Source organism: Bufo gargarizans, chromosome 3 (genome assembly GCF_014858855.1).
Source record: "Bufo gargarizans isolate SCDJY-AF-19 chromosome 3, ASM1485885v1, whole genome shotgun sequence".
Taxonomy (NCBI): domain Eukaryota; kingdom Metazoa; phylum Chordata; class Amphibia; order Anura; family Bufonidae; genus Bufo; species Bufo gargarizans.
In genome coordinates this window covers 190,035,212-190,323,569 of record NC_058082.1, presented here as the reverse complement: position 1 = coordinate 190,323,569, position 288,358 = coordinate 190,035,212, and the positions used below count along the sequence as shown (strand labels likewise).

The window sequence follows — 288,358 nt, the reverse complement described above, 5'->3', positions numbered from 1 at the left end:
GCCCAGCTACAGCACTAAGGACAGATTTAGCGGGATATAAATTTGAGACCTAGTATTTAGGCGCTGGGTGACAGGTATGGGTTTAGTGCCAGAATTAGACTTGGAAATACACAGTAGCGGGTGTGTGTGAAGTTATTCTGAATGACCCAATGTGCACCTTGAATATTATATACCCTTTTAGGGATAGATTTCAAATAGCTCTGATATAGCAGAAACCACTAAATTATGAAATTGCTAAATTGGGAATTGTATTTCAACCCAGAACAAGAAATGTGCTTGAACGGACACTAAATAACTCGCCCAGCTACAGCACTAGGGACAGATTTAGCTGGATATAAATTTGAGGCCTAGTATTTAGGCGCTGGGTGACCGGTATGGATTTAGTGACAGAATTAGACTTGGAAATGCACAGAAGCGTGTGTGTGAAGTTATTCTGAATGACCCTATGTGCACCTTGAATATTATATACCCTTTTAGGGATAGATTTCAAATAGCTCTGATATAGCAGAAACCACTAAATTATGAAATTGCTAAATTGGGAATTGTATTTCAACCCAGAACAAGAAATGTGCTTGAACGGACACTAAATAACTCGCCCAGCTACAGCACTAAGGACAGATTTAGCGGGATATAAATTTGAGGCCTAGTATTTAGGCGCTGGGTGACAGGTATGGGTTTAGTGCCAGAATTAGACTTGGAAATACACAGTAGCGGGTGTGTGTGAAGTTATTCTGAATGACCCAATGTGCACCTTGAATATTATATACCCTTTTAGGGATAGATTTCAAATAGCTCTGATATAGCAGAAACCACTAAATTATGAAATTGCTAAATTGGGAATTGTATTTCAACCCAGAACAAAAAATGTGCTTTGACGGACACTAAATAACTTTCCCAGCCACAACAGGACAGCGGTAACGAGAGATTTAGCGGGATATAAATTTGAGGCCTAGTATTTAGGCGCTGGGTGACAGGTATGGGTTTAGTGACAGAATTAGATTTGGAAATGCACAGTAGCGGGTGTGTGAAGTTATTCTGAATGACCCTATGTGCACCTTGAATATTATATACCCTTTTAGGGATAGATTTCAAATAGCTCTGATATAGCAGAAACCACTAAATTATGAAATTGCTAAATTGGGAATTGTATTTCAACCCAGAACAAGAAATGTGCTTGAACGGACACTAAATAACTCGCCCAGCTACAGCACTAAGGACAGATTTAGCGGGATATAAATTTGAGACCTAGTATTTAGGCGCTGGGTGACAGGTATGGGTTTAGTGCCAGAATTAGACTTGGAAATACACAGTAGCGGGTGTGTGTGAAGTTATTCTGAATGACCCAATGTGCACCTTGAATATTATATACCCTTTTAGGGATAGATTTCAAATAGCTCTGATATAGCAGAAACCACTAAATTATGAAATTGCTAAATTGGGAATTGTATTTCAACCCAGAACAAGAAATGTGCTTGAACGGACACTAAATAACTCGCCCAGCTACAGCACTAAGGACAGATTTAGCGGGATATAAATTTGAGGCCTAGTATTTAGGCGCTGGGTGACAGGTATGGGTTTAGTGCCAGAATTAGACTTGGAAATACACAGTAGCGGGTGTGTGTGAAGTTATTCTGAATGACCCAATGTGCACCTTGAATATTATATACCCTTTTAGGGATAGATTTCAAATAGCTCTGATATAGCAGAAACCACTAAATTATGAAATTGCTAAATTGGGAATTGTATTTCAACCCAGAACAAGAAATGTGCTTGAACGGACACTAAATAACTCGCCCAGCTACAGCACTAAGGACAGATTTAGCGGGATATAAATTTGAGGCCTAGTATTTAGGCGCTGGGTGACAGGTATGGGTTTAGTGCCAGAATTAGACTTGGAAATACACAGTAGCGGGTGTGTGTGAAGTTATTCTGAATGACCCAATGTGCACCTTGAATATTATATACCCTTTTAGGGATAGATTTCAAATAGCTCTGATATAGCAGAAACCACTAAATTATGAAATTGCTAAATTGGGAATTGTATTTCAACCCAGAACAAGAAATGTGCTTGAACGGACACTAAATAACTCGCCCAGCTACAGCACTAAGGACAGATTTAGCGGGATATAAATTTGAGGCCTAGTATTTAGGCGCTGGGTGACAGGTATGGGTTTAGTGCCAGAATTAGACTTGGAAATACACAGTAGCGGGTGTGTGTGAAGTTATTCTGAATGACCCAATGTGCACCTTGAATATTATATACCCTTTTAGGGATAGATTTCAAATAGCTCTGATATAGCAGAAACCACTAAATTATGAAATTGCTAAATTGGGAATTGTATTTCAACCCAGAACAAGAAATGTGCTTGAACGGACACTAAATAACTCGCCCAGCTACAGCACTAAGGACAGATTTAGCGGGATATAAATTTGAGGCCTAGTATTTAGGCGCTGGGTGACAGGTATGGGTTTAGTGCCAGAATTAGACTTGGAAATACACAGTAGCGGGTGTGTGTGAAGTTATTCTGAATGACCCAATGTGCACCTTGAATATTATATACCCTTTTAGGGATAGATTTCAAATAGCTCTGATATAGCAGAAACCACTAAATTATGAAATTGCTAAATTGGGAATTGTATTTCAACCCAGAACAAGAAATGTGCTTGAACGGACACTAAATAACTCGCCCAGCTACAGCACTAAGGACAGATTTAGCGGGATATAAATTTGAGGCCTAGTATTTAGGCGCTGGGTGACAGGTATGGGTTTAGTGCCAGAATTAGACTTGGAAATACACAGTAGCGGGTGTGTGTGAAGTTATTCTGAATGACCCAATGTGCACCTTGAATATTATATACCCTTTTAGGGATAGATTTCAAATAGCTCTGATATAGCAGAAACCACTAAATTATGAAATTGCTAAATTGGGAATTGTATTTCAACCCAGAACAAGAAATGTGCTTGAACGGACACTAAATAACTCGCCCAGCTACAGCACTAAGGACAGATTTAGCGGGATATAAATTTGAGGCCTAGTATTTAGGCGCTGGGTGACAGGTATGGGTTTAGTGCCAGAATTAGACTTGGAAATACACAGTAGCGGGTGTGTGTGAAGTTATTCTGAATGACCCAATGTGCACCTTGAATATTATATACCCTTTTAGGGATAGATTTCAAATAGCTCTGATATAGCAGAAACCACTAAATTATGAAATTGCTAAATTGGGAATTGTATTTCAACCCAGAACAAGAAATGTGCTTGAACGGACACTAAATAACTCGCCCAGCTACAGCACTAGGGACAGATTTAGCTGGATATAAATTTGAGGCCTAGTATTTAGGCGCTGCGTGACAGGTATGGGTTTAGTGACAGAATTAGACTTGGAAATACACAGTAGCGGGTGTGTGTGAAGTTATTCTGAATGACCCAATGTGCACCTTGAATATTATATACCCTTTTAGGGATAGATTTCAAATAGCTCTGATATAGCAGAAACCACTAAATTATGAAATTGCTAAATTGGGAATTGTATTTCAACCCAGAACAAGAAATGTGCTTGAACGGACACTAAATAACTCGCCCAGCTACAGCACTAGGGACAGATTTAGCTGGATATAAATTTGAGGCCTAGTATTTAGGCGCTGGGTGACCGGTATGGATTTAGTGACAGAATTAGACTGGGATATGGCCAAAAAATAAACAGACTATTGCTGGTTAAATGCACTTGGTGTGACAGCTTCACCCTGATGTAGGCTTTAGCCAAAAAACAACCACACCATTGAGGGTTAAATGCACTTGGTGACAGGCGCAGCTTGCCCCTGATTTAGTATATGGCCAAAAAATGAACAGACTATTGCTGGTTAAATGCACTTGGTGTGACAGCTTCACCCTGATGTAGGCTTTAGCCAAAAAACAACCACACCATTGAGGGTTAAATGCACTTGGTGACAGGCGCAGCTTGCCCCTGATTTTGTATATGGCCAAAAAATGAACAGACTATTGCTGGTTAAATGCACTTGGTGTGACAGCTTCACCCTGATGTAGGCTTTAGCCAAAAAACAACCACACCATTGAGGGTTAAATGCACTTGGTCGCAGCTTGTGCTGGCGCACCACAAGACACAAAATGGCCGCCGATCACCCCAGAAAAATGTGACTGACAAACGGTCTGTGCAGCCTAAAAACAGTGAGCAATTGAGGATCAGCAGCTCAATGATCCACAGCTGCAGATCGATCAGTTAATCAAGTCCTTTGGAGGAGTTAATCTGCCTAATCTCGCCCTACTGTCGCAGCCGCAACCTCTCCCTACGCTAATCAGAGCAGAGTGACGGGCGGCGCTATGTGACTCCAGCTTAAATAGAGGCTGGGTCACATGGTGCTCTGGCCAATCACAGCCATGCCAATAGTAGGCATGGCTGTGATGGCCTCTTGGGGCAAGTAGTATGACGCTTGTTGATTGGCTGCTTTGCAGCCTTTCAAAAAGCGCCAAGAAAGCGTCACAAAAGCGCGAAGAAAGCGACGAACACCGAACCCGAACCCGGACTTTTACGAAAATGTCCGGGTTCGGGTCCGTGTCACGGACACCCCAAAATTCGGTACGAACCCGAACTATACAGTTCGAGTTCGCTCATCCCTAGTCTTGTGTATAGACAAGTACCTGCTGCAGCAGCTTATCTGTGCAGAGTTGTCTTCTTTCCATCGCATAGCTGTCATACAAAACCAGCATTTTTTCAATATATTCAAGTGATAATGAAGAGCTCACCTTAGAGTAGCAGGTAAGGATTATTGTAGTGGTGTATTTTCTTCTTTTAGGGCCCTTTAACACCACTTGAGGATCTGGGGAATTATAAGGAGCAAACACTCTGAAGAACACTTCTTCCCAAAAATTGCCCATGTAAAGCCACAAATCACTTGACAAATGAGTGAAATGGTTGTCCGGTGATCACATCTTCTTTGCATCACCTAAGATTGTTGGCAGCGTGATCCCTTGTGTAACGGGATATGCTGCCGACAATTTTCAAAGTGAATTGGGAAGAAACAATACATCATTTTTTCCCCTTACACTTTGCATTGTGCCAGAGGTGCATCTAGCCTTTCTGCAGCCTGAGGTGAAAACTGAAATGCGGTCTCCCCATCCTCAGTCTAGGTCATCAATAACTGATCGTCAGGGGTCCAACACCTGGCACCCCTGGTGACCACCTATTTGAAATGGAAGCAACGCTTCATGTAAGCACTGCATCCTCCTCATTACACTATGTGTTGTCTCAAAGTTGCAGTGTGATTACAACTTAACTTGAATGTAGAGCCCATAGTGCTCCTCTCCCCCCTTCCCCATAGTACCCACCATAATGTGTCCCAGTATAAAATGCCCCTATACAGAGCCCCCCATATAAAATACCCCTTCTTTTTAGCCTCAGTAGATGTCCCTATAGTGCCACCCAATAATGTGCCAGTAATAAGTGCCCCAATAGATGCCCCCCAATCATGTGCCAGTAATATGTGCCCCCATAGATGCCCCCTAATCATGTGCCAGTAAGATGTGCCCCCATAGATGCCCCCAATCATGTGCCAGTAATAAGAGCCCCTGTAGATGCCCCCCAATCATGTTCCAGTAATAAGAGCCCCCCCACCATCATGTGCCAGTAGCCAGAGTGCCCCCCTATCATGTGCCAGTAGCCCCTTATGTGCCAGTCACCCCCTATCATGTGCCAGTAGCCCCCTATCAAGTGCCAGTAGCCCCCTTTATGTGCCAGTAGCCTCCTATCATGTGCCAGTAGCCCCCCTATCAAATGCCAGTAGCCCCCCTTATGTGCCAGTAGCCTCCTATAATGTGCCAGTAGCCCCCCTTATGTGCCAGTGCGTCACAGCTAAGGGGACTATAACCTATGGTCAGTGTTAAGAGGTGTGTGCTGTAGAGGTCACTGTTAAGGGGGCAGGCTGCTGTGAAGGTCAAAGTTAAGGGGGGGGCTGCTGTGGACATCCCATTTTAAGGAGACACAGCACTTTGGGGGGCAGTGTTAAGGGGTGGGGGGCTGTGGAGGTCACTGTTAAGAGGGCGGGGTACTGTAGAAGTCACTGTTATATTGGATACTGTAGATATCTTTTAACGACACACACACAAATTAAATGAAATAGATGAAATATACCCGTGCAAATCCGGGTCCCATATATATATTTTACACTGGCGTAGCTATAGGGGTCATAGCGGTCACGACCAGGCCCCAAAGCCGGGGGGGCCCACAAGGACCTCCTTGCCAGTGGCACAGTATTTTCCCTTTATAAGATACAGTGCATCTTACAAAGGGAATGCTAGTGAGCGCTTCCATTATGGAAGCGCTCACTAGTCTGCAGCAGGCGAGGGAGTGAAGTGCTGTGAGCGCTGTACTCAGCTCTCCCTGCTTGCTCTTCTTTAGGCCCATGCAGTGCTGGCCCGAGAAGACAAGAGAGACTGGGAGACCTCCAGACCTGGAGAGTGGCAGCAGAGCAGCAGTGGAAAGTTTATTTATCTTTAAGTCTGATCTAACGTTTGATATTGGGGGGGGGGGGTCATACATGGAGGTCTAATGGGGGTCTGAGAGGTCTAATGGGGATCTGGTCTGAGGTCTGATATGGGGGTATTCTGACATGCAGGTCTAATGGGGTCTAATCTAAAGGTCTGATATGGGGGGGGTCTTACATGGAGGTCTATTGGGGATCTGATCTGAGATCTGATATTGGGGGATCTGACATGGAGGTCTAATGGGGGACTGAGGTCTGATACATGGGGGGTTTGAGAGGTCTAATGAGAGTCTGGTCTGAGAGGGTTTGATCTGAGGTTTGATATTGGGAGGGTCTTATATGGAGATCTAATGGGGGTCTGAGAGGTCTAATGGGGATCTGGTCTAATATCTGATATGGGGGTCCTATGCAGGTCTAAAGAGGGTCTGATCTGAGGTCTGATATAGGGGGTTTGATCTGAAAGGTAAGGTTTTTTTTCTTGTAGTGGTGCACAATATAAGGGAGTATTTTTTGTACTGGTGCACATTATAAGGGGGTATTTGCACTGACACACATTATAAGGGGGTGATTTTTGTACTGGTGCACATTATAGGGGTATTTATTTTTTCTACTGGCACAAATTATAAGGGGTTATTTGCAGTGATGCACATTTTAAGTGGGTAGTTTTTGTACTGGCACACATTAGGGTGTATTTTTGTACTGGCACACATTATAAGGAGAAGTATTAGTACTGAGGAGCTATGGGAAACATGATGGCTAGTATGGGCACAATGGGGGATTATTACTATGGGGGTATTGTTAACACTATTCACTCTGGCAGATAATAATTTCTATAGGTGGGACTTTGGGGAGCACTATTACTGGGGGGGGGGGGGGCACCTGGCACAGCTTAGCACAATGATTAGTGTTGGACACTATTTGACTAGTGCAGCTATTTTTTAGTGCACTGGGTGCCAATAATTATTGAAGGGGGCACTATATGTGTGGTACCAGTAATTTCAGATCGACTCTTTCTGCAGTATGGTATTGGGAAGGACAGTGAGCAGAGTATTGGGGGTGTCAGGATGGAGTGTTGAGAAGGTGGGATGATAATGGAAAAGTAGGAGACTAAGATGTCTGTTAAACTCTGGTCTGAAAGGAGAAGATGAGGAAAGAGAACATCTACATCAGAGGAGACACCATTGGATGTAAGAGGTATGTGGTGCTGTATTTTCCTGTTTTATAGCGCTATATGTAATGTTTTCCAAGTATATCTTTAAGTATGTCTTTAAAGGGATTGTCTTCTTTTTACTATTGATGACCTATGTTCTGTTTACCTGCTCGCTGCAGCAATTGCAGTGATGGTCAGGGTAATTACAAGTATGGCGTCTCCATTCACATCTACGGCACTGCAGTATTCACTTGAACTGACAGGAGCAATCCAAAGAAGTAAATGGGGACGCCTTACCTGTAATTACACCTACTCACCACTGCAATTGCTGCGGCCAGCAGTTAAACAGAGCAGAGAAGGCAGCGCTTGTTTGAGTGCTCCCTTCTCCTCAAACAGCTGACTGTCGTTGGTGCCGGGGGTTGGACCCCTGCCGATAAGATATTGATGACCTGAGGATAGGTCATTAGTAGTAAAAAAGAGGACAATCACTTTAAAATTTAGGACTGGAGCAAAGGGGTTAGGTTGAGAATTTGCCATGGGGGTGGTTTCAATTTCAATGCACCCCTGCCCCATGCCACAAAGCACTGAGTGAAGTGGGAGGGGGGCCCAAGCTGAACTCTTGCACCAGGGCCCAAGAGCCTTTAGCTGCGTATATATGTGTATATATTTATACAGGTCCGGGACAAGATATTTTGGCGCCCTAGAAGGAGCAGGCAAATTGTGACCCCCCAATCAAATAAACATTACATTGTTTCTTTATAAATATATTAAAATACATTTAAAAGTAGCAGTGAAGGGCAGACCCACTGACTTACAGGTGATGTCTCCAATAGTTTTTTAGTTCTTTCCTTTCCTTTTCTTTTCTATTTGGTCCAGACTAGGGATGAGCGAACCCGAACTGTATAGTTCGGGTTCGTACCGAATTTTGGGGTGTCCGTGACACGGACCCGAACCCGGACATTTTCGTAAAAGTCCGGGGTTCGGTGTTCGTCGCTTTCTTGGCGCTTTTTGAAAGGCTGCAAAGCAGCCAATCAACAAGCGTCATACTACTTGCCCCAAGAGGCCGTCACAGCCATGCCTACTATTGGCATGGCTGTGATTGGCCAGTGCAGCATGTGACCCAGCCTCTATTTAAGCTGGAGTTACGTAGCGCCGCACTTCACTCTGCTCTGATCAGTATAGGGAGAGGTTGCAGCTGCCACGTTAGGGCGAGATTAGGCAGTGATTAACTCCTCCAAAAGACTTTATTCAGAGATCGATCTGCAGCTGTGGATGATTGAACTGCTGCTATTGAATTGCTCACTGTTTTTAGGCTGCCCAGAGCGTTTTTCAGTCACTTTTTTCTGGGGTGATCGGCGGCCATTTTGTGTCTGAGGGTTAAATGCCAACAAGTGCATTTAACCCTCAGTAGTGTGGTTGTTTTTTGGCTAAATCCTACTTCAGGGTCAAGCTGTCACACCAAGTGCATTTAACCATCAATAGTCTGGTTATTTTTTGGCCATATACTACATCAGGGGCAAGCTGAGCCTGTCACCAAGTGCATTTAACCCTCAATAGTGCGGTTGTTTTTTGGCTAAATCCTACATCAGGGTCAAGCTGTCACACCAAGTGCATTTAACCATCAATAGTCTGGTTATTTTTTGGCCATATACTACATCAGGGGCAAGCTGAGCCTGTCACCAAGTGCATTTAACCCTCAATAGTGCGGTTGTTTTTTGGCTAAATCCTACATCAGGGTCAAGCTGTCACACCAAGTGCATTTAACCATCAATAGTCTGGTTATTTTTTGGCCATATACGACATCAGGGGCAAGCTGAGCCTGTCACCAAGTGCATTTAACTCTCAATAGTGTGGTTGGTCAAGCTGTCACACTAAGTGCATTTAACCATCAATAGTGTGGTTATTTTTTGGCCATATCCCAGTCTAATTCTGTCCGTAAACGTATACCTGTCACCCAGCGCCTAAATAATAGGCCTCAAATTTGTAGTCAGCTAAATCTGTGGTTATTGCTGTGGCTGGGCGAGTTATTTAGTGTCCGTCAAAGCACAGTTTTTGTTCTGGGTTGAAATACAATTCCCAATTTAGCAATTCTCTAAATTAGTGGTTTATGCTGTATCAGGCCTACTTTAAATTTATCCCTAAAAGGGAATATTAGATTCAAGGTGCTGATAGGGTCATTCTTAATAACTTCACACACACGCTACTGTGCATATCCCAGTCTAATTCTGTCTGTAAACGTATACCTGTCACCCAGCACCTAAATAATAGGCCTCAAATTTATAGTCATCCAACTCTGTCGTTATTGCTGTAGCTGGTCAAGTTATTTAGTGTCCGTCAAAGCACATTTTTTGTTCTGGGTTGAAATACAATTCCCAATTTAGCAATTCTCTAAATTAGTGGTTTCTGCTGTATCAGACCTCCTTTAAATCTATCCCTAAAAGGGTATATAAGATTCAAGGTGCACATAGGGTCATTCTCAATAACTTCACACACACGCTACTGTGCATATCCCAGTCTAATTCTGTCTGTAAACGTATACCTGTCACCCAGCGCCTAAATAATAGGCCTCAAATTTATAGTCATCCAAATCTGTCGTTATTGCTGTTGCTGGTCAAGTTATTTAGTGTCCGTCAAAGCACAGTTTTTGTTCTGGGTTGAAATACAATTCCCAATTTAGCAATTCTCTAAATTAGTGCTTTCTGCTGTATCAGGCCTACTTTAAATTTATTCCTTAAAGGGTATATTAGATTCAAGGTGCAGATAGGGTCATTCTCAATAACTTCACACACACGCTACTGTGCATATCCCAGTCTAATTCTGTCCGTAAACGTATACCTGTCACCCAGCGCCTAAATAATAGGCCTCAAATTTATATTCAGCTAAATCTGTGGTTACTGCTGTGCCTGTATTAGTGTAATACGGTACCTAAATAGATAGCCAGATAGTGTTAGGTGTCTTTAAAAAAATGGCCTGAATTTGAATTCAATACATTGGGCCAAATAATATTTTTGTTGTTGTGGTGAACGATAACAATGAGGAAAACATCTAGTAAAGGACGCGGACATGGTCGTGGTGGTGTTAGTGGACCCTCTGGTGCTGGGAGAGGACGTGGCCGTTCTGCCACAGCCACACGTCCTAGTGTACCAACTACCTTAGGTCCCAGTAGCCGCCATAATTTACAGCGATATTTGGTGGGGCCCAATGCCGTTCTAAGGATGGTAAGGCCTGAGCAGGTACAGGCATTAGTCAATTGGGTGGCCGACAGTGGATCCAGCACGTTCACATTATCTCCCACCCAGTCTTCTGCAGAAAGCGCACAGATGGCGCCTGAAAACCAAGCCCATCAGTCTGTCACATCACCCCCATGCATAACAAGGGAAACTGTCTGAGCCGCAAGTTATGCAGCAGTCTCTTATGCTGTTTGAAGACTCCGCTGGCAGGGTTTCCCAAGGGCATCCACCTAGCCCTTCCCCAGCGGTGGAAGACATAGAATGCACTGACGCACAACGACTTATGTTTCCTGATGATGAGGACATGGGAATACCACCTCAGCACGTTTTTTGATGATGACGAAACACAGGTGCCAACTGCTGCGTCTTTCTGCAGTGTGCAGACTGAACAGAAGGTCAGGGATCAAGACTGGTTGGAATACGATGCAGGGGACGATGAGGTCCTAGACCCCACATGGAATGAAGGTAGTGTCACTGACTTTCACAGTTCGGAGGAAGAGGCAGTGGTGAGACCGAGCCAACAGCGTAGCAAAAGAGGGAGCAGTGGGCAAAAGCAGAAGACCCGCCGCCAAGAGACTCCGCCTGCTACTGACCGCCGCCATCTGGGACCGAGCACCCCAAAGGCAGCTTCAAGGAGTTCCCTGGCATGGCACTTCTTCAAACAATGTGCTGACGACAAGACCCGAGTGGTTTGCACGCTGTGCCATCAGAGCCTGAAGCGAGGCATTAACGTTCTGAACCTTAGCACAACCTGCATGACCAGGCACCTGCATGCAAAGCATGAACTGCAGTGGAGTAAACACCTTAAAAACAAGGAAGTCACTCAGGCTCCCCCTGCTACCTCTTCTGCTGCTGCCGCCTCGGCCTCTTCTGCTGCTGCCGCCTCGGCCTCTTCTGCTGCTGCCGCCTCGGCCTCTTCCTCCGCCTCTGGAGGAACGTTGGCACCTGTCGTCCAGCAAACAGGGGATGTACCACCAACACCACCACCTCCGTCACCAAGCATCTCAACCATGTCACACGGCAGCGTTCAGCTCTCCATCTCACAAACATTTGAGAGAAAGCGTAAATTCCCACCTAGCCACCCTCGATCCCTGGGCCTGAATGCCAGCATTTCTAAACTACTGGCCTATGAAATGCTGTAATTTAGGCTGGTGGACACAGACAGCTTCAAACAGCTCATGTCGCTTGCTGTCCCACAGTATGTTGTTTCCAGCCGGCACTACTTCTCCAAGAGAGCCGTGCCTTCCCTGCACAACCAAGTATCCGATAAAATCAAGTGTGCACTGCGCAACGCCATCTGTGGCAAGGTCCACCTAACCACACATACGTGGACCAGTAAGCACAGCCAGGGACGCTATATCTCCCTAACTGCACACTGGGCAAATGTAGTGGCAGCTGGGCCCCAGGCGGAGAGCTGTTTGGCGCACGTCCTTCCGCCGCCAAGGATCGCAGGGCAACATTCTTTGCCTCCTGTTGCCACCTCCTCTTACTCAGCTTCCTCTTCCTCTTCTTCCACCTGCTCATCCAGTTAGCCACACACCTTCACCACCAACTTCAGCACAGCCCGGGGTAAACGTCAGCAGGCCATTCTGAAACTCATATGTTTGGGGGACAGGCCCCACACCGCACAGGAGTTGTGGCGGGGTATAGAACAACAGACCGACGAGTGGTTGCTGCCGGTGAGCCTCAAGCCCGGCTTGGTGGTGTGCGATAATGGGCGAAATCTCGTTGCAGGTCTGGGACTAGCCGGTTTGACGCACATCCCTTGCTTGGCGCATGTGCTGAATTTGGTGGTGCAGAAGTTCATTCACAACTACCCCGACATGTCAGAGCTGCTGCATAAAGTGCGGGCCGTCTGTTCGCGCTTCCGGCGTTCACATCCTGCCGCTGCTCGCCTGTCTGTGCTACAGCGTAACTTCGGCCTTCCCGCTCACCGCCTCATATGCGACGTGCCCACCAGGTGGAACTCCACCTTGCACATGCTGGACAGACTGTGCGAGCAGCAGCAGGCCATAGTGGAGTTTCAGCTGCAGCACGCACGGGTCAGTCGCACTGCGGAACAGCACCACTTCACCACCAATGACTGGGCCTCCATGCGAGACCTGTGTGCCCTGTTGCGCTGTTTCGAGTACTCCACCAACATGGCCAGTGGCGATGACGCCGTTATCAGCATTACAATACCACTTCTATGTCTCCTTGAGAAAACACTTTGGGCGATGATGGAAGAGGAGGTGGCCCAGGAGGAGGAGGAGGAGGAAGAGGGGTCATTTTTAGCACTTTCAGGCCAGTCTCTTCGAAGTGACTCAGAGGGAGGTTTTTTGCAACAGCAGAGGCCAGGTACAAATGTGGCCAGCCAGGGCCCACTACTGGAGAACGAGGAGGACGAGGATGAGGAGGAGGATGAGGATGAAGCATGGTCACAGCGGGGTGGCACCCAACGCAGCTCGGGCCCATGGTGCGTGGCTGGGGGGAAAGGCAGGACGATGACGATACGCCTCCCACAGAGGACAGCTTGTCCTTACCTCTGGGCAGCCTGGCACACATGAGCGACTACATGCTGCAGTGCCTGCGCAACGACAGCAGAGTTGCCCACATTTTAACGTGTACAGACTACTGGGTTGCCACCCTGCTGGATCCACGCTACAAAGACAATGTGCCCACCTTACTTCCTGCACTGGAGCGTGATAGGAAGATGCGCGAGTACAAGCGCACGTTGGTAGACGCGCTACTGAGAGCATTCCCAAATGTCACAGGGGAACAAGTGGAAGCCCAAGGGCAAGGCAGAGGAGGAGCAAGAGGTCGCCAAGGCAGCTGTGTCACGGCCAGTTCCTCTGAGGGCAGGGTTAGCATGGCAGAGATGTGGAAAAGTTTTGTCAACACGCCACAGCTAACTGCACCACCACCTGATACGCAACGTGTTAGCAGGAGGCAACATTTCACTAACATGGTGGAACAGTACGTGTGCACACCCCTCCACGTACTGACTGATGGTTCGGCCCCATTCAACTTCTGGGTCTCTAAATTGTCCACGTGGCCAGAGCTAGCCTTTTATGCCTTGGAGGTGCTGGCCTGCCCAGCGGCCAGCGTTTTTTGTCTGAACGTGTATTCAGCACGGCAGGAGGCGTCATTACAGACAAACGCAGCCGCCTGTCTACAGCAAATGTGGACAAGCTGACGTTCATAAAAATGAACCAGGCATGGATCCCACAGGACCTGTCCATCCCTTGTGCAGATTAGACATTAACTACCTCCCCTTAACCATATATTATTGTACTCCAGGGCACTTCCTCATTCAATCCTCTTTTTATTTTCATTTTACCATTATATTGCGGGGCAACCCAAAGTTGAATGAACATCTCCTCTGTCTGGGTGCCGGGGCCTATGACTGTTCCAATGTTGGGTGACGTGAAGCCTGAATCTCTGCTATGACATGCAGACTGATTCTCTGCTGACATGAAGCCAGATTCTCTGTTACGGGACCTCTCTCCTCTGCCTGAGTGCCTGGGCCTAAATATATGACAATGGACTGTTACAGTGGTGGCTGATGTGAAGCCTGATTCTCTGCTATGACATGTAGACTGATTCTCTGCTGACATGAAGCCAGATTCTCTGTTACGGGACCTCTTTCCTCTGCCTGGGTGCCAGGGCCTAAATATATGACAATGGACTGTTACAGTGGTGGCTGACGTGAAGCCTGATTCTCTGCTATGACATGCAGACTGATTCTCTGCTGACATGAAGCCAGATTCTTTGTTAAGGGACCTCTCTCCTCTGCCTGGGTGCCTGGGCCTAAATATATGACAATGGACTGTTACAGTGGTGGCTGACGTGAAGCCTGATTCTCTGCTATGACATGCAGACTGATTCTCTGCTGACATGAAGCCAGATTCTCTGTTACGGGACCTCTCTCCTCTACCTGGGTGCCTGGGCCTAAATATATGACAATGGACTGTTACAGTGGTGGCTGACGTGAAGCCTGATTCTCTGCTATGACATGCAGACTGATTCTCTGCTAACATGAAGCCAGATTCTCTGTTACGGGACCTCTCTCCTCTACCTGGGTGCCTGGGCCTAAATATATGACAATGGACTGTTACAGTGGTGGCTGATGTGAAGCCTGATTCTCTGCTATGGGACCTCTCTCCAATTGATATTGGTTAATTTTTATTTTTGTTATTTTTATTTTTATTCATTTCCCTATCCACATTTGTTTGCAGGGGATTTACCTACATGTTGCCCTCTAGCTCTTTCCTGGGCTGTTTTACAGCCTTTTTAGTGCCGAAAAGTTTGGGTCCCTATTGACTTCAATGGGGTTCGGGTTCCGGACTAAGTTATGTGGCCCCTCACAGTAGCGATGCCAAGATATGTGCAGCCTCACAGTAGTTTTGCCCAGATATGTGCCCCCCTACAGTAGTTATGTTCAGATATGTGCCTCCTTCACAGTAGTTTTGCCCAGATATGTGCCCCCCTACAGTAGTTATATCCAGATATGTGCCCCCTCACAGTAGTTATGTCTAGATATGTGCCTCCTTCACAGTAGTTATGCCTACATATGGGCCCCCTCACTGTAGTTATGCCCACATATAGGCCCCTCACAGTAGTTTTGCCCAGATATGTGCCCTTTACAGTAGTTTTGCCCAGATATGTGCCCTCACAGTAGTTATGCCCAGATATGTGGCCACTCAGAGTAGCGATGCCAAGATATGTGCCGCCTCACAGTAGTTATCACAGTTAGTAGTTTTGCCCTGATATGTGCCCCATCACAGTAGTTATGGCCAGATATGTGCCCTCACAGTAGTTATGCCTAGATATGTGCCCTCTCAGAGTAGTTATATCCAGATATGAAAATCCTTCACAGTAGTTAGCCAAGATATGTGCCCCCTCACAGTAGTTATGTCCACACATGGGCCCCTCACAGTGCTGAAATATGGGCCTTCACAGTATTTTTGCCCAGATATGTGCCCTCACAGTAGTTATGCCCAGATATGTTCCCTTTACAGTAGCGATGCCCAGATATGTGCTCCCCCACAGTAGTTTTGCCTTGATACAGTTGCAAGAAAAAGTATGTGAACCCTTTGGAATTTTATGGATTTCTGCACAAATTGGTCATAAAATGTGATCTGATCTTCATCTAAGTCACAACAATAGACAATCACAGTCTGCTTAAACTAATAACACACAAACAATTAAATGTTACCATGTTTTTATTGAACACACCATGTAAACATTCACAGTGCAGGTTGAAAAAGTATGTGAACCCCTAGACTAATGACATCTCCAAGAGCTAATTGGAGTGAGGTGTCAGCCAACTGGAGTCCAATCAATGAGATGAGATTGGAGGTGTTGGTTACAGCTGTCCTGCCTTTTAAAAAACACACACCAGTTCTGGGTTTGCTTTTCACAAGAAGCATTGCCTGATGTAAATGATGCCTCACACAAAAGAGCTCTAGGAAGACCTACGATTTAGAACTGTTGACTTGCATAAAGCTGGAAAGGGTTATAAAAGTATCTCCAAAAGCCTTGCTGTTCATCAGTCTGCGGTAAGACAAATTGTCTATAAATTGAGAAAGTTCAGCACTGCTGCTAATCTCCCTAGGAGTGGCCGTCCTGTAAAGGTGACTGCAAGAGCACAGCGCAGACTGCTCAATGATGTGAAGAAGAATCCTAGAGTGTCAGCTAAAGACTTACAAAAGTCTCTGGCATAGGCTAACATCCTCGTTAGCGAATCTACGATACGTAAAACACTAGAACAAGAATGGATTTCATGGGAGGATACCACAGAGGAAGCCACTGCTGTCCAAAAAAACAACATTGCTGCACGTTTACAGTTTGCACAAGAGCACATGGATGTTCCACAGCAGTACTGGCAAAATATTCTGTGGACAGATGAAACAAAAGTTGAGTTGTTTGGAAGAAGCACACAACACTATGTGTGGAGAAAAAGAGGCACAGCACACCAACATCAAAACCTCATCCCAACTGTGAAGTATGTTGGTGGGAGCATCATGGTTTGGGGCTGCTTTGCTGCGTCAGGGCCTGGACGGATTGCTATCATCAAAGGAAAAATGAATTCCCAAGTTTATCAAGACATTTTGCAGGAGAACTTAAGGTCATCTGTCCACCAGCTGAAGCTCAACAGAAGATGGGTGATGCAACAGGACAACTGTCATGGTCTTACCTTCTTGCTGTTCTCCTTCGTTTGACATGTGCTGGCGGCCATCTTGGTTTCTGGGTTTCTTGTAGCCTCCCACCCTGCGGCTTCTCCTTCCCACTGGGAGGAGCTGGATGCCTAGCTCATATATATAGGAGGTCTGTGGCTTCAGTTCCTTGCTTGGTCCCCCTGTGTTCACATGCTTCTAAGACTGCTGCTGCCTCTGGTTCCTGATCCTGGCTTCGTCTGACTACCCTGCTGGTTCCTGATCCAGGCTTCATCTGACTACCCTGCTGGTTCCTGATCCAGGCTTCGTCTGACTACCCTGCTGGTTCCTGATCCAGGCTTCGTCTGACTACCCTTCTGGTTCCTGACCTCTGGCCTCGCAAGACCCTGCTTCGGTTTAGCCATCCGTTTGGACTTCTGCCTTACAGCTTGATTTTCAATAAAGCCTTCTTATTTCCACTCATCTCTTGTTGTACGTCTGGTTCATGGTCCCATGACATTAGGACCAAGCCATGAATTCTGACGGTACAGGGCCATCCTCGCTACCTACGCTGGTTGCCAGACTTGATCAGCAGGATCACCTGTTGGGTCGGTTCGCTGTGGCGTTGCAAACCCTGCTTGAACGCACGGCTCATTTAGCTTCCGTTGCCGATGGGACGGTTGTCGCTCCTGGTCCCGCTCCTACTGCCGCTCCGGTTGTTGCGCCAGAGTCTACCCCGACACCTGTTGCTGCGCCTGCGGTGTTTCGGGGTATGACCGGCTCTGCCCCCCTTCCACAGCGCTTTGGGGCCGAGGTTTCCTTAACCAGGTGGGCATTTATTTCGAGTTGCTGCCACATGCCTTTCCTACTGAGAGATCAAAGGTGGGCTTCTTGATCTCGCTGCTCTCGGACAAGGCCTTGGCCTGGGCCAGCCCTTTATGGGAGAACAACAATCCGGTGGTTGCCGAGTTTTCCGGTTTTGTTGCTTCTCTTCGGAGGGTATTCGATGTGCCGGCTCGTGCTGCCTCTGCTGCGAAGCTCCTTATGTCCATCAGACAGGGTTCACGATCCGTAGCTGAATACGCCATTGAGTTTCGTACCCTGGCAGCAGAGGTGGGCTGGAATAATGAGGCTCTGGTCGCTGCTTTCTCTCATGGTCTCTCGGATGCCTTGAAGGATGAGGTTGCAGCTAAGGACCTACCAGTGGAGCTCGAGTCTCTTATTTCTTTCCTGATTTTGATTGACACCAGACTCAGGGAGAGACCTTCCTTTAAGGAGAGCCTGCGGAGGTCTTCTAACAGATTGGCGCCTACGTTTGCTGTCCCACCCATGCCTCCCTCTCCTCCCACGCCTCCTGGGGATGACTTGTCTGGGGGTGAACCCATGCAGCTGGGGTTTGCTCGCCTATCCGAGGGGGAGAGGGTACTCAGGAGACGCGAGGGCCGATGCATGTACTGTGGTCTCGGTGGGCATTTTCGGTTGGCATGCCCGAACCGTCCGGGAAACGCTCGCACCTGAGATCCTGTCGGGGGCAGATCTTGGGTGGAGTCTCCTCGTCCCCGGTTTCCCGTGTTGACAAACCACTGATTACTGTTGTCCTCTCCTGGGTCGGGGGCTCGGTGACGACCCAGGCGTTGGTGGACTCTGGTGCTGGTGGTTTGTTCATTGATAGTGTGTTCGCTGCCGCCAATTCCATTCCTCTGCAGCCTCGAGGTTCCCCACTGGCTCTTGAGGCGATAGACGGCAGACCCCTTCTGCCGCCACACGTGACTCAAGAGACCCTTCCAGTGGGGATGGCCATTGGTGCCGTTCACAGAGAGTCGGTCTGTCTCCAGGTTATTTCGTCTCCACACTACTCGGTGGTCTTGGGGTACCCCTGGCTCCAGAAGCATAATCCGACTTTCGATTGGAGATCGGCCGCGATCCTCTCGTGGTCACCGCAGTGTGGGGCTAGTTGCATCCATGGGCCTGTCAAGTTGCTGTGTACTTCCTCGGACTCTCTGTTGCCTCCTGAATACAAGGAGTACCGGGATGTATTCGATAAGGTGCGTGCGGTTGCCCTACCTCCGCACCGCCCATACGATTGTGCCATAGAGTTACAATCTGGTGCCGTTCCTCCTCGTGGCAAAGTCTATCCACTGTCTGTAGCGGAGAATGAGGCCATGGAGGAGTACGTGAGGGAGGCGCTTTCACGCGGAAACATTCGCAAATCCTCGTCCTCGGCAGGGGCTGGATTTTTCTTTGTGAAAAAGAAGGGCGGTGAGTTGAGGCCTTGCATCGATTACAGGGGTCTCAATCGCATCACAATCAAGAACGCTTACCCGATACCCTTGATTTCCGAGCTGTTCGATCGCCTCAAAGGGGCCACGGTCTTTACCAAACTCGACCTGAGGGCGGCATATAACCTGATAAGGATCAAGGCGGGCGATGAGTGGAAGACCGCGTTTAACACCAGGACCGGTCATTATGAATCCTTGGTTATGCCCTTTGGGTTGTGCAATGCGCCTGCAGTCTTCCAGGAATTCATCAACAATGTTTTCCGTGACCTGTTGCAGCAGTGTGTGGTGGTCTATTTGGATGACATCTTGGTATATTCTGAATCCATGGAGGCCCACATTCTGGATGTCAGACGAGTGTTGCAACGGTTACGAGAGAACAAGCTGTTCGGTAAGCTTGAGAAATGCGAATTTCACCGATCCCAGGTAACCTTCTTAGGTTACATCATTTCCGCTGAGGGGTTCTCCATGGATCCTGAGAAGGTTTCGGCTGTCTTACAGTGGCCCCAGCCCAGTGGTCTTCGTGCCCTGCAGCGCTTTTTGGGCTTCGCCAATTATTATCGGAAGTTCATCAGGGACTTTTCCATGCTAGCCAAGCCTCTCACGGATCTGACCAGGAAGGGCAGTAATCCCCAGGTCTGGCCGCTCGAGGCCATCCGAGCTTTTGAGGCTCTAAAGTCCGCCTTTGTGTCGGCTCCGATTCTGTCGCATCCCAACCCTGGGTTGCCTTTTGTCCTCGAGGTGGACGCGTCTGAGACGGGAGTAGGCGCCCTTCTGTCTCAGCGTAGAACACCAGAGGGTCCTCTGCTTCCTTGTGGGTTTTACTCCCGGAAACTGTCTTCCGCGGAGTGCAACTATCAGATTGGTGACAGGGAGTTATTGGCCATCGTGCAGGCCCTTAAAGAATGGAGGCACTTGCTCGAGGGCTCGGTGGTTCCGGTTCTCATCCTGACGGACCACAAGAATCTAACCTACCTCTCTGAGGCCAAGAGATTGACACCACGTCAGGCCAGATGGGCTCTGTTCTTGTCACGTTTTAATTACGTGGTCTCCTACCTACCCGGTTCCAAGAACATCAGAGCGGATGCCTTATCACGGCAGTACTCCGAGCTGTCCGGGGAGGAGTCGATTCCGACTTCGGTCATACCTCCGAATCAGATCCTGGCCGCTATTCGCACCAGCCTGACCTCTCCCCTGGGTGAGCAGATTTTGGTGGCTCAATCTGGTGCTCCCTCTGGGAGACCCAACGGCAGATGTTTTGTGCCTGAGGAGTTGCGCACTCGGTTGTTGCGAACCTACCATAACTCCAAGGCCGCGGGGCATCCTGGAAAGAATCAGCTGTCCTGGGCTGTTTCACGTCTGTTCTGGTGGCCTTCTCTACGTTCCGACATCGCCGCATATGTAGCGGCATGCTCCGTTTGTGCCCAGAGTAAGTCCCCTCGGCACCTTCCGTTGGGCCTTTTGCAACCCATAGCCACCGGGGAGAGTCCATGGTCACACCTGGGGATGGATTTCATTGTGGACCTCCCTGCATCCCGAGGCCATACGGTCATTCTCATGATTGTGGATCGGTTTTCCAAAATGTGCCACTGTGTTCCTCTCAAGAAGTTACCCTCTGCACAAGAGTTGGACTCAATTTTTGCCAGGGAGGTCTTCCGGTTGCACGGTTTGCCCAAGGAGATTGTGTCGGATCGGGGGAGTCAGTTTGTGTCCAGGTTCTGGCGCGCCTTTTGCTCCCAGTTGGGGATTCATCTCTCTTTCTCCTCGGCCTACCACCCTCAGTCCAATGGGGCCGCAGAACGATCCAATCAGGCCTTGGAGCAATTCCTTCGTTGCTATGTCTCCGATCACCAAGACAACTGGGTTGACCTCCTGCCTTGGGCTGAGTTTGCCAGGAACACGGCAGTGAACTCTTCCGCTGGGACGTCTCCCTTCATGGCCAATTATGGGTTCCAACCTGCCGTGTTACCGGATGTATTCTCTCCCCAGGATATTCCGGCTGTGGAGGATCACCTTTCCGTCCTACGTGCTTCTTGGGTACAGATCCAGAGGTCCCTTGAGGTCTCTGCGCAGCGCCAGAGACTCCAGGCTGATCGCAGACGAGCGCCCGCTCCTTCCTACCAGGTCGGAGACCGCGTATGGTTGTCCACCCGCAACCTCAACCTTCGAGTGCCCACTCCCAAGCTGGCGCCTCGCTTTGTTGGTCCCTTCCGAGTGCTTCGCAGGGTAAACCCGGTAGCCTATGCCCTTGCGCTTCCTCCTGGCATGCGGATCTCCAACGTGTTTCATGTCTCCCTGTTGAAGCCACTGGTGTGTAATCGTTTCACTTCCTCGGTTCCTCGGCCTCGTCCGGTCCAAGTGGGCAATCGTGAGGAGTATGAGGTGAGCAATATCCTGGACTCACGCCTGGTCCGCGGTCGGGTGCAGTTTTTGGTCCATTGGCGTGGTTATGGTCCAGAGGAGCGTTCCTGGGTTCCCTCCGCAGATGTCCATGCTCCTGCCTTGCTCCTAGCCTTCCACGCACGCTTCCCTCAGAAACCGTTCTTTACTCCGCGGAGGAGGGGCCCTTGAGGAGGAGGTACTGTCATGGTCTTACCTTCTTGCTGTTCTCCTTCGTTTGACATGTGCTGGCGGCCATCTTGGTTTCTGGGTTTCTTGTAGCCTCCCACCCTGCGGCTCCTCCTTCCCACTGGGAGGAGCTGGATGCCTAGCTCATATATATAGGAGGTCTGTGGCTTCAGTTCCTTGCTTGGTCCCCCTGTGTTCACATGCTTCTAAGACTGCTGCTGCCTCTGGTTCCTGATCCTGGCTTCGTCTGACTACCCTGCTGGTTCCTGATCCAGGCTTCATCTGACTACCCTGCTGGTTCCTGATCCAGGCTTCGTCTGACTACCCTGCTGGTTCCTGATCCAGGCTTCGTCTGACTACCCTTCTGGTTCCTGACCTCTGGCCTCGCAAGACCCTGCTTCGGTTTAGCCATCCGTTTGGACTTCTGCCTTACAGCTTGATTTTCAATAAAGCCTTCTTATTTCCACTCATCTCTTGTTGTACGTCTGGTTCATGGTCCCATGACAACAACGACCCAAAGCATAGAAGTAAATCAACAACACAATGGCTTAAACAGAAAAAAATACGCATTCTGGAGTGGCCCAGTCATAGTCATGACCTCAACCCGATTAAGATGCTGTGGCATGACCTCAAGAAAGTGATTCACACCAGACATCCCAAGAATATCGCTGAACTGAAAAGTGGAATGGTCAAGAATTACTCCTGACCGTTGTGCACGTCAAATCTGCAACTACAGGAAATGTTTGGTTGAAGTTATTGCTGCCAAAGGAGGTTCAACCAGTTAATAAATCCAAGGGTTCACATACTTTTTCCACCTGCACTGTGAATATTTACATGGTGTGTTCAATAAAAACATGGTAACATTTAATTATTTGTGTGTTATTAGTTTAAGCAGACTGTGATTGTCTATTGTTGTGACTTAGATGAAGATCAGATCACATTTTATGACCAATTTGTGCAGAAATCCATATCATTCCAAAGGGTTCACATACTTTTTCTTGCAACTGTATGTGCTCTCCCAGTAGTTATGCCCAGTTTTGCCCTGATATGTGCTCCCTCACAGTAGTTATGGTCAGATATGTGCCCCCTCACAGTAGCTATGCCCTGATATGTGCCCTCACAATAGTTATGCCCAGTTTTGCCCTGATATGTGCACCCTCACAGTATTTATTGCCAGATATGTGCCCCCTCAGTTATGCACTGATATGTGTCCCCTCACAGTAGTGTTGCCCTGATATGTGCCCCCTCACAGTAATATGCACAGATACATGCCCCCTCACAGTAATATGTCCAGTTATGTGACCCCTCACAGCATTATGCCCAGGTATATGCCCCCTTCACAGGAAGTAAAAAAAACAACAACAAAAAAACTCACATGGTTTTTCCGATCTACCCAGCAGCAGCAGGATACACATGGTGATGCTGGTCTGTGTAGGAAGAGTTGCACAGCTGACTCCCGGCTGGCTACACCACCTGCACATGCTTGCAGTGTTGAGCACCAACAGGGGGGAGGAATGATGAAGCAGGGAGCGAACGTCTCTCTGCTTCATCATTACAGGCAATTTTCTCTGCATCCTATGGAAGCAGAGACAGCTGCCTGAGAGCCGGACATACCTCCCCCGTTCTGGGACCGTGGGACAGCCACTGAAATCCAGATTTGGGACGATTGGGAGGTATGCCCCAGTGACAGTATATCCCAGTGACAGTATATAATGCTCCCCTCCAGTGCCAGTATATAATGCTCCACCAGTGCCAGTATATAATGCTCCTCCAGTGTCAGTATATGCTCCCAGCTGTCCTAGCACAGTGCCACCTGAGGCCACTGCCTCACATTGCCTAATTAGAGATGTGCCCCTACATTGGGCCATAAAACACCCTTTACATGTGGATTGCAGAAAGTGACTATGTATCACTGATCTGATTCTGATTGGTTGCTTGAAGTTATTATCCGTTATCTGCTATTTGAATAGAATTTCATTTGATAACCAGGAGTTAAAGAGGAGTTATAGAGAAAAGGGTATTTTTTAAACTCCATATTCACAACAATTTTTTAAAAGGTTGTGTTTCTGTAGCATTCAGAACAGATAAAAAATAAAAAATACTATATAGATAGGCAAACCATTTTACCAGTTGACTGCTGCTGTGAGGGGAGATATTGTTTATTAGTAATACTAGATTGTAGAATTGGGATAACAGGATAACAGCTCTGTTGTTCTCTAGATAAACCTAGATAAAGATGCCTACAGAAGAGCACTGCACTGATCAGTGTAATGTGTCATGCTGTAATTCAGTCACTTATCCCCCTTCCCTGTCTGGTTTGAGCAAATGATATGGGTGCTGCCACATAGTAGGTTCACATAAACCTAAATCTTCATACTGTCGCCACTCACAGACATGTGATATTGGATCATTCTCCTCTATAAATAAATGGCCAAATCTAATATTCTTGTTAGATTTGGTTATCCTTATATACTTTTAGAACTTGTGTAAAAATCGGATGTAGTTTTTAGAGATGAGCGAATCGAATTTCAGGAAAAATTCAATTCGCCCCGAAGCCAAATTTCCTTGCCCTTCTTGGTAAAATTCAAATTTTTTCTAAAATGGCTGCTGCACATGTTACAAACTGAAAGTAAGAAGCCCAGGAACGAGGGAGCACCCACAAAGTCATGCAGGCAGCCAATCAGCAGATAGCCAGTCTGTGATGTCACAGGCCTTTAAAAAGCCGCCTCATGCCCGGTATCCACCATTTTACAGTGAACTTAGTGCCGGGAGAGACGTTGCAGGCACTAAGGACAGTGTTTAGAAAATACTTTATACACAAAAAAAAGCTAGGGCAGTGCTCAAGAGCCCGCCCATTAGTGCCGGTGAAATCACAGGGTCCACTGCTAGGCGGAAGCCTCTGCCTAGCATTTCTATGGGGAGACACGGACGTGCTGAAAAAGGCTTTTTCCTGCGTGATTCAGCGCAGGGCAAGGGAGCGCATCAGAGCATAGAAAGCTCCGAAGCTCCACTCAGAGGGGCTGCCTGGGTGAAGAAGGGGATATGTTTGGGTTCAGCTCTGAACCTGGGCAAGCCCTCTAATTGTAAGTGTATTTTGTACTAACATTGTCTTTTATCATTGTTTTTAAAGCGCTCAGACATACACTGTTGAATCACATTATTATGACCACTTCCTACTTTCAACATTGACACCATGTAGCTCATGTAGGAAGTCATGCGTCGTGAGCTGGCTTGGTTGTATATAAGGTGTGTGATAGGCTGTCTGCACACATATCCTTCATTGCTGTGATGGGTAAAAGGGGCAATTTATCAGAGTTTCAAAATTATTGACTTTTGGGCTTAAGACCACTGTATTTGTGACCACTAAAGTATTTAAAAAACTGTGCAGTTTGTGAATATCATCTGCTGCTGTGGTGAAAGTGTATCATGAGTGGACAATGGCACCATTGTGAATAAGCAATGCGGAAACTACAGAGCACCATGTGCCATTCATGTGACAGTTTAATGTCAGCTACGGAGGTGCGCGAGGGTGGACCAAAACGCTACAGTGTAGTAGCTCACCGCCAAATGAACCAGAGGCTACCAGATGTGTGTGTCTAAAACAACAGTTCAGCAAACCCTACTGTATATGGAGTCCCAAAGCAGACAGATGACCACTGCACCACTGCTAATTAAGTTGCATTGGTAGGAAAGGTTAACATTTTCACGGTAGCATCGGAATTGGACCTCCGGTGATTGGAAAACATTTGCCTTCTTTGGTGAGTTATGCTTCTTCGAATGGATAGATGGATGTTGGTGTTTCAGGATAGAAACATCAGAAAACAAACACTCTGCAGCTATTGCTGGAAGAACACAAGCTGGTGGTGGCAGTGTTATGGTCTGTGGAATGTTTTCATGGCCTTGTCTGGGTCCTCTTATCCCCGTGGAAGGCACTCAAAATATTTGGGCAATAATACATCCTTGCAGATCACATACACCCATACATGCTGATTGTCTTCCCTGGGGCGGATGGGATCTTCTAGCAAGACAAAGGCACATGTCAACCAGCTAGAAATATGTGACATTGAAGAAAACCACAGGAATAAGATAATAATGCACTTATTAAAGTAGATGCAAGCACTATATATGGACAAAATCCTCACTCTGATATGATAATATCTGCGACACTTAGCCAATATATTTTGATCAAAACACATCTGAGCCCGCCTACCAAGCGCCAAGGTGGTCTCAGGTCAGGCGGGTCCTACGCTAAACCTAGCTAAGCCATTGGGCTTCTATGTTCAGGAGCGCAGACGCCGCACATATGGTGTGCTGCTCCTAGTCACCTCCATCTGCATCAAGCAACCAATGGGAGGAGGAGCAGAAACACCCATATGTACCACCTAATCAAGGCGCTCTATCGGATAGGAAGGGCAAAAGTGCAGAGAAATGCTACTCCCAAGATAAAATAGGTGCGCATTCACACTTGAAGGTGCCACTCCCTCAAGCAAATACTACATAGACAGGATGTTTTTATCTTAGTTTTTCTGTGATTTTTTTGTCTATGTAGTATTTGCTCGAGGGACTGGCACCTTCAAGTGTAAATGCGCACCTATTTTATCTTGGGAGTAGCATTCCTCTGCACTTTTGCCCTTCCTATCCAATAGAGCGCCTTGATTAGGTGGTACATATGGATGTGCTTGCTCCTCCTCCCATTGGTTGCTTGATGCACATGGAGGTTACTAGGAGCAGCACACCATATGTGCGGCATCTGCGCTCCTGAACATAGAAGCCCAATGGCTTATCTAGGTTTAACGTAGGACCCGCCTGACCTGAGACCACCTTGGCGCTTGGTAGGCGGGCTCAGATGTGTTATGATCAAAATATATTGGCTAAGTGTCTCAGATATTATCGTATCAGAGTGAGGACTTTGTCCATATATAATGCTTGCATCTACTTTACTAAGTGCATTGTTATCTTATTTCTGTGATTTTCTTCAATAATATGGGCAGGGACATCTGCACATTTGTATATCATATCGTGCAGGATGTTTTTATCTTAGTTTTTTCTGTGATTTTTTTTGTCTATGAAATATGTGACATTGGCTGGAAGAGCATGTTTCAAGTGCTACCCTGGCCCTTTAATTCGCCAGATTTTAACCCAATTGAGTATCTGTGTGATTTTAACCCAATTGAGTATCAATCGATTGTCATGCACGCACCCTCCAGCAGCTTTTTGGATGTACTGCAGTCAGCATGGCTCTGAATACCGGTGACAACCTACCAGGACCATATTAAAGGGTTTCTGTCATTAGAAATAACGTTATGTAGCTGAGTGACATGAGCGATGTGCTAATGTCAGCAGTACATAACAGTGTGTTTTATAACTCCCTGCCTGCTGCCATTCTCTTAAAAAACAGACTTTTATAATATGCTAATGAGCCTCTAGCTGCTATTAGGGCGTTGCTTCAGCCCCTAGAGGCTCAGTCTATGCACCCTTTGGCACACCCAGGTCCAGTTGATTGACTTTCGAGCTCTCCTTCCTTCGACGCAGGCACAGTGAGGAAGCCGGCAGCAGGAGCCGTCCTTCACTCACTGCGCCTGCGCCGAATACTAAAGGGGGCGGCGCAGGCGCGGGATTTACGGGACGATGAGGAGAACTCAAAAGTCAATCAACGGGGCCTGGGGAGTGCCAAAGGGTGAGTAGACCGAGCCTCTAGGTCAGTGATGGCGAACCTTTTACAGACCGAGTGCCCAAACTGCAACATAAACCCACTTATTTATCGCAAAGTGCCAACACAGCAATTTACCTTGAATACTACAGTCCAATATAGAATATCTTCCATGTACTTTATCATTTATCTACAATAGCCTGCCTACATTTCATGTGCTGCCTGTGCTGTTCATAGTGCGCCCTGCGCCGATGACTGACAGGAGAAGTCTAAAGCATATTGGTACACCATAGACTTTTTCCAGGGTGTGGGTGCCCACAGAGAGGGCTCTGAGTGCCACCTCTGGCACCCGTGCCATAGGTTCGCCATCACTGCTCTAGGTGCTGAAGCAACGACCTAATAGCACCTAGACGCTCATTAGCATATTTTAAAAGTCTTTATTTTAAGAGAACGGCGGCAGGCAGGGAGTTATAAAACACACTGGTATGTACTGCTGACATTAGCACATCGCTAATGTCAGTCAGCTACATAACGCTATTTCTGATGACAGAAACCCTTTAAGTTACTCCCAGCTCATCTCGCTGTTATCCATGCTGAACACAGTGGTTACTCTGGATATGAGCTGTTATGCTGTTATTTAATCTATCATCTACAAGGATACCCAAATCCTTCTCTATAAGTGACTCTCCCAGTGTTACATCACCTAGGACATATGAAGCAGAGAGATTATTACTACCAAGATGCATAACTTTACATTTGTCCACATTTAACCTCATTTGCCAAGTTGATGCCCAATCACTCAGAGTGTTCAAGTCAGCTTGTAGTATATGGACATCTTCCATAGACTGCACAGTACTACATAGCTTAGTATCATCTGCAAAAATAGAAATGGTGCTATTAATCTCGTCCTTGATATCATTATAAATAAATTAAATTATAGAGGACCCAGCACTAAACTTTGGGGTACACCACTTATAATCCGGGACCATTCAGAATATGCATCATTGACCACAACTCTCTGGACACGGTCCTTCAACCAGTTTTCAATCCAATTACAAACTATACTTTCCAAGCCTATAGACCTTACTTTACCTATTAAATGTCTATGAGGGACAGTATCAAATGCCTCACCATCACCTCCTCCTCAGGCAGAGAGTTCCATAGTCTTACTGCTTTGCTTCGCTTAACGCTAAAGACTGCCTTCAGCAGCATTGTATCTAAATTCAGTCACTTAATGTGCTGCCTGCCTATAGCGTGTTTTTGCCTGGCTTGCAGAGCAGAGGTGTACTTGGAGGTAGCAGCAGCACCAAAAGGAAAAAGAGGAGCTGCTATGCCTCCAGTGTGGTCCTAAAATATCCAGGAAAATAATAGGCAGTAATGCTCCATTAATCTGAACCAAATGCTCACACACTCTTTTTATGTCATATATTTCTAAAATACACTCACTACTAAGTCTTCTCTGAGCAATGAAAGTATTGTCCATTTGCCAGTTACCCCCTCTGAGATGAAAACTACAAAGGGTGCAAGGGTGCATGTCCTCTTTGATTTTTTATATTTTACCTGGTCAAGAAATGCATCCAACTATCCTCATTTTTGTATTCTATTATGGTTATATAGTAATACAGAAATACCATCTATGATTCAGTATAACTAGGTGGTTTCTTGCTATTAGCTCAATGTATAAAATAGTATATTTAGACATAGATACACCACATATAGCTGGCACTCTATTCAAGTAGAATATTATTGTGCAAAATGAATCATCAGGAGCAGAAAACATTTAGAAAGACACAGTTACATATATACATATATAAGCAAGAGGAGAAATTGATGTGGAAGTAAAAAATAAAAATGTGCCATTTGCATAAAACAGCCTATATTTGCTTAGGGCACAGTACTCAAGGCTAATTTATGGTTGGTATGGGATCCTTTGTAAAACATTAATTGTGTCCCCTGCAAATTTTTGGAATGAACATACACAGATATCATGGGTTTCTTTAGCAAAATTCTGTTTTGTACAGTGTTCACTATGCGCTCCATTCTCACAGGGCAGTTCGGCAGCCCTTGCAGACTGCTTGTGTGAGTAGTGCTGGCTAATCCAAGGGCAGCAGGAAATTTCTTGGGCTACTACAGTGTGCATTGGGTAGTCTGAGAAGTAGGTGTCCATCTTTTATAACAGAAGAGGAGCCTGGGAATTGACAGACAAGCAGCTGAATAGATGAAAAGGAGGGCCACCAGTAAGTGTCCTGTTCATTCCCAGTTAATGTGATTTTTTTTTTTCTTGAACCCGAGGGTTGTTTTAAGGGTTCACAAAAACTACCTTTACACCTTACTTTTTGGTGTGTTTAATTGTAAAAAAAGAAAAGGTTTCTATTCATTTTTATGACTCAACAGACTGTAGAGTAGAGTATAATGTATGTTCTGAGTAGTTGCTTGGTCACATGAAGGGGCCTTTGACACGTACCCATTTTTAGAACATAGTAGTAAAAAAAGCAAAGCAGTTACAAATACAGAAGTATCACCCAATGTGGCGAGGAATTTGTAACAGTTGTCACAAATCCTGTGACCTACAAATAGCCACCTGTTTTTCCTGCAGCAGCTGACTAGATCATGTATACATGCCTATGGAAACATGTCACATGCAGATTCAGAAAAGTAGTCTTGACTCAGGAAAGGTATTTCCCCAAAAAATAAGTAGAACCTTAAAGGGGTTGTCTTACTTCAGCAAATGGCATTTATAATATAGAGTAAGTTAAAATAAGGGACTTTCTAATGTATTCTGATTGTCCATATCACATGGTGCCATATGAGCAATTGCTTAACTGGAATAAATAATCTCTAAACCCTATCCTAACTAAAATAAAACACAAAACCAAATTGTGGTAGAAATTGGCTGTGGTCCTTTATTAAGGGTTACATAAATATAATACTGCCTGATAATAATAACCATAAATAATTAAATAACCAATTAATAACCACTCATTAAAAATTCATGAGCTGGGTGACTAACCCACCAGACATGAGGGAATTAACCCACATGTCCCCCCCTAAAAACCACACCCTTATCAATCATATCCTGCAAACCTGAGTTAAATATATCCAGACCTATATCTGACAAATGGACCAAATCATTCCGATAAAGACCCGCAATAAATCCCTCTAGCTCAGTGTGCCTTATTGACCATCCATTTCATTTAGGAAGATATTTCTCTAAGCGTCTATTAATTCTCTTCCTAAATTGATCACCCTTCCAAATTAATCTTGGCATAATTTCGGAGAAAATTAAAGTTACTTCTAGGAGTAATGATTTAATATATACAAGGTCTGATTTCATATGATCAAGTAAATCCAAAGTTTAAATTTTCCCCAAGTCATTACCCCCAGCATAAATTATTAAAACATCTGGCTGTGGTATTGACCTCAACTCACCTTTCAAGATCAAAATGATCTGATACCATTTCAAACCTCTAAAACCCAACCAAAAAGCAGAAACAAATAAAGAACCAATACAACTTTTTTTAAAATAATTACGCTCCGCAGCCCTTCTTTCTGCCCAAAACACGAAGGAATGGCCCAGAATCCATACGACCATTTGCTCTGGACCTGAAAAAGATCAAATAAAATTAGAGCACCAAATTAGGTCTAACATACAACTTAAATCTGTTAGATTCCCAGCGACCAATTTTTTTAATTATTGCCTCATTTAATCCCAGGCTAGCAGCAACTGTTGCTGCACCAATTTGAAAAGAATGAGACAAATAATTTTCCTTAGATAAGTTCAATAACACTAAACACTTTTTAAGAATTGCATTAAATTGATAGATTGTCAACACTGAACTATCTTCGTGAATTAAAATGAACCTACTCTCTGAGGCCTAACATCAAAAACTTCACTAACCGTCTTGACTGGGCACAATGGTGATTCAGTTAACATTGCTAACCTGATCCATGCCCCTTTTGCAAGCTGATCCGTTTTTGATTTTTTTTTAATTCCCACTGAATTACTATACAATTTAACATCACTGACTTCCAGTGGTGACAATGACCTTCTATTGGCCGCGGCTAACTCTCCTATCCGAAGTTCCCCCCAAAAATGCTACCACAAAAGCTACTTTAAAAAGAATTGCCTTAAATTTTGAGTATGTACACTTCTCCAACACAGACAACAGAGAACCAAGCAACTCAAACGTGATTGGTCGTCTAACGTCTACCCTCCTCAGCGACCTCCTAACCCCTTTCAAAAATTGTCTCACTACGAATTGGTTTGAAAATGACTGACAACCAGCTAACTTATAAAAGAATGACACACCTGCAACAGTCAAGTGTAGAACTGAATAACCAAAACCTTCATCTAATAACGAACAAAGAAATTGAAAAAAATACATCTAAGGCCTCATGCACACGACCGTATTTTTTAACGTCCCGCAAAACATGGTTCCGTTGTACCGTGATCCGTGCCCGTTTTTTCTTCCGTGGGTCTGCCGTGATTTTTGGAGGATCCACGGACATGAAAGATGAAAAAAAAATCTAAGTCAAGTTTGCCATTGAAATGATAGGAAAAAACGGACACGGATCACGGACACGGATCACGGACACGGATGACAATCTTGGGTGCATCCGTTATTTTCACGGACCCATTGACTTGAATGGGCCCGTGAACCGTTGGCCGTGAAAAAAATAGGACAGGTCATCTTTTTTTCACGGCCTAGAAACACGGGTCACGGGCACGGTGTAAAAACGGTGCACAAGCCGAGTTTTCAACGGCCCCATTGAAAGTCAATGGAGCCGCAGAAAAAAAACGGAAAACGGCACAACGGCCACGGGTGCACACAACGGTCGTGTGCATGAGGCCTAAATCAAACAAAAAACACAAAACATTCCTAACTATGCAAAATTGATACCATCTCCTCCAAGCCAATGAGTATCCTTCCCATGTACGAGGTGCTAATGACTTCTGAATGAACTTGCTGATTATATCCGGATAAGATTCCAAACCCGTTCCGGACACGGAATTCCAATTTTCTCTGCCTGCGGCACTAGATAAAAGAATCTTTCCCACTGTGTTGGTAGGCAAAGACAGGCTCTGCCCACATGTCTCCCCACCAATCTCCGGTCCTGGGTCCATGCTGGGTGCGCTGGAGGCCGGCTGTGGTGCTCGACTCAAAACCCCAGGCTGCGATAGCTCACATCTAGGGGAGGAGCGCACACTGCCACCTTTCCTGCTTCTTTCTTCCGATGGTGAATAAGCCCTCCTCAGCCTCTTGATCCGCTTGGACACCCGAGCTTCAGCGCTATGGGAAGCGCTTCCTGATGATCTCACCGACGCCGTCTCTTGTTCTGTGATGTCACTACGCTGAGCGCCGTCACGTGATCCCGCCTCTTCCTGTTCAGCCAACAAGCCGTCAGCCAGACATCGCTTAAGCCACGCCTCCCCTCCTCTTGACTCGGCGCGGTGAATCAACTTCTTCAGGAGCTCTTCCATCCGACCGGTAAGTTCTTCACCGCTGCCTTCTAACTTCAGCCCTTTCGCAGAAAATCTTCCGCTCTTCAGCCTTCGGCAGCCCGCACCTCCGGAACTCAGCGCCGCTTTAATCTTCATAGCCGCTGCTCCAATTCTGCCTAGTAATGCCAGCGTAGCACAATAGCTCTTTTGCAGCTACGCCGGCAATTCACCAGGGCTTCAGACAACATCCTCTTCTTCCAGGCTCCACGGCGGACAAGCTCCAAACCTGATGCGACCCTCCTTAAATATTCAATTTTCCCGCCCTATAATCTTATTCTCCAATCAGGAACTGGCAGAAAACAGGCACCTCAGCAACAGGTAGGCAACCAGGTACCAATCAAAATCATTAATCAGATTTTACCTCAGAACACTGAAAAGAACACACATTGACATACAGAAAAGGCGGGAAAGAGGAAGGGAAATGGAAATTAAATCAAACTACTACCCATTATGCTCAATGTCACCATGGCGGGCATTCAGTATACACTTCTGTGCCCATTATCATTATACACTTCTGGTTTCCATGGTTACAACCACCCTACAATCCAGCAACAGTGGACATGATTTAACACCATAGGCCGAGACCGAGGGAGTGTGCATAGTCCAGCACTTTTTGCTATGGTGTGCAAGCACAGCCATCGATGCTGGATTACAGGGTGGTCATAAGGCTACTATCACACTGGCGTTTCTGGGTCCGCTTGTGAGATCCGTTTCAGGGCTCTCACAAGCGGCCCAAAACAGATCAGTTCAGCCCCAATGCATTCTGAGTGGATAAGGATCCGTTCAGAATGCATCAGTTTGGCTCCGTTGCGCCTCCATTCCACCATGGAGGCGGACACCAAAACACAGCTTGCAGCATTTTGGTGTCCGCCTGACAATGTGGAGCCAAACGGATCCGTCTTGACTTCCAATGTAAGTCAATGGGGACGGATCCATTTTCACTGACACAATATGGTGCAATTAAAAACAGATCCACCCCCCATTGACTACAATATAAGTCAGGAAGAATCAGTTTTGACCTAGACTTTTTTTGAAAGAATAATGCAAACGGATCCGTTCTGAACGGATACAAGCGTTTGCATTATTGGTGCGGATCCGTCTGTGCAGATACAAGATGGATCAACACCGAACGCAGGTGTGAAAGTAGCCTAACCATGGAAACGAGCAGTGTATAAAGTGATAAAAAAATTAATCTAGCCAGCAAAGGAAGCAATATGGATGATAATAATACATTAGTAAGTGCCTTTTATTAACTTCTTCTACATGATAAATGCCATTTGCTGAAGAAAGACAACCCCTTTAAAGTGGTTGTGCAAGAATGCGGGAGGGGATTGGCAAACCCCCGCACTTGACGACTTCGGCTCCTTCTCCTCCAGGCCTGCGATGCTCCGTTGGGCTCCCATCAAGTCAACATCTGGTTTGACATTGCCACAGCTAACCACTGGCCGTAGTGGAGCCCAGACCACCCTGCATCATGTGACAACTTGTCATGACGTAAGGGGAGGCTGTGGATCATTGCAGGCCTGGAGGAGAAGGAGCAGAAGTCGTCAAGTGCGGGGGTTTGCCAATCCCCTCCCCCATTCTTGCACAACCACTTTAAATGGGTTGTCTTCCTTCAGCAAATGGCATTTATCATGTAGAAGAAGTTAATACAGGTCCTTTACAGGTCCTGCTAAGTGTGTGTGTGGGGGGGGTATTTGAAAAAGTCCACACTTATTCTTTCACAACCCCTTTAATATTAATTTATTTTCATACTATAGTTCACCCATTTGATGGACAAGATGCAAACCCTGAAATGCAAATAAATAAAAAGTAAAACAGTTGAAACGTCTTTCTGACGTTGAATAGTGTGTATCCAGAATTATTTTATTATAACAAGTTGAGCAGCTTTGCAAATTCTACCGTTTTTCTAGTGCTAGCTTCAGTGCAGAACTCTTCCAGCATCTCTTGCTCAGTATGTAGACAGAACTTGCTTCCGTCTACAAAGTGTCATCTTTATACAAGTCATTGTGCAGCAATTTGCTGTAGGAGAAACTGTCTTCACGCAGAGAAAGGCCTCCTTCACACGAGCGTGACGGATTGGATGCGTTCAGGGTGCGTTCAGTGAAACTCACACCATCTTGCAAGCAAGTTCAGTCAGTTTTGTCTGCGATTGCGTTCAGCTGTACAGTTTTTTCCGTGCGGGTGCAATGCGTTTTGATGCGTTTTTTACGCGCGTGATAAAAAAACGGAAGCTTTACAAACATCTCATAGCAACCATCAGTGAAAAACGCATCGCACCCGCACTTGCTTCTGGATGCAATGCGTTTTTCACTGAAGCCCCACTCACTTCTATGGGGCCAGTATGGGGCCATGGCAGACCTGATGTGTAAAAAAAAAAAAAAAACGCTCATGTACACAGACCTACTGAAATGAATGGGTCAGGATTCAGTGCGAGTGTGCGAGTGCTATGCGTTTACGTCACGCGTTGCACCCGTGAGGAAAACTCACTCATGTGAAAAGGGGCCTAAGGCCTCTTTCACATGTGCGTCGCGTGTGAGGGCCAGACAAGATGAGGGTGCATTGCAGGAAAATGCACGATTTTTCCACGCGAGTGCCAAGTATTTTAATGCGTTCTGCACGCGCATGAGAAAAATCGGCATGTTTGGTACCCAGACCCGAACCCGGACTTTTTCACAGAAGTTCGGATTTGGGTTAGGTGTTCTCGTCTCCTAGTAACCATGCGTGAAAATCGCACCGCATCCGCACTTGCTTGCGGATGCTCGCGATTTTCACGCAGCCCCATTCACTTCTATGGGGCCAGGGATGTGTGAAAAACGCACAATGTAGAACATGCGGCAATTTTTCATGAACACAAAGATGAAGCTTGACCAACGATGCTCATGTACACAGTCCCATTGAAATAAATTGGTCTGGATTCAGTCTGGATGTATGCGTTTGTTACATGCATCACATCCGAATGGAGCACTCACTCTTGTGAAAGAGGCCTGAGGCTCAGTTCACACCATGTTTTTCCATACAGCTGCTATAGTCTGGAAACAATCGAAGAGGGTAAATCTGGAGCTGTTGAACTTTCAAAATAAAAGGATACTCAGAAAAATCTATACTTTAGTTTACACAATATTTTAGAACTGAAGTTAAAGGGATTGTCCAGCCGTTTATACTGATGAACTATTGTCAAGATAGATCATCAATATCTGATCGGCGTAAATACGACACACGATACCCTGACGATCAGCTGTTTGACGAAGAAGTGGTGGACAGTCCATGGGAGCACGCCTTCCTGGTCATTACATCTTGGAAGTACAATGTAATGAGAAATACTCGCTCCATTCACAGGAGACGACACGCAATGTAACGAACAGTAATCGGTGCTAGCATAAAGCGGCGCCTCCTCGTCAAACAAGACAACCCCTTTAATGTAAGATTTATGCAAATGTATGAGTATACACTTTAATTTGTGTATATGGTATACATTGTATGGTATTCAGTCAAGTAAGAAAACCAACTGGAAGGATTCTGGTCTGGGAAGGGATTTGATTCCAAAACCCAAATAAATGCATGAAAAGCTAAATAGCCTCACTATTAGCTCAGCCTTTCACTGATAGGCCATAAAAAAAAACTTTATTTCACATTTTAAAATCACCAAATGGGTAAATGGGTGACTCTGGGTTCAGACCTGAGCGTTCTCGATGGAGCACTCTGTATGCGCGATTGTACGGGCGTTTGCAATAGCGCATACAGAGACAAGCGAACGCCCATTGTTGCGCGTTCCCGCTAAAGTCTATGTACGGGAACGCGTGACAAGACGCCCCAAAGAAGCTCATGTACTTCTTGGGGCGTCGGGCGTTTTACAGCGCAATCTTATGCGCAATAAAATGCTTAGGTGAGAGCCATTCCCATAGGGAATCATTGGTTCTTGCCTGTTGAGCGTTTTACAGCGCGTAGGAACGCGCTGTAAAACGCTCAGGTCTGAACCCAGCCTTAGTGAAATGAGTGCATCGAAATATTTGATATATAAGCAATGCCCTATGTATTCCCAATTCATTTCACTCGCTTTAAATAACAATGTCCACTATATGTAATACCCAGGACCCGGGGATTGGATTCACAGCCCCAATATACACTATGTATATTCACAGCAATGGCATGGTATGCTTTGAAACAAAAAATTGCACCACTAGTTTGTTTCACTGATAACATGCCATCATCGGGGCATAGGGCACAGGCAGATCTTGTTATTATGGACTATTAATAAAGAACTGGTTTATGTGAACCCCTACCTACCCCACACCGTAATAGTAAGTCACAGTGAGCTAGTTGGCTGCGTTTTCCGATACAGTAAAAAAAAAAAAAAGTATATGGACATCTTGAAGCTTGGCAGAGGCCAAAAGCATGTATAGGTGTCAAACATAGGACTCAAATGCAGTCTGCACAGAGACTTACTGCTGGCCATAATCATGGACAAGCTTGGCATTTCTGGTGCCTCAAGCAAAGTTATGTCTGAGCGCCATAATCAGAACAGCTAGCCAGGAATTGCTGTTTTTGGCAGCGGTTCCCTGTCTGTCCACAACCGTATCTGCTTCCTTAGGACATATTTACAGTTGAAAGGCATATGAAAATTGGACATTACATACAGCACCACATGCCTCTTACATACAGTGATGTCTCCCCTGATGTAGATATTCTATTTCCTTATCTTCTCCATTAGGACCAGACCAAATTATTTTGACCATGTCTCATCTCTGCACTTTTCCATCATCATCATCCTCATCTTTCTGGTGCCCCAACAGTGTTATCTTGTGACACCTACAATACTGTGCCCACTGTGTCCCCCAGCAGTGCCTCTGTATTATTATAAAATCATCCAGCAGTGCCCCCTGTAATTATAATGCCCCCCCCCCCCCCGTACTGCCCCCAATATGCAAATGCCTGCACTGGTATAAATCCTCATAGGCTTCAGGCCTAGCCTATCCCCCACCATCAAATAGAGCTGACGCCTGTCAAGGGGCCCTTCTGGGCCCCTTATCGGCAGGGGCCTTGCACAATTGCATGGTTTACATGATGATCAAGACCAGTACTAGCCACAATGCATTGCATTACTAAAGTATTACTATGAATTACTGAAGCAATCAGGGTATTGTATCGCATTTTCCAGTCCTAGAAATAAAATAAAAATTATCAATAAAGCATACAGAAAAATAAAAAAGTATAAAAAAAAAGACTGGAAAACATTTTGGCAAGTACAAAATCACTTATTATGGGATAAAGACTAATATAATGTACAAAATGATGCATCATTTATTTTGCACGACAGTAATATAAAATGAACACTTTTTCCTGCCCAGTGAATGTTGCAAAAAAGAAAATAGCAATGGCAAAATAGTTTTTTTTTCCTTTGTGTATCCCACCTCCCATGAAAAGGAATAAAAATAATCAAATACTCAACTGTACCTAAATAAATTATACTGTAAAAAATAATCTTACATTGACATAAAAAAGTAAAGCAAAAAAAAAAAACAACTACGGTATATCAATTTGTTAAAATCATAAATACATACCATAATGTCATTCACATCACAAAGTGTTTTTCCCATCCCTCCAAAAAAGATTAATGCTAATCAATACATTAGATGTAGAAGTATTGATTAAAAATCATTAATACCCTAACAGATGTAATTCAATACTTATGTGAAAAGGGGGTACAGCTTCCATGTACTTGAAGGTGGAGCAGCACAATAGCAACGTAAGCTTCAAAAGATGGATGCAAACCACTTCCCAACACAGACTATTTACTGGTTTTTATTGTTCTTTTTCACTCCCTGCTTTCTAAGAGTAAAATTATTTTAACTTTTTTACGGGACAAGCAGTAGTTTCTAATGTCAACATTTAATATTCCATATGATGTATTGGGAAAATAGAAAAAAATACTAATTGAGTGGAATTGGAAAAAGAAAATAATTGCAACATTGCTTTATACATAGTAACATAGTAACATAGTACATAAGGCCAAAAAAAGACATTTGTCCATCTAGTTCGGCCTGTTAACCTGCAAGTTGATCCAGAGGAAGGCAAAAAAAAAAAAACCCTGTGAGGTAGAAGCCAATTTTCCCCACTTTAGGGGAATAAAAAATTCCTTCCCGACTCCAATCAGGCAATCAGAATAACTCCCTGGATCAACGACCCCTCTCTAGTAGCTATAGCCTACAATATTATTACACTCCAGAAATACATCCAGGCCCCTCTTGAATTCCTTTATTGTACTCACCATCACCACCTCCTCAGGCAGAGAGTTCCATAGTCTCACTGCTCTTACCGTAAAGAATCCTTTTCTATGTTTGTGTGCAAACCTTCTTTCCTCCAGACGCAGAGGATGTCCCCTCGTCACAGTCACAGTCCTGGGGATAAATAGATGATGGGAGAGATCTCTGTACTGTTCTCTGATATATTTATACATAGTAATTAGCTCTCCCCTCAGTTGTCTTTTTTCTAAAGTGAATAACCTTAATGTTGATAATCTTTCAGGGTACTGTAGTTGCCCCATTCCAGTTATTACTTTAGATGCCCTCCTCTGGACCTTCTCCAGCTCTTCTATGTCTGCTTTGTTCACAGGAGCCCAGAACTGTACACAGTACTCCATGTGTGGTCTGACTAGCGATTTGTAAAGTGGTAGGACTATGTTCTCATCACGGGCATCTATGCCCCTTCTGATGCAACCCATTATCTTATTGGTCTTGGCAGCAGCTGCCTGACACTGGTTTTTACATGTTTATAGTGTTCACTGTGCAGAAAAATTGACGGTACATTTTTTTTCTTCAGGTCACTATGATTAAATTGGTACCATTTGTATAGTTTTTGTTGTTTAATACAGTAAAATAGTTTATCTTTACATTGCTATAGTATGACACCCATAACTTTTTGTTTTTTACATTTTTATCTATTTAGCTGTGTTTTATGCTGAGAAATCTGTACTTATTATTGATACCATTTTGAAATCCAGTGACTTTTGATTACTTTTTATTCAAATTATTCAAATTATTTCTGAGGTGAAACAACCAAAAAACAGCAACTCGGCAATTTTGAATTTTTTCCATTAACGTGAACTATACAATAGTTCAGGTATTTTTTGGTGTGAAAATACAGAGGCTGTTTATTTTTTTATTATTATTATTTTATTCCTTATTTTTATATGTAAAATGGGAAAAGTGAGTGATAAGCATTTTTATTTTATTGTTTTTGTTTTATATTTTAAAAAACTTTTTTTTTACTTTGTTTTTAGCCCCTCCTTCCTGAATTGAACATGCTATCATTCAGTTGCTTACATAGTATACTATTGAAATCTATAGGAAAATTGCTATGTAGGAAAGGCTCAATAAGAATTTTACTATGGCAGGCCTGGGAGCCTTCACACTTTCCACAATCTCCATTCAGGCATTGGAGGGGGCCACCGCTATTCAAATTACCTCTGAGATACCTTGGTTGAAACTGATCATGACATCTGAGGGGTTAAAGGTCTATGATTGGCATTGTCTCTGATTACAGACAAACAAACAAAACGGTCCTCTGACCAAAAAATCCCTTTAGGGGTCCTAACTATATATGTATCGAAAACTACATCTGTTATTATATTCACTTAAAACTGCTATTATAGAAAATATAAAATGTGTATGATTAAAACTATCAGGACTAAGCAGAGGGTCTCAGTTTAACACCAGTATATGGCAGTACTAAGATATGTGCTTTTTATTGTAACACTGTGTTTGATAATAAATACTGCTTGTTGAAAACGGAGTGGTGTGTCGTTTTTTTATTATTATAATATCAACACCTCCATATATAACCTTTTTGTAAATTCACTTTTACACCCTATATGGTATTGCGGTGTATAGTGTAATGTGTTGCTGGTAACAGAAACAATATGTTCTGGGGGTGGGTATTAGCCGTGTGATTCAACTGCGATATCGATCATTTGATGTACTATCGCCTACACATTTATAATCCACTACTATGTTAGTATAACAGTAGTCCGTTCAGTGCTTTATTTTATAGCACTATTTTGTTAATAAACACTGTTTTCAAGGGACGAACAGTGTGCTATTATTATGTGATATTAATACCCCCACATGTAGCCTTTTAATGTATTGACATTTACAGCCTGTTTAGACTTGCAATGTATAACACGTTGTGCTATGGGGGTGAGAGACTCACAGTATAATGCTACTGCGGTATTCACCGCTAAGTGCGCTATTACATGCGCACTGATTGTACACTCTGCTCGTTCACATGTGCTATGTGGATTGTGATTTCAAGCACTGAGCGGATTGGTCACATACACAGGTCACTACACACACAACTCACTATCCATCTAAATTTTCCTATTAATTCCAATTGGTGCCCTCTGCTATTCCCTGTCTAAAATACAACAGAAAACACTACCCCTCCCGACATGTTTCACACGACCAAGAATGCAATAACACTTGCATTGTCGCCTGTATGCTCTATGTCATTTGATGCTTTGTAACAGATGGCCATGCAATTATCAATGGTATGGGGACATGGGGGGGCGGCAGCATCAGAGCCACTAGCCTCATAATAATATTAATAGGGGTAAAGGACAGGAAAATGATGATTTTAGCTCTGGTTCTCAGACCATTTGATTATGGTGGCATAAACCTAATAAACGACGTGAATATAATGGCATGATCCTAATATACAAATATAAATGTAATTATAGATATTAACCAGTGAATTAAGATATACTATAAACATTATATCTAAGTACTACATATGTGATTTGTGACTAAAACTGGAATTTCATTTATATTACAAGCTACAATTTATGAAATTACGTGATTCTACAATATATATTCAATGGCGTATACGCATAGTGGATCATATGTCTACTGTCCCTACTTCATTGCTGTCTGTGTTTAAGTGACACAACTGTCATTCAACAGGACAGCACTCTTTATTTATTAGAAAATGTCATCATTTTGATCGTCCCAGTATTGTGTTTTGTTCTTGTGCACTTTTGGAAGTGCATAGAACGTCGCAATTGTTGGATTCCTATTATATAGGAATTCAAACTCTTCCTTCGATATAAGACTCTGATCCTTTGCCTTCTTCAATATGTCATGTATTTCGGTGAGGTACTTGTTTGTGGGATTTTCGGATAGGATCTCATATGTTTTATCATCCATTAGTAATCTCTCCACCATTTGATCATGTAATAGAATATTATTCTATCCTATTTTGGATCCTTTGTCACTAGCTTTTATGATGATGTCCTTATTCGTTTTTTAATTCATCGAGTGCACATACCTCCTCAGATGTCAAGTTTGATGGAATTGCATCTGTTTCTATTCTCAGGTTGTTAATCTCCTGAGTCACCATATCCACAAACGTTTCTATGTTTTAATATTGTGAGAAGGCTGGGGTCCATTTGGATCTAGGCTTTAGATCTATTAGTGGAGGTTCAATCTCAGATACAAGGCCCTCACTTTCTACATACAGACTCTCCAGAGTCCTTATCGCCTGTTGTTCCTTCTGGATCAGTTTATTAGTGTCATAAGTAGTGCTCAAAAACTGTTTGTGCAGTGCCAACTTTCGTTCAAATAAATTAATATCTTTTACCCAAGTAAATTTATCCAACTGTGGTACCGGTGTGAATGTGAGTCCTTTTTGTAATAATTTGATTTGTGTTTCCATTAGTGACATTGTAGAAAAGTTAATCACTTGAGCCCTATTGTATTCCTCAGTCAATAAGTTTACAGTAGGATAGACCCCCATATTCTCCTCTACTTGGCATTGAATCCCCATTTTTCTTGGTCCCTCATTTGGACTCCAGTTTGTCCTAAAAAAGGGGTGGGGGGGGGGGGTCTATGGGTGGTGTTGCAAATAGGCTTGTATTTGTCTGTCCTGCTGCTCCAGGACCCAGATTCTGCAGTGTAGAATTTACTGATGAGCCCACTGCTGTTGCTGCTCTAGACCTCCATATAGTGATATAACAGCCGAGTAATTTAAACATATATAGATAGTAAGTAGGGGAATTAGAATAATGCTCCATATACATATACTAGTGAGTATATAGTGTAAAATTATGGAATTTTCAAATAAATAAAGAGTGCTGTCCTGTTGCATGACAGTTGTGTCACTTAAAGAGGACCTATCACCACTTCTGAGATGCCTGCTTTAATAGCTTCATACATTCCCAATGTAATAACAATGCTGGAACGCCTATTCTTATGTCTCTATGTTATGCTATTTCTTTATTATTTCTACTAGAAGTTATGGATGAATTGCTATTAGCCTTCAGTAAGGGTACAGAGGGGTGGTAACCAGTTGGGGTTGTGTACCTGCACAGTCTGAAAATGGCAGCACTGATTGGATAGAGTGAGTCTGTGCAGAGACCCCACCAACTGCTTACCACCCCTCTGTACCCTTACTGAAGGCTAATAGCAATTCATCCATAACTTCTAGTAGAAATAATAAAGGAATGGCATAACATAGAGACATAAGAATAGATGCTCCAGAATTGTCATTACACAGGGAATGCATGAAGCTATTAAAACTGGCATGTCAGGAATGGTGACAGGTCCTCTTTAACCTCTTCAGGACACATGACGTACCAGTACGGCATGTTGTCCTGGTACTTAAGGACATATGATGTGCTGGTACGTCATGTGTATTTCCGAACACCGCCACCCGGCGGGCGGTGATCGGAACCCGATGTCTGCCCAAATCATTGAGCAGGCACCTTGGCTAAATGCCCGGGGGGTCCCGTGACCCCGCCCATGTCGGCGATCAATTCAGACCTGCGGTATTGGAATGCATTGTAAAGGATTAGACCCCCAAAAGTTCAAGTCCCAAAGTGGGACAAAAAATAAAGTGAAAAAAAAGGTTTAAAAAATTAAGTTTTCCCCCCAAACAATTAAAGGTTTCAAGTAAAAATAAACAATAAACATAAATTTTTTTTTTCCCCAAATAAAGTAAAAAAAAATTGGTAAAAAATAGGGGGGAAAAAAAGGTATACATATTAGGTATCGCTGCGTCCGTATCGACCGGCTCTATAAACATATCACATGACCTAACCCCTCAGATGAACGCCGTAAAAAATAAAAAATAAAAACTGTGCTAAATAAAAAAAATTGTCACCTTACATCACAAAAAGTAAAACAGCAACCGATCAAAATGGCGTTTGCCCACCAAAATAGTACCAATCACCTCATCCCTCAAAAAATGAGCCCCTACCTGAGACAATCGCCCAAAAAATAAATAAAAAATATGGCTCAGAATATGGAGACACTAAAACATCATTTTTTTTTTCATAAAAAAGCTGTTATTGTGTAAAACTTACATAAATAAAAAAAAGTATACATATTAGGTATTGCCGCATTTGTATCGACCGGCTCTATAAAAATATCACATGACCTAAACCCTCAGATGAACACCGTAAAAAAAAAAAAAAAAAAAAACTGTGCTAAATAAACCATTTTTGTCACCTTACATCACAAAAAGTGTAATAGCAAGCGATCAAAAAGTCACACGCACCCCAAAATAGTGGGAATAAAACCGTCAATCTCATCCCGCAAAAATCATACCCTATACAAGGTAATCGCCTAAAAACTGAAAACATTTATGGCTCTCAGGATATGGAAACACTAAAACATGATTTTTTTTGCTTCAAAAATGAAATCATTGTGTAAAACTTACATAAGTAAAAAAAGTATACATATTAGGTATCGCAGCGTCCGCAATAACTTGCTCTATAAAAATATCACATGATCTAACCCCTCAGGTGAATACCGTAAAAAATAAAAACGGTGTAAAAAAAGCTATTTTTTGTCATCTTACATCACAAAAAGTGTAAAAGCAAGCGATCAAAATATCACACGCACACTAAAATAGTGCCAATAAAACCGTCATCTCATCCCGCAAAACTCATACCCTACCCAAGGTAATCGCCCAAAAACTGAAAAAATTATAGCTATCAGACTATGGAAACACTAAAACACGATTTTTTTTTTGTTTAAAAAAAGAAATCATTGTGTAAAACTTACATAAATAAATAAACAAGTATACAAGTGTAGTTTCTTAGATGGGGTCACTTTTATGGAGTTTCTACTCTAGGGTTGCATCAGGGGGGCTTCAAATGGGACATGGTGTAAAAAAAAAAGTCCAGCAAAATCTGCCTTCCAAAAACCGTATGGCATTCCTTTCCTTCTGCGCCCTGCCGTGTGCCTGTACAGTAGTTTACGACCACATATGGGGTGTTTCTGTAAATTGAAATTGTATCTCTATTTTCCATTAAGGGTCCATTCACACGTCCTGTTTTTTTCCATCCTGAAAAATGGTCCGTTTTTTGCGGATCCGTTGTTCCTGAAAATGTTTCCGTATGTCATCCGTATGTCATCCGTTTTTTGCGGATCCGCAAAAAACGGGAGCATGTATACATTTCAATAATCAAATAAAGTTGTTTGGATTTCTTTGAAAAAAAATTGAAAAAAAAAAAAAAAAAAAAAAAAAAAAATTGTTATGTGTTTCCAGGAACGGAATCCGCAAAAAACGGATGACATACGGAATGACATCCGAATGTCATCCGTTTTTTGCGGATCCATTGACTTTGTATTGTACCAGGATCCGATTTTTCAGGACAAGAATAGGACATGTTTTATATTTAAACGGACATGCGGAACGGAACAACGGAAACGGACAGCACACATTGTGCTGTCCGATTTTTTCCAGGACCCATTGAAAATGAATGGGTCCAGATCTGGTCCTGATCTGTTCCTGAAAAAACGGAACAGATCAGGAAAGAAAAAACGGACGTGTGAATGGACCCTTATTCTTGTGGAACACCTAAAGGGTTAACGACATTTGTAAAATCAGTTTTGAATACCTTGCGGTGTGTAGTTTCTTAGATGGGGTCACTTTTATGGAGTTTCTACTCTAGGGGTGCATCAGGGGGGCTTCAAATGGGATATGGTGAAAAAAAACCAGTTGAGCAAAACCTGTCTTCCAAAAACCGTATGGCATTCCTTTCCTTCTGCACCCTGCCGTGTGCCCGTACAGCGGTTTACGACCACATATGGTTTTTTTCTGTAAACTACAGAATCAGGGCCATAAATATTGAGTTTTGTTTGGCTGTTAACCCTTGCTTTGTAAAAGTAAAAAAAAATATTAAAATGGAAAATCTGCCATAAAAAGTGAAATGTTGAAATTGTATCTCTATTTTCCATTAATTCTTGTAGAACACCTAAAGGGTTAACGATGTTTCTAAAATCAGTTTTGAATACCTTGAGGGGTGAAGTTTCTTAGATAGGGTCACTTTTATGGAGTTTCTACTCTAGGGGTGCATCAGGGGGGCTTCAAATGGGACATGGTGTCAAAAAAACCAGTCCAGCAAAACCTGCCTTCCAAAAACCGTATGGCATTCCTTTCCTTCTGCGCCCTGCCGTGTGCCCATACAGCGGTTTACTATCACATATGGGGTGTTTCTGTAAACTACAGAATCAGGGTCATAAATACTGAGTTTGGTTTGGCTTGCTTTCCCTTGCTTTGTAACTGGAAAAAAAAAATTAAATGGAAAATCTGCCAAAAATGTGAAATTTTGAAATTGTATCTCTATTTTCCATTAATTCTTGTGGAACACCTAAAGGGTTATCAAAGTTTGTAAAATCAGTTTTGAATACCTTGAGGGGTGTAGTTTATAGAATGGGGTCATTTTTGGGTGGTTTTTATTATGTAAGCCTCGCAAAGTGACTTCAGATCTGAACTGGTCCCTAAAAATTGGGTTTTTGAAAATGTCTGAAAAATTTCAAGATTTGCTTCTAAACTTCTAAGACTTGTAACATCCCCAAAAAATAAAATAGCATTCCCAAAATGATCCAATCATGAAGTAGACATATCGGGAATGTAAAGTAATAACAATTTTTTGAGGTATTACTATGTATCATAGAAGTAGAGAAATTGAAACTTGGAAATTTTCTATTTTTTACAAATTTTTGGTAAAATTTTTATTTTTTTATAAATATATATTTTTTTTTAATTCACTTCATTTTACCAGTGTCATGAAGTACAATATGTGATGAAAAAACAATCTCAGAATGGACTGGATAAGTCAAAGTGTTTTACAGTTATCACCACTTAAAGTGACACAGTTCAGATTTGCAAATATTGGCCTGGTCCTTAAGGTGAAATAATGCTGTGTCCCTAAGGGGTTAAAGGGTTTCTGTCATGGGAAAAATCTTCATGTAGCCGACTGACATTAGCGATGTGCTAATGTCAGCAGTACATAACAGTGTGTTTTATAACTCCCTGCCTGCCGCTATTCTCTTTAAAAACTGACTTTTATAATATGCTAATGAGCCTCTAGGTGCTATGAGGGCGTTGCTGCAGCACCTAGAGGCTCGGTCTACTCGCCTTTTGGAACGCCCATGTCCACTTTATTGACGTCCTTCTTCTCTGCATCGTCCCCATAATTCCGCGCCTGCGCTGTCCCGTTTAGACTGAGCCTCTAGGTGCTGCAGCAACGCCCTCATAGCACCTAGAGGCTTCATTAGCATATTATAAAAGTCAGTTTTTTAAGAGAATGGCGGCGGGCAGGGAGTTATAAAACACACTGTTATGTACTGCTGATATTAGCACATCGCTAATGTCAGTCAGCTACATAACGATTTTTCCCATGACAGAAACCCTTTAACCACTTCAGCCCCGCTAGGTGAAACCCCCTTCATGACCAGAGCACTTTTTACACTTCGGCACTACACTACTTTCACCGTTTATCGCTCGGTCATGCAACTTACCACCCAAATGAATTTTACCTCCTTTTCTTCTCACTAATAGAGCTTTCATTTGGTGGTATTTCATTGCTGCTGGCATTTTTACATTTTTTGTTATTAATCAAAATGTAACGATTTTTTTGCAAAAAAATGAAATTTTTCACTTTCAGCTGTAAAATTTTGCAAAAAAAACGACATCCATATATAAATTTTTCGCCAAATTTATTGTTCTACATGTCTTTGATAAAAAAAAATGTTTGGGCAAAAAAAAAATGGTTTGGGTAAAAGTTATAGCATTTACAAACTATGGTACAAAAATGTGAATTTCCGCTTTTTGAAACAGCTCTGACTTTCTGAGTACCTGTCATGTTTCCTGAGGTTCTACAATGCCCAAACAGTAGAAAACCCCCACAAATGACCCCATTTCGGAAAGTAGACACCCTAAGGTATTCGCTGATGGGCATAGTGAGTTCATAGAACTTTTTATTTTTTGTCACAAGTTAGCGGAAAATGATGATGATTTTATTTTTTTTATTTTTTCTTACAAAGTCTCATTTTCCACTAACTTGCGACAAAAAATAAAAAATTCTAGGAACTCACCATGCCCCTCACAGAATACCTTGGGGTGTCTTCTTTCCAAAATGGGGTCACTTGTGGGGTAGTTATACTGCCCTGGCAATTTAGGGGCCCAAATGTGTGAGAAGAACTTTGCAATCAAAATGTGTAAAAAATGACCGGTGAAATCCAAAAGGTGCACTTTGGAATATGTGCCCCTTTGCCCACCTTGGCAGCAAAAAAGTGTCACACATCTGGTATCGCCGTACTCAGGAGAAGTTGGGGAATGTGTTTTGGGGTGTCATTTTACATATACCCATGCTGGGTGATAAAAACATCTTGGTCAAATGCCAACTTTGTATAAAAAAATGGGAAAAGTTGTCTTTTGCCAAGATATTTCTCTCACCCAGCATGGTTATATGTAAAATGACACCCCAAAACACATTCCCCAACTTCTCCTGAGTACGGCGATACCAGATGTGTCACACTTTTTTGCTGCCAAGGTGGGCAAAGGGGCACATATTCCAAAGTGCACCTTTCAGATTTTGCAGGCCATTTTTTACACATTTTGATTGCAAGGTACTTCTCACACATTTGGGCCCCTAAATTGCCAGGGCAGTATAACTACGCCACAAGTGACCACATTTTGGAAAGAAGACACCCCAAGGTATTCCGTGAGGGGCATGGCGAGTATCTAGAATTTTTTATTTTTTGTCACAAGTTAGCGGAAAATGATGATTTTTTTTTTTCTCTTTTTTCCTTACAAAGTCTCATATTCCACTAACTTGCGACAAAAAATAAAAAATTCTAGGAACTCGCCATGCCCCTCACGGAATACCTTGGGGTGTCTTCTTTCCAAAATGGGGTCACTTGTGGCGTAGTTATACTGCCCTGGCAATTTAGGGGCCCAAATGTGTAAGAAGTACTTTGCAATCAAAATCTGTAAAAAATTACCGGTGAAATCCGAAAGGTGCACTTTGGAATATGCGCCCCTTTGCCCACCTTGGCATCAAAAAAGTGTCACACATGTGGTATCGCCGTACTCAGGAGAAGTTGGGGAATGTGTTTTGGGGTGTCATTTTACATATACCCATGCTGGGTGAGAGAAATATCTTGGCAAAAGACAACTTTTCCCATTTTTTTATACAAAGTTGGCATTTGACCAAGATATTTTTCTCACCCAGCATGGGTATATGTAAAATGACACCCCAAAACACATTCCCCAACTTCTCCTGAGTACGGCGATACCACATGTGTGACACTTTTTTGCAGCCTAGATGCGCAAAGGGGCCCAAATTATTTTTAGGAGGGCATTTTTAGACATTTGGATCCCAGACTTCTTCTCACACTTTCGGGCCCCTAAAAAGCCAGGGCAGTATAAATACCCCACATGTGACCCCACTTTGGAAAGAAGACACCCCAAGGTATTCAATGAGGGGCATGGCGAGTTCCTCGAATTTTTTTTTTTTGCATAAGTTAGCGGATATTGATTTTTTTTAGTTTTTTTCTCACAAAGTCTCACTTTCCGCTAACTTAGGACAAAAATTTCAATCTTTCATGGACTCAATATGCCCCTCACGGAATACCTTGGGGTGTCTTCTTTCCGAAATGGGGTCACATGTGGGGTATTTATACTGCCCTGGCTTTTTAGGGGCCCTAAAGCGTGAGAAGAAGTCTGGAATATAAATGTCTAAAAATGTTTACGCATTTGGATTCCGTGAGGGGTATGGTGCGTCCATGTGAGATTTTATTTTTTGACACAAGTTAGTGGAATATGAGACTTTGTAAGAAAAAACAAAAACAAACAAAAAATTTCCGCTAACTTGTGCCAAAAAAAATGTCTGAATGGAGCCTTACCAGGGGGGGGGGGGGGGTGATCAATGACAGGGGGGTGATCAATGACAGGGGGGTGATCAATGACAGGGGGGTGATCACCCATATAGACTCCCTGATCACCCCCCTGTCATTGATCACCCCCCTGTAAGGCTCCATTCAGACATCCGCATGATTTTTACGGATCCATGGATACATGGATCGGATCCACAAAACACATGCGGACGTCTGAATGGAGCCTTACAGGGGGGTTATCAATGACAGGGGGTGATCAGGGTGATCACCCCCCTGTCACTGATCACCCCTCCTGTAAGGCTCCATTCAGACATCCGTATGATTTTTTACGGATCCATGGATACATGGATCGGATCCACAAAACGCATGCGGACGTCTGAATGGAGCCTTACAGGGGGGTTATCAATGACAGGGGGTGATCAGGGTGATCACCCCCCTGTCACTGATCACCCCTCCTGTAAGGCTCCATTCAGACATCCGCATGATTTTTTACGGATCCATGGATATATGGATCGAATCCACAAAACGCATGCGGACGTCTGAATGGAGCCTTACAGGGGGGTTATCAATGACAGGGGATGATCAGGGTGATCACCCCCCTGTCACTGATCACCCCCCCTGTAAGGCTCCATTCAGACGTCCGCATGTGTTTTGTGGATCCGATCCATGTATCCATGGATCCGTAAAAATCATGCGGACGTCTGAATGGAGCCTTACAGGGGGGTGATCAATGACAGGGGGGTGATCAATGACAGGGGGTGATCAGGGAGTGTATATGGGTGATCACCCGCCTGTCATTGATCACCCCCCTGTAAGGCTCCATTCAGACGTCCGTATGCTTTTTGCGGATCCGATCCATGTATCCATGGATCCGTAAAAATCATGCGGACGTCTGAATGGAGCCTTACAGGGGGGTGATCAATGACAGGGGGGTGATCAATGACAGGGGGGTGATCAATGACAGGGGGGTGATCAATGACAGGGGGTGATCAATGACAGGGGGTGATCAGGGAGTGTATATGGGTGATCACCCGCCTGTCATTGATCACCCCCCTGTAAGGCTCCATTCAGACGTCCGTATGCTTTTTGCGGATCCGATCCATGTATCCGTGGATCCGTAAAAATCATACGGACGTCTGAACGGAGCCTGACAGGGGGGTGATCAATGACAGGGCGGTGATCAGGGAGTTTATATGGGGTGATCATGGGTGATCAGGGGTTTATAAGGGGTTAATAAGTGACGGGGGGGGGGGGTGTAGTGTAGTGTAGTGTGGTGCGACTGTACTGACCTACCTGAGTCCTCTGGTGGTCGATCCTAACAAAAGGGACCACTAGAGGACCAGGTAGGAGGTATATTAGACGCTGTTATGAAAACAGCGTCTAATATACCTGTTAGGGGTTAAAAAATTCGGATCTCCAGCCTGCCAGCGAGCGATCGCCGCTGGCAGGCTGGAGATCCACTCGCTTACCTTCCGTTCCTGTGAGCGCGCGCGCCTGTGCGCGCGCGTTCACAGGAAATCTCGCGTCTCGCGAGAAGACGCGTATATGCGTCCAGGAGGAATAAAGCAACCACCTCCCGGACGCATATATGCGTACAGCGGTCGGGAGGTGGTTAAACACAGGCAGCAATGAAGTAGGGACAGTAGACATATGATCCACTATGCGTATACGCCATTGAATATATATTGTAGAATCAGGTAATTTCATAAATTGTAGCTTGTAATATAAATGAAATCCCAATTTTAGTCAAAAATCACAAATGTAGTACTTAGATATAATGTTTATAGTATATCTTAATTCACTGGTTGATATTTATAATTATATTTATATTCGTATATTAGGATCATGCCATTATATTCACGTCGTAATTACATGGCCAACTGTTACAAAGCATCTAATGACATAGGGCATACAGGCGACAATGCAAGTGTTATTGCATTCTTGGTCGTGTGATTGCGATCTCTCCTCCCCTTTCAGCGGTGCTGGACGTGCCGTATTTTCGTGGGAGGGGAGGAGACAGTGCGGGAGAGGAGGCGAGTGACACAGGGGGGAGGAGACAGGGTGCGCGAGCATTGATGACGCACGGCCCGTATCTAACACCAATAGGGAGCGCACATTGGAGGAGAATGTCTAAGAGGAAGGGGAGGTAGGCTATTTAATAGGGTGCATCAAGGCGCGCAAACGCTATTACCCCACTCCCCTGATGAAGCCGCAAGCAGCGGTGAAACATGTCGGGAGGGGTAGTGTTTGCTGTTGTATTTTAGACAGGGAATAGCAGAGGGCACCAATTGGAATTGATAGGAAAATTTAGATGGATAGTGAGTTGTGTGTGTAGTGACCTGTGTATGTGACCAATCCGCTCAGTGCTTGAAATCACAACCACATAGCATATGTGAACGAGCAGAGTGTACAATCAGTGCGCATGTAATAGCACACTTAGCGGTGAATACCGCAGTAGCATTATACTGTGAGTCTCTCACCCCCCATAGCTAAATGTGGGGGTATTAATATCACATAATAATAACACACTGTTTGTCCCTTGAAAACAGTGTTTATTAACAAAATAGTGCTATAAAATAAAGCACTGAACAGACTACTGCTATACTAACATAGTAGTGGATTATAAATGTGTAGGCGATAGTACATCAAATGATCGATATCGCAGTTGAATCACACTGCTAATACCCACCCCCAGAACATATTGTTTCTGTTACCAGCAACACATTACACTATACACCGCAATACCATATAGGGTGTAAAAGTGAATTTACAAAAAGGTTATATATGGAGGTGTTGATATTATAATAATAAAAAAACGACACACCACTCCGTTTTCAACAAGCAGTATTTATTATCAAACACAGTGTTACAATAAAAAGCACATATCTTAGTACTGCCATATACTGGTGTTAAACTGAGACCCTCTGCTTAGTCCTGATAGTTTTAATCATACACATTTAATCTTTTCTATAATAGCAGTTTTAAGTGAATATAATAACAGATGTAGTTTTCGATACATATATTGTTAGGACCCCTAAAGGGATTTTTTGGTCAGAGGACCGTTTTGTTTGTTTGCCAGTAATTATCCCGAGGGTCCTAGCAAGGGCCCAGGTGTGTGTCCCTATTTATAGACACTGCCAGTGCTGAGATCCCGAGTAGGCAACATCATCTGCTCCTGAATGGGTTGAAAGCCAGACTCCTGACCATCACTTGTAATCATTAATTCCAGAAGGAGAGAGGAGCAGTCCAAGGACATTTTTTTCACCCAATGCTACAATTCAACTATCAAATTGGCTCTAATGTTGAAACACTACATTGTAGTGCCCTCTCGAAACAATGCCAGAAGATGCCTGTAGCACATAGGTTAAGAAATGACAAGCTCAGAGTCTTGTCTACAAATGCTCACAGTTTAGGGAATAAGATAAATTTACTTGAGTCTATAATGGCATCTGGGACTAGATTTTGTGGCTGTTACTGAGAAATGGAGTATATTCAGACCATGGTCTTGTTACCAGTGGGGTACCTCAGGGATCTGTTCTGGGACCCATATTGTTTAATATCTTTATCAGCGAAATTGCAGAAGGCCTCGATGGTAAGGTGTGTCTTTTGCTGATGACACAAAGATTTATAACAGGGTTGATGTTCCTGAAGGGATACACCAAATGGAAAAGGATTTAGGAAAACTAGAGGAATGGTCAAAAATCTGTCAACTAAAATTTTATGTTGATAAGTGCAAGATAATGCACCTGGGGCGTAAAAACCCAAGAGCAGATTATAAAATCAGTGATACAGTGCTAACCTCAGTATCTGAGGATAGGGATTTAGGGATCATGATTTCAGAAGACTTAAAGGTAGGCAGACAATGTCACAGAGCAGCAGGAAATGCCAGCAGAATGCTTGGGTGTATAGGGAGAGGCATTACCAGTAGAAAGATGGAGGTGCTCATGCCGCTCTACAGAGCACTAGTGAGACCTCATATGGAGTATTGTGCTCAGTACTGGAGACCATATCGCCAGAAGGATATTGATACTTTGGAGAGAGTTCAGAGAAGAGCTACTAAACTGGTACATGGATTGCAGGATAAAACTTACCAGGAAAGATTAAATGACCTTAACATGTATAGCTTGGAAGAAAGACGAGACAGAGGGGATATGATAGAAACTTTTAAATACATAAAGGGAATCAACACAGTAAAAGAGGAGAGAATATTTAAAAGAAGAAAAACTACCACAAGAGGACACAGTTTTAAATTAGAGGGGCAAAGGTTTAAAAGTAATATAAGGAAGTATTACTTTACTGAGAGAGTAGTGGATGCATGGAATAGCCTTCCTGCAGAAGTGGCAGCTGCAAATACAGTTTAAGCATGCATGGGATAGGCATAAGGCCATCCTTCATATAAGATAGGGCCAAGGGCTATCCATAGTACTTAGTATATTGGGCAGACTAGATGGGCCAAATGGTTCTTATCTGCCGACACATTCTATGTTTCTGTTTCTAACACTGGGTGAAAAAAAAATCATATTTTGATATATTCTTTGGACTGCAGTTTCTTCTTTATGAACATGGGTATAAATGTTATACCAACGTAGCCAAAGGGATCCGTCTAATGAACTATTTCCAATGACATTTAGCAGAATGAATACTGCTCGTATTTACACTGTCCTATTCATCTGAATAGGGATTGCAGAAATCCATGTGCTTGTAGCCAAACCAACCCCATTTAAATTAATGGAATTGATTTATAGTCACAGAATTGTTTTTAAAAAAATCTACCATATATGAATATACTGAATATATTGGGTTCCTTAAAGGAGTTTTGCCATCCCATACCATTGGGGGATATTGCCAGGATATACCTCAATTGTCTGATAGGTCTGGGTCCTACCTCTGGGACCCACACCTACAACGAGAACGGAGCGGGGAAATTAATGGAGGGAACACTGCACATGCTCATCTGCCCTCCGTTTATTTCAATGGGGACGCTGAAATAGCTGAGCGCTGGCTCGGCTATTTTTGTCTGCCCCATACAAATGAATGGGAGTAGGGGCCGCGCATGCGCAATGCGCTCCCATTCACTTGTATGGGAGCAACGGGGAGCAGCACCTGGTGGTGGACGGACCCTGGGACTATGCTCAAGACAGGCCATGGTTTCCACAGTGCTGTGTCTGAAGGGAACTGGTTACCTGTCTCATTTCAATGGCGATACTAAAGCCTGATGATGGGTCCATTCTGGACCCAAAACGCATTGCAAATTAACTAATAAAAGCACCTTTTGCATCTACGCTGTACCCTGATTGCATCTTTGAGGTAGTCCTGTGAACTGAAGTACTCGTTCTTCTCTTCTGAATTCCTACAACTGTAAACTAGAGTATATAGTTGTCATGTCTGGTTCCCTAGTACCCTTCATTTTAAAAAATGTTGCTTTAATGTGGAAAAAAAGGATTGCTTTAAGAAGCATACTGCAAAGTGTATTAGTAAAATGTCAAATTTGATTAACGAATGATCACATCATAAATAATAGAAAAACACACATCCCTCATTTCTCAATTAGGCAGTGCTTGAATAATAAACTTTCATCATGACATTTTCTGCTATTGATCAACATGCTAATCAAGGCTGTATGCTAAAGGAACTGCCACCAGGAAAGTCACTGGTAAGCCAGGCACAGGTAAGAACGTGATAGAGTCACCATGAAATTCACTCAAGCAAGTCTTGTAGGGCTAGCTGAGCTGAATGTAATTATATCTTTCACTTAGTAGTCAGTTGCTTCATTCTGGAAAAAAAAATACTCCATATGCAAATGTGCAGCTAAATGCACCAAAGGCTGGTCCAAGCTACTGGGTGCACCCTTGCTCTTCCCACTTCCTTTACTAGGCTGGAAGAGAAAGCAGGAGGAGCAAGGGTGCACACAGAGGTTTCAGCCTGCCCTTGGTTCACTTAACTGCTCATCTGCTTATGGATAAAAATAAGTTTTCTCCAGATGGAAGCAACTAATCACTAAATGAAAGGTATTATTACATTTAGCTGAGCTTGTCTACAAGACATTGTGTTTGGACCAATTTCTTAGTCACAGGTTTTATCATGCACTTTTCCTAAAAAAAATAAAACAAGGTTAAAAATGTGCTTGAAACACATAAAAGGGAACAAAAATCTAAATTATATTTCAAGCTGAAAAAGTAAACATTTAGACCTAGGGTCTTTTTACATGGGACAAAATAATAGCAAAGACAGGTGCACTCTGTGGTCTTACTAAACCCTCAAACTGATTTTAAAATTGAGAGATTAGTCAACATGTCCTACGGTGTAGAACATGTCTAAGCCATTAGCAACGGGCCACAAGTGCAGGATTTGCTCCCATATATATATATATATATATATATATATATATATATATGCGCACGACTGCATGTGGGTTTGAGCACCTCCTGCTAATACCACACCATTCTTTTCTCTTTTTACATGGGCCAATAAGATGCCTTAAAAATACAACATTGGCAGTATAACCATTTGATTACCGGTCGTTTTCAGGGACTTCACACTGACCAATGCAAACTGAAAGGGTGACAAGTGACTGTTAGCACAATTGTTTTTCCTCATTCAGTTTCCATACTATGAGCAGCACATCCCCCATTTACAGAGGGCAATGTGCTACCTACCAGCAAGCATTTTTATGCCTGCATTAAAGACCCGATCCTGGTTGGTGAAGTGTTTAGATGGGCCGATGATCATCCCAATTAACGTTCCTTCCTACAAATATTTGTCCCAGACCATCGGCCTGTGTAAAGGGCCATGAAGTCTAATGCACATAGGTACATTACCTCCTTGTACAACCTACTAGTTAAACCAAAATAAAACCAAAATACAACATCCATAGCTGTTTGTGGGGACCTTCTGTACATTTGAAAGCCTCTATTTCCATATGAAGGCCTACAATGTTTTTTTTTTTTTTTTTAAGAAGCAAAGATCATGATCATAATAAATAATAATAATAATAATAATAATGCTCCACTGGATTCAGGATTATGGCAGCGTTCTTCTCTATAAACAAAGATTCTAGTGGACATACCTCTGTAATATAGTTCTGTACAGAGGTACCATACAGTAGCACATAACGCACAACTCTTTGTACCACCATTCAGGCTCCAGGCACTCAGCTCTATGTATGGAGTCATGCACTCAAAGTGTCTGTGGCACATCAATTTCTGATGAAGCTAAGGTATTGTACTAGATAAGAACCTAGGCTGTTTACATGTGTTTATTCCTCAGGTCCCTGAGGTTATCTTTACCATCTCTGTATGTCATGATTCACAACTGCCTGAACAGCCTGTGCATGAAACACACAAAAAAGACAAAAATACCTCACAGCCACAATTATTTCTGTATAACTGGAACAATATATTTATTCATATATTTTTCAAAAAAATAGCAAATGTATTAAGAACACAAAACATACGTAGATTGAAATCCTCATTAATAAAATATTAGGCAAAGTTAGTATAATACACCAGGCTTTTGTTTTAGCAAATAACAATATGGTTTTGTTTTCACTGGAAATACTGCTGATAAGAAAAATGTTGAATTTAATAAATCAATATAATTTTAAATACTAAGATAAGCTTTTAAAAGGGAAATTGTTGCATTTGACTTGTACAGACAGAGTCATAGGAACATGTTTTCATATACGTTTTTCCATACAAATATTCCGTTGGCATATGAATATATATTTTCTAAAAGTGAGCACCACATTGGTTCTCAAACTCCCGATTTAATAAAGCTGCTTTATTTCAAGGCTTTAAGGGCTACCAAATGTATACCTTCAGGGCAATTTTTTATAGTATTTTACTCATTTGAAGCTAAATCATTTTTTCAATTGTTCTTTATTAAAAAAAATTCAGCCATTTGTGAGATACAGGGTTAATAATTAGTCTGTTTGCAAGTTGTTACTTTTTGTTTTATTAAAATCCCACCATCTGTGTAGCTCTTATGTCTGAATTCCTAACCTTATAAACACTTATTTAAGCCATATCCCTATAAGTTTGATAAGAACTGAACAATAATGAATGTATATGAGCTCAGGAGATCAGAACCACACATTAGCTGTCAGATGGTGGGATTTAAAGAAAACCAAAAGTGACCTCTTACAAATAGACTGATTTGTAACCCCTGTAGCTAAGAAACGGATAAACATTTTTAATAAAGACCATTTGAAAAAATAATTTTTAGCCCAAAATGAGTCATATGCAATCATGAAAACACTTGCCTTGAAGGTCTCCATAGCCTTTAAATTCAACAGTAACATTATGTGTTTTGTATTTAAAAGCAAACCCCATGGCTTCACATTTTTACATAAGTGGTCCTATGGTTTTCTATAAAATAACCAGCAAGCCTCATCTCCAGCAGCAACTCCATAATGTAAAATCAGTACATTTCATCAAACTGATTACAGGTTGAGGTGTAAGAGTAAAGCAATGGAAAATATATAGTTTTTTCTCTTTAAGTTGGATTCGCAGAAATAGTCATTTGTTTTCACTTTTTTTTTTCTATACTGCTACTGTGTTTTACAATCTTAATTATTCATGCACAGTGTACTCTTTTAATGTGTTTTACAGCATATTTACACAGCCATATTTGAGGTCAGTATTATTTTCCATTTGTTTTTTTTGTTTTTTTTTCTCCAAGAACTGGATTAAATTCCAACAAATAGAAAAAGATGATGAATATGGGTGTGTTAAAGACCACTGAATACCTGAGCATTTCATGTAGAACACTATCAAATAGTAAGCAATACAGTATAGGAGTGTCCTTCCTTACCTGTTCTCTGGGCTCTACAGATCCTGAGATATCTTGTGCACAACATGATTCTGTGATACTCTGTCATGAGATACCTATCCCACATGTGTCTATGCGTAGCCACCTAATGGTTATCATTTTAATTTCTTCCTGTTAAAAGGGTTGTCACCTGAGACATTGGGAGCATATCGCTAGACTATGCCCCCAATATCTGATAGGTGCAGGTCCCACCTATCTTTATAACAGAGCCCGCAAAGTGAAGGAGGGCGCACCGTTTATGCATGGCCACCCTCTATTTGTTCCTATTGGAGTGCTGAAAATAGCTAAATAGGCTATTTTCGGCAGTCCCATTGAAATAAATGGGAAGCGCACCACGTAAGCGTGGCTAACGCTACAAACCGGATTCTAAAAAAGTTGGGACACTATACAAATTGTGAATAAAAATTTAATGCAATGATGTGGAGGTGCCAACTTCTAATATTTTATTCAGAATAGAACATAAATCACGGAACAAAAGTTTAAACTGAGAAAATGTACCATTTTAAGGGAAAAATATGCTGAATCAGAATTTCATGGTGTCAACAAATCCCCAAAAAGTTGGGACATGGCCATTTTCACCACTGTGTGGCATCTCCCCTTCTTCTTACAACACTCAACAGAGGTCTGGGGACCGAGGAGACCAGTTTCTCAAGTCTTGTCTAATACAGGCCTCTAACTGTTCAATCGTCTTGGGCCTTCTTTGTTGCACCTTCCTCTTTATGATGCACCAAATGTTCTCTATAGGTGAAAGATCTGGACTGCAGACTGGCCATTTCAGTACCCGGATCCTTCTCCTACGCAGCCATGATGTTGTGATTGATGCAGAATGTGGTCTGGCATTATCTTGTTGAAAAATGCAGGGTCTTCCCTGAAAGAGATGACGTCTGGATGGGAGCATATGTTGTTCTAGAACCTGAATATATTTTTCTGCATTGATGGTGCCTTTCCAGACATGCAAGCTGCCCATGCCACACGCACTCATGCAACCCCATACCATCAGAGATGCAGGCTTCTGAACTGAGCGTTGATAACAACTTGGGTTGTCCTTGTCCTCTTTGGTCCGGATGACATGGCGTCCCAGATTTCCAAAAAGAACTTCGAATCGTGACTCGTCTGACCACAGAACAGTCTTCCATTTTAAATGATCCCTGGCCCAGTGAAAACGCCTGAGCTTGTGGATCTTGCTTAGAAATGGCTTCTTCTTTGCACTGTAGAGTTTCAGCTGGCAACGGCGGATGGCACGGTGGATTGTGTTCACTGACAATGGTTTCTGGAAGTATTCCTGAGTAGGGATGAGCGAACTCGAACTGTATAGTTCGGGTTCGTACCGAATTTTGGGGTGTCCGTGACACGGACCCGAACCCGGACATTTTCGTAAAAGTCCGGGTTCGGGTTCGGTGTTCGTCGCTTTCTTCGCGCTTTTGTGACGCTTTCTTGGCGCTTTTTGAAAGGCTGCAAAGCAGCCAATCAACAAGCGTCATACTACTTGCCCCAAGAGGCCATCACAGCCATGCCTACTATTGGCATGGCTGTGATTGGCCAGAGCACCATGTGACCCAGCCTCTATTTAAGCTGGAGTCACATAGCGCCGCCCGTCACTCTGCTCTGATTAGCGTAGGGAGAGGTTGCGGCTGCGACAGTAGGGCGAGATTAGGCAGATTAACTCCTCCAAAGGACTTGATTAACTGATCGATCTGCAGCTGTGGATCATTGAGCTGCTGATCCTCAATTGCTCACTGTTTTTAGGCTGCCCAGACCGTTTGTCAGTCACATTTTTCTGGGGTGATCGGCGGCCATTTTGTGTCTTGTGGTGCGCCAGCACAAGCTGCGACCAAGTGCATTTAACCCTCAATGGTGTGGTTGTTTTTTGGCTAAAGCCTACATCAGGGTGAAGCTGTCACACCAAGTGCATTTAACCAGCAATAGTCTGTTCATTTTTTGGCCATATACAAAATCAGGGGCAAGCTGCGCCTGTCACCAAGTGCATTTAACCCTCAATGGTGTGGTTGTTTTTTGGCTAAAGCCTACATCAGGGTGAAGCTGTCACACCAAGTGCATTTAACCAGCAATAGTCTGTTCATTTTTTGGCCATATACTAAATCAGGGGCAAGCTGCGCCTGTCACCAAGTGCATTTAACCCTCAATGGTGTGGTTGTTTTTTGGCTAAAGCCTACATCAGGGTGAAGCTGTCACACCAAGTGCATTTAACCAGCAATAGTCTGTTTATTTTTTGGCCATATCCCAGTCTAATTCTGTCACTAAATCCATACCGGTCACCCAGCGCCTAAATACTAGGCCTCAAATTTATATCCCGCTAAATCTGTCCTTAGTGCTGTAGCTGGGCGAGTTATTTAGTGTCCGTTCAAGCACATTTCTTGTTCTGGGTTGAAATACAATTCCCAATTTAGCAATTTCATAATTTAGTGGTTTCTGCTATATCAGAGCTATTTGAAATCTATCCCTAAAAGGGTATATAATATTCAAGGTGCACATTGGGTCATTCAGAATAACTTCACACACACCCGCTACTGTGTATTTCCAAGTCTAATTCTGGCACTAAACCCATACCTGTCACCCAGCGCCTAAATACTAGGCCTCAAATTTATATCCCGCTAAATCTGTCCCTAGTGCTGTAGCTGGGCGAGTTATTTAGTGTCCGTTCAAGCACATTTCTTGTTCTGGGTTGAAATACAATTCCCAATTTAGCAATTTCATAATTTAGTGGTTTCTGCTATATCAGAGCTATTTGAAATCTATCCCTAAAAGGGTATATAATATTCAAGGTGCACATTGGGTCATTCAGAATAACTTCACACACACCCGCTACTGTGTATTTCCAAGTCTAATTCTGGCACTAAACCCATACCTGTCACCCAGCGCCTAAATACTAGGCCTCAAATTTATATCCCGCTAAATCTGTCCCTAGTGCTGTAGCTGGGCGAGTTATTTAGTGTCCGTTCAAGCACATTTCTTGTTCTGGGTTGAAATACAATTCCCAATTTAGCAATTTCATAATTTAGTGGTTTCTGCTATATCAGAGCTATTTGAAATCTATCCCTAAAAGGGTATATAATATTCAAGGTGCACATAGGGTCATTCAGAATAACTTCACACACCCGCTACTGTGCATTTCCAAATCTAATTCTGTCACTAAACCCATACCTGTCACCCAGCGCCTAAATACTAGGCCTCAAATTTATATCCCGCTAAATCTGTCCTTAGTGCTGTAGCTGGGCGAGTTATTTAGTGTCCGTTCAAGCACATTTCTTGTTCTGGGTTGAAATACAATTCCCAATTTAGCAATTTCATAATTTAGTGGTTTCTGCTATATCAGAGCTATTTGAAATCTATCCCTAAAAGGGTATATAATATTCAAGGTGCACATTGGGTCATTCAGAATAACTTCACACACACCCGCTACTGTGTATTTCCAAGTCTAATTCTGGCACTAAACCCATACCTGTCACCCAGCGCCTAAATACTAGGCCTCAAATTTATATCCCGCTAAATCTGTCCCTAGTGCTGTAGCTGGGCGAGTTATTTAGTGTCCGTTCAAGCACATTTCTTGTTCTGGGTTGAAATACAATTCCCAATTTAGCAATTTCATAATTTAGTGGTTTCTGCTATATCAGAGCTATTTGAAATCTATCCCTAAAAGGGTATATAATATTCAAGGTGCACATTGGGTCATTCAGAATAACTTCACACACACCCGCTACTGTGTATTTCCAAGTCTAATTCTGGCACTAAACCCATACCTGTCACCCAGCGCCTAAATACTAGGCCTCAAATTTATATCCCGCTAAATCTCTCGTTACCGCTGTCCTGTTGTGGCTGGGAAAGTTATTTAGTGTCCGTCAAAGCACATTTTTTGTTCTGGGTTGAAATACAATTCCCAATATAGCAATTTCATAATTTAGTCGTTTCTGCTATATCAGAGCTATTTGAAATCTATCCCTAAAAGGGTAGATCATATTGAAGGTGCACATAGGGTCATTCAGAATAACTTCACACACACGCTTCTGTGCATTTCCAAGTCTAATTCTGTCACTAAATCCATACCGGTCACCCAGCGCCTAAATACTAGGCCTCAAATTTATATCCCGCTGAATTTGAATACAATACATTGGGCCAAATAATATATTTGTTGTTGTGGTGAACCATAACAATGAGAAAAACATCTAGTAAGGGACGCGGACGTGGACATGGTCGTGGTGGTGTTAGTGGACCCTCTGGTGCTGGGAGAGGACGTGGCCGTTCTGCCACATCCACACGTCCTAGTGTACCAACTACCTCAGGTCCCAGTAGCCGCCAGAATTTACAGCGATATATGGTGGGGCCCAATGCCGTTCTAAGGATGGTAAGGCCTGAGCAGGTACAGGCATTAGTCAATTGGGTGGCCGACAGTGGATCCAGCACGTTCACATTATCTCCCACCCAGTCTTCTGCAGAAAGCGCACAGATGGCGCCTGAAAACCAACCCCATCAGTCTGTCACATCACCCCCATGCATACCAGGGAAACTGTCTCAGCCTCAAGTTATGCAGCAGTCTCTTATGCTGTTTGAAGACTCCGCTGGCAGGGTTTCCCAAGGGCATCCACCTAGCCCTTCCCCAGCGGTGAAAGACATAGAATGCACTGACGCACAACCACTTATGTTTCCTGATGATGAGGACATGGGAATACCACCTCAGCATGTCTCTGATGATGACGAAACACAGGTGCCAACTGCTGCGTCTTTCTGCAGTGTGCAGACTGAACAGGAGGTCAGGGATCAAGACTGGGTGGAAGACGATGCAGGGGACGATGAGGTCCTAGACCCCACATGGAATGAAGGTCGTGCCACTGACTTTCACAGTTCGGAGGAAGAGGCAGTGGTGAGACCGAGCCAACAGCGTAGCAAAAGAGGGAGCAGTGGGCAAAAGCAGAACACCCGCCGCCAAGAGACTCCGCCTGCTACTGACCGCCGCCATCTGGGACCGAGCACCCCAAAGGCAGCTTCAAGGAGTTCCCTGGCATGGCACTTCTTCAAACAATGTGCTGACGACAAGACCCGAGTGGTTTGCACGCTGTGCCATCAGAGCCTGAAGCGAGGCATTAACGTTCTGAACCTGAGCACAACCTGCATGACCAGGCACCTGCATGCAAAGCATGAACTGCAGTGGAGTAAACACCTTAAAACCAAGGAAGTCACTCAGGCTCCCCCTGCTACCTCTTCTGCTGCTGCCGCCTCGGCCTATTCTGCTGCTGCCGCCTCGGCCTCTTCCTCCGCCTCTGGAGGAACGTTGGCACCTGCCGCCCAGCAAACAGGGGATGTACCACCAACACCACCACCACCACCTCCGTCACCAAGCGTCTCAACCATGTCACACGCCAGCGTTCAGCTCTCCATCTCACAAACATTTGATAGAAAGCGTAAATTCCCACCTAGCCACCCTCGATCCCTGGCCCTGAATGCCAGCATTTCTAAACTACTGGCCTATGAAATGCTGTCATTTAGGCTGGTGGACACAGACAGCTTCAAACAGCTCATGTCGCTTGCTGTCCCACAGTATGTTGTTCCCAGCCGGCACTACTTCTCCAAGAGAGCCGTGCCTTCCCTGCACAACCAAGTATCCGATAAAATCAAGTGTGCACTGCGCAACGCCATCTGTGGCAAGGTCCACCTAACCACAGATACGTGGACCAGTAAGAACGGCCAGGGACGCTATATCTCCCTAACTGCACACTGGGTAAATGTAGTGGCAGCTGGGCCCCAGGCGGAGAGCTGTTTGGCGCACGTCCTTCCGCCGCCAAGGATCGCAGGGCAACATTCTTTGCCTCCTGTTGCCACCTCCTCCTTCTCGGCTTCCTCCTCCTCTTCTTCCACCTGCTCATCCAGTCAGCCACACACCTTCACCACCAACTTCAGCACAGCCCGGGGTAAACGTCAGCAGGCCATTCTGAAACTCATATGTTTGGGGGACAGGCCCCACACCGCACAGGAGTTGTGGCGGGGTATAGAACAACAGACCGACGAGTGGTTGCTGCCGGTGAGCCTCAAGCCCGGCCTGGTGGTGTGTGATAATGGGCGAAATCTCGTTGCAGCTCTGGGACTAGCCAATTTGACGCACATCCCTTGCTTGGCGCATGTGCTGAATTTGGTGGTGCAGAAGTTCATTCACAACTACCCCGACATGTCAGAGCTGCTGCATAAAGTGCGGGCCGTCTGTTCGCGCTTCCGGCGTTCACATCCTGCTGCTGCTCGCCTGTCTGCGCTACAGCGTAACTTCGGCCTTCCCGCTCACCGCCTCATATGCGACGTGCCCACCAGGTGGAACTCCACCTTGCACATGCTGGACAGACTGTGCGAGCAGCAGCAGGCCATAGTGGAGTTTCAGCTGCAGCACGCACGGGTCAGTCGCACTACAGAACAGCACCACTTCACCACCAATGACTGGGCCTCCATGCGAGACCTGTGTGCCCTGTTGCGCTGTTTCGAGTACTCCACCAACATGGCCAGTGGCGATGACACCGTTATCAGCGTTACAATACCACTTCTATGTCTCCTTGAGAAAACACTTAGGGCGATGATGGAAGAGGAGGTGGCCCAGGAGGAGGAGGAGGAGGAGGAGGAAGAGGGGTCATTTTTAGCACTTTCAGGCCAGTCTCTTCGAAGTGACTCAGAGGGAGGTTTTTGGCAACAGCAGAGGCCAGGTACAAATGTGGCCAGCCAGGGCCCACTACTGGAGGACGAGGAGGACGAGGATGAGGAGGAGGTGGAGGAGGATGAGGATGAAGCATGGTCACAGCGGGGTGGCACCCAACGCAGCTCGGGTCCATCACTGGTGCGTGGCTGGGGGGAAAGGCAGGACGATGACGATACGCCTCCCACAGAGGACAGCTTGTCCTTACCCCTGGGCAGCCTGGCACACATGAGCGACTACATGCTGCAGTGCCTGCGCAACGACAGCAGAGTTGCCCACATTTTAACCTGTGCGGACTACTGGGTTGCCACCCTGCTGGATCCACGCTACAAAGACAATGTGCCCACCTTACTTCCTGCACTGGAGCGTGATAGGAAGATGCGCGAGTACAAGCGCACGTTGGTAGACGCGCTACTGAGAGCATTCCCAAATGTCACAGGGGAACAAGTGGAAGCCCAAGGCCAAGGCAGAGGAGGAGCAAGAGGTCGCCAAGGCAGCTGTGTCACGGCCAGCTCCTCTGAGGGCAGGGTTAGCATGGCAGAGATGTGGAAAACTTTTGTCAACACGCCACAGCTAACTGCACCACCACCTGATACGCAACGTGTTAGCAGGAGGCAACATTTCACTAACATGGTGGAACAGTACGTGTGCACACCCCTCCACGTACTGACTGATGGTTCGGCCCCATTCAACTTCTGGGTCTCTAAATTGTCCACGTGGCCAGAGCTAGCCTTTTATGCCTTGGAGGTGCTGGCCTGCCCGGCAGCCAGCGTTTTGTCTGAACGTGTATTCAGCACGGCAGGGGGCGTCATTACAGACAAACGCAGCCGCCTGTCTACAGCCAATGTGGACAAGCTGACGTTCATAAAAATGAACCAGGCATGGATCCCACAGGACCTGTCCGTCCCTTGTCCAGATTAGACATTAACTACCTCCCCATAACCATATATTATTGGACTCCAGGGCACTTCCTCATTCAATCCTATTTTTATTTTCATTTTACCATTATATTGCGAGGCTACCCAAAGTTGAATGAACCTCTCCTCTGCCTGTGTGCTAGGCCTAAATATATGCCAATGGACTGTTGCAGTGGTGGCTGACGTGAAGCCTCATTCTCTGCTATGACATGCAGACTGATTCTCTGCTGACATGAAGCCAGATTGTCTGTTACGGGACCTCTCTGCTCTGCCTGTGTGCTAGGCCTAAATATATGCCAATGGACTGTTGCAGTGGTGGCTGACGTGAAGCCTGATTCTCTGCTATGACATGCAGACTGATTCTCTGCTGACATGAAGCCAGATTGTCTGTTACGGGACCTCTCTGCTCTGCCTGTGTGCTAGGCCTAAATATATGCCAATGGACTGTTGCAGTGGTGGGTGACGTGAAGCCTCATTCTCTGCTATGACATGCAGACTGATTCTCTGCTGACATGAAGACAGATTCTCTGTTACGGGACCTCCCTCCTCTGCCTGGGTGCTGGGCCTAAATATATGCCAATGGACTGTTGCAGTGGTGGCTGACATGAAGCCTGATTCTCTGCTATGACATGCAGACTAATTCTCTGCTGACATGAAGCCAGATTGTCTGTTACGGGACCTCTCTCCTCTGCCTGGGTGCTGGGCCTAAATTTATGACAATGGACTGTTGCAGTGGTGGCTGACGTGAAGCCTGATTCTCTGCTATGACATGCAGACTGATTCTCTGCTGACATGAAGCCAGATTGTCTGTTACGGGACCTCTCTGCTCTGCCTGTGTGCTAGGCCTAAATATATGCCAATGGACTGTTGCAGTGGTGGCTGACGTGAAGCCTCATTCTCTGCTATGACATGCAGACTGATTCTCTGCTGACATGAAGCCAGATTGTCTGTTACGGGACCTCTCTCCTCTGCCTGTGTGTGTGCTGGGCCTAAATATATGCCAATGGACTGTTGCAGTGGTGGCTGACGTGAAGCCTCATTCTCTGCTATGACATGCAGACTAATTCTCTGCTGACATGAAGACAGATTCTCTGTTACGGGACCTCTCTCCTCTGCCTGGGTGCCGGGGCCTAAATATCTGAGAATGGACTGTTCCAGTGGTGGGTGACGGGAAGCCAGATTCTCTGCTATGGAACCTCTCTCCAATTGATTTTGGTTAATTTTTATTTATTTAATTTTTATTTTAATTCATTTCCCTATCCACATTTGTTTGCAGGGGATTTACCTACATGTTGCTGCCTTTTGCAGCCCTCTAGCTCTTTCCTGGGCTGTTTTACAGCCTTTTTAGTGCCGAAAAGTTCGGGTCCCCATTGACTTCAATGGGGTTCGGGTTCGGGACGAAGTTCGGATCGGGTTCGGATCCCGAACCCGAACATTTCCGGGATGTTCGGCCGAACTTCTCGAACCCGAACATCCAGGTGTTCGCTCAACTCTATTCCTGAGCCCATTCTGTGATTTCCTTTACAGTAGCATTCCTGTTTGTGATGCAGTGTCGTTTAAGGGCCCGGAGATCATGGGTATCCAGTATGGTTTTACGGCCTTGACCCTTACGCACAGAGATTGTTCCAGATTCTCTGAATCTTCGGATGATGTTATGCACAGTTGATGATGATAGATGCAAAGTCTTTGCAATTTTTCGCTGGGTAACACCTTTCTGATATTGCTCCACTATCTTTCCGCGCAACATTGTGGGAATTGGTGATCCTCTACCCATCTTGGCTTCTGAGAGACATTGCCACTCTGAGGAGCTCTTTTTATACCCAATCATGTTGCCAATTGACCTAATTAGTGTTAATTGGTCTTCCAGCTCTTTGTTATGCTCAAATTTACTTTTTCCAGCCTCTTATTGCTACTTGTTCCAACTTTTTGGGGATTTGTTGACACCTTGAAAATTTGAATCAACATATTTTTCTTTTAAAATGATACATTTATTCATGATACATTTGATCTGTCATCTACGTTCTATTACAAATAAAATATTGACATTTGCCATCTCCACATCATTGCATTCAGTTTTTATTCACAATTTGTTTAGTGTCCCAACTTTTTGGGAATCCGGTTTGTACATTCACCTCTATGGGGCTGATGGAAATAGCCAAGCAAGTGCTCGGCTATTTTCCGTTCTCCCATATGAATGAATGGAGGGCAGCCTCGAATGCGCGGTCCGCCATCCTTCAATTTGCGGGCTTCTTTCTAAAGATAGGTGCTGGTCCCAGTGGTTGGACCCACACCTATCAGACATTTGGGACATATCATATCAATATGCCCCCAATGTCTGAGGTGAGCTAGCAATATTTTGTTGAATTTGTTTCATAAGAAAAAGGAGTCCTTAACCAAATTAGAGCTAATGTGATGGAGGACATGTGATATTATCAGAAAAGGATTATACCAAGATGCACAAATTTCATATCTACTGCACAACTTTAAGCTTTGTTTAAACAAGGCATTGCATATTTGTGACCATTGGCTAACCTACAGTAGTTATAAATAAATGGTTTATAATAAAACAAGGTTCATATAAAAGTATAATTAAAGAAAATCATCCATTTGTACCTGCATTAAAGCCCATATTTGGCTTTCTTCTATGAGATATGACAAATTATTTGGGAAGGGTCACTGTGCAGCTGTCCTGCCCAGGTTACTGATGGTTTTCTTTCAGTAACTAAACAATTGCTGTGTTTGTAGTTGTTCAATGGCTTAAAGACTGTTAAAACAGATATGCAATATAAGGTCCTCAGTCATCAAACAGTTACAATAGTCATTATAGAGGCTAATAAGAGCAATATTCTGCCCTTTAGTCACCCACCTCCCATGTATGTATAAATAGGCACATCCTTGCTTTCTCCGTTGATACTTCCTTGCACATTCGATCCTACCCCTTTACCCCTATAAAATGGGCTTTTTCTTGGATCAGTAAAATGGAAAGACATCATACTGAGGTATGCCCACAAAGCTATTAATATAAATTTAAGATACCTATTTTTTTCAACAGAAAGAAAAAAGTTAAAATATTGGAAGATATGTTTTTTTCTTAATGTGCACCCTGGCTACATCTGTGTAAAATATTTTAAACAGATAACTGGAAATACACTTCCTGACATCCATGCAAAAAAATAAAGCAATCCCTGAAGTTATAGGTCTATGGTTATCAACTATACGATGATATTATCATCATCTATTTTGTCTGTGTGTCCTTCAATTTCAAGAAACTTACCTGACTATACTGTACTTTAGAAACCAAAGCTGACTATGCACTAGATATTTTGGACAGACAATAAGGAATCAGACCATATTCTGTCGGCAGTTGATTTTTTATGACATGAAGGTGCATGACTCAAGCCATTTAAGGTCAGATTTATCTACAGTTTGATCTGTGTTGAATGTTTTGTATTGTTTGGTGCAGTCATTAAAAAGTTGCTTTGTCAAATGTACATTTAAAGGAAATGTGATGTTCACATGGTATTTTTCAAAAATACTAGAAAGAACATGCACTTGTATGAAACTTAAAGAAGCATGTGTTAAGAGATATAGTACAGGAATGTAACAAAGCAAGATGCTTTGAGAAAATATAAATTGGAAATATATTTAAATGCCATAACTAATAGGTGCCAAAGTGAACATTAAACTGAAGGCCTTTGATATTTTTTGGAATGTCCCTAAGACATTGTGATAAGATATCATCAATAAGATCTCCACAAACCAGTCTCCTTCAGCTTTCATCTTGAAGGTTCACAGATCTTTAATCATGTTAATTGGTTGAAATTAGTAAAACTCTAATACATATACAATTTTGCTCAAGGATAACAGTTAATGATATATCATACAATATCTACAGATGGACTTTCACAGTAATATCCTAGCAGCATTATCAGTCTGGTGATGGTCATGATGGTATCTATGAGCCTATTTGAAAATTGCACAATTGAGTAGATGAATACTACTCTCCATTCCTTTGCCTATATGACTTATTGTTCAAAACTATTTGGCATTTTAGTTATATCCCAATCACAGTTGTAGATGGGCCTACAAGAATCCATATGACAAACCTACAGGGCTAGACAATCGTATGGTTATTGGTCAATCAAGGGCATAATCAAATTGGACATATTTTGTCATCCAGCTTGAGACCATACCTAAACAATTTTTTTTTAATACATGGAATAGTTGCTGTTGCTATCATCCTGTCAAATATATTTAAAGGATATATATGCAGATGCAAACCCTGTATAGAGTAGAGGCACTGTATATACTAAACCTCAGAAAGACAGGCGGCAATATGAAAAATGAAAATATCAGTACAAAGATACATAGGAAAGAACATATAAAACAGATTAAATAATTTAATAACATTAATGTGCAATTCTTCAAAAAATGGTGAAGCTTTTGAAATGAATCCATTAAACCAGTACTATTTTATCAGAGGTTTGGAAATAAACCATATGTAATCAGAGTCATATGCAATAGAGGAGAATTTCATATGCCACTCTTGATCCAATTTGTGGTTAATTTTTAAGGCAAGAGCTTCTTATTAAATTAGGTGCTCTTTGGTGTTACAGTAAGTGCACAACTATAAGCTGCTATAGATTTTTAGCTATATTTGATGCCAGTTACGTTAGTGATACGTTTGTCTAGTAGTGTCAAACTACATATAGTTCATATAGAAGTATTTTAATGGTGACATTTTTTATAATTCAGCCTCTGTACAATAGTTCAGTAGATTTGAAACAAAGTCATCAGAATGCAATTGGATTGTACACTTTCATTTGCATTAACCATTTAGGAATAACAGACTTTTTCCACATAGATCCTCCATTTTCACAGGCTCAAAAGTAACTGAACATAATTATAATTGAGTATTATGTTTATACTTGGTTGCAGGCCTGAAGTCTGGAACAAAACGGCTGTCTGGTGACTTTTGCGGCATTTGACTGACTCTGAGGAGATATTATGGCTTTATACACTTCATAATTCCCCCATCTACATATATCCACTCTCCTACATTATTCTATCAATAACCCTGTCCCATCATTTGTGACAGAAGATGTGGTATGCTTTGGATCATGAGCTTTCTTTCCTTCTACACACTGTTCACTTCCCATCTTTCTAGAACAATGTAATTTTTTTATCTGTTCACAGAATCTGAACATCTTCAGATATTGTCTAGCAAAGTCTAATTTGGCCTTTCTGTTCTAGAGAGTTACCATTGGTTTCCATTTGCAGCAAAGTCTAAATTGGCCTTTCTGTTCTAGAGAGTTTCCATTGGTTTGCATTTGCAGTTAAAGGGCATCTTGTACCTATGAAAGTGGCTGACCTGTTGCATGTGCTCTTGGCAGCTAAAGGCATCTGTGTTCATCCCATGTTCATATATGGTCACATTGCTAAGAAAAAATATGTTTTAATATATGAAAATGAGTCTCTAGGAGCAACGTTGGTATTGCTGTTATTCCTAGAGGCTCTGCATTTTCTATAACTACTGTACGCACATTAACTGAGAGGGCCAAGTCTAGTTTGAAGTTCTTCCAGAGATGTTGGGAAGACACAAGCTGCCATCTACTGCACACAGAAATTGGAGAAACTAGAGGAGAATCTGCTTCCCAACCTTCTCTTATTTCTTATTTACTCAGAAGCAGCGCCAAGATTATAAAGGACATTGCAGAGAGGAACCAACCCGCATGGTTGTGAATAAAGCATCTAGGAAGTTTATATGTCAACCCATATAGCTCTAGAAGTCTGTTTGTCTGTGTGTGCTCCTGCTCACTCTTCCCCCTCCCCAATACATAGACTTGCATTGACATGTGTAATTTGACCCTCCTGTGGATCTTTTACGGTCTAGGACTGAATTAAGGCATTTTTAAAATTGAAAAGCAACTAGTGTGTGTGAGTGTGAGTGTGAGTGTGAGTGTGTGTGTGTGGGGGGGGGGGGGGACATTATAACCAGACATTTTTCACTGATAAGATATATTATAAAGTTTCTTGTGGTAGCTTTCACTATTTAGTCATGCAAAGTTGTATAAAAAGTTATTGACCATTTAAAGTTAAGTTAAAACTGAAAATCTACACTTTCCACATATTGATTGCTTTGATTAAAATCCAATATGGTGGTGTACAGAGGGTATATTATGAAAATTATGTCACAAGCCAAAATTCTTCTGAACCTGCCTGTATTTCTGAAAATGCCCAGTAATAGTTTTATATAATAATATTACATTTCAAGAAGAGAACAATCTGTGTTTAACCCATTTAAAAATAACCAAATAGACATGTAGCTATACGCTTGCCCATAAATTTCATGTTAACTGGAATTTACACTTCATGAAACATTAAACTTTATAAAACTACGGGAAAAAAATCTGGTATCAGGGTTTAGGTTTCAGTATATAAACTGATCAATAAACACCCTATGACTGCTGAGGCTTTGCTGACCAGGTATAAAATATGCCACTCCTAGTACTCTAACATGTTGCCTTTAGGTTTTATTGGATCTAAAATAAAAGCTTAGTTGAACCAGATTTACTTGCACACAAGTACACCTACACATTCCTAGTATCATCAACTAGCAGGTGGACAATGTACGGTTGATCGAGTGTACTTAGTTCAGATGTTTTTGGGTAAATTGAGTTTTTGGGCATAACAACAAGAATACTTCTAGGCATGGCTTATTAACTGTTATTTTTCTCTTCTAAAAATCTTTGGATAGTGGATAGTGAGCAAATTTTGATTCACTGAAAGACCACTTAAATTTGCTGACCAACCAAGGCCTGCTATCACTGACATTGCACATGATGTATCTCCTTAGAACACAGCCTTTTAGTATACTTTGCTCACCAAAAGTGTTTTGAAAAATGCATGGCTTATCACAAAGAGCTAAGAAGTATTCAAATCTTTATATCCTTAAATGAAAGTTTCAAATTGGGCTTTAAAAATAATAAGCTAATATTACAAAAAAAAGGTTTGTTCAAAGCATACATGTCAAATCAATGCCCTGGGAACATGTCCCGAAAAGTCACAAAATCAAATGTTTGCTACATATGCGCTCATTGCCGGGGTTACCAGATAGCTCTCCTACCCCAATTAACAAACAGCATCTCCAACAACTAATGATAAATATGCCCTAAGCCTTAAGGCATAAAGCATTTTGTCTTTGCAGATGCCCGACTAGTAAATTTGCAACTTCCTCTCTGCAATTTGTAAACTTACAGTTGATAGACTACATATATTTTGCGACTGGCCTGCAGTCAAATAGTAGTTTGTAATATACTACACAATAAGATAAGAATTTTTAAAATACATAAGTAGCAAAATATGTGGGGCCCATTTACACAGGCCAATCCACTGGTCATTGCCTTCTAAAATTCACGTGCAGCAATAATCACTGCTGTATGGGGATGGATGATCATTTGTCTCTGTACAGTTTCAAGGGCGATATTTTGCCAATAAACAATGATAAATGATTTGATTAGTCAGCAAAACAGTTTTTGCTCATTTGTTACCTGATCAACGCCACAGTTCCATGGGACAATAATTCAGAATGAGAATTTCGTACAAACCCTCATTCTTGATAATTCGCCCAATCATTTTCCCTTGCAAATGGGTTTTAAGCGCACAGATCATTTTACTAAACCATGGACTGTTCAACATGGAGCCACTAATTATAAAATATTACAGAATTGCTTGCCCACTGCAGTGCAAGGGCTTTTCCCAACTAATTACTAGAGCCAGCTGAGAGATTTTTAGTACAGCCATTTTGTTTTGTTAGGTTATCCAAATAATGTATGTGTCTTTTTGTGATGCATGGTGCCTTTCTTCTACCATTGTATGGCATTATTTTTTACATTATTGTAGGTAAAATGTTTTAAAATGTGTTTTCTTTTATAGTTTTATTTTCAAAATTTGATAAACTAGACTTTAGTGAAGCGATCTTCAGATCACTTCGTTCAAAACTTCGGAATAATACTGTACGGAGATTTGTCTCTTTACAGTATTAGAATGTCTGGGCTCCAATAAGCCGAAGTAAGTTATTCACAAAGTCGTGTGTGACTTCATTGAATAACTTCAGCATTGATTTTAAAAGTGGAACACTTGAAACTGAACTTGGCTTTGGTTCTGAGGTACTAGTTACTAGCTCGCTTCGCTCAACTCTAATCGAAACCTTCAATTTAAATTAAAAAATAAATAAATGTCTTCAAATAGGTTCCCCATATAGGTTCCCCATCCCCATATGATTGTTTTGAAGGGTGAAGCTAATTTTATGGATTGAACTTTTATACAAATTATACTTATGAATCCGAGGTATTAATTACATTAGTTTTCCTGCAATTGGTGATGCTATAAATTAGTGTTGAGCAAATCGAAGTGAAACAAATTGACTTTGATCGAAATTGCAGGAAAAATTATATTTGCCACAAAGCCAAATTTCCTGGTGCTTCATGGCAACAACTCAATCCTGAAATGGCAGGAAAAAAATTACATACTCAATCCATTTGCTCGTGTAGAGGCCATTGCGGCCATCTTGATTGAAGAAAACACATCAAATCTTGCGCGCGCCGACATTTGAAGTTATCACGCAAGTCAGGCGAGGTGACATCATGACGTCACCGTGCCTGGTCAGCGTGTTGACGTGGAGACATCACCACATCAGTGCACTCGAGATTTAGTGCATTTCTTCAATCAAGATAGCCGCAGCGGCCTCTCCACGAGAAAATGGATGAGGTGAGTATTTTTTTTAACCCCTGATTAGCCCCTGAAAGTTCTCAATGTTACTGTCAGATATTGCTATCAGCGTGGAACATGGCATCTAGGTGGTTCAATGATGGGGAAGGGGAAGTGCGGCGTGATCGCCATTCCTCCATCATTGCGTCTGCTACATACAATGAAATGCAATCTGTAACAAAGTAATTTGTAACAAATCGAAATTCTTTGTGAACTTAAAGAGGACCTTTCACCTATTATTACACTATGAACTAAGTATACAGACATGTAGAGCGGCGCCCGGGGATCTCACTGCACTTACTATTATCCCCGAGCGCCGCTCCGTTCTCCTGCTATGCCCTCCGGTATCTCCGCTCACTAAGTTATAGTAGGCAGAGATTTCAGTCTCTACGTTATGGTAGGCGGAGTCTGCCCTTGTTCTGCTCTAGCGCTGGCCAATCGCAGCGCAGAGCTCAGAGCCTGGGAGGTTATTTTCTCCTAGGCTGTGAACTATGAAATGCGATTGGCCAGCGCTACAGAAGAACAAGGGCAGACTCCGCCTACCATAACTTAGTGAACGGAGATACCCGGGGATAATAGTAAGTGCAGTGAGATCCCCGGGCGCCGCTCTACATGTCTGTATACTCAGTTCATAGTGTAATAATAGGTGAAAGGTCCTCTTTAAGCAAAGCAGTCATATCGAATTTTTCCTAACTTCACTCATCTCTACTGTAGATACTGTAGATTACATTAGAAATGCTCTTTTTCTTCCATTTTAGAGCCAATCTTTATCTTTTAATACTCAGCAACTATACCTTAAAAAGGGCACATGATCGCCAAGACTTGTACTGCAAGCTGTGTATAACACATACTCATACACACAGCGGTAGGAACCATTTCTGATGATAACATGATTTGCTATTTAATTTCCTAATATTTTCTAAAAAGAGACTCCAAATGCAAAGCTTCATTTCAAATATTAAAAGTGACATATTTAATTAGAAAAAAAAAACAACTGTTCATGTATTACATGTAAAGCAATGTGGTCTTAAATGTAAAGCAATGTGGTCATTTGTGATTTAAAAGCAACACTCAATTTCTTAAATTATTCTATATATTCAAATAATTTTTTTATGAAAGTATTTTATTAATATGTAAAAAATTATGATATGTAAATATAATGATGTTCTTCTATATGAAATGGGTTTTATATAAATAAATTATTTGATATTTCACTACACTATATTATATCTTATGTTCAGGAGATTAATGTTACAGCTTTCTAACCTATATACAACAATATCAGCAGGATATCATCTGAATATAAGTTTTCAATACTTTGAATCATACACCGCTAACTTGACACTCATACATGTTATTTCATATCAGGATTAGATTTCATTATATTGTACTTTTCAATTTTGTTTTATAAAAGCACAAAAGCACTAAAAAGGCAATCTAAAATGAGTCCTTTCATTTTTCATATCACCAAATGATTGGATTTTGTCATTTCCACATTTGGATACATGGAACTAGTTGCTGTAACAAATTAATCTAAGCAATTCTAGATAATAGTTAAAAACTCCATAAATGTTTACAGTGTGACTTTGGTAAGACGTGTCCATATAAGTAGATGATGATAGTTATAAGATTCCATGGGAACATTTCTTTGGCTTACCCAAACTATATGAATCACTGTCTTATTCATATGATCAATATGTAACATCTACCAGTAGAAAAAAATATAGCTCTACACCAATAGAAAGACTTACATGTATGAATAATAATAAAGGAACACTTCATATAATAAGGTAATATAAACACCCATATAAAAGGATTTGGTAATATTCACCATTCAATCATTCATAAATATACTAAATATAGGGCTGCAGTTCATTGTAGGGATTTCCATTGACCTCATCCACATATTTTTCATGATGCAGCCAGCATATCAATGAGAAAAATCTCTGAAGACTTTCTGAGGGTAGAAAGTTATGTACTCAAAATTATCAATTAGTTTTGAGTAGTTGGGGAAAATTTAAACTGTAAACCTTTATCTCAAATGGTTGCATGCAACTAAAAAGCCCATAAGGGGTATGTGTGTTGGGACAAAATGCTGTGTGAGTGTTCATGACCAGAACTCCAACATTTGCTGTAACAAAGTAGGTATGTTACAGCTGCACGTATGCTAAGATGTTATCATCTATCCTCTCTAGTGCCACCTATTGGGTGTAACTACCCTATATGTCAATATCCAACCGTTTTACAGGCCTTTCAACATGATTAAGGATTTAAGCCAAACCAGAATCTTCTCTAAGAAAAAGAGACCTAAAGTATTAGAGATGCCTCTTCAGCTTCTATTAGAAATTTCCATTAAGGACATTGGCATTAGACAAAGTCTATAAAAGTGTTGCATGTTAAAGTTTTCTTTGATTTCTTGCACTCGTGGTCTGCTTACAGTATTGTAAGCAGCATTCAAGAGAGATATATAACTTTACAGTGGTAGATGAACTGTTAACATGTCCTTCCAATTCAATTATCGTGGCCAATCTGACAATAGGCATGGAGAAGCAGAGGGTTCACACTCTGTATATGGGTTCCGTTTGAATTAACAGTTACCAAGATGCTCAATGTATGGTACATTTGCCTTCTAACCTGTAACAACTAGCATGTGGCCTGTTCCTCCTAGCAGCCAATGTCAGATAATTCAGTAAAAGTTCTTTGGAGGAACACATTAACATTTTGGCAGCTGTTAACATTATCAGAGCTTTACCATAGTGGCAACAAGATACAACTAAAATTAATACTTATAATGATAAGAATGGTGTATACATACTTTAAAAAAGAATGTTGTCCTCGATCTGATAGCAAAAACACAAATCTAAATGATCTTAACTTCTGTCAAAAAGTTTGAATATTTCCAAATTCCATTTTATACAGGAAAGAAAAATACCTAAACAAAATTCAAAATCTGGTTTCTGATGTACCTCTCTTAAGATTGTTACTCAAGAACTCATCATGTTCAAAACTCAAATTATTGTGTGATCTTGAGATCATAAGAAGTTTCTCCTTGTTGGTGTAGTCCTTTTTTGTTGGTGGTGCCTGGGGAACAATCAACCTGTCCATAGGGTCTTCTTTATTTTCAAGCTTCATATACCCCTTGCTGTTGCTACGGTCAAGTCTAGGCCAGCTTGGATGTTTCCTTTGTTCTGCTTGAACGTTAAGTGTTGAAGGACCTCTATCTAAGTCTAAAGATTTGGAATGTGAAGATAAAATATGTAAGGATGTGTTAGATCCAAATTGCTTTCTAGCTGCTCCTGGAGATAAAAGTTTTCCATTATTAGGTGCGGGAGCTATAGAGTCACACCTTATTGGTTCCATAATAGAGTAACTTCGTGATAAATGTGAACTAGTGGGCTTATATGATCTATTTCCATCATCTGGCAGTGGAATAGCCAATGAATCCATTGAAACCTTTCTTGGTCTGTTACTACTGATTTCTAAGTCTTCAGTTATATTATCAATATCTGTCTCATCAATAACACAGTTATTCAATTTAATAACTGGCAATGTGAAAGCATTGATTGAGGATGACACTATAGATTTTGTTTCACATTTTTTGGAGCTATGGTTTTTCTCTTCTCCTGTTCTGTTGGAATGGCCATGAAGGCCAAACATGGAGCCTGAGCGCTCCATAAGAAGTGGAGGCAGAAGGTTTGCAAAGCTTTTACTTTCTCGAGGATTGTTGTCTTCATCCTCAATAGAACTGCTACTCCTATAGCTTCCAGGAAAGGAGGCAATTGTGTTGGCCGCCAGTTTAGATGCACAAGGGTTGTCAGAATGGCGGTACTCTGTTTCTCCATACAAACCAGTGTAAGCTCCATTGAGATGCTTTTGTTCCTTGATCCTCATGCTGTGAATGTCTATGACAGTTGAATATATATCTCTCATATGAATTACTTTAGTTTCTTTGTCTCGATTTTCATGTAGGATTGCATTTGCGCAAATAAATATAAATATACCAATACCCATAGTAAAGGGGCCCAGCATTTTCATTTTTTCTGAATGTAGATGTTGTTCAAATAATCTTACCATCATCCCAGTTTCCCTAAGTATTTGTGTTTTATTAACTTCTAAAGTAAGCTCTGGTGTTAAAAATGTTTCCTTTTGAGGCCAGTAGCCAAGCACAGCCATTGCTATTCCTGCTACAGATATTAAGACCCCCAAGATAAGGAAGAATCCAGACGGTGAGTACAGGCGAATTTTCCCCCTGACAATTACAACATCAGCTCTTGGGCGACGTCTTACAGGCTTCTTCTCTGGAGGTGGCGAAGTTGGTCGAGACAAAAGATGCTGTGATCTGGCCGAATCTTGCCTTTTTAAGGCTGCCAGTCCTGTTATAACTCCTCCAGTTGCTATCATAGTTCCGTCTTAGATTCTGAAAAGAGATAAAGAATAGGCAAATTTAAAGTAAGGTAACAATATGGACACTACATTACACCATACAATTAACAGTACAATAAGATAAGATATAAGATATAACTTACTATAATCCATGTATTAATTAATTTGTCAGTTTTTTTTATTTTTATTTGTGCATGGTAGAAAAATAAAGATGTCCTCTCAAAACAACAATCAAGGAGGCTGGCTGCTATTTAGGGTGGGTTCACATCACGTTTTTGTCACATGTTTAACGTACAAAATGTATACACTAACGGATGCCTCAGACAGATGCCATATTGTGGCATCTGTCACCATAGAGTTCCATAAAAAATAAAAAAAACTTACATTTTTTATTTTTTTGCAGGACTTAATAGGATGGAAAAGTGTAATGTACCATGCTTTTCCATCCTGCAAAGTCCAGCAAAAAAAGAATGGGCCATTCCGTTAACGTAAATATATACAGTACAGACAAAACGTTTGGACACACCTTCAAAGAGTTTTCTTTAATTTCATGACTATGAAAATTGTAGATTCACACTGAAGGCATCAAAACTATGAATTAACACATGTGGAATTATATACATAACAAAAAAGTGTGAAACAACTGAAAATATGTCATATTCTAGGTTCTTCTGCACACTCTTGGCATTCTCTTGATGAGCTTCAAGAGGTAGTCACCTGAAATGGTTTTCACTTCACAGGTATGCCCTGTCAGGTTTAATAAGTGGGATTTCTTTCCTTATAAATAAGTTTGGGACCATCAGTTGTGTTGTGGAGAAGTTCATCCGAGTCACCAGCCTCAGAAATCGCAGGTTAACAGCAGCTCAGATTAGAGACCAGGTCAATGCCACACAGAGTTCTAGCAGCAGACACATCTCTAGAACAACTGTTAAGAGGAGACTGTGTGAATCAGGCCTTCATGGTAGAATATCTGCTAGGAAACCACTGCTTAGGACAGGCGACAAGCAGAGGAGACTTGTTTGGGCTAAAGAACACAAGGAATGGACATTAGACCAGTGGAAATCTGTGCTTTGGTCTGATGAGTCCAAGAGATGAGATCTTTGGTTCCAACCACTGTGTCTTTGTGCGACGCAGAAAAGGTGAATGGATGGACTCTACATGCCTGGTTCTCACCGTGAAGCATGGAGGAGGAGGTGTGATGGTGTGGGGGTGCTTTGCTGGTGACACTGTTGGGGATTTATTCAAAATTGAAGGCATACTGAACCAGCATGGCTACCAAAGCATCTTGCAGCGGCATGCTATTCCATCCAGTTTGCGTTTAGTTGGACCATCATTTATTTGTCAACACGACAATGACCCCAAACACACCTCCAGGCTGTGTAAGGGCTATTTGACCATGAAGGAGAGTGACGGGGTGCTGCGCCAGATGACCTAACCTCCACAGTGCGCCAGATGACCTGGCCTCCACAGTCACCGGACCTGGACCCAATCGAGATGGTTTGGGGTGAGCTGGACCACAGAGTGAAGGAAAAAGGGCCAACAAGTGCTAAGCATCTCTGGGAACTCCTTCAAGACTGTTGGAAGACCATTTCAGGTGCTTACCTCTTGAAGTTCATCAAGAGAATGCCAAGAGTGTGCAAAGTAGTAATCAAAGCAAAAGGTGGCTACTTTGAAGAACCTAGAATATGACATATTTTCTGTTGCTTCACACTTTTTTTGTTATGTATCTAATTCCACATGTGTTAATTCATAGTTTTGATGCCTTCAGTGTGAATCTACAATTTTCATAGTCATGAAAATAAAGAAAACTCTTTTAATGCGAAGGTGTGTCCAAACTTTTGGTCTGTACTGTATATATATATATATATGTGTATATATATATATATATATATATATATATATGTATATATATATATATATATATTTTTTTGTGCTTATTAAACATATGACAAAACATGATGTGAACCCAGCCTAACAGATTTTACTATGATTTCTTTTTTATAAATGATCACCTGTGTGAATTTTTGTGTTAACTCGTGAATGTTCACATACCCGGATAAATAAATGAACACCATATAATGGCATCAGATGCTCTTGTGTCTAAAAACTGTACCAAGGAAAGTTTTGAGCCAATCAGTTTATTCATGAGAGTATTCCTATAGTATTTTCTATAGTGTGCATAACCCCTAGGTCATAATAGGAATTCAAACTGGGCTTTGGTCCGACAAACCAGACAGTACCACTTCGGAAACCTATAAGAAAATGTTTTTAAATGTGCAGATAGGAATACAGAAGGAATTCATCAAAGTCTTATGTGACTTCATGCAAGACGAAGTTTGGCTCCACTGAGCCAATAGATTTTAATTCTGTAAAGAAACAGCATTAACACCAAAGTTTTTGAACGAATTAACTTAGGAACTATGATCCGAAACTCGATTCGCTCAAGCCTAATACTAAAGCCAGAGCCTGGGCTATAAATTCAGAATTGATCAGTTTCAGGGAGATACTACATGGTATATAGAGATGAGCGAATCGAATCCCATGAAGTGGAATTCGATTAGAATTTTGAATTTCCTTGTGCTTCGAGTTAGTGAATCGATGTAACCTGAAATAGTGTAAAATAGAAAAAAAAATCATACTTACCTCCTCCATCTGCACATGACGGGCGGCTAGCCTCCATCTCGATTGAAGATCTTGGCCAAAATCATGTGCGTGGTGACATATGACGTCACCACGTCGGCCGGCGTGATGACGTAATCTTGTGCCGTTTGAGATTTCACTCCAGATCTTCAAGCAAGCAAATGGAGGCGGTAAGTTTGATTTAATTTTTCCTTTAATGTTAATTTCACGCTGATTTTGCACTCAGATGCCGCGATCATGTATGAACATGGCATCTCAGGGGTACAATCAAGGGGTGGCACTATCGCAGCTCCCTGTCATTGCACCAGCTACTTGCAAAAAAATGTACTTCATGACTAAATCGAACTTTTCATAAATTCGCTCATCTCTAATGATATAAAGTATTTAAATGTAAAGAGCAGTGATGAGCAGCATAGGCAATATTTGCTTTCTCAATATTTCACACATTTTTGGCCTAATACTCATCATAAATTCGCACATTCTAGAATTCGTGATCCCCAGTCATTATTTTCTTGATTGCGAAAATCGGCAATGTAATATGCGCGTATTGCACACGCAATACAGGCGTGTCTCACTTTTGCTAAATTTTTCAAGCTGCTAGAAGTTTCATGAGCCTGGAGAAAATGGTTGGCAGCAACTTTCGTGACTGTGAGAAGAACTCCTAATCACTGTAAGTAATTGTACATTACAGCACTGTTTTTGATTATATTTCGCATGCATGGCAGAACAATAACTTTATATGCAGATAGAGTGCTACCATATATTCGCTATCACATCACAGTAATTCCTATCACACTACCTAACACCCTGCACCTGGAATCAGCTACAGTATATCACTATCTAACCTACACTGACTATCTCCCACTAACTATCTGCAGTATATATATAAGCTATCTAACTATCTATCTAATGTAGTGTGGGAAGCACAGATTACAGCAATGACACTGCTGTCTCTCTCAGAACTATATAGCTACACTATAGCAGGATATAACCTACACTGACTATCTCCCACTAACTATCTGTATTATATATATAAGCTATCTAACTATCTATCTAATGTAGTGTGGGAAGCACAGAGCACAGCAATGACACTGCTGTCTCTCTCAGAACTATATAGCTACACTATATCAGGATATAACCTACACTGACTATCTCCCACTAACTATCTGCAGTATATATATAAGCTATCTAACTATCTATCTAATGTAGTGTGGGAAGCACAGAGCACAGCAATGACACTGCTGTCTGTCTCAGAACTATATAGCTACACTATATCAGGATATAACCTACACTGACTATCTCCCACTAACTATCTGCAGTATATATATAAGCTATCTAACTATCTATCTAATGTAGTGTGGGAAGCACAGAGCACAGCAATGTCACTGCTGTCTCTCTCAGAACTATATAGCTACACTATAGCAGGATATAACCTACACTGACTATCTCCCACTAACTATCTGCAGTATATATATAAGCTATCTAACTATCTATCTAATGTAGTGTGGAAAGCACAGAGCACAGCAATGACACTGCTGTCTGTCTCAGAACTATATAGCTACACTATAGCAGGATATAACCTACACTGACTATCTCCCACTAACTATCTGTATTATATATATAAGCTATCTAACTATCTATCTAATGTAGTGTGGGAAGCACAGAGCACAGCAATGTCACTGCTGTCTCTCTCAGAACTATATAGCTACACTATATCAGGATATAACCTACACTGACTATCTCCCACTAACTATCTGCAGTATATATATAAGCTATCTAACTATCTATCTAATGTAGTGTGGGAAGCACAGAGCACAGCAATGACACTGCTGTCTGTCTCAGATCTATATAGCTACACTATATCAGGATATAACCTACACTGACTATCTCCCACTAACTATCTGTATTATATATATAAGCTATCTAACTATCTATCTAATGTAGTGTGGGAAGCACAGAGCACAGCAATGACACTGCTGTCTCTCTCAGAACTATATAGCTACACTATAGCAGGATATAACCTACACTGACTATCTCCCACTAACTATCTGTATTATATATATAAGCTATCTAACTATCTATCTAATGTAGTGTGGGAAGCACAGAGCACAGCAATGTACACTGCTGTCTCTCTCAGAACTATATAGCTACACTATAGCAGGATATAACCTACACTGACTATCTCCCACTAACTATCTGTATTATATATATAAGCTATCTAACTATCTATCTAATGTAGTGTGGGAAGCACAGAGCACAGCAATGACACTGCTGTCTGTCTCAGAACTATATAGCTACACTATAGCAGGATATAACCTACACTGACTATCTCCCACTAACTATCTGTAGTATATATATATAAGCTATCTAACTATCTATCTAATGTAGTGTGGGAAGCACAGAGCACAGCAATGACACTGCTGTCTGTCTCAGAACTATATAGCTACACTATATCAGGATATAACCTACACTGACTATCTCCCACTAACTATCTGTATTATATATATAAGCTATCTAACTATCTATCTAATGTAGTGTGGGAAGCACAGAGCACAGCAATGACACTGCTGTCTGTCTCAGAACTATATAGCTACACTATATCAGGATATAACCTACACTGACTATCTCCCACTAACTATCTGCAGTATATATATAAGCTATCTAACTATCTATCTAATGTAGTGTGGGAAGCACAGAGCACAGCAATGACACTGCTGTCTCTCTCAGAACTATATAGCTACACTATAGCAGGATATAACCTACACTGACTATCTCCCACTAACTATCTGCAGTATATATATAAGCTATCTAACTATCTATCTAATGTAGTGTGGGAAGCACAGAGCACAGCAATGACACTGCTGTCTGTCTCAGAACTATATAGCTACACTATATCAGGATATAACCTACACTGACTATCTCCCACTAACTATCTGTATTATATATATAAGCTATCTAACTATCTATCTAATGTAGTGTGGGAAGCACAGAGCACAGCAATGACACTGCTGTCTGTCTCAGAACTATATAGCTACACTATAGCAGGATATAACCTACACTGACTATCTCCCACTAACTATCTGTATTATATATATAAGCTATCTAACTATCTATCTAATGTAGTGTGGGAAGCACAGAGCACAGCAATGACACTGCTGTCTCTCTCAGAACTATATAGCTACACTATATCAGGATATAACCTACACTGACTATCTCCCACTAACTATCTGTATTATATATATATATAAGCTATCTAACTATCTATCTAATGTAGTGTGGGAAGCACAGAGCACAGCAATGACACTGCTGTCTGTCTCAGATCTATATAGCTACACTATATCAGGATATAACCTACACTGACTATCTCCCACTAACTATCTGTATTATATATATAAGCTATCTAACTATCTATCTAATGTAGTGTGGGAAGCACAGAGCACAGCAATGACACTGCTGTCTCTCTCAGAACTATATAGCTACACTATATCAGGATATAACCTACACTGACTATCTCCCACTAACTATCTGCAGTATATATATAAGCTATCTAACTATCTATCTAATGTAGTGTGGGAAGCACAGAGCACAGCAATGACACTGCTGTCTGTCTCAGAACTATATAGCTACACTATATCAGGATATAACCTACACTGACTATCTCCCACTAACTATCTGTATTATATATATGAGCTAACTAACTAACTATCTAATGTAATTGAGTAAGGATCCAGATGACACGGCAAAGCACAGAGCAAAGCAATGACACTGCTCTCTCTCTCTCTCTCTCTCTCTCTCAGAACTGCAAAAAACAGCAGGAAATGGCTGCTGGTGAGTTTCTTATATAGTAAGGGGCAGGCAACTTTCTTATTGGCTGCTAGGGATCTTGCTAAGCTCAGACAAAGAGATTGAAGCTTTCTTATTGGCCAACAAGCATGAAGCAGTGAGGGTACTGATGGAAAAAAATCTAGAATATTCGAGATTACGAAGATATAGCATTATATTCTACATCTTCGCAAATTCTCGAAGTGCTGATATTCACAATAAAAAATTGCGATTAGAATATTCGCGATTAGCACTAGTAAAGAGTAAGAGAGTGTATCAAAATATTTTTTCTATCCAATGTGCACAGTACAATAAGACAAGTATGTCAAGCCAACATAAACCTGCCAATGTCATCTGGAGCCAGACGTCTTTTGTTATTTCACAATCAGCTTTACCCAGACTGAAGTCTGAAGATATTTTCCTTTATCGACTGTCATTAGGGAATGTGTAAACAACCGGTAGTTTTGTTCAGTGAGGATTTACAGCCGCCTCCATGCCGAGATTGTCACAACCTCCAGTGGAGGATGCCAGGGATTATACAATAGCAGCTCTCACTGTTTCTACTCTTGTTTTCTATTCCTTAACCCCTGTTGTTATAAGTAAGAATCTACAACCAACATTGTCTTTTTACCTACCTCACTTTATTTTAGATGTCAGCCACCAGTGAAATATTGAAGCTTTATCATCCCATACTAGCAAAATTGGGAAAACTGCTATAAGATTTGTAAAGATTATCTGTAATAGTACTTTGTATAAGTTTTCTATTGTACACATTTAAAATCCCAATTTTGTTCTGTATACTTTGTATGCTCTTAAAGGAGTTTTCTGGGATTTACATATTGATGGCCTATCCTCAGAATAACTCATCAATATCTGATTGGCAGGGGTCCAACTTCCGAGACCCCAGCCAAACAGCTGTACAAAGAGGCCACGATGCTCCATGAGTGCTTAAGCTTCTTCCCAGGCCATGTGACTTGACGTTCATTGGTCACATGGCCTAGGTGTAACTCAGCCCCCTTCAATTGGAGCGCATTGCAACGCAAAGCCACTATCAAATCAACAACACTGTGCTTGGTAAGCTGCAAGAAGTCAGCGGAGCTCTCCAGAGGTCCTGTGTGAGCTCATGATTTCCCATCCTGAACTCTGCTAATGATTTGTACTGACAGTATTATGTCAGTACAATTTGTAACAACTGATGTTAGGCAAGGACACACAGCATTATAAATCATTAGAAATGCCATAAGGTCCTATTACAAGAGCAGATTTCAGAACGGGAAATCAGCCTCCCACATGAAGCGTGTTCCTCGCAATCTAAAACTGGCCTAAGGGAGATTTATCAAACTGGTGCAAAGCAGAACTGGCTGAGTTGCCCATAGCAACCAATCAGATTCCACCTTTCATTTTTTCAGAGCTTCTTTGAAAAATATAAGGTGGAATCTGATTGGTTGCTATGGGCAACTAAGCCAGTTGTACTTTGCAACAGTTTGATAAATCTCCTTCATTGACTCTTTTTTTCCATCATATATAAATCATCAATCCATTTCTTTGTGAGCAAAGCCATACATTGTGGCATAGGTCTGCCTTTTCTAATCCACATCTCCCACCAGGCTTGGACTGGCCAACAGGGGTACAGGTGAATCCCCTGGTAGGCCCCTAGCCTCCCACCCCCTGCACAAGTGGCACATAACTAAGTCAACTTACTACACTATATATAGGCAGTGTTAAGCACCTCAACTAGTTCATATAAAAAACTAGATTATTTAAGAAACTGGCAGTTTATTATTATAGACACGTTCATGTGGCTGAGTTGACTTATAGGTACAAAGGCAGGATGGCCAGTCTCCTCCAATCCCAGAGACCTGCAGGGACCCCATAATCAATCATCTTCTAGCATCTTGCTGCTGTGTGAGCATGTAATATTTGGATGTATGCGTATGATGGGCCCACAAATGAAACTTTACCGGTGGGCCCTAGACAGCCCAGCTGTATCCCACAGCTTGGAGAGTTAAAGTTAACCCCATCACGACATACAGCTATATATGTGCTATCTGCACATACCCCGTGCAGATGGCACGTATATAAACATTATGGTAGCTCTTTATTCCAGGTGTTGCAAAGTGCTTCGATTAAAGATTCTGCCCCTACATTTCGACTTTCAGGGACAGTGCAGAGTCCAGTAATGCCGGCAAGGGACCAATCAGAGAGGTCTCTTGTCGGCAATCGCTCCAATTGGTTAGTCTATGCAGACTAATGAATTGGAGTGCAATAATGTAAAAATGCCGGTTTCAGAGTGTGTCTCTCTTATTTTTTCAGTGTATATGACCCCCTGGGGTTTTCTTTCCCCTGACTCTTTTGGTTATGTGATCACCTTTAGTGTCTGGCATTTTACTAATTACTTTTTCTATTTTCCCTTTTTTTCAGAAGGATTCAACTCTGAAAGGGATTCTATTATATTTCAAGTACATTGTGCGGCGGAGGAGGATGATGGCGACCGCTTAAAGAGGTCCCATAGGAGAATAGGGTTGGAACTATGACTTTACACCTAACAAAATGGATGAGTCGTGAATGGAGGAAATCATATGCTGTGGGGATGAGGGGGGGGTGCAGACCATAGGGGTGAAGGGTGTGGAAAAACTTGGCACCAGGGATCTGCGGGTCTGCATGGAATATCACTTTGTGAGACGTCCATGCAGGCCACACCCCTTATTCTCCTAGATAAATACACCCTATACTAGGACTATATCCTCTGATATTTACGGCTTGATATCCTTATATTCATAACAATTACCTAGGAAGATTTGATTTCAGACTGATGCACAACCCGTTTGCTCCCTATATGGGGCTTCCGTTCCCCCTGTATGTCTCACTGCCTGTTTCTCTCCGGCCCTGGAGATTGTGAAAAGTGTGGGTGGGCGCTTCCCTGTTGCTAGGCTACGGCTACCATGACCAGTCATGTGACCCGGGGGCCGGACACGGAGGCGTCCTCTCGCATCGTCACGATTCAGGGGCGGGTCTTGGCGGCCGGTGCGAACGTCATGGCTGACGTCACTATGGAGCGCGGCCTGGGAGTTTGTGCTTGGTTGCCATCGATATGGAGCATGCGCAGTGGAGATAGGGGAACGCTGAGACGGCTGCCACCATCATCTTACCTCTTGCTGTAAGTTTTAAATCACGCGGCCTGTTGACCGCATAATTAGCACATACAGGTGACCACATTGATTGAAAGCACGAGGCACTTTATTAATATGTTAATGTCTATATATATATTTATATATGACTTAGGATATTCGACTATATACAAAATTGCTGCTTCGGTATATGAAATGAAGTCAGGTTTCCACAGATGAATTTGAAAGGAATTTATATGTTATTTGTCTTTTTATATGAAATTGATCATGTTATTGTTAAATCACTCTGTTAATCACTCACTAAGGATTGTGGGTATATAAATATATGCTGTGACACTGATTGCTATGCTTGAAAAAGACTGCAAGGAGCAGTTGAAACGTTGCACAGGGGAGATTAAAGCGGGTCGTTTTTACCGAAATTCTGGAGTGCTGCCTCTTCTTTGAAAATTCTATAACCATACCTGACCGAGTGGCCTAAGGTCAGAGGACTTCTGCACCCGACTACATCCACAAGTGCTGCTGCTCTTTCTTTGTATTGTATATATATATATATATATATACTATATTTTTTTGTAATTATAAATTTTTTACAATTACTAAAAAAAATATAAAAAATATAAATTTAATTTAGCCTCTATTTCTGAAAAGGTTCGAACTAACAACCGTCTACATTACGGCCCATAATGTTAACCATAACACTATAGAGCTGCATGGCCAGGTACTTTAAAAATAAAAAATGAGACTTCTGCTGTATAGGAATAATAACTACTAGTAAGTATTCCTATACAGCAGATGTCTCATATTTTTCATTTTTTTTCTTTTTTTTAGTAACTGGCCATGTAGCTTTATAGTGTAGTGGTTAACATTCTTGGCTGTAATGTAGAAGGTTGTGAGTTTGAATCCCGCCAGAAACTTTTTAGAAATAGAGGCTAAATTAGAATTAAATACACTGACTCGAGCTCACACGGTGTTCGGACAAGCATGCTCGCCCAACACTAATAATAAGGTATCACTATCTGCCTTTAATGCATAGAAATTCAAATTTAGAAAATTACATTTTTTTCCAAATTTTCTGTAAATTTGCAATTTTTTATAATATAAAGGTAAAGGTTATTGACCCAAATTTACCCCTAACATCAAATACGAGATATCACGAGAAAACAGTCTCAGAAAGGCTTGAATAAATAAAAGCATTCTAAAGTTATTACCACATAAATTGAAACATGTCAGATTTGCAAAATTAAGCCTGGTCACGAAGGAGAAAAATGGCTTGGTCTTGAAAGGGTTAATATTAGCTAAAAAGGAATAATTTAATATAATGTGCGGATTAATATAAATTATGTCATTTTGTAATCGACATTGGATATAGAATTTTGACTTGACAGCAGAATACTTTACCAAATATCTGAGAATTTCCCTTCTTAAATATACGGGATGTTGATGCGATCATTAATAGATTTTTTTTTTTTTTTCAGCAACAGGTGCCTGCATTCTGTAATCTGTTTTACATAAGGAGATTTACAGTATTATGTGAAAAGAATCACAGTTACAGGAAATTACTGTGCATGTGAGCACTGGTAGCTGAAGCCTGGGTCATTAGACAGATGCAGTAGCTGAACTTGGGCACTGCTGTGTCTGTCTTTCATTACAGCCTGGGGCTCATTCCTTGGCTTGTGAAGTAGAGCGCACGTGTCAGAGATCTTCCAGTGATGACGGCACGATGTGCTCCGTTCACTGGGCTAGGTGAATATTCATTTTTTAAAATTTTATTAACACTACAGGGGAGGCCCTACAGTAAAGGGGGCATTAAGAGGGCATACGTACTGTGTGGGGGCAATAAAGGGGCATTTTATTATGTTTAGGCACTGAGCAGGCATGGGGCACTAAGGGAGCATCACTATTATGAATTGGGCATTAAGAGAGCATTGTACTGTGAAGGTGACATTAAGGGGGAATACCTGCTGTGTGGAGCACTACAGAGGCATAAAAGATCCGGGTGGAATACTTTAACCACTTGGCGCCGAGCTAATGCCGAAAGGCGTCATTGCGGCGGCTCTCCCAGGCTACGCTAACGCCAATTGGCGTCATCTCGCGTGAGCCGAGATTTCCTGTGAACGCGCGCACGCAGGCGCGCGCGCTCACAGGAACGGAAGGTAAGCGAATGGATCTCCAGCCTGCCAGCGGCGATCGCTCGCTGGCAGGCTGGAGATGTGATTTTTTTAACCCCTAACAGGTATATTAGACGCTGTTTTGATAACAGCGTCTAATATACCTGCTACCTGGTTCTCTGGTGGTCCCTTTTGTTAGGAACGACCACCAGAGGACTCAGGTAGGTCAGTAAAGTAGCACCGAACACCACTACACTACACTACACCCCCCCCTGTCACTTATTAACCCTTTATAAACCACTGATCAGCCCATATAGACTCCCTAATCACCCCCCTGTCATTGATCACCCCCCTGTAAGGCTCCATTCAGAGGTCCGGATACATGGATCGGATCCGCAAAACGCATACGGACGTCTGAATGGAGCCTTACAGGGGGGGTGATCAATGACAAGGGGGTGATCACGCATATAGATTTCCTGATCACTTCCCTGTCATTGATCACCCCCCTGTCATTGATCACCCCCCTGTAAGGCTCCATTCAGACGTCCGTATGATTTTTACGGATCCACTGATACATGGATCGGATCCGCAAAACACATGCGGACGTCTGAATGGAGCCTTACAGGGGGGTGATCAATGAAAGAGGAGTGATCACCAATATAGACTCCCTGATCACCTCCGTCATTGATCACCCCCCTGTAAGGCTCCATTCAGACGTCCGTATGATTTTTACGGATCCACGGATACATGGATCGGATCCGCAAAACACATACGGACTTCTGAATGGAGCCTTACAGGGGGGAATCAATGACAGGCGGGTGATCACCCATATACACTCCCTGATCACCCCCTGTCATTGATCACCCCACTGTAAGGCTCCATTCAGATGTCCGTATGTGTTTTACGGATCCACGCATCTATGAATCGGATCCGCAAAACACATACGGACGTCTGAATGGAGCCTTACAGAGGGGTGATCAGTGACAGGGGGGTGATCACCCCATATAGACTTCCTGATCACCCCCCTGTCATTGATCACCCCCCTGTCATTGATCACCCCCCTGTAAGGCTCCATTCAGACGTCTGCATGTGTTTTACGGATCCACGCATCCATGGATCGGATCCGTAAAATGCATACGGACGTCTGAATGGAGCCTTACAGGGGGGTGATCAGGGAGTCTATATGGGATGATCACCCCCGTGTAAGGCTCCATTCAGACGTCTGCATGTGTTTTACGGATTCACGCATCCATGGATCGGATCCGCAAAACGCATACGGACGTCTGAATGGAGCCTTACAGGGGGGTGATCAGTGACAGGGGGTGATCACCTCATATACACTCCCTGATCACCCCCTGTCATTGATCACCCCCATGTAAGGCTCCATTCAGACGTCCGTATGTGTTTTGCGGTCCCGATCTATGTATCCGTGGATCCGTAAAATACATATGGACGTCTGAATGGAGCCTTACAGGGGGGTGATCAATGACAGAGGGGTGATCAGTGACAGGGGGGTGATCACCCCATATACACTCCCTGATCACCCCCCTGTCATTGATCGCCCCCCTGTAAGGCTCCATTCAGACATTTTTTTGGCCCAAGTTAGCGGAAATATATATATTTTTTTGTTTGTTTTTTCTTACAAAGTCTCATATTCCACTAACTTGTGTCAAAAAATAAAATCTCACATGAACTCACCATACCCCTCACGGAATCCAAATGCGTAACATTTTTTAGACATTTATATTCCAGACTTCTTCTCACTCTTTAGGGCCCCTAAAAAGCCAGGGCAGTATAAATACCCCACATGTGACCCCATTTCGGAAAGAAGACACCCCAAGGTATTCCGTGAGGGGCATATTGAGTCCATGAAAGATTGACATTTTTGTCCCAAGTTAGCGGAAAGGGAGACTTTGTGAGAAAAAAAATAAAAAATTAAAATAAAAATTTCCGCTAACTTGTGCCCAAAAAATTTTTTTTTATGAACTCGCCATGCCCCTCATTGAATACCTTGGGGTGTCTTCTTTCCAAAATGGGGTCACATGTGGGGTATTTATACTGCCCTGGCATTTTAGGGGCCTGAAACCGTGAGAAGAAGTCTGGGATCCAAATGTCTAAAAATGCCCCCCTAAAAGGAATTTGGGCCCCTTTGCGCATCTAGGCTGCCAAAAAGTGTCACACATCTGGTATCTCCGTACTCAGGAGAAGTTGGGGAATGTGTTTTGGGGTGTCATTTTACATATACCCATGCTGGGTGAGAGAAATATCTTGGTCAAATGCCAACTTTGTATAAAAAAATGGGAAAAGTTGTCGTTTGCAGAGATATTTCTCTCACCCAGCATGGTTATATGTAAAATGACACCCCAAAACACATTCCCCAACTTCTCCTGAGTACGGCGATACCAGATGTGTGACACTTTTTTGCCGCCAAGGTGGGCAAAGGGGCACATATTCCAAAGAGCACCTTTCGGATTTCACAGGTCATTTTTTACACATTTTGATTTCAAACTACTTACCACACATTAGGGCCCCTAGAATGCCAGGGCAGTATAACTACCCCACAAGTGACCCCATTTTGGAAAGAAGACACCCCAAGGTATTCCGTGAGGGGCATGGCGAGTTCCTAGAATTTTATTTTTTGTCACAAGTTAGCGGAAAATGATGATTTTTATTTTTTATTTTTCTTTCTTACAAAGTCTCATATTCCACTAACTTGTGACAAAAAATTAAAAATTCCAGGAACTCGCCATGCCCCTCACGGAATACCTTGGCGTGTCTTCTTTCCAAAATGGGGTCACTTGTGGGGTAGTTATACTGCCCTGGCAATTTAGGGGCCCTAATGTGTGCGAAGTAGTTTGAAATCAAAATCTGTAAAAAATGGCCGGTGAAATCCTAAAGGTGCATTTTGGAATATGTGCCCCTTTGCCCACCTAGGCTGCAAAAACGTGTGACACATCTGGTATCGCCGTACTCAGGAGAAGTTGGGCAATGTGTTTTGGGGTGTCATTTTACATATACCCATGCTGGGTGAGATAAATATCTTGGTCAAATGCCAACTTTGTATAAAAAAATGGGAAAAGTTGTCTTTTGCCAAGATATTTCTCTCACCCAGCATGGTTATATGTAAAATGACACCCCAAAACACATTCCCCAACTTCTCCTGAGTACGGCGATACCAGATGTGTGTCACTTTTTTGCCGCCTAGGTGTGCAAAGGGGCACACATTCCAAAGTGCACCTTTCGGATTTCACAGGCCATTTTTTACACATTTTGATTGCAAAGTACTTCTCACACATTTGGGCCCCTAAATTGCCAGGGCGGTATAACTACCCCACAAGTGACCCCATTTTGGAAAGAAGACACCCCAAGGTATTTCGTGATGGGCATAGTGAGTTCATGGAAGTTTTTATTTTTTGTCACAAGTTAGTGGAATATGAGACTTTGTAAGAAAAAAAATAAAATAAAAATAAATCATCATTTTCCGCTAACTTGTGACAAAAAATAAAAAGTTCTATGAACTCACTATGCCCATCAGTGAATACCTTAGGGTGTCTACTTTCCGAAATGGGGTCATTTGTGGGGGGTTTCTACTGTCTGGGCATTGTAGAACCTCAGGAAACATGACAGGTGCTCAGAAAGTCAGAGCTGCTTCAAAAAGCGGAAATTCACATTTTTGTACCATAGTTTGTAAACGCTATAACTTTTACCCAAACCATTTTTTTTTTACCCAAACATTTTTTTTAAATCAAAGACATGTAGAACAATAAATTTTGCAAAAAATTTATATATGGATGTCGTTTTTTTTTGCAAAATTTTACAACTGAAAGTGAAAAATGTCATTTTTTTGCAAAAAAATCGTTAAATTTCGATTAATAACAAAAAAAAGTAAAAATGTCAGCAGCAATGAAATACCACCAAATGAAAGCTCTATTAGTGAGAAGAAAAGGAGGTAAAATTAATTTGGGTGGTAAGTTGCATGACCGAGCAATAAACCGCTAAAGTTGTGGAGTGCCGATTTGTAAAAAAGGGCCTGGTCACTAGGGGGGTATAAACCTGTGGTCCTTAAGTGGTTAAAGTAAACTTTTGACTCTTCCTCCTGTCCAGTTCTAGTAAGCATTTTATTTTCATAATTTTTACATGACTTGTCCATTCCATGGCACCCGCAAAAAGATAGAACATGTCCTATTGTTGTCCGTTTTACATTAAATGCGGAACACACGCAGCCAGTAACCGTGTTTTGCAGATCCCCTTAGTTGTTTACACAGGCACAGTGGCTCTTCCATGAGGGCGTCTGTGTCTGATATTCTGATCTCATTCCAATGAATAGGACCAAGTTGCTAGACACAACCACATGTATGTATGGCACTGTACCTGTGTAAACAATGAAGCAGACTGGACAGACCACTCACTAACCTATAAAACACTGTGACCTCTTCTAAGGAAAATCCCTTTTAAGGATCAGAGTTCAGTAATTATAGTCTTTCAGGCTTAGGCTACATTCACACATCTGCAATTCCGCTTTGCATTTTGCGGAACGGAATTGCGGACCCATTGCCACACATTGCCGGAACGCACATTGCCGCTGTCCGTGTTTTGCGGATCCGCAGATCCGTGGAACCGCAAAACACACACGGAGGAGTGAATGGACCCTTAATCAGACTAATATCATCCCTGACTACATTAATAAGACATTGTGAACCAAAATCTGTTTACTAGAATTGCTTCTTATACAGAAAAATTCCTTCACTTTGACATCCACTAATCCAGAAAGTCTGAAGAACTAGTCCCTATATTCTGTTTGAATATATAGCATCGCAAAACCAGGCACAGAATGATCCGCCAATTAGAAAATTCTGCCAGTTGAGACATTATAGAAGTTGATTTTATGTTAACAATTTGCTTCAAATTTCTCTGTCTGTGCATAATACAGTTACATTCCTTTCCATGATCGTCTGATAATACAGAATATTTGATAATCTGGATTAGGTCTCATTGATGTCAGATTAAATTAATTTTATTGAATATTTACAGAAAGCAGAAAAGGAAGAAAAGTCTATTTTGATTTTTTTGCACCAAATATTTACACTTTCTTCTTTCAATTGCCAATGCAACATGCTGCGGATTTCCAAGAAAACCTACACAGATTATTTAAGCAGATGTGTTGGCAGCAAATGTAGAAGATTATTCATACTGTATAATACAAGTAGTCATGACTATTTCCTATTCCCTACATGCTAATATATATATAATAGCTCTAGGGGTGGGAGTTTGGGAGGGAACTGGGGGGGTCTTGTTAATGGGTATTGAAACGGCAACTTTGATGTATTATTTTAGTATAGAATTATTATTGCTAATAAAACTATAAAAATAAATAAATAAATAAATAAATAATATATATAAATAGCTTTGAACAAATGTAATATAGTCCCAATGCCATGATATTTTTTATTATGTTATTCCATTGTATAGCACCTACATCCTCACTCACACTGTTCCCGATCTCCTTTAGGGCTCATAATTTAAATTCCAAATTAACATATAAGTATGTATTTTGAATGTGGGAGAAAACACAGTACACCCACAAAGCCTGGAGTTAACATGCACATTCTACTCAGATGTTTTGCCCACTCTGCTACAGAATGTCTTATGCCTTTTTCACATCAGTGAATCATACATGTGTGCTCTCCACAGTGTCCATTGACCACTCACATATCCATTGGCTTTAGTGTGACACCACGTAAGCATGCCCTATGCAGGTTTTTTTCCTGATCACGGATCCCAAACACATATTATAGTCTATGGCTCTATGAAAACCAGGGACACAACATGGATGCCATCAGTGTTTGGTCCGTTGTTTTCATAGATCATTGCTAAAATATGCTCCGGAAATACATTTTCAGACTAGCAGTGGAATATGGATGACACATAGAAGGAAGAAAAAAACAGGCACAAGGACCAAACATGGATCCTTCATGGACATGTTCACAGATGAACCACTGACCATCTTGTAACAAATGTCATCACTTGGGACTGTGAAAAAGCCTTAGTCCTGTCCAACAGCCACATGCAGACCTCTGGTTTGACTTCTAGATTCTCCTTAGGACATAAGCATAAACATTTTGTGGTTCGCAAACTATGGATCTGCAAAGTACAGAAGCGGTCCGTGTGCCTTCTGCAATTTTTTGCAAACCCATTGACTTTGATGGGTCCATGGTCTACATTTTGAGTATATGGTTCATAAAATAAATTGGCTGCACAACTTTACAAATACAAACAATAGAGCTGAGAAATGGGGATCATTCTAATATAAAGTGGTATTATACCTACTATAAATGGAAAAAAGGAAGCTCTTAGCGCATATTTTGATCAAACTTGTGTCGGGCCCATCTACCAAGCGTCAAGATGGTGTCATGGTCTTACCTCCTTGCTGTTCCCTTCGTTTGACATGTGCTGGCGGCCATCTTGGTTTCTGGGTTTTCTTGTAGCCTCCCACCCTGCGGCTCCTCCTTCCCACTGGGAGGAGCTGGATGCCCAGCTCATATATATAGGAGGTCTGTGGCTTCAGTTCCTTGCTTGGTCCTCCTGTGTTCACATGCTTCCAAGACTGCTGCTGCTTCTGGTTCCTGATCCTGGCCTCGTCTGACTACCCCGTTGGTTCCTGATTCCGGCTTCGTCTGACTACCCCGTTGGTTCCTGATTCCGGCTTCGTCTGACTACCCCGTTGGTTCCTGTTCCTGGCTTCGTCTGACTACCCTTCTGGTTCCTGACCTCTGTCTCCGCAAGACCCTGCTTCGGTTTAGCCATCCGTTCGGACTTTGCTTACGGCTTCCTCTTCAATAAAACCTTCTTATTTTCCACTTATCTCTTGTTGTACGTCTGGTTCATGGTTCCATGACATTAGGACCAAGCCATGAATTCTGACGGTACAGGGCCACCCTCGCTACCTACGCTGGTTGCCAGACTTGATCAGCAGGATCACCTGTTGGGTCGGTTCGCTGTGGCGTTGCAAACCCTGCTTGAACGCACGGCTCATTTAGCTTCCGTTGCCGATGGGTCGGTTGTCGCTCCTGGGCCCGCTCCTACTGCCGCTCCGGTTGTTGCGCCAGAGTCTACCCTGACACCTGTTGCTGCGCCTGTGGTGTTTCAGGGTATGACCGGTTCTGCCCCCCTTCCACAGCGCTTTGGGGGAGAGCCAACTCAGTGCCGAGGTTTCCTTAACCAGGTGGGCATTTACTTCGAGTTGCTGCCACATGCCTTTCCTACTGAGAGATCAAGGGTGGGCTTCTTGATCTCGCTGCTCTCGGACAAGGCCTTGGCCTGGGCCAGCCCTTTATGGGAGAACAACAATCCGGTGGTTGCCGAGTTTTCCGGTTTTGTTGCTTCTCTTCGGAAGGTATTCGATGTGCCGGCTCGTGCTGCCTCTGCTGCGAAGCTCCTTATGTCCATCAGACAGGGTTCACGATCCGTAGCTGAATACGCCATTGAGTTTCGTACCCTGGCAGCAGAGGTGGGCTGGAATAATGAGGCTCTGGTCGCTGCTTTCTCTCATGGTCTCTCGGATGCCTTGAAGGATGAGGTTGCAGCTAAGGACCTACCAGTGGAGCTCGAGTCTCTTATTTCTTTCCTGATTTTGATTGACACCAGACTCAGGGAGAGACCTTCCTTTAAGGAGAGCCTGCGGAGGTCTCCTAACAGATTGGCGCCTACGTTTGCTGTCCCACCCGTGCCTCCCTCTCCTCCCACGCCTCCTGGGGATGACTTGTCTGGGGGTGAACCCATGCAGCGGGGGTTTGCTCGCCTGTCTGAGGGGGAGAGGGTACTCCGGAGACGCGAGGGCCGATGCATGTACTGTGGTCTCGGTGGGCATTTTCGGTTGGCATGTCCGAACCGTCCGGGAGAACGCTCGCACCTGAGGTCCTGTCGGGGGCAGATCTTGGGTGGAGTCTCCTCGTCCCCGGTTTCCCGTGTTGACAAACCACTGATCACGGTTGTCCTCTCCTGGGTCGGGGGCTCGGTGACGACCCAGGCGTTGGTGGACTCTGGTGCTGGTGGTTTGTTCATTGATAGAGTGTTTGTTGCCGCCAATTCCATTCCTCTGCAGCCTCGAGGTTCCCCACTGGCTCTTGAGGCGATAGACGGCAGACCCCTTCTGCCGCCACACGTGACTCATGAGACCCTTCCAGTGGGGATAGCCATTGGTGCCGTTCACAGAGAGTCGGTCTGTCTCCAGGTTATTTCGTCTCCACACTACTCGGTGGTCTTGGGGTACCCCTGGCTCCAGAAGCATAATCCGACTTTCGATTGGAGATCGGTCGAGATCCTCTCGTGGTCACCGCAGTGTGGGGCTAGTTGCATCCATGGGCCTGTCAAGTTGCTGTGTACTTCCTCGGACTCTCTGTTGCCTCCTGAATACGAAGAGTACCGGGATGTATTCGATAAGGTGCGCGCGGTTGCCCTACCTCCGCACCGCCCATACGATTGTGCCATAGAGTTACAATCCGGTGCCGTTCCTCCTCGTGGCAAAGTCTATCCACTGTCGGTAGCGGAGAATGAGGCCATGGAGGAGTACGTGAGGGAGGCGCTTTCACGCGGACACATTCGCAAATCCTCATCCCCGGCAGGGGCTGGATTTTTCTTTGTGAAAAAGAAGGGCGGCGAGTTGAGGCCTTGCATCGATTACAGGGGTCTCAATCGCATCACGATCAAGAACGCTTACCCGATACCCTTGATTTCCGAGCTGTTCGATCGCCTCAAAGGGGCCACGGTCTTTACCAAACTCGACCTGAGGGCGGCATATAACCTGGTAAGGATCAAGGCGGGCGATGAGTGGAAGACCGCGTTTAACACCAGGACCGGTCATTATGAATCCTTGGTTATGCCCTTTGGGTTGTGCAATGCGCCCGCAGTCTTCCAGGAATTCATCAACGATGTTTTCCGTGACCTGTTGCAGCAGTGTGTGGTGGTCTATTTGGATGACATCTTGGTATATTCTGCATCCATGGAGGCCCACATTCTGGATGTCAGACGAGTGTTGCAACGCTTACGAGAGAACAAGCTGTTCGGTAAGCTTGAGAAATGCGAATTTCACCGATCCCAGGTAACCTTCTTAGGTTACATCATTTCCGCTGAGGGGTTCTCCATGGATCCTGAGAAGGTTTCGGCTGTCTTACAGTGGCCCCAGCCCAGTGGGCTTCGTGCCCTGCAGCGCTTTTTGGGCTTCGCCAATTATTATCGGAAGTTCATCAGGGACTTTTCCATGCTAGCCAAGCCTCTCACGGATCTGACCAGGAAGGGCAGTAATCCTCAGGTCTGGCCGCTCGAGGCCATCCGAGCTTTTGAGGCTCTAAAGTCCGCCTTTGTGTCGGCTCCGATTCTGTCGCATCCCAACCCTGGGTTGCCTTTTGTCCTCGAGGTGGACGCGTCTGAGACGGGAGTAGGCGCCCTCCTGTCTCAGCGTAGAACACCAGAGGGTCCTCTGCTTCCTTGTGGGTTTTACTCCCGGAAACTGTCTTCCGCGGAGTGCAACTATCAGATTGGTGACAGGGAGTTATTGGCCATCGTGCAGGCCCTTAAAGAATGGAGGCACTTGCTCGAGGGCTCGGTGGTTCCGGTTCTCATCCTGACGGACCACAAGAATCTGACCTACCTCTCTGAGGCCAAGAGATTGACACCACGTCAGGCCAGATGGGCTCTGTTCTTGTCACGTTTTAATTACGTGGTCTCCTACCTACCCGGCTCCAAGAACATCAGAGCGGATGCCTTATCACGGCAGTACTCCGAGCTGTCCGGGGAGGAGTCGATTCCGACTACGGTCATACCCCCGAATCAGATCCTGGCCGCTATTCGCACCAGCCTGACTTCTCCTCTGGGTGAGCAGATTTTGGCGGCTCAATCTGGTGCTCCCTCTGGGAGACCCAACGGCAGATGTTTTGTGCCTGAGGAGTTGCGCACTCGGTTGTTGCGAACCTACCATAACTCCAAGGCCGCGGGGCACCCTGGAAAGAATCAGCTGTCCTGGGCGGTTTCACGTCTGTTCTGGTGGCCTTCTCTACGTTCCGACATCGCCGCATATGTAGCGGCATGCTCCGTTTGTGCCCAGAGTAAGTCCCCTCGGCACCTTCCGTTGGGCCTTTTGCAACCCATAGCCACCGGGGAGCGTCCATGGTCACACCTGGGGATGGATTTCATTGTGGACCTCCCTGCATCCCGAGGCCATACGGTCATTCTCATGATTGTGGATCGGTTTTCCAAAATGTGCCACTGTGTTCCTCTCAAGAAGTTACCCTCTGCACAAGAGTTGGCCTCGATTTTTGCCAGGGAGGTCTTCCGGTTGCACGGTTTGCCCAAGGAGATTGTGTCGGATCGGGGGAGTCAGTTTGTGTCCAGGTTCTGGCGCGCCTTTTGCTCCCAGTTGGGGATTCATCTCTCTTTCTCCTCGGCCTACCACCCTCAGTCCAATGGGGCCGCAGAACGATCCAATCAGGCCTTGGAGCAATTCCTTCGTTGCTATGTCTCCGATCACCAAGACAATTGGGTTGACCTCCTGCCTTGGGCTGAGTTTGCCAGGAACACGGCGGTGAACTCTTCCTCTGGGACGTCTCCCTTCATGGCCAATTATGGGTTCCAACCTGCCGTGTTACCGGAGGTATTCTCTCCCCAGGATATTCCGGCTGTGGAGGATCACCTTTCCGTCCTACGTGCTTCTTGGGTACAGATCCAGAGGTCCCTTGAGGTCTCTGCGCAGCGCCAGAAACTCCAGGCTGATCGCAGACGAGCGCCCGCTCCTTCCTACCAGGTCGGAGACCGCGTATGGTTGTCCACCCGCAACCTCAACCTTCGAGTGCCCACTCCCAAGCTGGCGCCTCGCTTTGTTGGTCCCTTCCGAGTGCTTCGCAGGGTAAACCCGGTAGCCTATGCCCTTGCGCTTCCTCCTGGCATGCGGATCTCCAACGTGTTTCATGTCTCCCTGTTGAAGCCACTGGTGTGTAATCGTTTCACTTCCTCGATTCCTCGGCCTCGTCCGGTCCAAGTGGGCAATCGTGAGGAGTATGAGGTGAGCAATATCCTGGACTCACGCCTGGTCCGCGGCCGGGTGCAGTTTTTGGTCCATTGGCGTGGTTATGGTCCAGAGGAGCGTTCCTGGGTTCCCTCCGCAGATGTCCATGCTCCTGCTTTGCTCCGAGCCTTCCACGCACGCTTCCCTCAGAAACCGTTCCTTACTCCGCGGAGGAGGGGCCCTTGAGGGGGAGGTACTGTCATGGTCTTACCTCCTTGCTGTTCCCTTCGTTTGACATGTGCTGGCGGCCATCTTGGTTTCTGGGTTTTCTTGTAGCCTCCCACCCTGCGGCTCCTCCTTCCCACTGGGAGGAGCTGGATGCCCAGCTCATATATATAGGAGGTCTGTGGCTTCAGTTCCTTGCTTGGTCCTCCTGTGTTCACATGCTTCCAAGACTGCTGCTGCTTCTGGTTCCTGATCCTGGCCTCGTCTGACTACCCCGTTGGTTCCTGATTCCGGCTTCGTCTGACTACCCCGTTGGTTCCTGATTCCGGCTTCGTCTGACTACCCCGTTGGTTCCTGTTCCTGGCTTCGTCTGACTACCCTTCTGGTTCCTGACCTCTGTCTCCGCAAGACCCTGCTTCGGTTTAGCCATCCGTTCGGACTTTGCTTACGGCTTCCTCTTCAATAAAACCTTCTTATTTTCCACTTATCTCTTGTTGTACGTCTGGTTCATGGTTCCATGACAGATGGCTCCCGCAGATGGGTCCCTATCACTAATATACCGCCTCTCTTGGACTTATCTAAGCCTACATTTTCAGGGCAGTGTAGGAACCAGCTACATTTGTACTCTGCTCAGAAGCCCCAGGCAGATGGGTGTTGCTCAGTCTAAAAGATGTGCTACCCTCAATATATACTGCAAGAAATTTAGACAAGCACATTCATATTCATAGTCACAGATGCATATCCATAAAGCAAACATGGTTGATAAAAAAAATGGCTTCACAACTTTACACATACAAACAATAGAGCTGAGAAATGGGGATCATTCTAAATTAAAGTGGTATTATACCTACTATAAATGGAAAAATAGAAGCTATTAGCGCACATTTTGATCAAACTTGTGTCGTGTCCATCTACCAGGAGTCTAGGTGGCTTCCGCAGACAGGTACCTAATACTCAATTACCGCCTTTCTTGATTTCAAAAAAATGCCTGCACACCCAATTTCTCATCTCTATTGTTTGTATGTGTAAAGTTGTGCAGTCATTTTTTTAACAACCATGTTTGCTTTATGGATATGCACCTGTGACTATGAATATGAATGTGCTAGTCTAAATTTATTGTAGAAAATATAGGATATGTGAGATTACTGGTAGTGGAGGAAGAAGTTAGATGCACCCTGGCCCTTTAAGAGACAGTGAATCAGGACATGTGCACTAAGCACTAGGACAGCACTCCAGCTTCCAGTGAAAAGATTAAAATAGAGAAATCACCGGCACCAGATGGCATACATGCCTGTATCCTAAGAGAATTAAAGGGAGTCTTTCACCTAAACTGACCATTATAGAACAGTAACACCATGATCTGCATTATAGTCCCTATATTGGATTACTACTTACCGTGCGTCGCTTATTTTCACTAAAAAACATTTTTATTCAATATGTTAATTAGGTTCTGAAGATGCCCAGGGGCGGCGTTCAAGCGGCCAGTGCCCAGGCCCCTCGTCGCTTTTCATATGAAACTCCTCCCCTTTCACCCCTCTGGCCTGCCCTAGGTTCTTCAGAAATCCAGCGCCAGCGCCGTTCACAAGATTCGCCGCACCTGCGCACTTCATTTCCCATTATTGGCAGAGGCACAAGAGTGTTTAATGCGCATGTGCCGGAATGGGGAATGAAGTGTGCAGGCGCGGCAAATCTTCTGAATGGCGCTGGCGCTTGATTTCTGAAGAACCTAGGGCGGGCCAAAGGGGTGAAAGGGGAGGGGTTTCAATATGGGAACTATAATGCAGATCATGCTGTTAGTGTTCTATAATGGTCAGTTTAGGTGAAAGACTCCCTTTAAGTAATGTCATAGACAGACCCTTATTTCTTATATTTAAGGACTCTATACTGACAGGGAGTGTTCCACAGGATTAGAGCATAACAAATGTGGTGGCAATATTCAAAAAGGGTCCAAAACAGAGCCTGGAAACTATAGGCCAGTAAGTTTACATCTGTTGTGGGTAAACTGTTTGAAGGTTTTCTGAGAGATGCTATTTTGGAGTACCTCAATGAAAATAAGCAAATAACACCGTATCAGCATCGTTTCATGAGGTTTTGGTCATGTCAAACTAATTTAATCAGTTTCTATGAGGAGGTAAGTTCTAGACTTGACCACGGCAAATCAATGGATGTCGTATATCTGGATTTCTCCAAAGCATTTGACACTGTACCACATAAAAGGTTAGTATATAAAATGAGAATGCTTGGACTGGGAGAAAACGTCTGTATGTGGGTAAGTAACTGGCTCAATGATAGAAAACAGAGGGTGGTTATTAATGGTATACACTCAGATTGGGTCACTGTCAATAGTGGGGTACCTCAGGGGTCAATATTGGGGCCTATTCTGTTCAATATATTAGGAATAATGCAAGTCACCAGTACATACTAAATGGTAAAACACTGGGTAATGCTGACATAGAAAAGGACTTACGAATCTTAGTGGCCAGCAAACTAAGCTGTAGAAACCAGTGTCAGGTAGATGCTGCCAAGGCCAATAAGATAATGGGTCGCATTAAAAGGGGTATAGATGCCCATGATGAGAACATAGTCCTACAACTTTACAAATCACTAGTCAGACCACACATGGAGTACTGTGTACAGTTCTGGGCTCCTGTAAACAAGGCAGACATAGCAGAGCTGGAAAAGGTTCAGAGGAGGGCAACTAAAGTAATAACTGGAATAGGTGGACTACAGTACCCTGAAAGATTATCAAAATTAGGGTTATTCACTTTAGAAAAAAGACGACTCAGGGGAGATCAAATAACTTCCGTATGTATGACTATATCAGAGGTCAGTACAGAGATCTATCCCATTATCTATTTATCCCCAGGACTGTGACTGTGACGAGGGGACATCCTCTGCGTCTGGAGGAAAGAAGGTTTGTACACAAACATAGAAGAGGATTCTTTACGGCAAGAACAGTGAGACTATGGAACTCTCTGCCTAAGGAGGTAGTGATGGTGAGTTTACTAAAAGAGTTCAAGAGGGGCCTGGATGTATTTCTGGAGCGTAATAATATTACAGGATATAGCTACTAGAGAGGGGTCATTGATCCAGGGAGTTATTCTGATTGCCTAATTGGAGTCGGGAAGGAATTTTTTTCCCCTAAAGTGAGGAAAATTGGCTTCTACCTCACAAGGGTATTTTGCCTTCCTTTGGATCAACTTGCAGGATAACAGGCCGAACTGGATGGACAAATGTCTTTTTTCAGCGCTATAAACTATGTTACTATGTTACTATGTAAGTGAAGTCCAATCAGAAAACGGCCAAGGAGGGTTGAAGGAACATGGGTGAAGTGAGCAAAAGGAGGATAGCGCAAGACTACAATGAGGGCAGCAATAGGCGAGTGTGACAATAAAATCACATAAAATATTGGGAAAAAATATCTATGGTAATAATTAGAGATGATTAAGAACTGAAAACACATTTTTTTTTTTTGTTTGAGTCAAAATATTAGTTCTTATCAACAAATGGATCTAGCTTTATTTATTGTTTAAATACATTCTTAAAGGGAAAAAACATATAATTAGTTTTACATTGATGACGGTAATCTTATGGTCCTCAAAGGGTTAAGATAAACTGATCCCATAACAGTCATTTGCTTGTCAAAGTCAGAGCACCCTAAATCCCTTACACGCATATAGGGCTCTTGTGGGAACCTGATAGATTTTTGATCTTTCCTTTATTTACTCAGTCTGTACTGAGCAAACAGAAGACTTTTTCTGTAAAGCTGTTGTCCACTTTTTATTGTGATGGCCTGTCTTCGACACACTGTACATCTGCTGATCATCTGTTCAGTAAAAGCACTAGTACTAGCAAGTTCTGTCTACTTTGTAGTGGATCAAGCTCATCACTGAAGCTTCTTTTATGGTGCCAGAACTATTGTCAATCAGCTGATCTGTGGGGGTTCAGGGTGTCGGACCCTTGTCAATTAGTTAGTGACAGCCTATCCTGAAGGTAGGCCATTACTTAAAGGGTTTGTATCATCTCAAGCATTGGTGGCATATCGCTAGTATATCCCACCAATGTCTGATAGCTGTGGGTCTCACCTCTGGGAGCCATACCTGTCTCTAGAACAGAGCCCACAAAGTGAAAGAGAGCGGATGGCTATTTCCGTTAGCACAATAAAAGTGAATGAAACTTTGGGCATGCTTGCGCAGTGCCCTTCCCATTCATTTCGATGGGGCTTCTGAAAATAGAAAAGTGCGCATCTCGGCTATTTTCAGAATTCCTATAGCAGCAAATGGAGGGCAGCCGCTCATGCGCAGTCCACTCTCCTTCACTTTGCAGGCTCCGATTTAGAGATAGCTGAGGGTCCCAGGGGTGGGACCTGCAGCTATCAGACATTGGTGGCTTTTCCTAGCGATATGCCACCAATGCTTGAAAGGACACAACCCACTTTTGAGCTTGTCATAGACATTAGATTAATGCTGATCAAACCTGCCAATTTCAGCAAGACCAACCACCCTTTAGACGCGTTCCATCTTTTTCCTGGTGGCAGGTGTAGGTTGAAAGAAGGATTGGGCTATTATATTGTTGAAATGCCAAAGCCAAATTCATGTGTTTAAGGGTCCTTACATTGTCAAAAGGGACTTGCTCAACAAAATGAACACTAAAAGATAAAAAAAAAGGTTTAATAAATAACCCCCAATGAGTGTCATGTGCATTTACTAACACTATAAAATAGTACAGCGGGGTTCCCGACATAGAAAGCAGAATAATGATTTTCTGTAACACCTACACTCTCAATTCTCAGCCTCTAATGAGACTAGTTTCCTTTTGGGAATGTCGGGAAACAAAAATGTTCTCATTTCATGCTTTTGTGTGATCAATACAGTAAAACAAAAAAAAATCTATTATATTTCTGTGTATGTCCCTGTTGCTTATAGCTCTATGTAATGTTGAAACTGCCACCCACACACAAAGAACACAGCTAAATTACCTTTATCGTTCTTACCGCCACACATGTGCCCCCCGTCGCTTGTTTCTATAAAGACTAACACTTTCAACAAAGGAGCTCTTAAAGTTTAAAAGGAATAATTCTAACCTGAAGAAACAGCTGACCAAGAAAATGACTGTATGTAACATATCTTTTATCATTAACAGTCTAACAAATAATGAAAAGGAGCTATGTGAGATAAAATGCTCTCTTCTTCCTCTCCTAGTCAGGATGACAGGTGTTGCTAGGTAACTCCGGTTCATTTCCCGTCATACCGGAGCACAAAAGCCTCCTTTCTCTGTCTTCCCCCTCTTATATAAATATGATTGCTGACTCTGGCTATCGGACCCACTATATTTCCCAGAGCCATGCAGAGAAACCTGAACCACCAGTCACAGAAAAAAATGTTTCCAGCAGTGATAGTAATATTCAAATTACAGCATTGGGGTCATTTTACTTTTTTCGTACCTTAAGGTCATGTAAGACTGGAATGTATTACGAGTACTGACTATGCAGTAATACTTAAACAATAAGTATAAAGATATCAAATGCGAATACGGATTTACTGTATAGGTTTTGAGGATTACCACTTAGAGTTTACCTCAGTCTATGGAAACTTATACATTTCCTTTATTGTATAAAAATCCAAAGAGCAGATGAGAGACATAAAGACGTAATAAAGAAATACAATAGTCCGTAGTTTAGATGTCGAATACAATCCTATTTTAAGAACCAGAGTAGAGTATTAATATAGAAAGAAGCTAAATAAGAAGCTTCTGAAGAGAAGGAACCATCAAGGCTCTGTTCATATTGGCATTATTGGTTTCTGCCAGGAGTTTCATTAGGATTTTCGGTATTTTTTATGTTACGCCCACACAGGACAGATACAATGCAGTTTTGCCATTCTGGATTTGTCAGAGAGTGAAACGTGGAGGAGATTTTAGCACATGCCACTGAAAAAATCTACAGTGTAAATTGACCTGCGATGCTTATTTTAAATATACAGCATATCAATTTATGCTATGAATTTACACCAGTGTTCATCCTTTGAGATACACAGATCACAACGACTTGCAAATTTGTGGCAACAACTGCAGTGGCGTTTTCTTTTTTTCTTCTGCAAATTACAGGTATGTCCCAAGATGGCCAGAAGCCATCCAAAATAATAAAAAAAAAATTCCCGTCCTGCACCTGCACCTGCTCTGATCCACTGCTCCCTCATATTGTTTGGCTGCAGCAGTGATGCTCTACATACCACTGCAGCCAATCATTGGCCTCAGAGGTTTCACTTCGTTCACCACTGAGGCCAGTGATTAGCTGTAGCAGCATATGGAACATCAACAACACTACATCACTGGATGCACAGGGAAGAGACAGAGCAGTGGCGCTGGAGTTTATCATTTTACATGGCTAAAATAAAAATAAATATATTGAACAACCCCTTTAACCCCTTCAAGTCACAGCCAGTTTTCAACTTTCTGACATAGTCTTAGGCTACTTTCACCTCTGCGTTTTTGCTGGATTCGTCATGGTTCAGCAAAAATGCTTCCATTAGGTTAGTACAACAGGCTGCATCCGTTATGAACAGATCCGGTTGTATTATCTCTAAAATAGCCATGACGGATCCGGCACTGAAAGCACTATAAGTCAGTGGGTCCTGGATCTGTTTTCTTTGGTGTCCAAGAAAACAGTTCCGGCACCATTGACTTACATTGTGTTTCATACCGTCTTGCTCTGCATCCCATGACGCACTCAAAACCGCCGCTTCCAGCATTTTTCTGTCCAGGATTGGAACGCAACCAAATGGAACGGAAATCATCCTGGTGCATTCTGTTCAGTTAAGTTTTGTCCCCAGTGACAATGAATGGGGACAAAACTGAAGCGTTTTCCTCCATTATTGAGATCCTATGACAAATCTCAATAGCGGAAAGGAAAAGCGAAGATGTGAAAGTAGCCTAATTCGCTAATCTAACATTCATCATTTTCCGTGGTAATAACTTAAATGCTTTCCCTTATCCAAGCAATTCTAAGATTTATTTTAATGACACATTATACTTCATGTTAGTAGTACATTTGGGTCAATATATTTTATTTTAAAAAAAAAACTAAGAAAAATTCACTGTTTTAAAAAATGTTGTTTTATCTGCTTTTCAGATAGTGATATCTCACAAAATAGTTATTAAGCCCTTAGTGACCACTAGTGTTGATCAGGCACCAAAGTGTTTGTGTGCTCGAGTAGAACACTTTGCGATGCTCGGGTGTTCTACCGAGCACAATGGAAGTCAATGGGAGAACCCCAGGCACCCCCAGCTCTGAAGAGGGGAGGGTGTCGGGACTCTAGTTCGGCTTAGGAGTCCCTGCTCCTACTCCATATATAGCTATGTCTGGGGTGTCCCCAAGGACATAGCTATATATGGAGACAGAGCAGGGACTCCTAAGCCTCGGACTTACACTGAGGGATTCCCTCACTGTACAGTGATCTTCTGCATAGAAATATAGGCTAAATTATATTTAAATACACTGACTTGAGCATCGCGCTCGAGCACATGTGGTGGTGTTTGGCTGAACTCCACGATGTGCCGAGCGGTGTTTGGCCAAGCATACTCACTCAACACTAGTGACCACCTATACGTGTTTTTACGGCGGTCATTAAGGAGCCCTAGGCCAGGCCTCCACTTTATGAAGGTCAAGTCTAAGCGCTGCACGGATCCCACAGACGGGAAAAGGAATTTTTTTAATTGGGACTAAAAAAAAAGTATAGGCCGCTGCCATTTTCAAGAAAAAAACTGGGTAAGAAATTATGAAGTGCTTTTTCTCCTGTTGCCCCTTGAGAAAATGAAAATATGGGGCTACAGCAACATTTTATTTTCACAGCCAAGTGTTTCTAAATTCTGAGAAATGAATGTGGGGTCAAAATACTCACTACAGCCATCAATTAATTCCTTGAGAAGTGTAGTTTCCAAACTGGGGTCACTTTTTGGGGGTTTCCACCTGAGAGTTATTTCAGGGACTGTGTGACATGGCCCGTGAAAAACACTCCAGCAAAATCTGCCCTCCAAAAATGATATGGTGCTCCTTCTGTTCTGAACCATGCAGCGTGCCCATACAGCAGTTTATGACCACATATGGGGTGTTGCCCTATTCAGGAAAAAATGCTTAACAAACTATCCTACATTGATGAACTTCTCATCTCTCAAAACTTTCCTTTCTGGGTCTCACAGAAACATGGCTGACACCCTCTGACACCTCCTCCTCTGCTGGACTTCAATTCACTCACACACCCCGCCCTGGCTGCAAACATGGTGGAGGAGTTGGTCTTCTCCTATCAGACACCTGCTCCTACAGCCCAACTCCACTGCCACCCTCCATTACGCTCAACTCATTTGAAGTACACTCTGTTCGCATCTACTCTTCCTCCAACCTTCAAGTAGCCGTCATTTACCACCCCACAGGCCCAGCCACCATCTTTCTTGACCACTTTAACACCTGGCTACTACGCTTTCTTTCTGCTGACATCCCCACTATCATCATGGGTGACTTCAACATCCCTATTGACACCTGCCACTCGGCCGCCTCTAAACTCCTATCACTCTCTTCCTCATTCGGCCTATCACAGTAGTCTTCAGCTCCCACCCACAGAGATGGTCACACTCTGGATCTTATCTTTACCCGCTTCTGCTCCCTATCTAACCTTTCTAATTCGCCTCTCCCCCTATCCGACCACAACCTACTCACCTTCTCTTCATTGGTCTCTTCTGCTGCTCCCCCGGTCCACACACTAGTACACCCCCGCAGGAACCTTAAACATCTCGACTTTCGCTTGCTTTCTGACTCTCTTCTCCCACTCTCTACCATCTGTTCCCTCCAAGACCCAGATGCTGCTACCACCATATATAACACCACAAAAAGTACAGCTCTGGACTCTGTTGCCCCCCTCACACACGACAAAACCCTGGCACACCAACCTGACCCAAAAACTCAGACAAGCTTCCAGGGCTGCTGAGCAGCGATGGAAGAAATCCCATTCTAAAGATCATTTCGCCACATACAAGCAATCCCTCCTCATATTCAAGTCCTCACTCGCTGATGCAAAACAGGCCTACTTCTCATCTCTCATATCTTCCCTGTCCCACAGCCCTAAACAATTTTTTAACACTTTTAACTCCCTTCTCCGTCCCCCACCCTCTCCTCTCTTCTTAGCTGAGGACTTTGACAAATATTTCAAATAAAAGATAGTCAACATCAGAGAAAGCTTCACTACACAGTCCCCACAGACACTCTACACAACTGCTCGGTCCTCTTCTCCCAAAACCTGCTTCTCCACCCTTGCAGAAGAAAACTTTTCCATTCTACTCTCCAAATCTCATCTGACCACCTGTGCACTTGATCCAATCCCATCCCACCTCATCCCTAACCTCACCACAGTGTTTATCCCAGCCCTAACTCATCTCTTTAACCTATAACTAACCTCTGGTGTCTTGCCCTCTGCTTTTAAACATGCTACAATTACACTCATCCTCAAAAAGCCTTCACTTGACCCATCTTCTTTGTCCAGTTATCGCCCCATATCACTTCTTCCATATGCCTCAAAGCTACTTGAACAACATGTCCATTCTGAACTGTCCTCTCACCTCTCCTCCTGCTCCCTCTTTGACCGCCTACAATCTGGCTTCCGACCCCACCACTTGACTGAGACTGCCCTTACCAAAGTCACCAATGACCTACTAACAGCCGAAACCAAGAAACAATACTCTGTCCTCCTTCTCCTTGACTTGTCCTCTGCCTTCGACACTGTTGACCACTCCCTCCTGTTGCAAACTCTCTCATCTCTTGGCATCACTGACCTGGCCCTCTCCTGGATCACATCATACCTCACCGACCGGACGTTTAGCGTCTCCCACTCCCGCACCACCTCCTCGTCTCATTCCCTCTCTGTTGGTGTCCCACAAGGCTCTGTCCTAGGACCCCTGCTCTTCTCTATCTACACTTTTGGCCTCGGACAGCTCATAGAGTCTCATGGCTTTCAGTATCACTCCTATGCTGATGACACACAAATCTACCTCTCTGGTCCAGACATCACCACCTTACTATCAAGAATCCCACAATGTCTATCTTCTATATCATCCTTCTTCACCTTTCACTTTCTAAAACTTAACATGGATAAAACAGAATTCATCATCTTTCCCCCATCTTGCTCAACCCCCCCAACAGACCTATCACGATCAATGGCTGCACACTCTCCTCGGTCAACCAAGTCCGCTGCCTTGGAGTGACCTTGGATTCTGCCCTTTCCTTCCGACCACACATCCAAGCCCTTTCCACCACCTGCCGCCTCCAACTCAAAAACATCTCCCGCATCCGCGCTTTCCTTAACTTTGAATCTGCAAAAATGCTTGTATATGCCCTCATCATCTCCCGCCTAGACTACAGCAACACTCTCCTCTGTGGCCTTCCATCTAGCACTCTCGCACCCCTCCAATCTATCCTCAACTTTTCTGCCTGACTAATCCACCTCTCACCCTATTACTCCTCTGACTGTCCCCTCTGCCAATCCCTTCACTGGTTCCCCATTGCCCAGCGAATTCACTTCAAAGTACTAACAAATACATACAAGGCCGTCCATAACCTGTCCCCTCCCTACATCTCTGAACTACTTTTCCGATACATCCCCACACGCACTCTCCGATCCTCACAGGACCTCCTCCTCTCCTCTTATCGCCTTTTCCCACAATCGACTCCAAGATTTCTCCCGTGCATCCCCTATACTCTGGAACTCGCTACCCCAGCATATCAGACTCTCACCTACAGTGGAATCCTTCAAAAGAAACCTGAAAACCCAACTCTTCAGACAAGCCTACAACCAGTGATTCTGCTGCCTCTATACCGCCATGACCAACTTCACCCGCACCTATTGTGTCCTTCTCCCATACAATGTAGATTGTAAGCCCTCACAGGCAGGGCCCTCTCTCCTTCTGTACCAGTTTGTAACTTGTCTTGTTTATGATTAGTGCAATTGTCTGTATTATGTATACCTCTTCTCATATGTACAGCACTATGGAATGAATGGCGCTTTAATAATAAATAATAATAATTGTGAAAATGACAAATTTGGTGCTAAAGCAACATTTTCTTGGAAGAAATTAAATTTCTCATTATCACAGTTAAGTATGAAATGTCTTTTGGGTCAAACCACTCACCACACCCCTCAAAAAATTCCTTGAGGGGTTCAGTTTCCAAAATGAGCTCACTTTTGAGGTGTTTCTACCATGGGGGTACCTCAGGGTCTCTTCAAATGTGACATAATGCCTAAAATCTAGTCCAGAAAATTCTGACCTCCAAAAACCATATGGTGCTCCCTTTTCTTCTAAGCCCTGCCATGTAACCATACAGAAATTCATGACCACATATGGGGTATTTCTATAAACTGCACCAGTGTTCTAAATATTATAATTTTTTTTCCTGTGAACCCTTGCAGGAAAAATTTGATAACAATTTAAAATCTGCAAAAAAAAAAAAAAAAAAAAAAATGTTTTACATTTCACCTCTGTTTTACTTTAATTTCTGTGGAACACCTAAAGAGTTAACAAAGTTTCTAAAAGTTTTCAATAATTTGAGGGGTGTAGTAGTTTTTAAAAAGGGGACATTTATGAGTGGTTTCTATTACATAAGCCAAATACTAGGCTAGCAATAACCATAGAAATAAATGGGATCACAGAGCTAGTTAAAAAAAAATCTAACACTGCTCTTGGAATTCAGTTTTATGGGATCAATACTACTGTACAATCCTGGCCACAACAGCTGTCACTCGACCAGTGTTGCCATATAGTCCTAGCCTTAAAGTCACTTCAAATCTGAATTGGTGCTTAAAAAAAGTCAATTCCGGATTTTTTTTTTCAAAATAATTTTTTGTTTTTTGAAAATTCTAAGCCTTCTAACATCCTAAAAAGGTCAGATGACATTTTGGGCCCAATCACAGGCTCGGACTGGCCCACAGGGGTACAGGGTAATCTCCCGGTGGGCTTCTGAGCAAGGTGGGCCCCTAGTCTCCCACCCCTTGCACAAGTGGCACATAACACATTAAACTTACTGCACTGCACACATATATTCAATGTACAGCACCTCCACCAGCCTATGTTCATATAAAAAAACATTTTTTATCATATAAAAAACATGTTAGATTATTTATTATATTTGAATGTATCCGTACGGTGGGCCCCCAAAATAAATTTTACTGGTGGGCCCTAGGTACCCCAGTCCAACACTGCCCATTCACATGACTAGCATGCCGGTGTTGCAGATCATATACTGCGGGTCTAGAAGACAGGCATCAGCAGTGTAAACTCTGCATTATGGAGATGTGGAGAATGATAGGACATGTTCTATCTTTTGCAGCATAGAGGCACAGACCCGAAAGCTCACGGAAGGGCCTCTGTGTGTTTCTGTAAGTTTCTCGGTGCTTGCATATCTTGCAGATTAAGGACCGTTTGAAGTCAATGGGTCCACACCTTGATGAAGAGTTCACAGAGCCGATGCCCTGTTTTTTGGTCCATTAGATTTGCGGTTTGTGGTCCACAACTAGTGATGAGCTGCAGTTACACATATGGTATATCTGCCTCTATAAATAAATACAGTAGCACGCTGGCTCAATGGTTAGCTGGAGTCCTAGCTTTGAATCTGACCAACATCTGCATGGAGTGTGTATGTTCTTAGAACTTAGATTCTGAACTTCACTGGAGACAGCAAGCTTTGGTAATGTCTGTTGTGGAATATGTCAGCGCTATATAAGTAAGTAAAATAAATAATACAATACTATATCTATTTGTGTCTTCGGTTTCATACAATGCCAGATGTTGTGTAATGCAAGTATTTTACCATGACTTTTAGGGGAAAATATGGTATTTCATGAGGGCCCTGTGTGTAATATGTTTTGTGACCCTTACTGAAGGAATACTACAGTTTCTAGATATTTGTTGAGTGACTACTTGGTTAGCTCTAAAAGGCAGCCATGATGAAAAGCCCTTTTATGAGTTAAGTAAGTCTGGATGTCTGGGCTTTGGGTTTATTATATGTGCAGCGGGCACTTCCCCCTAGAGCCCTTTAAGAGGAAAAAGTACTTATTTTCATGACGCCAGTTGCAATGAAGCAACAAGGGCACAGGGCTCTTTTAGTGATGTAGTGGATGGTACCCAGGTGTAGGAATTCCAGAGTGGTGTAGGGCAGCCTAAATGTCTCTTAATGTGTTGTGCACGTGTCACAGTGCTCCTACCTGGATACGCTGGACCCTCAGCGTTGGCTCCACAGCAATGAAAAGGGAGTTGTTGATGAAGGGGATGATGAAATAAATTGAGTCCAGACTTTGTGATGAAGTTGATAACAGCTTTACTTTGCATAAATGTTTCTCCAAACAGTTTCAGGCTTTGTCTTGGTTTCCAGCAGGCATTGGCATTAACTGTGGCAGGCAAACTTCTTTTTGCTAGATTTGTTGCTCTCTAGCTCTGCTGTACTAACAGGCTGGCTATAGAACTCAGCTTCTTCCTTAGGCTGTACTTCTCTTTCTGTGGTCTGGTCTGTCTATCCAGGGAACTTTACTCCTGGCTGCAGAGGCTTCAGGATTTGGCCTCCAGATGCAGCTGAGCTGAAGGTGCTCAATCTGGCCCAGGCAAGGCTCATCCAACAGGGACGGGCTCTTGCTGCCTTCCCCTAGCAGGGGGTACTCTATTCTGTTCCTAACTAGCTAAACTCCTCCCCAGAGGGAGAGAATAGAATGGAAAGAAGGTTCTATTCTATGTAAGGTAGCTCTGCTATTTATGACACCATCTGCTGGTGAACCAGGCATATTACACTTGAACAGTTACATAACAAGAAATATTAATACACATTTTGCAGGATCTGGAAATTAATACAGAGGATGACACGTTGTTAACCATAGGAAATAGTAGAGGGGTGCAAAAGTGGTAATGCACCTCTGGGGCGTTACATATGGGCGATCTTTTCTTTACATGCTTCCCCAAAACCAGCACCAAATATACTACAATCTAACCGCAAATTATTATAAAGCATATAGATGCCAGAATATACAGATATCCAGTCATCTAGCTTGCTTCTATTATGAACTGAGTCTGCCTTAGGGCTCATGCGCACAAACGTATCCATTCCGTTTTTTTTTGCGGACCATATGCGGAACCATTCATTTTAATAGGTCTGCAAAAAAAAGTTACTCCGTCCGCATTTTGTTTCCTTATGTCTGCATGTCCGTTCCGCAAAAAATAGAACACGTCCTATTATTGTCCGCATAATGGACAAGGATAGGACTGTTCTATTAGGGGCCAACAGTTCTGTTCCGCAAAATACGGAATGCACATGAGCGTCATCCATATTTTTTAGGGTTCGTTTTGTGGACTGCAAAATACATACAGTCGTGTGCATGAGGCTTTATTCTATAGCAGGAGAGCTGCAAACAATTTAGATTTCTGATATAATGAGACAGCTCGTAATAATAGAGTTACAGTATGTTAGAGAAATGCTGTATATATAAAATATAATATATACGAAATGTGGAAGGTGCAAAAAATATAACCATCGAGGGTCTTCTATTTACCTGTTTTAAACAGGTGGGTTACAGGGATAACTTGAAGTTCTTGGGCCCCAATGCAAAATCTTTATCAGAGCTCGCCACCTTACATGTGTCATTGATATTATTGCAGTCATCTTAGGTGTAACTGCTACATCTGCACGTCCTGTAGTTACACCTCTGAGAGGGATCACATTTATTCTATTACAGTTATATCTTTGGGTAACTTATTAACAATAGTAATGACAGGTGCACTCTGCGGTTTTACTAAACCCTCAAACTGATTTTAAAAATAAGAGATTAGCCAACATGTCCTACGGTGTAGGACATGTCTGAGCCCGAGCACCCCGCCAAGGTTTCTCAAGTAGCTGAGTGTTAGGACCCGAGCTACTTGAGAAAACTTGGCGCGGTGCTCAGGCTCAGATATGTCCTACATCGTAGGACATGTTGGCTAATCTCTCAATTTTAAAATCAGTTTGAGGGTTTAGTAAGACCGCAGAGTGCACCTGTCTTTGCTATTATTATCTTGTTATATTAATTATAGCATCCACATAATTGCTATCTTGTGTAGAATGTTATTGTGGTACTTGTGGTTCGCTGCGGGCATCCTCCACTGTATGCATTTTTGCTGGGGATCGTCATTAGCAACGGGCCACAGGTTCAGGATTTGCTCCTCTATATATATATATGCACAACTGCATGTGGGTTTGAGCACTTCCTGCCTGTTTAACACCACGCCATTCTTTTCAGTTTGTAACTTATTAACAACATCATGCTTCCATGTCACCTCATTGCAAAACATCTGAATCCTTTGTACTGAGTTTAAGTCTTCATAAGAGCAATCTGCAAGAGGTCCCAGCTGCTGCCCAGTCCACAGAGGCGATTCACATTTGGGAAATTGTAATAAGGGCTAATATGGTCAGGGTTATTTCATTTTCACAAAGAGGAAATGTTTTCTGAGGAGCATTTATTCGATGAGTCATTTTAGATTTTCTGCATGGTCAAATGCCTCTCCTGCTTTCACTTCTCTCTTCTGCTACTGAACTGAAAAAGCTGTGAACAAGGGAAGATGGATAGGAGGAAAATCAGCCAGCTCGCTATTCTCTTTGGGAATAATTGTATTGATCAAAAATGAATTTATCAACATTTCTGGATTCTTCAAATCAATAATGTATTATCTGCTGAAAATGATAGTGAAGAATACCAAGGGCTGTATGTATCAAACTCCCTCAGGGAGGAAAGTGGCCTTGTTGTCCATGGCAACCAATTAAGGTGCAGCTTTCATTCTTCTGGTCCAGCTAAAATGAAAAATGAACTGTGGTCGGTATGGACAACTAGAAAACCTCTTCTCAGAGCTAACTTCTATATAGCATGTCAAAGACAATTAACCCTACAGTATATGGATTACTCAAGTATTTATATGCCTGGCTGAGCTACATATGTCAACTCATGTACACAGCTCTGACACATGCAAGAATGCTGTATAGATACTAGTTAAGTATTCCTATGCCTGGCTCTGACATGTTCATCAACTGCATGACACACTTTATTGTGAACTTTCACTGCTTTTGATGTAACAGTTTCATGGTTTGCGACAAGTTTGTTGCAGATTTGCTTACAAAATTCCCAGAAGAAAATTTCCCTGTATTATAGACTACCCACAGAGGAGATACAGGTGGCAGCCTATTACTCATTGAGCACCAGGTAGACATTACACACACTCTATCCATGGGAAAAAATAATGCCATGGTCTCAAATGACATATTAGGCAGGTCGTTTCCCCAGCAGGGGCGGATTTGGCATTTCTGGGGAGCCAATTAAAATAGTGTCTGGGTCCCCATCTTGCCTTGTCATACTCCTAAGCTCCATTGTCGGCCTCCCGAGCCACACTCAGCTTGAGCACTTCTGATATACAGCTGTCAAGGGACCTCCTCCCCCATTGGGTCCTTGTGCAGCCTAAATAACTGCACAGGCTGTATGTCCACCCCTGGTTTAGTGTTTTTATTTTTACATTTTTTTCAGCCAAGCTATTGATTATAGAACAATAGAACATATGGAGTCCCTATGGGTCTGTGACACAGACCAATAGAAACTCTGTGTGTCTCCATGTGCATGTATTCAGCTGTCTTCATTTCTGTCTGTCAAAAAGACCAAAAATAGAGCATTCTGAATATTCTCTGAGACCTAGATCAGATAGTGCAGTTCTGCATGCATTCTATATTTAGCTAAAAGCTGGAGTGGATCCTAAAACGCTTTGGAGAAAAAAGTAATTGCCACACGGGACTGTCAATGAACTAATTGAATGTTGAAGACTGGATTAACCTTAAGGCTCTATTACCCTTTGCTCTCGATAAGCGTGCCAAGTAATTGTGGCCCCAACCAGCCAACAAACGAGTAAACTCTCATTCGTCAGCTAATTGCATTTTTCATTCAGAATTATTGGCATCATATTGCCTTGTGTCACCAGGATTGTGCTGCTAAGAATGATGGCACTACTATCATTCCTCCTCCATATACTTTGCATCAGCCGGTGTAATACACCTATACAAACAAGTTCCATTCAACGTGTTTATCGAAGACCAGCACTTATCTTACAGGAAGGTTAGGCAGTATAATATAGCTCTTAGGGGCTATTCTCACAAGAGATGTTCACATCTGTGTCCTGTCTGAGTGCAGAAAAGAGAGCACATGGATGGAATACTGACACATTATAGTCAGTGGGCCAGTTTACATGTCCACATTCTGGCATGGACTAACAGTCCATGTAGAGAAAATCACAGTGTGCACTACTTTGGCACAATTCTCCCGCTAAACTTTCAGGTCAATTAGTCAGCAAAAAAATGACAATGTTCAATGTTTCAGTACTTTTGGCACAACTTGCTGTTCTCTAACAACAAGCTTAACAGCAAAATTCACAACAGGTGTTTGATCCATGAGTCCATGGTTCAATTAGAATTGGTACTTAAACAGTCCTCTTTATCGTGCTGTTCACATTTTGACATCATCAGACCAAGACAACACCTAACAATTGATTGACAGTACCTTGCCACTAAAGGGCTTCAAGCAGGATGTTCTGAGACGGAAGCGGCTACTTAGCTTAGAGTGTCAGAGTGTCATCAGCCGGTTGCAATAGAGATACAGAGAGACTGGAAGAGTCACAGAGAGGCATAGAAGTGTACATCTTTTGTCCACATCCCAAACTGATGACCGCTTCTTTGTGAACAATGCCCTGTGGAACTGGATGATGAATGCTACACAATTCCAGGGAGGTGAAAGGCACCCAAGTGACATTGGCGTGGTCTGCATCTTCATGGACGACAAAGCGCCAACTCATCAAGGTCGCATCATTAGGGAACAGCTGCTGGAGCCCAGAGTACCTCAAATGATGTGACCTGCACTTTCTCCAGACCTGAATCCCATTGAAAATCTATGGGATTAGCTGAGTCTCCTTGTAGAGGCTCGTAACTCTGTACCCTAAGGTGGATTCACATGCTCATTTCCATACTTCAACTGCGTATAAAGCTGTCATAAGGAGAGAACTGCAGCAAAAAAGGACACACCTATTCAGCTGCAAGCATGATAAAAATTTTGCAAAGCATTTGGCGCAATAAACGGGGAGATCTCTGGATCCATGAGAGCTATAGGGCTGTTTATAGCTTGGTTAGAGAGATTGTCCTGTAGTATAGTATGTATAATTTTACAATAATAATGGGATAACCCCTATAACAGTCCTTTACATTCAATGAAATTAAGAAACACTGGGATTATCTTGATAATATGGTGGTATGGTAGGCCCCTGTGCAGCTTCATAGGCTGCACATATGAGATGTCTACTTGGTTCCAAGGTCAGCTCCAAATATAATTGTAAGACCTTAGGGAAATTGTTTCATTAGATTTCCATTACTTTCTCAGAGACTGGGCCCACCCGAGGATCCTCTGGTACCCGGATTGGCAAGTCCGATCCTACAGAGGAGGGACCCCCTCTTCTACTCTTTGCTGTGGATATGCGCTGTGAAGAGCATATTTCTTGAAGGCAAAAAAGAATGTATCAACACTAATATGAAAATCAGATGTGCAGCTATAAAAAGCTGTTGTTTGCTTAATGTGCTTCTAATTCTAGAGCTACATAGTGAGTGGAATTCAATTACAAGGAAAGGTCCCTCCAAATCAAAACTTTTAGAAGAACAAATAGAGTAATTGAGGGGCATGACAATGTCCATAGCCTAAAAGTGAGAAATGGGGTAGTTACTTTTCACATTGGTGATTCGAGTTTTGGATTCAAATATGCAATAAATTCAGAAAATAAATGGTAATTCCGAAACTTAGTTATTTATCCCAAAAGTTATGAATGTGGTCATCATCGGTAGTTTAAAAGTAATGGCCTATTCGTCTAGGCAGCTGTAGAATGCCAGAAGCCTATAGTTAGACATACAGTTGCCTATGGACTAGAGCACCTCCATATCAGCTTTGTGGTTTTTGCAGGACACACCGTTACACGTGTAACTGCTAGTGCATTTTAAAAAGTAGAACACATTCAGTATAAAAAAATCTAATGAGATATTAAAATACATCTAGAACGGGGTCAGATACTTTTTTATACTACTGTAGATTGTAAAAAGTATTTGTGGTCGGGGCTACCCCTGAACTGGGACCCTAACCAGTAGTTAACTAAACGGTTTGATTTGTGCCGTAACCGCAACGTCGTAGGGATGACTGAAGGAGGCCAAAAGAGCAAGCCACCAGAAACTTTATTTACGAACCGCATTTATAGTACGAGATTCTGACAGGCGTGAGACATTTCAATGTTCGGGTGAGGTATGTATCCTGAATAACAGGAGGAGTGCCAGCGCCCTAATTTCCTGATGACGTGAGCAGGAACTCTGTTCTTGGAAGCTGCAGAAGCGGCGCCAATCCGGAAGGAGTGGCCGGAGACAGATGCCGGGTCTAAGCCTAGGTTGGCCAGCAGGGAGCGAACATGTGAAACAAATTGGGAGCTTGTGAGGTGTGCGGCATTGAAAGGCAACAGTGGCCTCTGAGGTGACGAACTGTCAATACTACTTAACAACTGATGAAATACTTGAACGGGGCACCAGCGGTGAGTGGTTGGGTAGTACGTGACCTGGGTAGGAGGGCCTGTCTGTGAAGTTTTGGTGCACATGAGCGAGAGAATGAAATTATCTGTGTCAGTCTTCAGTTGTCCGACAGTCAGATACCTGCGGCTGCTACGGGCTGAGGTAAACTCTCCTGGTCTCAGGAAGCCGTAGAAAGCCAGGTATATGGCTGCTTTTATCACTAGACTTTGCTGGGCTCCGAAAGGCTATGGTCTAACATGTCGGACAGCTGACAAAATATTTGCCCGGTGATGGCCTGGCGGCCCGGCCGCGTGTTAGGATTACATTTCTCAAGTCCCCTGAGTGTAGCCTTGACTACGTGAATGGAGAACACTGAGGGAGCTTGCGGTTGACTAGAGGCTCGGAAATGCTGTACACCGGCTAAGTAAGACTTGACTGTGGAGTACGACAAATTCAACTCAGAGTGACAATAACCAATGAAGGCCAGGATGTAGTTGGTAAAATCGAGAACGCCTTGGGGAAATTTGTCTTGAAATTTAAGAAATGCCCTCCATCCTGTTTGATAAGCCCTGGCCGTGTTGGGTGACAGGGACTTGGCCAGTAGAGAACGAGCTGTAGCTAAGTGAGAGTTTATGTCCAAACCAGTGAAGGGAACGGAGGGACTGTGGCTCCGCTGGCGTCTGCGTCGGGAAATACCTGCGAGAAAAGGCCAAAACTAGCTCTAGACAGCACCTCAGCTGCGACATTTTTCTGGCCTGATATATGTGAGCATGTGTAACGAAACTGGTATTGAAATGAAAGAAGCACTGGCCGTCTGAGGAATGGCAACACCTGCAGGGATTTAGATAATCTGTTATTTAGGATATCCACAACTGCTGCATTGTCGGAAATGAACAACACTGTGTGACCGGTCCACTCGCGAGCCCACACATGAGCGGCTGCGACTAAGGGGTAAATCTCACAGGAAGCTGAAGACTGAAGAAACCCTGGCAGTATCTTGACTTCGTCAGGCCATACGTCCGCTAGCCAATGTGTGCCAAAAATGGCTGCGAATCCAGAACTGGGAGCTGCATAAGAAAAGACTACAGGGGAACTATTGGACACCACCGGGATAAGGAAAGAAATACCATTCCAGTTATAAGAAAACAATCCCACATGGCTAAGTCGGCAACTATTTGGTCGTCAAGGCATACGAGGCTGTCTTGGGAGGGAGCTGAAGGAAGGAGAGCTAGCAGTCGTGACACGAACGGCCTACCTTGGGGTATGACTCGCACGGCAAAATTTAACATGCCTAAAAGAGACTGTAATTACAATTTATTTTTATTTTATTTTATTTTATATTTATTTTTTCTTAACGGTCCTGGTCTGTGTGCAATTGTGGAGGGTGAACCTAACCCTGTCCAGTTTGTTTTCTGGTAATTTAGCGACCATGTTTACTGTGTCCAGAACGATACCTAAGAAAGTAATAACTGGGGACGGACCTTCCACCTTTTTAGGGGGCTGAAAATAAATTCCTGCACTCATAAGACGATTCAGGCAAGACGACTAGGCCAGTTTGGAAACCTGATCTAAACCCTGAAATGAGGAACTGAACGAAGCTAGGGTCGTGGTGGTTGCGTAGGAAGTGCAGCAGACAATCAACGTTACGGACACTGAGGTACGACTTATCCGCTTTTAATGTACAGACTAACTTGGGATGGGCTCTAAAACAATTCACACACACACATGTAACAGCCTACACTGGCTATAATTGCAGGAGGAAAAGTTGAAATTATTGCAGATCTGTGATCTGCCAAGATATTGAATGGGCCTTCCCAACTTGTCGACTAAACCAGGGGCATGCAGGGGATCAGGGTGCCTAGACGGGCGGCACTAGAGGCGGCTTTGTGACACCATTCTGCTGTGTGGTAGATGGATTGACACAGAGAACAAGCAGGAGCCCTAAGACCAGCAAAGTTTCTGAAAAATATCTCAGTGTCGATATTAGCCCAGTTTGTGAGAAACTGAAATTGACTGAGGGCCGCCGCGGCTTTAGCCGAAAAGGAGCAGTGATAATCGTAAAATGAGCTACCACCATATTTGTACCCCAATTCGGTCCCTCTAAACAAATAAAGATCTAACTCTTCCCTGCGATCAGGCCGTACGGAACAAATTACGTCTCTATACAGGCTGAAAGCTAAAAGGAACTCCGGGATGGTAAGCTTCCTGTTTAGCCTGAGATCGCGGCCCCTGAGTACTACTGAGACATCGCCGCACGCAATGACTTTGCTGTCAGAGAAATCCCGAGTAGCAATCAACAGGGAAGCCAGGTTGACGTCCCTGCCTTCCAGAATATCTTTCCTGATGTTGGCTGGTATGAAATGAGCGGGGGTGATATTAGGAACAGAGACTGTCGTACCGGAACACCCCGCAGCGGATGTGGACGGGATGGCCAGCTCTGGACCCGGAGGAGTGAGAACGGCACCCCGGGACTCGACTGTGTCCAGTCTGGATTGGATGTCCGTGACAGATGACGTAAGATTATTTAGCATGAGGTGAATCTGAGCGAGCGAGGTCTGGACTGTGGCCATCGAGACTTCCTCCTGACGTTGAGGACTCGCAGAAGACATGAGTAGGCGGTATAATTCCGCTTTTCTGGCCGATGCTGTAAACGGGATACCCCTCTTGGACAGCTCTGCCATCAACCTTGGCACGGTCCAGCTCCGTAGTGACGGGATGCTACCTGCTTCGGACAACCTGGCGGTATTTTCGTTGACCGAGGCCTCCATGATGTCAGAGGCATGAGACATGATCCTGTAGATACAGTACGTGAGAATGAGGCACAGGCACGGGACCCGGGACTGGACACCAGTGACAACCCTACCACCGAACGATGTGGTGTGCGTGCGCATGCCATCGTGGACGACGTCACCTCGTGACCAATGATTACCGCCACCGACAACTGAGCTGACTTACCCACAGCACGGAAGAAGCAAATAGCGGGAATGAGGAGAGTATCTAAATAAAACCGTGAGATTTTTTAGATGACAAAATGAGAAGGTGAACTAGTACTGAAACGTTCCCTATACTACCTGTTGGATATGATACTGGGTCACTGAGAAACGATGGTAGACCTGAAAAGAAGTAACGTTCCTGGAGAGAAATGGAGAAAACATAAAACAGACAAGGAACGGCTATACACGACTGGAGATGTGGACGAGATTGACGAACAAATATGCGTATGATGTGTAAACTACGGAGGTTTGAAAATGTACTGACGTAGTGAATGCGTACTTGAGGCGACTGAACATGACCTGAAAAATGTGCAGGGCATTTCTTTCCCTTTTTTTTTTTTTTACAACACACGCATATATATATATATACATACCCCATCGTGTTAATACAACCTTCTTCCCCTTTTTTTTTTTTTTTTTTCCTGCCTAAGTAAAACAATGGCATAGGTAAGTAAATGTGTTTTCTCTTTTTTTTTTTTTCTTCTCTTTCTCAACTGCAGTAGCAGGAGTGACCACCAGAGGGTGCTCATACTGAAAACCTGCTACACCCTGTGTAGTGAGCTCCCCATCCTGCATTCTCAGATGCGGCCACCGGGGGCGAGTGGAGCCAGACAGGAAGGACCTGGGACGCTGAGTGAAGCGAAGCAAGCAGCCGGCAGCAGCAGGAGAAGACACAGAGGTAAGTACAGCAAATATAACCAAATAACCTGCCTCACTAATGGCACGGCGGCCCGTGCCAGACATTTGCGAACGATTTCGGGACCACGCTGACCCCTGCACCCTGCCTATACTGCCGCGTGGGAGCCGATGCATCCAGGCAGTTCGCTCCGGTGCAGCGTGACTCCCCCTTACCTGGGGAGCCGGCGCTGCCGACCGGACTTTAAGCAACGGGCCGCTGACTGAGGCGGCAACTTACCTGGGAAGGCGGGCAAATGAGTTTGGATGTAGAAACGGTGGGCACAGCGCACGGTGCGAATAATGAGCAGTAAGGCAACTGACCAGACGCACACAGATATGGCCACGATCTGTGTTGAGCAGACGTAGGATGTAGGGGAGGGGGAACAGAGCCTAAATAGCGTGGCATAGCCCCTCCCACAAATACAGGCCAATAAATCGGCCTTAACACTTGTTAGAATACCATTTAAAAATATTAGGCCCTGCCAATCTACATCCAATTGTTATCATTTTAAATGACTGTGATTTGCTCTGTACATTAATTCCTTTCTTCTCCCGGAGAAGCCTGTATTATACCATTCCATTAATTAATTTTAATTGTAATCTACTCTGCGTCTAATCGGCTGAGGATACAATTTTTCACTCAGTGTGTGACTCAAAGAGGAATGTGTTAAAATTGAGATAAAATGTAAATACCTATATTCAACAAACAGCTGGCATTGACCTACATTCCTTGTATCAGGCGAATGCTAAGCATTAGAGCTTCAGGGGATTGTAGAAATACCAGCCTTCATCATTGGATTAAGTCACACCTCCCACTTGGAAAATGATGCATTGAGACTGAGATTTAAGGCTATATTTAGTGTACTTTTTAATTGTACCATATCTGCTCCATGATGTTAACTTCCATATGTAAGCCAGTGACATTTCATTTGAGAAGATCAGGAAATATATCCTTTTTGTTTGCTAAGAAAGACATTTTCCCTGGGCCTCATACACAGACCAGTGTCTACAGGGTTTGGATAGCAATGCATGGATCTTCTGTGGTCCTGTGTTACAGAACAGTAGGCTCTCCATATGGTACAGTATTCAACCCTTCCATAAAATGGCAGGCGGAGGAACCTGGCAGATTACTAGCTGAACTGGGATTTAAAAAAATGTGAGCCTGCATATGCAATCAAAGACATACAAAGATACAGGATAGATCCATAGAATCCTATGGATGCCAAATTGCTTGTCCACACAAAACAGATCCATAATGCAACCATGGGCTTGAACACTCAGTCTGTTTGTTTTGTGACAGGTCTAATGTCATTGTCACGTTCCAGAAGACAGGTAGACCTCACGAATGTCTCACAAACATGACAAGACAGATAACAGATCAGGAACACCAACTCAATACTTTAATACACATGTAATAAGCAGGCAAGGGTATAGCGGCAGAAACTACCACTGGACCAAGTGCACCAGAACTAAGTGAGCCCCATTCTTCACAGAGCCCCTGGTGGTGGGGATGGACTTGGCCAAGGGATCACCAGGCCACACCTCCAGGATGATCCCACTGCACTTGGTCACTCACATGCAGAGACAGATACTGGTGCAAGCACCAGTGGTCCAGACAAACAAGAGACTAGACTGAAACCCAGGAACATTAACCCAACCAAAAAACACAGGACACTGTATAGACAAGACAAAACGGGAACCAGACAAGACACAAAGCTGGCAGATGACCCTATGAGGACACTGCTACATAACGGTCCTAGCCAGAGCTGCACACATAGACTAAGAGATCCTTCCTCTGGAGAACAAACATGACTAAAAGACAAGGCATACTAGGAACATGCTACACCCTGTCACCGAAGGTTAAACATAAACAGAACAAGATCAGAGGCATTTAAGCACTGTCAGGAGCAGTCCAGCTCTAACAGGCTATCAAAGACCTGGACACAGAGGACCAGGCTAGACATGGACAAGGGTACAGAGGCAAAACATATTACAGACTAGGCAAACCTCAGACAAGGAAATATAACAACATAATATGGCAAGACACTGTCAAACAGAGCAGACAGATATGAATGTGAGGGAAACAACAATGCTTTACCAGGCTACACCATACAGAAGGGGTAGATGGCAAAACCCCCGGGTCAGCAGAAAAAGTGCTGCACCTAGCAAGGCTCAAGATGGAAAGAGACACCATGACCCACAGCTCACAGATAGAAATAGCTACATAACAAGGGCATCTGATAAACCACACCCAGGGCTAGACCAGGGAATGTTAAACCCACCAGAACCACTGTCTTTGTCATGAGCGGTCCCAAATAAAACCCAATTGGAACTATTTAATAATGACTGGATCAGTCAGACAAGACGTAATATACATTTATGACCTTTCATAGTATGTGGACCATCTTTCATATGTTGCTTTTGCCTTTCTTAATGATAGATAATTGATTTTTGTAAATCCAAAAAATTTGTCATTTAAATTATTTTGATATAGAGCTTGGACCTAATAAAACATAATTTCTGAAGTAAGAAAATGGAAAAGCCACATTCATACAGTCAGTGGCGTAGCGTGGGTGTGTAGTCAGTGGCATAGTGTTGCTCCGGGTGCAAAACTGCAGGGGCCGCCAGGCTGCAGGCACTTCAATGAAGTCTATGGCTCCCGTCCCCTCTGTTCTTCCTCATAGGCTTCAGGCTAGTGGCCTGAAGCCTATGAGGCAGTAAAGCGGTGCAGGAGATCGCAATTGCCTCACCGTGACCTCCTGAACTGGGTATCACAAGATGACGTGATGACACGGCGCAGGAGGGCACGGTGATGTGTTCGTGACTGCCTGCCCCGGAATGCACGAACACAGGCGACAAGATGCGATGAAGAGAGGTAACAGGTAAGTATATATATTTTTTTTTTTAATAGGCAGGCCATAATGGGAGCACTATGGAGGTGGGCGGCATTATACAAATGGGAGAAATGTATTATTACAATACTATAGAAGAGGCCATAACTATTACTATAATACAGAGGGAGGCATAATTATTACTATTATACAGAGAGGGCCATAATTACAATAATACTAAAGAGGGGGCCATAATTATTACAATAATACTACAGAGGGGCCATTATATATTATAATTATACAAAGGGCATTATACTTATGGGCACTACGGAGGAGGGGAGGTCTTTTATTTGAGGATGATAGTAAAGTGAGGAATCTAAAAAAAAAATCTGTGAGACTCTACAGAGACGAGACGCGGCTGAAGGAAGGTATCATGGCGGTCTTATCTCCGAATGAGGATGCTGAGGAAAGAGTCTACATCACAGGAGAGGTCACTGGATGTAAGAGGTATGTGCTGCTGTAGTCTATTGTATATTTCATAGCAATGTAGGTAATGTCCATCCAAATATCTGTTTCAGGGTAGGGTTGGGGGATTGGATATAGAATTTGGCCCACACTGTCAAAGCCTGGCCCCAGACTTCAGGTCACACTGTGCGTGTTCTGAATTCTGGGGCCTCACACCCATATACAACATTATCTATACTCAGAGAGTTATCACCATGTAATCGGTGGTGTTATGTAGGACTGCAGGTGACATCTACTGAATTATCTGTAAAACGGGGCATGGCCACAGGTTGGGGGTGGGGCGCAATACTTGGCTTGCCCGAGTGCCGGAAAACCACACTACACCACTGCATATAGTACAGCTGGCATAAACTGCAAGCCTGAGAGGAAAAAATGTCATAATGTTTTCAGTCTAAGGACCCCCATATATTTTGACACTATGAATTCTAGTTTCATCTTATGTTTCCAGTGATTATTTTAGTCTTCTGATATGTTTCTGATTATATTCACAGAGCACCTTCACCAGTGTAAAACGTAACCTTTGTTACTAAAATAACCCAAAATGTGCCAATAAAACACTTTTGACTGGTAGGTTGGGTGAGCTGAGGAAAAGAAAAATATCTTGCCATCACACTTGCCCTACATGCTGATGGCCCTGTCTACAAAAACGGAATGGCCGCCCCGATAGGGGCGATCCTGTATCAGGAACCTCCTAATAGCCCTATATGTCCCTGACATGGGATAGATACAACCACCCAATGATAGACCTATTGTATCTATTTTTCCATTATATAATTTCAGTGGTCAAGATACATATCAAAAACAAAAAAATATTATATCTGCACCTATGTATCCAATGGCATCAGGATTTTATGATTACCATCAGATAACTGGAGCACATATCATATGTGCCAGGTATTTTACTTTGTCCCGACGCATTTCCCTGAACCGTGTAATGGAATCAGTTCATCAGGGGACCACATCAACATAAATATTCTCAACCTTAATCGATAAAGGAAAGATCTATGTGCAAATCAACTTAAATCTATAATGCCCATAGGGTGTTATATCGGATTAAGTTGCCCAAAATAAAGGAAAAAAAACAACCACCACTTATGATAGAACTCAATCTATATTGGCTGTGCACATAGAGCAGATAATAAAGGCTATAATGTCTATGATATAGCAATGCATGAAGTTAAGCTGATATTAGGAGAAACGTATCTATATACTCAATTTAAAAAAAATAACATTAATGGTATATGCATATAGCAGATGATAATGATACCGCAATTCATAAGCTTAAACTGAAACTAGTAATCCGGGAGGCAAGTCTGTATGCTCAGTTATAAGAGTCACAGAAGAAGATATAGTCATACTTCCCTTATTCCCAGTGTACTGCCAGGTCCAGGCCTAAATAGGTATAGTGGTGCTTGTAAATCAACATATCAGCATTGGTTAAGAAGTTTTCCATACACCACTAGATAGTTTTCTGAAAACTGTCTTATAGACAAACTTTGCTGCCCATAGCAGCCCAAATTGTAGAGCACTATAAGAAATTAATGCTGTGCTGTGATTGGTTGCTATGCGAACAAATAGGCAGATATATTATTAACCTCTTCCTCACATGGCAATTTTTCATTTTTGTGTTTTCGTTTTTTTACTCCCTGCCTTCCCAGAGCCATAACATTTTTTATTTTTCCGTACACATAGACATATGAGGGTTTGTTTTGTGCAGGACAAATTTTACTTTCTAATGCGATAATTTTATATTGCATAAAATGCAGTGGAAATCTGGAAAAACATTCCAAATGTGGTGGAACTGGGAAAAAAAAATGCAATTCTGCGGTAAAACTGACGTGCTCGTCAATCTCCGGGTCAGTACAATTACAGAGATACCATATTTGTATGGTTTCTCTTGAGTTTTCATACTGAGTTTTTATTGATACCTTTTGGGATGTTTTTGACTTTTTGATCACTTTTTATTAAATTTTTTTGTGGGAGGTGAAGTGATGAAAAAACTGAATAGGCAATTTTTTTCTTACGTCATTGACCATATGGGATAAATGTTTCTTATATTTAATAGTAGAGGCATATAATGTTTAGTTTTTAGATTTTTTATATATTTTAATTTTGGGAAAGGGTATATATATACACACACACACACACACACACACACAGTTGTGTTCAAAATAATAGCATTTAGACATCACTAACCTGATTAATCACTGTTTTTGGTAGAAATGATATTTCTACATGGCAAATAATTTACTAGCAGGTGTAGTAGAGTAATATAAACCCAACAGACCCTACAGTCATGACATGCATGCTGCTGATTCTGCGTAATTGAAAGGGGCATGTTCAAAATAATAGCAGTGCGGAGTTTAATTAATGAGGTCATTCATTCTTTGAAAAACAGGTGGCAATTATTGCCCTTATTTAAGGAAGGAAGGCAGCAAATGTTGTACATGCTGGTTACAGTGCATTTCTATCTGAAATTCTGAGGAAAATATCAGACATTGTTTAGAAGAACAGCGTACCTTGATTAAAAAGTTGATTGGAGAGGGGAAAACATAAAGAAGTGCAGGAAATGATAGGCTGCTCAGCTAAAATGATTCCAAATGCTTTAAAATGGCAACCAAGACCTAAAAGACGTGGAAGAAAGCAAAAAACTACCATTGACAATGGATAGAAGAATAGCTAAAATGGCAAGGACTCAGCCAACAATCAGCTCCAGGAAGATCAAAGTTACCTGTGAGTACTGTTACAATTAGAAGACGCCTATGTGAAGCCAAGCTATCTGCAAGAAGCCCCCGCAAAGTCCCACTGTTGAAAAAAAGACGTGCTGAAGAGGTTACAATTTTCCAAAGAGCACATTGACTGGCCTAAAGAGACATTTTGTGGACTGATGAAAGTAAGATTGTTCTTTTTGGTTCTAGTGGCCGGAGACAGTTTGTCAGACAACCCCCAAACACTGAATTCAAGTCACAGAACATTGTGAAGACAGTGAAGCATGGTGGCGCAAGCATCATGATATGGGGATGTTTCTCATACTAAGGTGTTGGGCCTATTTATCTCATACCAGGGATCATGGATCAGTTTGAATACATCAGAAGAATACTTGAAGAGGTCATGCTGCCTTATGCTGAAGAGTAAATGCCCATGAAATGGGTGTTCCAACAAGACAACGACCCCAAACACACCAGTAAACGTGCAACATCTTGGTTCCAGACAAGCCAATCCCCAGATCTTAATCTAATAGAAAACTTGTGGGGTGACATCAAAAATGCAGTTTCTGAGGCAAAACCAAGAAATAGAGAAGAACTGTGGAATGTAATCTAATCATCCTAGGCTGGAATACCTGTTCACAGGTGCCAGAAGTTGGTTGACTCCATGCAACACAGATGTACAGCAGTTCTCAGAAACAGTGGCTATACAACTAAATATTAGTTAAGTAATTCAAAGGAAAGCTAAATCTTCAAACATTTTTCAGTTTATATAGTGAATGTTTGAGTTTGTAAAGAATACAAACTGCTATTATTTTGAACAGTCTAATATTCACTTTTCTTCAATTCTTTTAGAGAAACAACACAAATTTGATATATTTTTCTTCATGTTTTGATTTGGCATAGAATGTGTAGTGTTCTCAATGCATTTGTGTGTATGGAAATAAAAGCTAGATGGATTTCCAGGAATGGTATCCTACGGACAGGGGGGATATTCCAGCCTGTGGTTTTGTGGTGACAGCACGCGCCACACTAGCTGGGCTCCTCGTTTAGACTAGGGGGTTACATAATAATAACCATTTTGAGTTTAACACTCGATTTGGGAATTGGCGGTACTACCGCACATTATGTACCTTTTTCTTCCCCTATAGTGATGGTACTTCTGTCTATGTAGTCACCCTCTTGCCTCTCTGGTTGATCACTGACCCATTTTGCTTATTCTTTACATCGGAGCTAGTATCTTGCTGATCGCAATGGGAGTCTGTTTAGAGCCATTGTATGCTTGTGTAATTTGGCAGTTTCATGTGCTTGTTTACAGGGATTACCTTGGTGATTTTGCATCCTAGCATTTGTGAAGCATTTTTGGAATGCTACAATGCCTCTGATATGGCGATTATACATTTGATGATGAGATCGGATATGCGATCATGTCTTCTGATGTATTCGCAAGGCTATAGAATACTTGGAACCTTGTATTGTTTTCTGTGACGTGATACACCTAATCACATGATCGGATGTGCGATCACATGTTACGATCACATGCTCCAAGGTCCTTGGACATGCGCACTTCAATGATCGGTTCAAACAGGTGATCACGTGATCGGATGGTTTTGAAAGGTCCTTTGACATGCGCACTGCAATGTTTGATACGCCGGGATCCACGTACATTGACTCCATGGCACACTCCTGGGACCCATTCCATCATCCCACTGAAGGTACACCTGTACACTTTAGGTTCTTAAGAAGACCTACACCTGTGTTGATTATTGACACAATTAGAGTATTATGTTTTATTTTGTGGTTATGTGGAATTTTTATGAGAAGGAACGATACTATATCACTATATTTAGACTTCATACAGGATGTGATTGTATTAATATATGGATAGTACTGTCTGTATTATTATTTTTGAATTTATTAACTTTGATGAATGTGATTGATTTGTTGATTGTTTAATGATGTAAAGTTGCATAAATATGCACATTGCACTGCCCACTGTGTCACTGCTTGAGAAAGATCCCATTGAGCGGATCGAAACGTTGCATGTCTGGTGAATAAAGCCGTTTTTCTACTTTTTACTACTTGGATGTGCTGTGGAATTTTTTATTTGTGTGTATATATATATATATATATATGTATATTTATGTATTTAAAAAAAAAAAAAAATTAATTTTTTTTAAGTGGACCCCAACATGCAATCATTAGATTGCAATTTAAATAAAGAAATAGAATGTAATGCATTGCCTTATACAAAGATCAGTATATTACAATTCAGTACTGCAACTTGCAGGCCCGAATTGTAATATACCAGTAATAAGCCTAGAAGCCTAGCACAGGCTCTGGTTTAATACTGCTATGGAATCTATACCTGCCCCTCAATATAGGCGCACAAACTACTAGATGGTGCGCATAATTTATGCTGAGGCATACGCCTTACAGAGTTATCTAAATATAGTGGTCGGCTACCTGCTCATTTTGGACATAGGTGTCCAGTGGGCAGCAACAGCCTTCTCTGTTTTAGTGTGCATACAGATATAGCTGTCAATCACTGATTAGGACCACCCACTGGACCCCTGAACATATAAAGAGACAACGTTTAATTGAATAAAATAGTTTTGCTGGATGTTTTCCCACAAAACTTTATTTCAATCTGCTCGGCTCATTTTGATCTAAAGCATGCTGCCTCTAGATTAAGAATGCATTTTCAATGTTATTGGTTCTCTTTAAAATATTAACTTATTATTAGCAAGTCATATGCAATGAATAAATAATATGATTTGTATGATTTAAGCATTTCGTGTTTATTACTGCTATAAGGTTATTGTTCTTACAACTTGAGTGGGTTGTAAAATACAGATTGACATATTTGTCAGTTCCTGTGTGCCTTACATATTTTTTTCCTAAAAATATAAAAAGCAGATATTGAACTATGAGGCTATGACTCAGTCTTTAATTACATCTTCTTCAATAATTGCTATACATACTACTAAACTATTCAGACATGTACATATTATTGCTAGGTATAATTACGTTTTGAAAGCTTCTGTACATGTAACATTGAAATGAAATGAAAAGATGCTTTGATATCACATTGCTAAATCTGATGACCAGCTACTTTTATGCAGAATTTACAAAAACTTCAAAGGAAAAGTGCAAAATAGCTCAACCTGTGTTGTCAGATTTAATACATATCCACACATTCCTGCACTGTTTTGTCAGACAAAGAAGGCATGAATATATCCCTATATTAAAAAAAGAAATTACTGTATTTTTCGCCGTATAAGACGCACTTTTTCTTCCCCCAAAATGGGGGAGAAATGCCCCTGCGTCTTATACGGCGAATGCAGTCAGTTTTACATCGCTGGCAGCGATGTAAAGAGAGCGGGGACTCGGGGAGGGACTGGGAGGAGGAGCTGGGGCCGGCAATAGCGGCGGGGCGGTGCAGTCACTGTACTAAAGGCCCGCCCCGCCGCTCCGGTGTACTAATAAAATATGTCATATTCAATGAATGGTTATTAAATATGCCCCTTTATGCCTAATAGTACCTTAAATCCTTAGCGCTTCAGTAGTATGCAGGCTGGGCGGGCGGCAGCGTAACTCCCTGATGTCACGTGCCTGCGCCGCCTACTTTATGAATGAAGCAGGCGGCGCAGGCAAGTGACGTCAGTGAGTGACGCGCCGCGCCGGCTGCCCGGCCTGCCGGCATTGTACTGAAGCGCTTCGGATTTAAGGTACTTTTAGGAATAAAGAGGCATATTTAATAACTATTAATTGAATAAGACATATTATATTAGTATACAGGAGCGGCGGGGGATCTGTGGATGGCACAGTTATGGGCTGGGAGGGTCTGTGGATGACACATGTATAACAGTGCCATCCACAGATCCCCCCCTGTAACAGTGCCAGCCACAGATCCCCCTGTAACAGTGAAAGCCACAGATCCCCCTGTAACAGTGAAAGCCACAGATCCCCCCATAACAGTGTCCGTCATCCACAGTTCCCCCCTAACAGTGTCCGTCATCCACAGTTCCCCCCATAACAGTGTCCGTCATCCACAGATCCCCCCATAAGTGTCCGTCATCCACAGTTCCCCCCATAACAGTGTCAGTCATCCACAGATCCCCCCATAACAGTGTCAGTCATCCACAGATCCCCCCATAACAGTGTCCGTCATCTACAGATCCCCCCATAACAGTGTCCGTCATCCACAGATCCCCCCATAACAGTGTCCGTCATCCACAGATCCCCAGTAATAGTGCCATCCACAGACCACCTAGTTCCAAACCCACAGCACACCTTTTGGTTAAAAATATTTTTTTTCTTATTTTCCTCCCCAAAAACCTAGGTGCGTCTTATACGCCGGTGCGTCTTATACGGCGAAAAATACGGTAGGTTATGCCACTTTCAGACGAGCGAGTAACATGCTCCATGTGGGAGGGTGATTTCCCATCCTGAACTGTGCTTCTGTAATAGTACCTCCAGGCATTATAATGATTTATAATGCTGCGTGTCCCTGCCCAGACATCAGCTGTCATGAATTGTACTGACATAATGTTGTCAAATCAAGACCATGTTCAGAAAAGCTGTGAACTCGCTTGTCTGAAACTGGTCTAAGGAAAAGTTTCATGGTTTTAGTAACTGCATTTCAATAATATTTAATTACAGTATATGCTCAATATATTACTCCCATTAACCTTATGCTGGATAATGCTGCATCTTATACAATGCATTCGGAAAGTCACTTTCCACATTTTGTGCTAAAATAAAAAAAGTTGAAATTGTTCCCCATCTTTCTGCACTTAGTATCCCATAAAGACACAGTAAAAACAGAATGTTCAAAGTCTTTGCTAATTTATTGAAAAGGACAAAGTAAAATCTTGCATTGATATAAGTATTCAGACCCTTTCACTCAGTACTTAGGTGAAGCACCTTTGGCAGTGATTATAGCCTCCAGTCTTCTTGGGTATGATATCATAAGGTTTGCACATCTGGCCTTGAGGATTTCCTGCCATTTTTCTCTGCAGATCCTCTCAAGCTCTGTTAGGGTAAAATGGAGACTGTCAGTGGACAGCCATTTTCAGGTCTCTCCAGAGATGTTTTTATTGGGTTCAAGAAAGGGCTCTGGCTGGACCACTCAATGACATTCACAGAGTTGTCCCTAAGCCACACCTGTATTGTCTTGGCTGTGTGCTTAGGGTCACTGTCTTGTGGGAAGGTAAACATTCAACTCAGTCTGAGGTTCAGAGCACTCTGGATCAGGTTTTCATTAAAAATATCTACTTAGTTTGGTGGGGCGGGCAGCTCTCAGAAGTGTCTTGGTTATTACAAACGTTCTCCATTTAAGTATTATGAAGTCCACTGGGCTCCTGGTAACTTTTGGTGGAGTAAATTTTTTTTTTATACCCTACTCCAGATCTCCACACAATCATGTCTCTGATCTCTACAGGCAGTACTTCATCCTCATGGCATTTTCATCTGTCAAACCTTGTATAGATAGAAGTGTGTCTTTCCAAAACATTGTCAAATCACTGTTTCTCACTGGTTCTTACTCCTCTGCTATGTTTCTATCGCTGCGGTGCCGCAGCAGTATCGTCACTACTGCAAATAGACACAAAATAGTAAAAGTATTGTGGTTCCGCACAATGCTATCTCACACTATTCAACACCATAAACAGAAGTGGCCATGCATACACTGTATTGTTTTCAAGTATGTACATGCATACCTGCTTCAACTTCGTTGTGTTTCCTTTGCCGTGCCAAGTTCCTCACTGTTCAGTAGATGTATATAGTAGTGAGATAGGAAGCCCTATGTTCTGTCTTGAAAACGAGCCTGCCCCTGTCGGTGGCAATGCTCAGAGTTAAACTGCTAGTTTGCGCTCGGTTTCGAGCACTGTGTGACGTCACTGAACTAGGTATGGGTGCCCAGGAGTATCAGAATTCAACGCGTTTCGGATCAAACGTTATCCTTCGTCAGGGATGCGATCTCCTGCATCTGTTGTTCACTATATTGGGTATCTTACTCCTCCCATTTTACTGATACCTATCTGCGTTAATCAAATGCAAACAATTTGATCTCTGAATTAAATCCTACTGGTACTAATGTATTTAAGTTGAAAATCATTTTTTTAAATAAAATTCCCCCCCTTGTCTTTCCTAACAATTTCTATCACGCTAAATAAAGTCCCCACACTCAATCCTCCATGTTTTTCCTTATAATGTCGAGACAGTGAATGACCGTCATATTTTCCATGTATATTATAAATATGTTCTCCCACTCTTTTATTAAGAGCTCTTTTAGTATATCCAATGTATATTTTGTTACAGGGACACGTTAATGAATAGATGACTCCTGTGATGTAATCTCTTATGTCATACACGGTTGTGCCTTCACTATTTTGCACTTGTGTGTTTTTTCCAGATTTTTTTGTGGTTTTCAACTTTTTACATACCCCGCAAGCCCAACATAGCAAGATACCTTTAATTACTTGTTTTACTTCAGTGATAGTGCATTTTCACACATTTGTTTGTTGGTGTTACTATGTTTCCCACATTCCTGTATTTCCTATATATAAATTTTGGAACTTTTGGGATATAATCACATATTTTATCTTCTTTAATAATGTCCCAGTGTTTTTTTAATTATATTTTTAAACATCTTAGCTTGGCAGTTATACTATGTAATTATTGGTGGCATTTCAAAGTGCTCTCCCTCATTATTCTCTCTTTCATCTTCATATGTTTTTTATTCTTGATTAACTCCTGCCTTTCCAAATCAGCCACTTCCACTTTTTGCTCTATCAATTTGTCCCTGTTATACCCTTTGGCTTCAAATTTATGTTGCAATATCTCTGCTTCTCCCATTTTGTGCAGTTCCTTTTTATTCGCATAAATTGACTTTTTGGTATGTTCTCCTGCCATTGGGGGAGATGACAGCTGTCTCGAGAAATAAAACTATTCACATCTGTTGGTTTATTATAAGTTTTGGTGCATATTCTATTTTCTTCTATGTAAATGGTCAAATCTAGGAAGTTGATTTCCCTTGTGCTAAATGTTGGCATGGATGGTTTCAAGTTACCACCGCCCCACATACAAGTTTGCAAACCCTGGTGCGAATCTCGTCCTCATCGCAGTACCCCACTGCTGTAAATAACATTTATCTTCAAAGATTTTTGTTTTCTTTAAAATGAACATTATACAATCCCCTATAAAATCAATCTGTTCTATGGGTAATTCTCCCTGTTTTTCACATCATAGTAACATAGTAACATAGGACATAAGGCTAAAAAAAAGACATTTCTCCATCCAGTTCAGCCTGTCATCCTGCAAGTTGTTCCAGAGGAAGGCAAAAAAAAAATCTGTGACGTAGAAGCCAATTTTTCCCACTTAAGAGTGAAAAAAATCCTTCCCGACTCCATTCAGGCAAACAGATAACTCCCTAGATCAATGACCCCTCTCTAGTAGCTATCCTTTCTTATTTTCTATAATGGTACACAGGGATGTGATGTCCACTGCACCTGTAATGTGCTATCCATTCTATTTCATTCAATATTTGCAGTATATGTTTGGTATCTTTCAAGTATGTTGGTAATGTTTGAGCACACGGTTGTAAATAGAAATTAACGTATCTAGATAGATTACTGGTTAAACACTCTATACTAGATACGGTGGGTCTCCCAGATGGTTCATTTGCATTCTTATGTATTTTTGGGTTGTGATAAAAGGCTGCAATTCTCGGATGTTTAATTTCAACAAATTCCACGAGCAAAGGAAACACAACAAAGTTGAAGCAGGTATGCATGTACATACTTGAAAACAATACAGGCCACTTCTGTTTATGGTGTTGAATAGTATGAGATAGCATCGCGCGGAACCACAATTCTTTTACTATTTTGTGTCTTTCCAAAACATGTCCAATTAACTGAATTTACCACAGGTGCACTCATAGCAGATCATAAAAGGGATGTTTGGGGCAGCAGCCCCAGGCCCAGCATTTCTGTGTGGCCTGCCCACCAAAACACCCACATTACACCAAGCACAGCCACAGCAGCAGTGTTACAAGCCACACAACTTTTCTACTGCCTCTCTGACTGCTCAACTTCCTTACTGCCCACAATGACCACACAACAGTGCTCATGTTATATAATGTCCTAACTACAGATGAGCGAATCGAATCCCACTAAGTGGAATTCGATCTGAATTTCAGGATAAATTTGATTCGACTCGAAGCCGAATTTCCTTGTACTTCGTGTAAGTGAATCGATTTAACCTGAAATAGTATAGAAAACAAAAAAAATCATTCTTACCTCCTCCATTTGCTCATGATGGGCCGCCAGCCGCCATCTTGATTGAAGATCTCGGCCGAAATTCCGTGCGTGGTGACGTGTGACTTCACCATGTCGGGCTGCGTGATGATGTAATCTTGCACCACGTGAGAGTTTGCGCCAGATCTTCAAGCTAGATGGCGTCAGCTGGCCCGTCGCGAGCAAATGGACGATGTAAGTCGGCGTTATCGCAGCTCCCTGTCTTTGCACCCACTACTTACAAAAAGATGTGCTTCGTGACTAAATAATTAGTCGCAAAGTTAATTAATAATCCACAGCACATTCTCAAATAGGGTGCTGCCTCCTCCTGCTATGTCCTCCTCTTTTTCCAGACAGATTAAAAGCAGCAGTGTGACAAGAGGGAGGAGGTAATACTAGCATTGAGCTTAGCAGAGAAAGTCCTCCTCCTGAAGACCTAACTTACCCAACACTGGCCCACAAGGCATAGGCCATGTTGGGGTATCCTCTATGTTTTCTGCCCTGAGAGATTTATCACTATGTTATCTGTGGTGTTACATAGGACTGCAGGTGACATCTACTACATGATCTGTACTCAGAGATTTATCACTGTGTTATCTGTAGTGGTACACAGGATACAGTTAGGGTACATTTGTGATGTGGCCGTATGAAAAAAAATAACTATGGGGCGGAACACAGAAGGGAAGATGTCAGGGAAATAGCCCCTGGCCTATGATGCACTTAATCTGCTGTGTTTGGGATACATATACATTTTTTATCACTTGTTATTCTATTATTTGTGAGACAGGGAGGACAAGAAAAACAATTCTAGCGTTACTTTGCCAGATTACATAATGTGTTCATTTTACTGTGCAGTTCATTAAGGATGTGTAGATATCAATTATGTATATATTTTTTCCCAATAATAAAGGACTTTGCAAGGGTACATTTTATTAAAATGTAATCCTAATATTGATTTCCCATAATCTAACTTTTATTTTATTTTATTTTTTATATAACACTATATGTGTTATTGTTTTGGGGTCTTTGCTATGGTCTATGCCTATGGATAGTGTTATATGACATTGTTTACTTAATTTTAAAAGTTTATTATTATATAGTAATATATAAAAATAAAAAAGTAAGTATGTCATAGAGGGTCTTCTTGGCACAGTGCATTTAAGCCAATCCCATTTCACTGGGAGAACCCTAAAACTACAGAAAATTAGCACAGACTAATTAGCACCACCCCCATCATTGAATCCCTCAGATGCCGTGTTCATTGCTGCCTTTCAGGGGTTAATCAGAGTAAAAAAAAAATACTCACCTTATCCATTTGCAAACATAGAGGCCGTAGAGGCAAAATCTCACGTGGTGAGGTGGGCTGATGTGGTGACATCATACGCCTCCTCTCGTGAGAATTCACGCGGTATAATCAATCAAGATGGCTACGATGGCCTCTTCGTGCACAAATGGATGATGTCATCATGTATCTTTTTTGTTTTTACCACCATTTCAAGGAAAATTATTTTTGTTAACTAGGGTTCAGCGAACACCTGGAAGTTCGGGTTCGCCGGGTTCGGCCGAACTTCACCGCAAAGTTCGGGTTCGGGACCTGAACTTGACCTTGAACCCCATTGAAGTCAATGGGGACCTGAACTTTGGGGCACTAAAATGACTCTAAAAAAGTCATAGAAAGGGCAAGAGGGCTGCTAAAGGAAGCAAAATAGGGATAAGAGCAGGACAATTGACCTGAAAACAAATGTGGATAGGGAAATGAATTAAAATACCATAGAATAAAAAAAAAAAGTAAAAATAATGTTATGTTATGTTACTAAGTCCTTGTATAGCGCTCTAGAGGAACTCAATCCGATCGAAGCGCTTGTCGACGGCTATAATGAACTAGGAAGCAGAGGTCAAAGTGGAGTAGGAGGTTTAGGAGGCGGTGGACGTGGTGGTGTAGGTGGAGGCGGTGGTGGAGAAGGAGGAGGTAGTCAACACTATTTTCACATTGGGAAAGCAAAGAGAGAAAGAAAGCAAAGATAAAGCACGCTGAAGTATAACAATGGCTGGGTGCGGCCAGTATACTTGTCTATTCTGCACAAGGTACGGACAAGTCCTGTGGGATCCATGCCTTGTTCATTTTAATGAATGTGAGCTTGTCCACATTGGCTGTGGACAGGCGGCTGCGCTTGTCTATAATCACCCCCCCCCCCCCCCCCCCCGCCATGCTAAACACATGTTTGGACAATACACTGGCTGCAGGGCAGGCCAGCACCTCCAAGGCATAAATGGCAAGCTCAGGCCATGTGCCTAATTTGGAGACACAGAAGTTGAATGAGGCAGACCCATCAGTCAGTACGTGTAGGTGTGTGCACACGCATTGTTCCACCATGTTGCTGAAATGCTGCCTCCTGCTAAGACATTCCATATTAGTTGGTGGTGCTGGTTTTTGTGGTGTGCTGACAAAGCTTTTCCACATTTCGGCCATGCTAACCCTCCCTTCTGAGGTGCGGGCAGTGCCCCAGCTGCGTTGGCGACTTCCTTCTCCTCTGCCTTCGCCGTGTGCTTCCACCGAGCCCCCGGTGTCAGGTGGGAATGCCATCAGCAGCGTGTTGTACTCGCGCCTCTTCCGATCTTGCTCCAGTGATGGAATTAAGGATGGCACGTTGTCCTTGTAGCGGGGATCCAGCAGGGTAGCCACCCAGTAATCAGCACAAGTTAGAATGTGGCCAACTCAGCGATCATTGCGCAGGCACTGCAGCATGTAGGCGCTCATGTATGCCAGGCTGCCCAGAGGCAACGACAACCTGTCCTCTGTGGGCATGCTCCAGTGATGCCATGAGTTGCTTTGGGTGCCACCTTGCTGAGAACACAGTTCCTCATCATCCTCCAGAACTGTGGCATGGCTGGACAATTGTGTACCTGGCCTCTGTTGATAACCGTGGAAATGATCCCTCTTCCTCCTCCTCTTCCTCCTGTGCCACATACTCTTCCATCATCGCCCGAAGTGTTTTTTCAAGGAGACATAGAGGTGGGACAGTAACGCTGAGGACTGCGTCATGTTGGTGGAGTACTCGAACAGCGCAACATGGCACAGACGTCCTGCATGGAGGCCCACTCGTTGGTGGTAAAGTGGTGCTGTTTCTCAGAGCGTGCTGCAGCTGAAACTGAAACAGTCTCTCCAGCATGTGCAAGGTCGAGTTCCACCTAGTGGGCACGTCGCATATAGGGCGGTGAGCGGGAAGGTCCAAGTTATGCTGCAGTGCAGACAGGCGAGCAGCAGCAGGGTGAGAACGATGAAAGCACGGAAACACGGACCGCAATTTCTGCAGCAGCTCTGACATATAGGGATAATTTTTCAAAGGAACTTCTGTACCACCAAATTCAACACATGCGCCAAGCAAGGGATGTGCTTCAAACCGGCTAGGCCCAGAGCTGCTATGAGATTTTGCCTATTATCTCACACTACCAGGCCGGGCTTGAGGCTCAGTGGCACCAGCCACTCATCGGTCTGTTGTTCCATGCCTGTCCACAGCTCCTGCGCAGTGTGGGTTTTTTCCCCCAAACAGATGAGTTTCAAAACAGCCTGCTGTCATTTCCCCCTGACTGTGCTGAAGTTGGTGGAGAAGGTGTTATGCTGACCAGATGAGGAGGCGGTAGAGGAAGAAGGAGGCAGCAACAGGAGGGAAAAAAAAACGTCCTGCAATCCTCGGTGGCGGAAGGACATGTGCCAAACTGCTATCCGCCTCAAGATCAGCCGCCACTGCATTTACCCAGTGTGCAGTTAGGGAGATATAACGTCCCTGCTGGTGCTTACTGGTCCACATATCGGTGGTTATGTGGACCTTGCCACAGATGGTGTTGCACAGTGCACACCTAATTTTGTCCGCTACTTGGTTGTGCAGGGTGGGGATGGCTCACATGGAAAAGTAGTGGCGGCTGGGAACCACGTACCATGGGACAGCCACCCCCATACGTTTTTTAAAAGTCTCCGTCTCCACCAGACAGAATGACAGCATTTCAAAGGATAGGAATTTTGAAATGCTGTCAGGGTCAGGAATCGGGGGGTAGGTAGGGGTGTACTTCCTCTTTCTCTCCATTGTTTGGGAGATGAACAGTTGAACGCTTCCATGGGACATTGTGGAGATGCTTGGTGACGGACGTAATGGCGTTGCTGCCACATCATCTGTTTGAGGGGTGGCAGCACCTGTCATTCCAGAGGGGGATGAAGAGACCGAGACTGCAGCAGAAGAGGGACCAACTGGCCATGTTGGTGGAGTACTCGAAACAGCGCAACACAGCACACGTGTCCCACATGGAGGCCCACTCATTGGTGGTAAAGTGGTGCTGAGATCTTTCATGGTTTTATAGGTGTTTACTCCACTGCAGGTCGTGCTTTGTATTTAGATGCCTGGTCAAGCAGGTGGTGCTCAGGTTTATGCCTTGCTTCAGGCTCTGATTGCACAGTGTGCAAACCACTCGCGTTTTGTTGTCAGCACATTGTCTGAAGAACTGCCACGCCAGGGAACTCCTTGGAGATGGCTTTAGTGTGCTCAGTCCCTGGGTGCGCTGGGCAGTAGCAGCCATACTGGCTAGGGACGGCTGCTCTGCTTTTGCACACTGCTCCCTCTTTTGCTGTGTGGTTGGTGCTGTGTGACCACCACCTCTTCCTCCGAACTGCACACGTCACTTGCATGACCTTGATTCCATGTGGGGTCTAAGACCTCATCATCCTCCACATTATCTTCCACCCACTCTTCACCCCTGCCCTCCTTGCCTGTCTGCACAGAGATGTGCTGCGGTAGTCCTCCCATGTCCACATCCTGAAACATAAGTGGTTGGGCATCACTGCACTCAATCTCTTCTACTTCTGGAGCAGGGTTATGTGGATGGCCCGCGGAAACCCTGCCAGCAGAGTCATCAAAAAGCATAAGAGACTGCTGCATGACTTAGGGCTCAGACTGCTTGGCTGATTTGCAAGGGGGTGAGGTGAAAGACAGATGGCCATGGGCTGTAGGTGTCAACTCTGAGCTTTCAGCAGGGGACTGGGTGGAAGACAATGTGAAGGAACTGGAGGCACTGTCAGCCACCCAATCTACTGCCACCTCTACTTGTTCTGGCCTCACCGTTCATACACTGTATTCGGATCTACAAAATAATGCTGGACGTTCTGTCGCCTACATGCACCCGAGGAAGGTGTTTTATTTGGACGTGTAGCTGGCACAGATCGACCACGTCCTCTCCCTGCAACAAGAGCTCCACCAACCCCAGCAGCACCACGACTACGTATGCAGTGCAGGTGTACCTCACACCAAAAATGGGTATATGACGCGCACCAAACTAACAGACAAATAAACTATATCAATTTCCCTGTCACGTATGCAGTGCAGGTGTACTTCACACAATAAATGGGTAGGCTACATGCACATGACCGTATGTGTTTTGCGGTCCGCAAATTGCGGATCCGCAAAAAAAACAGATGACGTTCCGTATGGCATCTGTTTTTTTTGCAGATCCATTGTAATAATGCCTATCCTTGTCCGCAAACTAGAAAAAAATAGGACCCAATAAAATGAATAGGTCCGCATCCTATCCGCAAAAAAAATGGAACGGACACGGAAACAAAATACAGTCTTGTGCATGAGGCCTATATGACGTGCACCTAACTAACAGACAGATTAACTATATCAATTTCCCTGTCACGTATGCAGTGCAGGTGTACCTCACACCAAAAATGGGAATATGTCACCCACCGAACTAACAGACAAATTAACTATATTATTTTCCCTGTCACGTATGCAGTGCAGGTGTAATTCACACAATAAATGGGTATATGATGTGCACCTAACTAGCAGACGGATTAACTATTATATTTTTGTGTTGTGGGTACAAAGTACAATGCTGCATTGCACCCCCAAAAACAAAAAATAAATAAAAAATCGCTGTAGGTCACCCACAGAATTTACTGCCAGATTTAAGATTATCTTTGTGTGTCAGGGGTGCAAAGATGGTGTATTGCACCCACACAAAAAATTATAATAAAAATAAATAAAAAATAAATAGCACAGACATTGTCCCTCACTTTAGCTGCCTGCTTTCTGTCCCTTCACTACTGAGAGCTGATGGGCGGTGCTACACGTGATCCAGCTTGTATAGAGGCTGGGTCACATGATGCACCGGCCAATCACAGCCATGCCATTAGTAGGCATGGCTGTGATGGCTTCCAAAAGGTGGTTGATTGGCTGCCCTGCAGCCTCTCAACAAGCTTTATTAAATGCCCGAACACCGAACTCAAACCCAAACTTTTCCGGCAAAATTCAGGTTCGGGTCCGGGTACCAAAAATCGTAAAGTTCGGTACCCGAACTTTACAGTTCGGGTTTGCTCAACAGTATTGTTAACACAAATTGTGAGGAAATTCAGCTTTGCAGTAAATAAAAATGTTCCTGAAATTCGGATCAAAGTCAATTCGTTTGACTTTGATTCACTCAGCACTATAGATATGATTATGTCTTTACATAACATTATCATGATTTATTAAAAAGGTTATAGTAATTTAGTACATGCCTGGAGAGAAAAGAGAAAATCATTGGGGGTATTTAATTCCTTACTGCTATAGCAATCACTTTGATATATCCCCCAGCTCACATTCTTATCTGTGATCAAAGCTATTTACTGTAATTTAAATTGCAGATACGCAAAACACGAATACCGGCCATGTGCATTCCTTCTTTGGGAAACGGTACGTCCAGGCAATAATGGAACAGTCCTATCCTGGTCTGTAATACGAAGAATAGGACATGTTCTATATTTTTGCGGTCTCCACAGAACGGACATACGGATGTGGACAGCACACGGTGTGCAGTCTGCATCTTTTGCTGCCCTATTGAAGTGAATGGGTCCACATCTCACTTGTAAAAAATGTGGATAGGATGCAGACAAAAAAATTGTGTGCATCAGGGCTTATGGAGACTGGACTGCCAAACTGTATGTCCATTACAGATTGTAAACAAAATGCCACGTCTCATTATTCGTAACCGCCAGGCTGTGAGCCACTGGGGAACATCTACTAAGCATGTTGCACCAGAATTATGGCGTAAAAGAATGGTGTTTTCATTTGCACCAAATATATCAACTGTTTTCTCCAGAATGATCACCATAAAGAATGCATCACGCCAGAATTGAGTTATAAATGTCAAATTGGGCGGGGCTATCAAACTGGCACATATTACTAGTGTTGGGCGCGAATATTCGAATAGCGAATATTAATCGCGAATATCAGCACTTCGAGAATATTGTAGTTTTTTTTTTCATCAATAACCTCCCTTCTTGCTTGTGGGCCAATGAGAAGGCTGCAATGTATTTGTCTGAGCTTAGCAACATCCCTAGCAACCAATAGGAAAGTGCCTACCGCTTACTATATAGGAACCTCCCCAGCAGCCCTTGTATGCAGTATTTTGCAGATCTGAGAGAGACAGCAGTGTCATTGCTGTGCTTTCCTGTGTCATTACATTAGATAGTTAGCTTATATATATATATATATATATATATATATATATATTACAGATAGTTAGTGGGAGATAGTCAGGGAGATAGTAGGTAAGATGGTGATATAGTGTAGCTGATTCTGCTGTTCATACATACATGCATACATAGTGCTGTGATGTCACAAGGTTCACAACAATACTTAGTGCACCAATCACTAATAAGTAGTCAGACCTCTTAAAATGTGAAGTTACATGTATTGCGCAAAAATATTCTCATCATTAATGCCGATTTTGCAATCGCGAATATATTGGAGCACTCTTTATGCATATAAAGCTAGTGTACTGTTCTGCCATGCCAACCATTTTCTCCAATCTCAGGAAACTTCTAGCTGCTTCAAAAATGTAGCAACAGTGTCTGTATTTCTCACGCATTACGCGATCAACAAAATAATCTGGAATTTGCGAATATATGACGAATATTCTACCAAATATTCACGAAATATTGCAAATTTGAATATTATATAACTTTTTTTTAATATGAGCAAAACTGCCGGGTTTTGTCAGTAAACTGACATCCAACAAAAACAAAACAATACCGAAAACGTCCTGAGTCTGAGACAAAAGTCCCAATTTACCAGTGGAAATGTCACAAATATGCTTCAAAGGTTCAGACAAGAAACTGAAAGTGGCTCTCCCAATTAACCGCCCTGGATTGGTGCTCTGTCTATAGTGACTCACCCAGCCACTAGTGTGCAAAAGAATTCAAATAAATAAATACGAGGCAGGCACTCAATATCTGGTTAATTAAAATAATGTGTTTATTAATCAATAAAAATGTTGTTTATTTTGGTAATGATTTTAAAAAGACTTGGATTAGACTAAAAGGTGATTAAAAGAGTTGGTAAAATAAAAAATTGGTAGGACAAAAAATTATGATAGGTAGTAGTAGTTCATATATCATTGATTGATGTGTCTTTTAGTGGGTTGGTGGTTGAAGTTCGATCATAAATATGAATACTTAATACAATTTTATTGGTTGCAGGTAAGTGTCCAAGGGAGTGAAAAAAATATATATAATGATAGTGAAAAAAATGTGAAAAATTATAATGAAAAAAAATAAAAAAAATAAAAATAATCAAATGATAATAATAGGTGATGATAGGAATAAGTCCAGGATAGGATAAGATAAAGATGAAGGATATGAAAAGAGCACTTTAGTCGATGAATAGTTGGGTATTCCAATGTCAGTTATACTGTAGATCAGGCATCCTCAAACTGTGGCCCTCCAGCCGTTGCAAAACTACAACTCCCAGCATGCCCGAACAGCCTACAGGTATCAGCCAACAGCAGGGCATTGTGGGAGTTGTAGTTTTACAACAGCTGGAGGGCCGCAGTTTGAGGATGTCTGCTGTAGATGCTTAGTAATAGAAGTGATATGCGCCACCGACAATAGCGGACATTGAGCCATCAATCACACAGTGAGTAATAACTAGTCCCTATTACTGTACACTGTTCTTGTGGCATAACCACTCACCTTTGCTGGCACATATCACTCCTATTACTTAGCATCTATAATTGACATTGGAATACCCAACTATTCATCGACTAAAGTGCTCTTTTCATATCCTTCATCTTTATCTTATCCTATCCTGGACTTATTCCTATCATCACCTATTATTATCATTTGAATTTTTTCATTATAATATTTTTCATTATAATTTTTCACAATTTTTTCACTATCATTATATATATTTTTTTCACTCCCTTGGACACTTACCTGCAACCAATAAAATCGCATTAAGTACTCATATTTATGATCGAACTTCAACCACCAACCCACTAAAAGACACATCAATCAATGATATATGAACTACTACTACCCATCATAATTTTTTGTCCTACTAATTTTTTATTTTACCAACCCTTTTAATCACCTTTTAGTCTAATCCAAGTTTTTTTTAAATCGTTACCAAAATAAACAACATTTTTATTGATTACTAAACAAATTATTTTAATTAACCAGATATTGAGTGCCTGTCTAGCATTTATTTATGCTTCAAAGCTTGCAAATATGTTTCAAAAGTCTCAAGTGTGGTCTGGCAGAGGGGTGGCTGAAATAGCCCATTTTGATTTTAAAAAGTTGCATTTTAGTGCCATTGGTGTTAAAATGTTGCAAATATAGAGAAAATGGCAGACAATCAAGTTTATATTTTAAAAAGTCACATTTTAAAAGCGGTGTATGCTTTTTCATACAGTACAGACCAAAAGTTTGGACACGCCTTCTTATTCAAAGAGTTTTCTTTATTTTCATGACTATGAAAATTGTAGATTCACACTGAAGGCATCAAAACTATGAATTAACACATGTGGAATTATATACATAACAAAAAAGTGTGAAACAACTGAAAATATGTCATATTCTAGGTTCTTCAAAGTAGCCACCTTTTGCTTTGATTACCGCTTTGCACACTCTTGGCATTCTCCTCAAGAGGTAGTCACCTGAAATGGTCTTCCAACAGTCTTGAAGGAGTTCCCAGAGAGGCTTAGCACTTGTTGGCCCTTTTGCCTTCACTCTGCGGTCCAGCTCACCCCAGACTATCTCGATTGGGTTCAGGTCTGGTGACTGTGGAGGCCAGGTCATCTGGCGCAGCACCACATCACTCTCCTTCATGGTCAAATGACCCCTTTGGGGTCATTGTCCTGTTGAAAAATAAATGATGGTCCAACTAAACGCAAACCGGATGGAATAGCATGCCGCTGCAAGATGCTGTGGTAGCCATGCTGGTTCAGTATGCCTTCAATTTTGAATAAATCCCCAACAGTGTCACCAGCAAAGCACCCCCACACCATCAAACCTCCTCCTCCATGCTTCACGGTGGGAACCAGGCACGTAGAGTCCATCCGTTCACCTTTTCTGCGTCGCACAAAGTCACGGTGGTTGGAACCAAAGATCTCAAATTTGGACTCATCAGACCAAAGCCCAGATTTCCACTGGTCTAATATCCATTCCTTGTGTTCTTTAGCCCAAACAAGTCTCTTCTGCTTGTTGCCTGTCCTTAGCAGTGGTTTCCTAGCAGATATTCTACCATGAAGGCCTGATTCACACAGTCTCCTCTTAACAGTTGTTCTAGAGATGTGTCTGCTGCTAGAACTCTGTGTGGCATTGACCTGGTCTCTAATCTGAGCTGCTGTTAACCTGCGATTTCTGAGGCTGGTGACTCGGATGAACCTATCCTCCGCAGCAGAGGTGACTCTTGGTCTTTCTTTCCTGGGGCGGTCCGCATATGAGCCAGTTTCTTTGTAGAGCTTGATGGTTTTTTCTGTGACTGCACTTGGGGACACTTTCAAAGTTTTCCCAATTTTTCGGACTGACCGACCTTCATTTCTTAAAGTATTGATGGCCACTCGTACAAATTCTAACAGTCTATTCAGTAGGACTATCAGCTGTGTATCCACCTGACTTCTCCACAACGCAACTGATGGTCCCAACCCCATTTATAAGGCAAGAAATCACACTTATTAAACCTGACAGGGCACACCAGTGAAGTGAAAACCATTTCAGGTGACTACCTCTTGAAGCTCATCAAGAGAATGCCAAGAGTGTGCAAAGCAGTAATCAAAGCAAAAGGTGGCTACTTTGAAGAACCTAGAATATGACATATTTTCAGTTGTTTCACACTTTTTTGTTATGTATATAATTCCACATGTGTTAATTCATAGTTTTGATGCCTTCAGTGTGAATCTACAATTTTCATGGTCATGAAAATAAAGAAAACTCTTTGAATGAGAAGGTATGTCCAAACTTTTGGTCTGTACTGTATATGAGGTGAAACAAATCACTAATTTTGATTTGTAATGTTAGTATTTTTTGGTGCAAATTACACCATTATTGATAAACGTCCTCTACTGTGTGTAACTATCACATTTGTAGCCCAAACTGGTCTAAAGTTCTGTTCCTTTGACCTGTGCTGTGTATGCCCCATTGACTGTGCCATCAATCCTCAAGTACAGTAGGGTGTTCTTACAATACTAGTTGCATATGTAAGAAAATCTAATTTTATGAAGTCTGGTCAGTTCGCTGTGTTCGCCAACAAACACATGCTGGCTGCCATCTTGACTCACCCATCCGGTGATGCACAGGTAAGCCCTTACCTGTGACTGTGTCGGGAGCCGGTCTGAAATCAAATGCGGTCACCAGGAGCAGGCAGTTCCAAGAACTGACTGACCCCCTTTTTCTTTGCAGCTTGTGCTGGAGGTGTGGCTGCCTCCTTAGTCGTGCACTCCTGACCAGCTTGTCTGCCCCATTGGCTGATTTTAATTAGTGTTGGTATATAGCTTGGCCTGCTCCCCCTCACTCACTGAAGCCATATGGCATCAGGAGAGAGCTAGTGTGTGGACTCTCATTGCAGTCCCTGGTGGCCATGTGGCGCCGGGAGTGGTGTGGAGTGGGCCCGGCATGCATGCTGGTAACTGCTTTCCGTGGATATAATGGAGGCCATTTTGGCACCAAAAATGACAGAAATTCAGGCGGATCCAGCATGCATGTGCAACCTGCACTTTCTGAATTATATGGTAGCCGTCATGGCACATAACAGGTAAAATTTTGTGTTAGGAACCCGTCTAACTAGAGATCGCCTTGACGTGTGGCAGACGGGCTCAAATAATTTTGTACAAAACGATTTGCCAAGCATCTCTAACTTATTAGTATAGCATTTGAAATGATGATGCAATTTTGTACTTTATTTGGTTTGCAGTGAGCTGTTGCATTGCATGTTTTGTTTAACAGTTCCAAGAACAGCCACCGGGGGCCTTCATCGGGCTGTTCTCGGAACTTCCTGCTCCCGATGACTGCATTTGATTTCAGACCGGCTCCCGGGAAAGGCACAGGTAAGGGCTTACCTGTGCATTGCCGGCTGGGTGAGTCAAGATGGCAGCCCACATGTGTTCGCTGGAGAACACTGCGAACTGACCATCACTGCTCGTGGACACATATTACAGGTCATATTACAGATCTGTCTTAAGCCTCTTGCACAAGAACGTATTTTCATTCTGTGTCCATTCTGTTTTTTAGCAGACCGTATACGGATCCATTTATTTCAATTGATCTACAAAAAAAAAAAACTGAAGTTACTCCGTGTGCATGCCATTTCCGTATTTTCGTTCCGCAGAAAAATAGAACATGTCCTATTATTGTCCGCATTACAGACAAGGATCGTACTGTTCTATTACAGGCAAACACGGAATGCACACGGATGTCATCCGTATTTTTTGCAGATACGTTTTTTTTGGACCGCAAAATACATACGGTCGTGTGCAAGAGGCCTTATACAGATTTTGTACAGAAATCGATGGGACATTACTGTGCTTCCATATCTTACAAAGCCATGCAAAAACACTACTAAAAAATGCAGCACACATTTCTATTTGCATGTTTTCAAGGAGTTAAAAAGACAAAAAACAAAGAGGGTCATTATGGCCACCTACGCCAGAAACTGGTGTAAAAGGTCACACAGCCCTGTTTTGCGACTTTTTGGATTCACATGCATCTAAAGTTAGGTGAGGGGCAGGATATGGGCATGGCAGAGACAGGTCCACGATCACTGGCAATTTATGCCAGTTTCCTTGTGTAAGTGATGATTGAAATCTACTTCATCTTGTGTCTGGAGTAGATTTCAAACTAGGTCCACGGACTGCCAGAGGATGCACCTAATCTATCATGAGGCCAGCACATAATCATAAATTAAGTGGATCCTCCAGCAGATCAGGAGATATCAAAGATTGGTGTAAAACGACCCCTAATGTCTATGGGACAAAAGTACCAGAAAATGAGGGAAAAACACCATACCCTGATCATGATGTGATTTAAGAAAAAAAAGCCACTGACCTAAAAAAAAAAGCAACACAAATGTCAAAAAACAACACTACAAAAAAGCAGCACCAACATGCGTTTTACATAATTCACAGAGACATCCATGTAACATCTGTAGGTGGTGTATTTTGCCTAAAAAAAAGAAGGAAAAAACACAGTAAAAAACGTACCAAAAAACTGGAGTTTTTTTGTGCGTTTCTTAGGCAAAAAAGCCAGCTGCAGAGGTTACATGGACATCCAATGGCAGAGGACAGTATCACAGCCAGGGAAAAGGTAAGATCTTTTTTCTCAATGGCTGTGATGCGCTCTGCTGTAATTGAACCGCTGATGTCTCCCCCTCTCTGTACCGATGCTATTAATTAGCATAACAGGCGCCAAAACCAAATGGGGGAGGGGAGGCACAGCTGCACAACGGAGGAGCGTATCATAATTTTTTTTTGCGATATGACATCTACTGAACATGAGCTACAGTGTGAGGTATTGCTCTTATAAAGTAAACTGGTGAATGGTGCTCTTTAACATAAAGGGGAAATAAATAATATGAGAGCATCGGCTCAGTTACTGCATTAGATCTTAAAGGGTAACTATCATGTTTTTCAAAAATCTTTTTTTCACATATATTACTGCTGCAGCAGCATTATGCATAAAGCAATCTTTAGTTTTTTCACATACCACTGTTTTCCTTGAGTTTTTCCCCTTAGTTTAGTTTAAACATTTACAATATAAAGACCTTCTCAAGATGGCTCCAGTGCCAGTTCTCTAAGGCCAAAACTGCTTTCCCTCACTTCCCATACACACTTGCTGTAGCCAGACGGCCCCTGCTAGCCAATCAGATTGGATTACTGAGAGACACGCCTTCTCACTCTGAAGCCTAATGCAGGCATGCAGTGTGAAGGACTTCTTAGCCAGTGGCAGACAAGCCATAGCAACAGTCTTTTAATGGAGCAGTGGAAAGGGACGGAACATTAATAAAAGCTGTTATTATAATGTAATTGCAGATCTTTTGGCAATCATTGACAGACTAACTTAGGTATACATGCCTAGCTATACACTAGTGAATAAAAATGAATATGACAGTTACCCTTTAACCCCTTAAGGACCCGCGCCGTACATATACGGCGCAGATGTCCATGACTTAAGGACCAGTGCCGTACATGTACGGCAAGATGATCAGGCAGGTGCAGCAGATGCGCCCGCCCAAACAGCGGCAGGGGTCAGAATGGCCTATCTCAGAACGCTTTGGGGAGGTAAAGGAGGCCGGGCGCGCTTGACTTCAGGCGAGAAAGCCGCTGCCTCCTTGACTTCAAGACTATCGTTTACATAGTGTGGCCTGTTGAATAAAAGTCTTTTTTCAGACCTTTGCTGCATTGCACAAAAAAGACACAGTCACTTTAATAATCATGCTGCAGGCTGCAATAAGGTACTGCTGGCGGTTTAATATGCATTTTCTAGGTGACAGGTTCCCTTTAAGGTGAAATATGGAGGGTCCTTAAGGGGTTAACTAGAATACAGCTGTTGGCTACTATTGGGGTACCCATACATGTGATGGTAGTGCACATGTAGCAAATAGCCATGTCGCAAAACTGCATACAGTTCTACTGTGAATTGGCATGGTTTTATGATGCGGTTTTTGGACACATGGCTGGTACCACTAGTTTTAACTGTACAAGCTGCATTGAACAAAAGTGTATTAAATGACTGTAAAGCAGTGTGTATAGTTCTTGACAGCACAGCATGCTACCTTTATGTGTACGGTCACCTTTGTGTTGATTCTTATGGTAACACAGTATTTTCTGACATCAATCCAACCTCAGCTGTTTTAATGAGCTACATTTCTCGGGGGACTTTCACACAGTGCAGATTTTGTCAGTATTCTGTGTCTGTACTTTTAAGCCAACAGCAGGAGGGCATTGAAAATAGGAAAGCATTATTATTTCCTGTATACTTTGTGTGTGTTTAGGCTCCACTCCTAGATTTGACTTTAAAACATGGAAGCAACTTGCTGATCAGCTCCACGGTCTGCAGCCTTAAAATCACCAATATATATACTATACCAATATACTTTTTTTAACTACTTAAATCTAAATAGTTTTTACGGTATGTTCTGATTGAAAAATGTTATTCCATTTTTTTGTACATGATTATTGGGGGCAAAACCATCCACATGTTCAAAAGGTCACAATGGATATGAGATGTTCAATCACTTCTATGGAAACATTTTCTAGACATGCTCTGTGACCTGTACAGTGGTCATTACGCAGGGAGGAGGAGTAGATAAGCTGTAACTGTTTCATAATATGAACGGTGCAGTCCTCTGTTTTTTCTATGTTATCTATAATATTCAAATCCTGTTTGTGATGAAAATGAGATGACTGGTGAAAAGTGACCTCAACAGAACATGAATTGTCAGCCTATTATTCAGCTTAGTGGCCAGTAAAAAAAAACAAAAAAAAAAAAACGGCAGGATTTTAGGATTTGTCTTAATATAGATAGAGATATATAAAATAAAAAATAACATCACCAAAAAATCGTTAAAAATATGCTTAACATAAAAGTGGTTAAACAACAAGGCCACTTTCACACCAGCATGTGCCACTACAATACCGAGTTTGGTAGCGGTGCAGGGACCAAATTATCACGGCCAGGTTCGGCCCAATCAATCAACAGGCAAGTGTGCGCTTATTTACCTGTGGGGACAGTCCCTCGAAGGTGAAGAATTATTGCTAATGAGACAAATTGATTTGTTAAAATCGATCAGCTCATCCCTAGTATAAAGCACTTGCTGGAATGCTTGAAGGTATGGTTATGGAGGCGAAGGGTTTCATGCATGCTCTTGATCTCCCTGCTACTACCATCTGCCATTTGGTTGTATAGGGACACGTATGTATATATATATATATAGTTTGTTGTAAGTTTTATATATAAAATGGATATCTTGTATATACTCCAAAACAGAAACACACGATACCATGGTGTAACTACTGTTTCAAATAAGCTGATTGACAGTTGTACTACATAGCTCAGCAATATATCAGCCCCCACTGGCTGTTTGGGCAGTAACTGCTGTGATTTATGGCTCTTTCACACAAATCATTATCTTCATTCATGCAAATTAAAGCCTCTAGAATATTTCTTATTTTCTGAAATGTTGATAAGTCATTATATTGTGTTGCAATGAATGCCACTTAATGTCATCACAGTCAATACATACTGAATACACGCCAAATAACCCATCAGTATAGTTTTGTAGTGTGGGAAGAAACCAGAGGAAACACAAACACAGGGAGAACATATAAACCATCCCCTACCTAAACTATTTTAACCCCTTCCTGACATAGAGATATTCTGTTGTTGCGTTTTTATTTTATTTTTTTGCTCCATGCTTTCCAGGAGCGTGTCTTTTTAAAATTTTTCCTTTCACATAGGCCCCATGCACACGGCCGTGTTTCACAGCCGTGTGCGGGCCGTGGAACCGCGGCCTGGATCCCTCCTGAGAGCAGGAGCGCACGGCGTCACTGGTTGCTATGACGCCGTGCGCTCCCTGCTGCCGGCACAGTACAGTAATACACTGGTATAGATCATACCAGTGTATTACTGTACTGTGCCGGCAGCAGGGAGCGCACGGCGTCATAGCAACCAGTGACGCCGTGCGCTCCTGCTCTCAGGAGGGATCCAGGCCGCGGTTCCACGGCCCGCACACGGCTGTGAAACACGGCCGTGTGCATGGGGCTATAGACATATAAGGCCTTGTTTTTTGCGAGACAAGTTGTACTTTCTAATGCCATCATTTAATATGGCATACAATGTAGAGGGAAGCTGGAAAGAAATCCAAGTGAAAAAAAAAAACAATTCCGTCACAGTTTTATGGGTTTTGCTTTTACAACGTTGACTATGCAGTAAAACTTACTTGTGCTCTTCATTCTCCAAGTCAGTATGAGTATGGTAATATCACACAGTCTTTCTTGTTTTAATACTTAAAACATAATTTTTTTCTTGTCATTGCTGTATTCTGACCTCCATAACTTTTTTAGAGTTATATCTACAGAGAGATGTGTGAGTGCTAATTTTTGCAGGAAGATCTTGGGGTCGGAATGACTTTTTGATCACTCTTTATTAATTTTTTTGGGAAGCAAAGTGATGAAAAAATGGTATGTGATACTTTTTTATATATATATATATATATATATATATATATATATTATATATATATATAGATATATATTAATCATACAGGCGTTTTCGCACATGGTTATGCCCATGATGTTATTTTTTTATTTATTTTTTATTTTATTTTTTTGGGGGAAAGGGGTGATTTAAATTAATTTTTTATTTTTTTTTACTTTAAAAAAATATGTCCCCAAGTGAACTCCAACTTGCAATCATCAGATGGCAATTTGTATAGAATAATGGCATTTGCCCCATTATTCTATACAGAAATAGGTACATTACAGTTCAGTGCTGCCAATTGCTGTCCCGAACTGTAATATAGAAGTGATGAGCCTGGAAGCCTAGTACAGGCTCTGACTCATTACTAGTGTAACCCTGTGAAGCAACATAGGCTGCATTATCTGAAATGCCCAGTAGATGTCAGATGGACTCAGTATGCTGTTAATAAAACATTGAGCATTGGTCACATGATGGTGACATCATCGAAGGTCCTGGAAGTTTTCTAGAAAGTTACTACATGCTCAGCCAGAGAAAGGACATGTTGTGAGAGACTGCAGCACAGAGATGGAACCTTGCTGAGAGAACCTGCTTCACCCAAGATCACACCTGCTGAGAGAAGGACCTGCTGGCAAAGACAAGCACTGAGTCCAGACGTCTGGTGAATCCAGTGAGAGGAGACTGCTGCTGACTGACCTGGCTAATCGTGTTGTGAGGGTAAGCCAAACCTCTCCCTGTATCACCACAGGGCACCTGTCTCCTCACTCACAATAAAGGCTCTGAGGTCCAGTGACGGACATTACACAGCTCAGGCTGCTTCAGTGACCCTGCAGAGCAGGACTTATAAGGGCCCCAACTCTCCTATGTGCACCAACGGCCACTAGGGAGAAGATAAGGGGGTGGGATACAGGCGTGCTTGTGGGTGGGTGAGGAAAATCCACATTGCATTGTTACCTGTATTACTCTATTGTATTTTCTTATGTATGTTGGTTAATTTGCTGCTTACTATATAAAGTGAATTCCAGTTAGGCTGTGTCAGTCTCATTGCACTAAGTATGTTCCCAGTGGGACCCCACATCCCTACCCCGGATGCTCCACTGGGTGGAGGCACTGCCGCAGACATGTACCCCAGCTCCCAGATAGCGGAGGCTCAGGATCCGCCTGTCAGGCATAGTGAGTTAACTAGGTTTAGGGACCCCAAAGACACTAGGGGGCGCCCTCAAAACCCCGTTACATGTGGAGGCACTGCTGAGATGAACTGGGGTACAACCAGTGAGAATAAGTTAAGTCCTCAGGCCACTCCCTCCTTTGCAAAAGAGTGGGCCCAGCAAAGAAATGTACCATTACAGCAAGCTGTGATGTTATGCAAAGTCCCATCCTGCTGTGAGATGAATCACGTCATCTTGTGTGTAGAAATTCGACTGGGAATAGAAATGGCGACCGTCAGGGATATCCTGCAGGATTCCGGTGTCATGGTCTTACCTCCTTGCTGTTCCCTTCGTTTGACATGTGCTGGCGGCCATCTTGGTTTCTGGGTTTTCTTGTAGCCTCCCACCCTGCGGCTCCTCCTTCCCACTGGGAGGAGCTGGATGCCTAGCTCATATATATAGGAGGACTGTGGCTTCAGTTCCTTGCTTGGTCCTCCTGTGTTCACATGCTTCCAAGACTGCTGCTGCTTCTGGTTCCTGATCCTGGCCTCGTCTGACTACCCCGTTGGTTCCTGATTCCGGCTTCGTCTGACTACCCCGTTGGTTCCTGATTCCGGCTTCGTCTGACTACCCCGTTGGTTCCTGTTCCTGGCTTCGTCTGACTACCCTTCTGGTTCCTGACCTCCGTCTCCGCAAGACCCTGCTTCGGTTTAGCCATCCGTTCGGACTTTGCTTACGGCTTGCTCTTCAATAAAACCTTCTTATTTTCCACTTATCTCTTGTTGTACGTCTGGTTCATGGTTCCGTGACATTAGGACCAAGCCATGAATTCTGACGGTACAGGGCCACCCTCGCTACCTACGCTGGTTGCCAGACTTGATCAGCAGGATCACCTGTTGGGTCGGTTCGCTGTGGCGTTGCAAACCCTGCTTGAAGGCACGGCTCATTTAGCTTCCGTTGCCGATGGGTCGGTTGTCGCTCCTGGGCCCGCTCCTACTGCCGCTCCGGTTGTTGCGCCAGAGTCTACCCTGACACCTGTTGCTGCGCCTGTGGTGTTTCAGGGTATGACCGGTTCTGCCCCCCTTCCACAGCGCTTTGGGGGAGAGCCAACTCAGTGCCGAGGTTTCCTTAACCAGGTGGGCATTTACTTCGAGTTGCTGCCACATGCCTTTCCTACTGAGAGATCAAGGGTGGGCTTCTTGATCTCGCTGCTCTCGGACAAGGCCTTGGCCTGGGCCAGCCCTTTATGGGAGAACAACAATCCGGTGGTTGCCGAGTTTTCCGGTTTTGTTGCTTCTCTTCGGAAGGTATTCGATGTGCCGGCTCGTGCTGCCTCTGCTGCGAGGCTCCTTATGTCCATCAGACAGGGTTCACGATCCGTAGCTGAATACGCCATTGAGTTTCGTACCCTGGCAGCAGAGGTGGGCTGGAATAATGAGGCTCTGGTCGCTGCTTTCTCTCATGGTCTCTCGGATGCCTTGAAGGATGAGGTTGCAGCTAAGGACCTACCAGTGGAGCTCGAGTCTCTTATTTCTTTCCTGATTTTGATTGACACCAGACTCAGGGAGAGACCTTCCTTTAAGGAGAGCCTGCGGAGGTCTCCTAACAGATTGGCGCCTACGTTTGCTGTCCCACCCGTGCCTCCCTCTCCTCCCACGCCTCCTGGGGATGACTTGTCTGGGGGTGAACCCATGCAGTGGGGGTTTGCTCGCCTGTCCGAGGGGGAGAGGGTACTCCGGAGACGCGAGGGCCGATGCATGTACTGTGGTCTCGGTGGGCATTTTCGGTTGGCATGTCCGAACCGTCCGGGAGAACGCTCGCACCTGAGGTCCTGTTGGGGGCAGATCTTGGGTGGAGTCTCCTCGTCCCCGGTTTCCCGTGTTGACAAACCACTGATCACGGTTGTCCTCTCCTGGGTCGGGGGCTCGGTGACGACCCAGGCGTTGGTGGACTCTGGTGCTGGTGGTTTGTTCATTGATAGAGTGTTCGTTGCCGCCAATTCCATTCCTCTGCAGCCTCGAGGTTCCCCACTGGCTCTTGAGGCGATAGACGGCAGACCCCTTCTGCCGCCACACGTGACTCATGAGACCCTTCCAGTGGGGATAGCCATTGGTGCCGTTCACAGAGAGTCGGTCTGTCTCCAGGTTATTTCGTCTCCACACTACTCGGTGGTCTTGGGGTACCCCTGGCTCCAGAAGCATAATCCGACTTTCGATTGGAGATCGGTCGAGATCCTCTCGTGGTCACCGCAGTGTGGGGCTAGTTGCATCCATGGGCCTGTCAAGTTGCTGTGTACTTCCTCGGACTCTCTGTTGCCTCCTGAATACGAAGAGTACCGGGATGTATTCGATAAGGTGCGCGCGGTTGGCCTACCTCCGCACCGCCCATACGATTGTGCCATAGAGTTACAATCCGGTGCCGTTCCTCCTCGTGGCAAAGTCTATCCACTGTCGGTAGCGGAGAATGAGGCCATGGAGGAGTACGTGAGGGAGGCCCTTTCACGCGGACACATTCGCAAATCCTCGTCCCCGGCAGGGGCTGGATTTTTCTTTGTGAAAAAGAAGGGCGGCGAGTTGAGGCCTTGCATCGATTACAGGGGTCTCAATCGCATCACGATCAAGAACGCTTACCCGATACCCTTGATTTCCGAGCTGTTCGATCGCCTCAAAGGGGCCACGGTCTTTACCAAACTCGACCTGAGGGCGGCATATAACCTGGTAAGGATCAAGGCGGGCGATGAGTGGAAGACCGCGTTTAACACCAGGACCGGTCATTATGAATCCTTGGTTATGCCCTTTGGGTTGTGCAATGCGCCCGCAGTCTTCCAGGAATTCATCAACGATGTTTTCCGTGACCTGTTGCAGCAGTGTGTGGTGGTCTATTTGGATGACATCTTGGTATATTCTGCATCCATGGAGGCCCACATTCTGGATGTCAGACGAGTGTTGCAACGCTTACGAGAGAACAAGCTGTTCGGTAAGCTTGAGAAATGCGAATTTCACCGATCCCAGGTAACCTTCTTAGGTTACATCATTTCCGCTGAGGGGTTCTCCATGGATCCTGAGAAGGTTTCGGCTGTCTTACAGTGGCCCCAGCCCAGTGGGCTTCGTGCCCTGCAGCGCTTTTTGGGCTTCGCCAATTATTATCGGAAGTTCATCAGGGACTTTTCCATGCTAGCCAAGCCTCTCACGGATCTGACCAGGAAGGGCAGTAATCCTCAGGTCTGGCCGCTCGAGGCCATCCGAGCTTTTGAGGCTCTAAAGTCCGCCTTTGTGTCGGCTCCGATTCTGTCGCATCCCAACCCTGGGTTGCCTTTTGTCCTCGAGGTGGACGCGTCTGAGACGGGAGTAGGCGCCCTCCTGTCTCAGCGTAGAACACCAGAGGGTCCTCTGCTTCCTTGTGGGTTTTACTCCCGGAAACTGTCTTCCGCGGAGTGCAACTATCAGATTGGCGACAGGGAGTTATTGGCCATCGTGCAGGCCCTTAAAGAATGGAGGCACTTGCTCGAGGGCTCGGTGGTTCCGGTTCTCATCCTGACGGACCACAAGAATCTGACCTACCTCTCTGAGGCCAAGAGATTGACACCACGTCAGGCCAGATGGGCTCTGTTCTTGTCACGTTTTAATTACGTGGTCTCCTACCTACCCGGCTCCAAGAACATCAGAGCGGATGCCTTATCACGGCAGTACTCCGAGCTGTCCGGGGAGGAGTCGATTCCGACTACGGTCATACCCCCGAATCAGATCCTGGCCGCTATTCGCACCAGCCTGACTTCTCCTCTGGGTGAGCAGATTTTGGCGGCTCAATCTGGTGCTCCCTCTGGGAGACCCAACGGCAGATGTTTTGTGCCTGAGGAGTTGCGCACTCGGTTGTTGCGAACCTACCATAACTCCAAGGCCGCGGGGCACCCTGGAAAGAATCAGCTGTCCTGGGCGGTTTCACGTCTGTTCTGGTGGCCTTCTCTACGTTCCGACATCGCCGCATATGTAGCGGCATGCTCCGTTTGTGCCCAGAGTAAGTCCCCTCGGCACCTTCCGTTGGGCCTTTTGCAACCCATAGCCACCGGGGAGCGTCCATGGTCACACCTGGGGATGGATTTCATTGTGGACCTCCCTGCATCCCGAGGCCATACGGTCATTCTCATGATTGTGGATCGGTTTTCCAAAATGTGCCACTGTGTTCCTCTCAAGAAGTTACCCTCTGCACAAGAGTTGGCCTCGATTTTTGCCAGGGAGGTCTTCCGGTTGCACGGTTTGCCCAAGGAGATTGTGTCGGATCGGGGGAGTCAGTTTGTGTCCAGGTTCTGGCGCGCCTTTTGCTCCCAGTTGGGGATTCATCTCTCTTTCTCCTCGGCCTACCACCCTCAGTCCAATGGGGCCGCAGAACGATCCAATCAGGCCTTGGAGCAATTCCTTCGTTGCTATGTCTCCGATCACCAAGACAATTGGGTTGACCTCCTGCCTTGGGCTGAGTTTGCCAGGAACACGGCGGTGAACTCTTCCTCTGGGACGTCTCCCTTCATGGCCAATTATGGGTTCCAACCTGCCGTGTTACCGGAGGTATTCTCTCCCCAGGATATTCCGGCTGTGGAGGATCACCTTTCCGTCCTACGTGCTTCTTGGGTACAGATCCAGAGGTCCCTTGAGGTCTCTGCGCAGCGCCAGAAACTCCAGGCTGATCGCAGACGAGCGCCCGCTCCTTCCTACCAGGTCGGAGACCGCGTATGGTTGTCCACCCGCAACCTCAACCTTCGAGTGCCCACTCCCAAGCTGGCGCCTCGCTTTGTTGGTCCCTTCCGAGTGCTTCGCAGGGTAAACCCGGTAGCCTATGCCCTTGCGCTTCCTCCTGGCATGCGGATCTCCAACGTGTTTCATGTCTCCCTGTTGAAGCCACTGGTGTGTAATCGTTTCACTTCCTCGATTCCTCGGCCTCGTCCGGTCCAAGTGGGCAATCGTGAGGAGTATGAGGTGAGCAATATCCTGGACTCACGCCTGGTCCGCGGCCGGGTGCAGTTTTTGGTCCATTGGCGTGGTTATGGTCCAGAGGAGCGTTCCTGGGTTCCCTCCGCAGATGTCCATGCTCCTGTCTTGCTCCGAGCCTTCCACGCACGCTTCCCTCAGAAACCGTTCCTTACTCCGCGGAGGAGGGGCCCTTGAGGGGGAGGTACTGTCATGGTCTTACCTCCTTGCTGTTCCCTTCGTTTGACATGTGCTGGCGGCCATCTTGGTTTCTGGGTTTTCTTGTAGCCTCCCACCCTGCGGCTCCTCCTTCCCACTGGGAGGAGCTGGATGCCTAGCTCATATATATAGGAGGACTGTGGCTTCAGTTCCTTGCTTGGTCCTCCTGTGTTCACATGCTTCCAAGACTGCTGCTGCTTCTGGTTCCTGATCCTGGCCTCGTCTGACTACCCCGTTGGTTCCTGATTCCGGCTTCGTCTGACTACCCCGTTGGTTCCTGATTCCGGCTTCGTCTGACTACCCCGTTGGTTCCTGTTCCTGGCTTCGTCTGACTACCCTTCTGGTTCCTGACCTCCGTCTCCGCAAGACCCTGCTTCGGTTTAGCCATCCGTTCGGACTTTGCTTACGGCTTGCTCTTCAATAAAACCTTCTTATTTTCCACTTATCTCTTGTTGTACGTCTGGTTCATGGTTCCGTGACATCCGGAGGCCAAACTTACATGTTAATATATTGTCATACGGACTTGGGAGACCATGAGATGCCTACCAACGTTCATTTATATGGAGCCCCGGATGAAGGATGCTCCTTAGTGTACACTCTCCTTGATAAGAAAGAAAGGGTCTCACTGCAACAACTCTTTAAATTAGAACAGAGAGATTATGTCACGGAAAATTATTCTAAGCTCCTGACTCCCATCTCCGGAAAGACCGGAGCCATTCCTAAACAAGCTGCCCATCCTCCTAGAGGACAGGGGATGATTACTCCTAAAGCAGAATCTCATCCATCTACAGCATTACTGAAACCAGACAACCCTGAAGTACACACCCTGCCTACAGGAGGTAGTGATGTATCGGACATACTACAGAAACTCTCAGAAGCCATAGTGACGGCAAACCACACTCATAGTTACCGCAAACTAAAGGTGTTTTCTGGGAATCAGCCTGTTCCTTCAGGAGAAGAGCCTTTTGAGGTCTGGAAGGATAATGCTATGCAGTTGTTGGAGGAATGGTCTTGTACGGATACCATAAAGAAACAGCGGTTGGTGGAGAGTCTTCGTTTTCCCGCTACAGACATGATAAGACTGTACAAGGGAGTAAATGGGCAAGCTACTGTGCACGACTATCTACAAGTTTTACAGGATGCTTAAGGGAAATCCGAAGATTTGGATGATCTGTTGGTTAAGTTCCTAGCCACTAAGCAGAAGGAGCATGAAAAAGCCACTGACTATATCAACCGGTTACAGCTATCGCTTGGGAAGTTATTCCATAAAGGAGCAGTCACTGCCTCTGAGTTGGATGCTCGGCTATCTAAGCAAATTCAGAGAGGTGGTTTGACCAATAATCCAGTTATGATTCTGCTGAGAGCCAAGTTGGATGATAAAGTTCTGCCTTATTCCACATTAATGAATACAGCCAGAAGATTGGAAGATCAGACGTGTCCACCCCTAAAGAAGGAGAAAGAGGATACAGAACTGTCAGCTCTTAGGAAGAAGGTGGCTGAATTGGAGCTCTTATGCAAATCACCACCAGAGAGAGCAGATCCTCCCCCTGGAAGTGGGGGGCAACACAGGAAGACTCAGAAAAAACTGTTTCCTGAGGATTCACCCCGCCGGCGGGACTGCTTTAAATGTGGAAAGTCAGGGCATTTTCGGCGGGAGTGCCCTGCGAATTCCATGGAGGTGGATGTGGAGGTGCTGGCAACCGAGCTCGAGGAGACTCAAATGACCAGGTCTTACAAGCGAAGGAAGACCCGGTCTACATATAGTTTATCTGTAGGGGCCAAGATTGGGCCAAAATCTTTGATACACGTGCAAGTAGAAGGAATTCATGCTTCAGCATTACTAGATACATGTTCTCAAGTTACCATTATCTACAGAGACTTCTATGAACGTCATTTGAAACACATTCCTATGGAACCTGCAGGAGAGTTTCAGCTATGGGGCGTTGGGTCTCTAGCTCAACCTGTGGAGGGATGCATAAAAGTGACCATAACTATTCCCCAGTTAAACACCGGGATGATATGTCCTATGGAGCTGGAAGTTTTGATATGCCCTGCAGCCAAGAAAGTGTGCGCCCCAATAATATTGGGTACTAATGCAAAGATGGTACAGGATGTATTCAAGGCCTATCTGACAGAAGTGGGAGATGTCTCCTTAGACCGATTGATCGAGGTCAGCCCTGTCCTAGGAAAAGAGTGTAGACGACTAGCCCTTGAAACAAAACCAGGGTCGTGCCACTATTCAGGAACAGAATCCGCATTTGTGAAACCTGGTGAGACCAAAACCTTACGAGCCATAGCCTCAATGCACCATGAAATGTTGGGGGGAACTGGACAATACCTTATTGAGTCTCTGCCTGAAGAGGATCAGAAGAAGGGGTGGACTCTCATACCTGAGGTAAAAGATTGGCGGAAAAGGTGGTGTCGGAGCTTTCCTGTGATGGTACAGAATTTAACCCCCACAGAAATCCGGATTGATTGTCATCAGAAGATTGGTGTGATACACCTCTTAGATCAAGTTTCGTCCATCATGTCTGTGAGTGCAGAACAGAAGGATCATGTGAAAGCACCTTTAGATTTTGATCTAGAAGATTCTCCTCTACCACAGCAGTGGAAAGACAGCCTTCGTTCAAAACTGGCCACCCGAGAGGGAGTGTTCTCCAGAGCAGAGATGGACGTGGGGTGTTCTAAGAGTGCCACCCATGCTATAAGACTTGCTGATCCTACTCCTTTCAGAGAAAGGTCAAGAAGAATACCCCCTCGAGATGTGGAAGATGTCCGGGACATACTCCAGCAGATGGAAGGAGCAGGCATCATCACAGAGTCCCGGAGCCCCTATGCCTCACCTATTGTGGTAGTGAGGAAAAAGAATGGTTCAGTTCGGCTATGTGTGGACTACCGTACTCTGAACAAGAGGACTGTGCCAGATCAGTACACTTTGCCCCGGAAAGAGGATCTTCTGAACGCCCTATCTGGCAGCCAGTGGTTCAGTGTGCTTGACTTGAGGTCTGGATATTATCAGGTACCCATGAAGAAGGAGGATCAGGAAAAGACAGCGTTCATCTGCCCTTTGGGGTTCTTCCAGTTTACCAGAATGCCACAGGGAGTCACAGGAGCTCCTGATACTTTTCAGAGGGTGATGGAGAAAACTGTGGGGGATATGAATCCCAAAGCGTGTCTAGTGTATCTAGATGACCTAATTGTTTTCGGGAAGACACCAGAGGAGCATGAACAAAGATTGCTAAAGGTGTTGGATCGACTTCAAGCTGAAGGCCTGAAGCTATCAGTGGACAAATGCCGATTTGCCCAGAACTCTGTCACTTATGTGGGGCACATAGTCTCCACTGAAGGAGTAGCCACAGATCCTGCTAAAATTGAAGCAGTGTTGAATTGGCCAAGACCAAATAACATCAGTGAGTTGCGGTCCTTTCTCGGATTCTGTGGTTACTACCGAAGGTTCGTGAAAGACTACTCAAAGATTGCTCGAGAGTTACATGACCTACTGAAGATTACCTCTGACGTAAACGGTGCTAAGGCACCATATCCTAAAGACCCCTTTGGAGAAAAATGGACTTCAGGATGTGAAGATGCCTTTCTGACATTGAAGAAGAGACTTACAGAAGCTCCTGTCTTAGCCTATGCAGACCCTGAGAAACCATATATCCTCCATGTGGATGCCAGTATGGAAGGCCTAGGGGGTGTATTGCACCAAAGTTATCCAGAAGGATTGAGGCCGGTGGCTTACATAAGTAGAAGTCTTACAGGAGCAGAGAAGAACTATCCAGTCCATAAATTGGAGTTTCTGGCACTCAAGTGGGCCATCGTGGATAAGCTGCATGACTATTTGTATGGAGCAACATTCGAAGTAAGGACTGACAACAACCCACTTACCTACATCCAGACTACAGCTAAGCTGGATGCCACAGGACATAGGTGGTTGGCTGCCTTGTCAAGCTACAGTTTCAGCCTGAAGTACAAGCCTGGGCCCAAGAATGTCAGCGCAGATGCCCTGTCCCGCAGACCTAGACTCCCTCCTCACCAAGAAGAAGAGGAGTGGGAAGAGATCCCTGGGCCGGGGGTAGGAGCCTTTTGTCAGATGTATGTGGTGGCCGAGAGTCAAGAAGAATTTGCAGAGCTAAGAGGGAAAGACTCCATTAGCCACTCTCCAGAAGCCGTGCCTGAGGTGTTCCATGCTCCAGTCATGCTTCAACAGTGGTCCAGTATAACCACAGAAGACAAGAGGAAGGCTCAAGCGCAGGACTGGTATATTGGGATAGTTATCAGAGCCATAAAGACTAAGAATCCTAAATTGCTGACTTCTCTACCTGTGAGTCAGAGAGAATTATACCGAAGAGAATGGAGCCGACTACAACTCGAAGATGGAGTACTCTATAGGGTTGTGAAGTATCATGATCACCCTGACAGAAAACAAATGGTACTACCGCACAGACACCGTGGCATGGTCCTGAGAGCTCTCCACGATCAACATGGGCATCTCGGAGTGGACAAGACCTATGGCCTAGTACAAGATCGGTTCTATTGGCCTCGCATGAGGGAACATGTCGAGCAACATGTAAAGACATGCAGGAGGTGTATCCAGAGGAAGACCCTGCCTGTGAGAGCTGCCCCTATGGGTCATCTGAAAAGTACGGGACCCATGGATCTTGTGTGCATGGACTATCTCTGCATTGAGAGCGATACAGCGGGAATTGGAAATGTTCTAGTGGTAACGGACCATTTCACCAGGTATGCTCAAGCCTTCCCCACTAAAGACCAAAAGGCTGTGACTGTAGCCAAAGTCCTTTGGCAGAAGTATTTTATTCACTATGGACTACCCAATCGGATACACTCTGATCAAGGTAGAGACTTTGAGAGTAAGTTGATCAAGGAGCTGTTGGACATGTTGCAGGTGCAGAAGTCCAGAACCACACCTTATCATCCGGAAGGGGATGCACAGCCAGAACGATTCAATAGGACCCTCCTAGATATGCTAGGGACTCTCAAGCAAGTCGAGAAGCGGTCTTGGAGTAAACATGTGGAAGCCATGGTCCACGCATACAACTGTACAAGGCATGAGTCTACAGGGTTCTCACCCTATTTCCTAATGTTCGGAAGAGAAGCTCGATTGCCGATAGATGTCCGTTTGGGAGTGTCTCCTGATGGAACAGATTCAACTTCACACTTTCAATATGTGAGGAACCTCAAACAAAACCTTCATCGGGCCTATGAGTTGGCTACCCAAGCTGCAGCAAAAATGGAAGAACGGAACAAAAGAAGGTATGATTCTAAGGTGAGATATCGGGAGATTCAAGCAGGGGATAAAGTTCTTCTCCGGAATCTAGGTGTGCCTGGAAAACACAAACTGGCTGACAGATGGAAAGATATCCTGTTTGAGGTTGTGTCCAAACTGGAAGGACCGCCAGTGTACAACATTAGGGGCCCGGAGGGCCGAATAAAGGCTTGGCATAGAAACCATCTGCTTCCAGTTGTGTATGCTGATGAAGAGGAAGAGAGTAGTGAAGAACTGGAGGAAAACCCAGCAGAGAGTCCTGGAAATGGGACAGAGGAGACCCCGGGAACTCCCAGTGCAGAGGATCAGTGGTGGTCATCACCCGCAGAAGAAACACAGCAATTGCCCCCTTTAACTCCTGTGGTTTCACAAAGTCCCGAAACCTCTCCTGGGTCACAAAGTTCTCCAAGGTTGAATCCAGAAAGTCCATGTTTTGTGCCTGGAACTTCCCTTAGAGACTCTACTTCGAGGGCAGGAGTCGAAGTTCCACAATTGATGTCCCAAGATCCTCTCCCCCAGTGAGAACTGAGACACAGCACCAGAGTGCGGCAACCCCCTAGGGCCCTAGTTTATGATAATATAGGAGAGCCCAGTTATGCCCCGCTGACACAAGCAGCATCTAAAATGGCCACTTTCCTACATGCACTAGCTGAAGTGGTAAATGTTAGTGACTCTTTACCCCAGATAACTAGCTAGCTAGGATGTTACTGTGCTAACTGTACTGTATGTATGCTAAACCTTTTTCTGTTGAGTTTTTGTTATGCTCCCTGGCTAGGACTTGCCAGTGGAAGGCAAGTATTTTCAAGGGGGAGCATGTAACCCTGTGAAGCAACACAGGCTGCATTATCTGAAATGCCCATTAGATGTCAGATGGACTCAGTATGCTGTTAATAAAACATTGAGCATTGGTCACATGATGGTGACATCATCGAAGGTCCTGGAAGTTTTCTAGAAAGTTACTACATGCTCAGCCAGAGAAAGGACATGTTGTGAGAGACTGCAGCACAGAGATGGAACCTTGCTGAGAGAACCTGCTTCACCCAAGATCACACCTGCTGAGAGAGGGACCTGCTGGCAAAGACAAGCACTGGGTCCAGACGTCTGGTGAATCCAGTGAGAGGAGACTGCTGCTGACTGACCTGGCTAATCGTGTTGTGAGGGTAAGCCAAACCTCTCCCTGTATCACCACAGGGCACCTGTCTCCTCACTCACAGTAAAGACTCTGAGGTCCAGTGACGGACATTACACAGCTCAGGCTGCTTCAGTGACCCTGCAGAGCAGGACTTATAAGGGCCCCAACTCTCCTATGTGCACCAACGGCCACTAGGGCGAAGATAAGGGGGTGGGATACAGGCGTGCTTGTGGGTGGGTGAGGAAAATCCACATTGCATTGTTACCTGTATTACTCTATTGTATTTTCTTATGTATGTTGGTTAATTTGCTGCTTACTATATAAAGTGAATTCCAGTTAGGCTGTGTCAGTCTCATTGCACTAAGTATGTTCCCAGTGGGACCCCACATCCCTACCCCGGATGCTCCACTGGGTGGAGGCACTGCCGCAGACATGTACCCCAGCTCCCAGATAGCGGAGGCTCAGGATCCGCCTGTCAGGCATAGTGAGTTAACTAGGTTTAGGGACCCAAAGACACTAGGGGGCGCACTCAAAACCCCGTTACACTAGCATAGAATGCTTTCCCTGATATCCATGGGGGAATACATTCCTGCCCCAGAAACTCTATCCCTCTCAGATGCTGTGGTCACATTTGACCATGGCATCTGAGGGGTTAAATGTCTGGCATTACTGCCAATCGCTGACATTAGCCGCGGATGTCTGCTGTATGATGAAACGGTAGGCACCCAGAGGCTATGACGCTCGCTCCACTTCAGAGGGGGCGCCATTTTTAAAGACCCAACATCCGCCATTCATGTCGGGAAGAGGTTAAAGTACTGCTACGCTTTAACCCCTTTGGGACACAGCCTTATTTCACCTTAAGGACCAGGCCATTTTTTGAAAATCTGATCAGTGTCATTTTAAGTGGTGATAACTTTAAAATGCTTTGACTTATCCAGGCCATTCTGAGATTGCAAATTTCCAAATTTCAATTTCTCTACTTCTATAATACATAGTAATACCTCTAAAAATAGTTATTACTTTACATTCCCCATATGTGTACTTCATGTTTGGATCATTTTGGGAATGATATTTTATTTTTTGGGGATGTTACAAGGCTTAGAAGTTTAGAAGCAAATCTTGAAAGGTTTCAGAAATTTTCAAAAACCCAATTTTTAGGGACCAGTTCAGGTCTGAAGTCACTTTGAGAGGCTTACATAATAGAAACCACCCAAAAATTATTTTACAAGCTTTGTTAACCCTTTAGGTGTTCCACAAGAATTAATGGAAAATAGATTTTATTTTTCAAAATTTCACTTTTTGGGCAGATTTTCCATTTGAATATTTTTTTTTCCAGTTACAAAGCAAGGGTTAAACAGCCAAACAAAACTCAATATTTATGGCCCTGATGCTGTAGTTTACAGAAACACCCCTTATGTGGTCGTAAACAGCTGTACGGGCACACGGCAGGGCGCAGACGGAAAGGAATGCCATACGTTTTTTGAAAGGCAGGTTTTGCTGGGCTGGTTTTTTGACACCATGTCCCATTTGAAGCCCCCCTGATGCACCCCTAGAGTAGAAACTCCATAAAAGTGACCCCCATCTAAGAAACTATACCCCTCAAGGTGTTCAAAACTGATTTTACAAACTCTGTTAACCCTTTAGGTGTTCCACAAGAATTAATGGAAAATAGAGATACAATTTCAAAATTTCACTTTTTTGGCAGATTTTCCAATTAATTATTTTTTTTTACTTTTACAAAGCAAGGGCTAACAGCCAAACAAAACTCAATATTTATGGCCCTGATTCTGTAGTTTACTGAAACACCCCATATGTGGTCGCAAACTACTGTACAGGCACACGGCAGGGTTCTGAAGGAAAGGAATGCCATACGGTTTTTGGAAGGCAGATTTTTCTGGACTGTTTTTTTTACACCATGTCCCATTTGAAGCCCCGCTGATGCAACCCTAGAAAAGAAACTCCATAAAAGTGACCCCATCTAAGAAACTACAGCCCTCAAGGTATTCAAAACTGATTTTGCAAACGTTGTTAACCCTTTAGGTGTTCCACAAGAGTTATTGGCAAATTGAGATGAAATTTCAGAATATAAATTTTTGGGCAAATTTTCAATTTTAATCCATTTTTTCCAGTAACAAAGCAAGGGTTAACAGCCAAACAAAACTTAATATTTATGGCCCCGAATCTGTAGTTTACAGAAACACCCCATATGTGGTCGTAAACTGCTGTACAGGCACACGGCAGGGCGCAGAAGGAAAGGAATGCCATACGGTTTTTGGAAGGCAGATTTTGCTGGACTGGTTTTTTGACACCATGTCCCATTTGAAGCCCCCCTGATGGACCCCTAGAGTAGAAACTCCAAAAAAGTGACCCTATTGTTGGTACTAGTTTAGGATACATATGATTTTTGGTTGCTTTATATTACACTTTTTGTGAGGCAAGGTAACAAGAAATAACTGTTTTGGCACCGTTTTTATTTTTTGTTATTTACAACATTCATCTGACAGGTTAGATCATGTGGTATTTTTATAGACCAGGTTGCCACGGATGCGGCGATACCTAATGTGTATATATATTTTTTATTTATGTAAGTTTTACACAATAATATCATTTTTGAAACAAAAAAAATCATGATTTAGTGTCTCCATTTTCTGAAAGCCATAGTTTTTTCAGTTTTTGGGCAATAATCTTAGGTAGGGTCTAATTTTTTACAGGATGAGATGAAGGTTTTATTGGCACTATTTTGGAGTGCATATGACTTTTTGATCACTTGCTATTACACTTTTTGTTATGTAAAGTGAAGAAAAAATGGTTTATTTAGCACAGTTTTTATTAAAATCTTTTTACGGTGTTCATCTGAGAGGTTAGGTCATGTGATATTTTTATAGAGCCGGTCGATGCGGACGCGGCAATACCTAATATGTGTACTTTTTTTTATTTATGTAAGTTTTACACAATGATTTCATTTTTGAAGAAAAAAATATCATGTTTTATTGTTTCCATAGTCTGAGAGCCATCATTTTTTCAGTTTTTAGGCGATTACCTTGGGTAGGGTATGATTTTTGCAGAATGAGATGAAAGTTTTATTGGCACTATTTTGGGGTGCGTGTGACTTTTTGATCGCTTGCTATTACACTTTTTGTGATTTAAGGTGACAAAAAAATGGTTTATTTAGCACTGTTTTTATTTTACATTTTTAACGGTGTTCATCTGAGGGGTTAGGTCATGTAATATTTTTATAGAGCCGGTCGATATGGACGCGGCGATACCCAATATGTATACTTTTTTATTTTATTTATGTAAGTTTCACAAATAATATCATTTTTGAAACAAAAAAATAAATCATGTTTTAGTGTCTCCATATTCTGAAAGCCATCGGGTTTTTTTTCAGTTTTTGGGCGATAATCTTACGTAGGGTCTAAGATGACGGTTTGATTGGCATTTTTTGGGGTGCACGTGACTTTTTGATCGCTTGCTATTACACTTTTTGTGATGTAAGGTGACAAAAAATGGTTTATTTAGCACAGTTTTTATTTGTTATGGTGTTCATCTGAGGGGTTAGGTCATGTGATATTTTTATAGAGCCGGTCGATACGGACACGGAGATACCTAATATGTATAGTTTTTTTTTATTTATGTAATTTTTACACAATGATTTCATTTTTGAAGAAAAAAAAATCATGTTTTAGTGTTTCCATAGTCTGAGAGCCATCATTTTTTCAGTTTTTGAGCGATTACCTTGGGTAGGGTATGATTTTTGCGGGATGAGATGAAAGTTTTATTGGCATTATTTTGGGGTGCGTGTGACTTTTTGATCGCTTGCAATTACACTTTTTGTGATGTAAGGTGACAAAAATGGTTTATTTAGCACAGTTTTTATTTTACATTTTTTACGGTGTTCCTCTGAGGAGTTAGGTCATGTGATATTTTTATAGAGCCGGTCGATATGAACGCGGCGATACCTAATATGTATACTTTTTTTTCCCCTATTTTTTACCAATTTTTTTTAACTTTATTTGGGGAAAATTACGTTTTTGTTTATTTTTACTTGCAACTTTTAATTTTCTGGGGGGGGGAACTTAATTTTTTTAACTTTTTTTCCACTTTTTTTGTCCCACTTTGGGACTTGAACTTTTGGGGGTCTAATCCTTTACAATGCATTCCAATACTTCTGTATTAGAATGCATTGGCTGTATGAGTAATACAGTGTGTATTACTCATACAGCTTCCGGCCTGTGAGATCTAGGGGGGCTGGATCTCACAGGCACGTCACAGGAAGGCAGCGGCGATGCCTCAGGAAGGCATTGCGCTGCCTTCCATGCCATCGGGTCCCCCCTACAGACCCATGGGTACCCGATGGCACCACCGCCGCACCAGGTAAAAGCCAAAAATATACTGATTGACTTCCTATGACATTCTCCCCTATATATACAAATGAAGGAGACAGGCTCCCAGGCCCTTGGTCTCCACAAACACACAGTTTTAAACCAGGTTTCCATAACAACCCAGCCATTTATCTTCACTGCTGTAGGTCAGCTTTGAAGAAAATCTGTCACCAGGATAATCGCTATTGAAGTAAAGCCATAGCCTAATAGCACTTATTTCCAGATGTGCCTTTGTTCCAGTAATAGATGTTTTTTATCCTATGAAAATCCAGTTTATTTGGTATGCAAATGAGACAGTAAGGTGCCCAGAGGGGCGTCATTTTTGCAGGAAGGAGCCCAGGCACCCCTCCTTTGAGAATGTGTCCACCCACCCCCTCCTACAGCATATTCAAGCCATAACTCTTCCCCCCTTTTCCCTGCTCCCAGCATGAGGGCGGACTTGGGCACTAGCAAGAGGCGTGCCTGGGGTTCTTCCTGCAAGAGGGGCAGGGTGCTGTGGATAGCACTGTTAAGGTAGAGCAGTGCTGTGGAGGTCACAGTTCAAGGGGTAGGTAGGGTGGCCATTCAGGCCACACTCAAAAGATGGACTTAAAACCCCACCCCCAGGTCCTACTAAGCCACGCCCAATGTCTGGTGAGGCCACTGCCCCTCCCACTCCACAGCCCTTTGATTGATAAAATGAAGGTAAAAATCAACTTCTGTCAGCTGCAGGGGTGGGAGGGAGGGTGACTTTCTCCTTGCAGCTCACACTCAGACATCACAGTGCTGCTGTCTGAGAGTGAGCTGTTCAGAAGGACATCCCTGTGTCCATTCAGGCCCTGCAACGGACGGGAACAGAGATTCTGAAAGCTGGATTGTCCAGCCTAAAACCGGACCTCTCGCCACCCTAGGGGCAGGCTGCTGTAGAGGTCACAATTAAGAGGATGGTCCGCTATGGAGGTAAGTTTTAAGGGGCAGATTTCTGTAGAGGCCACTGTTAAGGGGGCAGGGTGTTGTATAAATCACTGTTAAGGAGACGGGGTACTGGAAAGGTCACTAATAAAGGGGCTACTGCTGCATAGGTCACTGTTAACCACCTCCCGACCGCCTAACGCAGAGATGCGTTCTGCGGGCGGCCGGGTTATTCCTCCTAGACGCATCGGTGCGTCATCTCGTATGCGCGCACGTTCACAGCAACTCTAAGCTGAGTAGTTGATCTACAGCCTGCCAGTAGCGATCATTCGCTGGCAGGCTGTAGATGCGATTTTTTTAACCCCAAAAAGGTATATTAGACACTGTTTTGTTAACAGCGTCTAATATACAGTACAGACCAAAAGTTTTGGATACACCTTCTCATTCAAAGAGTTTTCTTTATTTTCATGACTATGAAAATTGTAGATTCACACTGAAGGCATCAAAACTATGAATTAACACATGTGGGATTATATATATAACAAAAAAGTGTGAAACAACTGAAAATATGTCATATTCTAGGTTCTTCAAAGAAGCCACCTTTTGCTTTGATTACTGCTTTGCACACTCTTGGCATTCTCTTGATGAGCTTCAAGAGGTAGTCACCTGAAATGGTTTTCACTTCACAGGTGTGCCCTGTCAGGTTTAATAAGTGGGATTTATTGCCTTATAAATGGGGTTGGGACCATCAGTTGCCTTGTGGAGAAGTCAGGTGGATACACAGCTGATAGTCCTACTGAATAGACTGTTAGAATTTGTATTATGGCAAGAAAAAGCAGCTAAGTAAAGAAAAACGAGTGGCCATCATTACTTTAAGAAATTAAGGTCAGTCAGTCCGAAAAATTTGGAAAACTTTGAAAGTGTCCCCAAGTGCAGTCACAAAAACCATCAAGCGCTACAAAGAAACTGGCTCACATGCGGACCGCCCCAGGAAAGGAAGACCAAGAGTCACCTCTGCTGCGGAGGATAAGTTCATCCGAGTCACCAGCCTCAGAAATCGCAGGTTAACAGCAGCTCAGATTAGAGACCAGGTCAATGCCACACAGAGTTCTAGTAGCAGACACATCTCTAGAACAACTGTTAAGAGGAGACTGTGTGAATCAAGCCTTCCTGGTAGAATATCTGCTAGGAAACCACTGCTAAGGACAGGCAACAAGCAGAAGAGACTTGTTTGGGCTAATGAACACAAGGAATGGACATTAGACCAGTGGAAATCTGTGCTTTGGTCTGATGAGTCCAAATTTGAGATCTTTGGTTCCAACCACCGTGTCTTTGTGCGATGCAGAAAAGGTGAACGGATGGACTCTACATGCCTAGTTCCCACCGTGAAGCAGGGAGGAGGAGGTGTGATGGTGTGGGGGTGCTTTGCTGGTGACACTGTTGGGGATTTATTCAAAATTTAAGGCATACTGAACCAGTATGTTGGCCCATACTGATAGGATAGCATCTTGCAGTTGATGGTGATTTGAGGGATGCACATCCAGGGCACGAAACTCCCGTTCCACCACATCCCAAAGATGCTCTATTGGGTTGAGATCTGGTGACTGTGGGGGCCATTTTAGTACAGTGAACTCATTGTCATGTTCAAGAAACCAATTTGAAATGATTCGAGCTTTGTGACATGGTGCATTATCCTGCTGGAAGTGGCCACCCACATGGTGGTCATGAAGGAATGGACATGGTCAGAAACAATGCTCAGGTAGCCCGTGGCATTTAAATGATGGCCAATTGGCACTAAGGGGCCTAAAGTGTGCCCAGAAAACATCCCCCACAGCATTACACCACCACCACCAGCCTGCACAGTGGTAACAAGGCATGATGGATACATGTTCTCATTCTGTTTACGCCAAATTCAGACTCTACCATTTGAATGTCTCAACAGAAATCGAGACTCATCAGACCAGGCAACATTTTTCCAGTCTTCAATAGTCCAATTTTTGTGAGCTTGTGCAAATTGTAGCCTCTTTTTCCTATTTGTAGTGGAGATGAGTGGTACTGTCACGACCATGTTTATGGCTGTGACTCCTTGGGAGCCGCATACAGTTGCCCGCAGTTTGGGTTGTTGTGTCAACCGCAGCTGGAGGCATAATGTTGTTTGCCTCAAGTGCGGTTGCCGCGGATAACAGGAGTGTGTGCGGTTTCCTTGGAGTTGTGTGCGTGTATGTATGCTCTGTTGTATGTCTGGTGTGCACTCTGTTTTATGTGTGGTGTGCACTGACATATTTCCTTCACTGTGGTTGCCCGTGGCAAAGTTTGGTTGTATTGTGTACATGTGGTGGCAGTGTCCCGGCCTTCGGGCTGACTCCCAGGACATGGTTGCCACCCATGTCGTTGCCTGCGGCAACAGCCACAGTGTGTTCTTGAGTTGGACACTTTCCCTTTAAGTTTGTGTTTCCCTTCCCTGGTGCTGGAAGGGTTAACTCCCTTCCCAGTGTGTGTGTGAGTCACTGGGTGTGTCTGACTGTTGGGTGTGGCTTCTTGGCCTTTAAAGCCTCTCTGTTTGGCATGGCTCAGTGGGTTGCTTCAGCCATGTTTAGCTGGAGCAGCCTCCTGTGAATACCATCTGCCAGTGAGGGCCACCCTTGTGGTCATAAAGATTTATGTCACATTAAGTTTATGTTATGTGTGATGTCTATGTGATGTTTTCCTTGTTGTTTGGTGCAGCTTATGGATCTGGATTCCTGTGTGTGGATATGTGTTTGCCAGCACAGGGATCCAGTCAGCAAGGCTGTGGCAGGCAGGTGGAACTAGTTTAGTTCACCTGCCATATCTGTAAGACTGTTAATGTTCCCCTTTTCCCTGCAGCTTGGCCAGTGAGACCCCTGTCCCTCCGTGACCAGAAGGAACAGGCCGTCTTAACCTGACTCCTAGTCCAGGGACCGGTCGGAAGGTGAGTTAGGGATCCGAGGTTCCTGAGCATGGGTCCTCCTACCTTAAAGGTCGGCCCATGCAGCTAGGAGTTAGGGTCAGGTTAGGGAAGCTTTAGGAGGTGACCTGCTCCCTAATCCTGTCGTCCTGGCCGAGCAGCCTAACCTCTTTTGGCATCGCACGGCTAAGGGTTTTCCCCATCCTCAGCCGTGACAGGTACCCGGTGGGGTCTTCTGTTGTTGTAGCCCATCCGCCTCAAGGTTGTGCGTGTTGTGGCTTCACAAATGCTTTGCTGCATACCTCGGTTGTAACGAGTGGTTATTTCAGTCAACGTTGCTCTTCTATCAGCTTGAATCAGTTGGCCCATTCTCCTCTGACCTCTAGCATCAACAAGGCATTTTCGCCCACAGGACTGCCGCATACTGGATGTTTTTCCCTTTTCACACCATTCTTTGTAAACCCTAGAAATGGTTGTGCGTGAAAATCCCAGTAACTGAGCAGATTGTGAAATACTCAAACCGGCCCGTCTGGCACCAACAACCATGCCACACTCAAAATTGCTTAAATCACCTTTCTTTCCCATTCTGACATTCAGTTTGGAGTTCAGGAGATTGTCTTGACCAGGACCACAACCCTACATGAATTGAAGCAACTGCCATGTGATTGGTTGACTAGATAATCGCATTAATGAGAAATAGAACAGGTGTTCCTAATCACTCTTTAGGTGAGTGTATATATATTTTATATATATATATATATATATATAGATCCGGAAAAAGGACGGCACACCGGTCTTGAAAAAGTAAAAGTGGTTTTAATCAACCTTGCGGTACAACGTTTCGGCTCCAATACTGAGCCTTTCTCAAGCACAAATACAAATCAAGTGTGAGCAGTTATAAAGGTGAGCTAATTACATTACACATCATGTGATCACTACACGTCCCACCCCAGGGGGCGTGTTCAATGTTAACCAATACATAAACATAGTTGCAAAAATAGCAAATACAGGAATAAAACAAATATCATCAGTTACATATATCCGATGTTAATCCCATGTGAGACATCTTTCAAGTGCATGTGTCAAACATTCATATATATATAGTGAATATGAAAAGGGCAGACCCATCGGCTGCATTTGCATCAATACACAGCCAGTGGATGTGTCCAAAGCGTGTGCACATTCTGAGGGAGGAGCTGAGAAATAGATCAAAAGACACTTTCAAAAACTTGTAGCTATGTTGTAACTTGATGCTGTGTAGGTTGAACGCCGCAGCTGTACGATCGCTGGGTCCCATTACCAACTCACTGTTGTCACGATCCGGCACCAGGAAGGGAGTATCGCCTGCTGTCTGTCGCCTTGCGTCATCAGAGGCCGCCCTCTGTTGCGTCACCACTCCGTCGTCACTTCCGGCCTAGGTGCTGCACTGTGCATGTCCCGTTCACGTCCCATGCCGGGACGCCATCTTGGATACTGGAAAGATGCCCTTAATCCAGATTATGGTACTTCAGGGTATAGCGAACCAGACCGACATAGACAGCCCGGAAACCAGATTGTCCTAGTGCCTTACCTGGATAGGAGCCCACCATCACAACGGTAGCCGTTATATATAGAGGGTTACCCATCACAGGTGTCCGGTCGCTTACATACCCACGAGGGTTCTCCTCCATTCTGTACCCAGGTGTTGCAGGGGGCAAATCTAAACCAGATAGATGGTGGAACAGCCGTGTCACCATATCGGCCCAGTTGTGGTGCCCTTGATGTGTGTCTGATCGGACAGTGAGAAATACCAAAAAGAAAAAAGAAAAAAAGCATAGCTATCAGAGGTATTGGCCCCCTGTACATAAAATGGTGTCAATTTCATTCTCAAGCTCAACCCCTCCGTATGGTGAGTGTTGGTGATCTGTGAAAAGAAGAAAAAAAGAATGAGGAAGAATCAAATTTGCTGTTGATTCAACAGTTTTTAAATAAATGTATATTCTGTGTGTACACAGACACACCTAGACATATTCCACATGACACAGAGGGCAAACCACTCATCACAACACCTCCCCAAAATTAAACTCAATGTTCAATCCATTGGGTTTAAGGCTGTTAAGCCTATGAATCCAGCGGAGTTCCCTGCGTTTCAGTAATTTGGACCTGTCACCGCCACGTCTGGGCTGGGGTACATGGTCGATGATCCAAACCATCAGATTACTCTCCCTGTGCCCAGCCTCAGAGAAATGTTTAGAGACAGGTAAGTCAAGGCGTTTCTTGCGAATGCTCAGACGGTGATTATTAAGGCGGGTCTTCAGGTCGGTTGTCGTCTCACCCACATAGAGTACTTTGCAGGGACATGAAAGTACGTAAACAACGTAACTGGAATTGCACGTGAGGTGAAACAGTATACTGTGTGTTTCACCTGTAAGAGGATGTACAAACGATCTCCCTTTGCGAATATACCTACAATTAACGCACCCCAAGCAAGGGAAACATCCCAAGCCCGGCTGCGCTAAGGTGGTTTGTCTGCAGGACCCTTTGGGGCCAATGTCGGCCCTGACCAGTTGGTCACGAAGATTTCTTGACCGACGGTACGAGAATAAAGGGGGACATTGAAATTCTGGTATCTCCTTGAAACAAGATCCAAGGAGATCCCAGTGCTTCCTAACGACCTTGTTAATGGATGGACTGAGTTCATTGTACACTGACACGAACGGAATCCTGGCTGTTCTCTGTACAGTCTTCCGTTGAGTCAGTAGAGTGTCCCTCTCCATACCGCTTGCTTTGGCCATGTGTTGATCTAACAGGTATTTAGGGTATCCCCTTTCTCGGAATCTCATTGCCATGGACCCCAGGGTTGTATTGGATTTTTGTTCATCGGAGACGACCCGTTTAACCCTCAGGAATTGTGAGAAGGGAAGTGACTGCACCATTCTCCTCGGATGGGAGCTATTATAACAGAGGAAGGTATTCGTGTCCGTGGGTTTGATAAATAATTCTGTATGTAATGTTCCCTCCTTGTACACAACCCTGGTGTCCAGGAACTGAATGTCCGTTCTGGAATGCACGAGAGTGAACTGTAAATTCGGATCATAGCCATTTAAAAAGGCCTGAAACGAAAACAATTCCGTCTCGCTACCTGTCCATATGAGGAAGATGTCGTCGATATATCTCCACCACCTCAGCACATGGCTGAAGTGGTGGGATAGATAGACGACATCCTCCTCATATACGCGCATGAATATATTTGCATAAGTGGGGGCCACGTGGGACCCCATGGCCACACCCCGCTGTTGCAAATAATAGACATCTTTAAAAAGAAAGTAATTGTTACGAAGAACAATGTTGAGCAAATCAATGATGAACTCTAGAGCGTCCGTGGTATATGAGGACTGCATAAGCATTTTCCTGACCGCCTGGACACCACTTTCGTGTGCAATGGACGTGTAAAGTGATGTGACATCGAATGATGCCAGCGTCAATGACTCAATCTGTGACACATCTGTGTCACGTAATTTCACAAGGAAATCTGATGTGTCCTGTATATAAGAGGACCCACCAGTGGAAAAATCCCGCAATACTTTATCAAGAAAGATGGCTATGCTGCTGAGGATGGAATCCGAACCCGAGACAATGGGTCGTCCCGGGGGATCGATGAGGGTCTTGTGAACCTTGGGTAGCACATAGATCACCGGAGTGACCGGATGTGCCACCTCAAGAAATTCAACAAGACCCCCATCGATAATACCAGCCAGCATAGCATCATTGAGACGATTGCGGATAATGCCAGCTATCTTAAACCTTGGGTCAGAGTCCAAGACTTTGTAGACTGGGCTCCTATCCAGGTAAGGCACTAGGACAATCTGGTTTCCGGGCTGTCTATGTCGGTCTGGTTCGCTATACCCTGAAGTACCATAATCTGGATTAAGGGCATCTTTCCAGTATCCAAGATGGCGTCCCGGCATGGGACGTGAACGGGACATGCGCAGTGCAGCACCTAGGCCGGAAGTGACGACGGAGTGGTGACGCAACAGAGGGCGGCCTCTGATGACGCAAGGCGACAGACAGCAGGCGATACTCCCTTCCTGGTGCCGGATCGTGACAACAGTGAGTTGGTAATGGGACCCAGCGATCGTACAGCTGCGGCGTTCAACCTACACAGCATCAAGTTACAACATAGCTACAAGTTTTTGAAAGTGTCTTTTGATCTATTTCTCAGCTCCTCCCTCAGTATGTGCACACGCTTTGGACACATCCACTGGCTGTGTATTGATGCAAATGCAGCCGATGGGTCTGCCCTTTTCATATTCACTATATATATATGAATGTTTGACACATGCACTTGAAAGATGTCTCACATGGGATTAACATCGGATATATGTAACTGATGATATTTGTTTTATTCCTGTATTTGCTATTTTTGCAACTATGTTTATGTATTGGTTAACATTGAACACGCCCCCTGGGGTGGGACGTGTAGTGATCACATGATGTGTAATGTAATTAGCTCACCTTTATAACTGCTCACACTTGATTTGTATTTGTGCTTGAGAAAGGCTCAGTATTGGAGCCGAAACGTTGTACCGCAAGGTTGATTAAAACCACTTTTACTTTTTCAAGACCGGTGTGCCGTCCTTTTTCCGGATCCATTGATTGGGGTAAGGAGTCGATTCCCCTGGAACGTGCACCCTATTTTTCCCGTGGAGTAGTCAGTGCCGCCATTTTTCATATCCATATTTGACCTATTGGCTGAGCACGACTCACAGATTTTTTCCGCACTCTGTTTCTTTTTCAACTTTTTTTGGGATGTCTAATCCTGATTTTCGTCAACCTACGGTTGTGTGTACACAGCTGAGGACACCGAACGCATACTGCGTGACATAGGGGGAGATGCCACCTTCCTCAACACCCCTTCTATCAAAGAACTCAAACGGAAGTTTGAGAATGTCTCCAAGCGCATGGTTTCCCTTCGTCTACACATGATGACGTTGGGGGAGTATCATAAAACACAGAGAATTCCCAGAGGGATGCGGTCCAATATACGGCCCAACCTGTTTTTCAACAATCCCGTATTCTGTAAAAAATTTGAGGCATTATCTAACCGCTACTCCCTTGACTTCATATTACTCAACATTGAGTTTTTGCAGCATGAACTTGCTACTTTGAATAGCGACACACGAGAACTTGAGACCAATCTCCAAACACTCCTATCCACCGAGGAGTATATTAAATATACTGAAGATTTGTCTGCACGGATGAAGCTTTTTCAAACTGATTCGGAGGAGAGCAAAAGAGTCAAGTGGTGCAGAGACACTGAAGACTACAAAAAGGGCAACATTTACAATTGGCAGTCGGAGCGACAGTTTAATACCCAGAAGGATGTCAGAAAAAGAAGGAAGACTACACAGAGTTCTCCCATAGGCGAGCAATCTTTTTTAGACCAGGTTCCACAGACTCCGGCAGATCGAGGCGACGCATCAGGAGAGGTGGACGTGGACACAGGGGGTCCAAGCAAACCACGCAACAAAAGTCGTCCTGTGATAACCAGGAGCAACGTGGGGAAGAAAAAATGACTGTGATCAATCTGTCCTCCAAAGAACTGACCTCCACACAAGTGAGTGTCTTATCTAAAGGGTTTTCATTTTGTCCCAGTTCCTCCGTGGACTGGTTTGAACTTGAATCTAACCTGTTTTCTTTCTTTCGCCGCATCAAACTGAGAGTATGGCATCACAATAGAATTAGTATTGAGAGACCCCAGACAATTGAATTCACGCTGGGTTCTCTCAATCTTTTTTTGAAGAGCAATTTTACACCTAATATCAATGAACCTGCTGTTGAAGCGTATATTAATGCGGTCCGAAGGGGGCTCTCTGAACTCAGGGTCTCCACTCAGGGGGACCCTGACTTCAAATACCCAAACCTGACCAGGGCAGAGGTTGAGGCCCTGGACACTCTGAGGTCTGACTCCACCCTTGTTCTGAAACCTGCAGACAAGGGTGGAGCCGTAGTAGTGATGGACACCAGTAAATATACACAAGAGGTCATGCGACAGCTCAGTGATCCAGATGTCTACAAAGTCTTGGACTCTGACCCAAGGTTTAAGATAGCTGGCATTATCCGCAATCGTCTCAATGATGCTATGCTGGCTGGTATTATCGATGGGGGTCTTGTTGAATTTCTTGAGGTGGCACATCCGGTCACTCCGGTGATCTATGTGCTACCCAAGGTTCACAAGACCCTCATCGATCCCCCGGGACGACCCATTGTCTCGGGTTCGGATTCCATCCTCAGCAGCATAGCCATCTTTCTTGATAAAGTATTGCGGGATTTTTCCACTGGTGGGTCCTCTTATATACAGGACACATCAGATTTCCTTGTGAAATTACGTGACACAGATGAGTCACAGATTGAGTCATTGACGCTGGCATCATTCGATGTCACATCACTTTACACGTCCATTGCACACGAAAGTGGTGTCCAGGCGGTCAGGAAAATGCTTATGCAGTCCTCATATACCACGGACGCTCTAGAGTTCATCATTGATTTGCTCAACATTGTTCTTCGTAACAACTACTTTCTTTTTAAAGATGTCTATTATTTGCAACAGCGGGGTGTGGCCATGGGGTCCCACGTGGCCCCCACTTATGCAAATATATTCATGCGCGTATATGAGGAGGATGTCGTCTATCTATCCCACCACTTCAGCCATGTGCTGAGGTGGTGGAGATATATCGACGACATCTTCCTCATATGGACAGGTAGCGAGACGGAATTGTTTTCGTTTCAGGCCTTTTTAAATGGCTATGATCCGAATTTACAGTTCACTCTCGTGCATTCCAGAACGGACATTCAGTTCCTGGACACCAGGGTTGTGTACAAGGAGGGAACATTACATACAGAATTATTTATCAAACCCACGGACACGAATACCTTCCTCTGTTATAATAGCTCCCATCCGAGGAGAATGGTGCAGTCACTTCCCTTCTCACAATTCCTGAGGGTTAAACGGGTCGTCTCCGATGAACAAAAATCCAATACAACCCTGGGGTCCATGGCAATGAGATTCCGAGAAAGGGGATACCCTAAATACCTGTTAGATCAACACATGGCCAAAGCAAGCGGTATGGAGAGGGACACTCTACTGACTCAACGGAAGACTGTACAGAGAACAGCCAGGATTCCGTTCGTGTCAGTGTACAATGAACTCAGTCCATCCATTAACAAGGTCGTTAGGAAGCACTGGGATCTCCTTGGATCTTGTTTCAAGGAGATACCAGAATTTCAATGTCCCCCTTTATTCTCGTACCGTCGGTCAAGAAATCTTCGTGACCAACTGGTCAGGGCCGACATTGGCCCCAAAGGGTCCTGCAGACAAACCACCTTAGCGCAGCCGGGCTTGGGATGTTTCCCTTGCTTGGGGTGCGTTAATTGTAGGTATATTCGCAAAGGGAGATCGTTTGTACATCCTCTTACAGGTGAAACACACAGTATACTGTTTCACCTCACGTGCAATTCCAGTTACGTTGTTTACGTACTTTCATGTCCCTGCAAAGTACTCTATGTGGGTGAGACGACAACCGACCTGAAGACCCGCCTTAATAATCACCGTCTGAGCATTCGCAAGAAACGCCTTGACTTACCTGTCTCTAAACATTTCTCTGAGGCTGGGCACAGGGAGAGTGATCTGATGGTTTGGATCATCGACCATGTACCCCAGCCCAGACGTGGCGGTGACAGGTCCAAATTACTGAAACGCAGGGAACTCCGCTGGATTCATAGGCTTAACAGCCTTAAACCCAATGGATTGAACGTTGAGTTTAATTTTGGGGAGGTGTTGTGATGAGTGGTTTGCCCTCTGTGTCATGTGGAATATGTCTAGGTGTGTCTGTGTACACACAGAATATACATTTATTTAAAAACTGTTGAATCAACAGCAAATTTGATTCTTCCTCATTCTTTTTTTCTTCTTTTCACAGATCACCAACACTCACCATACGGAGGGGTTGAGCTTGAGAATGAAATTGACACCATTTTATGTACAGGGGGCCAATACCTCTGATAGCTATGCTTTTTTTTCTTTTTTCTTTTTGGTATTTCTCACTGTCCGATCAGACACACATCAAGGGCACCACAACTGGGCCGATATGGTGACACGGCTGTTCCACCATCTATCTGGTTTAGATTTGCCCCCTGCAACACCTGGGTACAGAATGGAGGAGAACCCTCGTGGGTATGTAAGCGACCGGACACCTGTGATGGGTAACCCTCTATATATAACGGCTACCGTTGTGATGGTGGGCTCCTATCCAGGTAAGGCACTAGGACAATCTGGTTTCCGGGCTGTCTATGTCGGTCTGGTTCGCTATACCCTGAAGTACCATAATCTGGATTAAGGGCATCTTTCCAGTATCCAAGATGGCGTCCCGGCATGGGACGTGAACGGGACATGCGCAGTGCAGCACCTAGGCCGGAAGTGACGACGGAGTGGTGACGCAACAGAGGGCGGCCTCTGATGACGCAAGGCGACAGACAGCAGGCGATACTCCCTTCCTGGTGCCGGATCGTGACAACAGTGAGTTGGTAATGGGACCCAGCGATCGTACAGCTGCGGCGTTCAACCTACACAGCATCAAGTTACAACATAGCTACAAGTTTTTGAAAGTGTCTTTTGATCTATTTCTCAGCTCCTCCCTCAGTATGTGCACACGCTTTGGACACATCCACTGGCTGTGTATTGATGCAAATGCAGCCGATGGGTCTGCCCTTTTCATATTCACTATATATATATGAATGTTTGACACATGCACTTGAAAGATGTCTCACATGGGATTAATATCGGATATATGTAACTGATGATATTGGTTTTATTCCTGTATTTGCTATTTTTGCAACTATGTTTATGTATTGGTTAACATTGAACACGCCCCCTGGGGTGGGACGTGTAGTGATCACATGATGTGTAATGTAATTAGCTCACCTTTATAACTGCTCACACTTGATTTGTATTTGTGCTTGAGAAAGGCTCAGTATTGGAGCCGAAACGTTGTACCGCAAGGTTGATTAAAACCACTTTTACTTTTTCAAGACCGGTGTGCCGTCCTTTTTCCGGATCCATTGATTGGGGTAAGGAGTCGATTCCCCTGGAACGTGCACCCTATTTTTCCCGTGGAGTAGTCAGTGCCGCCATTTTTCATATCTATATATATATATATATATATATATACACACAAAGTACAGACCAAAAGTTTGGACACACCTTCTCATTCAAAGAGTTTTCTTTATTTTCATGACTATGAAAATTGTAGATTCACACTGAAGGCATCAAAACTATGAATTAACACATGTGGAATTATATACATAACAAAAAAGTGTGAAACAACTGAAAATATGTCATATTCTAGGTTCTTCAAAGTAGCCACCTTTTGCTTTGATTACTGCTTTGCACACTCTTGGCATTCTCTTGATGAGCTTCAAGAGGTAGTCACCTGAAATGGTCTTCCAACAGTCTTGAAGGAGTCCCCAGAGATGCTTAGCACTTGTTGGCCCTTTTGCCTTCACTCTGCGGTCCAGCTCACCCCAAACCATCTCGATTGGGTTCAGGTCCGGTAACTGTGGAGGCCAGGTCATCTGGCGCAGCACCCCATCACTCTCCTTCATGGTCAAATAGCCCTTACACAGCCTGGAGGTGTTTTTGGGGTCATTGTCCTGTTGAAAAATAAATGATGGCCCAACTAAACGCAAACCGGATGGAATAGCATGCCGCTGCAAGATGCTGTGGTAGCCATGCTGGTTCAGTATCTCTTCAATTTTGAATAAATCCCCAACAGTGTCACCAGCAAAGCACCCCCACACCATCAAACCTCCTCCTCCATGCTTCACGGTGGGAACCAGGCATGTAGAGTCCATCCGTTCACCTTTTCTGCGTCGTACAAAGACACGGTGGTTGGAACCAAAGATCTCAAATTTGGACTCATCAGACCAAAGCACAGATTTCCACTGGTCTAATGTCCATTTCTTGTGTTCTTTAGCCCAAAAAAGACTCTTCTGCTTGTTGCCTGTCCTTAGCAGTGGTTTCCTAGCAGATATTCTACCATGAAGGTCTGATTCACACAGTCTCCTCTTAACAGTTGTTCTAGAGATGTGTCTGCTGCTAGAACTCTGTGTGGCATTGACCTGGTCTCTAATTTGAGCTGCTGTTAACCTGCGATTTCTGAGGCTGGTGACTCGGATGGACTTATTCTCCGCAGCAGAGGTGACTCTTGGTCTTCCTTTCCTGGGGCAGTCTGCATGTGAGCCAGTTTCTTTGTAGCGCTTGATGGTTTTTGTGACTGCACTTGGGGACAATTTCAAAGTTTTTCCAATTTTTCGGACTGACTGACCTTCATTTCTGAAAGTAATGCTGGCCACTTGTTTTTCTTTACTTAGCTGCTTTTTTCTTGCCATAATACAAATTCTAACAGTCTATTCAGTAGGACTATCAGCTGTGTATCCACCTGACTTCTCCACAAGGCAACTGATGGTCCCAACCCCATTTATAAGGCAAGAAATCCCACTTATTAAACCTGACAGGGCACACCTGTGAAGTGAAAACCATTTCAGGTGACTACCTCTTGAAGCTCAACAAGAGAATGCCAAGAGTGTGCAAATCAGTAATCAAAGCAAAAGGTGGCTACTTTGAAGAACCTAGAATATGACATATTTTCAGTTGTTTCACACTTTTTTGTTACATACATAATCCCACATGTGTTAATTCATAGTTTTGATGCCTTCAGTGTGAATCTACAATTTTCATAGTCATGAAAATAAAGAAAACTCTTTGAATAAGAAGGTGTATCCAAACTTTTGGTCAAGAGGTAGTCACCTGAAATGGTTTTCACTTCACAGGTGTGCCCTGTCAGGTATAATAAGTGGGATTGGGATTTCTTGCCTTATAAATGGGGTTGGGACCATCAGTTGCGTTGTGGAGAAGTCAGGTGGATACACAGCTGATAGTCCTACTGAATAGACTGTTAGAATTTGTATTATGGCAAGAAAAAAGCAGTTAAGTAAAGAAAAACGAGTGGCCAGCATTACTTTAAGAAATGAAGGTCAGTCAGTCCGAAAAATTGGGAAAACTTTGAAAGTGTCCCCAAGTGCAGTCTCAAAAACCTTCAAGCGCTACAAAGAAACTGGCTCACATGCGGACCGCCCCAGGAAAGGAAGACCAAGAGTCACCTCTGCTGCGGAGGATAAGTTCATCTGAGTCACCAGCCTCAGAAATCGCAGGTTAACAGCAGCTCAAATTAGAGACCAGGTCAATGCCACACAGAGTTCTAGCAGCAGACACATCTCTAGAACAACTGTTAAGAGGAGACTGTGTGAATCAGGCCTTCATGGTAGAATATCTGCTAGGAAACCACTGCTAAGGACAGGCAACAAGCAGAAGAGACTTGTTTGGGCTAAAGAACACAAAGAATGGACATTAGACCAGTGGAAATCTGTGCTTTGGTCTGATGAGTCCAAATTTGAGATCTTTGGTTCCAACCACCGTGTCTTTGTGTGACGCAGAAAAGGTGAACGGATGGACTCTACATGCCTGGTTCCCACTGTGAAGCATGGAGGAGGAGGTGTGATGTTGTGGGGGTGCTTTGCTGGTGACACTGTTGGGGATTTATTCAAAATTGAAGGCATACTGAACCAGCATGGCTACCACAGCATCTTGCAGCGGCATGCTATTCCATCCGGTTTGCGTTTAGTTGGGTCATCATTTATTTTTCAACAGGACAATGACCCCAAAGGGGTTATTTGACCATGAAGGAGAATGATGGGGTGCGGCGCCAGATGACCTGGCCTCCACAGTCACCGTACCTGAACCCAATCGAGATGGTTTGGGGTGAGCTGGACCGCAGATTGAAGGCAAAAGGGCCAACATGTGCTAAGCATCTCTGGGAACTCCTTCAAGACTGTTGGAAGACCATTTCAGATGACTACCTCTTGAAGCTCATCAAGAGAATGCCAAGATTGTGCAAAGCAGTAATCAAAGCAAAAGGTGGCTACTTTGAAGAACCTAGAATATGACATATTTTCAGTTGTTTCACACTTTTTTGTTATGTATATAATTCCACATGTGTTAATTCATAGTTTTGATGCCTTCAGTGTGAATCTACAATTTTCATAGTCATGAAAATAAAGAAAACTCTTTGAATGAGAAGGTGTGTCCAAACTTTTAGTCTGTACTATGTTATATTTTTCAGACTATGAGACACACCTATGATTTGGAGGAGGAAAATAAGAAATATATATTTATCATCAGACCTCAGAACAGACCCCAATACTCAAAAGACCCCCAAATCAAACTACCATTCTTCATCAGACCTCATGTCATACCCAAAAATCAGACCTCCAAACTCCATCAGACCTTCATCATCTCATCAGACCCCCAAGCTCCATCAGCAGCAGATCAAACCCATAGACCCCCAAGCTTAATCAGCCTCAGATCTGCCCCCGCAACCTCTATCAGCCACAGATAATCCCCCATCAGACAGCCATCCTCAGATCAGATTGCCACCCTCAGATCAGACCCCATGGAGACAAACCTGTAGTTGCGCTCTGTTTGGCATCCTACGTGGTGTCCTGTGGGACGCCAAACATAGCGTATCTACAGGTTCGGCAATTATCTGCAGAGGATAGACAACAAGATGCGCTGACCAGGCAGATGGACGATCTCCTCATGAGACACTGCAGAAAGTGAAACCACAACAGCAATCTTCATAACGTACAAAATAAACACAAATATATGTGCAACTATTACTTTCAGTAACTTTTCAACGTCATCAATAACATAATATCCTAATGACTGCATCTATTTCAAAAATTGGTGGGGATATTTAAGCAATACTTATTGCATATGTCGCATTACTGCTGTATACATACCAGCTATTGTGCAACATTTGCAGCATTTTTCTACTAAGCATTATTTTACTAAACATATACCTGGTTCATATATCTGGCCTATTATAGGTCTTATAAGTGGTTGATATATCACCATGTATATTAAATGTAACAAAATGAGACAGCAACAGTACCATCAATAAGGAATGTGTATCAACAATTAACAGATACCGTTCAAGATATGCAATGAACTCTAATAGACTGTAATAATCCTTAATTCTAAAATATAAAGGAAGAACTCTCCAGGAATAAACACCATAAGGGAGATAAACATTGACAAGCCATACCATACATACTGAAAAACCTGGCATCTGCGATATCTCCGTTATTGCACATCATTCATCCTTTTCTTAATAGTGTTGAGCGGCATGTCCTATATTCGAATTCGCGAAATTTCGCGAATATTCGAAAGAATATTCATAAAATATTCGCGAATATTCGAATTCGTTATTATTTCGCATATGCGATAATTCGAATTTTCGCATCGCATAATACATATTACGAGATGCAAAATTGGCATGTGCGCTAATGAAATCGCCTTACGAAGATTCGCAACTCAATTCAATCACTAATGTAAGAATGCAAAGCCCTTTGCCTCTGTTCTGGGACAAGTGCCGATATTCGCCTGTGCGCTAATAAAATCGCCTTACAAAGATTCGCGCCTCAATCACTTTCTAGGCAATGTGAGTAAGATCTGAGCTTTTGGACTTTTGGGAATCAATCGAGATACAGTGGGGGGTGATGACAGTAGTTGACAGAGTACAGATCAATGTAATCTGTAAGGTGGAAACTAAAATAAAAAATACGAATATTCGTCAATCGAATTTTACGAAGTTCGAAGTATTCGCGAATATGGTGCTATACTATATGAATGCACAGGCCTTTGCCTCTCTGTTCTGGGGACAAGTGTAGATATTCGCATGTGCGCTAATAAAATCGCCTTACGAAGATTCGCAACTCAATTCAATCACTAATGTATGAATGCAAAGCCCTTTGCCTCTGTTCTGGGACAAGTGCCGATATTCGCCTGTGCGCTAATAAAATCGCCTTACAAAGATTCGCGCCTCAATCACTTTCTAGGCAATGTGAGTAAGATCTGAGCTTTTGGACTTTTGTGAATCAATCGAGATACAGTGGGGGGTGATGACAGTAGTTGACAGAGTACAGATCAATGTAATCTGTAAGGTGGAAACTAAAATAAAAAATACGAATATTCGTAAATCGAATTTTACGAAGTTCGAAGTATTCGCGAATATGGTGCTATACTATATGAATGCACAGGCCTTTGCCTCTCTGTTCTGGGGACAAGTGTAGATATTCGCCTGTGCGCTAATAAAATCGCCTTACAAAGATTCGTGCCTCAATCACTTTCTAGGCAATGTGAGTAAGATCTGAGCTTTTGGACTTTTGGGAATCAATCGAGAAACAGTGGGGGGTGATGACAGTAGTTGACAGAGTACAGATCAATGTAATCTGTAAGGTGGAAACTAAAATAAAAAATACGAATATTCGTAAATCGAATTTTACGAAGTTCGAAATATTCGCGAATATGGTGCTATACTATATGAATGCACATGCACAGGCCTTTGCCTCTGTTCTGGGGACAAGTGTAGATATTCGCATGTGCGCTAATAAAATTGCCTTACGAAGATTCGCAACTCAATTCACTAATGTATGAATGCAAAGCCCTTTGCCTCTGTTCTGGGACAAGTGCCGATATTCGCATGTGCGCTAATAAAATCGCCTTACGAAGATTCGCGCCTCAATCACTTTCTAGGCAATGTGAGTAAGATCTGAGCTTTTGGACCTTTGGGAAACAATCAATTATATGTGTACTGTAATTTTGTGGAAAAAAAAAAAAAAACGAATATTCGTTTTTACGAATATATAGCACTATATTCGAAATATTCGCGAAATCGCGAAGTTGCGATATTCGTGAAAAAAATTCGCTTTTCGAATATTCGCGCTCAACACTATTTCTTAACAGAGACACTGCAGTATATATTATTTATCCTATCTATTGAATAGTAATCGGTTTATTGTTGTATTACTACCACATATGCATAATTTTTATGTATCATGCTTTATATAGGGGGGATTTATTTTATTTTTTATTATATGTTGAAAGGTGAAAAGTACTAGTAACCTAGTAACCTACAAGCACGTGTTCTTAGATATATATTTTTAATAAACTAGTCTATATAATATAGACGTATTCCTGTGTTCCACATTGCCCCATATGAGAGTGTGCCTGCCACACCTATATCTTTCTACATATCTTTCTACATATTGTTTCTTACATGTTTTTTTTGGGTGTACCCGTGACAGTGCACCTCTGTCCATACTACCGAACTGGTGAGCCACGGTTACCTTATTATTCAGTAAAATGAATAGTCTTACTGTTAGTAAGAAACATAGCTTAATCTCAGTGAAGGAATGCCAAGCAAAAATCATCCATTAAACCATGAGCAGGAACTATCACATAGATCAAGGCTGGCCAACCTGCGGCTCTCCTGCTGTTGTAAAACTACAATTCCCACCATGCCCTGCTGTAGACTGATAGCTGTAGGCTGTCTGGGCATGCTGGGAGTTGTAGTTTTGCAACAGCTGGAGAGACGCAGGTTGGCTGTCCCTAACATAGATAGACAATGCAAGACCATGGACAATCAGGGAACTCATACACTACCATTAGATACACTGGGGGTGTGACAGATTATCAATAGGACATCAGTGAATGAAATAAACCTTGATCTCTAGGGAGACACTATTTCTGAGCATTATGAAGCAGAAGTAATTCATAGAAGATCATCTATAAATGGAATAGGAGCGCTACCTATTTTAGTAGCATGGTTAGAGAAAATGTACTTTTGCATAATTGATTTGCCTAGGGATGTAGAGACTTACTCAAACCACTTTGCCAGTGTCTGCTCCAGACACAAGGCAAAGAGGCAGGAGAGAGACTACTCAGGGTGAAGTAGTTTAGGTCCCTCTGTAGGATCACCTTATCGGGGCGGCTATTCTGCTGTAGACATGACCCCAACTAGTTAACAAGGGTGTTTCAGGCTAAGTTCTCCATCCCCTAGTCCTTAGCATCAGATCTGGCAGTGGATGTGTGTTTGGATAGACAGGTTACCAGTACTTTGGTTGCATTTTATTGCATTTGCATTAAAAGAGCATTTTATTAGCAGTTTTATTTCCACATACAGTATATGTGTGGGTGTATTCTTCAGCAATATTTCTGATCCAGTTATTTTAGTCCTATAGCAATATATGAAATGGATGTGAATATAATAAGAGTGGGCTAGCAGGCACAGAAGTCACATCTGACACTCAGACCTCGTTTATGCATCCCCTACTCACTCTATTGTGTGTGGGATTCGGTGAGACAGTCCTGGATTCCTAGCACTGTCCCAAAATACTTTTTTTGTTGCTGTGACTTCAGAGATTGGTACAGGAAGAAAAAATAATTTGTTGTTGACTGATTGCCAGAGTTGAGCGCAATATTGGACTATTTAGGACATTATTGTGTGTGGTATGTGTACTGGCACTGCTGTAGCTGGCACATTTGCATGAATACAGTTGGATGGTAAGAATCCAGGAATAGGGTAGACATCACTACAGAGAAACACATACCTTTACAGGAACTAGCAAGCTAGAAAGCTTACTGCTCATGCACCATCCCATAGTTCAAGGTGCCTTAAATACCCTGTGTGATTTAGGGTGTGCACACTGACCCTTTAAGAACTGGAGGTGCACATACAGGCAGAGAAGAAGAGAGGCCTTGCCGCCAAGAGTAGGCAAGAACCTGCCAGAGTGGGGAAACAGAAGACTCTGGCTACCTGGCCCACTGTAAGGGAAATGCAGATGACTGGCATGTGGGGCCACTGCAGCAGCAGAGGCAAGGTGAGTGAAGCTGTGCCCATGCCTGCCCAAGGTAGCAGAGTGGCAGTGGGCGTGGGGCACCAATATAAATGCTATGAAGTGAGACAAAAGTGTCTATACAGATGGACCAAATTATTATGATGAACTTGGTGCACAGTGCACTGGCTGTTCGAGAGAATAGTTTATCATGAGAGCCTGCATACTTTCATCTAGAGATGCTACTTTAGTTTCTTTATGCCATCGCTCTACTAGAGCGACTTAAATTTTTAAAAAAGTCACAGTGATAAATCTGTAGTAAAACATAACACCATTTCACACCCATTTCCCAACCTAGTCAAGAAAAGACGACCGTATGGCTTTTTCAGTATTTTGCGGTCCGTTTTTCACGGAACCGTTGTTCCGTTTTTTGTTTCCATTGTGTTTCAGTTTCCGTTCTGTTTTTCCATATGGCATATACAGTATACAGTAATTACATAGAAAAATTGGGCTGGGCATAACATTTTAAATAGATGGTTCCGCAAAAACGGAAATGGATACGGAAGATATACGGATGGATTTCCGTATGTGTTCCGTTTTTTTTTGCGGATCCATTGACTTGAATCGAGCGAGCCATGGAACGTGATTTGTGGGCAATAATAGGACATGTTCTATCTTATAACGAAACGGAATGCATACGGAGTACATTCAGTTTTTTTGCGGAACCATTGAAACGGAAAAAGAAAACTGTCGTGTGAAAGGGGCCTAAAACTGCAAAAAAAAAAATGTGGCGCAAAACCTATCTATGCCAGTTCTATAGACCTATTTTATATTTATAAATCTATTTTATGGAATACATTCTCTGGTAATAATCATTGGTGAATAATTCATAGAACATTGAAACAACTATTGAAAGTCATTGAGAGTCTTAACACCGCGCAACAATGATTTTGCTACTGAGAGAAAAACATGTGATTTATACTAAAATGAGCGTGCTGATTCCAAATATGAACTCAGAATTTGCCTGACACGTTTCGATTTTAACTCCTTAAGGACCCTGGGATTTTCCATTTTTGCGTTTTCGTTTTTCACTCCCCGTCTTCCCATAGTCCTAACTTTTTTATTTTTCCATTAACATAGCGTTATGAGAACTTATTTTTTGTGGAACAAGTTGTACTTTCTAATGGCTCCATTTACGGTTGCATACCATGTAGTAGGAAGCGGGAAAGAAATTCCAAATGGGATAGAATTGGGAAAAAATGCAATGCTGATAAAGTTTTTTTTTTTTTTTGTTACACTGTACACTATGTTGAAGAATTGACCTTTTATCTTCATTCTCCAGGTCAGTACGGTTACAACGATATTACACTTGTATAATTTTTCTTGCGTAATAATACTGGGGAAAAAAAGGAAAACCTTTGAGGAAATTTTTTTTTTTTTTTTATAACCATATTCTGACCCCTATAACTATTTTGTAGTTATGTGTATGGGGCTGTGTGAGAGCTACTTTTTTGAGGGACAATCTGTTCTTTTCAGTGATATCGATTTGAAGTGTGTGCAACGTTTTGATCACTTTTTTAATAAAAAAAAAATATTGGCTAGTTGAAGTGACAACGTTATATTGTTCTTATTTTTTTTCCCATTACGCCATTTGCCGTATGCCATTAATATTGCTAGATTTTAATAGTATGGGCATTTTTGCACGCGGCGATGCCCATGATGTTTATTTTTTTATTAAGTATTTTTATTTTAATGAAAGGGGGGTGATTTAAACTGTTATTTTTTATTTTTTTTATATTTGCAAAGACTTTTTTTTACTTTTTTTTACTTTTTTGAAGTCACCTTGGGTGACAATCACTGGTAATCATTAGATTGCCTATTGTGTTCATTATTGTCTATATAGACACCATTGAACACTTCATTTGCACTATACTAATACAATGCTGCCACCTAGTGGCCTGTATTGGTATAGTTGTCTACAGCCTATTAGATCAATGTAACAGGTTCCCCAATCTCAGCCGGTGAAGGCTGTTACCGGAGCGGAAGTGCGCGGCTTCTGCTTCCGGACTGCGCAGATGCCGTGATCACATTTGACCACGGCATCTGAAAGGGAAAATGTATGCAATCAGCCTGAACACATACATGTGCCGCGGGTCTCTGCTATTTAAAATAACAGAAACCCGGCGGCTATGGCACCAGCTGCACGTGCGAGCAGGTGCCATGTTTGGGGACCGGACTTCCGCCGTACATCTACTCCAGAGGTCCTTAAAGGGTTAAGTTATACATTCAAAGCCTATTCAGTTATAATATTAATGCATTATATTGGAGATATTCCAATGGAAATGTCCAAACCTGTTCAGAGACACTCAGGTTGATGGCAGCAGTAAGTATATAAGGCAAGCTGGACAGATTTTGATAAAGTGATCTGTTATAGTGCTATCAGTTTTGAAACTTTAGATGGATAAACGCAAATGTGTTAACGATCGTGACAATTTCTGCTACATATGTGGCAAATACACTACTTATGATCAGAGCAGTAATCTGACAAAGCGAGCGCGTCGTGCAGCTTGGGATGCATTTGTGCTAGTAGTGCAGAACTTCCTTGGGAACAGACGAGCTGCAAACTATGCTGAATTAGTAGACAACATGCTTACAGCAGATGAACAACTTGGCTGCCGAATGTCATTGAAAGTACATTTCTTACATTCCCATCTTGACTTTTTCCACCCAATTTGGGACACGTAAGTGACGAACATGGAGAGCGGTTCCATAAAGATATTTCTACAATGGAGAACCGGTATCAAGGCCGCTGGAATCCCGACATGATGGGGGACTACTGCTGGCTTTTGCAACGGGAAAATATGACCATTCACAAAAGCAAAAGCAGATGTCTGAAGCACTTCTAACACCACTGGGCCTTGCTCAAGTAAGACTTTTAAACTGAAAAACAAGACTTTTTTGAAATAGCAAAGTTTTGCGATGTGTTATAACAATTCTGACTTCAGATTTGTAATCCGCACACTCGACTTAGTATAGGACAAATGTTATTTTCCCAGTAGCAGATGAAAAGTTTTTTGTTGCGTGGTGTTATCAGTCAGTTGCTAACAACGAAATAGCATTTTGTTTACAAAGGTACACAATAAAATATGGTATATGTAAAGGGCTGACAACGGGATGACAAAGTCTGCCCCTTCTTTGCCAATCTCTTATGCTAATCTCATGTTTTAACACACTTAGCAACAGAAGACTATAGCAAGGACTACATTTAGATGTCATCCTGTCTTCCACCAAATGAAATTTTTCAAGAAGCAATAAATCTGCTAAAAAGAAGAACTGAGCAGTGAGTCATTCTCATTTAATAACCAAGAGAAACCAAAAAGAGCAAAAGAACATTGTGTTTAATTTGTTTGTGTTTCAGAAGGTTTTAACTCCTAGTTGGCCATTCTAAACCAATAAGCATAGCAAACTCGAATATTTAAGAAGCTGTAGCCTCCTCACAGCTTACTAAGCACAGCGTTGTCTATTTGATACCAGCTGACTTTAACGGGACTTGAATAAGACTGAGCTGTGCCTAGGCCAAGTGACCAATACATTTGATGTCACATGGCCTAGGAAGAGGCCTATGGGCTCAAGGATACAGCTGTTTGGTGGGGGTCCTGGGAGTCAGATCTCCATCGATGTCATAGTGTAACTATAAAAAAACATAAAAAAATAACCGCCATGCCTATATAGGGTGCAAATGTAGCAGTTGCCCCTGGCCTAGTTGGCTACAGTAGCCCAAAAGCCCCTTTGTCACAAAAAAGACACCTACATTCTGTACCCCATCAAAATTAGCTTCCAACTGCTTCAGTTAATGTAAAATCCCTTATATTCCAGAGTTAAAGCACTAAAATCTTTTTTTTTTTCTCATTATAAACCTTATGCAAACACAGGAATGGGTTCTGTCTTCAGTGTTCATATTTAACAATGAAAACCTGAAACAGCGAGTTGAAATATCTAGGACTTTCTCATTTGTAATTACCAAAGAACTGCTCAAGTGGAAGAGCCACAGCAAAGACAGAGAAGCCTTCATTAACAGTCTCTGCAAAACGGTCAGACACTTCAAATTACAGCGCAAATTGTACAGCCGCCAGTGCGTCTTTAACATGTCAGCAAAGTTTGTCACAAAAGAGGAAACTGCAGTCAAATGAATTATTTATCCGAAATGATGTTTACAGAACTAGGACATGGACTGATTTCTGGCTTCCAGACGGACAAGTTTAGAACAGCCTGTAGATATAATGGCAAGGCAGGAACATTCTGCTGTTCTGACCACAACATACCATATGTCCACCACAGATACATATGAAAAATAATAGACTGGTAACTTAACATCAGGCAATTTGTTTCCAGAATTATTCAAATAATCATTACTAATAACATATTTTTACCCTTGCAATTTGCTTAGATCATTGCATTGTGTCAAACAGCAGCATTCAATAATAATTTAAAGGCAAACTGAATCCCAGTACTTAAAGGTGTTGTATGAGGCAAGATAAAAGGTCTTACTTTTAGAAATCACACATGTCTTGTATACAGGCTACGTCTGGTGTTGCATCCCCTTTGATTCAACTCATTGAGGCTTAGCTCTGGTAGTACACACAGCCCATGGACAAACATGGCAGACCTTTATTTCTAATTTCCCAGGCATCTGTCAGCAGATTATTGCCTATGACACTGGCTGACCTGTTACATGTGCACTTGGCAGCTGAAGGTATCTGTGTTGGTCGCATGATTATATGTGCCCACATTGCTTGGATTTTTTTTTTTATATATGCAAATGAGCCTCTAGGAGCAATGGGGGCGTTGTCATTACACTTAGAGGCTCAGCTCTCTCTGCAACTGCAGTGCCCTCTGCACTTTGATTAACAGGGCCTGGTGTTATCACATTTACATTGTGGCCCTGTCAATCAAAGTGGAAAGGGAACAACAGTTGCAGAGAGAGCAGAGCCTCTAAGTGTAATGACAGCGCCCCCATTGCTCCTAGAGGCTCATTTGTATATATTAAAACACATATTTTCTCAGCAATGTGGGCACATATGAACATGAGACCAACACAGATGCCTTCAGCTGCCAAGTGCACATGTAACAGGTCAGCCAGTTTCATAGGTACAAATCTACTGACAGGTGCCCTTTAAAGGGGCTGTCTGCGATTTTCATATTGATGGCATATCTTTAAGATAGGACATCAATATCCAATCAGTGGGGGTTTCGAATCCCAGCACCCCTGCTGATCAGCTGTTTGATAAGGTGTTCTGATGAGCTTCTTCGTAGGCCCATGTCATCAAATTTACACTAAGTTCTATTCAAGTGAATAGGGCTGAGCTGCAATACCAAGCATGGCCGCTATCCAATGTATGGTGCTGTGCTTGCTAATCTGTGAGGAAGAACAGAGGCACCCTTAAACAGCTGATCAATGAGGGAGCTGGGTGTTGGACCACTGTCGATCTGATGCTGATGACTAGTCTTGAACGAATTGAGCTTCAGATCATGGATCCAAAATCTATTTCTTCAAAAACTTAGTTTTTAATCCATGTACAGCATTAGAATGTATTGGCTGCGTGTAGGCAAAGTTCATATCGCCTGAGGTCGTGCTAGACTTCGGTGAATTACTTCGGCATTCCTATCTGTGTATTTAAAAACATTTTAAAATAGGAATGTGAAATCGGTTTTGGTACTGGCTGGTACCTCAGTACTGAAGCCGACCTCGGATTCCTATTTTAATATTTTTTTAAAGATGCAGATAGAAATACCGAAGTCATTCACCTTCGGGCTATATGAACTTTGCCTACGTGGAGCCAATACATTTTAACATTTTTTTTACATTTTAGCATTAAAAATGAAGTTTTTGAATGAATTGACTTTGGATCTATGATCCGAAGCTCGATTCACCCAAGCCTACTGATATTAAACACCCGGATAACCCATTTAACTACCCCTTACTATTCCAATTTACATGGGGACACTAAAATTGACAAGGAACTTTCTTCTTCCTCTTCATGACAAGGGCCAGTGAAAGGAACTGTTATATATATAACGGTTCTCTCGCCCTTGTCAATGCCTGTTAATAAGGTCATCTAAACCTACAGTATGGAGCAGGTTCCAGTAGAGCTCTTCTGGATGCAGCTGCTGTCTGGTCATTTCCCATATGGCGGTACACATGTGAACTGCAGTAAATGAAGCTTATACTCTCAGTGGTTAGCGTAGTGCACATGCCTGGGCCCCTGCGCAAGCAACAGGGGAGGGTGACGTCACATCAATACAGGGCTGGGGAGGAGTTAGCCTCGCAAAACGTCAAGGGGCCTGGGCACTTCCAACAGAAACACTGCCCCTGGGCACTTCCGATCCCTCATTTGAATATCTTTATAGCCTCATTTTTGCAGCTTTACAGGATCAGACAAGGACAACAAAAGGTACCATTGCTGTTATGTGTCTGTGTCCAACAGCACAATATAAGCAGTAGAAAACCTTGGAAAGTTGGTGACAGACTCCCTTTAAGAAATGAACACAGCATACCTTTACCATATGCACATAACAGAAGGAGTTAGAGTATGCAATAAATAGTGACCTGGCTTGGACTCATCCATGTCATAAGACAGCTCATTATCAGCCATGGAGAGAGTTGTAAGCTTCTTGGATTTTAATAAATCATCTAAAAATGATTCTTTTTTTTTATAAGACTTAAAAGCAGTATGTTTCTCTTCCATAAGATGAAGAAATCATTATTTTGGGTCCCAAAGGAGTGGGTAAAAGTCATTCAGACTGCTTCCCAGCAGTGGGAAAACCGTCCCCTTCAGTTTCCAAATACACCACATTGTACACGACTGGAGAGGGAGAAGGAGATAAATAATGAAGATTTGAACTTTTCAACTTTCCTTTCCTTCTGCTATACTCCTTGTTCTAGTAATGTCCAGTCACTGAAGCAGCACAGTGAGGTTTGGACGTATGTGACATTTTGCCCATTTCCTCCAACCAACAGGTTCTAAACTTGAAATGTTAAAGAGGTTTTCCGTGAAGATAATAAAAAAAGGCCAAAAAGGGTTAAAAGTTAAATAAGTCATTACTTCCCCTTACCAATCCCCGGTGCTGCTTTTTACACTACTTTGGTCGCCACTCTTCTCTACTTCCTGGTGCAAATTCGACACACAGGAAATGTGTCGGACTGCCTGCTCAAACACCCACTGCCTGAAATCACTGTGGGCATTTCCTGCCTTTTTTGTGTGTTGGCTTTTTTTCTTAATTTAATTCCCTGGAAAGCCCCTTAAACGATTGTAAAGATATTGTAAATAAAACTATAATCCTTTCGGGCATAGTCTTAAAGGGTCTTTCCAGAATTTACGTACTGAAGACCTCTCTTTAAGCACTTATGCACACGACCGTATATATATTTTGTGGTCCACAAAACACGGATCCACAAAAAATATACCGTAAGTGATATCCGTATGGCATCAGTTTTTTTGCAGATCCATTGTAACAATGCCTGCCCTTGTCTGCAAAACAGACAAGAATAGGACATGTTCTCTCTTTTTTGTGGCCATGCGGACATACAGAAACGGAATGCACACATAGTAATGTCAGGTTTTTTTTTAAATGAAAGGTTCCGCATACAGGCCGCAAAAAATAAAAAAATAAAAAATTACGGACATGTAAAAAAAATACATTCATGTGCATGAGCCCTAAAAGTGTTGACAACCTTTTGGGGAAGGAGGGGTTGCCAAACTCCCCTCCTAGCCAGACCTGCAAAAGGAAATCATACTTACCTGCTCCCCACCTTTGGGTCTCGGTTCCTTTGTTCCCTGTCCTAGGCTGCCTCGGGTTCACCTCTGTCAACATCCGCTATGACACTGCTGCAGCCAATCACTGGCCACAGCGGTGAGCCACTCCCCTTGCTTCAGATCAATTGGTCACGTGATGCAAGGGGGAAAGGTCATCACAGTGGTCAGTGATTGGCTGCAGCAGTTTAAAAGCAGATGAGAGGCAGCTGAGGATGTAGAGTAAAGGAGCAGGGAGCAAGTAAGTATGTTTAACTTGCAGGTCTGGCCAGGAAGGGTGAGTGCCTATTAAAAAGGGATGACCCCTTTATTATAAGTCATCAATATCAGATTTGCTGGCGTCTGACACCTCTGTTTTTACTAGCTTTTGTGGCACGAACCAGTCATCCGAAGTACACAGCCCCACACACTGTGTACTGGCTATGCCTGTTTACCCCAGAGATGCTCCCATTGAAGTAGATGGGATACAAGAAAACTGAAGAGAGGAAAACAACCAGAACCTTCAGTAGGGAAGGATTTAATATGTATTATATTTTTACCCAAAATAAATGTGGATTCAATTATTTCATTGGGTGGGCATACATTCTGGTAATAACTTAAATTTTGATCAATGTAAAATAATGCACACAGACCACAATAACTGCTTAAAAAGTAAATGGCATAAAACTAGGGACACCAAAATATAGAACAATAGTTTTCTGGATACATGTAACCTAATCTGCATTGCTCAGTGTCTAGCAGCAACTGCAAAAGCAAATATGATTTTATAATGTACAGGTCCTTCTAAAAAAATTAGCATATTGTGATAAAGTTCATTATTTTCTGTAATGTACTGATAAACATTAGACTTTCATATATTTTAGATTCATTACACACCAACTGAAGTAGTTCAAGCCTTTTATTGTTTTAATATTGATGATTTTGGCATACAGCTCATGAAAACCCAAAATTCCTATCTAAAAAAATTAGCATATCATGAAAAGGTTCTCTAAACGAGCTATTAACCTAATCATCTGAATCAACTAATTAACTCTAAACACCTGCAAAAGATTCATGAGGCTTTTAAAAACTCCCAGCCTGGTTCATTACTCAAAACCGCAATCATGGGTAAGACTGCCGACCTGTGTGGACCATCCACCTTGCCTCCAGCCGTAAACACCCAGCTCGGAGCCACCAAACTGATGGATGCCCTCACTGATTAACCGAGTGCCCAATCCTGAGAGTCCAGCCCCACCATTGAGGCCCTCTCATTCTCAAGCAGCAACCCATTCCACCAGCTCCGAGGACCTCCCCCCGCCAACAACGCGCAACTTGACCACTCCAACCTCAAGTCTGCGCGTTCCTCCACATCTCCAATGCCCTCTCAATTCCACCCTGTATTCCCAAGGACCACAGATCAATCCCGACCGCATTAAGGTGAACCCCATCCGCTCTCCAAAATCCCCCAAGACCCGACTCAAGATCCACATGCCTAACCACCATCGCCCCACTCTTAGCCACAAACCGTCCAACTGCCCTGTTCACCTTAATGCAAGCCCTGTTCACCGCTTCAACAGACCTCGCCTCCCTCCACGTCTTCCTAGGCACAATATCCGACCACACAGTTAACATGTTTGGGAACAATGACCACAGCCGTAAGAGATCAAATTTGATATCCCTGATCAGTTCTCTCGCCGGCCTAACCCCCAAATCATTGCCCCCGACATGAAGCACTAAAATTTCCGGAGCCCTGTCTAACCGCACAAAACGATGAACCTCCCTCAACACACCTCCCCACAACATACCTCTAGAACCCAGCCACTTTACCACCGCGACATCCCTGCCAAACCCCAACTGACGACCGTTCTCCCGAACATCGGCCCGCAACGCCCCCCCAAAAACGAACGAATGTCCAAGAATCCACACTAGCGCCGGACCGGAGCCTGCAATAAAACGCAAACAAAAGAAAAACACATCACTATCCTGGTCACCAACATTAATTACAAACCCCCCAAACGCACATATGACCGGAACCTAACAGATTCCCAACGCCCTATCCGTTTAATAACCTCGTCACTTAACCCCAACCTAGCCGCCTCAGTTGCCGCCCCAATTCTGAAGGAGTGACCCGTGAAGGCCGCTGGGTCCACCCCCACCCCTACCAAACATTTTTTAAACACTGCCACAAACTGAAATCTGGACAGAAAAGAACCATCACAGTGCCTCAGCAGCGGACCATCATCAAAGCACACCCCCTCCCTATACACCCGCAAACATCTAACTGGACACAAAAAACACTCCGGGACTGAAAAAAGAGTAACATACCGCCCTTTTCCCTCCATATCCGTTTTAGACGACCGCAACCTGACCACCACCCTGTCCAGAAACAAATGCACATCCTCCCCGCATAAACCCCCCGCGACCCTGACGCTCCTAGACACCAATTCCTCCAACCTGAAAGCCCCAAAAAAGGCCAACAAAAACACCAACCGAAACAGGTTAACCTCCCCTTCAGAAGTACAAACCAACCCAACCTGTCCACCCAACCTCAACAGCAAAGAGAACGACACTGGCCTCCTATGATCCTCCGTCCGCTGCCCCCTCCTCCAACCCTTCAAAACCTGCCTCACCAAAAAGGTCTTGGTAACATCAACCATACCCCTCAACTTGAAACCAAAAGCCAGACCAGCCACACACTTGTTCAGCTGCGCCACCGACCAACCCTGTTCCTTGCCCTGCCCCAAGAACAACAATAGAGGTATCTCCCCCTCATCTACCCCCGTCCCTAACCCCGAACACCACTGCTCCCATTCCCTCCAAGCCTTCCCATACGCAGCCCACGAGCCCGCACTCAATGACGCCCGCAACAATCCCGCTACAGTACCTCCAACAGACCCCACAGCGACCCCGGGCACTCCAGACCTTCCGCGTCCGCCTCCGGAGCCAACTGCCGAAACCGCTCCCACTGCAAACGAGAAAGAGCATCCGCAATGTTGTTAGAAGCCCCGGGCACATGGACTGCTACCACCCATGCATTAAACGATAAACAAAGCAACACAAGATGCTGCAACAATCGAACCACGGGCGGCGACCCCACCCCGCCAGCCGCATCTGTCAACAATTCAAAATCAAAACTATCCACCACCTCGCCCATCATCAACGTTCTACCATTAAAATCCCTCAAAAAAACAGACCAAACCTCCAAATCCCTTTTTAACTCCCGCCCCAACCTAATAAAGTGATGCGGCGCGACCACCCCCGCCGTAGCCGCCGCCAACCGCCGACAAAACACTCGGCCCATAGGCATGATCCTACACGCGAAGTTCAATTTCCCCAAAAGAGACTGCGGATCCCGCAACTGAACCTTCGCTGACTGCCTCACCCGCTCGACGCCCGCCCGCAAATCAACCACTTTATCCTCCGGAAGCCGACACTCCATCCGCTCCGTATCAATTACAATGCCCAAAAAACTTAATTCCGTCGCCGGGCCCACCGTCTTCTCCACCGCTAATGGCACCCCAAAATGCGCAAAAACTGACTGCAACGTAGCCAACAAAAGGGAACAAACCCGCGAGCCCGCCGGTCCCAAGCACAAAAAATCATCCAAGTAATGGATAATGGACGAACACCCGGCCACGTCCACCACCACCCATTCCAAAAATGAACTAAACGCCTCAAAGTACGCGCATGACACGGAACAACCCATAGGCAGACACCTGTCCACAAAATACCCCCCATCCCAAAAACACCCCAACAAATGCAAACTGTCTGGATGGACCGGGAGCAACCGAAAAGCCGCCTCAATATCCGCCTTAGCCAACAAGGTCCCAGGCCCCAACTTCTGAACCCATGCCACAGCCGCATCAAATGACGTATAAACCACCGAACAAATGTCAGGATCGATACCATCATTGACCGACGCACCCTTTGGGAAAGACAGATGATGTATAAGCCAAAACTCGTTCGGCTCCTTTTTGGGCACCAACCCCAGCGGAGACACCCTCAAACCAGCTAACGGCACTCCCTCAAATGGCCCATCCATCCTGCCCAAGGCAACCTCCTTTGCCAACTTTTCTGAGACCACATCCGGAAACTCCAAAGCCGACCGCAAATTCCTTTGCGGTACGACCACAGGCAATGTGTTCGATGGAATCCGAAATCCCTCCGAAAACCCCCATTTCAACAATTCCGCCGCCTCCCGCTTAGGATACCTATTTAGGTACCCCTCCATCCTTTCCACCTGAACCGGAGTCAGCCCCTTTTGCAGCCGAGTCTGACCCCCTGTGCTTACCGCCCCTGAAACACCGGTTAGCCCCGTGGGCACCCCCGCAAGTCGTGCACTCATGCTTGAACTTGCATTTGGCGCCAAACCTGCAGCTCCCCTCATTAAAGAGGAAACACAAACCTCTTGCCGACGCTGCAGACACCGTAGACTGACTTGGCGCCCCTCCCGCGTCCCCCCGAAAGGACTGCCCCTGCCGCGACGGCGCAGTCACCCGCAACCATAGACTGATGTCCTTATGGTCCCACCGAATATCAGGCCGCACCGCCTTCCTCTGCCTGAATTGCTCGTCATACCTGAGCCACCCAGTACCACCATATACCCGGTATGCCTCCCCAATCGCATCCAGATAGCAAAATAAGGCCGAGCAACACTCCGGCGCCTTTTCCCCAATTACGCTTGCCAAGATCGCAAACGCTTGCAACCAATTGGCAAACGTACGCGGTATGAGTCTATGCCGACGCTTTTCGTCGTCCTCCTTTTTTCCCTCACCCACTCTTTCCCTATCCAGATTAAACCGCTCCAGGGGGAGAAGCGAAAAAATTTCAACATACTCCCCCCGCCATATCCATTCCCGAACGTCCTGCTTTAAGTGCGCCCCCAACCGCCCCTCAAAACATACATATACCTCACCCTTCACCGCGTCGCTAACCTTAGGCCTCTCCTCCTCGCCTCCCACCTGCGTCTGAACCGACACCGAACCCACACTCCGCGACTGCCCGTCCCCAGATGCCCCCCCTAAACCCCCACCGACCCCCCATGCCGGCAACGGAGACGCACCTGCCACCCCCAAACCAGAAACCTAACCCGCCAAACCCGCCAAAAACTGCCCCAAACCCCCCACAAATTCCCCGTGACTACCCCCAGCCCCCACACCCCCTGGGCTACCCATCAAATTCTGCAATACGCCCCACATGTTCTCACCTGGCTGCCTGGGCGCTGTGAACCCATCAGCCGCTGATCCGGACTCCAGACGAACCGACCTCACCGCCGACTCCACGGTTGTTCCCGCTGTGCTGGATCCGCCCGACGACTGCACCCCAACCAGGTCCAAGCTGGGTGCGCTTTCAACTTCTTCCTCCCTCATAGACTCTTCCTGCAGACCCAGGCCAGGGGACACCTGCCCGTGATCCCTGGGAGCCCTGCGCCCTCTAGTGGCCACTACTGGCACAGGCTCCGTCCTCCTGCTGCAGACTCTCCCACGACGAGCGGACGTTCCAGCCACTAGGGGGAGCAAGGAACCCGCCGACCCAGCTCCAGATCCCACGCCGACCGCAGGTGAAGGCAGGGGAGATGGGGCCCTGCCTCCTTCAGGGCTCCGCTGCGCTCCCGGATTCCTCCCACTCCCAGGGGCTGGGGCTACCATGCTCCCACCAACCCCTGACCGTGAAGGGTCCCTAGAGGGGCTCCTGCGCCTGCGCCGAGCCCGGGGGGTCACACTGGGGCTAAGGCGCGCCGGCGGCCGGACCCGCCGCGGCCGTTGCGCCGGTGGTGACGGGCCTGCAATACCCGCCGCCTCCCCCTGCAGCACACCAGCCAGCTGCTCCCGCAACCACTCCGGTCCACGGGCCTCCCCTGCCGCCCGCAACCGCTCCAGCATGTCCTCTACAGCCTGCATGGTAGGTGCCCTCACGTACGCTTTTTACACTAACTCTCCGCTTTTTCCAATAACTCTAAAATGGCCCCCTAGCTACCGCCCCTTAAATAATCTACCCCCTAACTCCACCTTCGCTAACCCGCCCCTCCGCTTCCCGCCATACGTTAACCCTACCTCTACCAGGCCCCTGGCACCAAATTCCTCATGAAGGCCTACCCTTATGGTAAACCTATAGTCCGGCCTTACTAGAGGGTAAGACACAGAAAGAAATTTCTGAACGAATAGGCTGTTCCCAGAGTGCTGTATCAAGGCACCTCAGTGGGAAGTCTGTGGGAAGGAAAAAGTGTGGCAGAAAACGCTGCACAATGAGAAGAGGTGACCGGACCCTGAGGAAGATTGTGGAGAAGGACCGATTCCAGACCTTGGGGGACCTGCGGAAGCAGTGGACTGAGTCTGGAGTAGAAACATCCAGAGCCACCGTGTACAGGCGTGTGCAGGAAATGGGCTACAGGTGCCGCATTCCCCAGGTCAAGCCACTTTTGAACCAGAAACAGCGGCAGAAGCGCCTGACCTGGGCTACAGAGAAGCAGCACTGGACTGTTGCATGTCATTCGGAAATCAAGGTGCCAGAATCTGGAGGAAGACTGGGGAGAGGGAAATGCCAAAATGCCTGAAGTCCAGTGTCAAGTACCCACAGTCAGTGATGGTCTGGGGTGCCATGTCAGCTGCTGGTGTTGGTCCACTGTGTTTTATCAAGGGCAGGGTCAATGCAGCTAGCTATCAGGAGATTTTGGAGCACTTCATGCTTCCATCTGCTGAAAAGCTTTATGGAGATGAAGATTTCATTTTTCAGCACGACCTGGCACCTGCTCACAGTGCCAAAACCACTGGTAAATGGTTTTCTGACCATGGTATTACTGTGCTCAATTGGCCTGCCAACTCTCCTGACCTGAACCCCATAGAGAATCTGTGGGATATTGGGAAGAGAAAGTTGAGAGACGCAAGACCCAACACTCTGGATGAGCTTAAGGCCGCTATCGAAGCATCCTGGGCCTCCATAACACCTCAGCAGTGCCACAGGCTGATTGCCTCCATGCCACGCCACATTGAAGCAGTCATTTCTGCAAAAGGATTCCCGACCAAGTATTGAGTGCATAACTGAACATAATTATTTGAAGGTTGACTTTTTTTGTATTAAAAACACTTTTCTTTTATTGGTCGGATGAAATATGCTAATTTTTTTAGATAGGAAATTTGGGTTTTCATGAGCTGTATGCCAAAATCATCAATATTAAAACAATAAAAGGCTTGAACTACTTCAGTTGGTGTGTAATGAATCTAAAATATATGAAAGTCTAATGTTTATCAGTACATTACAGAAAATAATGAACTTTATCACAATATGCTAATTTTTTTAGAAGGACCTGTATAAAAAGAGAGATATAAGGCTATGATATTTCTACTCTATATAAATCCTTTAGAGGAAATAGAGGAAAGGATTCTTTACAGTTAGGCCTCTTTCACACGGGCGAAATTTCCGCGCGGGTGCAATGCGTGAGGTTAACGCATCTCACCCGCACTGAATCTGGACCATTTCTAAGGGGCTGTGCACATGAGCAGTGATTTTCAAGCATCACTTGTAAGTTGCGTTAAATTGCAGCATGCTCTATTTTGTGCGTTTTTCACGCAACGCAGGCCCCATAGAAGTGAATAGGGGTGAGTGAAAATTGCAAGCATCCGCAAGCAAGTGTGGATGCAGTGTGATTTTCACGCATGGTTGCTAGGTGACGATCGGGATGGGGACCCGATCTTTATTATTTTCCCTTAAAACATTGTTATAAGGGAAAATAAAAGCATTCTTAATACAGAATGCTTAGTAAAATGTGGATTGAGGGATTAAAAAATAATAATAATTAACTCACCTCATCCACTTTATTGCGTAGTTGACGATCTCTTCTTACTTCTTTAATCATGAGCTGCTGGCTAAAGGACCTGTGGTGATGTCACATCACATGGTCCAATCACATGGTCCATCACCGTGGTGATGGACCAAGTGATTGGACCATGTGATGAGCTCAGTGACATCACCACGGGTCCTGAAGAAAGAGCAGAGACCGGTGTTCCGTGAAATTATGGTACCTGTTAAAATCTGGTACCCTCATTGTGGCGAAACCAACCTCGCCACTGGGTTTTGGAGAGGCCTGTTTAAAAGCCTCTTGCCTCAGGATTATGGCCCATACTAACTTTAAAGGAGAAGACAGACCGGCCGCACAGCTTAAATCTGTCTTTGGAATTGTATTTTATGTAATTATGCTTTCGGTTAAGGTGTGATCTTAGAGCCCGGCACCTGATTGGCTGCAAAGAAGTCTTGTTGGCGCCTGCGCACAACCAACCTGAAATATTACAGCTTGCTCTTGTCAAGGAGGGGACGGAGGGACGCAGGGAGGTTACATTTACGGCAGTTAAAATTAGGTACCCAGGGAGGTTCAGCCAATCCTGTTGCAGGCAAACCTCCCTCCCCTCCCTACGCTACTTAACAGGCGTGAGCTGTAATATTACGGTACTCTGTCTGCTACACAAGGCAATCTGGTTCGCGCATGCGCGGTGGCCCGTATATCAAAGGTACCCTTCTTCCCTCCCTATGCGAGTTCACATGCGCTGCATGTAAAATGACAGTACCCAGGTTGGTTGTGCGCAGGCGCCAACACGCTTTATTTTCAGTCATTTAGGTGCTGGGCTCGAAGATCACACCTCCTTTTGAAGCTTCCGGTGCGCCTACGTCACTACCGGAAGTGACAAGGGTACCAGATTTTAACAGGTACCATAATTTCACGGAACAACGGCAGCTATGGAGGAGGCCAGTTAATTTTATTTTATTTTATTTTGTTGACCCTCAATTGACCTTCTACTAAACATTCTGTATTAAAGAATGCTATTATTTTCTCTTATAACCATGTTATAAGGGAAAATAATAAAATCTACACTACACCTAAGGCCTCATGCACACGACCGTTGTTTTATTCCGTTGCTCCGTTTTTCGTGATTTTCTGCGGACCCAGATGAGGCCTAACCCAAAACCGAACTTCAGTGAAGAAGTTCGTGTCTGAGTACCACATTCAGTTTTTTCTCACGCACGTGCAAAACGCATTGCACTCGCGCGGAAAAAAAACTAAACCACGCAATGCAATCGCAGTCAAAACTGACTGAAATTGTGTGCTCACTCGCACGTTTTCCCCGCCACGCACCCGCATCCTATCCGGCCCCAATCTGTAACACCCGTGTGAAAGACGCCTTAGAGTAGACAGATATCATGTTAGCATTTAAAAAAAGGCTTTAGAGGCTTGTCTAATGAACAAATTATATTGAGGCCTATGTAAGTATCTAGTTTCTAAAAAAAAAAAATGAATGCATCACAGGCTTTGTGTAATATGTGTTTTTTTCCATAATAAACCTTTTTTTAATTAGTCTTTAAGGATTTTAAGCTACAGTAACTGCACATACTTGTACCTAGGCCAATTTCTTTGTCTGGCGACATTTTCCTAACAAATGTGGCATTGTTTTGTTAACATAGAGACCTGGAGGTACAACAAAAGAGTTTGTTCTACAAAGCAGTGTTCTACCAACTAAACACCAACCTGCTACTTATATATTAGGTGGGGCAGACATGGGCAAAGCTCAGAGTGAAAAGGAAAAGTGCAAGGAGTAATTCCAGGAGGCAGTAAAGTGAATCAAAGTACTGTAACTACAGAAAAAACACTGCTCTTTAGTTAAGGCTAGTTTCGCACTCGCGGCAGAGATCTGGCATTGACGGATAATACTGCCTTTCCGCTATTGACTATAATGATATCCGGTAGAGATCCCGCAGCTACTCAGCAAATATCCGTAGAATCAGCCAGACAAAAACCGCCGATTCCCGGCACTGTCTGCCGGCCGGAACACATGGATTCAAAGAAGACTAAGATGTGAAAGAAGCCTAAGGCTGCTTTCAAACAATCAGTGTTTGGCAGTGATTTTCATCAGTAATTGTGAGCCAAAACCAGAGGTGGATCCTTCACAGAGATAAAGTATAATGGAAAGATTTGCCTAATTTGAAGCCTAATTTGAAGCGTTGCCATTACAGTATTTGGGGTATAGTAGATGGCTGCATTACTCCGCAACTACCTGCACCCCTCTGACAGTCATAAATTTCTCCACTTAGTTACTAAACACTTGATACCTTTGTTATCAATGTCTTTACACTTAGGCTGGTATCACAGTGTTTGGTCAGTGTTTCATCAGTGATTTCCAACAGCTATTGTGAGCCAAAACCAGGTGCGGGTCAAAAACACAGAACAGGTGTGAATCTTTCCAATATACCTCACCTCTTTGTAGACTCCACTACAGGTTTTGGCTTACAGTCACTGATAGAAATCTCTGATCAAACACTGACTGTGTGAAAGCAACCTTAGGCGTTGTGAACTCCGGCACTGTAAAACGGTCACTGTATCCGGCGTACATGTCGACTTTTAGCCGAACAAAAAATGCTAAACGCAAACATTTTTTGTCGGCATATATGTCAGAAAGCGTCTGGATACAGTGGATGGAAATTTGGCTGCGCACGGTGGTATCCAGGATATGGTGAACTCAGGAAGCGCGTTCCTCCGCCGGAACAGACTGCCGGAATTCACAGAGCAGATGCGAACCCAGCCTTACTCTCACACCTTCTATCAAACAGATTTTTCTGTTTTATGGCTTTGCCTCTGATAAGAATATAGCTTAAATGACTGTTTATAAGGTCAGGAGATCAGAGATAAGAGCTCTACATGAGAGGGACTCAAGGTAAATAGAAAGTTATTTACCTGTATCTCAAAAGTTGCTGAAAACTTTTAATAAAGACCAACTGCAAAAATGATCTTTTTAGCACAAAATGAGTTCAATGCAATAATAATAATATTATAATAATAATATAATAATGCCCCTCGAAGGTGTTTATAGCCTTTAAGCCATCATCATAGCTACAAAAATACATGTACATTATTAAGTCACCCCTTCTGCAGTAAATGTCGCCATGTCGATTACTATTCTTTCACTACAGTTTGTATTCTAACAGCAACCAGCAATGGTGGAAATAGGAAGTAAAGTAGTAACATATCAGACATCCTGTAAAGAGAGCATCATTCTATTTGAGGCTGTATATCAATGAATAATTCACCTGCAGGTATCTGGAAGGAGTGAGGAGGATTTGGAGTAGATATGCCATTATGTATGAGATACACCACAAGAGGAATGAGATAAATAGAAATGCAGTGATGCATAAGATATAGCAATGAGGTTTCTGAACAGCACAATGTACAAACTAACAAGAGACATGTGTGCGAGTGTCACAAACTTAGGGCTGGCAGCTTATGAACTAATAGGATTGCCGTGCTTCTGAAGATTGGGTACAGTTACCATTCTGCTAGTACAGGCTATACACATCCAAGAAATCGTAGGCCCTAATACATTTCAATGTGTTATAGAAATAAGAAAAGAAAACTCGTGTTTGAAGCTAAGACGGGCCCTTTAATCCACTGCACTATAAGGTACCATTGCCGCTTTCGGCTGTGATATGAGTAGTATAAAAACATCTGTGCCCTATTTTTATTAAATAGGTCATTTTCTGTATGAATTCTACACCACGGTAGATATTTTTCCATAAGTTATAAGTGCAGTTTAAAACAGAATCCTTGAAACAAGTTCAAAGTCAATGCCATATTTTATTCTTTGTTATAGTTATATAAGTCAGGATCATGAAATATGCAAATATCACTGATAAAAATGAAAATGGAAAAATGAAGTTGGATAAGTGGAAATTCAGAGCACAGAACATGAGTGGCAGAAAGATAAAAAACATGTAAAGGTAATGTTACATGCCACAAATCAGTAATTTATGTGGCCTCCATTCTATTGCTGCAGAGCTGTGTCCTAAGCAATCCTCATTTGCACCCTGTCATGGAAAGGAATTGCCTCTAAGCAAGCAATAAATAAAATCTGTGACATATCAGTGGGATGTACACCCCACCCCCTCACGAGGAAGTCTTTAAATTCGAATGGGCCAATCACTTTGGACTAGACAAAATAACAATTCATAGCTAAACATACCCCTGGGCCATTTCTTCTCCCAGGGCAACCTTTCTAAGCTATAGGAAAGTCATTTTTGGACCATGCTGAACATTTAGGCCTCTTTCCCACGGGCGTCGCTTGTTAGGGCTGGATAGGATGCGATTTTGCCTGTGAGCAGGGTGAGTTTTATATGCTATTGCGTTCTTCAGTTTTTTCCGTGCGAGTGCAATGCATTTTGCACGCGCGTGAGAAAAAAACTGAATGTGGTACCCAGACCCGAACCCAGACGTTTTCACAAAAGTTTGGGTTTGGGTTAGGTGTTCTGAAGATTTTAATATTTACCCTTATAACATGGTTATAAGGGAAAATAATAGCATTCTTAATACAGAATGCTAAGTAAATTAGGAATGGAGGGGTTAAAAAATAAATAATTACACTCACCTCATCCACTTGTTCGCGCTGCACGGCTCTTCTTCTTTCTTCTTCTTTGAGGACCTGGGAGGAAAAGGACCTTTGGTGACGTCACTGCTCTCGTCACATGGTATATTACCATGGTGATGAACCATGTGATGAGCGCAGTGACATCACCAAAGGTCCTTTTCTCCCAGGTCCTCAAAGAAGAAGAAAGAAGACGAGCCGTGCAGCGCGAACAAGTTGGTGAGTTAATTATATTTTTTCTTAACCCCTCCATCCCTAATATACTTAGCATTCTGTTTTAAGAATGTTATTATTTTCCCTTATAACCATGTTATAAGGAAAAATAATGAAGATCGGGTCCCCATCTTGATCGTCTCCTAGCAACCATGCGTGAAAATTGCACCGCATCCGCACTTGCTTGCGGATGCTTGCGATTTTCACGCAGTCCCATTCACTTCTATGGGGCCTACGTTGCGTGAAAAATGCACAATATGAAGCTTGCTGCAATTTTCACGCAATACACAAGTGATGCGTGAAAATCACCGCTCATGTGCACAGCCCCATTGAAGTGAATGAATCCGGATTCAGTGCGGGTGCAATGCATTAACCTCGCGCATTGTACCCTCGTGGAATTCTCGCCCGTGTGAAAGGGGCCTTAGTTTGAGTACATTTCTCGGAGGAATAACATAGAAGTGGCACAACAAAGAGTTTTAAGAAAATATGATATGTATTAGTTATATAATTAAATTACACTCTCAAGTTCTCTTTAAAGAGTTTATTCCGTGAACATTATTCATCACCTATCTACGGGATCGGTTATATAAATGTAGGATTGCTGGTGGTTCCAAGTGCTTGAATGACCCAGAATTAAGCAGTAGTGTGCATGTATGCGCACTGCGCTTTTCACTTCTATGACAATGGAAAATAAATAATATGACACTAGCAAATAAGCTCATCTGTCCTACAATGCAACATTCCCATAGTCTTTCTCATATAACATTTTGAGAGGTCCCTTTTCCCTACAAAACACACAAATATCCATATGTGCAAAAAATTTGTCTAAACACAAAGATGGGGAAAACACCACAAAAAAAAAAAAAAATAGATGTGAATACAGCCCTATGGATAAAAAAAACATTGCTAAAAAAAGCCATAAAAAGTGTGTGACATACAGAAAAAGGCATGCAGTATCTTTAGATAATAATCTAATAGTCTTGTATATACAATAAATGAAATAAATATACAATAAATGAAAAAAATCCACGGCACATCCAGGGCGTAAAATCAAAGTAGGTTCCTTTTATTCACCAGACAGCTGTTTTTACGCCCTGGATGTGCCGTGGATTTTTTTTCATTTATTGATTATTTGGAGGTGGATTCCCCCCACAGCCGCTGGCACTCCACATCTACGCCTTGAAACTGCTGTGCTGCCCAGTGTTATTTTGTATCACACTTGTATATACAGATATACTAAAAGTCCAAGGGTAAACATTTTCAGTAATGCATGGCTCATGAGAGGAGATGCCATTAGCACTGATTTGTCTGTAACCTTACACGGGCTAGCCTCTTAATTAATTGGGTTAATGCACTTTCTGTATTAAACTGAAAATGAAATAATCTCTCTCTGTCCTCTGTGTACTGTCACCTTGATTCCAGTGGTTTGTATCACCTGCTGTCTTACAAGATCTTCAGAGGTTTTTGCTCATTAGTTATATTAGGTACTTTCAGACCAATATTATCACACTCCTCAGGAGTCTTACTTGTTATCTCTTAGGTACACATCCACAGACATTTGTATTCTGTGTAATTTAAGGCTCAGAAAAATATCCATTTTATTTCTTGTCACTTGGAAAAAAATAGGCAATGACTTGTACTGCAGTTGTGATATTAACATTTTTTGATGTGATGGCATAGAATTATGATCATGTGGGTACAACCTCTGCCAACTAGTGTTGAATAAATCGAAGCAAAACAAATTGAATTAGATTTGAATTTCGGGAAAACTTAGATTTGCCACAAATCCAAATTTGGAGGAGCGAACCACGTTTTTTCTAAAATTGCAGCTACACATGTTACAAAGTTAAAGTAATATGACCTATAATGCTGTGCCACCAGCCATTCAGCAGATAGCCATTCCCTATGATGTCAAAGCCCTATAAAAAGCCTAATCCTGCCTGGTCTCCACCGTTTTACTTTGAGAGTGCTAGGGAAAGTGCTAGGGAAAGTGTATTAGCAATCTTTTAACTGTAGAATATTGTAAAAGAACAGTGAACTGAGCATAGGAAGAGACGTGGCAAGTTCTAGGGACAGTGTTTTAGCAAACTGTAGAATATCAGATAGGGACAGTGCAGGCTCTGTGTAATCGCCATGTGCATCTTTTTCCACTGCTGTGGAATTTGTTCTTAATCTGTTCTTTTATACATAGACTGACTGTTCATCAGACTTAGGCCTCTTGCACACAACCTTGTGTCCCCCGTGGCCGTATTGTAGATCCGCCGTATGCGAGCCACCCTTGAATGGGTCCGCAAATCTAGAGATGCTGTGCGGAACTGAACAATGTAATGGAAGCACTGCAGAGTGCTTTCATGGGGTTCCGTTCCGTGCTTCCATTCCGCAAAAAGATAGAACTTGTCCTATCTTTTTGGGGAAAGGATGGATCGCAGACCCCATTCAAGTGAATGGGTCTGCAATCCGATTGCGAACCGCAGCACGGGCACGGACATCACACGTTCGTGTGAAAGAGGCCTTAGTCTCAACAGCCGGTCTAATATATAGGTTTGTATATATAGTTCATCTGTTGCACCATTAATAATTAATCAGTTCAGTTATACATAGATGTACTGTGCATCAGATTCATGGTCAACAGGCGGTCTAATATATAGGGACATTTATATAGTTTATCTGCTACGCCATTTATACTTAATTTGTTACATTACTGATTTAGTTACTGTACGCTATGGAAAACAGACAGTTGGCTGGGACATCAAAAGGAATGGGCAGTGGCAAAAATTTTGCTGTAGCCGTCACAAGTAGCAGCAGAGGACAGTGTGGTGGTAGCAGCAGCCGCAGCAACAGGCCGAAGCTGCCACTGTCATCCAGCTGTCGTGTTTTGACCAACAATCAAGCTGCACTAGAATGTTTGACTCGCTCTTCAACATCATCTCAGGTGACAACAGATATATACAGCCAATAATTGACAACCTCTGTGCCCTCACCTGTCCTGCAACTGCCTCTTTCTTTTGCTACTCCTTCTGCTCTGGAAGTTATGCATGCTGCTGGCTTTGCTCCTTTTTTTCAGTGAGGACAAGCTTAGTGAGGACAGTCAACAGCTACAGGCCAGCCCAGACTTGGAGGAGAGGTCCGCTGCATTCTCGCTTAGGTGTGCAATTAGTGATGATAACAGTACGGTGGGAGCAAGTGTTGTGAGCAATCAGGGAGGTGGCCATGAGACTGGTGAGGGTGGCATAAGTGAAAAACAGATATTAGTGGATGATAATGTAGCCGATCACACGTGGGGTGAAGAGGGGTTGTCATCATTAGCAGCAGCAGGGAGTGAGGGTGGCAGCAGGCCCATGAGACAACAGCAGGGTGGCAGATGAGCCAGCAGGGTGGAAGCAGTGGGAGATCTGGAGCCAAATGCGCCTGAGGTAGACCATCTGCTACTCAGGAGTCTACCTGTCAGAAAACAAATAGCGGAGCATGGGTTCATAAAGGCAGCGGCAGCCAGTCAGCATGCAGCGTTAGGGGTAAAAAGCCATACATGGCAGTGTGGGAATTTTTAATCAAGTCGCTGGAGGGCGTTATCGTGGCGGTATGCAGAACATGTGGGTAGAAGTAAGGTCAGGGTGCTTATGTTGGCACCATGGTCCTGTGTCAGCACATGGAGCTTCACCATAAATTGGCCTGGGAAAACTGTGGCACTAATGTAGCGATATAGCCTGATGCAGCAATGTTGCATGTCCCAGCAACTCTTATGCCTTCTCTAGCAGTCAGGGCTCTTCAACCTCAGCAGAAGGAAGCTGTCATTCCTTCCCTTCGTCTACTGCTCCTGATGCTCCTCCTGCTCCTCGCCATGTGTTTCACCAGCAATCGATCACCGAGGCGATTGAAAAGAGACAAGAGTATACGTGCACTCATCCAATAGCACAGAAGCTGAATGTGCACCAGGCCAAGTTGTTGGTATTACAGTCCCTCCATTTCCATATCATGGACTTTGAACAGGGGAAACCCGTGACCGATTTCTTAATGATGCAGACGGACTGGACTACTCCCCGGTATAACTGACATTAGAGTGTCTGCTCATGCGTCACACCTGCAGTTTGCTCAGGCCCTTTGAGGAGGCCACTTTTATTTTTCACATCCTGGAGTGGATACTTATAAATCTGACTGGCGAGGGGACAGAAGACATGGTGCCTACATCTCACGGCCACCTGAGCCCCATGGAGGCTGAACTGACACAGGAGTAGGACAAGGAGGAGGACATAAACACCCACAAAATCTATACATAACTAGGTGGCTTATCTGCCAAAACGACAGGAGCAGGAGGAACATGAGAAGCTATAGGGCAAAGACAGACCGTGGCAGTATGCAGTGGAGATGCAGGCAAGGAGTCCCTCTGAGTCCCTTGCAAAAATTGCCAGTGGCATGCTGAGTTGCTTGCATAGTGACAGCTGCATTATTACCATTCAGTAGAGGGATGACTACTGGCTCTCCACAATGTTAGACCCTCGCTACTTGTCCAAATTGGGGACCTTTTTTATGCCTGCTGAGAGGGATGAAAAACTCAACTACAAACTACCTTTGTAGTCAGTCTCTGCCTATGTACACCATCGGCACTTTTCTTCACCCACCTACTGAAGAAACCTCCCAGCAGCAGCAGGACATGGAGCAGAACCTGAACCAGCAGATTGTAGCATGCTTGGACTGCACCCAGTCACCCCAGATCCAAGATCCCTCGACTACTGGGCAGCCAAACTTGAATTGTGGCTGCAACTGGCCAAGTTTGCCCTGGGCAAGTATTCCTGCCTGGCCAATAGTGTGACATCCGGGTGTTTAGTGCGGCGGGTTGCATAGTTACCCCAAGCAGAACTAATTTTTCAACACAAAATGTTGAGAGACTAGCCTTTATAAAGATGAATCAGGCCTGGATCAACCAGGATTTCCAGAAACCGTTGCCTCATACAACAGACTAGATCAGGGATCAGCAACCTTTAGCACTCCAGCTGCTGTGAAACTACAACTCCCAGCAGGCAAACACACTCAGCTGTTCTTCTAACTCCAACAGAAGTGAATGAAGCATTCTGGGAGTTGTAGTTTCTGAACAGCTGGAGTGCTGAAGGTTGCTGATCCCTGGACTAGATCATTCTAGCAGTAATGATCTGACTGTAGTGTGATGCCACCCCAGAACATTATGACAAATAGCTCATGACTTCTGCCCACATTCTGCTGCCACTATTCTGATGGTGTCACCTGCCTGATGGCACACGCCTGCTGCCTCTACTACTATCTGCCCCTACTGTGATCTGCCACCATCTTGTGCTGCTTCTGCCACTTCTGTTGCCACCCTCCCCACTCTGTTATGGGGCTACTATTGTGACTCTTCATGCTGTTGCCACCCTCAGTAGTCTGTTACGTGGCCATTAATATTTATCAGAAGAACAGAAAAATAACAAAAAAAGTGTCCTGTTGTTTGAGCGTTCATAAGACCTCTATCACACGGCCAGTATTTTGCATCAAGATTTGATCATGATTTGGGAACCAAAAGCATGAGTTGGTCCAAAACACAGAAGACATGAAAATATTTCCATCACGTTAGCTCTGTTTTGGACCCACTCCTGTTTTTGCCTTACCAATACTGATCAAATGCTGACAAAATACTGACAGCATAAAGGCAGATGCTCAAACTACAGGATACATTTTTTTAAGCTGTTCTTCTGATGCATGAGAAGAACGGAATACATCCTTACTGCTGACACCATCCCCACTGTCATGGGGCCACTACTTGAATTTTGGGCTGGTCGCAACCGCAGCGTCGAGCAGTGTAAATACAGTTTTGCCATACCATTCACTTCAATAGGACGGCTCCTTCCTATTCATTTGAACACATAAGTACAAGAGCTGCTTTCTCTTCAAACAGCTGACTGTCAGGGGTAGGTCAGCAATCTAAAAAAAAAAAGCAGACTACCCTTTTAAATGTCATTTAATGGCTGTAAACCCACAAGCAGTTTTGATGTTTTTTTAGCCAAAACCAAAAGTAGATCCAGGAGGAAGGAGAAGTATACGTTCTTCTGGCTTTGGTTAATGTATATCCATGAAAAACTTGCCACCAAATTGGTGGCATTTTTCGCCAAAACGATGGGGGATAGTTATCAAACTGGTGTAAAGTAGAATCGACTTAGTTGCCCATAGCAACCAATCAGATTCCACCTTTCATTTTTCACAGCTCCATATACATCCATAAAGAAAAAAATGAATAAATGAAAGTAAACTAAGGTGTAGAGATTTGCAGATGTGTTTTATGCAACCACCTGCTAATGAGAAGGTCTCCTGATTGCAATTAAAATATGATTACATAATAAATTAAAAGGTATAAAGGAAAATACATTTCTGTGAACTCCTCAAATAATTCTAGATTTTCAGGGAAACAGTTCATGTCTTCTATACTATGCTCTTTCATATTTTCATTTATCTAATTACAATGCTACTAACTGTATAATTCTCAAAGTCAAGCATGGGTGAGCGCTGAGGCCTCTTCCTTATTTACATGCTGTACTTGCAGTCATAGCTGTGCTGAGTATCAGCTTTGTCCCAATCACTAATGGACCACTGTAAACAACGAATAGGCTGCTGTGGTCCCTACAGTCTTATATTGATGACCAATACTAAGGATAGGCCATTTATTGTAAAACCTGGATAACTAAGGGCTTCATTATTGGCATTCTGTACTTTCAGATTAGATGGGTTTCCAGGGTTTTGCATTGATGGCTTATCCTGCAGATAAGAGGGCCATGATGCTGAAGTTCTGCTGATCCTAGAGGTTCCAGGGATCAGACTGCTAAAATCATACAGCACATTAATGACAAGTGATAAAGAATAGGCCACTGATATAAACTCCTAGAAACCCTCTTTGAGGGTGCTTCACACATAGTTTTTGTTGTTGTAATTCCTAAACTGTTCAACTGATTTGGATGTAAATACCCTCAAATTAAAGCTGACAGTCTGCAGTTTAAGCACATCCATTGTGGTGGTGTATAGAGCCAAAAATGTTAGAACTGTGTTGATGTCCCAATATTTATGGACCTGACTGTATACTGTATGGTCCCCTATCTCAATATATCTAATTGAAAACCTAGGAAAATCTATCTATCCTTCCACATGCTCATATCAAGCATTAGCTTTTTGGCTGATGCAAATTCAGTAGTTGTGGGAAACATGTATTCTTATTTGCTTGCCGGTTCCTTTGGCAGTTGCTCAAGACCAGAGTTTAGTAAATGTATAAATGTGTATAAATATTTAGATGCAGAAGAAATAACAGTCCGGCTTGTGCATTTATTTTTTGCAAAAGTAAACCTGTGCTTTGCAATGTGGCTAATGTTTCCATCTGGTAATGTGAAGTGTTGCATTTATAGGTTGTTTTTTTTTTTTTACCTTAGGTCTAGTTTACTTAACTGAATAGAAATGTATACCTTTGAAATTTTATTTATCATTTAATCATTTGGTTCTCTAGAGACATGTTTGGGAGAATAGAAAAATGGATAAAACATTTTACGGGAAAGAATAACACAGCTTGGGTCTGCTATTCTTTTGTGTTAAAATACTGTAAAGAAGACGTTTTGGATTGTTCCTTTCAGTTTCACTAAAATAGCATGATCTCTTTCAGAGGAAATATGAATGAGGACTAAATGTTTTGTGACGTCAAATATGCTCTTGCACTTGGAGCAACATGTAAAAACAATACCCTGGTATGCATGACAGCATAAGAAAATAAGATTTATTGGGGTTTTTCATCATGTGTTTCCCGAAAAGGACAACTTTTATAGAGGCTGTAGGGGCCAGGGAAGCACAAGGCCATGGGGACTTATTCTCCCCTTTAAATGGAGTGGCAAACGCGCATGCGTGCTTGTAACTAGCTATCTCCAGCAGCCCCATAGAGCTGAATACAGCAGCAGTACACATGTGTGCTCCATTCAACCGGGGACCACGGGCCCCCATTCTTATGATTGGCAGGGTCTACAGTAGTTGGACCCTCTCAGATCAGACACTTATCCCCTATTCTATGCATAGTGAATAAGTTATGTTAATGGGATAAGTGGAGGTATCGGGACCACAAGACAGGGTCTGAAACTGGGACACATAAGCTTTCAGTTTATCTAGTGGCAAGCTTTGAATTGTCACTCGGTTCCGTCAGGCAGCTCAGCTGATGTCTCCTTATCTCTGATCTCTGACCTCCTAAACTCTCATTATAGCTCAATTCTTATCTTAATGATAAGGATGTGGCTTAAATAAATGTTTATGAACTTTTAGTAACTTAGAGTTAAGGTTTATTAGATGACCGGCACAAATTGAAAATAAAATGTTGGATTCAAACAGCTATAAAAAAAACTGTAAACCCTTTGGGACAGAGTGGCTCAATATTTGTAATAAAGACCAATTGAAAAAATATATTTTTAGCTAAAACTGAGTAAAATGCTATATGTTTTTTTAAAAATGCCCCGAAGGTGTACATAGCCTTCAAAGTATTTCAAGTACTTCCATATTAGCAAAGCTTACAGGGGAGAATGGAGTATGTCTCATATTTTTTTGTGTCAATTAACTTGGACTCCAACAGAAAATGAAATTTCTGTATGCTTCATTATGATGGCTCCATATAGCTCTGTTGGTGCTGAATTGCTCAGATGTTGTATGGCGTCATGGTATAGATAAGTACAACAAATGATCTAAATTATGCCCATTTTAAATGAGATAAAGAAGGCAGAATGTTGAATTGACACTTCTCAAATTTTTACTATGCCTATTTTGAGTCAGTAAAACTAGAACGAAGGAAACTAGCACCCTTCTGCATTTTAAAATATATATGGAAATAATCAATGAGATAGTTCTAAATGCTACGCAGTGAAATGTCATGAGCACTGCCTGAACAATGCAGTCTAGCGTTTGGGTTCATATTTCAGCATTAGAATATTTTCTGCTTAGTGGTTTTCTAAAATATGTTTTCATAGTGCAACTCATAATAATGGCTGCCAGTCTCATCGGAAAGGTGACTGGACTGATGATGAAAATAGGTGAGAAAATGGTACTTCTAAACAATCTGGAACATAACCTGTCTGCTGTAACATACCTTTATTAGTCTTTTAAATGAAAATTACAGATATCTTTACAGTTCACTTTTTGTTTGGGAATTGTATACTTTTATAATTGCCAAGTTTTCCAGGAACAGATACAAACCATCTAAACACTCATTCATTTATGTGACCTTTAGTGCTGCTTGTAGCAATTTATTAGTGAAAAGCACTGAAAAATCTGACATGTACAAGAACATTCATGACCCCGAGGGAGAAGAATCGAAGGTCAACTTAAGACTAACAGTACTGAAAAATGTAAAAAAAAAAAAAGCTAACAATTATAAAACAATGAAGTGACAGAGGTACACAGGGGGCATATGAGGGTTAAAGGGGTTGTCCAGTCCCTTTATCCTCACTGATCTGACATTTGGCATGAAGAGATGCTACTGCAAACAGGGTGGGGGCAGTGGCCAAGGCACATGTCTGAAGCCCAGCAAAAATAGAGCATGCATCCTATGAATTTGAATAGGCTCTGTGCTGGCATCCTATTCCAAAACCATTGGTATTAATATGCAGTTGGGCGACCTTTTGTGGCTTTACCAGTCTTCTGGAAAGACTACGAAATTTTGGAGTGTGTCTGTAGGGATTTGTGCCCTTTCTTCTGTGGTGATATTGTAATTGAACTGAACATTTGATGCCATATTTACAGCAGTTTACAGATGATGGTTTATGGTCCAGCAGCAGGACATCCTGTGATCAACTTATTATTGGGTGATTCTGCTAACAAAAAGGGGGTTTCCTAAAATGATCAACCTTTTTACACACATTTGGGACAGACACCTATATGAGACAGATTTTATAATAAGTCACATATATCAATATTGGCTTATATTGTCTTGTTTCTTATTTTCTTTTTAAAGGGGTTGTCCATCCTACAGATATTGATGACCAATTCTCATCAACATCAGATCTGCGGGGGTACGACACCCAGAACCTCACCGATCAGCTGTTTAGGACAGCCATGGTGCCGGCAACTATACTGTGTACAGAACACAGCTTGGTACACAGTGTATTGGCCATGCAGGTATACTGAAGCTCAGCTCCCACACAAATAAAACTATGCTGGAAACTACACGGTGTGTGGGGCCTTCTTATTTTACTCCATACACTGTATACACTGTATAGTTTCCGACTGCCCATAACATTAGAACCGTGAGTCAGACCTCTCACCAATCTCATATTGATAACTTATCCTGAAGAAATAGCATAAACAGCCCTTTTAACTCATTTTATGAAAAATGTATGCACATATGACATTCGTTAAATTCGAAATATATTGGAGAAGCTGTAGCTTTTTTTTTCTTTAGTTATGTAGCTTTTACACCCTATTCCAGTCTGACAGTGATGTGTAAATTGAACTTTTTTGTGACTATCCCTATAAAGCATATTTATATATTATGAATTAAATGTATACTTTAGTTTCACCAAAAAAAAGGTCTGCAAACATAGGATACTATATTCACCTGCCATCAAAAAGAAATGGAAAATCTATTACACAATGATTTAAAGGGTTCTAGGATTAGAAAACAGTAAACATCAGAAACAATCAGAAACAGAAAACATCATAAACAGGGCCAGTTTTGTCAAAGGATTGTGTCTGGTATTGTAGTCCACCCCTATTTAAAAGGGTTATGCCATGATTGCTGTAAAAATGGAAATCAGACATCATATAGTACAGGACAATTTCTTTCTAACAAAACCAGAACCAGCCCTGTACTTCACATGGATCCAGAGATCTCCACTTCATTGTTTCAATTGTTTTGCTATATTTATTTCAAGCTGGCAGGTCAAAGAACGTGTTCTTTCTGCTGTACCGCTTTCCCTCTAACCGCCACAGCTTATAACAGAAGATATGGCTGGTGACAATTGAAGATTTAAACTACAAAAAGTAAGGAAAGGAACACAGGACATCCTGTGATCAGCTAACATAAGCTTCTAACAGAAGATATGGCTGGTGACCGTTGAAGATTTAAACTGATCATGTGTACAGTGTTCATTTTAGGACATGGTCAGATATCATAGTCAAGTATCAAAATAATGCCAATGTGACACCTGACTCTGACACCTGACTCTGACACCTGACTCTGACACCTGAGCCTGAAACCTGACCCTGACAACTGACCCTGACACCTGACCCTGACACCTGACCCTGACCCCGACACCCGACCCTGACACCTGACTCTGACACCTGACCCTGACACCTGACCCCTGACCCTGACACCTGACTCTGACACCTGACTCTCATATCTGAGTTTAACTTATGCTCTAATAGGTCAGGCTCAAAGTGAGAAGGAGTTATAGATAAACTATGTATTTGTATGCTAAATCACACAACCAAAGTGTGTCTATTGCTGAGCTCATAACTCTGTGCCAGGCAAGCTGGTAGCTCAGTGGTAATGCTGCTGCCCCATGTCCAGGCTTTCTGAGTTCAAAGCCCCTCTCCCCCTCCCAAAAATGTTTACATTTTATTATGCCCTAGAAAAGAGGCAAATTTAAAGGGAACCTGCCACCGGGATTTTGTGTATAGAGCTGAGGACATGGGTTGCTAGATGGCCGCTAGCACATGCGCAATATCCAGTCCCCATAGCTCTGTGTGCTTTTATTGTGTAAGATGAGTCCTGTACGTGAGATGAGTCAGGGACAGGACTCATCTCAGGTTAATTTGCATATGTATCAAATAGTTTTTTTGACACAATAAAAGCACACAGAGCTATGGGGACTGGATATTGCGGATGTGCTAGCGGCCATCTAGCAACCCATGTCCTCAGCTCTATGCACAAAATCCCGGTGACAGGTTCCCTTTAAATGATGTGTGACGCTGATGTCTCACTTCCTTCAGTTGTCAGTATCACAAAACATTTTAGGTTTACTGTGTTTTTTGCTATACTACATCTCATAGATCAAAAACATCCCCAACTTTGCTGTCTAGAGCTATAGCTCAGTGGTAAGACACTTGCTTTGAATGTTGTGTTCATAGGTTCAAAACCTGTTTCAGGCTTTTAATAAACATTTATATTTTATATTTTATTGAGCTCTAGATCAGAGACAAATTCCAGTGGTGTGTGATGTAAGTAGTCCTTTTTTATTTTATTAAGAGTACATGGGCAGCACTATAGTAAAGGGGGCCCTGTATACAGAGCTGTATCCTGGATTTTACATATCTACTGTATATATGTGTATTATACACACAGTGTACTACAGCTTCACCACACTGAGATCTGCTCAGAAAGCTGATATACATATTACTGCTTTATCCACGGACACAATATATGGTCATACAGATGGCAGTACTATGTGATAGCTTCTAAGTATAGAAAAACCATGTGGTAATGTTATAGCTTGGAGGTTACATTAATGGCTTTGCTTGTTGAAGTCCCCAGAAAGAGATATGTATTTTTTCTTTAATAGCATATACTATAATAAATAATATGTCATTAACCCATAGGATACCAGCGCTGTACATGTATGTCGCTGGAAACATGGTCACAAATCCCAGCGCCATACAGGTACAGCGCTCTGATCGGGCGGCACAGGAGCTACTCCTTCCCGATCAGCTGCAGGGGTCCGGCAGGCACTAATAGTTGGACCCCTGCTGTATGCACCGGCGTCGGTGAAAAACCTGATGCTGGCTCATTAACCCTTGCACTGCCGCGGTCAGCGCTGACGGCTGCATGTGCGGTATCCCCGTGGTGCTGTGATGTCAGCCTGCTGTCTAGCCCTGTCAGTCAATGGGGGGGGGGGGGGTGTGCAGAGCAGAGGGTGTTATAGAGCAGTGTTTCCCAACCAGCGTGCCTCCAGCTGTTGCAAAACTACAACTCCCAGCATGCCCGGACAGCCTTTGGCTGTGCAGGCATGCTGGGAGTTGTAGTTTTGCAACACCTGGAGGCACACTGGTTGGGAAACACTGTGATAGAGCATTGCTCAGAATATTAAGCCCCGCCTCTGAGGGCTCAAATTGTTTATTTGCATATGAATAAAAACACAGGTATCTCTGCAGTTATTTATCATACATAATCAGCATAATGAGCCCTACCAGGCAGTACGTATGGTCTGATAGGGTTGATTCTGGTGACAGAGCCTCTTTAGCCTCTTATGGACACTGTGTATTTCCGATCACCGCTGTGCGGCGGGCAGTGTTACGAACGGTGTGCCTGCTGAAATCATTCAGAAGGCACCCTGTGACAATGCCGAGGGGGGGTCCTGTGACCATCCTCCCCCATATCGGCGATCGCTGCTAACCGCAGGTCAATTCAGACCTGCGGTTTGCAGCATTTCCAGGTTATTCAGGTCTCCGGTGACCCGGAATAGGAGGGTGATCAGTGGTGTAATATACACCACCAATCACCCTCCGTAGATCCTGTGAGGTGGCGGTGACGGAGGATGAGGATCACCTGTGATTGGTTGGAGGGACTGACCTGGAGATAACATCCTGGAGCTCCACTCTCCCCGCCCACAGACTTCTGTGTGAGTAAGGAGAGAGGAGCCCTGTGTCGGTCCATCTGCATCCCACACGATCCGCCGCCATCCGTGGCCCCTGAGATCCCATAAAGTGCCATCTGGCATATAAACATTTAGGGAGAGCTTTTGGTTAGGTAGGGGTAGTGAAAAAAAAAATGAAAATGTTTGTGTGCAGCACCCGGATCTGAGGGTGTCTGGGGTCCACACCAACTTTTGCGACCCCCGTCCCCCCAGGGGTGCTGCAGCTTCCCCCCCCACCCACATATTTTGGGACGCAAGTGCATTTTTTTTCTTTTTGTAGGTGCGCTGACTGTAGCCGGCACTCTTAGCTGTAAAAGAGCGCCTGGCCACTGTCAGCGCATCGCCCACCCCACCGCTGATCAGCTTGGTACCGCTGATCAGTGAGTTTTTGGGCTGTGAGCAATTTTTCGTGTTAGGTTAGGGTGGGTTAGGGTAGGGTATACATAAAAACACACCGTCCTCCCCACACACACACTAAATAAAGTTTTAAACACATGCGCACTCCCCTTTAGCGTTCTAAGATGGCTCGCCGGATGTTCTCGGCCGAGGAGGCATACGCCCAGCTGCTCTACGACTCCGAGAGCCCCAGTGAGGACGAGGATGACCCCACTTTCCTGTTGTCATCCTCGTTCTCCTCATCATCTAGTGATGATGATGAGCCCCAAGGCGGCAGAGACGCCACCAGGCGGAGTCAGGAACCCCCCGTGCCAGGAACCCTGTGGCCCACACTAGTATGAGCAGCCCTGGGGCTCGTACTAGTTTTCCGGCCCACCAGGCAAGTTCACCTGAGCCCTCTACCGGTGAATTTGGCTGGAGTACCCCAGAGGATTTTGAGCCCTTGATTCCTGACTTTGTTCGCCAACCAGGAATCCAGATTCGCACAGTGGGCTTCACTAAATATGACATTTTTAGTTTTTTTCAGTGAACAATTTGTGAAATAAAAGGGGCTACATGTTAGTCTAAAAAAAGGAGATTTAGAACTTTGCAGCTATTCCTGTGAAGACTGTGGAGAAATAAATTAAAATGGGGGAAGAGGATTATAAATTTAGTACTCCATGGAAGTGTGTTACTCCCTGAAGCAACTGTCAATACAGAGGCCCGGATGATCAGGACACGTGTCACACTGAGTGGTGGTGTCCTTCCGTTACCCCCTCCTGTTACACACGCTGCACTTCTTTTTTTTTGGGACCAACCCTTCTTTCCAGTATGGGGGAACCACACCTGGAAAGTGTTGGCCGGGACGATCTGGGCGCCTCCAGTTCCTGAGGTACTTCGGCCTGCTCTTTCCCGGTCAGAAAAGATCATGGCCTTGAGGACTGCCTCATAGAATTGGAGGAATGTCCCTTTGTTGCCAGCGCTCCGGGACAGCACAAAAGAGTTTTACAAGGCAACCTGCACCAAGTAGACCGCAACTTCTTTGTACCATGCTAGGGGTTTTGCGCATGGCGTTTAGGGTTTCCACCTTTTCTCCAAGCCAAACCCGAACAGAAGGGAGGGCCCCCTTTCAGGCCCACCCATGTCCCGCCTCCAGCCACACCCATGTCCCGCCTCCACCCCTGGTCGCTGTCGCACCACGATCGTTACGCCCCTGATCCCGTCACTACAGAAATACAGCGCCCCATACCTCTTACATCCAGTGACGTCTCCTTTGATGTAGATGTTCTCTTTCCTCATCTTCTCCTTTCAGACCTTCAGACCAGACTACCCTTTTTTCGCCATTTTTCGTCTCTGCAGTTTGACAACAACAAAAAAAAGATCTTAGTTTACTACTTTTCCATCATCCTCCCATCTTCTGGACAAATCATCCTACTACCCCAATACTGTGACTGCATAAACCGATTAACTCCCTGATAATACTAGTACCACACAGAGCCCCCCATACAAAATACCTTTTCTTTGTGGCCTCAGTAGAAGCCCCCAAATAATGTGCCAGTAAGAAGTGCTCCCCATAGATGCCCCCATGTGTCAGTAAGAAGTGCATCTTTTCTCCCCCAATATGTGCCTCTTCCCCCCCTTCCATTATATGTGCCAGTATCAAGTGCCTCATTTCTCCCCCCCAATATGTGCCAGTATAAGGTGACTCTTTCCCCCCTTCCCCCCATATATTGCAGTTTCAAGTGCCTCATTCCCCCCTCAATATGTGCCAGTATAAGGTGCCTCTTTCCACCCCTTCCCCTATATGTGCCAATTTCAAGTGCCTCTTTTCTCCCCCCCCAAATATGTGCTAGTATAAGGTGTCTCTCCCCTCCTTCCCCCATATGTGCCAGTTTCAAGTGCCTCATTTCTCCTCCTCCCCAATATGTGCCAGTATAAGGTGCCTCTTTCCACCCCTTCCCCCATATGTGCCAATTTCAGGTGCCTCCCTTCTCTAAAAAAATAACTAAAAAACTTTCACTTACCTCCAACGATGCGATGCAGGCCTCTTCCCGGCCTGTGAACCGTGCTGTACGGCTCAGGCGGCGTGATGACGTCATCGCGCCGCCTGCACCGGCCTCTGATAGGCTGCAGGCACAAGGCCCGCAGCCTATTAGAGGAACAGGAGAGGGAGACGCCTCTCCCTCCCCTGCCGCAGCACAGCAGTCTGTATCATTGTCCTGAGGACGGCGATACAGATGACTATGGCGTTGAGCGTTTCCACAATTGAAGCACTCATCTCCCTGTGCCCAGCCGCCACCGCCATCATTCACAGCTGATCCTGTGCCCGGGTCTGAGAAAGGCTTGTACCCGGGCACAGGATTGCAAACCCGGACTGTCCGAGTCACTCCTGTACGGGTGGCAACCCTATTCTCTAATGCTCTATAACAACACCCTGTGCTCTGCACACACACCCCTCCCCCCATTGACTGACAGGGCTAGACAGCAGGCTGACGTCACAGCACCACGGGGATACCGCACATGCAGCCGTCAGCGCTGACCGCGGCAGTGCAAGGGTTAATGAGCCGGCATCCGGGTTTTCACCGATGCCGGTGCATACAGCAGGGGTCCAACTATTAGTGCCTGCCGGACCCCTGCAGCTGATCGGGAGGGAGTAGCTCCTGTGGCTGCCCGATCAGAGCGCTGTACCTGTATGGCGCTGGGATTTGTGACAGTGTTTCCAGCGACATACATGTACAGCGCTGGTATCCTATGGGTTAATGACATATTATTTATTATAGTATATGCTATTAAAGAAAAAATACATATGTCTTTCTGGGGACTTCAACAAGCAAAGCCATTAATGTAACCTCCAAGCTATAACATTACCACATGGTTTTTCTATACTTAGAAGCTATCACATAGTACTGCCATCTGTATGACCATATATTGTGTCTGTGGATAAAGCAGTAATATGTATATCAGCTTTCTGAGCAAGTCTCAGTGTGGTGAAGCTGTAGCATACTGGGTGTATAATACACATATATACAGTAGATATGTAAAATCCAGGAGACAGCTCTGTATACAGGGTCCCCTTTACTATAGTGCTGCCCATGTACTCTTAATAAAAAAAAAGGACTACTTACATCACACAGCACTGGAATTTGTCTCTGATCTAGAGCTCAATAAAATATAAAATATTCATTTTATTAAAAGCCTGAAACAGGTTTTGAACCCATGAACACAACATTCAAAGCAAGTGTCTTACCACTGAGCTATAGCTCTAGACAGCAAAGATGGAGATTTTTTTGATCTATGAGATGTAGTATAGCAAAAACCACAGTAAACCTAAAATGTTTTGTGATACTGACAACTGAAGGAAGTGAGATATCAGCGTCACACATCATTTAAATTTGCCTCATTTCTAGGGCATAATAAAATGTAAACATTCCTTTAAGGGTGAAAGGGGATTTGAACTCAGAAAGCCTGGACATGGGGCAGCAGCATTACCACTGCGCTACCAGCTTGCCTGGCACAGAGTTATGAGCTCAGCAATAGACATACTTTGGTTGTGTGATTTAGCATACAAATACATAGTTTATCTATAACTCTTTCTCACTTTGACCCTGACCTATGAAGAGCATAAGTCAAACTCAGATATGAGAGTCAGGTGTCAGAGTCAGGTGTCAGAGTCAGGGGTCAGAGTCAGGGGTCAGGTGTCAGGGACAGGTGTCAGGGTCAGGTGTCAGGGTCAGGTGTCAGGGTCAGGTGTCAGGGTCAGATGTCAGGGTCAGGTGTCAGAGTCAGGTGTCAGAGTCAGGTGTCAGGGTCAGGTGTCACATTGGCATTATTTTGATACTTGACTATGATATCTGACCATGTCCTAAAATGAACACTGTACATGTGGGACCACCTCTGAGAGGTTGACAAAAAGTAAGGAAAAGAACACAGGACATCCTGTGATCAGCTTATTATTGAGTGAACACAGGACATCCTGTGATCAGCTAACAGAAGCTTCTAACAGAACATATGGCTGGTGACAGTTGAAGATTTAAACTGATCATGTGGGACCACCTCTGTGAGGTGCACGAAAAGTAAGGAAAAGAACACACAGCAGATGGCGCTATACAGATACATTATGTTGAATAGCTCATTGAGTATGTTACATTTTAAATTACATGAACACACACATACGAAAGTATTCAGATCCAGATGCTGATTTGAAAAATTAAGAATATTTTTTGTGGTACAACCACTTTAAACCTGTACCAGGCACAGACTATGGTCAAAAGCCACACTGTTTCAAGAAAAAAAAAAAAAAAGAGACCCAAAACCTGGACAACTTCTTAAATAAGGCCAAAAGTATGGTAAGAAGATTTGGGCAGTCACTAAAGAGGTGTTGTAAGCATTTCAAACCATTATCAGGTTTTTGCAAAATCCAAAGTATTTGAGATTCAGCGATTCTGAAAAAATCCATGTATCAAAAAAGTGCTTGACTGGCTTATCCAGTGTTTAGGCTTTAGTGCTTATGCATGAGAGATATGAAGTATTCATCCAAAGCACCACTCGATAATCTGGGCCCAAGGCTTGAAAGGGAATGTAGAACTTGACTACAGATAACAAGCACTTGTGTTCTGGAGTCTTTCTAAACGCTCTGAGTGTCGGACTTACAATGAATAGGAAAGGAGGCTGCGCTTACTGTGCTGCTTTCAGTTACCTGCAGGATTCTCTTCAATCACAGATCTTCTAGTTAACATGACTGTTCAATTCAAACCGTCGCCACAAAATGAAATTGATTTAGCAACCAAAATAGCACAGTCCTACTTTCTGAATCATCAAGTGTCACCTAGATACTTCTGCTATGTACCATGCAGTAGGCTGCCTACCAAATTACACAGCAATCATGTAATTTGTCATTTAAAGAAATGAATGACAATTAGAATATACAGCTGTTTAAAGAGAAAATGCTATAGACTGCAGTGCTGAAAACTCCATCTTCAGATGTGTTATAGATTACAAATAGGGATGAGCGAACTCGAACTGTATAGTTCGGGTTCGTACCGAATTTTGGGGTGTCCGTGACACGGACCCGAACCCGGACATTTTCGTAAAAGTCCGGGTTCGGGTTCGGTGTTCGTCGCTTTCTTCGCGCTTTTGTGACGCTTTCTTGGCGCTTTTTGAAAGGCTGCAAAGCAGCCAATCAACAAGCGTCATACTACTTGCCCCAAGAGGCCATCACAGCCATGCCTACTATTGGCATGGCTGTGATTGGCCAGAGCACCATGTGACCCAGCCTCTATTTAAGCTGGAGTCACATAGCGCCGCCCGTCACTCTGCTCTGATTAGCGTAGGGAGAGGTTGCGGCTGCGACAGTAGGGCGAGATTAGGCAGATTAACTCCTCCAAAGGACTTGATTAACTGATCGATCTGCAGCTGTGGATCATTGAGCTGCTGATCCTCAATTGCTCACTGTTTTTAGGCTGCACAGACCGTTTGTCAGTCACATTTTTCTGGGGTGATCGGCGGCCATTTTGTGTCTTGTGGTGCGCCAGCACAAGCTGCGACCAAGTGCATTTAACCCTCAATGGTGTGGTTGTTTTTTGGCTAAAGCCTACATCAGGGTGAAGCTGTCACACCAAGTGCATTTAACCAGCAATAGTCTGTTCATTTTTTGGCCATATACAAAATCAGGGGCAAGCTGCGCCTGTCACCAAGTGCATTTAACCCTCAATGGTGTGGTTGTTTTTTGGCTAAAGCCTACATCAGGGTGAAGCTGTCACACCAAGTGCATTTAACCAGCAATAGTCTGTTCATTTTTTGGCCATATACTAAATCAGGGGCAAGCTGCGCCTGTCACCAAGTGCATTTAACCCTCAATGGTGTGGTTGTTTTTTGGCTAAAGCCTACATCAGGGTGAAGCTGTCACACCAAGTGCATTTAACCAGCAATAGTCTGTTTATTTTTTGGCCATCTCCCAGTCTAATTCTGTCACTAAATCCATACCGGTCACCCAGCGCCTAAATACTAGGCCTCAAATTTATATCCAGCTAAATCTGTCCCTAGTGCTGTAGCTGGGCGAGTTATTTAGTGTCCGTTCAAGCACATTTCTTGTTCTGGGTTGAAATACAATTCCCAATTTAGCAATTTCATAATTTAGTGGTTTCTGCTATATCAGAGCTATTTGAAATCTATCCCTAAAAGGGTATATAATATTCAAGGTGCACATTGGGTCATTCAGAATAACTTCACACACACCCGCTACTGTGTATTTCCAAGTCTAATTCTGTCACTAAACCCATACCTGTCAAGCAGCGCCTAAATACTAGGCCTCAAATTTATATCCAGCTAAATCTGTCCCTAGTGCTGTAGCTGGGCGAGTTATTTAGTGTCCGTTCAAGCACATTTCTTGTTCTGGGTTGAAATACAATTCCCAATTTAGCAATTTCATAATTTAGTGGTTTCTGCTATATCAGAGCTATTTGAAATCTATCCCTAAAAGGGTATATAATATTCAAGGTGCACATTGGGTCATTCAGAATAACTTCACACACACCCGCTACTGTGTATTTCCAAGTCTAATTCTGGCACTAAACCCATACCTGTCACCCAGCGCCTAAATACTAGGCCTCAAATTTATATCCCGCTAAATCTGTCCTTAGTGCTGTAGCTGGGCGAGTTATTTAGTGTCCGTTCAAGCACATTTCTTGTTCTGGGTTGAAATACAATTCCCAATTTAGCAATTTCATAATTTAGTGGTTTCTGCTATATCAGAGCTATTTGAAATCTATCCCTAAAAGGGTATATAATATTCAAGGTGCACATTGGGTCATTCAGAATAACTTCACACACACCCGCTACTGTGTATTTCCAAGTCTAATTCTGGCACTAAACCCATACCTGTCACCCAGCGCCTAAATACTAGGCCTCAAATTTATATCCCGCTAAATCTGTCCTTAGTGCTGTAGCTGGGCGAGTTATTTAGTGTCCGTTCAAGCACATTTCTTGTTCTGGGTTGAAATACAATTCCCAATTTAGCAATTTCATAATTTAGTGGTTTCTGCTATATCAGAGCTATTTGAAATCTATCCCTAAAAGGGTATATAATATTGAAGGTGCACATAGGGTCATTCAGAATAACTTCACACACACGCTTCTGTGCATTTCCAAGTCTAATTCTGTCACTAAATCCATACCGGTGACCCAGCGCCTAAATACTAGGCCTCAAATTTAAATCCCTCTAAATCTCTCGTTACCCACCGCTGTACTGTTGTTGCTGGGCAAGATATTTAGTGTCCGTCAAAGCACATTTTTTGTTCTGGGTTGAAGTACAATTCCCAATTTAGCAATTTCATAATTTAGTGGTTTCTGCTATATCAGAGCTATTTGAAATCTATCCCTAAAAGGGTATATAATATTGAAGGTGCACATAGGGTCATTCAGAATAACTTCACACACACGCTTCTGTGCATTTCCAAGTCTAATTCTGTCACTAAATCCATACCGGTGACCCAGCGCCTAAATACTAGGCCTCAAATTTATATCCCGCTAAATCTCTCGTTACCGCTGTACTGTTGTTGCTGGGCAAGATATTTAGTGTCCGTCAAAGCACATTTTTTGTTCTGGGTTGAAGTACAATTCCCAATTTAGCAATTTCATAATTTAGTGGTTCCTGCTATATCAGAGCTATTTGAAATCTATCCCAAAAAGGGTATATAATATTGAAGGTGCACATTGGGTCATTCAGAATAACTTCACACACACCCGCTACTGTGTATTTCCAAGTCTAATTCTGTCACTAAACCCATACCTGTCACCCAGCGCCTAAATACTAGGCCTCAAATTTAAATCCCTCTAAATCTCTCGTTACCGCTGTCCTGTTGTAGCTAGGAAAGTTATTTAGTGCCCGTCAAAGCACATTTTTTGTTCTGGGTTGAAGTACAATTCCCAATTTAGCAATTTCATAATTTAGTGGTTCCTGCTATATCAGAGCTATTTGAAATCTATCCCAAAAAGGGTATATAATATTCAAGGTGCACATTGGGTCATTCAGAATAACTTCACACACACGCTTCTGTGCATTTCCAAGTCTAATTCTGTCACTAAATCCATACCGGTCACCCAGCGCCTAAATACTAGGCCTCAAATTTATATCCCGCTGAATTTGAATACAATACATTGGGCCAAATAATATATTTGTTGTTGTGGTGAACCATAACAATGAGAAAAACATCTAGTAAGGGACGCGGACGTGGACATGGTCGTGGTGGTGTTAGTGGACCCTCTGGTGCTGGGAGAGGACGTGGCCGTTCTGCCACATCCACACGTCCTAGTGTACCAACTACCTCAGGTCCCAGTAGCCGCCAGAATTTACAGCGATATATGGTGGGGCCCAATGCCGTTCTAAGGATGGTAAGGCCTGAGCAGGTACAGGCATTAGTCAATTGGGTGGCCGACAGTGGATCCAGCACGTTCACATTATCTCCCACCCAGTCTTCTGCAGAAAGCGCACAGATGGCGCCTGAAAACCAACCCCATCAGTCTGTCACATCACCCCCATGCATACCAGGGAAACTGTCTCAGCCTCAAGTTATGCAGCAGTCTCTTATGCTGTTTGAAGACTCCGCTGGCAGGGTTTCCCAAGGGCATCCACCTAGCCCTTCCCCAGCGGTGAAAGACATAGAATGCACTGACGCACAACCACTTATGTTTCCTGATGATGAGGACATGGGAATACCACCTCAGCATGTCTCTGATGATGACGAAACACAGGTGCCAACTGCTGCGTCTTTCTGCAGTGTGCAGACTGAACAGGAGGTCAGGGATCAAGACTGGGTGGAAGACGATGCAGGGGACGATGAGGTCCTAGACCCCACATGGAATGAAGGTCGTGCCACTGACTTTCACAGTTCGGAGGAAGAGGCAGTGGTGAGACCGAGCCAACAGCGTAGCAAAAGAGGGAGCAGTGGGCAAAAGCAGAACACCCGCCGCCAAGAGACTCCGCCTGCTACTGACCGCCGCCATCTGGGACCGAGCACCCCAAAGGCAGCTTCAAGGAGTTCCCTGGCATGGCACTTCTTCAAACAATGTGCTGACGACAAGACCCGAGTGGTTTGCACGCTGTGCCATCAGAGCCTGAAGCGAGGCATTAACGTTCTGAACCTGAGCACAACCTGCATGACCAGGCACCTGCATGCAAAGCATGAACTGCAGTGGAGTAAACACCTTAAAACCAAGGAAGTCACTCAGGCTCCCCCTGCTACCTCTTCTGCTGCTGCCGCCTCGGCCTCTTCCTCCGCCTCTGGAGGAACGTTGGCACCTGCCGCCCAGCAAACAGGGGATGTACCACCAACACCACCACCACCACCTCCGTCACCAAGCGTCTCAACCATGTCACACGCCAGCGTTCAGCTCTCCATCTCACAAACATTTGATAGAAAGCGTAAATTCCCACCTAGCCACCCTCGATCCCTGGCCCTGAATGCCAGCATTTCTAAACTACTGGCCTATGAAATGCTGTCATTTAGGCTGGTGGACACAGACAGCTTCAAACAGCTCATGTCGCTTGCTGTCCCACAGTATGTTGTTCCCAGCCGGCACTACTTCTCCAAGAGAGCCGTGCCTTCCCTGCACAACCAAGTATCCGATAAAATCAAGTGTGCACTGCGCAACGCCATCTGTGGCAAGGTCCACCTAACCACAGATACGTGGACCAGTAAGCACGGCCAGGGACGCTATATCTCCCTAACTGCACACTGGGTAAATGTAGTGGCAGCTGGGCCCCAGGCGGAGAGCTGTTTGGCGCACGTCCTTCCGCCGCCAAGGATCGCAGGGCAACATTCTTTGCCTCCTGTTGCCACCTCCTCCTTCTCGGCTTCCTCCTCCTCTTCTTCCACCTGCTCATCCAGTCAGCCACACACCTTCACCACCAACTTCAGCACAGCCCGGGGTAAACGTCAGCAGGCCATTCTGAAACTCATATGTTTGGGGGACAGGCCCCACACCGCACAGGAGTTGTGGCGGGGTATAGAACAACAGACCGACGAGTGGTTGCTGCCGGTGAGCCTCAAGCCCGGCCTGGTGGTGTGTGATAATGGGCGAAATCTCGTTGCAGCTCTGGGACTAGCCAATTTGACGCACATCCCTTGCTTGGCGCATGTGCTGAATTTGGTGGTGCAGAAGTTCATTCACAACTACCCCGACATGTCAGAGCTGCTGCATAAAGTGCGGGCCGTCTGTTCGCGCTTCCGGCGTTCACATCCTGCTGCTGCTCGCCTGTCTGCGCTACAGCGTAACTTCGGCCTTCCCGCTCACCGCCTCATATGCGACGTGCCCACCAGGTGGAACTCCACCTTGCACATGCTGGACAGACTGTGCGAGCAGCAGCAGGCCATAGTGGAGTTTCAGCTGCAGCACGCACGGGTCAGTCGCACTACAGAACAGCACCACTTCACCACCAATGACTGGGCCTCCATGCGAGACCTGTGTGCCCTGTTGCGCTGTTTCGAGTACTCCACCAACATGGCCAGTGGCGATGACACCGTTATCAGCGTTACAATACCACTTCTATGTCTCCTTGAGAAAACACTTAGGGCGATGATGGAAGAGGAGGTGGCCCAGGAGGAGGAGGAGGAGGAGGAGGAAGAGGGGTCATTTTTAGCACTTTCAGGCCAGTCTCTTCGAAGTGACTCAGAGGGAGGTTTTTGGCAACAGCAGAGGCCAGGTACAAATGTGGCCAGCCAGGGCCCACTACTGGAGGACGAGGAGGACGAGGATGAGGAGGAGGTGGAGGAGGATGAGGATGAAGCATGGTCACAGCGGGGTGGCACCCAACGCAGCTCGGGTCCATCACTGGTGCGTGGCTGGGGGGAAAGGCAGGACGATGACGATACGCCTCCCACAGAGGACAGCTTGTCCTTATCCCTGGGCAGCCTGGCACACATGAGCGACTACATGCTGCAGTGCCTGCGCAACGACAGCAGAGTTGCCCACATTTTAACCTGTGCGGACTACTGGGTTGCCACCCTGCTGGATCCACGCTACAAAGACAATGTGCCCACCTTACTTCCTGCACTGGAGCGTGATAGGAAGATGCGCGAGTACAAGCGCACGTTGGTAGACGCGCTACTGAGAGCATTCCCAAATGTCACAGGGGAACAAGTGGAAGCCCAAGGCCAAGGCAGAGGAGGAGCAAGAGGTCGCCAAGGCAGCTGTGTCACGGCCAGCTCCTCTGAGGGCAGGGTTAGCATGGCAGAGATGTGGAAAACTTTTGTCAACACGCCACAGCTAACTGCACCACCACCTGATACGCAACGTGTTAGCAGGAGGCAACATTTCACTAACATGGTGGAACAGTACGTGTGCACACCCCTCCACGTACTGACTGATGGTTCGGCCCCATTCAACTTCTGGGTCTCTAAATTGTCCACGTGGCCAGAGCTAGCCTTTTATGCCTTGGAGGTGCTGGCCTGCCCGGCAGCCAGCGTTTTGTCTGAACGTGTATTCAGCACGGCAGGGGGCGTCATTACAGACAAACGCAGCCGCCTGTCTACAGCCAATGTGGACAAGCTGACGTTCATAAAAATGAACCAGGCATGGATCCCACAGGACCTGTCCGTCCCTTGTCCAGATTAGACATTAACTACCTCCCCATAACCATATATTATTGGACTCCAGGGCACTTCCTCATTCAATCCTATTTTTATTTTCATTTTACCATTATATTGCGATGCTACCCAAAGTTGAATGAACCTCTCCTCTGCCTGTGTGCTAGGCCTAAATATATGCCAATGGACTGTTGCAGTGGTGGCTGACATGAAGCCTGATTCTCTGCTATGACATGCAGACTAATTCTCTGCTGACATAAAGCCAGATTGTCTGTTACGGGACCTCTCTCCTCTGCCTGGGTGCTGGGCCTAAATTTATGACAATGGACTGTTGCAGTGGTGGCTGACGTGAAGCCTGATTCTCTGCTATGACATGCAGACTGATTCTCTGCTGTCATGAAGCCAGATTGTCTGTTACGGGACCTCTCTGCTCTGCCTGTGTGCTAGGCCTAAATATATGCCAATGGACTGTTGCAGTGGTGGGTGACGTGAAGCCTGATTCTCTGCTATGATATGAAGACTGATTCTCTGCTGACATGAAGCCAGATTGTCTGTTACGGGACCTTTCTCCTCTGCCTGGGTTCTGGGCCTAAATTTATGAAAATTGACTCTTACAGTGGTGGGTGACGTGAAGCCTGATTCTCTGCTATGATATGAAGACTGATTCTCTGCTGACATGAAGCCAGATTGTCTGTTACGGGACCTTTCTCCTCTGCCTGGGTTCTGGGCCTAAATTTATGAAAATTGACTCTTACAGTGGTGGGTGACGTGAAGCCTGATTCTCTGCTATGATATGAAGACTGATTCTCTGCTGACATGAAGCCAGATTGTCTGTTACGGGACCTTTCTCCTCTGCCTGGGTTCTGGGCCTAAATTTATGAAAATTGACTCTTACAGTGGTGGGTGACGTGAAGCCTGATTCTCTGCTATGATATGAAGACTGATTCTCTGCTGACATGAAGCCAGATTGTCTGTTACGGGACCTTTCTCCTCTGCCTGGGTTCTGGGCCTAAATTTATGAAAATTGACTCTTACAGTGGTGGGTGACGTGAAGCCTGATTCTCTGCTATGATATGAAGACTGATTCTCTGCTGACATGAAGCCAGATTGTCTGTTACGGGACCTTTCTCCTCTGCCTGGGTTCTGGGCCTAAATTTATGAAAATTGACTCTTACAGTGGTGGGTGACGTGAAGCCTGATTCTCTGCTATGATATGAAGACTGATTCTCTGCTGACATGAAGCCAGATTCTCTGTTACGGGACCTCTCTCCTCTGCCTGGGTGCTGGGCCTAAATTTATGACAATGGACTGTTGCAGTGGTGGCTGACGTGAAGCCTGATTCTCTGCTATGACATGCAGACTGATTCTCTGCTGACATGAAGCCAGATCCTCTGTTACGGGACCTCTCTCCTCTGCCTGTGTGTGTGCTGGGCCTAAATATATGCCAATGGACTGTTGCAGTGGTGGCTGACGTGAAGCCTCATTCTCTGCTATGACATGCAGACTAATTCTCTGCTGACATGAAGACAGATTCTCTGTTACGGGACCTCCCTCCTCTGCCTGGGTGCTGGGCCTAAATATATGCCAATGGACTGTTGCAGTGGTGGGTGACGTGAAGCCTCATTCTCTGCTATGACATGCAGACTAATTCTCTGCTGACATGAAGCCAGATTGTCTGTTACGGGACCTCTCTCCTCTGCCTGTGTGTGTGCTGGGCCTAAATATATGCCAATGGACTGTTGCAGTGGTGGCTGACGTGAAGCCTCATTCTCTGCTATGACATGCAGACTAATTCTCTGCTGACATGAAGACAGATTCTCTGTTACGGGACCTCTCTCCTCTGCCTGTGTGTGTGCTGGGCCTAAATATATGCCAATGGACTGTTGCAGTGGTGGCTGACGTGAAGCCTCATTCTCTGCTATGACATGCAGACTAATTCTCTGCTGACATGAAGACAGATTCTCTGTTACGGGACCTCCCTCCTCTGCCTGGGTGCTGGGCCTAAATATATGCCAATGGACTGTTGCAGTGGTGGGTGACGTGAAGCCTGATTCTCTGCTATGACATGCAGACTAATTCTCTGCTGACATGAAGACAGATTCTCTGTTACGGGACCTCTCTCCTCTGCCTGTGTGTGTGCTGGGCCTAAATATATGCCAATGGACTGTTGCAGTGGTGGCTGACGTGAAGCCTCATTCTCTGCTATGACATGCAGACTAATTCTCTGCTGACATGAAGCCAGATTGTCTGTTACGGGACCTCTCTCCTCTGCCTGTGTGTGTGCTGGGCCTAAATATATGCCAATGGACTGTTGCAGTGGTGGCTGACGTGAAGCCTCATTCTCTGCTATGACATGCAGACTAATTCTCTGCTGACATGAAGACAGATTCTCTGTTACGGGACCTCCCTCCTCTGCCTGGGTGCTGGGCCTAAATATATGCCAATGGACTGTTGCAGTGGTGGCTGACGTGAAGCCTCATTCTCTGCTATGACATGCAGACTGATTCTCTGCTGACATGAAGCCAGATCGTCTGTTACGGGACCTCTCTGCTCTGCCTGTGTGCTAGGCCTAAATATATGCCAATGGACTGTTGCAGTGGTGGGTGACGTGAAGCCTCATTCTCTGCTATGACATGCAGACTGATTCTCTGCTGTCATGAAGCCAGATTGTCTGTTACGGGACCTCTCTGCTCTGCCTGTGTGCTAGGCCTAAATATATGCCAATGGACTGTTGCAGTGGTGGGTGACGTGAAGCCTCATTCTCTGCTATGACATGCAGACTGATTCTCTGCTGACATGAAGCCAGATTGTCTGTTACGGGACCTCTCTCCTCTGCCTGTGTGCTAGGCCTAAATATATGCCAATGGACTGTTGCAGTGGTGGCTGACGTGAAGCCTGATTCTCTGCTATGACATGCAGACTAATTCTCTGCTGACATGAAGCCAGATTGTCTGTTACGGGACCTCTCTCCTCTGCCTGGGTGCTGGGCCTAAATTTATGACAATGGACTGTTGCAGTGGTGGCTGACGTGAAGCCTGATTCTCTGCTATGACATGCAGACTGATTCTCTGCTGACATGAAGCCAGATCCTCTGTTACGGGACCTCTCTCCTCTGCCTGTGTGTGTGCTGGGCCTAAATATATGCCAATGGACTGTTGCAGTGGTGGCTGACGTGAAGCCTCATTCTCTGCTATGACATGCAGACTAATTCTCTGCTGACATGAAGACAGATTCTCTGTTACGGGACCTCCCTCCTCTGCCTGGGTGCTGGGCCTAAATATATGCCAATGGACTGTTGCAGTGGTGGGTGACGTGAAGCCTGATTCTCTGCTATGACATGCAGACTAATTCTCTGCTGACATGAAGACAGATTCTCTGTTACGGGACCTCTCTCCTCTGCCTGTGTGTGTGCTGGGCCTAAATATATGCCAATGGACTGTTGCAGTGGTGGCTGACGTGAAGCCTCATTCTCTGCTATGACATGCAGACTAATTCTCTGCTGACATGAAGCCAGATTGTCTGTTACGGGACCTCTCTCCTCTGCCTGTGTGTGTGCTGGGCCTAAATATATGCCAATGGACTGTTGCAGTGGTGGCTGACGTGAAGCCTCATTCTCTGCTATGACATGCAGACTAATTCTCTGCTGACATGAAGACAGATTCTCTGTTACGGGACCTCCCTCCTCTGCCTGGGTGCTGGGCCTAAATATATGCCAATGGACTGTTGCAGTGGTGGCTGACGTGAAGCCTCATTCTCTGCTATGACATGCAGACTGATTCTCTGCTGACATGAAGCCAGATCGTCTGTTACGGGACCTCTCTGCTCTGCCTGTGTGCTAGGCCTAAATATATGCCAATGGACTGTTGCAGTGGTGGGTGACGTGAAGCCTCATTCTCTGCTATGACATGCAGACTGATTCTCTGCTGTCATGAAGCCAGATTGTCTGTTACGGGACCTCTCTGCTCTGCCTGTGTGCTAGGCCTAAATATATGCCAATGGACTGTTGCAGTGGTGGGTGACGTGAAGCCTCATTCTCTGCTATGACATGCAGACTGATTCTCTGCTGACATGAAGCCAGATTGTCTGTTACGGGACCTCTCTCCTCTGCCTGTGTGCTAGGCCTAAATATATGCCAATGGACTGTTGCAGTGGTGGCTGACGTGAAGCCTGATTCTCTGCTATGACATGCAGACTAATTCTCTGCTGACATGAAGCCAGATTGTCTGTTACGGGACCTCTCTCCTCTGCCTGGGTGCTGGGCCTAAATTTATGACAATGGACTGTTGCAGTGGTGGCTGACGTGAAGCCTGATTCTCTGCTATGACATGCAGACTGATTCTCTGCTGACATGAAGCCAGATCCTCTGTTACGGGACCTCTCTCCTCTGCCTGTGTGTGTGCTGGGCCTAAATATATGCCAATGGACTGTTGCAGTGGTGGCTGACGTGAAGCCTCATTCTCTGCTATGACATGCAGACTGATTCTCTGCTGACATGAAGCCAGATTCTCTGTTACGGGACCTCTCTCCTCTGCCTGTGTGTGTGCTGGGCCTAAATATATGCCAATGGACTGTTGCAGTGGTGGCTGACGTGAAGCCTCATTCTCTGCTATGACATGCAGACTAATTCTCTGCTGACATGAAGACAGATTCTCTGTTACGGGACCTCCCTCCTCTGCCTGGGTGCTGGGCCTAAATATATGCCAATGGACTGTTGCAGTGGTGGCTGACGTGAAGCCTCATTCTCTGCTATGACATGCAGACTAATTCTCTGCTGACATGAAGACAGATTCTCTGTTACGGGACCTCTCTCCTCTGCCTGGGTGCCGGGGCCTAAATATCTGAGAATGGACTGTTCCAGTGGTGGGTGACGGGAAGCCAGATTCTCTGCTATGGAACCTCTCTCCAATTGATTTTGGTTAATTTTTATTTATTTAATTTTTATTTTAATTCATTTCCCTATCCACATTTGTTTGCAGGGGATTTACCTACATGTTGCTGCCTTTTGCAGCCCTCTAGCTCTTTCCTGGGCTGTTTTACAGCCTTTTTAGTGCCGAAAAGTTCGGGTCCCCATTGACTTCAATGGGGTTCGGGTTCGGGACGAAGTTCGGATCGGGTTCGGATCCCGAACCCGAACATTTCCGGGATGTTCGGCCGAACTTCTCGAACCCGAACATCCAGGTGTTCGCTCAACTCTAATTACAAAGCCACATGCATAATGAATTATAGCAGAACACTATGGCTATGTGAACATGTATATGTATGACGGAGAAGCTTCTAAGAAAGGTTTGTGCTTCATAACACTAACCAAAAATACCAAGTTGCTGCCCATTGACAAGGTTTGCACTGTTTCTAATAAAAATTTGACTTTTTTTCCCCCTAATTTTATGTAACTGCTTTAATAACAGGCGTTTGCTGCTCTAGTACTCTTAGTGAAGATGTAATGCAAATCAGATACTTAAAACAAGATTAAAATAAATTGGATTAATATCTAATTTATCTATATATTATATGTTTTGTGAAATAAACTGAATTTTAAAGGGGTCATGCATGATTAGAAAAATATGGCAAGCTTCTGCCAAAAATAGCACCAAATCTCTCCGTAGGTTGTGTCTGATATTGCAGCTCAGCTCTATTGAAGTGACTAAGGCTGAGCTGCAATACTACACACAACCTGTGGACAGGGGTAGCGCTGTAATTGGAATAAAGCAGCTATGTTTTTATAATACTAGACAACCCATTTAAATTGAGTTTTATAGAGAATGGAGAATAGTGTTGAATGATTCTGAAGCATTGAATGTGGAATTCGAACTGAATTTTAGGAAAAATTTGATTCGCAATAAATCAGAATTTCCTTGTGCTCTGTGGTAAACAAAATGGTGGCTGCACGTTTTACAAAGTGAAAGTAAGAAGCCCTGGAATGTAAGATCATGCGAGATCACATGAGATCACGCAAGATCAGTTAGCCAGCCCCGTCAGTTACCTGTGAACTGAGTATAAGGAGAGACGTGACAAGTGTTAGGGACATTGTTGCTAAAAGCTTTTGATTGTGGAATATTGGATAGAAACAGGGGGAGTGTAGGGAGATCATAGGTAGAGCATAGGGAGACTGCAGGGACAGTGTAGGGACTGTAATCTGAAGCTGAAGGAATCCATATGGAGACAATGCAGTTTGCATCAATCCCTGTGTAGGGCACAGAGCTATCTAACTGAATGTTGTTCACCTTGCTTAATAGATAAGAAATTCCATTGCGCATTGATTCTCCGAAGCACATACATTTTAATGCTGTACAGAGACAGGTCTCCATACCACATTAAAACGAGGTTTATGAACTAATCGACTTCGGATCTTTCATGCGAAGCTTGATTCGCTCATCCTTATTCTCCACATTTCTCCTGAGGATCTGTCAGTTTGGATTCTGGAGCCCATCATAAACTGCCACCTAATGGGTGTGTCCACTATTTTATTATTAGAGCTATCCTGCTGCTAAAATGAATGTATTAAAAATAAATGGTAAAATGTGATATTCCTATTTAAGCAATTGCCATATACATGCAGACGTTAAAGGTGATACAGCTGAGGGCCCACTAACAAGGCCGATATCACTGGACACAGGAACCCACAAGAGCACTCATAGGGATATTCTTTCCCAACCATTGCCCATTTGTTAGATGCATTTACAAGCAAGTGCTGCGAGCCCCTGAGGAAGTTTATGAACTAACTGACTTCTGATCTTGGATACAAAACTCGATTCTCTCACCCCAGTGGCGAATTTCCATTTCTGCATAACTGAGCCACTCCAAGGCAATAAGTTAAGATCAGGGAGATGCCATATCATTTTTTTTAACCAGAGTGCACAGACTGCAGATACGATCTTTTTTCTCAGTTTGTCAACTCCAAGTTTCTTCACAAAACCTATATATATGTATGATGTCCTGTATTTGTGACCACATTTCATTTCAGGTGTCCAGCTAAATATTGCTGGTCAGTGCCCCTTTAACAGGGGACTGTGCAGTCACCCTCTATTTCTCCTAAGTGGTGAGTAGCAAATTGTTAAAGGGGCTGTGCAGTGTTATCATATTGATAGCCTATTATCAGGAATCAGGATAGGTCATCAATATCACATCTGTGAGAGCCCAACTCTCAGCACCCCCACTGGTCACCTGTCGAAAAAAGGCCATGGTGCTTCTGCGAGTGCTTGTGCTCTTCACTGTCTACCTGCACGCTGTCTAGACTGTAGAGGTGGTCCAGTGTAATTACAAATTCAAATAAATAGGAGAAGAAGCTGTAATTATATTGACCCACCTCTACAATCTAGATGGCATGCAGGTAAACACTGCAGAAGAAGCAGCAATCGCACAAGCACCATGGCCTTTTTGAACAGGGGTTAGGACCCTTGCCAATCTGTTATTGATGACCTATCCTGAGGACAACCACTTAGAGCTACTATTAAAGTTATGGAATCAAGTTAATGCTGTTAAACTGTGCAGTAGAACTATGTTTGACACCCCTTAGATTTTGGTCATACTCTTGTGCTAGGGGCATTCACATGACTATATCCATTTTGTGGTCCGCAAATCGCAGATCTGCAAAATATGGATGAGGTCCATGTGCATCCTGCACTTTTCATGGGCACCATTGTAAGGGGGCATTCACATGACCGGACCCATTAAATTTTATGGGGCAGCAGAAAATGCAGACAGCCAATAGGGAAATTATAGAACATGTCCTATTCTTGTCTGTTTTGCGAAAAGCATAGGATGCACATGGTCCACAAAGCAGATACAGTCATGTGAATGCATCCTAACAATGCCTATTCTTGTCCTCAAAACTAACAAGAATAGGACATGTTCTATCTTTTTTGCGGGGTGCCAGCAAGGACATACGGGTGCAGGCAGCACACGGTGTGCTGTCTGCAGTTTTTGCGGCCCTACTGAAATGAATGGGTCCGCATTCGATACACAATAAATACGGAATGGATGTGGATGAAAAATACAGCTGTGTGAATGGGGCCTCATTCAGTGTATATTTTAGGTACACATTGCATACATGCAACCAAGGGTAATCCAGAACCATGAAAGGTAGCGGCATAGCAGCCAAGAGCAGTTACGGAGGGGAAAAACATATCACCTTCGAACTCCGTGAGTAATGTATAGGCAGGGCAAGTTGTGGCAAAGACTAGTCAGTTGTAGACCCACAAAGCCACAGTAGGACATGCTAAGAGACTACTTGGCGGGACCTCCAGAGTACAGCGAAGCCCCCGGACCCCAGTTAAAAACCATTCAGCAAAGTTGTGTCACTGTTAAGTTAAAACTATTTGCTCACGCACAAAGGACTGCATTTTTCTAGGGAACCAACCCTTAGATGAGCTGGTTTATATACTGAACTCTGTAGTCCCTGTGTCATGAACGCAGTGATGCTCTCACAACATCCTATCAGTCAAAGGACAGTTTTTGAGTTCTTGCTATTCCCGTGGATACGCTCAATCTCTGCTTCTATAAAACATAACACATTATTATGACACAGGCTTAAAAATAAGCTAGAAATATACACTGCCTACTTTATGTTCTTTAAATACAGCCCCCTTCTACAATACAACCTAGAAAAAGACATAGGAGGGGTGATTACTGATTAACCCTGTGCAATCTAATGAGTATCCACTGACAGCTTGACAATGTTCTGTCACTGGAAGATAAGTAGTGCATTAATATATTCCACCTCAAGTCTCACTATCAGTATAACCTCCCTGCCTCACATAATAAATTGTTGGCATCTGCGGTCAAAAACCTGTAATGTGCAATTCCCTGAATACACCACCACACACGTTCCCCGTCATCTATATATAGCACATTATTATTTCATACCATTTTACCTGAGATAACCACTAATGGGTTAGAAGACAGAATATCACTCAGTTATGTCTGGAAAGCAGCAGCACGCACAACATATACAGTGTTGACACTATGCATGTGAGGTTAGGTTATTTTATTGTGGTCAAGCTCATCCACCTACAGTAAGTAATCATTTCATAAATAGATGGATCTAGGATACATAGATAAAGAGACAGATAGATACAGATTTCTTTGATTATACAGTAGATTGATATAACTGGCTTTCCCCGGTGACTGTTTACCTACTGGGAGCAGGAGGCACCTTGGTGGAAAATAAATTGAACTAAGTTGACCTCCTGTTCACATAGGCAAGGATATAAGAAGTGTAGATGAAGGCAAAAACTCTGTAAAAGCCTCTCAACATCATAAAACTTTTTGTAACATAGCACTTATAAGTAACGGCATATGTGACAGAATAGTGAAGCCCAGCAAGCTTCTGCTTGTGTATTCTGGTGACATGGTATAGCACTTAATTAATCACACAATTACAGATTGTCACCGTCCGTGACTTCCCTGACAGGAACATTCGTCTCACCTGAAAGAGTGACAAAGCACCCTCCACTCAGCTTCTCCTCTCTGGCCTCATGGAGGTGGGAGGCTGGATGGTGAGTTCCTAGGCTGAGCCCTGACACATGTTTCTAGCAGGCATAACATCCAGCAAGTGGTTGCCAAGGCTGAGCCTTCTGACTGTGCCTTCAGCTGGGATGCTTCTTTGTGAAACCTTCATTATCCATGATCCAGTGGTCAGCTTTGTAAGCAGCGGAAACCAAGAATGCAGCTCTTGAACCATCCAGATGTGTCTTCCTAGCAAGAGTTAAAAAGAAGAGGGCCCAGACGACAAGCTGAGTCCACCGTGCATATGATTATCTCCAGAAAAGGACTATGTTCCTTAGGGACAGAAAACAGGAAATTAGATCTAAATAGAGACATTCTGACAAGCCCTGCCACTTTTATCACAATCCTACAAGCTGTATTGAATAAACCATGGATTCACACATCAAGACTTCACTAGGTAAAACAATATACAATGGGGAGTCTACAGAAAAACTCATGCAACTACCTGTTCTAGAAATATGTGCTAGATTTCTATAGGTAAAGGCAGTCAGAAATGGGAGTGCCTTTAGTTATATACTATCCACCATATGCACAAAAAGGGAACCTAACTTCTGAATAAAAAGTGTCCTTCAACATAGGAGTGCATCACAAAGGTGGACGCATGTCTGCGCTGGTTAGCAAGAAATATGATGAAAGTTTCAAACATGACCCTCAATGTAATTCTGCTATACAAGATTACAGGTAGAGGCTATCCTTTGCAACACATGGCTAAAGACCAGGTGCCTCTCCTATAACTTTACACCTTGTGTAGTACAATACAAAAGTGTGACAAACTCACCTTAGATGCTGCTGTGGCTCATTCTCAAAAGCTTGTGCTGCTCCCAGTTGTACTTTGTGGTGGCTGCAGGTGGAGCAGATCTTCTCCTCTATGGATCCACTACACAGTGCACAGTTATAATACAGTGAAGCCTGCGTCTCCCTGCTGTTCATCCCTGCTACTGATCATTGCTCTGCTATCACTAGGAAGAGTGAGGGGGTGGAGAAGGACTGATAGGAGGAGCAGCAGCAGAGGAGGGGTGAACTGGCACCCACACCAAGATAAAACAAAGATGTGCTGCTCTATTTCCTAGAAATTGAATAATGCTAATATTCCACAGGAACCACTATGTGAAATTTGACAGAGCTTGAGCCCTGGTGGTCAGTAGTCCATGAACAGGGACATTAACAAGATGAAGACTTGTCTGATTTACATTGGAGACTTTCAGCACAATTATATATCTTTCAATAAAAAAGACTGATAAAATCTTTGCACATTTTCAGATGTGTTCTACATTTTTCTCTTATGCCCCCTGCGGCATTGAACACATCAAGCACTAATAGTGGTAGCATTATAAGCACAGCAGTGGAATTCTTTTTAACTACAGAAGAAAATCATACAGTAGAGATCCTTCTTTCATTAGGGCTTTAATAGTATCTGTTGCCTAGGTAACTATTACGGCTATGTTGTAAGATACCTAAGTGGGGTTGTGTATATGTGCATCAGCTATACATCATAATGGCTAGTTAACATAGGTCTCTTGTTGTAAATAAAACCATAGCTGTCCTCCTTGCGATTTCAAGTGTGCTGCAAGATCTCCAACAGGAACAGGTCCACTTCCAATAGTCGTCTACAGTCTATTACCAGATCTTTGCCGCTTCTTTCACAGAGAAGTGAGTGAGAGGAACTAAAACTCGTTTCCAGTCTTCATCTCCGAGAAAGGAACGGCTTTCCAAATAGTGAAATACCATCACTCCATGGTTCACAAAGACATGCAATTTATTCCACTTACAGGATAAAAACTTTTAAAACCACATATCACAATGAAAGTGTGTTTGCAGACATGCTAGGAAAGGAATCCAAAAAAGAAAAGGTACGGATCCAAGAAAGTAACACCAGCAATCAATTGCATCCAGAGGGAAGAGGACAAGTGGTGGCAGGAAGAAGGAGTTTTGGTTCTTTTCACTCACTTCTCTGCAGGGTTGCCAACCGTCCAGAAGTTCCTGGACAGTCCATAAAAATAGACAACTTTTTCCTGTGCCTATGACAAAAATCGATGTGTCCATGATTGTTTTGAGGCTGGTGGTCTTTGACTAGATTATTTTGGTGGTAATTATCATTTTATAGCTCATAGTAAATGCTGGTAATAAGGTTTATCAGAATAGTGAGCCAAAAACAACTACTACTTATAATCTTTATCATTCCTTCATTGTTTTCTGATTTGTCCGTAAAAAATGTTCGCTGTCTGTGATTTTGGGATAAGTTGTCCAGATAAAAGAAAAATTCTGGTTGGCAGCCCTGCTTCTTTGTGAAGCAAGCGATGCAGATCTGTTAATGTACAGTATAACATTTCTTTCAAGGGAGGGGGGAGGGGGGGTCATCCCACAAAAATGGGATAGATTATAAAGATTGAATCACTAGAACTCCAAGAGATCCCGAGAATGAAAGGTGCCCTCTGAGAATAGAGTAGTAGTGTGCATGTTGGTCCATTGCTCTATTCACTTCTATGGCACTGGACTGATGCAGATAGCCCTTCATCAGTCCCATAGAAGTGAACAGTAATGGTGGACCATTCAGAGAGGGTACATGGAAAGCCCTCATTCTCAGAGTCTCAGTGGTTGGACCCTCCCACCATCCTATCTTGTGGATAGTTTATAAATCCTTTAAAGGCATAACCCCTTTATGATATCTATTCAATCCAAATTCCTGGACAGATTAAATTCATATATGTATCACACTGGGTGCAAATTGCACTGAACCAGTAAGATACTTGACCTCAGAATGTACTGATGATGTGGTGTGTACTGTACATGTCTGGATAAAGATCTCAGACAGGCAGGGCAATGGTTACCAGAAATGTAACCAAACTTCCAGATTTGACCCTAAAAGGACAATGCAATAAAATGTACTTGCACAATGTGGCTGATGTTATTATCAAAGAACTAAACATTATAAACCAATTTCTGTATTACTAATAACATTTACTTATGGCACTTAATTGTTTGTTATAATAATAATAAGTAAAACATGGGGGGCAGTTATCAATTTTAGTGGGCCACTTTTCTGGGGGAAAATTGTCACATGTTTTGGTCCTTTATTGCACCAAATTCTGGGACAGGGTTAGTGTTTAGAAACTGTAGATTTTATTAACAGAGCACTTACTTTAGCAAAAGTTGCACCTCTACGCCAGGCAACACCCTGGAGTACTGTATCACTGACATTGGTGAAATCACAAATTCATAAATTTGGTGCAGCAACACAAACCAAAGACAGACTTAAAAGTGACACAAAACCACTGCAAATTATAAATTTCTCCCATAGGATACATGTATGACTTTTATATAGGTTTATAAGGTGAATGTATTTTAACTACAGATTATCAGAGGTCACTTAAAGTAAGTGGTTATATTTAGAGATGGGCGAACTTTTGGAAAATTTGATTTGTGATGTCATTTTTTGTAAGTAGCGGGTAGCGTTGCTCCCCATCAATGTACTCCTCAGATGCCACGTTCATACATGATCGCGGCATCTGAGAGTAATACAATATTACAGTTTAAAATTAACAGAAAAAATTAAAATCATACTTACTGCCTCCATTTGCTTGCGATAGGCCGGCCGCCGCCATGTTGCTTGAAGATCTTGAGCGAAATCTCGAACAGCCCGAGAGGACGTCACCATGCACGGGATTTCGGCCAAGGTCTTCAATCAAGATGGCAGCAGCCGGCCCTTCGCGTGCAAATGGGGGAGGCAAGTATGATTTATTTTTTTATTTTTTTGTACGAAGCACAAGGAATTTCACTTCGTTGGATTTGATTCCTTCATCTCTAGTTATATTCCATTTCTATATACAAAAAATATTGTAAATGTACATAATGACACAAGTATCTAGCAGATGATGCTGGCTGTCACTCTTTGGAAGCTAAGCAAGTTTTTGCAAAACTACATACTGCCACCTACTGGTCAATGTATGAAAAACTAATCTTAATTATAGTCTAATGCAAGTTCAGTAGGCAATCACATAACCAATATTTAGTGGATAATGGAAACCCCTTAATATAACCAGCGGAGGTCAAGCACTCTGAAAGAATCACCCTCTCTGAAGAGAATTTTCTTTTGTGATACTTTTCCAGGACTATATGAATAAAGCACACTTTAGTTTCCTGACCTGTCCTAGAAAACTGAAGCACATTTTATCTGCACTGGTGTACAGGTATATACATGAAACACAAAGGGCCAGAATTATGATTTTGCACTCTAATAAGACTATAAATCCTAGTTAGAATACTAGAAAATTTACATTCATTTGGTGTATCATAAATACTGCATCAGATTTATACTCAAATTATGTCCACGTGCCAAAATTTTGTCCATGGAGCCAAATACTCACACTATAAACAAAGTAAAGTAAGACGGTAAACTTGTGGACTAGACATAATCTGCACTATATTTCATCACATTGGCTGATGTGAGCTGATAAATCCATTACATCTTAGACTGGCAGGTTTAGACGAGTAGAAAACCATTATAAATCGAGTTCTAGCGATTCACGTGGGGCGATAATCGTGTAATGTAAATGTATGCGGCGACTGAACGATTGTCCTGAAAATGTTTGTTCAATGCTTATTAAATATTTTAAGTCACTTATAAGAATAAGCGAGGCGAAACGTACTTCAGGGTTTTTGGCTCCCCCGGCTCTGGGTCTGTATGTCATATGTCCAGTTTTCACCTGTGTATTTGACTCTCTCTTTTCACATTTTTGATTTTTTGTTTAGTTATTTCTTTTGTTTCTGCCTGGTCACATCTCAATGCTGAATTATTTGTAAAAGGTGTTTATACCTTAGATTTGAGCTATGTGTTGGGATCTGGCAAAGACAGTCATATTCTTAAGTAGAGATGGCCTTGCAGTTCGCCCGGCGGTCGTTTCATGGTGAACTTTGCGTGTTTGCGATTCGCCGAACATGCGAACATATGGAGATATTCGCGCCCGCCATATTCTTTAACATTGTGAAGAATTTTGACCCATGACACATCCATCAGGTGGTACAGGACAGCCAATTGAGACATTTCAGCACATGGACATACCCCCTACCTTATAAATAAACCTAATCTGGCCGCCATTTTACATTCAGTGTTTTGCCAGTGTATGTAGAGGTTGCTGTGTGGAGCAGGGACAGGCTGTTAGGGACACCAAACGCTAGCTAATAAGGCCACAAAAGTCCTTTTAAGGACTGGTATAGGTGTGCTATTGATAGGTGTGATACATAGAGGGGTGCGATATACTTATAATATACTTTCATAATGAGTCAAAAACACATAGATCTATATAGTGAGCACCTGGAAGTCAGGGGCCTAGGGGCTAGGGGCTTACTAGGGCCATTTTTATATAGAGTAAGATTCCGGACGGGGTTACTCTTATCAGGGCGGGTGGTCTGTGGTTAGATTATCAGGGCCAGAATAGTACCCCCCCTGTAGGGCAATATCAGGGACAGTGCTTTGTCCACCCTGTCCTTCAATAACACATCATCATCTAGCCCAGGGATAGATGGTTTTTGCTTTCCCTCCTGGATTCATCGATGTGCACTGGAACCCCCGGATTGTGGTAGGACATGTGGTTTCTGATTTGGTGCCGCCGAGCACCTGATTTAGTGCTGCCGAGCACTTCTTATTGCCTACCACATCTATGCTTTTTGCCTAACTTTAATAATTTAATTTGATTTCATTTTGAGGGATATCTTTTCCATTCACACGTCTGCAAAATGGGTCCACATCTGTTCCACAATTTTGCAGAATAGGTGCCGACCCATTCATTTTCAATGGGGCCGGAATGTGCTGTCCACATCCGCATTTGCAGATCCGCACTTCCGCATCCGTGCTTCCGTTTCTGCAAAAAAATAGAACATGTCCTATTCTTGTCCGCAATTGCAGACAAGATTAGGCATTTTCTATTATAGTGCTGGCTATGTGCGGTCCGCAAATTGCGGAATGCACATTGCCGGTGTCCGTGTTTTGCGGATCTGCAAAACACTTACGGACGTATGAATGGACCCTCATAGTAACATTATTAAAGGTTACCTTTTATCTTCATGCATATTCTAATGGATTGCCTTCCTTGTACAATGTTATAATATACTTTCTATGTTAGAAACTATATTATAGTGCATTTGTATTGTGCGGCAGTTGTGTGAGGTTCTGCTGCGATACTGCAGGTATATAGAGGGACAGGCGTTATTGGAACAAATAATTTCTACTGGTGTGATATACCAGTCGCCCCCCCCCCCCCCAAAACAACAGCTTGAAGCGGGTGTTATAGACCAATATACTTTCTTTATAGTGCATTTGGGTACTCTATTTGCGCATGCGCGTACGCGAAAATTATATTGCCAATATTTCAAATTGAAAAAAATTAATGGATATCGCAAATTCGAATAATAAATCTGGTATGTCACTGTCCATGTTGTGGGACTATTTGTGCACTTCTAGTAATTATTTCTTAGCTGCAAATATGAGCTGAAGGTTTTTCAGGTTCGCCTGCCATTAAAATTAATGGGGCCCACTGCGAACTCGCGGTTCGCGAACATTTGATCGCGGTTGAGAACCGTCCCGGCAGATGTTCGTCCATCACTATTCTTAAGGTATAGTGCCAAGTGAAGTCTTGAATGAAATTATTTTCTGGATAAATATTATCTCATTGTATTATTGCCCCATATATGAAAACAAGGGGAATTTGTAGAGGTATTGTGCAGACCCCTGGTACGGCAGGGCCATTATCGTCTATAGAGCTTAACATGTTGTAATTTGTCTTGTCCATTTACTGCTTGTCCAATTTTATATAATGTAATAAAGAATGTATTTGTACTTTAAGTGTGGTCTTGTTCGTTTGGTGAGGTATACATGGTTACCACACATAGCTATTTGTGTATCTATTTGGGTTTCTTACACAAGTTGGTTTCATAAATATGCAGTTAAGCCATGCCGCTTTATTGGGGCTCATTTCCGATTTCCGATAAATCCTGCTCCCTTGTCAGACAAGGCTAGAAAATGTCTAAAACAATTGACAAATGTTGTGCAAAGCGTGTATGCCAGGTTTTTTTGGGCCCAAATTGTGCCAAAAACTGGGAAGATTTCAACAGTAAATCTTCTCAAAATGTCTAAAATACTAGTTCATCTCCATTCAATTAGCATATACTAACCAATAGTATGGAAATGGCGCCACCCAGAGCCCTATTCCTACAAGTGATGGGCTTATAGGTAGGACCCACACCTATGAGGCATTATGGGATATCCTCTGGAGCTCCAGAGTTAACCTTTACTATAGTATGCAGTAAATTCACAGCCCAATACTTGCATATGCAGGAATCTACTGTAAGTAATGCATTCCTCTTAATTTCTTATCTGTCAACATGCAACATGTAAGAACAGCTGCGTCCATGTGATTTTCAGCTGCTAGACACATTGTGAAGCCACCAGTCTGGAGATATCAGTAACCAGCCAAGATGCCAGTGAGAGACCATTAGCATTTGTAACCCCATCTGTTCCGATGGTCTTTTGTCTATTGTAGTGTACAGTGGGTTCCATACACCCCAAAAAATATCCCTGGTGCCTTAAAAAAGACTTATCTGGCACAATAAATACCTATAGAAATTAATTTAATACAGTACTGGCCAAAGAAGGGATAGCTAGTTAAACTGTGCTCATTTAAGGGATAGTCCTGTCTTAAATATTTATCCAGGCATATACACAGATTATGCCATAAATGCCTGATAGACACAGGTCCTGATAAGTGGCTGATAGGTACATGTCCCACTTCCAGGTCTATCTGTAATACTAATAAACTTCAATGAAAAGTCAGCGAGCAAGAAACACCTCTCCATTAAACAGTTTGGAGGATGCAGCAGCTGGGAACCGGTATGCAGTTATCACCAGGTTCTTTTAATCCCTAAAAAGCAAAAAAAATGATATGCTGGTGTGAAAATTAATTTTGAAATAGGTTTATGCAAAGCCATAGACCACCTTGTTATGCAAAAATGATTTATTAAAGGACTTTCCCAGCAAAATTATTTTACAGTAAGTCAATCAAGTCAAAAAGAGCACAGCAGCTAGAGACCCACTTGACTTATGATATTGTGCGTTCAACTATATATTGCATGGATTTCATGTTGAGACTTACTGTAAGAAACATTATATTTCAGCGTGGTGACCTACAGTAGGCATAAGACCGGGGTATCCATGACAACACTAATCATTTGTAAATGCTTCTAGACAACTGCTGTGGAAAAAATGATATGTGAGATGGAAAACACAGCTGTGTAAGTAGTAATCAGTAAAGCTCACCTACATATACGGTATAAAGCTTATAGATCATTTACAGAACCCAACTGAACAGTAAGGATCTAGGCACATTACCTGTGCAGTGAACATTGGACAGATGCATTGGGAAATGACCCAAACACTTCTGTTGAACACATCTATGGACATTAGGAAGATTCCAAAGATGGGAACAGAAAGTGGCCTGTGTACAGTGCCACACAATTTGTATCCTTATACCCTCCTTCCATTTATATAGGACATATCTCCCATGTACAGCATTTAAATCACAAAGTGTGAAACATCAGGCCCAGCATGGGAAGGTGCTAGGAGGAGAGGATGCGAGTGGTAGTACGGGCAGTGGCGGTTGATCCCACTAGGGCCGCATGCACAGTAAATGAGTCGGGGCACACCCTGGTTTGGGGTCTCCTGTCTGATGGTGGTTGGGGTGCCCTGGATGTTAACTGATGTGATAAGGTGCAAAGCAGGAAACCGTGCATAGAAATTCACAATGCTGAGGCAGTTGGTACAGATGTGTTTTCATGAGGAGGCACAATGTTGCATAAAACAGTTTCTCAAGGCTGCATATGAAGGGAGACAGACATCACTGTGGTCCTCTCTGAGTGTCTCTGTCCAGATAAACTGTGCAGTCTTTCCAATTCAGCCAAGGAGGCACAAATTCTTTCTGTCTTTCTATCTGTAATTCTACAATACCCTCTGTGGGGTATAGTTCTTTAACAGATGGCCAATCTGTCCCTTTAGTATGGAAGGGAGACTGAAGCTTCTAACCCCAAAAAATGCAGTTTAGTCCATAGCCAGTTGTAACGGATCTCCTGGCACCCCGACTGGGTACCTCGATTGATGGATGCTCCTAGTTCTTCCCGAGAGCTCCAAGCACTCAACTTGACATCATAACCACCACAGACCGCATGAACCGCCGCAGCTTGGTTGGGGTCTCACCGTCCTCCACCCACGCTGGACCCAAGACCGGGCTTCAGCTTCAAGTGGGTGAACCTCTCCTAAATCCAGAGAGCAGGAACCATGAACAAGCTCTTACAAGAGTTTATACTCAGTAACATAGTAACATAGTAACATAGTACATAAGGCCGAAAAAAGACATTTGTCCATCCAGTTCGGCCTGTTATCCCGCAAGTTGATCCAGAGGAAGACCCCTCTCTAGTAGCTATAGCCTGTAATATTATTAAGCTCCAGAAATACGTCCATGGCCCTCTTGAATTCCTTTATTGTACTCACCATCACCACCTCCTCAGGCAGAGAGTCCCATAGTCTCCCTGCTCTTACCGTAAAGAATCCTTTTCTATGTTTGTGTACAAACCTTCTTTCCTCCAGGCGCAGAGGATGTCCCCTCGTCACAGTCACAGTCCTGGGGATAAATAGCGTGTAGTTATCCCATCCCCCAAACATGAGCCAAAACTTAATGAAGGGGTAAAGCAGGTCTCTTTATTGTATAAAAAGTATTGACTTATATACACATTTTCCAACAAGAGTACCACCCCCGTGGACCTGGTTGGGAACTGAGAACATAACATAGCAGCCAATCCTTTACAGTTTAAACACAAAAACTATACATTCAACAAACACAATGGCATTGCCTGTGATGCACTCAATAACAGAATAGGTATTGTCTTTGATGCAATTAACAAAATACAATTACCAATACACAATGGGCTCTGCCTGTGATACAATTACCAAACATAATGGGCTAACTTAATCACGCACAGGACGAAAACACACATTTTTCCCCAAAACACAGAAACCACCTCAAAACCGGACATATCCCCATAATTTATACATCCATAGCTCTGATCCGAACAACATATCCAAAAATCACCCAGATCCGAGCAGGGGTTCCCGAATTCCATGGAAGTCACATTTGGCCGACCGCAAGCATGGCTTTCCTGCCCAAAACAGTTCCACAGATTTAGGCTGTGCGGCCGGTCTGTCTTCTCCTTCAAAGTTAGTATGACGAAGCTGAGGCGAAACGTGCGTCGGGGTCCTTTGCCTGTCCTGTGCCTGCTGTCTCTGCCCTCCATCATGTCTCATGGTATGTTGTGATTTTCCATCAGATATCCACGGATGAGTTTTGCTCACAGCCTTCATTTGAAGGTCTGGTGTATGGGGTCTCATTTATTTTGAGAATCCCATCCCATTTTTGTCTATGTTTCCATTTGAGTAACATTAGGATCCAGTGTCTGAGACTCCTTCTGCGGCCATGCACTAAGGTGATGATCACAAGGATTATTATTTTTTAGTGGTTTGTATTTCACCCCCCCGTTCCTGTGAATCACCATACTGCATAATATATATACATCTGACATGTGTTCCATCTCTTGGCGGGTTACAGAGACACCGGCCGGAGGACTGCGGCATCCGGGGTTTTCTGCTGACTCTTCAAACCTTTTTTTGTTATCTTAAATATCCCAATTATTATGAATTGTTTATTATTATGAAATAAAATATATATTTTTAAATATATTGGGCATTCATTTGTTGTTTGTTAGACAACACTTTAGGTTTATATGGGCCATAATGCTGAGGCAAGATGATGGCGAACAGGCCCCTCCAAAACCCAGTGGCGAGGTTATTTTCACCACACCAGTATATGTGCATTACCTTTCCTCGTCCTTCTTTTAGGTTCTGTTCTCTCCCTTAGGCTGGGTTCAGACCTGAGCGTTTTACAGCGCATTCCCACGCGCTGTAAAACGCTCAACAGGCAAGAACCAATGATTCCCTATGGGAATGGTTCTCACCTGAGCGTTTTACAGCACGTACGATCGCGCTGTAAAACGCCCGACGCCCCAAGAAGTACAGGAGATTCTTTGGGGCGTCTTGTCGCGCGTTCCCGTACATAGACTTCCGGGAACGCGCAACAATGGGCGTTCGCATACTACCAGAGCCGCGTATGTGAGACGCCGGAGAATCGTGCATACACAGCGCTCAGGTCAGGACGTTCAGGTCTGAACCCAGCCTCAGAGTCTGGGACTGGACACTTGCTCTTCTCATTCCTTTCTCTGACTGCTGCTCAAGGATCACCCCCTTGACTTCAATCACCCAGAATTAGCAGGAATTGTTTTACTTAATCTTTCCCCATAACATTATATATCAACCTGCTCAGACCCCCTGCTCTATAACATGCTGCCTGCAGCTCAAACAGCATGTTCAGAGTAACAGGTTCCATTTAATAATATGTGTCCCGTTTGCTCTTATCATGTCCCCAATGAAAAAACACAAGAAAAAAACCGATCCTAATCACCTAATCCTGATGACTTAATCCTGTTCCGAAGACCAGCAGCTGGGCAAGCGGTCCACTTCCTACATCCTGCTGTCCTTGGCCCGGCGCAGATGGCACAATGCAGTCATGTCATCAAGCTATCTGATGTCCTCTGTGTTAGCCCTACCTGTAGCAGGCAACAAGCCTAAAGCAGCTTTCTGCTTATCAGAGGAGGTGGCAGAGCAGGGAGTCAAAGGCTCTGTCCCATGGGATTTGTGACTGGTATTTATCCTGACTAGATATACCTTTTGTTTCACTGGAGAGATAAGTACAACCTTTCGTGCTTTCCTATGGAGCAAGGCACTGCAAAAATAAAAACATTTAGCACATGATTTTTTAATACAGTCTATAGGCAACATATGCAAGTGGTTTGCACACCACATTGGAAACCATGAAACATCTAGACATCAAATGGATTGAATAGACATTGTTCCACCAGATCCTGATACTTTTAGACCATGTTCATACAGAGTTATTGCAGATATTCAGTGCAGGCTTTGTAAAATGCCATTGACACATAATATGATTTCTGGTTACATTTTCACTACATCCTAATTCTTCTGGTTATTTCTGCCGCTACAGAAAAAGGATAATATAAATGCAGATGGATAAGTACATGTAGCATATGGTTCTCGGTATCTGTTTGGTGCGCTCCTATGCCTTGAGCTGTAGTTATAGTTATTATTTTTACAGGTTTTTTGCTGCAGTTTTGCATTTTTTACAGGAGAATGTAATGTATCAAAGATATTTTGCATCTCCATATCAATAATAATATATACAATAGAGTAATACATGAAGGCAGGAAATTAAATAAAATGTACTATTCCCGTAGCCAGAATAAACTTACACACATTTGTGTAACGTTACACCACTTATTGATTGTCTTATTTTGCAACAGAATTTCTTGCCAAACTTTTTGTGCGCAATTTTACATCTTGGGCTATCCCCCTTTCCCCAAAAATTGTTCCATTCATTTCATACATGCAAGTGATTTTAGAACTAGAAATGTGACTTTTCTATTTATTGATCTCATTTAGATGGATCTGCGGTATTGCACATAGTGTGGTGAGGCAATGTTTAAAACAGTAACTAAGCAACAACAGATGTTGCTAAGACAACAATGCATTTCTTTGCATTTGTTCGATGTCAGATTCGAAGTACTGAGAATACATAGATGCTGGGAATGATCTACAACATCTATATTTTGCAGTAATTGATAATACATTTCAATACACAATGACAAACATTTTACTGGCCTATATGTACATGTGACTTGTATCTTCTGTTATATGGTTTTAGATATACAATTACATGACAAATGGCTGTATGACTGTAACATCCCTGGTGCCGAGATTCTCACGGACATGTTATGAGTAGGGATGAGCGAACTCGAACTGTATAGTTCGGGTTCGTACCGAATTTTGGGGTGTCCGTGACACGGACCCGAACCCGGACATTTTCGTAAAAGTCCGGGTTCGGGTTCGGTGTTCGTCGCTTTCTTGGCGCTTCTGTGACGCTTTCTTGGCGCTTTTTGAAAGGCTGCAAAGCAGCCAATCAACAAGCGTCATACTACTTGCCCCAAGAGGCCATCACAGCCATGCCTACTATTGGCATGGCTGTGATTGGCCAGAGCACCATGTGACCCAGCCTCTATTTAAGCTGGAGTCACATAGCGCCGCCCGTCACTCTGCTCTGATTAGCGTAGGGAGAGGTTGCGGCTGCGACAGTAGGGCGAGATTAGGCAGATTAACTCCTCCAAAGGACTTCACTTGATTAATCGATCGATCTGCAGCTGTGGATCATTGAGCTGCTGATCCTCAATTGCTCACTGTTTTTAGGCTGCCCAGACCGTTTGTCAGTCACATTTTTCTGGGGTGATCGGCGGCCATTTTGTGTCTTGTGGTGCGCCAGCACAAGCTGCGACCAAGTGCATTTAACCCTCAATGGTGTGGTTGTTTTTTGGCTAAAGCCTACATCAGGGTGAAGCTGTCACACCAAGTGCATTTAACCAGCAATAGTCTGTTTATTTTTTGGCCATATACTACATCAGGGGCAAGCTGCGCCCGTCACCAAGTGCATTTAACCCTCAGTAGTGTGGTTGGTCAAGCTGTGACACCAAGTGCATTTAACCAGCAATAGTCTGTTCATTTTTTGGCCATATACTACATCAGGGGCAAGCTGCGCCCGTCACCAAGTGCATTTAACCAGCAATAGTGTGGTTATTTTTTGGCCATATCCCAGTCTAATTCTGTCACTAAATCCATACCGGTCACCCAGCGCCTAAATACTAGGCCTCAAATTTATATCCCGCTAAATCTCTCGTTACCGCTGTCCTGTTGTAGCTGGGAAAGTTATTTAGTGTCCGTCAAAGCACATTTTTGTTCTGGGTTGAAGTACAATTCCCAATTTAGCAATTTCATAATTTAGTGGTTTCTGCTATATCAGAGCTATTTGAAATCTATCCCTAAAAGGGTATATAATATTCAAGGTGCACATTGGGTCATTCAGAATAACTTCACACACACCCGCTACTGTGTATTTTCAAGTCTAATTCTGTCACTAAACCCATACCTGTCACCCAGCGCCTAAATACTAAGCCTCAAATTTATATCCTGCTAAATCTCTCGTTACCGCTGTCCTGTTGTAGCTGGGAAAGTTATTTAGTGTCCGTCAAAGCACATTTTTTGTTCTGGGTTGAAGTACAATTCCCAATTTAGCAATTTCATAATTTAGTGGTTTCTGCTATATCAGAGCTATTTGAAATCTATCCCTAAAAGGGTATATAATATTCAAGGTGCACATTGGGTCATTCAGAATAACTTCACACACACCCGCTACTGTGTATTTTCAAGTCTAATTCTGTCACTAAACCCATACCTGTCACCCAGCGCCTAAATACTAGGCCTCAAATTTATATCCTGCTAAATCTCTCGTTACCGCTGTCCTGTTGTAGCTGGGAAAGTTATTTAGTGTCCGTCAAAGCACATTTTTTGTTCTGGGTTGAAATACAATTCCCAATTTAGCAATTTCATAATTTAGTGGTTTCTGCTATATCAGAGCTATTTGAAATCTATCCCTAAAAGGGTAGATCATATTGAAGGTGCACATAGGGTCATTCAGAATAACTTCACACACACCCGCTACTGTGTATTTCCAAGTCTAATTCTGTCACTAAACCCATACCTGTCACCCAGCGCCTAAATACTAGGCCTCAAATTTATATCCCGCTAAATCTCTCGTTACCGCTGTCCTGTTGTAGCTGGGAAAGTTATTTAGTGTCCGTCAAAGCACATTTTTTGTTCTGGGTTGAAGTACAATTCCCAATTTAGCAATTTCATAATTTAGTGGTTTCTGCTATATCAGAGCTATTTGAAATCTATCCCTAAAAGGGTATATAATATTCAAGGTGCACATTGGGTCATTCAGAATAACTTCACACACACCCGCTACTGTGTATTTCCAAGTCTAATTCTGTCACTAAACCCATACCTGTCACCCAGCGCCTAAATACTAGGCCTCAAATTTATATCCTGCTAAATCTCTCGTTACCGCTGTACTGTTGTTGCTTGGAAAGATATTTAGTGTCCGTCAAAGCACATTTTTTGTTCTGGGTTGAAGTACAATTCCCAATTTAGCAATTTCATAATTTAGTGGTTTCTGCTATATCAGAGCTATTTGAAATCTATCCCTAAAAGGGTATATAATATTCAAGGTGCACATTGGGTCATTCAGAATAACTTCACACACACCCGCTACTGTGTATTTCCAAGTCTAATTCTGTCACTAAACCCATACCTGTCACCCAGCGCCTAAATACTAGGCCTCAAATTTATATCCTGCTAAATCTCTCGTTACCGCTGTACTGTTGTTGCTGGGCAAGATATTTAGTGTCCGTCAAAGCACATTTTTTGTTCTGGGTTGAAATACAATTCCCAATTTAGCAATTTCATAATTTAGTGGTTTCTGCTATATCAGAGCTATTTGAAATCTATCCCTAAAAGGGTATATAATATTCAAGGTGCACATTGGGTCATTCAGAATAACTTCACACACACCCGCTACTGTGTATTTCCAAGTCTAATTCTGTCACTAAACCCATACCTGTCACCCAGCGCCTAAATACTAGGCCTCAAATTTATATCCTGCTAAATCTCTCGTTACCGCTGTACTGTTGTTGCTGGGCAAGATATTTAGTGTCCGTCAAAGCACATTTTTTGTTCTGGGTTGAAATACAATTCCCAATTTAGCAATTTCATAATTTAGTGGTTTCTGCTATATCAGAGCTATTTGAAATCTATCCCTAAAAGGGTATATAATATTCAAGGTGCACATTGGGTCATTCAGAATAACTTCACACACACCCGCTACTGTGTATTTCCAAGTCTAATTCTGGCACTAAACCCATACCTGTCACCCAGCGCCTAAATACTAGGCCTCAAATTTATATCCCGCTAAATCTGTCCTTAGTGCTGTAGCTGGGCGAGTTATTTAGTGTCCGTTCAAGCACATTTCTTGTTCTGGGTTGAAATACAATTCCCAATTTAGCAATTTCATAATTTAGTGGTTTCTGCTATATCAGAGCTATTTGAAATCTATCCCTAAAAGGGTATATAATATTCAAGGTGCACATTGGGTCATTCAGAATAACTTCACACACACCCGCTACTGTGTATTTCCAAGTCTAATTCTGGCACTAAACCCATACCTGTCACCCAGCGCCTAAATACTAGGCCTCAAATTTATATCCCGCTAAATCTGTCCCTAGTGCTGTAGCTGGGCGAGTTATTTAGTGTCCGTTCAAGCACATTTCTTGTTCTGGGTTGAAATACAATTCCCAATTTAGCAATTTCATAATTTAGTGGTTTCTGCTATATCAGAGCTATTTGAAATCTATCCCTAAAAGGGTATATAATATTCAAGGTGCACATAGGGTCATTCAGAATAACTTCACACACCCGCTACTGTGCATTTCCAAATCTAATTCTGTCACTAAACCCATACCTGTCACCCAGCGCCTAAATACTAGGCCTCAAATTTATATCCCGCTAAATCTCTCGTTACCGCTGTCCTGTTGTGGCTGGGAAAGTTATTTAGTGTCCGTCAAAGCACATTTTTTGTTCTGGGTTGAAATACAATTCCCAATTTAGCAATTTCATAATTTAGTCGTTTCTGCTATATCAGAGCTATTTGAAATCTATCCCTAAAAGGGTAGATCATATTGAAGGTGCACATAGGGTCATTCAGAATAACTTCACACACACGCTTCTGTGCATTTCCAAGTCTAATTCTGTCACTAAATCCATACCGGTCACCCAGCGCCTAAATACTAGGCCTCAAATTTATATCCCGCTGAATTTGAATACAATACATTGGGCCAAATAATATATTTGTTGTTGTGGTGAACCATAACAATGAGAAAAACATCTAGTAAGGGACGCGGACGTGGACATGGTCGTGGTGGTGTTAGTGGACCCTCTGGTGCTGGGAGAGGACGTGGCCGTTCTGCCACATCCACACGTCCTAGTGTACCAACTACCTCAGGTCCCAGTAGCCGCCAGAATTTACAGCGATATATGGTGGGGCCCAATGCCGTTCTAAGGATGGTAAGGCCTGAGCAGGTACAGGCATTAGTCAATTGGGTGGCCGACAGTGGATCCAGCACGTTCACATTATCTCCCACCCAGTCTTCTGCAGAAAGCGCACAGATGGCGCCTGAAAACCAACCCCATCAGTCTGTCACATCACCCCCATGCATACCAGGGAAACTGTCTCAGCCTCAAGTTATGCAGCAGTCTCTTATGCTGTTTGAAGACTCCGCTGGCAGGGTTTCCCAAGGGCATCCACCTAGCCCTTCCCCAGCGGTGAAAGACATAGAATGCACTGACGCACAACCACTTATGTTTCCTGATGATGAGGACATGGGAATACCACCTCAGCATGTCTCTGATGATGACGAAACACAGGTGCCAACTGCTGCGTCTTTCTGCAGTGTGCAGACTGAACAGGAGGTCAGGGATCAAGACTGGGTGGAAGACGATGCAGGGGACGATGAGGTCCTAGACCCCACATGGAATGAAGGTCGTGCCACTGACTTTCACAGTTCGGAGGAAGAGGCAGTGGTGAGACCGAGCCAACAGCGTAGCAAAAGAGGGAGCAGTGGGCAAAAGCAGAACACCCGCCGCCAAGAGACTCCGCCTGCTACTGACCGCCGCCATCTGGGACCGAGCACCCCAAAGGCAGCTTCAAGGAGTTCCCTGGCATGGCACTTCTTCAAACAATGTGCTGACGACAAGACCCGAGTGGTTTGCACGCTGTGCCATCAGAGCCTGAAGCGAGGCATTAACGTTCTGAACCTGAGCACAACCTGCATGACCAGGCACCTGCATGCAAAGCATGAACTGCAGTGGAGTAAACACCTTAAAACCAAGGAAGTCACTCAGGCTCCCCCTGCTACCTCTTCTGCTGCTGCCGCCTCGGCCTATTCTGCTGCTGCCGCCTCGGCCTCTTCCTCCGCCTCTGGAGGAACGTTGGCACCTGCCGCCCAGCAAACAGGGGATGTACCACCAACACCACCACCACCACCTCCGTCACCAAGCGTCTCAACCATGTCACACGCCAGCGTTCAGCTCTCCATCTCACAAACATTTGATAGAAAGCGTAAATTCCCACCTAGCCACCCTCGATCCCTGGCCCTGAATGCCAGCATTTCTAAACTACTGGCCTATGAAATGCTGTCATTTAGGCTGGTGGACACAGACAGCTTCAAACAGCTCATGTCGCTTGCTGTCCCACAGTATGTTGTTCCCAGCCGGCACTACTTCTCCAAGAGAGCCGTGCCTTCCCTGCACAACCAAGTATCCGATAAAATCAAGTGTGCACTGCGCAACGCCATCTGTAGCAAGGTCCACCTAACCACAGATACGTGGACCAGTAAGCACGGCCAGGGACGCTATATCTCCCTAACTGCACACTGGGTAAATGTAGTGGCAGCTGGGCCCCAGGCGGAGAGCTGTTTGGCGCACGTCCTTCCGCCGCCAAGGATCGCAGGGCAACATTCTTTGCCTCCTGTTGCCACCTCCTCCTTCTCGGCTTCCTCCTCCTCTTCTTCCACCTGCTCATCCAGTCAGCCACACACCTTCACCACCAACTTCAGCACAGCCCGGGGTAAACGTCAGCAGGCCATTCTGAAACTCATATGTTTGGGGGACAGGCCCCACACCGCACAGGAGTTGTGGCGGGGTATTGAACAACAGACCGACGAGTGGTTGCTGCCGGTGAGCCTCAAGCCCGGCCTGGTGGTGTGTGATAATGGGCGAAATCTCGTTGCAGCTCTGGGACTAGCCAATTTGACGCACATCCCTTGCTTGGCGCATGTGCTGAATTTGGTGGTGCAGAAGTTCATTCACAACTACCCCGACATGTCAGAGCTGCTGCATAAAGTGCGGGCCGTCTGTTCGCGCTTCCGGCGTTCACATCCTGCCGCTGCTCGCCTGTCTGCGCTACAGCGTAACTTCGGCCTTCCCGCTCACCGCCTCATATGCGACGTGCCCACCAGGTGGAACTCCACCTTGCACATGCTGGACAGACTGTGCGAGCAGCAGCAGGCCATAGTGGAGTTTCAGCTGCAGCACGCACGGGTCAGTCGCACTACAGAACAGCACCACTTCACCACCAATGACTGGGCCTCCATGCGAGACCTGTGTGCCCTGTTGCGCTGTTTCGAGTACTCCACCAACATGGCCAGTGGCGATGACACCGTTATCAGCGTTACAATACCACTTCTATGTCTCCTTGAGAAAACACTTAGGGCGATGATGGAAGAGGAGGTGGCCCAGGAGGAGGAGGAGGAGGAGGAGGAAGAGGGGTCATTTTTAGCACTTTCAGGCCAGTCTCTTCGAAGTGACTCAGAGGGAGGTTTTTGGCAACAGCAGAGGCCAGGTACAAATGTGGCCAGCCAGGGCCCACTACTGGAGGACGAGGAGGACGAGGATGAGGAGGAGGTGGAGGAGGATGAGGATGAAGCATGGTCACAGCGGGGTGGCACCCAACGCAGCTCGGGTCCATCACTGGTGCGTGGCTGGGGGGAAAGGCAGGACGATGACGATACGCCTCCCACAGAGGACAGCTTGTCCTTACCCCTGGGCAGCCTGGCACACATGAGCGACTACATGCTGCAGTGCCTGCGCAACGACAGCAGAGTTGCCCACATTTTAACCTGTGCGGACTACTGGGTTGCCACCCTGCTGGATCCACGCTACAAAGACAATGTGCCCACCTTACTTCCTGCACTGGAGCGTGATAGGAAGATGCGCGAGTACAAGCGCACGTTGGTAGACGCGCTACTGAGAGCATTCCCAAATGTCACAGGGGAACAAGTGGAAGCCCAAGGCCAAGGCAGAGGAGGAGCAAGAGGTCGCCAAGGCAGCTGTGTCACGGCCAGCTCCTCTGAGGGCAGGGTTAGCATGGCAGAGATGTGGAAAACTTTTGTCAACACGCCACAGCTAACTGCACCACCACCTGATACGCAACGTGTTAGCAGGAGGCAACATTTCACTAACATGGTGGAACAGTACGTGTGCACACCCCTCCACGTACTGACTGATGGTTCGGCCCCATTCAACTTCTGGGTCTCTAAATTGTCCACGTGGCCAGAGCTAGCCTTTTATGCCTTGGAGGTGCTGGCCTGCCCGGCAGCCAGCGTTTTGTCTGAACGTGTATTCAGCACGGCAGGGGGCGTCATTACAGACAAACGCAGCCGCCTGTCTACAGCCAATGTGGACAAGCTGACGTTCATAAAAATGAACCAGGCATGGATCCCACAGGACCTGTCCGTCCCTTGTCCAGATTAGACATTAACTACCTCCCCATAACCATATATTATTGGACTCCAGGGCACTTCCTCATTCAATCCTATTTTTATTTTCATTTTACCATTATATTGCAAGGCTACCCAAAGTTGAATGAACCTCTCCTCTGCCTGTGTGCTAGGCCTAAATATATGCCAATGGATTGTTGCAGTGGTGGCTGACGTGAAGCCTCATTCTCTGCTATGACATGCAGACTGATTCTCTGGTGACATGAAGCCAGATTGTCTGTTACGGGACCTCTCTCCTCTGCCTGGGTGCTGGGCCTGAATTTATGACAATGGACTGTTGCAGTGGTGGGTGACGTGAAGCCTGATTCTCTGCTATGACATGCAGACTGATTCTCTGGTGACATGAAGCCAGATCCTCTGTTACGGGACCTCTCTCCTCTGCCTGGGTGCTGGGCCTAAATTTATGAAAATGGACTGTTGCAGTGGTGGGTGACGTGAAGCCTCATTCTCTGCTATGACATGCAGACTGATTCTCTGCTGACATGAAGCCAGATCGTCTGTTACGGGACCTCTCTCCTCTGCCTGGGTGCTGGGCCTAAATTTATGAAAATGGACTCTTACAGTGGTGGGTGACGTGAAGCCTGATTCTCTGCTATGACATGAAGACTGATTCTCTGCTGACATGAAGCCAGATCCTCTGTTACGGGACCTCTCTCCTCTGCCTGGGTGCTGGGCCTAAATATCTGACAATGGACTGTTGCATTGGTGGCTGACGTGAAGCCTGATTCTCTGCTATGATATGAAGACTGATTCTCTGCTGACATGAAGCCAGATTGTCTGTTACGGGACCTCTCTCCTCTGCCTGTGTGCTAGGCCTAAATATATGCCAATGGATTGTTGCAGTGGTGGCTGACGTGAAGCCTGATTCTCTGCTATGACATGCAGACTGATTCTCTGGTGACATGAAGCCAGATCCTCTGTTACGGGACCTCTCTCCTCTGCCTGGGTGCTGGGCCTAAATTTATGAAAATGGACTGTTGCAGTGGTGGGTGACGTGAAGCCTGATTCTCTGCTATGACATGCAGACTGATTCTCTGGTGACATGAAGCCAGATCCTCTGTTACGGGACCTCTCTCCTCTGCCTGTGTGCTAGGCCTAAATATATGCCAATGGATTGTTGCAGTGGTGGCTGACGTGAAGCCTGATTCTCTGCTATGACATGCAGACTGATTCTCTGGTGACATGAAGCCAGATCCTCTGTTACGGGACCTCTCTCCTCTGCCTGGGTGCTGGGCCTAAATTTATGAAAATGGACTCTTACAGTGGTGGGTGACGTGAAGCCTGATTCTCTGCTATGACATGAAGACTGATTCTCTGCTGACATGAAGCCAGATCCTCTGTTACGGGACCTCTCTCCTCTGCCTGGGTGCTGGGCCTAAATATCTGACAATGGACTGTTGCATTGGTGGCTGACGTGAAGCCTGATTCTCTGCTATGATATGAAGACTGATTCTCTGCTGACATGAAGCCAGATTGTCTGTTACGGGACCTCTCTCCTCTGCCTGTGTGCTAGGCCTAAATATATGCCAATGGATTGTTGCAGTGGTGGCTGACGTGAAGCCTGATTCTCTGCTATGACATGCAGACTGATTCTCTGGTGACATGAAGCCAGATCCTCTGTTACGGGACCTCTCTCCTCTGCCTGGGTGCTGGGCCTAAATTTATGAAAATGGACTGTTGCAGTGGTGGGTGACGTGAAGCCTGATTCTCTGCTATGACATGCAGACTGATTCTCTGGTGACATGAAGCCAGATCCTCTGTTACGGGACCTCTCTCCTCTGCCTGGGTGCTGGGCCTAAATTTATGAAAATGGACTGTTGCAGTGGTGGGTGACGTGAAGCCTCATTCTCTGCTATGACATGCAGACTGATTCTCTGCTGACATGAAGCCAGATTGTCTGTTACGGGACCTCTCTCCTCTGCCTGGGTGCTGGGCCTGAATTTATGACAATGGACTGTTGCAGTGGTGGCTGACGTGAAGCCTGATTCTCTGCTATGATATGAAGACTGATTCTCTGCTGACATGAAGCCAGATTGTCTGTTACGGGACCTCTCTCCTCTGCCTGGGTGCCGGGGCCTAAATATCTGAGAATGGACTGTTCCAGTGGTGGGTAACGGGAAGCCAGATTCTCTGCTATGATATGAAGACTGATTCTCTGCTGACATGAAGCCAGATTGTCTGTTACGGGACCTCTCTCCTCTGCCTGGGTGCTGGGCCTAAATTTATGAAAATGGACTATTACAGTGGTGGGTGACGTGAAGCCTGATTCTCTGCTATGACATGAAGACTGATTCTCTGCTGACATGAAGCCAGATTGTCTGTTACGGGACCTCTCTCCTCTGCCTGGGTGCCGGGGCCTAAATATCTGAGAATGGACTGTTCCAGTGGTGGGTGACGGGAAGCCAGATTCTCTGCTATGGAACCTCTCTCCAATTGATTTTGGTTAATTTTTATTTATTTAATTTTTATTTTAATTAATTTCCCTATCCACATTTGTTTGCAGGGGATTTACCTACATGTTGCTGCCTTTTGCAGCCCTCTAGCCCTTTCCTGGGCTGTTTTACAGCCGTTTTAGTGCCGAAAAGTTCGGGTCCCCATTGACTTCAATGGGGTTCGGGTTCGGGACGAAGTTCGGATCGGGTTCGGATCCCGAACCCGAACATTTCCGGGATGTTCGGCCGAACTTCTCGAACCCGAACATCCAGGTGTTCGCTCAACTCTAGTTATGAGTACAACATATAACACCATACAAGTCAAATAAAACCACTGTAGAGAGTCCTCATAAATAATATAGTCATACAGTAGCTGACAACTCCACATGCTAGATAATGAAAACATCCATACGACATATATTTATCAGGGCAGGTTCACATTGGTGTTATGGAATTCCTTTATAGGTTCCGTTATAAAAGAGTTATAACGGAATATAAAGTAATTTTAGGACGTAATGCAAAACAGAAGCCTTTAAGTGTTTTGGCACAGTTATATTACATCAGTGGATTGTTTTGCAATTCCATCCAATTGTGAGTTGTCTTTCGCCTAGTTGTCATTAAGTGACTAGATGATTTACGTGCAAGTACAGTACATATACCAGTATCACACCGTGACCAGGGGTTCCTGCTTCCTTCATTTTTCTAACCTGTTTCCTGTATATTGTTCCGGGGGAATGTAATGTTTGTATTTTTAATTATATATATTTAATAAATGAATTTTTATGGGAATTTTTGGAGCTCTTTATCATTTCTTTTTTTCTATAATACAAATATGGAAAGCCGTACCCAGTGACAATTATGTTAATAATATTACGACTAGTGGTATCCTTATTTGCAATTACCTCCTGCCTGGTGGTGACAGGACACCATTGATTGCTTATGCGCCATTATACAAAATTCATCCATATCGAACCAGAAAAGATTCGGGTTTGATTCTCTGCCTAAAAAATCATTCTGAATCTCTGAATAGATTCGCTCATCTCTACCTAACATCGTAAAATGATAGAGATTTATATACTGTATCTACTATATACCTACTATTAAGCTCTATTGTAGCCCTATAAATTCATGTGCTGAGCTCCCCCTAGTGGTGGCTGCAGACAGTCGCGCTATATCGTTTACACTGGGACATATTATTTATTTAAATTTTCTAAATAATATCATAGTATACCATCATCATTGTCATCCTTTATATTATTGAAAGAAAAACAAAATACATTCTCCCGAGTGGGTGGAGAGCCCGAGTAGAGAAGAAGAGAAAAAAAATGACCCCATAATCATAACCAGAAATTTAGCAATTGTTTACTTTACTGTCAATTATTCCAGTGACACTAAATAAGAAATGCTTGGAACCGAATTAATATTAGTCAGGCTAAGGCCGAATGCACACGGCCGTGGAACACGGACGTGAGCGGTCCGTGGTATCCCGGCCTGGTATCCTGGTGACAGCAGGAGCGCACGGCGTCATAGCAACCAATGACTCCATGCACTCCTGCTGTCAGCAGGATGCCAGGCCGGGATACCACGGACCGCTCACGTCCGTGTTCCACGGCCGTGTGCATTCGGCCTAAAGAGAACATTTTTAAAATTCCACCTATTTTCTGACTGAGATTCTTATTTTCAGCTTCAAAACTTAGGATTGCTGTTATAGGGTCTGGTACCCACTGAATGCTTTTGGTTAATCATATTATATACATGCAACCAATAATCTATACTTTATTTAAATAATGTGTTTGGTTCTGATGCTGTATTTATATAATGTGCTTGGTTCTGGTGCTGTATTTATATAATGAGCTTGGTTCTGATGCTGTATTTATGTACTGAGCTTGGTTCTGATGCTGTATTTATATAATGTGCTTGGTTCTGGTGCTGTATTTATATAATGAGCTTGGTTCTGATGCTGTATTTATGTACTGAGCTTGGTTCTGATGCTGTATTTATATAATGTGCTTGGTTCTGGTGCTGTATTTATATAATGAGCTTGGTTCTGGTGCTGTATTTATGTACTGAGCTTGGTTCTGATGCTGTATTTATATAATGAGCTTGGTTCTGGGGCTGTATTTAGGTAATGAACTTGGTTCTGGTGCTGTATTTATATAATGTGCTTGGTTCTGGTGCTGTATTTATGTAATGAGCTTGGTTCTGGTGCTGTATTTATATAATGTGCTTGGTTCTGGGGCTGTATTTATATAATGTGCTTGGTTCTAGTGCTGTATTTATGTAATGAGCTTGGTTCTGGTGCTGTATTTATATAATGAGCTTGGTTCTGGGGCTGTATTTATATAATGAGCTTGGTTCTGATGCTGTATTTATATAATGAGCTTGGTTCTGATGCTGTATTTATATAATGTGCTTGGTTCTGGTGCTGTATTTATATAATGAGCTTGGTTCTGGGGCTGTATTTAGGTAATGAACTTGGTTCTGGTGCTGTATTTATATAATGTGCTTGGTTCTGGGGCTGTATTTAGGTAATGAACTTGGTTCTGGTGCTGTATTTATATAATGTGCTTGGTTCTGGTGCTGTATTTATATAATGTGCTTGGTTCTGGGGCTGTATTTATATAATGTGCTTGGTTCTGGTGCTGTATTTATGTAATGAGCTTGGTTCTGGGGCTGTATTTATATAATGTGCTTGGTTCTGGTGCTGTATTTATATAATGAGCTTGGTTCTGGGGCTGTATTTATATAATGAGCTTGGTTCTGATGCTGTATTTATATAATGAGCTTGGTTCTGATGCTCTATTTATGTAATGAGCTTGGTTCTGGGGCTGTATTTATATAATGAGCTTGGTTCTGATGCTGTATTTATATAATGAGCTTGGTTCTGATGCTGTATTTATATAATGAGCTTGGTTCTGGTGCTGTATTTATATAATGTGCTTGGTTCTGGGGCTGTATTTATATAATGTGCTTGGTTCTGGTGCTGTATTTATATAATGTGCTTGGTTCTGGTGCTGTATTTATGTAATGAGCTTGGTTCTGGGGCTGTATTTATATAATGTGCTTGGTTCTGGTGCTGTATTTATGTAATGAGCTTGGTTCTGGTGCTGTATTTATATAATGAGCTTGGTTCTGGGGCTGTATTTATGTAATGAGCTTGGTTCTGGGGCTGTATTTATGTAATGAGCTTGGTTCTGGTGCTGTATTTATATAATGTGCTTGGTTCTGGGGCTGTATTTATGTAATGAGCTTGGTTCTGGGGCTGTATTTATGTAATGAGCTTGGTTCTGGGGCTGTATTTATGTACTGAGCTTGGTTCTGATGCTGTATTTATATAATGTGCTTGGTTCTGGGGCTGTATTTATATAATGTGCTTGGTTCTGGGGCTGTATTTATATAATGTGCTTGGTTCTGGTGCTGTATTTATATAATGAGCTTGGTTCTGGGGCTGTATTTATGTAATGAGCTTGGTTCTGGGGCTGTATTTATGTAATGAGCTTGGTTCTGGTGCTGTATTTATATAATGTGCTTGGTTCTGGTGCTGTATTTATATAATGAGCTTGGTTCTGGGGCTGTATTTATATAATGAGCTTGGTTCTGATGCTGTATTTATATAATGTGCTTGGTTCTGATGCTGTATTTATGTAATGAGCTTGGTTCTGATGCTGTATTTATATAATGAGCTTGGTTCTGGGGCTGTATTTATATAATGTGCTTGGTTCTGATGCTGTATTTATATAATGTGCTTGGTTCTGGTGCTGTATTTATATAATGAGCTTGGTTCTGATGCTGTATTTATATAATGTGCTTGGTTCTGGTGCTGTATTTATGTACTGAGCTTGGTTCTGATGCTGTATTTATATAATGTGCTTGGTTCTGGTGCTGTATTTATATAATGTGCTTGGTTCTGGGGCTGTATTTATATAATGTGCTTGGTTCTGGTGCTGTATTTATGTAATGAGCTTGGTTCTGGGGCTGTATTTATGTAATGAGCTTGGTTCTGGGGCTGTATTTATATAATGAGCTTGGTTCTGATGCTGTATTTATATAATGTGCTTGGTTCTGGGGCTGTATTTATATAATGAGCTTGGTTCTGGTGCTGTATTTATATAATGTGCTTGGTTCTGGTGCTGTATTTATATAATGAGCTTGGTTCTGGGGCTGTATTTATATAATGAGCTTGGTTCTGATGCTGTATTTATATAATGAGCTTGGTTCTGATGCTGTATTTATATAATGTGCTTGGTTCTGATGCTGTATTTATATAATGTGCTTGGTTCTGATGCTGTATTTATATAATGTGCTTGGTTCTGGTGCTGTATTTATGTACTGAGCTTGGTTCTGGGGCTGTATTTATGTAATGAGCTTGGTTCTGGGGCTGTATTTATATAATGTGCTTGGTTCTGATGCTGTATTTATATAATGTGCTTGGTTCTGGGGCTGTATTTATATAATGTGCTTGGTTCTGGTGCTGTATTTATGTAATGAGCTTGGTTCTGGGGCTGTATTTATGTAATGAGCTTGGTTCTGGGGCTGTATTTATGTACTGAGCTTGGTTCTGATGCTGTATTTATATAATGTGCTTGGTTCTGGGGCTGTATTTATATAATGAGCTTGGTTCTGGTGCTGTATTTATATAATGTGCTTGGTTCTGGGGCTGTATTTATATAATGAGCTTGGTTCTGGGGCTGTATTTATATAATGAGCTTGGTTCTGATGCTGTATTTATATAATGAGCTTGGTTCTGGGGCTGTATTTATATAATGAGCTTGGTTCTGATGCTGTATTTATATAATGAGCTTGGTTTTGATGCTGTATTTATGTAATGAGCTTGGTTCTGGTGCTGTATTTATATAATGTGCTTGGTTCTGGTGCTGTATTTATGTAATGAGCTTGGTTCTGGGGCTGTATTTATGTAATGAGCTTGGTTCTGGGGCTGTATTTATGTAATGAGCTTGGTTCTGATGCTGTATTTATATAATCTGCTTGGTTCTGGTGCTGTATTTATGTAATGAGCTTGGTTCTGGGGCTGTATTTATGTAATGAGCTTGGTTCTGGGGCTGTATTTATGTAATGAGCTTGGTTCTGGGGCTGTATTTATGTAATGAGCTTGGTTCTGATGCTGTATTTATATAATGTGCTTGGTTCTGGGGCTGTATTTATATAATGAGCTTGGTTCTGGTGCTGTATTTATATAATGTGCTTGGTTCTGGTGCTGTATTTATATAATGAGCTTGGTTCTGGGGCTGTATTTATATAATGAGCTTGGTTCTGATGCTGTATTTATATAATGAGCTTGGTTCTGATGCTGTATTTATATAATGAGCTTGGTTCTGATGCTGTATTTATATAATGTGCTTGGTTCTGGGGCTGTATTTATATAATGAGCTTGGTTCTGGGGCTGTATTTATATAATGAGCTTGGTTCTGATGCTGTATTTATATAATGAGCTTGGTTCTGGGGCTGTATTTATATAATGAGCTTGGTTCTGGGGCTGTATTCATAAATATCACTTGGTTCTGGTGCTGTATTTATGAATATAGCTTGGTTCTGGTGTCATATTCATAAATATCACTTGGTTCTGGTGCTGTATTCATGAACATTGCTTCTTTCTGGTGCTATATTTATGTAATGAGCTTGGTTCAGATGCTGTATTTTTGTAATGAGCTTGGTCCTGGTGTTATATATATGTAATGAGCTTGGTTCTGGTGCTATATTTAGGTAATGAACTTGGTTCTAATTCTCTATTTATGTAATGAGCTCGGTTCTGATGCTGTATTTATATAATGTGCTTGGTTCTGATGCTGTATTTATATAATGTACTTGGTTCTAATGCTGTATTTATGTAATGTACTTGGTTCTAATGCTGTATTTATGTAATGTACTTGGTTTTGATGCTGTATTTATGCAATGAGCTTGGTCCTGGTGTTATATTTATGTAATGTGCTCGGTTCTGATGCTGTATTTATATAATGTGCTTGGTTCTGATGCTGTATTTATATAATGTACTTGGTTCTAATGCTGTATTTATGTAATGTACTTGGTTCTAATGCTGTATTTATGTAATGTACTTGGTTTTGATGCTGTATTTATGCAATGAGCTTGGTCCTGGTGTTATATTTATGTAATGTGCTTGGTTCTGATGCTGTATTTATATAATGTGCTTGGTTCTGATGCTGTATTTATATAATGTGCTTGGTTCTGGTGCTGTATTTATGTAATGAGCTTGGTTCTAATGCTGTATTTATGTAATGTACTTGGTTTTGATGCTGTATTTATGCAATGAGCTTGGTCCTGGTGTTATATTTATGTAATGAGCTTGGTCCTGGTGTTATATTTATGTAATGAGCTTGGTTCTGGTGCTGTATTTATATAATGTGCTTGGTTCTGGTTCTATATTTAGGTAATGAACTTGGTTCTAATGCTCTATTTATGTAATGAGCTCGGTTCTGATGCTGTATTTATATAATGTGCTTGGTTCTGGTGCTGTATTTATATAATGTGCTTGGTTCTGATGCTGTATTTATATAATGTGCTTGATTCTGATGCTGTATTTATATAATGTGCTTGGTTCTGATGCTGTATTTATATAATGTGCTTGATTCTGATGCTGTGTTTCTATAATGTGCTTGGTTCTGATGCTGTATTTATATAATGTACTTGGTTCTGATGCTGTATTTATATAATGTACTTGGTTCTAATACTGTATTTATGCAATGTACTTGGTTCTAATGCTGTATTTATGTAATGTACTTGGTTCTAATACTGTATTTATGCAATGTACTTGGTTCTAATACTGTATTTATGCAATGTACTTGGTTCTAATGCTGTATTTATATAATGTACTTGGTTCTAATACTGTATTTATGCAATGTACTTGGTTCTAATACTGTATTTATGCAATGTACTTGGTTCTAATGCTGTATTTATGTAAAGTGCTTGGTTTTGGTGCTATATTTATGTAATCAGCTTGGTTCTGGTGCTGTATTCATAAACATTGCTTCTTTCTGGTGCTATATTTAGGTAATGAACTTGGTTCTGATGCTCTATTTATGTAATGAGCTTGGTTCTAATGCTCTATTTATGTAATGAGCTTGGTTCTAATGTTCTATTTATGTAATGAGCTTGGTTCTAATGCTCTATTTATGTAATGAACTTGTTTCTGATGCTCTATTTATGTAATGTGCTTGGTTCTGGTGCTGTATTTATGTAATGAGCTTGGTTCTGGTGCTGTATTCATGAACATTGCTTCTTTCTGGTGCTATATTTATGTAATGAGCTTGGTTCAGATGCTGTATTTATGTAATGTGCTTGGTTCTGGTGCTGTATTTATATAATGTGCTTGGTTCTGGTGCTATATTTAGGTAATGAACTTGGTTCTGATGCTCTATTTATGTAATGAGCTTAGTTTTGATGCTCTATTTATGTAAAATGCTTGGTTTTGATGCTGTATTTTTTGTAAAGTGCTTGGTTTTGGTGCTATATTTATGTAATCAGCTTGGTTCTGGTGCTGTATTTATGAATATAGCTTGGTTCTGGTGTCATATTCATAAATATCACTTGGTTCTGGTGCTGTATTCATGAACATTGCTTCTTTCTGGTGCTATATTTATATAATGAGCTTAGTTCAGATGCTGTATTTTTGTAATGAGCTTGGTCCTGGTGTTATATTTATGTAATGAGCTTGGTTCTGGTGCTGTATTTATATAATGTGCTTGGTTCTGGTGCTATATTTAGGTAATGAACTTGGTTCTGATGCTGTATTTATATAATGTGCTTGGTTCTGGTGCTGTATTTATGTAATGAGCTTGGTTCTGATGCTGTATTTATATAATGTGCTTGGTTCTGGTGCTGTATTTATGTAATGAGCTTGGTTCTGATGCTGTATTTATGTAATGAGCTTGGTTTTGGTGCTGTATTTATATAATGTGCTTGGTTCTGGTGCTATATTTAGGTAATGAACTTGGTTCTGATGCTCTATTTATGTAATGAGCTCGGTTCTAATGCTCTATTTATGTAATGAGCTTGGTTCTGATGCTGTATTTATATAATGTGCTTGGTTCTGATGCTATATTTAGGTAATGAACTTGGTTCTGATGCTGTATTTATATAATGTGCTTGGTTCTGGTGCTGTATTTATGTAATGAGCTTGGTTCTGATGCTGTATTTATGTAATGAGCTTGGTTTTGGTGCTGTATTTATATAATGTGCTTGGTTCTGATGCTGTATTTATATAATGTGCTTGATTCTGATGCTGTGTTTCTATAATGTGCTTGGTTCTGATGCTGTATTTATGTAATGAGCTTGGTTCTGATGTTGTATTTATATAATGTGCTTGGTTCTGATGCTGTATTTATATAATGAGCTTGGTTCTGATGCTGTATTTATATAATGTGCTTGGTTCTAATGCTATATTTATGTAATAGGCTTGGTTCTGATGCTATATTTATGTAATGAGCTTGGATCTGATGCTGTACTTATATAATGTGCTTGGTTCTGGTGCTATATTTATGCAATCAGCTTGGTTCTGGTACTGTATTCATGAATATCACTTGATTTGGGTGCTGTATTCATGAATATAGTTTGGTTCTGGTGCTGTGTTTATTAACATTGCTTGGTTCTGGTGCTGTATTCATGAACATCGCATGGTTCTGGTGCTGTATTTTTGTAATGAGCTTGGTTTGGTACCACTACTACCTTGCATGAACAGCATCCTCTCCATTCACTGCTGTAGGATTTCTGAAAATAGCCAGCACTCTATATTCGGAAATCCCACAGCGAGAAATAGAGGGGTGACTGCAAATATGCGTCTTTCTGTCCTTTCACTTGGAGTGGGTCACTTGAACCATCAAACTTTTATGGGATATCCTATTGATATGCCTTAAGTGTGTCAGGTATATGATTATTATTATACTCACTTATATGGTGTTTACATATTCCGCAGCGCTTTACAGGTCTGTATTTGGAGTGTGGGAGGAAACCGGAGTACCCAGAGGAAACCCACACAAACAAGGGGAGAACATACAAACTCCATGCAGAAGTTGTCCTTGGTCGTATTTAAACCCAGGAGCCCAGTAATGCCCTTTAACCATTATCTGTGCATTCTTGTCTGCATAAAATTGTTACACTTTAAAATGAATGCTACTAATTAAGTGTGTTTATTATCCTATAATGGTTGCAGAGGTGTGTGTTTGGGGCGGGGGGTGCTAAAAAGACTTCTCGCACAGGGGCATAGGGCCCTGCCTGTGAGTCACTAAATGTAAATGTTTATGTCACCTCTGATTGCACCACATCAGTACTGCAGTCACTCATATGGTCTTCAACAGGACAACTGATGGGACCATTCTTGTTTATTAAACTACTGCCTCAGCATATACATCGAGACCAGGTAGAGCCAGAGTGGAGGATGGTAGTTATAGTGGCTCTGGTTGTCACAATCAATCACAGTGGCTTTCCTCACACCATTGCTCCCTAGGGCCAGTGCAGTGACTGGAGGGCACACACATTATAACCTCCAGACACAACCTGGTTCTGGGGCTCCTGGCTGATGGTAGTTGTGGTGCGAGGTAGGGTGTGTACAGGGCAATGGCTGGCGTTTGGTATAGGAGTCAGTAACCAGGCCAGATTTAATACAATATACATCTCTTTACTGTAGTGAAAAATGAGGGTTGTAGTACTTCTCAGCATACAGTGCATTGCAAATCTTTCCTAGATGATTTTGTATGGGTGTAGTCCAGGTTTAGATTTAATGTACCCCTATACACTTTTCCTCCGCAGAATCTGAGGCTGAAAATAGTACTTTTGGTAAGATAGCTGTAATATGCTACTGTGGCATACCGATTCAGGGAAACGACTGACCATGTTGTGTCTAAGTGTGGATGGTGTCATAGAAAATTCCACTCACAGCAGTAATGTCTATAGTTTTTGGTAGCAGGATATCACTTTGTCTCAGTTTGCTGGGCCTTTTTAGATCCTGGAACCTCCTTTCTCTTCCTTTTTTCTCTCTCTAGGAGTATTTCAGTGTGAACATGTCTCCTTCTCTTGGTAGGTCATGCTGAGATCGATAGTCCTGGAGAGGCAAAACACAACCTTTCACTTCCTCTGCTGAAAACAGACTCCCTGACTGAGCCAAGGGTGAAGCAAAAAAGGTCTGCACCTCAGCTTCCTCTGTGCGATATGCCAGACTTAGTTAAAGGGGTTTTCCAGGATTTTCATACTGGTGACCTGTCTTCAGAATAAGTCATCAGTATTTGAGAAGGCAGCAGCGCTCCTGTGAGCACTGCGGCCTTCACACAATTATTACTAGGCCAGTGACATCCTGTTCATTGTACACATGGTCTAGGAATAGTAATGAACGAACATCAGCTGAGACGTTTTGTGAATGTGAACGCGCGTTCCTGATCAAATGTTTGCAGCCACCAAATACTTATTAGAAGTGCACAAATTGTCCCACAACATGGACAGTGACATAACAGAGGGGGATCAATGGCAAAAATTCCCACAAAAAATATGTATTTTAATCAGGGGCCATTTCTATGCATCTTAAAGGGAAACTCTAAAAAATGTGCCCTGCTGGAGCCTAGAAAATTTTTATTTTAGGTCACGGAAGTACAGGCCCCAAAAATTATGCATTCACCTGACAAAAAAGAACAAGTGATTATGTGGCTGGAGGTATATTAGACGGTCAGTGGATAACAATTTTACTGCAGGCCAGTGGAGTACAGACCCCAAACATTAGGCATTCATCGGACAGAAAAGAACAAGTGATTATGTGGCTGGAGGTATATTAGACCGTCAGTGGATAACAATTTGACTGCAGGCCAGTAGAGTACAGGCCCCAAATGTTAGGCATTCACCGCACAGAAAAGAACAAGTGATTACGTGGATGGAGGTATATTAGGCGGTCAGTGGATAACAATTTTAGTGGAGTACAGGCCCAAAAAATTAGGCATTCACCTGACAGAAAAGGCCTTTTATGCCACTGTATATACATAAGACAAGGACCATTCTTTGTTCTGGGTGGTGGCGGATATGTATGGGCTGGCATGAGGAAATTCAATTAAATGTGGTCGTCACATGTGTTGAATTCCTCCGAGATCCATGCCTCATTCATTTTTAGAAAGGTAGTGCACACTGTCATGAGCTAGGTGAGTGCGCTTATCGGTCATGACCCCCCCTGCTGCGCTGAACATCCTTTTGGGCAGGATACTCGACGAAGGGAAAGCCAAGAGTTCCATGGCAAATTGTCAGCTCTGGGCACAAGTCAAGCCTGCACACCCAGTATTCCAGGGGTTCATCACTTCTCAGAGTGTCTACATCGGCAGTTAACCCGATGTAGTCGGACACCTGTCGGTCTAGGCGTCCCCTGACGATGGATCCGGAGGGCAGCTCTCGATCGGTTTGCTGCAAGAATGATCTCATATCTCAAGTGACCAACACATCTTCAAACCGCCTTCTTCTTGCAAGCGCGGTAGGATTGCTACTCGTACCTTTTTTGCTGTGGGAGGGAATTCATCTGCCAGTGCACGCAACAGCAGAATGCAGCAACTCTCACAGCAAGGCCTGGAAATGCAGCATTCTGCCAGTCCTCTGTGATGCTGGTAACATGTCCGCCATTTTGTATTTGTACCGGGGGTTTAAGTGTGTTGCCACCCAGTACTGGTCCTTGCATTTATGCTTTTTATATGGGGGAGCATGAAGGCCCACCTTTGCAAGAAATTGGAAGCGGTGAAGCACCCTGGCACCTGCTCATCACCCAGAAGAATGTCGTCCTTAGTCTCCTCCCCCCAGCCACGGACAACACCAGGGATCCCCGGAAAGTTTAAAGTCTCCCTCAAAGCCTGCTCTTCTTGCTCCTCCTCCTTCCCCCAGCCACCATCCTCTCCTGACTCCTCTTCAGACTTCTGCTGACATGTCTCAGATGGAGTAGTCCCCCTGGGAATTCATTCAGCATTGCGACTTCCTCATCTTCCAGCTCCTGCTCCTCGACGGCTTGATAAATGACACAACGCAATGCACGCTACATAAAGAAGGTGTAAGGTACAATGTCACTGATGGTGCCCTGGCTGCGACTGACCAGTTGATCTCATCAAATGGCCACAGAAGTCTGAATGCGTCGTGCATGAGCAGCCACTGGTGCGGTGAATAGAAACCAAGCTCCCCAGAACCTGTCCTGCTGAAGAGTTCATACAGGTAGTCGTTCATGGCACTTTGCTGCTGGAGCAGCCTATCAAGCATATACAAGGTGGAGTTCCAGCACGTCGAGCAGTCACAAATCAGACGTCTGACAGGCAGGTTGTGTCGCTGCTGAACGTCAGCCATGGCCGTGTAAGATCTTCTAAAATGGCCAGAGATTTTCCTGGCCTGCCGCAAGACGTCCTGGACCCCGGGGTATTTGGCAATGAATCGCTGCACTACTAAGTTCAGGACGTGTGCCATGCACTTCACGTGTGTCATTTCGACCTGTTTAAGCTCACTCAGCAGATTGGCACCGTTGTCACACACCACTTTACCAACTGCCAAATTGAGCAGGGTTAGCCACTGATCGGCCTGTGACCGCAAAGCTGAAAGCAGTGCAGGACCGGTGTGGCTCTTGGCTTCCAGGCACAACAGCCACAGCACAGCATTCCAATGTCTCACCTGGCATGTTGAATTGGTTCTGCGGAGCTTGGGGGGTGCAGCGGAAGAGGCAGTAGCAGTGGAAAAGGAGGAGTTAGCCGAGAAAGAGACGGAGGATGGAGTAGGAAGAGGAGAAGAAGAGGCAGGCCTGCATGCAATCCGTGGTGGTAACACCAAATCCACATGGGTGCCACGGGTTCTATGCTTGATTGCCATCAGAAGGTTCACCCAGTGGGCAGTGAAAGTTATGTACCTTCCCTGCCCGTGTTTGCTAGACCACATGTCTGTGGTCAGATGTATCTTGGCACCAACACTGTGTGCCAGAGATATATTCACTTGTTGAAAGTGGCCATATAGCTCTGGGATGCCCTTCTGGCAGAAATATTTCCTTCCGGGGACCTTTTATTGCGATGTGCCAATGTCCACACATTTTCTAAAGGCCTCCGAGTCCACCAGTTTATATGGCAGTAGTTGGCGGGCTAGCAGTTCCGACAAGCCAGCAGTCAGCCGTTGGGCAAGAGGGTTTTCCGGCGTCATCATCTTTTTACACTCGAACATTTGGGCCATGGAAGCCTGCCTTATGCCAGATGAATGCAACAATGGCACTGTGGAAGGTGGAGTAGAGGACAAAAGGGAGAAGAGAAGAGAGGAGAAAGAGAAGAGGCAGGACGTGGAGCGCCGGGATAGTGGCTTTGTGGGTTCGGACGGCGTTGCTTCCACTGGGCTCGGTGACGGGAGGCCAGGTGCCTTCTTAAAGCAGTCGTCCCTAGGTGAGTGTTGGGCTTACCGCGACTTATGCGTTGACAGCATAGGCTGCAGATGGCAACACTATTGTCAGCAGCAGACATGTTAAAAAAAAAAACACACTGCGGAGTCATGTGCTAGAGTCCTGGGAGCGCAAGATGTGACTGCATGATGGATGGCTCGCTCCAGATACATTTGCAGTCTGCTTTTTGCCTCCGGTGCACTGCGAGTTCTGCTTGCTTCTCCTCCTTCTACTCCCTATATGCTGCTTCGTCTCTCCCTCTGAACTCTCCTCCTTTTCCTCTCTTGTGGGCACCCACGTGACGTCCATCGACACGTCATCATCGTCACCTTCACCACCAGTGACATTAGAGATATCTGAGTAGGCAGCAACAGTGGGGACCACCCTCCTTGGGCTGATCTGGGTACTGTCGCCAGATCGCTGCGTGGCGGCCGTTGCTACCTCCTCTTCCTCATCCGATGTCAAGAATGGCTGCGCATCGGGAAGGTCTAGGAATGGATGGGAAAATAATTCCTCTAGATGGGAAAATAATTCCTCTGACTCGTGTGGAGGGGCTATGGTGGTGGTGGTGGTGGTGGTGGTGGTGGTGGTGGATTTGGGGGTGCAAACAGCTAAGAGTGAGGAGGGTGCAGATAGAGAGAATGAGGAGGGTGCAGAAGCAGAAGGGTGAGTGAACCACTCAACCAACTCTGGTGCATCCTTTGAAGTAATCGCACGTGCCTTCTCAAACTTCCCACTTAGGCTCCAGCCTGGTGCACCTGCCCGACCCCTACCATCCCTGCAGAACGGCCTGCCTCTCCTTGTCATTTTCAAAATGACCCTGTGCCTAAGTCCCTAGAGAAGAGCAGTATTTGTGGAAGCAGGTAAATTGCAGGCCTCAATCAATATTAGGTGGAAGCAGGTAAATCTAACCCCTTAACCAGTCTTTTGTGTAAGCAGGTATAACACACGCCTCAATAATTTTTTTGGGGGTGGGCAACTGGTATATCACACCTGTTGCAATTAGTTGTTCAAATAGCGTTTGTCCCTCTATATACCGTAGCTGCAGTATCACAGCAAAACCTCACACAAGTGCTGTACAGTTC

At 43.7% G+C, this 288,358-nt stretch overlaps 1 protein-coding gene across 2 annotated transcripts; it reads right to left on the bottom strand.

Moving 5' to 3' along the window:
• Window positions 1–76,081: 76,081 nt before the first annotated feature.
• Window positions 76,082–251,938, bottom strand: TMEM200A (transmembrane protein 200A). 2 transcript variants are annotated; one of them, XM_044288144.1, is made up of 3 exons: window positions 251,788–251,938; window positions 250,930–251,282; window positions 76,082–79,813 (listed from the first exon to the last, which is right to left on the bottom strand). In XM_044288144.1, exon 3 carries the CDS (start codon window positions 79,795–79,797, stop codon window positions 78,340–78,342), a length of 1,458 nt encoding a protein of 485 aa, XP_044144079.1. In that variant the 5' UTR covers window positions 79,798–79,813; window positions 250,930–251,282; window positions 251,788–251,938; the 3' UTR covers window positions 76,082–78,339. The 2 variants fall into 2 exon arrangements, with proteins under 2 accessions (XP_044144079.1, XP_044144080.1); XM_044288145.1 differs by lacking the exons at window positions 250,930–251,282; window positions 251,788–251,938 and adding an exon at window positions 82,423–82,543.
• Between the last annotated feature and the right edge of the window lie 36,420 nt (window positions 251,939–288,358).

Coding starts and splice junctions, on each gene's coding strand:
- TMEM200A (XM_044288144.1), bottom strand. CDS start 79,797: ATGATAGCAACTGGAGGAGTTATAACAGGACTGGCAGCCTTAAAAAGG.